General features: G+C 44.0%; 3 protein-coding genes and 1 long non-coding RNA gene across 9 annotated transcripts; 1 reads left to right on the top strand and 3 right to left on the bottom strand.

Annotated features, from left to right (window-relative positions):
* Positions 1–73,326: 73,326 nt before the first annotated feature.
* CRADD (CASP2 and RIPK1 domain containing adaptor with death domain) lies at positions 73,327–179,728 on the bottom strand. 3 transcript variants are annotated; one of them, XM_019480952.2, is made up of 4 exons: positions 179,649–179,728; positions 176,787–177,085; positions 131,759–131,825; positions 74,994–75,142 (listed from the first exon to the last, which is right to left on the bottom strand). In XM_019480952.2, exons 2-4 carry the CDS (start codon positions 177,082–177,084, stop codon positions 75,079–75,081), a joined length of 429 nt encoding a protein of 142 aa, XP_019336497.1. In that variant the 5' UTR covers position 177,085; positions 179,649–179,728; the 3' UTR covers positions 74,994–75,078. The 3 variants fall into 3 exon arrangements, with proteins under 3 accessions (XP_006269350.1, XP_019336497.1, XP_014466381.1); XM_014610895.3 differs by lacking the exon at positions 131,759–131,825 and adding an exon at positions 81,728–81,840; XM_006269288.3 differs by lacking the exon at positions 131,759–131,825 and having other exon boundaries at positions 73,327–75,142.
* A 3,988-nt stretch (positions 179,729–183,716) lies between these two features.
* On the bottom strand, positions 183,717–201,333 carry SOCS2 (suppressor of cytokine signaling 2). 2 transcript variants are annotated; one of them, XR_009461651.1, is made up of 4 exons: positions 200,655–201,333; positions 199,275–199,723; positions 188,064–188,133; positions 183,717–186,774 (listed from the first exon to the last, which is right to left on the bottom strand). XR_009461651.1 is itself a non-coding variant. In XM_059726186.1 (4 exons), exons 2-4 carry the CDS (start codon positions 200,674–200,676, stop codon positions 188,119–188,121), a joined length of 486 nt encoding a protein of 161 aa, XP_059582169.1. In that variant the 5' UTR covers positions 200,677–200,818; positions 201,155–201,333; the 3' UTR covers positions 183,717–188,118. The 2 variants fall into 2 exon arrangements, 1 of the variants encoding a protein (XP_059582169.1); XM_059726186.1 differs by having other exon boundaries at positions 183,717–188,133; positions 200,655–200,818; positions 201,155–201,333.
* Positions 201,289–207,325, top strand: LOC109281531 (uncharacterized). 2 transcript variants are annotated; one of them, XR_009461652.1, is made up of 3 exons: positions 201,289–201,350; positions 205,405–205,500; positions 206,705–207,325. It is a non-coding gene; the product is annotated as an uncharacterized LOC109281531 (long non-coding RNA). The 2 variants fall into 2 exon arrangements; XR_002088203.2 differs by lacking the exon at positions 201,289–201,350 and having other exon boundaries at positions 202,094–205,500.
* Positions 207,326–222,674: 15,349 nt separating this feature from the next.
* Positions 222,675–244,079, bottom strand: MRPL42 (mitochondrial ribosomal protein L42). 2 transcript variants are annotated; one of them, XM_006269287.3, is made up of 7 exons: positions 243,982–244,079; positions 232,041–232,265; positions 231,212–231,393; positions 229,222–229,279; positions 228,022–228,106; positions 225,101–225,264; positions 222,675–222,857 (listed from the first exon to the last, which is right to left on the bottom strand). In XM_006269287.3, exons 1-7 carry the CDS (start codon positions 244,068–244,070, stop codon positions 222,812–222,814), a joined length of 849 nt encoding a protein of 282 aa, XP_006269349.2. In that variant the 5' UTR covers positions 244,071–244,079; the 3' UTR covers positions 222,675–222,811. The 2 variants fall into 2 exon arrangements, with proteins under 2 accessions (XP_006269349.2, XP_019336459.1); XM_019480914.1 differs by lacking the exons at positions 232,041–232,265; positions 243,982–244,079 and adding an exon at positions 231,979–232,027.
* Positions 244,080–251,726: the final 7,647 nt, after the last annotated feature.

Raw genomic sequence — 251,726 nt, 5'->3', positions numbered from 1 at the left:
TAAATGGTTTTACTTATTGCATCTGGGTTTTTCTTATTGTAAAATTCCAGACGGAAAGATGCTTTTATGAGCAACAGAATGCGGACCCTGGACTTCACAAAAGCAGACTTTGACTCCCTCAGGGAACTCATGGGCAGGGTCCCCTGGGATGCCAGTCTGAGGGGGAAAGGATCCCAGGAGAGTTTGTCGTATTTTAAAGAAACATTACTGAAGGCGCAGGAACAAACCATCCCAATGTGCAGGAAGAATAGCAAATGTGGCGGTGACCAGTTTGGCTTAGCAGAGAACTCTTTGGTTCTGAAGCACAAAAGGAGGCTTACAAAAAGTGGACGCTTGGACAAACAATTAGGGAGGAATATAAGACTATTGGTTGGGCATGGAGGGATGAAGTCAGGAAGGTCAAAGCACAATTGAAGTTGCAGCTAGCCAGGGACATGAAAGGTAACAAGAAGGGTTGCTACAAGTATGTTAGCAACAAGAGGAAGGTCAGGGAAAGTGTGGGTCCCTTACTGAATGGGGGAAGGCAACCTAGTGACAGATGATGAGGAAAAGGCTGAAATAATCAATGTCTTTTTCACCTTGGTCTTCACAGGTAAGGTCAGCTCCTAGACTACTGCACTGGGCAGCACAGTCTGGGGAGAAGGTGAGCAACTATCAGCCGTGAAAAAAACAGGTTAGGGACTATTTAGAAAAGCTGGACATGTACAAGTCTACGGGGCCAGATGCAATGCATCTAAGGGTGTTGAGGGAGTTGGCCAATGTGATTGCAGAGCCACTGGCCATTATCTTTGAAAACTTGTGGCAATCAGGGGAGTTCCCAGATGATTGGAAAAGGACAAATATAGTGCCCATCTTTAAGAAAGAGAAGAAGGAGGATCCAAGTGTGACAAAGGCACCTTCCGGGCCTGGTACTAGTATAGTCCTTCCCTTGTCTCTGGACAAACCACCCACCTTGCTCTCCTGCCATGCCTTGTTGATAAATGGTTATGATGTCAAATAGGAGGGAGGCTGCCCTTCGTGCACCCAAATTACTGTAGGCGTTAAGTACACGTTCCTACCACCCCTACATGTGTCCCATACCTCACTGATGTCTCAGTGTGTTCCACCTCTGGTTCAAAGCTTGGTCAAACTGGATACATAGTTGTGTCTCTCCCACACTGCCTTCTCAGGCTATACACACCACCCCCCACCTCACCGGGGCCTCTTGTACTCCACCAGCTCTCACCCAGTCTCTCACATACTGTCTATCCAGACATTCACTCTGTCCTACCCAAGGAGATCCTCAGGCTTTTCTCTTCACCCCTTGGTCAGCACTGGTGCAGTCTTTTGGGCCTCTCCCATGACACTCACCCAAACAGGACTGAGCAACTGCTCAACTACAGGCCTACTTCGCCTTGGCTCCTCACCAGACCACTATATACCTCTCTTGGGCCACAATTCTTCCCCTTACATGAGGGTCATGGGTTTTCCACCCCTTAGGACTCAGCAGCTCCACCCCGAGCTTAAATGGCCCATAACTCCACCCTGCAATTCTCAGGTCTTACACCCCCTTGGACTCAGGTGCCACTCATTCCGCATGCCTGCCCCCCCCCACAACTCTCCCCGTAACCCACTTGAAGGTGGGGGCTGGGGTTTAGGCACCCCGACCCACTTTACACCAGGGAGGTTCTCAGTCCTGGTATTTATGTGGCCCTGCCACACCACAGGCAGGACCACCAGACCTCCCTATCCTGGCAGGGTGCAGTTTTAGATCATGCCCAGGACCAATGAGACCTCCTCTTTTCCCATAGGCTTACCCTACCTCCGAGTTGTTCCTGGAGCCAAAGTTTAGTACGGTTATGTTTCCTCCATGCTAGCTGATCTCACACTGCTCTGCTTTTATAACGGAGCTCTCCAAAATGGCCACTCTCATCAGACACCTGGCAGCTCCCTGCTGCAGCCCTTAAAGTGACAGACACCCAAAAGGGTGTTCTGTCACACCAGGGAACTACAGACCAGTCAGTCTCACCTCAGTCCCTGGAAAAATCATGGAGAAGGTCCTTAAAGGATTAATTTCTAAGCACTTGGAGAAAAAGGTGATTAGGAATGGTCAGCATGGATTCACCAAGGGCAAGTCATGCCAAACCAACTGGATTGCCTTCTATGAGAAAATAACTGGCTCTGTGGATGCAGGGAAAGCAGTGGACATAATATACTTTGACTTTAACAAGGATTTTGATACTGTCTCCCACAGCATTGTTGCAAGCAAGCTGAGGAAGTATGGGTTGGATGAATGGACTGTAAAGTGGATAGAAAGCTGGCTGGATTGTTGGACTCTAGGGGTAGTAATCAATGGCTCAATGTCTAGGTGGTAACCGGTATCAAGTGGAGTGCCCCAGGGATTGGTCCAGGGGCTGGTTTTGTTCAATATTTTCAATAAAAATCTGGAAAGTGGGATGGATTGCATCCTCAGCAAATTTACAGATGACACCAAGCTGGGAGGAGTAGTAGTAATGCTGGAGGGTAGGGCTAGGATTCAGAGAGACCTCGACAAATTAGAGGATTGAAGGAAAAGAAATCTCATGAGGTTCAATAAGGACAAGTGCAAAGTCTTGCACTTAGGATACAACAATCCCATGCACCAGTACAGCCTGGTGACTCACTGGCTAAGTCACAGCTTTACAGAAAAGGACTTGAGAGTTACAGGAGACAATAAGATGGATATAAGTCAGCAGTGTGTCCTTGTTGCCAAGAAAGCTAACAGCATGCTGGGCTGCATTAGTTGGAGCATTGTCAACAGCTGAGGGAAGTAATTATTCCACTCTATTCTGCACTGGTTTGGCCACATCTAGAGTACTGTGCACAGTTTTGCCCCCACCCCCCCCGTAGAAAAGTTGGAGAGAGTCCAGCAGAATGAAAATGGTTCAAGGGCTGGGGCACATACTTACAAAGAAAGGCTGAGGGAACTGGGTTTACTTAGTCTGCAGAAGAGAAGACTGAGATGAGATTTGATAGTAGCCTTTAACTATGTGAAGGCTGGTTCCAAAGAGGATGAAGCTAGACTGTTCTTAGTGGTGACAGATGACAGAACAAGGAGCAATGGTCTCACATTGCAGCAATGGTGGTTTAAGTTGGATATTAGGAAAAACTCTCATTAGGAGGGTGGTGAAGCACTGGAACAGGTTACCTAGGGAGGTGGTGGAATCTCCATCCTTGGAAGTTTTTAAGGCCTGGCTTGACAAAGCCCTGGCTGGAATGATCTAGCTGGGGCTGGTCCTGCTTTGGAGGCTCCATCCTGCTCCCCGCTGGGGCCCTGCAGCTGCACACTGTGGCCCCTGGCCCCAAGCACCCCCTGGCTGGACAGCAGCCCCAGCCCTGCCCAGGTCCCTCCCTACAGGGGCCTCAATCTCCCTCTTCCCCCCCGCCCCTCCATTTATCTGCTGGAGCTGTACTCAAGCTTACTTAGGGCCTTGTGCATGTACTGTACATGCACATGGTGCCCCCTGTCTTGCTGCCTTCCTTCCGCTTTCTTCCAGCTCCCTGGAACTCTGCCAGCCTGCAGAGAGCTCATTGCCAGCCGACTTCATATAAGATTTCTCACACAAAGTGAATTTCTGGTATAAATAAGGTTGTCGCATATAAGCAAATTTGCACAAAATGAATTTGCATAAAGAGAGACCCAAGTGTAGTTATATGCACACATTTGCCTGCCCTGCTTCCTTGTAGAAGCTCTCCATCCACCATTAGGACAGTGCTTTTGTACCTGTGAAGGGCCTAAAACCAGTGGTCTTCTGGGGAAAGTAATTTAGGATTTGAGTGGCTATTTTATTCTCAGTGGAAACTGATTACATTAAAGAATGTGACTTTAATAATTATTTTTTAATGTTCAGATGGAGCAAAGAGTTAGCAGGTCAGTTTGCACCAAATACAAGACAACGGTTTGCATATTTAGACAAAGTGGAAACACTGAACTTAATGGTGAGGAATTGGGTGCAATTTCCTTTTATGAAATGAGCTGATTTGGAAAGCCAATGAGTTTCTCACTCAGTAAGGCTCAGGCACCACTGGAGGAAGCTTGGGAGTAATCTGAAGTGTAACCCTAACTGGCTGACCTCCAGACTCTATGCTTTTCCACTCATTTGTAAAGCTGTAGATAAGAGACCTGTTTAAACTGGATTGTGGTAGGTTAATTGCTATACTTCATTAAGCTTTCCCTTTTAAAGCCTCTGAACAAAGAAACCTTTCCTGGTGTTTCAGTGAGATGTCCTGACCTTCTACAGTTTAGTTGTGCTCTCTCTAAGAGACTTCTCTGATCCTGTTCTTCTCCCACAGAATACAATTTATTGACACCGAGGGAACAGGAATGATTCCCTTTTTATATGGCAGCAACCTTGCTCCCCAGTTTTACAGCCTCTGCCTTCTTGTTTGAAGTAGAAAAAGATTGGTTGCTGTGAAAGCAAAATAAGCAGGAATCCTTTCTGCTGTAGGAAGTACAAAGCAGTCTCAGCTAATAGGGGGTGGGGTGTATGTAAGTACTGAGTAGTCCCACCCATCCAATTTTTTTTTCTCTTAGGGTACCAGCTGAAGCACTGGGGTGTAGGGAAACCTGCTTTTGGAAGAGAAGCAGCAATGGTAGACCAAGACCAGACACAGGCAGGGAGGAAGCTGAAAGGAAGAGACAGCCAAGTACCTTCTGCAGGATCTGTACTTGCAGCACTCAATCCACTGGCCAGAGAAGTAACTCTTATCTCCTCACCCATAGAGCAAGCTCCCCAAAGCAACAACTCCAGTTTCAGTCTATTGTCCTGTCCCCTTCTACACTAGTCTTCTTAAGAGTTGTCTCTCAAAACCAGAAAAACCTTTGCTGTTGGAAAGAAAAGAACCCAATCCACTCCCCTACCTTTTAAACTTCGACAGGTTATTTTTTAACATAACACAGGGTGGCAGAAAGGCACTCAATATTGCTTATCTTTCCAGTTCATCCTTAATGCAGCTGCATGTCTGTCCTTATTGGAAAATAGCAATCCGACTGCCAAAAGTACAATACATTATCAACATTTTTTTCTGTCAGTGAAAAAGTCAAGGCACTCTCATCCAGCAGGTGAACAAGTATGCTAGAATCCAACACTCAGAACATCCTTTTCTCCATAGAGTTTCCAAAGGAGCAATGGTAAACATCAGCATTTCCATTGGCAATATAAGGAAAAATGGTAAGGGATGGCCAGAGTCCTCCCTGGAGTGGCAGGACATCAGGGTGGGAACTCCATGGCTAAGTACAGACAGTCAAAAGGCTCAAGGCTGAATCAATTCAGTCTTTGCAGTTTAGTCTAAACTTCAGAGATTAAACTGAGAAACAACTGAACAGAAATTTACTTTTGATTTAGGAAATGCTGCCACATACCTGCAGTGGCTCAGGCCAGAAGCTGGGGAGTGCTAGAGCATGACTCTCTGGTATGTAGCCAGCACGGGCTGCACATGTGCTTCCTCTTCCTGCTGCCCCTGAAGTCTCTGGAATTTGCAGTCCAGAATCACAGCAGCAGGACTCTGCAGAGTTGATCATCACTTCCACTTCCTGCTTCCAGGTGCCTCTAGGATTTGTAGTCCACAGTCTCAGCCAGCAGTAAGTTTAGCAGGGCAGGGCAGCTCTGTACTCGGGGAGAGGAGGGTTTAACCCCCCTCCCTGGCCCCAGTCTCCAGTGGGGATTTGCCAGTGGGGAGCAGTCCCACACTTCCCACCCACCCCCAACCTTTCTCTGCTGGAGCAGACAGCACAGTTGGTAGGGTTGGAAGGGACCTGAGCAGATCATCAAGTCCGACCCTCTGCCATGGCAGGAAAGAGTACTGGGGTCAAACAACCGCGACAAGGTGTTCATCCAGCCTCCTTTTAAAGACCCCCAGGGTAGGAGCCAGCACCACTTCGCTTGGAAGTTGGTTCCAGATCCTAGCCACCCTGACAGTGAAGTAGTGCCTCCTGATATCTAGTCTAAATCTACCCTCTGCCAGCTTGTGACCGTTATTTCTTGTCACTTCTGAGACTGCTTGGGGGAACAGGGACTCCCCAATGCCCGCTGGTCCCCTCTGACCAGTTTGTAAATGGCCACTAGATCTCCCCTCAGCCTTCTCTTGTGGAGGCTGAACAGGTTCAGGTCCCTTAATCTCTCCTCGTAGGGCCTGCCCTGCTGCCCCCTGATCATGTGAGTGGCCCTCCTCTGGACCCACTCCATGTTGTCCACACCCCTTCTGAAGTAAGGCGCCCAGAACTGGATGCAGTACTCCAACTGCGGCCTGACCAGTGTTGCATAGAGGGGGAGGATCACCTTCTTAGACCTGCTTGAGATGCATCTGTGGATGCATGACAAGATACGGTTGGCCTTCCTGACTGCGTCCCCACACTGTCGGCCCATGATCATTTTGGCATCAATAATGACTCCAAGATCCTTTTCTGCCTCTGCACTGACGAGAAGGGAGTTCCCCAACCTGTAGGTATGCTGCTGGTTCTTCCTCCCCAGGTGCAGTACCTTGCACTTGTCAGTGTTGAAACCCATCCTGTTCTCATCCGCCCACCCCTGTAACCTGTCTAGGTCCGATTGCAGCCTATTCCTCCCTTCTAGCATGCTCACTTCTCCCCACAACTTACGGTCATCTGCGAATTTGAACAGGGTGCTTTTAACCCCTCATCCAAGTCACTGATCAAGATGTTGAACAGTACGGGCCCAAAGACCGAGCCCTGGGGGACCCCACTGCCTAAATCCCTCCAGGTCGAAAATGACCCATCCACCACCACTCTCTGGGTGCGGCCCTCCAGCCAGTTAGCGACCCATTTGACTGTGTAGGTGTTGACGCCACAGTCTCCTAGTTTTTTAATGAGAATGGGGTGGGAGACAGTGTCGAAGGCCTTCCTAAAGTCCAGAAAGACGACGTCCACTGCTACCTCTCCGTCTAAGGGTTTTGTGACCTGGTCATAGAAGGCCACCAGGTTGGTCTGACAGGACCTGCCTCTAATGAACCTGAGTTGGTTGCCCCTAAGCATAACCTCCCCTGCTGGCCCCTCATGGACATGCGCCAGGATAACTCTCTCAAAACGCTTACCCAGGATTGAGGTAAGACTAACTGGCCTATAGTTTCCTGGGTCCTCCTTCCTCCCTTTTTTGAAAATGAGAACCACATTGGCCCTTTTCCAGTCCTCTGGCACCACACCAGAGTGCCACGAGTGCTTGTAAAGCCATGATCTTCAATTACAGGATAGCTAAACTTAAGGATGAACCCTAACCCCCGCCCCCCCCCACCATACACACACGCTTTAATAATTAGGGAAAACACTAGAAAGAACCTGGGGAAGACAGAACATAATGTAAAGGTTAAAAATTCACTATCTCGTAACACTTTTACTCTCACCCCGGGCTAGGACTTTACAGACTGCAGCTGGTTCTAGTGGCAGGCAGGAATCCTACTTGTTCCTGGAGATGTTGGCTTCTCTGCTTCCCTCAGCAGGTTGCCTCTGCCCCGGTGCTCCGGGCTTCCTGGCTGCACATCCCTGGGACTTCACACCAGCAAGCTTCCACGGGTTCCAGCAGGCTACAGGCTGGCAGGCACTCATGCAGGCAGGCCCCAACACATGCACACTTCAACTCCACACCTTCCATCTCCTCCTCCCCTCCACCCCAGCTTCTGGAAAATGCCAGAGTTCCCAGGAAAGGGATCCATCCAGAGGGCAGAGTGCAATTAGTCAGGCCATAACCAGCCCCTCTGCAATCCGGCCATCAACCTAGGACAAAGCCCATCCAAAGAAACATTTTCTACATATAACATCCAAACAAACAATACACCCAACCACATAAGTGTCTCAGCAAGCTATGTTGTTTTAGAGGTGTAGCAAGAATTGCTGCCCACTGAAATCTTGGGGTGTGGGGGAGGGCAGTATTGTGTTATGCAAACATAATGCCTCCATCCGCCTAGCTTTAGGGGCATATATTCTATGCTAGATCTGAGCTGTGTCACAGGGAGGTGATTGTAGCTCCCCAACTCCTGGCTGTCTAGCCCCAGTGCATGTTAGAGCTGCCCCTGTCCAACTCTCACTTGGGCTAGTGAAGGAGGATCAGGTGCATTGGAGCTGTGACCTACTGTGGCTGTCCCTTTTCTCACCCGGAATAACCATGCCTCAACCTTGGAGACACACTCCCTTACAAGGAGGGAGAAGCCATTGCTGGGCATCTCTGGATATTTTAAAGCTATCTTGTGCCACTCACACAATGCAAAGCAGTCTAACTGGACTGGGGCACAAATAACTACCCTTTGGGAGTTTAATAATATATAAAGCTCATTCAAGTGTTCATTTCTGATTGGGAGTTTAATGGATAATGGCAGAGTAACAGACCCATTCACAAGGAAAGTTTTCCATATATTCTGCCTCCCGTATGCCAAAGAGGCTTTTAGGTTTTTTGTATGTAGTTAAGTGCTTCAGAATTAATGGTTTACTGTTTGTATCTTCCTCTTTGAAACTACTCTTCCCTCCTGCAGCACGTCTTTGACTCCAGCCAAATACGCAATCTTATCTACAGTATTGATTTTGGTAATATCCCAGAGTACAATGGCCAAACTAAATAGAGGGATGAAGTGGCGATGCGGAACACTCATTCAAGGATGAGTCACCCTAGAGTGTCAGGGTACATTAGCAAGGCACCAAGAGTTCTGTCTTTTTCATCCAAGCTAGAAAACTATATCCTGCCTCAAACTACCAGGACTCAAGTTCCTAGTGAATACACCACCGCCCTTTGGCCACAGCAGTTAGCCATTACGTGGAAATTGCCAGTCTGTTTCCATGAGGAATTGATTATACAAGTCAGATCCTTCTTTTGTGCAGCCCTGTTTATTTATAAAGCATGCTCTATTTCACACCAAGTCCCATTTTACAAACACAGTGGGCATGAACAGCAGGTAGATCCTTGTTCACAGCTTCCAAGCTAGCTTCTCCAATGAGTGCTGGGCACCCAGGAGTTCTGTCTGTGTTGGGATCTCACAGTTTTCTCTCTCGCTGTCTGCCAGCTTTCTCTTAGCTTTCTAGCTACTTTGTCTATCAGGAAGAAACAGATGCACTCTGCATTTGAAATCAGCCATGAGAGGAAACTCTTCAGTTCCACAAAGCTTGGGTTTTGCTTAGGCCACACCACACTACTGATTCCTTGTAGGATGGCTTCTGTTGTTTTGACTAACCTGCCAAAACATGCTGCAATCATGCTATGGTGCATGCTGGTGCCATGTTGGCATTGGCAATTAGTGTGGAGGGTTCCTAGTTCCATATAATGTGTCATGTGCTTTGTTTGTGGATCTTGGAAAATGCGGGATTTGCAGGCTTGGCTCCTAGTTTTTGAGGACCCTTTTTTTCAAAGCAAGGATTCAGATGAAAGCCTGTTGGATCTAACTGAGAGTAGAAATGCTTCCCCTCTCAGGTGTCCTGTGTGGTACACATTTTGCTTCATATGAAATGCCAGTTTCAGAAGGAATAGTGCTAACTGCCACAGTACTTAATCTGGAAGAACTGAATCACACTGTATCTTATCTTAATAAAAACTGATATTTGCATAAGAAAACCTTCAAATCCTTGTGCTGTGGATCCCTTAGGTACTTGACACAAATATGTGCTGCTGTGAGTAAGTCTTTAAAAACAATTGCATGGAAGTAGTTGTAAATGGCACATTTTTAAGCCTGCTACTCTAAAGGCTTGGTTTACCCCACCCTAGGGGTAAAATGATGAAAAATTTTATTTGAAACTACCTTGCTATGTTTTACCATTGTCTTGTTGTTTATTAATTGGTGACTTAACAGGAACCATAAAGATGGTTTACCATCTTATGACTCTGATCTTGTTTGGTCCCTGGCAAACATTCCTTTAATAGTGCAATGGGATCTGATCCCAGATCCCAACAATTGCACCTCTTGCTGTACCCCATATGCATGGCAGGAGGCATGATTGTTGGGATCAAGGGTCAGATTCCAATCATACCATTACTACTTGTCAGCCTAGGTGAGCCCAAAATCCCAGGCTCCTGTTACACTGTCAAGTTGGAAGAAGAGTGCCTGCAGGTTCAGCTGGGCTGACAATCAGCTGATTGTTGGCTTTGGCCCCCAGGACTGCACTGGGGGCTCAAACCAACTCCTGTCCAGTCTGGCACTTGGTCAACAAGCAGCTCATTGTCAAAACCTGGTGCCCAGTATCTCTGACTGGGCTGCTGGGTACAGGGGACCAGAGGTTCCTGGCAAATGGTGGGGGGAGGGACCAAAGAACTTCCCCTTGCTAGGAAACCCTGCCAGAAGCCTCTGGTCCTTGGCAGCCTAGTCAGAGCTGCCAGGCACAGAATTTAAATTCCCCAGCAGACACGCTGCCTCAGCCCACCCTTGAAGATCTCCAGGAGCTGGAAGCCAGAGTCTGGTGAGCCTCTCCCTGCGCTGTCTGGGTCTGAGCACCTGGAGAGTTTTAAAAAAAACATGTGGCTGCAGCTCAGTTGCAGGCCCCATCTTTAAAGGCCTGGGTTGCACCGAGCTTGAGATTAGGGAGATGCTCCCTGATATCAGCCTCAGGTACCCTCCCCACATCTGCCTCTGGGATCAGAGGCCATTTGTACACACCACAAAATTGGCCTTTAAAGTGGCTTAATGCCCTTTTGCACTGCTTTAATGGTGCAGCTGTTCGCACAAGTCGGTGGTGTAATGCAATTTAATGTTGGGATGTTTGCATGTGTCAACGGTGTAATGCATGTAAAATGACTTTGAGATGCAGCACAATAAAACATCTCCAAGGTAGTTTAGTTTGCTGTGAAGGGAAGCACCAGGCCCTGTGCATTTCAGGGACTGTGCAGGCAGCCCATGGAGGCAGCCAAGCAGCAGCCTGTGCAGGTAGGCTCCACTGAATGAAAAAAAAGGAAGCAGTGAGCCTGATCTTCTTTTTATTTCTCCCCAGAGCCTGCCTGCCTGCCTGAGCTGCATGAGGGCCTGGTGCTTTCCTCCACAGCTGCGGTGCACCTCTTGGGCCAGGTGACTGCAGACGGGTGCTGCCCAGGGAGTGCTGCCGCTGTCACCAAGGGAAACACCAGCCCCCACCCCAGCACTACAGCTGAGGGACCGCTCAGCCCACTGGCAGCTTGCCCTCCCCTCCCTGCCGCCGGAGAGGCAGGTAAGGGTCAGGTCTGACCCTTGTGTACACACCATGGGACTTTATTTTGCCCTAAATTAAAGCAGTTTCTTTAAAAGACCCACCACTTCAATTTAGGGAGAATTAAACTGAAGTAAATCCTCATAGCATGTACAAATGCCCAGAAGTACCAGGTTCAGGACCCAGTGCTGCCCCAAACCTGATCCTACCAATTGGATAGGAGACATCTGTGTTCCAGACCCTGGACTGCCCTATGCTGGATCCCTACACTCGGCTGTGTGTTGGCACCTGTCCTGAGTTAGCCCTGACAATGTTCAATTTAAGGCATGATACAAACAAGCCACAGAGATGTTACACATGTGTAAGAACTTTGTAGCTCATTTGCAATATTATCACTTCATAAATTGGCTTTAACAGAGGTCATGGTTACAAATTATGGCACAATTAACACCTTAATCATACACTAAATATAACGTGTGACAGGAACATGACCTTGTAATTTCCTGTTAAGTTACCAATTAAAAATCAACAAGACAATGGTAAAACATAGCAAGGTAGTTTCAAATAAACACATGCCCCCCCTTATCCACTACACATCGCCTATGGCTGGAAGGGATAAATCATCTAGTCTAACTCCCTGCCTGAGGCAGGATCATTTCTATCCAAACTATCCTATATAAATCCATAATCTAATCTCTTAGCAAAACTCTATAAACCCTGACACAACACAAGGCATAACACCCTAACCTGGCACAGGTAATGCAGGGGGACAGCACCCAGTAATCCATGTAGACATGCTACTTGAAGTTGGAGCCATATGGCTACAACAGGAATACATATAACGCTACCTTACAGGGAGAAAAAGTATGTTTCTTTTTAAGGGACGAGGGTCTGAATGTGCCACTCTGTTTGCACCTTCAGTATATAATCATGAGGTTGTAAGGGACTTCAAAGGCCATTTAGTCTAATGTCCTTGCAATAATAATAATAAAACTATGTCAGCCAAATCTCTTAATCTATGCAGGTCACTTAAAAGCAAGTCTAAAGTACTTGGTATATTCCTTTTAGTTTTGACAGGGTTCAAAGTCTTAAAATATGAACTCTGATTTATACTTCATAGAGATTATCCCCAAGAGGAGGATCCTAATGTTACATCAAGACAATCTCTTAAGGAGACAGAGCTTTTTAGTTTTGGTTTCTAATTTTAGGTGCATATGTTCAGGCTCCCCTTGTCTCTCAGGTTTGCATCCTTGGATTTCCTGCTACACCTGACCTGGATTTTTAGGTGGCAGCAGCAGCTAGAAATGCCTTTGACCAACTTTGGTTAGAAGGCTGTGACCCTTTCTTTCAGTTCAGATTTGGCCGCATCATTGTCACCCATGCCTTTGTCATCTCAAGGCTAGACTACTGCCAGGCTTCCTACATGGGACTGCGCTTGAAGATCCTCTGGAAGCTGCAGCTGGTGCAGAATACAACACAGCCCATTTTGTGATGGGGGTGGGTCACCAGGAATACACAACTCCAGTCTGTGCTGGCTTCCAATAGTTTTCTGTGTGCAATTCAAGTTGCTGGTTTTGATCCATAGGCACCGACTTCTATTTTTGCTGGGAAGGGGCCCTAGATGATCCCCGCCCCAGGGGCACAGCCAGAGTAAAGCTGAACAGAGCCCAAGGAGGGCAGGGGAGGATACAGGCTGCTGGCTGTGGGCCCAGGGCTCCCTGCCTTGCTGCCCTCCCCCTGGGAGCCCTGTGCCACCAAAGTAAGGTACCCTCTGCCCGCCCAGCAGCAGCAGCAGGGGTATAACTCTGCACCCTTCCTGTGCTGCAGCGGGCAGCCCACTCAGTCCCTACCCCATGCACAAATCTGGGGGACATATGACCCCCCCATGTCCCCCTCCCCAGAAGTGTGGACAGCAGCAGGGAGCTGCCACCCCTGGGAGCCCCGTGCCACCAAAGTAAGGTGCTCTCTGCCCGCCCAGCAGCAGCAGGGGTATAACTCTGCACCCTTCCTGTGCTGCAGTGGGCAGCCCACTCAGTCCCTACCCCATGCACAAATCTGGGGGACATATGACCCCCCCCATGTCCCCCTCCCCAGGAGTGTGGACAACAGCAGGGAGCTGCCGCCCCTCTCTCCCCTCCCCCCTCCCCCACCTCTGGATGAGCTGCCCATGGCTCTGTCCTGCTCCCTGCTCTGGGCCCATGCACTGCCCTGCTTGGGCAGTGACCCCAGGCTGATTCCCACCCACACCATGGGGGCCTCAATCAGTCCTGAGCTTGCAAGTGGCTGGGAGAGATGCTCTCCGTTGCTGCCTGGAGCTGTATTCCTGGACATGTGCGTGTGTACATGTGCTCACGTGCACATAGTGCCTCCTTCATCCCACTCCTTGTAGTTCCTTGCAGGCTGGAATTTTCACTTGCAGTATGCAAGTGGAAACCCACCATTTCCTGCATTTTCCCACAATGAACAGAAAACCCAGATCCCTGCATGATACTGGGATTCTGAGACAAATGCTGTCCTGGAGTGATGCAGCCCAGGACCAGTACATGATGTTCCCATTTTGGAATTGTACTCCCCAATTAGGGACAGGTGGTCACCCTACCTTCTTCCTGAGGGGAGCAAGGGCCCTTGGGCCCTCAGGCTCCCATGTACTCAGCACCTATGTTTTGATCTATGAATGCTTAAACATTCTGGGCCCTACATACCTAAGGGATTGCCTTCTCTCTTATACTCCATCACAATCCTTAAGGTCAGCTGAGAGTGACCTCTTGCAAGTACTGCCAATGTGCTAAATCTGCTTGGCAAAAAACACATAGGAAGTCACTCTCACCTTGGAATTTCCTCTTTCTTGAGACCCACTGGATCCCAACCCTAGGCTTCTTGGAAGTATTGTAAAACTTTCCTATTTGGACAAGCATTCAGCAAATAAAGCTAGGATGGGACATTCATGGCTTTCTGTTTTATTTTTTTCTCCTGTTCTATAAGCATTTTTCCTATTTTGTAATTTATTCCATTCTCCTATTGTAAGCCACCCTGAGCCTCTGTTGGGAAGGGCAGCATATGAATCAAATAGTAAAATAAGTAAACAATGTTTATCTGGAACATTTTCTGAAGCCCAGGAATATCCACCCACACCTTTGTGGTTTTCTGATCAAGCAGCAATTTGATGACAGCATGTCAGATTCAATCTCTGCATTTTTGTGGATTCAGGGCTTATGGGGCATGGGAATGTCAGTATAGAATGAGCAAGTAGGTTTAAAATGCAGTAGCTATTTCTGACTAACTTCTCTGTGTGGACAGTTTTGTTCCAAATTAAGAACACATCCTTGCCCAGTTTGGAAACAGTTTGGCATATGCTGTTACAAGGCGCACACAGCTACTGTGCCTTCAATTCACACCCTAGCCTATTCTGCACTAACTCCCCATATGCACAAACCATCAGGCAAGTGACTGAGGGCAGCACCACAATGGGCAATTCCCTTACCAGGGAAGTGAAGCTCTCAGCTGTCAGGAAGCTAACACCCTTCATTCTGGCTGGCAAGTACCTTAGGAGCTGGAAGAGCACTGCTCCAGCCTACCAGTTCTCAGCCAGTGCTTTAGGGATCAAAGCCAGACGCTGTATGTTAAAGTAGCCCAGAAGTTCTCTTATTTACTCCAGCACAACACCCAAGGGCCTGCACAAAAGGAAAGTAGGAGACTGTATATGACTGGAAGAGCTTACAAACTTAAGCCCTGCTGTTACAAGTATATTCAACTGTTTAACTTTAAACAGGCCAACAACTCATTTAGAAATGTGTTTTCAGAATCAGCACCTATTGTAAAATAAGGCACTGCAAGACAGGCTGAGGGTAGCCTGTGTTAGAAACGCACAGCACCAAGGGCCAATCATTTGTACATTTAGATAATTTTAAGGCAAAGCTTTCCATTCCTTCTTCAATCCTTACATCTACTCCCTGCTGTCCTTGGTCCTGCTTTTCTTCCAGCGTCAAGGTAACACTATTGTTCTTTGGCCATTTACTGTACAATACAGACATACGTGCTCTGTTAGACTCTGTACTAGCCCTCTTCATGCTTGCTTTCACATCTTCATTTTATGCCCTATGTTTCAACTGCTCTTCACTGCAACATCATTCTTTTCATTCCTTCTCATACTTTTAAGTTTCTCACATCATGTCATTAAGCGACTTCTGGAAGCTGCACTGAGCACCTACTTTCCTTCTCTCTGTAAGCACTCATGTTTGCCCACCATCTCTACTAAGATATCCCTCTCATAACTATTTGAATTGTCAATAAGTAAGCTGAAATGTTAATCATGTACAGTATGTGTATGCTGGTTTCCTGGCTTCTTTACAAAAGGAGCTGTGTCAAGGTAGGCAGCATGTCTGAAGGCACTGGGCCAAGACAGGACAGTTGACTTCTATTCTCTGTGTGTAAACTTGGGCAAGCTACTGAACTGACTTGAATACAAGATGACACTGAATGTAAGACAACCCCCCAATAATTAGATTCTACATGCAGAAAATTTATAAATGTATTATAATGTTCCAAGTATGGAATCTAATTATTGGAGGAGCACCTTGAACTCACCACCCCCCACTATTGCAGAGGTGATGAGGGGGGCAGTAATGGTACAGGCAATGGGAGGGCAGGCAGTGTGGAGGTGGTGGGGGCAGGCAGTGAAAGGCAGGCAGCTTGTCCCCTGCTGCCTGTCTGTTCATTGTCTCTCCCACCCTGCAGCCTCAGGTTGCCCCTGTTCCCCACTCCTCCCCTCTCTATGCTGCTTCTGCCACCTATAGCCTCAGATCCCCATCCCCCCTCCCCATCTCTTCCCTGTGTTAAATGCTGGGGGGGAATCCTCTTCTAATCAAGTAAATATGGTATTTAGCCCCATTCTGCTTTAGTTTCTCCAATCTGCAAGTTGAGATCTACAGAAGAAAGGGTCTATCTATAGAAATGTCTACATATTATTATAATCTTTCAAGTAAGTTAGGGCCTACTTGCTTTCCCTTGGTTTTTGAGGCAGAACTCAGTTAAGTCAATGAAGACTTGCATTAAGGGACAAACAGTGGTCTAATATTGCATGCAGGCTTCAAGTTACACTATTTATGATATTTATAAAAGAATGCTTTCAGGTTAAAAAAACAAAAGAACTGAATTATTGTTGCTGTTATCAGGCAAATGATCATGGTGTTGTTTTTCTACCTTTGCTGTCTACCCCTATGAATTATTCTCACATTCTTTCTTGCCAACAAAAATCTTCTCAGTAATGTAGAAGCACATTTTTGGCTGCCCTTTATCCTGTCACTTCATGGGAAAGCTGTGGCTGCCAGCTCACTACTTAAATTAACTTTTTAACTATTTCACTTGAATTTTAGCTGTTGGAGCCCAGCATCCATTCAAGGCAATGGCATGACTAACTTGAATGTAAGCCTTAGGCCAGACTGCATTTGATGTTGGTACTTGTAACTGTGTCTGGCTTAATCTCCCCTCTTAGACATTCCTCAGACTACTGTCATGAGATGCTGATTTGGACCTCAAGCCTCTGGAGAGTAAAGGGACTCCAGACACTGCCAAAACTTGAGGTCTCTAGACATGCTGTTAGGGGCAGACCCTTTATCAAGTAACTACTCTGAGGAGCTGGACCCCACAGTCTAGTTGCCTATTCCTCCCTCCCGCACTTAGTACTGTTCCCCTCATAGTTTAAATACATTCCTTCCCCAAATCCCACCGGAGGTATGAGCCCCCCAGTTTAAAGTTTACTCCCGCAGGGCACACAATGTTTGTGAGCCAGCAGACACCCACCTATCAGTTCTGCAGAGAATTCTAGCACCGTTGTTCTTTATTTAAGCAAACAAGACCATACAGGTTATTTGGGAAGCAACAAGTGTCTTGAAAGCAGTGCCTCTCTCTAGCTTACCCTGCCCTTTTGAGTCCTCGGGAGTGTAAACCTATTAAAAAAAGGTGTAGTTCCCTTGCTTCAATGTGCTCCATTATGCAAAAGCCCCATTCAATTTCCTCATTCTTTAGGGTAACATCAGGCTTTTCTGGGGTGATTTAGGATCTTTTTGCTGCAGCATATGGTTAGCTTCTCCATCACAGAGCCTTTCAGCCCAGCTTCCTTCTTAGATTTTGATTTGTCCCATAGCAACCCCAACCCCACCCCGCCTGCCATACCCTGCTCCCAAATGTATGGTTATTCCCATCCTCCCTGTACTACATTTTCTAGGTCTGAGTTTTCCCTCTCCATCGCTCTTTCTAAATGCTATCACTGCCAGCCTGCTGTCTTCATTCTGTGTTTGGACATTTCCTACTCTCCAAATCCTAGCCCTAGCCAGTGTCCCCAGGCTTTTCAACTTGCATAGATCAGTGGTACCCAACTTTCTTGCACCATGGGCCGGATGAACTCTACCCAGTCCCTCCATAGGTTGGATCTGGCCAGTGGGCCTGATCTGGTGCATGGGGCAGGCACAGCAGGGCCTGATCCAACCACATGGAGCAGGGTGGGGGAGAAAGTAGAGGGATGGGAGGCAGCCTGGCTCTAATCCAGCCACATAAGGGGAGGGGACATGGCGTGGTCCTGACCTGGCAGCACAGGTCTTGGGAATTTGGTGGCAGTGGAGGGGTGGCAATATTAATTGCCACTGCCACCCATGCCAAATTTCCCTACCCATGGGGAGCCCTACAGGCCAGATGCCATGGCTTTGTAGGCCAGATTTGGCCTGTGGATAAGAGATTGAGCACCTCTGGCATAGATCATTGTTTACCTCAAAGAACCCACTACTTCTCTTATCTGGCAGAGCTATGGCACAAGCCCCCAGTCTAGGGTGGATGCCATAGGGGCATTCAAAGAAACAGCAATATTCTCAGTTATGGGTTGATATTATAAGCTACACAGAGAGATTCCTCAGTTCATCACAGCATACAACTAGGGAAAAGGTACAAGGAGTCCTATCTCCTACCTGCACAAGGCTCTCAGCAGTGTTGCTGTCTGTACAAAGGGAGCACAAAGACTGTTTCTGGAAAATTGCAAAAGCAGCACCTGCCTCTCCAAAGATAGAAAAAGGAGGCATGTCTATAGATTGAAGTGCTGGCCCATTCCTCATCCCAAGAGTAGCCAGGATTGTTCAGCAGTGAAATAGTTATCAAAGCTACTGGACCCTTCCCTCCTCCACTGTAAACTCCAATGAAATCCAGTGATTCCACTAATGTAAAATCGCTGTGCAAGTGAAATCAGTGCAAGGCTCTCTTTTTAGTCTATATAAGAGCAGACTCAGGAAGGCAGCGCTGAATTAGTTCATAATAAGGTTTCTTAACCTACAGAGTTAAAAGCATTTTTTTTTAATGCCAGGTTAAGTTTTGTAAATGCTGATGATATCATCATAGAAATGCTAGTGTGGCAGATCAACATACAGCTGCTCAATCTGTCTCTTCCACAAAGTAGTTACAAGTCTGCCAGTGCCTCTTAAAGACTATTTAAATAGGGCATTCTGGATGGCCAGCTGATTCAAAACTTTTAAAACCAACAATAATTAATCATGACACCACAGAATCTGTTAAGGGAATGAAGCAAGGGTGTTATTAGTATACTTAGATGTTCCTTTGTGTAAAATGCATTTTCCATCATCTTCTCTTAAGCATATGCTTAAGTGGAGATTTTTTTTTTAAATGGTCATGGAGCTAAACTTCAATCAGCCCATTTTTTTTAATTTTTGAAGATCAGCTATCTTACTGGGAAGATTGCCAAAAGTCAGCATATTAAATAGAACTTATTAAAAGTTCTGAGGTTTAACTTGTATTCTGTAAATTTGTTTGAGCTGGAATAAAGCCAAGAAAAACAGTTGCTGGAGAGAATGGAAGTCATGTTTCAAAAGTGCTGTGAGAAGTTTTGAAATTATTCAAAAGCTGGGTGAATTTGCACGAACGTGTGACAGGTGATTGAAAGTACCCTCTGATGAGAGCATTATCAACAGTCAAACCAGATTTAGCTAAACAAGCCATTCCAGGAGGCATAATTTCCCACATTTCTAAAGTGCCTATCATTCTAACTTGTCTGTCATTTGTGCACACCCTATATAGTTAAGAAATACATTTGATTTCCCCCTACACAGAAGAATTATCCTCCCACAGTTAAGAAACATTTGGCTAAATCCCGGCTGGTAAACAAGGGGCCTAAACAGGATATAGGAAGCAGGTGAAGCACCTAAGTCAGAAGAAACTCCCAGTGTCAAAATTCATTTGGTGCCTCCATGTTGGACTGAAAAGATCCCTCAATTCCTAAAGTGAGATTTACACACATGAGCAGAACCCCTGAAAGCCTGCTAGCACACAATTTCTGCCAAACTGTACTGAGATCCATAATGAAGGTGGGCACCACCTAAACTCCCCTGAGGGGCCTACAAAGAACATACTTAGAACATGGGATTTTTAATTCCATATAAAGCACAGCATGTACTGTCACTCACTTAACAGTGGTGGTGAGAAGTAGCTTATTTATGGAGGAAGTTACCATGTATTAAAAGCATCTATAAAAGGTTTAGCATGCTGTAAATTCTTACTTAGGTCACTATTTTCTCTCTGTAGACAAGCCTTTAGAGTGATTAAACAGGAGTAATCCTCCTGAAGTCAATGGAGTTTCACGTGCTTAAAGAGATGCGAGATAAAGATCAGTCATAATATAAGGACACGGCATAAAGCCTATTGAATAAATCCATTGGGTTTATTGTAGCTATTCACACACTTCAGTTGCCCTTACCATCTATTCATAACTGTAATCATGCAAGTACAAAGACTTTTTTGGTCTCTGTTGTCCTCCCTGGAGCAACCTACACACTATCAGAATCTATGGGTACCTTGAATCTTGCAGAATCTCCAGATTATGCTAGCCATAGCACACAATGTGTTCTCTGAACATGTAGTAGATGTTGCTCCAGCTTGTTCCTCCTGGAGCTCTAGGAAAGCAATGTCAGGCAGAATTCCTGCTGCAACACAGCCCTACCTAAAACCTCATTTCAAAAGCAGCAGCTGAACCTCTGAAGCAACATTCTACATGCTCATGCATGCAATCTGAGATCTTATGACATGAACTTTTAGCTGCAGATATATCTAGAAAACTCTGCAATTTAAACCTGTATATCTGTTTTCTTAACTTATTCTGGTCAGCTTATGTATTTAAAGCTTAGACAAATTCTATTTTAAGTTAATTTGGCCTGTCAGTCAAATAAAAAATACAGGGTTACTAGATCATCATTCTAGTCTCTCTGTCTGCAAATACACATCTTGAACAAAGACAGAGGTCATATGACTATTTTTCAATATTTCTTGATTAAAATGGTGGGGTAAGTTACTTGTTAGAACTAGATGGGTGTAGATGAGTCTGAAGAGCCTAAGTGGCATCACTTGAATCACTCCAGCATTCAGTGCGTCCATGCATTTTTAACAGGAAAGAAAATAAATGAGGACAGGACCAATGAAGATGAAACTATGCATATATGTACACATGCATTCTAGGGGCTAGATTTTATTCCACCTTTTGTCTGTATGAACGGACTGTGGTGCCAAGTGCAATGTTATTACAATGCCTTAAAAAAAAACCCAGCCAACCAGTTAATACAAAAAAGTAGGTGGGTGCTCCTCCTTTTTTATTCTCTTTTGTGACTTGGTTTTAAGGGTCAGATGATGGTGTATTGCAAAAAGTAGATATATTAATGGATTTTCAAGAACTTGAACAGGGTGGAATAGAATTACACTTAGGTGCCTAAATCCATTTAGCCATTCAATGGGTGGAATTAGAATCTGGTCCTAAGAGTTTGAAAACATCTCTGGCATGTAAATTAGTGTTCCTCACTGTGACAAGGCTAATTCTGCAGGGCAGTAGCAGCCAGCGAGCTCGCCTTACTCTGGCTCTTCCATACCACCATGGTCTCTTGCCTTCCACACCTTGATGGAATAAATACCCCTACAGGCGGGGTGTCCTGAGACTTGGAGTGGTATTTTTCTTTACAGTACTGCCTTGGTCTGCACTTATCTTACTAGAACAGCAAGTTCTACCAAGCCTGACCAGCTCTAGTTATGGCCCAACTAGTCTGAAATGGCCTTAGGGCTTTAATAGAAGTGTCCTTACTCCCCATTAGCTACCCCTATGTTTCAAAGGCTTCCATCAGCCGAGATCATTCCTTTGAGCCACCTGGCTCCACCCTTCACATCTGTCATAACCATAACCCTCTCAGTCTTGGCCTACTTACTCTGGCTGCTACCTCCAGCTAGTCCTGGGCCCCCTTATTCTGGGCTCAGCTTCTCAGCAGCAGCTGCGTAGCTGAAGATTTAAGCCCCACCGTCTAGGTTCTAGCCCCCTGGTCCTTGGGCTTCAGAGAGGTCAGACTCTTTCACCCTCACTCTGGGCCATCTCAGTCCTTGCAGCACTCACAGCCCCAGACCTAAAAGAGGTTTTAGCTCACAGGATGCTCCAAGGCACCTGCCATGCAACCTCCAAACCTCCCTTAGCCCTCTGGTTTTTACTAGCCTGACTTTTATGAAAATGCCACCCTTCCAGGTACTCACAAAATGAAGAACAACATAAACTTAAATCTTCAACCTTCTGGGTCAACTCAGTGGAAAAAGGAAAAATAACTCTGCCCTGGTACATCAGGGCTCCCCTTACTGTGCCTCCAGGTACCACAGTAGCCTGCCAGGGAGCTCTTCATCCTGCCCATCTCTAGCCAGAGGGCAAACCTTTTATTCCAGCAAGCCCCTCTCCTTCTGGCCAGCCAGATTTGTCACTAGCTGGAACACAGGGATTTCTCATTAGTCCCTTCAGCCCTGCCAGCTGCCTGCCCTTTGGATAAAATCTCTGCTTAGTTCAGTCCACCTGCGGCAGGGCTGCTGGCCATTTTAGGCATCTTGCCTTTTCTCCCTTGTTCTTAGTGGCATTTATCTCTCCTATCCAACTGTATTTTCCTCTCTTGAGGCCTCATCCCTCTGAGCCCCAAAAACCTTGCTCAGAAGGGCTCTTCCAGGTTCTTTTTGCCCCATAGTTTTCTCCCAGTAACAGGGCAAGGATTCCCTGTTACACAACTGGTGCACAACTTTATTGTTTCTGTTAGAATACGCATAATTTATAAAACATTTGAGATGGGGGTGAGGAGACAGAAACTACAGTTAAACTAGATAATGAAACTTTTGATACAGCAGATGATGAAACTTTTCTTTCCTGACATATGAGCAGGGTGGGCTGCTCATAAAACTGGCTAAGCTCCAGCCCAATGTCAGGTGCTTATTTCCAAAGGGATATAAAATACGAGGGATATGAAGAGGGAGATAAAATATGAAGGTGAACACCTGGCAGGAATCAAATTGTAAAAAAGAAAAAGACAAAAAGCAATACCCTGAATAGAACTTGTAAATGTTCTCTGTGTTGTTCTCTGGATGTCACTGATTGTCTCTTCATCTTCCTCAGCTCTCTGTTAAGCCTTGCACAAACCAGTATAAAAATATTGTGGTGACCATAGGATACAGCATACATTAAAAAACCCCCCAGCAACTAGGCCAGGTACAAACATTACACTTTTACCGGGAGAAGTGATCGGAAACTGGTCTATACCTGTAACAGAACAGAAGCTCGGCATTCATAGACTGGTTTAAAAATGGCAGAACCCAGTCTAAGATATGCTCCCCACACCAAATGGCAAATGTGTGCTCTGTTCACTACTAATCTAACTAACAGAAAACCACACAACTTAGATGGATTCTGCTTTTGACTTTCTGAACATCTGTAACTAGCTGTAATGTCTACTGAGAGTTCTGCAGACTCACGCAGTCATGATGCCTAGGGGGTGCACCCCCTGACAGGCAGCGCTCCCTGCTTAGGCAATGGGCAGGGGGGCAGGTGGGAGTGCCGGTGCCCCCCCTGTGAGTCCTGGCCAGGGAGTGGGGGCGCCAGGTGAAACACCACTGGCATTTCCAGGAGCACCACCCCTGCTTCCCAGTCAGTGTGATTGGCTGCAGGAGTACCCCCCCCCTCCCCAGTCAGCAAGATTGGCCTTCTGACTAGCCACTGGGGGGGCATGGACCCCGCCTGAGTCAGGTGGCACCAGTTGCCCATGGACTCACAAGACCAAATTCACCCAGGATCAAACTTGCTTATATCTGAGCAAAAATTTTCCATATGGTGCCTGTGAGTCTTGTAGCTGAAGGAGGAGCTTTAGAAGATTATCCCCAACTGAAGATATAGCAAGAACACCTGAGGTTGAGGTGTGCAAAATGGCAGATCCAGCTGGTGGCCGGACTTCATTTCCCAGCAGCCCATTTGTATCACTGTGGCCAGTTTCCATGGAGATCCCAGTAGTGGCAGGGCAATGACAGCACGGGACCAGGGTTTCCATGGAGATCAGTCTCAGCAGTGCTGGCAGGGCGTGTGGCTGGGTGGGGAGCTGCTTTGGGGCTGGGGCTAGGGTTTTGAGGTGGTGACAGCAAGGTCCAGAGCCAGGGCAGAGCTGTGATCTGCTGCCTGCACTCCCCTGCCTGGGGCATGTGGGCAGCGGATCATGGGGAAATGGAGTCCACTTCAGGCCTGATCCAGCCCGCAGACCAGACTTGGGCCACCCCTGCCTTAGGTATTGCTAGGGAGAGAATCACACATGCTTTAAAATCTCTATTTTGAAGTCCTTGTTATGGGTCTAATTATGCATTATTATCTATCAGTGTACTTCCAAGACACTGGGCTCCAACAGATGTGTGGGGAGCCTGATCCAACGCACTGGAAATCCAGCATGTCAGATCAGACTTGATTAATCGAGTGTGCCGGAGCACGGAAACTGACATGCTCCAGCAGACTTCCATGTCACTTGTATCAGCGTCCCCGTGAGTCCCAGCACTGAAAAAATGGTGGCAGGGCACTGTGAAATAAAACACATTCATGAGCTTTAGTTCAAGGCACCTTGCCACCATTTTTTTCAGCATGGGGATGCTGATACATGTGATGTGCAGGAGCTTTTAATTAGTGCAGCTCACTAACTAAAGCACGTGGCACCGTGCCCCAGAGCACGTGTAAAAATGCCAACTGTTCTAGGTATGCTACTGCTGATTCTTAATGGCTTAATGGAATATTATATCTTGTGTCATGTGTTTCCACTGTTGATATGGATTCTCAAACCAGATTACAAAGAATTCCTGATCTGATTAAGGATCTCATTTTGAATCCAATCTCCAATCATTACTACACTGGCTAATGGAAAAAAAAATCATTGTCAAAGCTCCTTTATTTATTAATTTACTAGATGAGCAGCAACCATATTTGGCCTTTAAAATGAGAAACAATACCCTGGTGTCTGCAGTGTAGCATATTATTAAAAGTTTGGTAAACAAACCAGTATTTTCAATTTCATTAATTCTCATGACCAGTTCTGCAGCTGAAACAGTGCCAGACACAACCTTGGGCCACCTGAATCTGGGAAACCTGGAACACAGGGTCAAAGGATCTATTGTTAGCAATCTAACGGTATCAACCAGTAGTGTAAGTAGGGGTACACCAACTATGAGGGGATGCTAGGGATCACTCTTGCTGGTAGTCTTTGCATGGCAGGGGAAGCTCTATGGTGGCCCTACTAAGCCATACTAAACCTCTCAGGGCAGTGCCATACCACTCGGTGCATCTGGCAGGTGGGAGGTGAGCGAGCAAGTAGAACTGTGCTCCTTGACCTTCCCCCAAGGAACGTTTGCTGTGGTGCAGAAACCCCTGAGATGCTTCTGCCCAGCCACAGGAGCCGTGCAGTGTAGCACCACACCAAGCAGTGTATCTGGGAGGCCAGGAACAAGTGGGGTAGGCAGAATGGTATTCCCCCCACCACTCTACCTTGGGTGCTCAGTGAAAGCCTACACCACCAGTATCAATGTACATTGCAAGTCTGTTTGCCTCAATGCTGGTCACCTTGCTATACAATTAACTCCCACATTTTAATTAACTATACAATTAACTATCCACATTCTAATAAAAGGATAAAGTAAACAAACTCAGGATAATAGTCTTGATGGCATATAGAGTAGCATTTCTTAACCCATGGTTTGTGACCCAAAAGTGGGTTGCAAGAATATATGAAAGGGTTGCAGACAAACTTTAAAAATGGATCAACAAAATTTAAAAATGGATTCTCCCTTAAAGGAGAAAAACATGGGAAACTGTGGCTTTTCCCTTGCAGGCTGGAAGTCTGCCAGCCTGCAAGGGGCTGATTGCCACCCCCTACCCCTGCAACCCTCCTTGACCGACATACCAAAGGATGGAGTCTGGGGGCGGGAGGCAGTAGGTCTAAAGTGAGGGGCACTGGGTCAGGACTGGCCACCAATGTTTACAAATGAATGCTGGTACAAAAAAGGTTGAGAACCACTGTTACAGAGGGCCCAGGCCTAAGGCACTTTCAGATGATCCAGAGAAAGAATGATTTATTGTTGTGATGCTTCTCAGCTAAGTAGGAACAGAAATTAAGTGACACCACCACCTGGCAGAGAAGGAAACATGGTGAACTTGGACAAATTATGTATTGTTATAAAAAAAGTTAAGTATTTAAGTGTGGTGGTTAAAAAGAAACATAGCTGCACAGTCTATGCCACAGAAAGCAACACCGAGAACAGCCTTTAGTTGTTTTTAACTGGTGGTAAATAATCTGAAGGTATCACAGTAATAGAAAAGTTGAATAAACTAAATCACTGTTATGTCTAGGTGTTTCACCGGTGAGGACTTGCTTTTAGCTAATTCCAATCATTATCCATTGTTTAAATCAAAATCTCCTTGGAGTTCTAGTGGCTAAAACTGAAATGGGAAAAAAATGGCTGTTATTCATCAGTTAACCATCTCTTCCCATGTTCATAGTCCCATCAACATGCTACATCCTGTCTCTGAATGCAGTCCACAGGAAAAAACACAATGATAGTAACATCACCAGAAAAATTCCAGGGTTGCACCATCTCTGATTAATTAGTGATCTAAAGTATGTTAGAATAATTGATTTTAAGATATGGCAGTTAGGATGAGAACATCTATGCTGGAAAATAAAATAAAATTCCTGAAACTCTCATTAGTCTCCAGAAATAGCATTTTTAAAAACCACATTTCATTTACAAAGTCCAGATTTTAGCATCTGACAGAGCCACAGGATGACTGGACCTACCTCAAAATGATCAACATGGAATTTTTCCACTGGGCTCAGTGGCTACCCAAACATCTGGTTTGTGGTTCATTCAACCTTATACATCAATCTGATGTTAATCTTATACACAAAAGCTGAAACAACATTAATGATTTGACTTTCTAGGAAGTCAGAAGTTCCTTTTTTGCAGCTGCAATTTTTTCCAGCCTCCATTAATAAAAAAAGATGTAAATCAGTGGAATGGAATTGTGTCTAATATAGTTTTTGTTCAAAATAAGAGCAAGATTAGTTTTGGAAAATACTCAGACTTATTCTTAAACAAACTGCCTAGAAATTTTCTGGGAAATTTACCTTTAGTGTTTTTATAGGTGTTTCAAAACAAAAACCCTTCCTTAAGACCAGCAGCACTGAAACGTAATTAGCAATTTCCAAAATATGCTTTTTCCTCCCTTTCCTGGGTGCTATCATTGTCACCTTCTCTTCCTGGTTCACTATTGCAATTTCTTTTTTGGCATTTCATAATTCCCCACCATGACAAGACTCTTGTACAAGACAGGATTGCCTGGTGCTGCCCTTCTCAGAAGCACCTGAGTCCAAGCCTCCAAATACAAGAATTCACATTTTGTTGGACAGACTTTGAAGGGTAAAATCAGGAAAACCGCATGAAGACAGAGCACGCGGGATTGATTGATTGAGGGTGGGCTGCAACTGCTAGTACAAACTATAGCAATCTGATATATGGCTGTGAAGAATTAAAGAGGTTTAGGGTAGTGATAAGCCCTGTCTGCCTGGTTTCTTAGTTTTGGACAGGATAACAGAATTATAACAAAGAAATTAAAATGATGGTACACCAAGATTTAAGAAATTAAGATACCACCTTCAGTTTAGGTACTAGATACCACTCAACTAGGTGACCAGGCTTAGCACACATCTGCTCACTAATGTGATTTGGTAACCAGTGTGTATGATAGTTAATCCAGTTGTAAACTATGTATCCCTGTATATATAAAAGATGCAAAATGTATGAAAACCTTTGGATCTATGTACCCTCAAACCTATCCCCTCTATTGGCCAGCTTGATCATCCAATTGATGGTAAATAAAGGTAATCTATTTGCATTTGCTGTCTGTCTACTCAAACTGTGTTGCAGTAGGAGCTGACACCCCCTTGGAAGCAGCAACAGAGAACAGAAGCTGCATCCTGGGCAATGGCATGCCATGTTCAAAGCAAGATCTATAACATCAACCTTATGCAGAGATCCCATCTTGTCATTGCTTTGTGCATTTTCTATCCCACCAGGGCAATGGGCTTTACTATCTACAAGTCAGTCAACATCTGCACACTTAAGACTGACATCTCAGCATTCTGAAGGCTCCTTGGAAATGACCATCTTTATATAATTAATCTAATTACAACAGCATATCTAACCAACTTGTTTTGGGGTTTTTTTGTTTTAAATGGTAGCCTCCTAGTCACTTTCTAACATCCTAGTTCAAAGCTATGCTGGGTGGTGTGCTTTTATTACGCTTCTTTTTTTATTGCCTGTGAGCATGTGTTTTATTAGCTCCTGAAACTGCAAGCGTTGCTCCCATTAGGATAAGCAGGTTTCCCTATAAAGTGCTCTGAGGACGGTTGCCCCATGTGGTTCTGTATTCCTCCTCCTATTCAAAGCCTGAGTACTGCTGCCCAGAAGATGGTGCCCATCAGACAAGTGGCTGATGTCTCTGTGAAGGAGGCACTTAATTTTGGGCCACATGTGATTTCATATTCATTTCTATGACAGACCATTAGTTACACATGCAAGGCAAACTTCTTGGATTCAATACACAGAGTGTTATAGAATCCGCTTTCTAGAGAGGAACGAAGTTTCTAGAGGAGCAGGTATGGTACAACACCTTTACTGTATTGAGAATGTGTAATATAACAGCATATTGTTCAGTGTCATAGGCTATTTGGCAAAAATCTTACTGTCCACAGTGAAACCTAGTGTGGATTTACTGGTCAAGTTTGCTTTATTTGGACACCTCAGCTTTACCCTGTTACTGGACCGGTTATGTAACTAGTATTGGTTCTGTTATACAGCTATTTGCATATCTGTCAGTTAATCATTGTTTTCTGTCTAGCAACATTAACTTTAGCAAGACTTCAGCAATATAGAAGATCTACCAGCAACTAGAATAAGCAGTTAGTGTAAGTGCACTCCCAATGTGCTACTGATTTTCCACTAGCTACCTTTCCAAGTACTCTTCAAGCTCATGCTACGGTGTGTCTATGGAGTACAGACTGCTCAGGGACCTACAGCCCTGTGACAAAGGTCTTATCTGTCAAGCACAATGCTCCTAATTAACAACAAAGTTCTCATTCTGCCCCTTCTCACCCCTCTCTTCCACCCATCCAGTCATGTTGTCCATGAGAGAAACAGATGAGAAAAAAAACAGATGAGAGAAAAAAGGCTGAGATTTTCCTGTGGTACAGGTTGATTCTAATACTCAGAAAGGGACATTTTAAAAAATTAAATCAATTTTTGCAGTAAGTGTCCTCAGAATTCAGGCTTACTGGATGTTTTCCAAATAAGAACAAAAATTAGTTTGTAAAATGAGCTTTCTTCTTGGATTATAAATGGTATATACAATGCTTGAATACTAGAAAGGAATATGTGGCTCAGGTTTCTAATCATAGTGGAGAAAAAAGAGCAGAAAAGCACTTTATTTGTACAAAGTTAGTTCTTGGACCACATTCAGTGGAAAACAACTGTATTGATGTTAATATAATATTGAAAACAAAAAATTATGTTGGTATCAAGGGAACAAGGCTTGCTTTGAAGTTGCAAACATCTGAACACTCTCAAATTCATTTTACAAAAACGAGTTCAAATCAAAATCTGGATGTGATCACTCTGAGTGACATCCTAGCCACATTGAAATTAATGAGTTTTGCAACTGACTTTCACAAGACAAGGGATTTTAGATGCAAGATGTCTAACTTGTGGCATAATATAATGTTAAATATAATGAAGAATGACGGGCCTAGAGAAATTGGCAGTGCACATTGGGGGCTGGAAGGGAGCACAGAATTTCAGACGGGCATGGGAAAAGGCAGCAAGGGCTTTCAAGCCCAGAAGCCTGGAGTGTTATGGGGGAACACCAAGGAGACTCAACTGAAGGAACAAAGCTGACAGTTGACATAAAGCAGAAGAGCCCATGCAGAGCCAGAGGAATGAAGCAGTACCCAGAGAGAATGGGGTCTTAGAAAACATTGAGAGGGCTGCAGGAACAAGGAATTGTGGTGTCTTATTTAGTGGCACTTTTGGAATTATCTCCTGTTTATGAAATCAAGAACATCTTTACCCCGGGATGTTCTAGAATAAGTATTCTGAGAAGTAATTCAAGTATTAAGAACTGGACTCTGTAAGCTATTTGCCCAACCTATATTTAGACAGGTAAAATCCCCCATTAATGTAAGTTTTGCTGACATCTCTTTGATCTCTCTTTGCATTGTGTGCTCACTTGCCTTTTCTTGATGTGGACACCAATGCATACGTCCCTTTGTGGGGAATTCCCAGATCACTGCAGCAGAGATGAAGGGTGTTATCTTTCTTGTGGAAGAACATGATGAGTGGGAAGTTTCCCTTATTCCTTCCTGCCTACTCCTTCCCACTGCCCTGATACAAGACTCTTCACAGGATACTCTGTGGTTCTTGGAACAGGATAAAGAATGTATGCTGAGAGCATCCCAAATTGATATCCTTTCTGCAGAGGTAGGGGACAGCTGTGAGTAGTGGGTGCCCCAGATCAAGATGGCACAATCTGGCCTTCATACTCGAGTGGCATGAAGTCTTTGGCACTGAGCTTTTTGCTTTGCTGATAGAAAATTATTTTTTAAAACAACTTACTCCTTCCAATGGTTCAGAGACTGCCAGGCTCAACATATCAACTACTGCAATTGCAAAGCAATGACATACCTCATTGAGACAGGAATGCAGGCAGCTATTTATAAGCATGCTTTGAAGATGAGAAAAGATCTATCCACAGAGGCCTGGTCAGTTATGAACATATGGTTCAGTAGGTTGTAATAATAATAATGAAAGATCATTTGCTTCTTTCTTTTTAGCTGTCACCAAAGTGGATGGATAACAATCTATGTATTGTCAGTGACATGCCCATGTGTCTTTGGCAAGAAGTTACTGGATATTTTTGAGACAGGGCAGGAAGATGCACTGTGGGCACAGGCACAAGAAACCCCATGGTATTAGGTTATATTTTACACAGCTGTTTAAACTGTTGTGAGGTTTACTCTGGGTGTCTATTTAACATGGTGTGAAGGGCTATGCTTCTGCTTAGCTGTCATTCGTCTGGAAGAGACTTTAAGAGGGCACAGCCAAGGTTTAAAGATCCCATGATAGTTTTCACAAGATGAAGGGTGGTAATCTTGGTGTCCTGCTTAAGTTTCAACGAGGAATTATATTTAGCCTAACTATATTCCCCCTCCACAGACCCTGTCCCATCCCTTGAAGCTTCAGGCATTATTAATATATTATATAGCATTTTAAAGTTATACTCTGTGGCATTATAAATGGAAGGCAGGTTCTGAATGCCCCGGGAAGCAATTAATGTTAACAAACAATAATGACAGGTAACAAAACAGATCTATATTGCAAGTATATAGACAGTAAATGCACTCTACACCATAAGCAGTGTTAAAATGGCAGTATGAGAGTCCTAAAAAAGAAAACTGCTTTTAAATAATGCGCCCTTTATAGTGGTTCTCCCTTTGAGTTTGTGATGAGTTTGACTAAATGTAGGGCTAGATAAACTACCTCAATGTAAATCCAGAGTAATTCTACTATAGTCAATGCAGTTGTTTCATTTGTGCTACTGTAAATGAAAGCATTTTCACCTCACAACATTGTTCATAGATTCATAGATTCATAGATGTTAGGGTCGGAAGGGACCTCAATAGATCATCAAGTCTGACCCCCTGCATAAGCAGGAAAGAGTGCTGGGTCTAGATGACCCCAGCTAGATACTCGTCTAACCTCCTCTTGAAGACCCCCAGGGTAGGGGAGAGCACCACCTCCCTTGGGAGCCCGATCCAGACCCTGGCCACTCTAACTGTGAAGAAGTTCTTCCTAATGTCCAGTCTAAATCTGCTCTCTGCTAGCTTGTGGCCAGCTTGTTGTGCATAGACTACTTGTCAGAGCTCGTCCCGACCAAATTCTACCCCCTGAAACATCCTAAAATGACAACAAACAAATGCAGATGCCATTAAAAACCAATGGGATTTTGTGCAATAATTCATTCATTACAGAACAGGTGATGAGATTGGAAGACAATGTAGTGAAAAGAGTTCTTAAAAAATTCAGGACTAAAAATGAATAGTAGAAAGAAAAGGCTTCAGAGAACTTATGCCAGGAATGGAAAATGCCTACAAGACTTTCTATAGTAAACAATAATAGTAATTCAGCTACTGAATTGAAAGATTATATCCATTCCAGAGAGAGCTTACATCAGTGAAATGGGGGATTCTACAAGAATAAATATAATCTTTCAGCCTGAGGAACCTTAAGAGTGCTGTTACTTGCTACCTTAATAATTATTTAGGGTCACCGAGACAGGCACTTTATAGATCTCTGAGCAGAGACCGTCTCTCTGGCACAAAGACCACAATGAGTAAGTAACAGCAGCAACCCCCACAAAATGTGAGGTGACAGGAAAGGAAAAGAAGGGCAACTGCACTCGAGTGATCTGGATTTTGTTTGATTATCATTTTGTTTGCTTTGATGTCTCATGGGTAAGCATGAAATGTCAGCCAAGAATGCCAGCAGTGAGCTCACTGAGCGATGATGAGAAAAAAACATAATTTGTGAGAACACCAGACACACAGGGTACAGGAGGCTGTTCCAGTTGTACTTACTTGATAGTAGATTATAGCTCTTTCTTGTTTATATCATAATAATTGCTGAAGAGGTTACTAGTCACTATGACACTGAATATATACATAGTAAGAGACAGTGCATGCCCAAAGAGTTTATAGTCTAAACTATGGGTTCTCAGACTGTGCACTCCTGGGGGTACACAAGACATCTCTGGGAGGCAAATAAGAGAAATTGTGTACTGGTGTAGTTAATTTTCATTATCATAAGAATTAGCATGTACCGGGTTAACATATAAAACATATGCTGGTAGGGGTACACAGTCAGCTGGTAAATCTGGAAGCAGGTACGCAATAAGAAAATGTTTGGGAACCTCTGATCTAAACCAACTGGAGGGGAGTGGGCGTTGAGGGGAAGTACAGGCAATGAGAAATAGACACTATTTATCCAAGGTCACGTAGGAGGCCAGGAGCTTGGCTGACATCAGGGTTTTAGTCCCAGTCCAGTGCACTATAGATATGTTCATACTACCTCTCCAAAAAGTTCAGTCCTCTAGAGTCCTTTTCTCCCTATATCTATATATAAATGCAAACACTCACAGCTAAATCTGAGGAAAGAACTTTACTTCCCCTTGTGCACCTAAATGGCAGCTTTTTAGTTATGCAAGTGGTGCTTTTGGAACTTACACAAAGTTTGTGATTCTATTTCTCCTATTTTGTGGATGCTTAAGCATACAAGCATACACCAAGCATGCACAGTAGGCTTTGCACTAGCTAGGCAGGTACACAGCTATGTACATGCACCAATTTGGGACACATAAGTGCATCTAAATCCCAAGAATGTAACCCTCCCCCCCCCCCCCCGAAACTCATGAATAAAGGTGTTAGACAGAGAAGGGCCCTCCCATCTCTTAGCACAGAGACCTAACTGATTAGGGCATTCACCAAAGAGTCAGGAAACTTGGGTTCTAGGCACTTCCACTTACCTCTAGTGGGGTTTGAACCTGCATCTTACTGATTCCTTAGTACAATTCTGTGGTCACAACACCACAGGTTAAGCACTTCCCAGAGCCTTCCCCAGTGCTCCCAGGGAGCCAAGAGAGGGAGACATGTAGCCTCAGGTCTCTGCTTTGCTGAGTACAGGCAGTCCTTGACTTACAACATTTCAAGTTACCCCATTTTGCATGTACAGTGTTTATAAATTGACAACCTGTTTCAACTTTATGACGTCAGTTTCAACTTTCCAATGCTTGATCTGATGCGACACTACGCCAGTGAACAAGTTCGCTGCATCCCTCATCTCGCTGGAGAACATCTGTCCAAACTTCCTTGGACACTTTCTTTAAGAAAGCAACCAAGACTCCAGAAAAACCTGCAGCCAAGGCTCCTGAGAAGACTCCAGCCAAGAGCCCTTCAAAAAGTCCAACCAAGAGCCTTTCAAAAAGTCCAGCAAAGTCACCTCAAAGAAGTCCTTCCAAATCAATATGATTGCTATTTACAATATAATACACCAATGTAGCTATATTACTCATCTATAATTGATCGAATACAAAATTCTGGGGTATTTTTAGTGAAAACAGGGTATCAGGCCTTGGTACAGGAACCAATCCCCCATTTATAACATTGTTTCTTATGAGAAAATTGGTTCTGATTTACAATGTTTCAACTTAAGACACAGTTTTCAGGAACCAATTGTGTTCTAAGTCCAAAGACTGCCTGTATATAACTTCTTCCACTAGGTGCAATAGAACCACCAACAGCATCAGAGTTGCTGCTAGTCAGGATACTTTTCTATGCTGTCAGAGGCCTGCATTTAGCTTTTCTAATTTGCAAAGAAGTTTCTCACCTCCCAAGTGAGTGTCCCAACAGCTGGTCTAAAGAGACAGGTTTTGTGAGAAAGATACCTACCTCCAGGAGCATGTCAATAGCTGGAAACTGAGATGGGATAGGCCAAAGGGAGGGGCGCAAGTATGGCACCCACCTACCTATGAGAGACAGGGCCAAAGCATTTGACACATTTTCCTTGCTAGGCAGGGCAGTTCCCCTGCAGTGTAGAGTGCCTTAGGGTCTCATCCATAAATACCCAACTTTACCCATGCAGCATATGTGGAATGTGGCTGCCTAACTCAAGGCAGTGAATTGTACTGGGCAACAGAGCACCCACAGAACTGCATATTGCAACGCTTGTGCTTTGACAGCATGACTGCTCTCTGGTCTCCAAACCACCTTTCTGTTAGGGTAAAAAACAGCTTTTGCACTCTTAGGCTAGGGACAGACATTACACATAAACCAGTTTAAGTGATCAGAAACTGGTTTAAACCTGTAACAGAATAGATGTTCCGTGCACATAAACCAGCCTGAAAATGGCTGAAACCAGTTTGAGATAAACCTGGTTGAATGTAGTATTAGACTTAACTGATTTGGCTCAAACCAGTTTATGCAATGTCTGTCCCAGATCCCTTGCTGGTTTAAAATAAACCAGACACCCCCAGCTTCCCGGCATGCTCTCTGGGCTGGGCAGGGCCCTCTGCTTCACAGCAGAGCTGGCCCCTCCCCTCTGCTCCCGGGCTGGAGCTCTGGCATAGATTGCAGGTACAGCAGGGTTTGCCTGGCATCCCCCTGCTCAACACCCCCCCCCTTGCTGCTTGCTGGACAAACAGGGACCCCCCCCCCTCCTATCTCTCACAGCACAGGCCCTAGCCCCACAGACCCTAGGCATGTGGTATGCTAGCTAATGCTGAGAGGTGTCTGTGTGTGAGTGTCTCCAATTTCACTGGGACAGGCAGGCAGAACAGTAATCGCATAGGGCTTTTTGGAGCTAATCAACAGGTCAGTTGTTAAGCTGTTTAAGATGAGTTTGAACTAATGGAGAGAGGCTACTATTTTGCTGATGAGATGATAAATGCTGTTATCAGCTGGCTTGCTCCCGTTAGTTTGCTGCAGACAGTATAAAGAAGCAGGGAGAAGGAGATTGAAAAGCTCCGTATCATTAACACATGCGTGCACTGCACACACCCCTGTGCCTCAAAGTGCTAGCAGAGGGCTGGGGTCTGGCAACACTACTGCCCCTTGAGTAGCCAGCAGGGAAAAGGCTAGGATGGTGCAGGTAGGGTGGGGGTTTACACCCCTCCCTAATCAGAGAGTCCTGATGGGGCCTGGCCATACCCTCACTCAGCTCAGTGTTGCATCTCCAGTAAATCCAAAGGAGTCAGAGAGAATGTCTGTCCCACTTTACTCAACACTGGTGTGGCTGCAGCTGGAGTACTGCATCCAGTTCTGGGCACCTGCTAAAAGCTCAAGAGGGTCCAGAGCAGGGCCACCTGCATGATCAGAAGCTTGCATGGCAAGCCATATGAGGAGAGGCTGAGGGATTTCAGACATTTCAACCTAAAGAAAAGAAGGCTGAGAGGGGACCTGATTACGGCTTACTGCTATATCAGAGGCGTATATCAGGGGCTCAGTGAACAACTGTTCACCAGGGCACGCTGGGGGAAAACTAGAAACAACAGCTACAAACTCCTGGAAGATAGTTTCAGGCTGAACATTAGGAGAAACTTCTTTACATCTAGGGTGTCCAGACTATGGAACAAGGTCCCCCAGAGGTGGTGCAATTATCTACCTTAGAAGTCTTCAAGAGAAGACTGGACGGTCACCTGGCTGGAGCTGTCTGACCCCAGATGTCTTTCTTGCTTATGCAGGGGGCTGGACCCGATGATCCTTTGGGGTCCCTTCCAGCTCTATGATTCTATGATTGTTATGAAGGAAAGGGAGGGCTGCTCTAGCCTGAGCTACTGCAGGTATGTGCCTGAATTTCCTCCGTCCAGAGAGAATGTCTGTCCAGTTACAAACTGGTTCATCCTAGCTAGGTTAGACTAACCTGCAAAGATTGAATCAGTTCAGGCTCAGGCTTTTTGAATGTCTGTTCATAGCCTTAAGAAGTTAAAATGACTTACTGAGCATCAGTTGTGCTATGCTAGCTGCATGTCTGTGTTCTTGTCTTGCAGCAAAAGAAAGCTAAATCAGAGCAGCCACCTCTCTCTTAGTCAGAATGACTTAATTCTCTTGCAATTTCTGTTTCATTCACGGGTAAGCAGGCCTAGGTTAGCTTCTAGCTATTGCTGAATTGGGGTAGACACATAAAAGTGGTTACTGTAAAACAACTGACATGCCATAAATCATCTCTTATTTTTTGACCTATTACTTCAGTTCTAACAAACAATGAGTGATTATTGAGCTTTTTCTATAAACTAAAGTTTATAAGCCAAGTTTTATGGCAGATGCAACTTGAAGTAGCCAGTTTATAAAATGGCATTGTATAATGGGGAAATCTAGAGCTTCCTTAAGGTTAAATTGCCCATTGTGTGCACCAACTGCCCTATTGCAAAAGAATTTTGTTAACATTATTGCTCTAACAGGAGACTGGGCGAGGACTTACTGGATAGTTGCAATCACGAGCCACAGAAATAAGAGAGGACATACAATGGAGCTGACTTAAATGCACTTGAGGCTCTGGCCTACAAGGATTGTTTTATGTTTCCTTCCTGTCTAAAATGGGTCATTTCACTTTCCAGTAATACCTCCTCATCTAGATTTCACGCACGGAATCATACTTCCCTTAAGTTAAAACAGCTGAATGATGCCACTATACAAGCAGAAATGATACAAAGATGGAGAAGATCATAGAATTTGAAGGTTTAATGCTTCTCAGCATTTATTTATGTTAGTATACCACCTGCTAAGATTGGACTGTGTAGCGATTAAGCATTAGCAAGATGCAGTCCCCAACCTGGGGAGTTTGAACTCAAGACAAGACAAGACAAGAAAGCATTGGAGTTATGCTATTGATAAGAAACTGAGTGAATAGAGATTATAGCTTGCTTGAGGTCACACCAAGAATTCGTAGGAGCCTGAAATCGAGCTTAGCTCTTGGCACCAAAATTGTTTTTTCTGTACAGGAGTCACAAGCAGTATTTTGGGACTTGATCATTCCCAGGACAGTTAAAAATGTTATTTGCCTTTCTTATTTACTTATTAGGAATGTCCTCAGGCAGGTAACAGGAACAGACACTAATCGGACTTATTGGTTTAGATCAGTGTGGTCATTATTCTGGCCCACAGGCCAGATAAGTGGCATAGATTTGTCTGTGGGCTGAATCCTGTGCAGGGCTGGCATAAAGGTAGGCTTGGCAGGATTCAAATGTGATTGATAAACATTGATAAACAGCAGATTCACCTATCACTCACATAATCAGATGTAAAGCAGATGTAAAAAAAAAATTGGGATGGGGGTAAGGAAATCTGGGGCAGGGAGTGGGCAGGCATGAGCACCCAAACACACAGCAGCTTCTGCAGGCTGGGTTGGGGAAGGGGGCTTAGCTGTGTTGTCTGCACACTGCTTCTCTGGCAGCAGTAAGGGCAGCCACTGTGGGTGTTGGAAGCTGTGCTGGGAAGGGGGCTTGGAGTGGCTCACTCTGCCCAGGGCCCAACTGGGGATCAGGTGCCAAGCTCCTGGTGAGCCAGGGCTGACTCCTGTGTGATGGGGGCTCACTGGGAGTTTGGTCCCTGCCCTGATCATATAGAGGCCAGGCTGGGCTCAGAAGGAGTTTGGGCTCTGCCCCAGTCATGCAGGGGCTGGGCTGGGCTGGGCAGGAGCTCTGGGAATATGGGGAAAGGCAGTGGCCACCAAGCCCAGGGTGGGAAGTAGCTCCCCACTCCTTGCGGCCCCTTAGAGGACAAACCCTACCTGGCAGGCACCAACAGAGGGGTGGCCCAGACCTTTGACAGCCACAGCCTCCTGCCCCTCTGGGCAGTGTGGGTACAGAGGCTGAGCCCTGGGAGCACCCCCACACACCCCTGCCCTGATTATGCTGCCTCTTCCCATGTTCCCAGAGCTCCTGCCCAGCCTGGCCCCTGCGTGTTCAGGGCAGGGTATGCAGGGGTGCCCTCAGGGACCAGCCACTGCTCCCATGCTGCCCAGAGGGGCAGGAGTCCATGACTGTCAAGGGGCCAGGTCACCCCTCCACTGGTGCCCACCAGGCGGGGTTCACCCCCTAAGGGGCAGCAGAGAGTGGGGGGTAGCTTCTTGCCCTAGGCTGCATGGCCACGGCCTCTCCCCATGTTCCCAGAGCTCCAGAGTGCCACTGGCCTCCTCTTCTGATCCCTGCCCACTTGGCTCTTTCCTGATGAATGAACAGAATGATTTAAAGCAGGTGTACTTTATTGATTTATGGATATTTACTTTTATATATTTCAACATGTGATGTTTTAAGGCTTTTAACTGTATACTTTCATTACTAAATTGCCTACCCCCCATGTCCCTAATTTCGTGCAATCCTGAAAATCTAAATGGACAAAAATTGATGAAAATCAGAACAAAGCTTTAAAATAAACATAGATTTTAACTGTCAAAATTATAGAAAAATAAAAATTGAATTCTGCCAAGCCTACATACAGAGCTGCATGTGATCCAGCACACTAGCTTGACCCTGCACTCAGGGCCACATGATCCATCTCATAAGGCTCCTCCTGGATCCAGAATTTGGCAGCAAGGGATCAGCAATTTACATGCCCATCGCACCTCCACTGCCAAATTTCCAGACCTTTGGGTAGCCCTGTAAGCTGGATGACATGGCCCTGTGGGCCAGATCTATCTAGCCCATGAGCCAGGGTTTGAACGCTCCTGTCTGAGCTAGTGAGTATATTCTTACGAATTTGCACAATCAAAGAGAAATCATTGTTAATTCCCAAGGATTAGAGCAGTAAAAGTTATTTTCTGAAACAGTCTTTCATGTGGTTTCTTCAGCATGTAAAGAATTCCTTCTTGCTTTACTGGAAAAATGCTATAACTAACAGTATTGTACGATTCTGAATGGGTTCACAGTTGATTTCACATAAACCTTGCACTCTAACAGAGTTTGGGCTCATGAGGTACTTGAAAGAGGCATGGGTGTTTAACTTCTCCAGCAGCAGCAAGTCAAGATGGTGGATTTAACAGTGCAATTGAACACACTGATTTTAATTTTCTTCTTATCAGTGCCATTTAACTGTCTACATTGTCATTTTCCACACAAATGACATTCATCTATATTAAACAGGAACAATCAAGAGTAATTAAAACAATCTTCTTTACTACTGCATATTGTCCAGCCTCCCTTTTCTCTTATACCTTCCAAAATTATAAAAATATCAACTTCCCCATTACAGAAACCGATGCTTCATTCCCTAGAACACTAATAGTATATCTGTGCAGGAACCCTACACAGAAACCCTCCACAGGATGCCCAAAATGTCCCTGTGTCCTTTATACAGCTCCATCTCCACACATGTATAGGCCTATTCTTCAGGGCCTGTTCATAGACAGGTAACAGTTCCCCAGGAGACAGATGAACCAGCTTTAGTGTGGCTGGTGTTTCTGGAACCCACGTGAGGATAGGGAATGAACTATTGCTTTAGATCACATGACCTTTGGATGTAGAGCAAGATGAGCTCTAGAAATAACTCCCATCACTCTGCCACAGTCTGGCTCAGCTGAAAAGGGTGCCACAAAGGAAGATTAATTAAATGGAAAAAAACCTGGTCAACTCACTAGCAAAAGGAGCAAAGACCAAATGTTTGCCAGATTGCATTTCTGTCCCAGGTCAGGTTCCAAACTCTGACTGTCCAGTGGGCTCCACCTTTCTGCAATTTCCTCTTCTCATGAAGACAGTGGCTATCCATAGTCTATGAGCAGAACTGAGAAAGACCTAACAGGAGTCCTGCATGGAACTGGCATTCTCCTTGGCAGCCAAGACCCTAAATAGGAGCAATCCGTTTGTTTTCCAGGCTAATCAGTTCGGGTTTTTTGGTTTTGACTTGAGGGGGTGTGTGTGTGTGTGTGTGTGTGTGTGTGTGGGTGTGTGTGTGTGTGAGCGCGCTTCTTTCCCTGTTTCCTTTTTAACAGTCATGTGGGATCACAAATCCTTAGTACGGGAAAAGATATCACAGCACCATAGATAGGAATCTACTTAATTCGCAATTTTGTGGATTTTGCAGAAACCATGAAATCCACAATTGTCTGTGAAATCAACTTAAAAAAAAACCTGAAAAATAAAATGCTGACCCCCCCAGAGGGAGCCAGTGGTCCTTGCTGTCTTGCAGCCTGCTTGGGAGGGGAAGGAGCTAGCTGGCAGGATGGTGTGAAGGACAGCCAGGAGCCAAGATGGCAGCTGCCTCCTCATCTCTCCTCCCCAGCCCGGGGCCTCTCCACCAATCAGCAGTGAGGGGTGGGGCCTCTGGGAAAGGCCCACAAAATTGGCTCTTTGTGCCATGACCAAGCCATGAAAATTCCTTTTCTGGCCACAAAATAAGTAGGTCCTTAATCATAGGGTTGGAAGGGTCATCTGCTCCAATGACCTGCAGACAGAGTTTGTATCAAAACTACTATGTCAACTTACTTAGGCGGGGAAATGGGGAGAGCAATATGTGTAAGAGGACTGCAAGAAAGGGTTGCAACTGATGTGCAAGAAGGTTTATATAGTGCTTCACCAGGGCCACATCTACACGTGTGACGGACTGCGCAGTTGTTACTGAGCAGTCATTTATCACTTGCATAATCAGTCAACTCCGCAGTAAACGCACGTGTAGACGCACTCTTTGTCACAGTGAATTTAGTCCTTCAAACTTTGCAACCTGTTTAGAGGGACCAGAGCTAAAATATTCTTAGCAACAGTAATCTCAGTGTAAGAGGACTGTTTATGTTACAAATGAGTTCTCATCTCTTATTCTTGAAACACAGAGAGGATCTATGAAGATTAAATCACAGTGTTACTTTTCTTGTGCACCTCTGTAATGCTGTGAAAGTCAGTGGTGCACAACTGCAGAATCAAACCTGGGGCTCTTTACAATGTAGCTTAAGGTCTTATCACACAAGCCTCCTATGGTATCATGTTTTTACTCTGAGTCCAGGCTTTCCTGGACAAGAAAGGTTATCCACTGTAACATAAAAAGTTGTCCAAGTCTGAATTGTTTTTCTCTTGGAGAGCATTTATACTACTATCTTTTCAGTACATGAGTGTTTTAAAAAATATACCTTTGTTTTATTGCTAGCATGGCTTCACATGGTTCTCCCTCAGTTGCTTTAAGTAAAATATGGTCATATAATTGTACTGGATGACAATGCCATTTTAAAACTGCCCTTTCAACTCATAAAAAAACTGGAACGGCAAAATGAATAATCACTAAAGTAAACTGCCATCAGGTTACCATTACTTCTACAATTTAAGCTTTTCATGTGGTGAATCATGCTTAACTCAAGCAAGACAAGGAAGCTTGAAAGTTAGTGGCTATTATTTAAGAAGTAGACTAAACTGTGGTATTATAAATAATGTAATTTTCTGATGCAGTTCCTTAAGGGAAGAACAATGACTTGCCTGTGTAGTTTTGGGAACAGTCCTGTTAAGTGGTTTAGCTCCCCAGACACAAGACACACAAAAGGAAGAGGCATTATAGAAGACTGTGTTCAATTAAACAGAAACAGTTAGGACTCCATGAGTGAACAAAGATTTTTTTCAGGCCATGTGGGCCCAGAGTGATCCCTGAACACCACAATCTGAATGTAGGCAGAGAATAGTATCTTGACTCCACTGACTACGGTCTGAGAGTAGCAGATGGCTTGCTGTCAACAGCAGCTAGGCAGAGAAGTCTGAGGAATGTCAGAAATTGTGCAAAATGAAAATGAAAAAACAACCTTCTAAATCAGCCAGCAGGAGCTGTAAGCAGATGCTAGACTAAAGAAAATAAAAAGCTTGGTTTCATTTGCAAAGAATTTGCAATCTGGCAGTTGTGGTTTTCTGTGGGAAAGATTATGATAAAGGTTAGAATTCCAATCAAGGGTGTAGCCTGAATAAAAGACTTAGCCACCTCCTCTAAGTGACAAGAAAATGTCAAACTGGCTAGCTCAGCAGATACTAACAAGAAACACAGCTTTACCCTTAGGTTCAAAAAACAACACATGGCACTTCTGTAGCATCCTTCATCCAGTGAGCTCACAGAATTTGCAAACAGTCAGTGATTGAACTTTGCAACAATCATGTGTAGAAAGCAATGGGCAGACCAGGATCACATTCCCCTACTGAAAAGCATCTATCTTCAGAGAAACACAGCAGTTAAGAGTAGGGTAACCATAATCGTTTTAGGGAAATCTGGGAGAGGGGGCACCAGGGGGTGCCAACATGCACCCCCACCCCCATGGCTCCCAGGAGCAGGGCCAGGCAGGATAGTGTGGCACTCAGCCCCCAACCCTGTGGCTCCCAGAAGCGGGGTGGGGTGGGAGAGCGCGGAGGCCCAAAGCCAGGCTCCATCCCTCATATGCAGAGGCTGGACCTAGCAGGCAATGGCCCCTGTGCAGTGCCCTCTGGGATACACCAACTTGTGCTGCACGGCCACACTGTGCCTCCCCACATCACCAGCAGCTGGCCAGGGCACAGTTCCAGAGCTGCACCCCCCAAACACGGGTCCCTGGCCACTGAGTGAGAAGGGAGAAGGGACTTCCACTCCCCTGAGGGCAACAGTCCAAGCCACCCCCACCCCGCTTCAGGAAGCCCCATCTTCACTTGGGCTCCAAGTGGCAGCAGAGGCTGCTCCCTGGTCCCAGCTCCGCTGGGCTGCGAGCCAGGAGTCATTTGCCCAGTAGAGTCAGTCAGGAGCTGGGCACGTGAGGGTGGGCTCCTGCCAATCTAGGACTTTTGCTTCAATTTTTTCAATGGGCAGGACTCTGAGACAGCCTATGAAATCCAGGACTGTCCTGGCCAATCCAGGGTGTATGGACACCCTATTTAAGAGCGAACAGTAATGCTGCACAACAGCTGACAGGAAACCAAGAGCACTACTGCATTACATGATTTCTGAACTGGGATTTGGTCAGGATATCAGGAGTGACATGCCACAGAAACTAGAAACGTTAACAAATGGTCAGGGCTTGATCTTAATATGTCATTCATAAGATGCCACTGCCAACCGTACCGTACCCATCTAATACAAAGATGAGGCATCTGTTTAGTAATATAGTAAACTCGGGTTAATTTACTTATTGCATAACTTGCCACTTATATATGCTCTTGTTTTTCAGATTCCCTGCCAGGTCCTACCCCCCTGAATTACCACTTCTTAATAGACAACTTGCCATTATTTGTATTTTTGTGCCAGGAGTGAATTAACCAAAGTTAACACCTAGGGCTTCTATAATAATTTACATGTTTTCAAAATGGAGCACAAATATCAGCTAGATTAGATGTTTGAGTTCTTTCTCCTGAATCACCCACATTTCCTGCAACATTTAGAGATACAACCTCCTTGAAACATCTAGTACTGGTCCAGAACAATATTATGCAGCCTGTGAGAAATGGGCCATAGTGGCATAGCTGCTGGTCGGTGATGATCAATTCTAACCCCAGTTAGCAGTGACCACAAGTCTTCACTAGATGGCTGTGATGGCTCACTTCCTGAGCTAAGGGCCTACGGGAAGTGAGCTTCTAATTCTAGTACAGTTCTTTATGGTCAAGTGACCTTATCACAAAAAACATCACTATGTCTGGTATAACTAGCATCCACCCTTGGAAGCCTGCTCTAATTTAAAATCAATGACAGCTTTGTCATCAACACAGTAGAAACCAGAGTAAAAAGAGGATTCACAGCTGTACTTTCCCATTTCGGAAGAGGCTTCAGGCACATTATTGGTATGTGAAGAGGAACACTATACAGGCTGTCTGTGATCTGTTGATAAAGACAGGACTTTTACCAGGTCTTTAATCTCTGTCCAGACTTTCAAAGAATCAAAAATATTCATTCTCAGGAAGAATGGTCAGCGCCTTGGCCCCACACAATATTCAGTGATTGCTGAGTGCTTGCAGTTCTTGCAATAGATTTTTTTTTTTTTGTGGTAAAATACAACTTCAAGACCCCTGCCTAGACTCAGGCTTAAACAACATAGACCCCAATGCCACATCTTCCCGTCCAAGCCAAAACTTAATAAAAAAAATTTAAATCCCCAATATTACTATAACCTATACTTACAAATACTTAATAATTAACCTTACTTACAATGTTCAATTTGTCTTTGAGGTGCTGTCACATGGATTTGTGGATCTTCCCTGGAGCATGAGCTCTGCTGCTTATCAGGAGGCAGCTGATGCATTGTTCTGTCCAGAAGCTGTAACCTTGCATCCTCCCAAGGCCTTTGCCTGACACTAAAGTCTCCTTCTCCATTTGAGCAAACTCATACTGTGATTTTACTGTGACATACAAGCTATTGGTTTTCAGTTTTAAGCATACTGCATAAGAAAACTGCCCCAAAGTTCTTCAATGTATTTGTGGACAGTTCAGTTCTACTATAACTGTCAGAATCCCTCAGGAATGGAGCCTTCTTAAGTACCTCCTCAAAATCTATATTAAGATAATTATTTTGATGTCCTTGGGACATCTTTGCACACAAGTGCTCTGAGGTTGCTGGTTTGGGCCCCATTTCCCCATATAATTCATCTTTCCAAAGAATCCTTGTACCTCTTCTGTGTTGGCTGGGGCAGGCAAGTTCATGAAGGTCTCAGCCTTACTGCGATCTATCCATGCACCATGCTATGGTCACTTCTCCCACAGGTATATTCTTTCCATTGCATGGAGTTCACATTTTTGCTTGCATAGCTTTAGCCTGCAGCTCCCATGCTTTCCAAGCTTGCATGGGACTTCTGGTCATGCTATTCTATTCTTTTTCTTGCGAACCCTCCATATTATCAAAATCGGCACTGAAACACTGTGAGTGTCCATCACAACCTCATAACAGCCTATAGCAACAGTCTCTGAAAGGGACTGATAAATCCATACAGATAAATCCTCTCTTTTTCTAAGGTCACTTGCTGGACCTGAGGGCACACTGAACACAGAAGTTCTCCGTAGCAGCCATTTCCTTCAAAATTCCTCCTGTATGAAGTGGAAAAGGTTCCCTTTTTACACATTTATGTAATTATTGGGGCCTCTACAAATAAGCGATTCTTTGTTCTTTGACAAGGGCCGGCAATTTTACCCTGTCTACTGAATTTTCTACTCACTCTACAATTCCCAGAGCAAGGAGCCTTCTTCTAGGCCAGGGGTAGGCAATGTTTTTTGGCTGGAGTGTCAAAAAAACCACAATGTCTACCTTGGAAGGTGCTGGAGTGCCGGCATATCAGGAAAACAAAACGAGGGCGGGGGTACATAGCAGGACACACTGCATATTAGTGTTATAAGGTCTCTCTCTATATATAATTAAACTCTTGTTGTATATAAAGTAAATGAGGTTTTTAAAATGCTTAAGAAGCTTCAATTAAAATTAAATGGAAATGCAGATCCTACCAGTTTAGCTGGGGCTGAAGCCACTGGTGGCACCAGGCTGGGGCCTGCGCAGGGCTGAGGCCAGCGCCGGTGCCCGGCTGCAGCTGGGGTTGTTGGCAGTGCTGGAGTGGGGCTGAGGCTATCGGTGGCACTGGGCTGGGGCTGGGGCCCATGCAGGGCTGAGGCCAGCAGTGGTGCCCGGCTGGGGTTGGGGCCTGTGCACATCTGGGGCCATCAGCAGCACCAGGATAGGGCTGGGGCCAGCGGTGGTGCCGGGTTGGTGGTCTCTACCTTTATGAGAGCTTCTCCATCCCTTGGAAGATGTCCTTACACTCACTTTCAATTGATATGAAAGTTTGCCTGCCAAGAAGTGCACTCCAATAGGGCTTTTAACTGTTCCAGCCTTCATTCAGGGAATGATCTTAGTTCCTTTGTACTTCCACTGCCATGTGGTGTTCAGTGATCACTTAGTGCTCAAAGTTTTTCCATGGAGTCTGCTTTATTCTGTGTCTGGTTCCAACATGTTCTCTTTAATTCAGAGTGCCCCATCCAGTCTCAACATGGGAAACTCAGCCCTTGGAGGCACAATCCCCACTACCACAGAGAAGTTAGTCATCGCTACTGCTGGCACACAAAGAATGGAGGAACATGACCAGTAAATCCCATAGGGAAAGAGACTTCAAACATCCTCATGATCAGGACAGAACCTTGCATTTGCCCTCTAGTTTTGTTTCAATGATTTAACTCTTGTTTATCTGCCTTAAAGTTAAGGGCCTGATTCCAACTTCCATTGAGGTCCAGCAACATAGTGTGATTTGAGGGGGTGGGAAAGGAGAAGGCTATTCAGCATCCAACATGTGATTAACAGAACCAGCCTCTTCAGGTATGTGCAGAGAAGTGGCTATATTATAAAAGCCATAACAGTGGCACTTTTGTCACTAGGCCAAAGGGCATAACTAGGGTGAAGCAAACAAGGCAACCACCCTGGGAGCCAACTGGGGGAAGGCCAAACATAAGCACCTGTTTCTAGGAGCTGTGTGATGGCAAAAGTTGCCATCCATCCCTGTGTTCCAGGAACCCAGCTGCATCCCTATGCTGCTGATAGGTTATAGTAATATTGGGGATAGTATTGAGTATAGTAATAAGTAATAAGTATTGGTTATAGTAATATTGGGGATTATGATAACCTGTCTAGATTAGGGTTGAAGGACACTGGTGAGGCAGTATAGCTATTCCTATTTTGTAGAGGAAGGACTTCAGCTTCTAAGGCTCCAGATCTAGCCTTTAGAAGAATCACAAATAAACTTTAAAAAAAATGTAAATGTTTGTGCCTCTATCACCATGGATTGAGACAGCAACACCATACAGATAAATCAAAATCATAGTGACATAGTTCCTTTGGTAGTTCATGCTATAATGAAGCAAAACCTTTGTCAAATATGACAAAAGACTACCACGGGCAATCCACTTGTGCAAAGCTATGCTACAAGCAGCCATACCACCCAAGCAGAAGAGCCTTTTCCAGCACTCCCACTTCATAGACTGGTTTCACAGAATTTTCCCTTCAAGCATGGAACTGGTGTATACATTTAGTGTGAACTTAGTATCAGACTCTGGACCCCTCTGGATTCACTAGAGCAATTATGAATGATGTGATCTGATGGTATGAAATGAATCATCCTCGAAAAAGAGCTGGTGTACTGGCCTGCTTGCTGTATTAGTCAGACACACACAATTTAGCTCAGAGAAACACTGCCAAAAAAATCTCACCACACCCAGAAGTTTCTGAAAGAAATATGAAAATATTCCTTTAGGAAATGAAAAAAAAGCCAACTTTAGTTAATTATATAAAATGACATGGCTGCCAGCTAACTGGATTTTACAGAGAAAAAGAAAACAGGACAACCCTTTTTTCCTCACAAAGCCAAAACCATTCAAAGGATTGTAAATCAGCAGGGCATTTTAAAAAATGTAGACAACTTGCAAGGTGCTGGATCTCTGTATGTCCACAAGAATATTGTGAGTTTGTGGTTAAATTTATCCCCGTGCACAGGACCATACAAGCCCTAATTTCCCCGCTACAAGCAAAGTGGTGGACTTCAGGTGGGATTTTTGCATATGGGTGAATTTACCTGGATGGCTATAAGAAGTGCTTGCTAGGCAGGCTCGGAGACTGAAATCCTCTGCTTATTTACAGAACAAGTACAGCACTGACAGAGACAACGCTGGCTGCCAGTGTACCTCAGCCCTTCTCAAGAGAGTCCAGCTTCAGGGAATGAGACAGTGGCTCAGTCAGGTACATCCCGTCCTCGGCTTCTTATCTGAGACGCTTGGTAAATGTGCCGATTAATGCCACATGTGGTGACAGATTGGGCCTTATTACACGTTAATTTTGGGCAGCTCCTGGAGCTCTTAATCCCTGGACTGTCTGCGCATTAACACCTTTAAATGGCTTAAAGTACTTGTTATGAGACTCAAAGTTGCACCACTCCAGGGCAGGATTATCTCTTGATCCACATAACCAAGCTCCTGTTCCAGTATGGTGTGGCCACTCCCCACACACATGCTGCTCAAATTGAAGGTGCGACTACAAGCTAGCACTAAGCCAATCAACATGTATGAAGCTCACAGTGTAATGTATAACAAGGCCCATACTTTTCAGGTGGGGTCTGGACTAAGACTAGTGAATCCAGTTTATATAAGCTATCAAATGGCTATCAGGTGGCAACAAAATTTAGCTGCTACAGACCTGGACTGTATCGATGACCCAAAAGTGGAGGATTTTATATCTCATTAATAATCTGCTACACCATCCCAAATACCACAATTTTGGTTCATTTACTCCCACTGGTGTAAATCCAGAATAATTCCTTTGAGGTCAGTGAAGTTACTCTAATTTAATACCAGTGTAACTGAGCAGAATCTGGCTTATGTGGCTTGTCAGATCACTTATTGGGCGGGATTTATTCCTAATTTTTTTGTCACACATTCAAAAAATAGGAGATAAAGTATAAAAGAGGTGGGTTGGGACTGGTGGGAAGCTGAGACAGACTTGAATTTCTCTCTGTTGGAAGGCAGCCACCACATGATTGCCATGCTATGGTGTGCAAAAAATAAAAGAGTTAGTTGACTTGTGAATTTAGGTTGGCATTTGATTCTGGTTGCAGTTCGCTGACTCCAATCAGAGCAAAAGGAGTGGACTTGGAAAGGTCAAATAAACACTGTACATCATGTATTAATAGTGATGTCTCCTAACATGTACACAATGTCACGTCTTACTTAAAGTTATTCTGCTGTAACCAACTAGAACCAGTCAGATTTTTTCCCCTGGGAAAGTGCCACCATACATTGACTCTGCTGGAATGTGACTGTCTACCAAATACATGAATGCTGCTTTCCCTACTGCTGTGTGTGTCCTATGCTATGCAACTCTGATGCAGCCACTGTTGCCCTGAATGAAACCCACCACAAAAGAAAGTTTGTCAAGATTTTGTATAAGCATCTGTGGCATCCTTGTCTCTTCTGCTGTCCTGCTCTGGCATGTTGTAGGCTTTTGGGTTTAGTTTGGCTCCTGTACTGAAGTCCTTACATTTGTCCTTGGGTGCTCAGGAGTGCTTTACAGCTGAGATGCCTGGAAAAGACTGGTGTGGACATTCCTGTGGACCCTTAAGGACATGGTTGCTCATAACTGCAGGGGATGGGACTCAGTGACCCATAAGGTCCCTTCCAGTCCTACATTTCTATTAATTCCAATAAGAAAATGGTTATGGAGGCAAAATACCAACAGTCAAAATTAGTTATTGCCGTCTGTTCTTGAGAGCCAATGCTAATAATAACCTGAAAGATAGCCCAGGTATAACAATGCATTGGATCTCACTCTTATTTACTGATAGCAAACTAGAGCCACATATATAATTATATTGAAAATCATGGATGAGAGTAACAGTGGACTGAGTCAATCTGCAAGAAATTATGCCTTTCCCTTTCTATTTATATTTAGTGCTCCCTGCAACAGGCAATATCAAAAATATGCACTCCAGAACACACAGTCTCCCTTCCTGAAGCAACGACTGAAAAGGCTTCATCTCTTTCAGCATCTAAATATAGCCCTTGATCCAGTCCGGGATTTCTGCAGATCCCTACTGGAAAGAAGCCATTTTTCTTGAGTGTATTTCCAAGAAACAGTTGACAGGCTTGGCACAGCTATTCCTGGAAATGTTCAATAGGTCATCTTCTGGAAGACAGTGCTGACTGATGGAATTGAACAGATCTTGTTCTTAGCTCCATGCTTTGCTCACTACCTTTGCTATTATTATTTATTATTTGTATTACCATAGCACCATTATGGACCCAAACACTGCTATATGATCACCGCAGCTCACTCCTTAAGTGCTGCTGTGCAGCAGTCTTACACAGAATATTATCTGCAGTAAACTGGCTCATGCAATTCAGCATTCTTTGAGTCTCATTTCCTTTCTGGCAGCACAGCCATGACTGTTCTGCTGTTGCCAGTGCAATTGCTCCTAAATGAAGATAGACAGCCTCAGACTGTAAACTACAACACGAACCATTGACATCTACTGATGCAATGGAAAGCCAGAGAAAATACCAGAGGGAATTCTGACACTCCAATACAGTGCATTCTAGAAAACATTTGCCACTTGCCTACATTATTTTCGGGAAGAAAGAGTTTGGATTTTTGCAGTATTCCATTGCTCTATATAGTATTAAGGAAATAACTGATTCTAATAACACGTCTTAAAGTTGCTCATGATTAACAATGAGTAAAAACAAAGCTCCCTGTAAGGTTGCTGCTTCCATAGTTTTAATATTTTACCATCTGTTGTTTGTAATAAACCTGACAGTTGTTTCTCCTTTAGTACTATTGCCAGATCCTGGCATTTTGTACTGAATAAAAAAAGTGGGCAGAGACAACTTCTACACACAGGTGAAAATTAGGGCAGGATCTTTATCTAACATTCCGATACAGCACCAGAATGGGGCTATCGGTCAGGCAGGCCCCCAGGCAGAAACTGGAGAAGATGTGGTCTGCTAGTTAGGGGATTCACCCAGCCTCCCCAGCTAGACAGTGCAGCACAGGGGTGGGCAATTATTTTGGGTGGAGAGCCACTTACTGAGTTTTGGCAAGCCATCAAGGGCTGCATGACAGGCAGCCAGGGGCAGATAAATATTAATTTTCAAAAATTTTTAGGGGCCCCGTGGGCTGGATAGAATGGCCTGGTGTACCACATCCAGCCTGCAAGCCACATTTTGCCCACCCCTGGTATAGCAGAAGCTATTCATCAGTCTTGACATGATTAACATGTCAGTTACTGCAATATCTAGGCACTAGCCAGTGTTATATGGTGCTCCTTTTTAGAGGAGCAACCAAGTGCACCTCTTCCTTGGTCTTCTACATCTGCTATATAGAATTCTGCTCTGGCCATGGGTATTCTGACACTAGAGATCACCCTGGAGAATATTTCTGCTCCCTCTAAACAGGTGAGAGGTACTGCTGGGTGCTTCTAATATATAGCAAATAGTGGATTTGTTTTCTCCCCATATTCAAAGAGCATTAAAATGGCTTCTCAGGTTTAACTTTGACCTATATAACACTTATCATATTAAAGGATCTTTGTTTCTGTATCAGCATGACTCTGTTAATGTTGGGTCAGCAGCAGAACAACATAATGCTCTTTCTTTCCACTCCCACAAAATTCTCCTTTGCTTTTTTCCAGCAGTATAGAGAAATTCTAGAAAGTAAGGGACAATCACAAAACTTTAGCTAGATTAGACTCCAGGAGTCCCCTTCCCTAACCACTTACATTCTGTTTTTAAGGTAACTTCTTTATCCTAAGATACATGTTTTTCCCTCTCAACCTCTCTTTGTATACTGCATTTTAGGAATACAGCTCTTTACTGAGTCTAATCTTGAATTTGACCTACAAGTGATATAAATGCTGTTTGCAAGGAACTTGATTCCCTCAATATCTATAAAAGCATCAAGGCAAAATACTCATCTAAATCTATTTAGGTGTTAGGCACAACTATGAAAAGTAAAACCATATTTATAGCTAGCTACAAAATTTAAGATTCTCCCCATATAGCACTTCAAAATAAAGAATTCAAAACACTTTACAAAATAGGTTAGAAAATTCATCCACATTTTAGAGATAAGGGAAATGGAGCATGGAAAGGCTCATGGCCAAATCCTATTCCACCTACTAGGCACAAAAATGGACTAAGGCACCCAAGTGCAATCCTACTCCATCCTGCTTAGGTCCCTGAAAAACTATCAGTATGAAAGCTGGGGGAGCCCTTTACTTTCTTGCTGCTTTTTTGTGACTCAATCTTAAGGGTCTAATGGCAGCTTGGCAGAAGTAGATGCATTTATGCATTTTCAGGGACTTGAACGGGGTACAATAGGATCACCCTTAAGAACCTATATCCGCTTAGATGCCAGTAAGTGGAATATGATCTGGCCCTAAGTCACTACTCCAAAGTCATAATAAGCAGAGATACAAAAACAAAAAGCCCCAGACCCCTGACTCTTAGGCCATGTCCAGACGAGTACGGATGTGTGGTATGTACTGCTGCATTCTTCCCCCCCACCTGTGCAATAAGCAAACCAACTGTGCGTATTGAAGAATGGAAGATTAACCTGGTCTTTTAAAAACCACCTGTACAACCCTCCATTTGAACAGGTGACTGCCAAAATTTAAATTTGGGGAAAACATGATTATAGGAATGCAAGTAGCATTTAGATTTTTTTGGCACAACTGCAAGAGTGCTCTTAGAGACACTTAATAAGACTGCTGTCTTATTAAGAAATCCAAGCTTGTAGTTTTGGGTAGGCTACATCTACAATACATTATTACAAAACACATAGTAATTGTGGGACTTGCTTTCCTTTCCTATACAGCCTGTAAATACAGCATCTTCTACTATTCAACTGACTGCCAGTTTTCTTACTTAATCCTAGCTTTTAAAAATCTTTTTAGAAATGCCCTATTCTGCCTACTCTCATATTGTCTGTGCAGCTTGTGGTTGAGAATCTGCGAGTGACTCACACAAAAAGCTTAAAAAACAACAAGCAGTGACGCACAGCTGTGTGGAGAAATTTTAAAAACATGCCCCGACTTTTTAGGAATATGCACAATTAATATTAAACAGATGCCTGAAGTTTCCTCTGCAGCTGCTTCTTTATTACGTGTTGTGAATTTTAATGGCTCCCAAAATGTGAGAAATATTCACAAGGAAATGCAAAGCTATTCTCAATTCAAGCTTTTTAAAATGCTGTGACAGAGGTGGAAAAACCCATTGCAGAAAGCAAAGTAGGGAACATTTTCATAAGAGATATCACAAAATAAAAAGCAGGAATTTCACACTCCATGACACTGTATAGGTAGAAACAAAGTTTATTGCTTGGTGGCATTATGACCTTTATAAGAGGTTCTCAGGTTTATTGGTATGCTCTGTGAAAAATGTCTTTAAAGAGGAGGATCTACTCTACTGTATGTTTTATTCACAGTTATGTCTATGACTGAGCTGCAGCACTGTATTTTGTTCCAGAATCTCTAAAGCTTTGCTGTGTGGGAATTGTTTATGTAAGATGAGGGTTTTTTTCCAGGGAAGTCTGTCTACTAAGCTTCATTTCCTTTTTATTGGACATGCAAGCCATTTATTATTCTATGAAAGCAGTTGTTACGGCCCCTCACATAAGACAGTTTGTCCCTAATACCTCCCTATCTGTTTGGATAGCAATTTGGAGGTCTGGAAAAAATTTTTATAAACAGTGTAGGATGGATTTTTGAGGTCCCCTACTGCAGCTGTAGGTCCTCATTTTCTCAGAACATCACATTCTCTCAAGTGTACATCCTCACCCACCATATCAAGAATCCAGGGAGAGAGAAACACAGGTGCACTTTGTCCTTCTACTGGGATCAATGCAATTCCACTCAGGCTTCTACTTCCTAGAATATCTATTCTGGGTTCAGTATTAAATGCTTGAAGGGACTAAGTCCCTTTTTATGAGGTGGCAAATTCTTCAGATGCTACCCCATAAAACAACTTTTGGATCACTTTCCAATCCAGTTGTTCATTGGCCATGGTGCTGAAATCTCCTATGAGGGTGATCATATGCACTCACTGGAATCCTTCTTAAACAGTTGTTGTCATTATCTACATGTTCCTTTGGTGCAGAAAACTTATTCATCCTTAAACAAATGTATTCTTTTGCCATTATTCCATCTAAGCTTCTATACCTTCTTCTCTAAGGATCCACTGTTGATTTAGCAACTATGAAGGTGTGTCCTTTCTTCCTCCTATTAAGGTTGGTATTTAAAAATCCTATCAGGTTGACACTTAGACCAATTCTGTCAGGTTGATATTTAAAAATCTTCTACTTCACTTAGCACAATACCCTGAGAAGAGTAATTCCTGGGGTTTTTTTTCAGGCAGGTTTTTATCCTCTTGCCTTATTTTTAAGGTGAGCAACTCTGTTATGCTTGGCAACCATTTACCACTCCATCTCTCTAGAGCAGCCAGATTTTCAACAGAACAGTTGCTCTACAGTTTTAGAGTCACCACTAAGAGCAAGCATTGCCTTCAGTATATTTTCTCTCTTCTGGTCTCTGGCCAAGGTAACTACGGTTAGCGTGTCAGCTTCTCCCTTCATTCCTTGCTTTGTCATTTCTGATCATTTGCACCTTTGACTTATTTCTCTGGAGGAAGCCATGCTCCTAATAGCTTGTTACAGTGGTGGCCCATAAAATATCAGTCTTTGCTGGCAGATACTTGGGTATAAGGGAGTGCAAAATATTGACTTCTCAGTGATGACCACTGCTGTCTGACAAAAAGGTTAATTTATTGTCTCCCACACAATTCAACCCCAATAGACCACTAATGAAACATCACTTGGCTCAATTGGAGTCTATAGGGGATCAGTGTAATTCAGATAATGGACAGACATTTTGTCTAAAGCACTCCAAGTGTCTCTGAAGAACTACAAACAGTGAGGAGACAGATGTTCATGCCTGATGAACTGCTTCAAAATCGTCTAAAACCACAGTCATGATATGCGTCTGTGGCCATTATGAGGTGCTCCATAGGGGGAGGAGGGGGATTTGGAGCATGGTCCACACCCTCAGATTCCCATGGGGCACATATGGACTCAGATAGTTGCTAGGTTCAGCTTTTCTCCCATTTCTCATCTTCACAATGATCAAGATACCAGTTTTTTCCCACAAAATTCAACATACCTTAATTATATAAAACATCATTGACCTAAACGGCCCTTGAGAGGTTTTAAAAACAAGTCACTGTTTTTATTGACTTTTCATTGAGTTGTTCAAAGCACTAGGTGGTAAAATTGCCTATTATTTTAGACCCCAAAACTTGCAAAGAACATTTTTTCCAACTATTTAGTTGGTCAAATAAAAGATATCACAAATGTCCAAATAACCTTGTCTGCCCATTATTTTAGAAGCCCTCACACATTCACTTTACTGGTTGTTGTGGGGAAGGGTAGCGAACGTGCATAATTAAGGTCAATGTTTTTAGAATCTGACCATTCCATAACCTTCCTATGGCTCTCTGGAGTTGAAGCTGATGAGACTTAATTGCCTCTTCAGGTGCTTCTGTAAATTGGGGCCTAAAAGCTGAGGGAAAGAAAGGCCAAGATAATGGGCCTAATCCAGCAATAATTAGATCAGTGCAAGCCTTACCCTTAACTTTAGAACAGTGGTACTCAACCTTTTTAGATTCAAGGCACCCCTGAAACTCATGACACTCCTTAGACAATGCCAGATCTTAGCTTTCACTCCTTTTTTTTCCTATGGAAAAACAATATAGCAACTCCTCTGTTGCAAAGAACACAGATGGACCACTCCAGATAAAGATGTTTCTAACACTGAGTATTCCTATTTGAAATCTCAGGGTTTAGTTTGCGAATTGTGTGTAGGTGTTCCCATACCTAACAGAGCCAATACTGTGCAGTCCCCTGGTTAAGAATCACTGCTTTAGAGGCTGCAACACTAGATCCTATAGTACCTCTGACTGATGGTTTTTATATATTAGAGGTTTTTATATATTAGATCTCCATCAATGCTATTGTTGGCCAGGCAACAGTGGCTGCCAGGACTGCTTTTTGCCAACTGTGTTTGGCACAGAAGTTTTCCTTTAGGGGTTAAGTTGGCTTCATCCAGTCACATCTTGCACTACTGTACTGTCCCGGAGAGACTGGGTACTAGTCCATTAGGCATCTAAATCAATACAGGTGCCAACCTAAGTGTGCTGTTCAACCCTATTCAAGTCCCTAAAAATCTATTAACGTATCTACTTCAGTAACACCTGTCATGTGACCCTTAGGCCTGAGTCGCAAAAAAGCAGCGAGGAGGGGAAGAACCTACCCACCTTTCGCATCTCAGGAACTACAGCTGGGTAGAACAGAGTTATACTTGCGTGCTTAAGCCCATTTATGCACCTAACAGATAGAACACACTTTTGCCTCTTTTGTATAGTTGCATGTTGAAAACCGTTTGGAAACTGCATGTGTCTGCCCTTCAAACTGTGCTCTTTATAGGAAATTTGCTGTAGCAATGTCCCACTGTCTGCACAGGGGTAGCAGCTGAATTTGGAATGAAGGTGAATGTGTTATTTTTGACCCCTCGGAAAAATATTCTAAATGGTTTGTCCTGCACAGCCCAGGGACCATTTCGTTCTACACGTGATTTTATGGCAGCTAAGTGCAGCCGAGATGGTAGAACTGGTAAGGAATCTTTAATTCAGGGACTCATTCAATTCCTCTCTTGTTTCCTTCATCTTTGCCCCCTACTCTATGGCCTCTAACATTCACCTTCTCCTAAGATATGTAACCTTTTCCATTTATTCTCCTTGCTTCCCCCATTCTCACAGGTTAAAAAAAATACTATCCTGTTTCTAACAATACAAATCTGAGACACCATAAAGCCACAAGCATATGCAGTTTAAACTGAGGCAAAAATCCTAAACACCACTCTGGTCTATTTTTAAAATGAAAATAAAAATCAAACCAAATTAAACATGCATTGGTATCCCAGATTCAAAATTTCACTGCTCCTTTGGTTTTATTCAGATCTTCAGCATTAGTCTTCTGCATTTTTGTGGCATAACTGTTTGTTTTACAGAGACACTTCTAGTTTTCTTTTTCTAGGAAATTTGCATGGCATTAAACAGCTTGCAAAAGGCAAGTAAAATGTGTAAAATGACGAGATTCTTCTGTACACAAGCTAAAAGGCACATATTGGCATACTTTATTCTGGCTGCAATGTCTGCTTATCCCTGCAGCAAATCCCAAACATCTATTTAATTAATGCCCTAGGATTTGTCACATTTTACTCAAATCCTTGCTATAGGAAGTCTATCTATAAACAATCATATAATCATTTAATAAATCACAGTGTGATGTTGACTCCCAAATTTTGCTAAATGAGTAACAGCAACAGACAGAAAGGACACTTAGTTATTCAAGATCATTTCACAGCCGGAGCTGCCACTGAACCCAATGGGAGTTCTGCGTAAGAACCCAAGGCAGAATATAGCTCTAAGAAATTTCAACAAAATTCCAGCAGTAAGCTTGATTTACAGTGCCAGCTCCTCTGTGGCTTGTCTGTTAACACTGATGTTTTCTTAGAAACCTTTATCAAAGAGAAGAACTGCACGGAATGTACACTGCTTCTTGGAATCCAGTGGGAGGAGAGTCTTAATGAGCCTTAAGACTAATGACTGAGCACCTGTTGTGCAGCTGATTTTTTTTAACAACCTTGAAGCAAAACTTTTATTGGACTCCCGACAAATTACACTCATTCCCTTGCTTGAGTTACTTCAGTAAGGTCTAGTAGAAACATATCTATAAAAACTAATTGCCCCATAAAACAGTAGATCACCAAGGTATGTCTTCTTAATGTAATTAACAGTGAAGTGTCTTTTATGTCTCTCCTTTGAGATCAGTAACAAAATATGCACTATATTCAATTTTTCAGCCTCATTTGGTACCCATTGGGCTTTTAAGAGGAGCTGTATCATCATCTACTCCCAACACTGCTTAGCACAAGGCTATACAGGTAAGGCCAGTTAACATCCTTCCCTCAAATAGCTTGTCTTTGGGCAGTAGGAGCATTCTCAGTCACTTCCTTAGCAAATGTATACACAGTTGGAAACTCAAGCCAAGATATTATTATACAAAAGCAACAGTGCTATCCAGATTACCCAGTAGAGGGTACTCTGTTGCTATACATTCAGTGCTTTTCCCCTATCTCCCATCCCTGACAGAGTTCACAACCTCAGTGATATAATCTCCTTCAGCCCTGAACCCACTGACCTATAGAGCTGTCAACCTCATGAATATCAAGTCACTAAAATCAACACATCATTTACATTTAAATTATGATATGTATTTCTTTACAAATACTACAGTTGATACTAAAGCACTGGTGATCTTGGTACAACTAATAACAACATTAAAATGAACGCTTTGGAAGATTTCAGTTATCAAAATTGAGGGTGGGCTCATCTATGAGAAAGGAAACATCCTACTTGCTGGGCTCTTCTACAAGAAAGGAATTATATGAAGACAGACTGTGGTTGCTAATAAAAGGGCATTATCATTTATTGATAAGAGCATTATCATTTATTGCTGGACATTTTTTTGATAGGACAAAAGGACAGTAACATTTTTCATGAGACTGAATAAGATTTGCGTCACTTGCAGTCAAGTTGTCTTAAAATAGAGAGCTAAAAATGGAAGCCCTACACTTTTATATGCAGAGAGCTAGAAAGGGTGCAGAGTAAAAGTACATTGATGTTCCTTGGGTTCTTTTTTCTGTGCAGATCAGTAGCACACCGGCACACTGCATAATAATAGACTGAATAATATAAAATCTTCTTAGACTGAGAATAGTTTGGTATGTTTTGCGTTGGAGAACTGAAGTTTAGCTTTATCCAAGAGAAACAAGAGGAGGGTAAGGGAAAGAGAAACTGGAATGGAGATCACTGGAACTTCATAGAAAGGCCCCAAGATCAGAGAGACTGTAGTGGTAATAATGCCATTTCCTTCTAACTTATCACCCATAACCAATACTTCTGATGATGGGACTTAATGTGACTGTGTAGGAAATAGGAGGGCAGGGATTCTCTCTACAGATGCATATAGCCACATTAGGGAGACCTAGGACTTGCATCCAGATGCTAGGGAAATGCATAAGTAGACTACCAGGTCTTTCTACAAGGAGCAAGTAGGAAGGGAATGAATGGGAAGTAGCTGGAGATCTGTGTCCCACGCACCAGGCAGCCAAGTTGGTTGGCTGTGCTAGGGGGAGGAAAGCAATGCTTCACCCTGAAAAAGGTTGTCAATTGATTCTTGCTGCAGTGCAAGTAGGCAGCCCCAGGAGGATTTAAACCTGTGGAGGGTGTATCTAGAACACAATATACCTCCTGGTGTTTTTCATGGACAAAGGGTCTTACTTGGAACAGGACACCCTAGCCTTTAAACATATAGATTGTAATACAGTAAAGTTAATTTAGATAAAAGATTGTGTGAATTTAAAGTGAAATAGCTATTCCAGAACTCCTCCCCACAAAGGCAAGCTCGCAGTCACTGCAGGAAAAACTTCCGTATAAGGGCAATAGTAGTAATCCTTTTATTTCTATCTATAGAGACTCCTCCACAAAGGTGCTGTGATTTCTGTACAGCTGAGTTAGAACTAACATCAAGTAACATAGGATAAAATATATATAAATAAAATTAAATGCTATAAAGCCAAAACAAAGCAGTATCATTAAAAACAAGAGCAACAGTATTTAGAACAGAAGACACTGTTCATTGTGGTGATGCAGGGAAATTCTCTTCCTTTGCCTTATGGTACCTTGTTTACATGTTCATGCCCTTAGATTTCAGCAACAAGTGCTGCCTTATGTAATTTCTGTGAAGTCTCAGTCACCAGTCAACCTTTGGCGCTACAATGACATCCTCAAAAGTTGAGCACTAGCCAAATACAATTACTTCCCAGCTGCAGTTTCAAAGAAGATGCAGGCAAGACAATCCTTTCTTTTGCTAACTGAAATTTGTAGGCATACGGTGCCTTGAATTATGTTGCATTAATTAGAAAGTATAAACTTTCCAGTGGAGAGGTCACTCTTGAAAAAGATATACTTACTGAAGAGCAATAAAGAAACCTCATTAAGGTCAGCAGTTTAAATACAGAAATGACTATGGTAAGATAATAACACATACTGTGTTTACTTTACAGTGGCACTCACCACAAATGAAAAAACAATCACTACAATTTTCAAGAAGAGGCAAATTTATTTCCTTTAAACAAACTATTCAAAGCTAATTATAGAAGAGGGTGAGGATTGGTTGGGTGGGTATATTGATTTAGATTTTCATTTAAATGACAATAAAAACCCTATTAAAAGCTACAGGTGCTCTAAAGGTTCATAGATTTTTTTTATAAGGAACTTTATGATCATCTAGCTGAAGACCAATAAGCAATGCAAGGACAATCAGGTACAGGAGCCAAATTAACTCAGCCAGAAAATAACACAAAATTAAAAGAAGGGCCCCTGAATCACCTATGAATAAAAAAAGATGTAGTTAGAAATTCACCATTCCACATACATATTTTCAGGATATCCATCAATATAGAAACTATAAGTAATATTCTTGTAGGACTAGATTGTACACTATGATGAGCAGTATCAATGGACGCAATGGGCCTACTCTTGTGAGTGAGTGCTCATCAGCATAACAGAACTGTACAACCTATCCCCAAGCACATTCACTAATAGGACAGTTCAACAGAAAGAATATGTTGCACTGCAAAGTCTGCATGACAAATATTTTACAAAAGATAACTGGACAGCCAAAATATTTACTTTAAACTGCTGTTTAGTTCTTGAATATAATCCAACCTATTACTGATACTCAGCAATAAATAATTAATGAAATAATCCAGATGTGACTTTTTGTATGGGTGAATTGGCTGCTGGTGTGAAAGATGCTGGACTCACTGGGAGCCAACATCTGTGGTAGGTGTGCTATAAATCGGCCCTGCACACTCCGAGTGCCACTCTGATCCTTTTCTTCTGCCCTCTTTGCTGCTCTGCTTTCTGCTTCCTCTCTTGTCTGTTGTTGTGCTGCCTGTCCCCTCCCTAACCTGCCATGTGCCACACATCGAAGCTGCCCATGCCACTTATGGCACACCTATTTCAAGTCAGTCACCCCTGGCCTGACTGGCAGCCTTGCAGCCAACATCCTCTGTTTATCCACCAGCAAGGGCGAGAGCAATATAGATTATGCTTATTGTGCCACTGTGTCTTGCTCCAAAATGGAGGCACTGCTTATATGGTGAAAGTGTATTTCAGGCTGCTGGCCCACTTCATCCTTTGTCCTCTCTTGTGAATAATCCAGAAAAGATAGTGATTGCCCTGCTGGGTATGGTGCTGTTCAGTCATCCACTGAGGACAGGACCAGAAGTACTAGAAGCTCATTTCACATAACCACTAGGTAGCATCACACTGTGTCGATTCTGAGTCAACACTGAGCTGGGTTGGGTTTGGACATTTGCCTTCAAGATAAAAAATCCATTATGAACCCATTACAAAGTAGTTGTGCTATCTAGTCCCTCCTGTTAAGCGGGTATTTAGAGTCAGAGGACGAGATAATATTGATGGTCTTAAAAACAGACTAATATCCAGCAGGATATTAATTGTTTTAGCTGAAAGGTTCTACTTTTCTGCTCCAGTAAAAGCACCATGCTTTAGTAGGTTGCAATGACAGAGTATCACAGGACTAACTGAAAGTCTGTTGGAGTCAATAAGAGCTATTATTTGTATTCACTTCATCAGAGGTTAGATCAGGCAGCATGTGAAACAGGCTCTCTGCCACATGGAGGTGTTTTGATGTCTTCACCCATTCACCATATATTAAACATTAAGTGGCATCGATGCCTACACAGTCAAATGAGTCACTAATTGGCTGGAGGGCCGCACCCAGAGAGTGGTGGTGGATGGGATATTTTCGACCTGGAGGGATGTGGGCAGTGGGGTTCCCCAGGGCTCAGTCCTCGGGTCCGCACTGTTCAACATCTTTATCAGCGACTTGGAAAAGGGGGTGAAAAGCACGTTGTTCAAATTCGCAGATGACACTAAGATGTGGGGAGAAGTGGGCACACTAGAAGGGAGGGACAGGCTACAACTAGATTTGGACAGGTTACAGTGGGCGGATGAGAACAGGATGGGCTTCAATACTGAGAACTGCAAGGTGCTGCACCCGGGGAGGAAGAACCAGCAGCATACCTACAGGCTGGGGCCCTCCCTTCTCATCAGTGCAGAGGCAGAAAAGGATCTTAGAGTAACTATCGATTCCAAGATGAACATGGGCTGCCAATGTGTGGACATGGTCAGGAAGGCTAACTGCACCTTGTCATGAATCCGTAGATGCATCACGAGCAGGTTCAAGGAGGTGATCCTCCCCCTCTATGTGACATTGGTCAGGCCACAGTTGGAGTATTGCATCCAGTTCTGGGCGCTACACTTCAGGAGGGATGTGGACAGCATCAAGAGGGTCCAGAGGAGGGCCACTCACATGGTCAGGGGCAGCAGGGCAGGCCCTATGAGAAGAGGCTACAGGACCTGAACCTGTTCAGCCTCCACAAGAGAAGGCTGAGAGGGGATCTGGTGGCCATCTATAAACTTGCTAAGGGGGACCAGCAGGCAATGGGAGAGTCCCTGTTTCCTCCAGCGCTACTGGGAGTAATAAGGAATAATGGCCATAAGTTGACAGAGAGTAGATTCAGGCTAGATATCAGGAGGCACTACTTCACAGTCAGGGTGGCTAGGATCTGGAACCAACTTCCAAGGGGAGCGGTGCTCGCTCATACCCTGGGGGTCTTCAAAAGGAGGCTGGATGAACACCTAGACGGGGTCATTTGATTCCAGTGTTCTTTCCTGCCCATGGCAGGGGGTCGGACTTGATGATCTGCTCAGGTCCCTTCTGACCCTACCAACTGTGAAACTATGAGACTATGAAGTGTTCAATCATACACCATATATTCCCTGTTCATTACCCATTCAGGAGCAGTACTGTGATCTTTCACATTTCCACAAAAGCTCCGAAGAGGGTTTTCTGAATAATTTAGTTTGCAACTCCCAACACCAGGCTTAAAAGGATATCCTGGCTGTAATATGGAAAACTCTCTTTTTTCAAGAAGCCATTTTACAACATTATGCAAATGTTCTTGTTTCCTAGGAACTGTGCTAAAGACACTGTGAAACAGGGTAAAAAGCCCAAGCAGCTAGATATATTTTCTATGACTTGATGTGAGTTGACAGAAAGGCACCTTGGAAGGTCAGCAATTTTCCATTTAATGAAAGATGAACAAAATATTTGAACAGTCATTATGAAACCAGTCTTCTAGGGAGTGTAGTTTGAGTCCTATTTCATAATACCTACTAAAATTAGTCCACAGTTATTAAAAGTATGGAATTTATAATAGTTTAATACTCAAAGATTGTTTTTATTTCCATTATGAAACAGTACTGGCAACTCGTCTGTATCAGAATCATATCAGTATGCTTTTTATATTCTTTGCAAAGTGAGATGATTTTGCTTATTTTTCTAGCCTTTTGAAAGCTGTTGTATCTCATAGATCAATAACTGTCATTACAAATGACTCGATGGAAGCTTCCTCCAATTTATCTAGGACACTGGAGCATTTCCATTTTAATACACATTCCCAAACACTGTTCAGAGAAGAATCTGAAGTCTTGAAGGACTGGTTGTTCCCTTTTTTTCATAATATTCAAGATCTCTCTCTCAAGGTGGGAATTAATTTTGTTTCTGCCTATTTATCACTATGCTGCAAGTCATGTCTCTACTTTGCAAAGCAGAAAAGGATGTTTATGAAACGTGATTAGTGTTTTAAGAAGGATAAATTATACATCAAATATCTGTAAATGGTGGCACAGAAACAATCACCAGCAAGGCCTAGAATTAAACAATGTTCATTTCTCTGTGTAGCAGAAGGCTTGGTGCTCCTGCTACTGTAAGAGAAGGCAGGCTGCCTGAGAAGCATCCTGCAGGTATATCACCGGGCAATGCGGAAGCAATTTGACCTACAGGGGATAGGCTTGAGGTATATATAAGCCCAGGGCCAGGTAGATCATCTCATCAAGGTAACTGACAGGGAAGGAGCTCCTGAGCAAGCTGCTGGGAGACTGACTCTGGCTTCCACTAAGTAGTTCTGGGCTAGGTAGTCTTAGGGTGTTTTTACATTTGCTCGGGGAGGGGATGGGCAATTAAAGCACCTGGAGCATCTTGTGCATCAGTGTCCGCATGCTTCAAAATGGTGGTGGGGGCACTTTATCTACAGCTCGTTGAATGAGCTAATTAGCATGCTAATTAGTGCTGTAATTACAGTGCATTGAAGCAGCCTCTCGGCACATGTAGGAGCACCCTTAGGGACTAAGGGGAGGTAAGAAGGTCCCAGCTAGTCCAGGAAGAAAGCAGCCACAGAGCCCAGGGAGAAAACGGAGGGCCCAGGAGACCCAAGGTCAAGGAGGAACCACAGCCAGAGACTGCCGGGACCAAGGAGCCCAGAGATCTCAACTGGCTAAGAGAGGGGCCAAAGGCTGAGGAGGGCCACAGCCAGAAACTGACAGGTTCAGGGATCCGTAGCCCAGAGAACAGAGGGTTCAGTTAGGAGGACAAAGGGAGATTGCCCAAAGACAGCCAGGTTCGCAAGGGCTGAGGTGGTTCCAGGGGCATTACAGCCACACCTGGAGTTGAACCCTGTTACACTGTGGAGAAGACATCAGGGGACAACCGTACTTGCACAGCACCAAGCACAATGAAGCCTTGGATCCACGACTATGGGTCCTACATGCTACCATATTACAAATCCCACTAGGTTCCACTAGGGGAAATGGCTTACTGGACTAGGTGCTGGCTACAGGGGATGACTTGGTGTGTGATCTACTGACACAAGGTAACCTAGGGGACAGTGGCCATCACTTGATTGAATTCACCATCTGGCATAGGATGGCAAAGATAACCAGTAGAGCAGAAGTGCTAGACTTCAGAAGGGCTAAATTCAGTGTGCTCAGGAGATTAGTTAGTGAGGCACTGAAGAACAAGAGCATTGGTGAGATGGGAGTCCAGGAAGGGTGGTTGTTCCTAAAGGGAGCAATCCTACAGGTGCAGAAGGAGACAATACCATTGCGCAGGAAAGGGGGCAAAGGGACCAAGAAACTCTCCTGGCTGAAAAGGGAAATCCAGGAAAGCCTAGGGGCAAAAAAAGAGGCATGTCGGCTGTAGCATGTAGCGCTCAAAAGCCCCCATGGCTCACCAAAAGCATCCAGGAATGCCTCAAAGCCAAAAAGGAGGCATACACCCAATGGAAGGGAGGGGCCCTCACCAAGGAGGAGTATACCTCCATTGCTCGAGACTACAGGGGGCTGTTAGGAGGGCTAAGGTGGAGATGGAACTGGGACTAGCGACCCAGATCAAGGATAACAAGAAGTCCTTTTTTAAAGTCATAGGGGGTAAAAAGAAGGTACCAAGTAACGTGGGGCCTCTGCAGGACATGCTTGGTAATCTGGTGATAGCACCAGGCGACAAAGCGAATCTCTTTAACAGTTTCTTTGCTTCCATTTTACTGAGCAGGGACAGGGATATCCCCCCTACTGGGAATCCGGACGGACCCAGGGGAGGTGCAATCAGGCCCAGGGTCAGTGAGAATCTAGTCAGGGAACTACTGGAGGGACCAGATGTGTTCAAATCAGCAGGTCCCGATGATCTCCACCCCAGAGTGCTGAGGGAACTGGCAGAGGCTATTGCAGGACCCCTGGCACAACTTTATGAGCACTCATGGTGCTTTGGCATGCTGCCAGAAGACTGGAAAAGGGCCAATGTGGTCCCCATTTTCAAAAAAGGGAGGAAAGAGGACCAAGGAAACTATAGGCCCATTAGTCTTATATTGGTCCTGGGGAAGCTCTTTGAGAGCAGGTCCAAGGAGGTGATCCTCCCCCTCTCTGCAACACTGGTCAGGCTGCAGTTGGAGTACTGCATCCAGTTCTGGGTGCCACACTTTAGGAGGGAGGTGGACAGCATCGAGAGGGTCCAGAGGAGGGCTACTCATATGATCAGGGGGCAGCAGGATAGGCCCTATGAGGAGAGGCTGTGGGACCTGAAACTGTTCAGCCTGCACAACAGAAGGCTGAGAGGGGATCTGGTGGCCACCTACAAACTTGCCAAGGGGGACCAGCAGGCAATGGGAGAGTCCTTGTTCCCCCAAACACTACCGGGAGTTACAAGGAATAATGGCCATAAGCTGACTGAGAGTAGGTTCAGGCTAGACATCAGGAGGCACTACTTCACTGTCAGGGTGGCTAGGAGCTGGAACCAACTTCCTAGGGAAGTGGTGCTCGCCCCTGCCCTGGGGGTCTTCAAAAGGTGGCTAGACAATCACCTAGCCAGGGTCGTTTGACCCTAGCATTCTTTCCTGCCATGGCAGGGGTTCAGTGATCTGCTCAGGTCCCTTCCGACCCTACCAACTATGAAACTATGGAAGCAGGGGATAGCTACCAAGGCAGAATACACCTACTTGACCCACACTTGCAGGGAGGCAGTCAGAAAGGCCAAAGCAGAAATGGAACTTAGGCTGTCAACAAAAATTAAAGACAAAAAGTCCTTCTTCAGGTATACAGGGAGTAAAAAGAAGATGCAGGAGAACATAGGGCAATTAGTGACAGAGAGGGGGGACAAGGCTGAGCTCTTCAATGAGTTTTTGCCCCTGTATTCCAGAACACAAATCAGGATAAATCTCCCAGCTGGACCACAGACAGGCACAAAAGGGAAACCAGCCCACCAACTGTTAGCGCTGACTTAGTGAAGAGACACTTGGAGGGGCTGGATGTGTTTAAGTCAACAGGCCAGGATGATCTTCATCCAAGGGTGCTGAAGGAATTGACCAGCGTCATAGCAGAACCGCTGGCATGGCTGTTTGAGCACTCTTGGTGCTCAAGTCAGGTCCCAGAAGACTGGCAAAGGGCCAATGTGGTCCCTATTTTCAAGAAGGCAAGGAAGAAGGATCCAGGTAACTATAAACTGGTTAGTCTCACCTCTATCCTTGGGAAAACCTTTGAAAAAATTATTAAGGATCACATTTGTGGGAGTCCAGTGGGAAAAAAACAATGCTGAAGGGCAACCAGCATGGATTCATAGCAGGTAGATCCTGGCTGACTAACCTTGTTTCCTTCTCTGACCAAGTCACAAAATGTTTAGATGCAGGAATCGAGGTAGATGTAATCTATTTGGATTTTAAGCAAGCCTTCAATACGGTATCTCATCCTGTTCTCACAGATAAACTGAGTGGCTGTGACATAGATGACTATACGGTCAGGTGGGTGGCAAATTGGCTTGGGATCACACCCAGAGAGTGGTGGTGGATGGGTTGGTATCAACCTGGAAAGATGTGGGCTGTGCAGTCCCACAGGGCTCGGTCCTTGGACCTGTGCTGTTCAACGTCTTCATCAGTGACTTGGATGAGGGTGTGGAAAGCACTCTGTACAAATTCGCAGATGATACCAAATTTTGAGGTAAAGTTAACACACTAGAGGGTACAGAACAAACCCAGGTGGATCGGGACAGATTGGTAAAGTGGGCAGAACGGAGTAGGATACAGTTCAAGAAGGACAAGTGCAAGGTGCTGCACCTAGGGAGAAGGAATTACCAGCACGCTTACAGGCTAGGGGAGGACCTTCTCAGCAGCACAGCAGTGGAAAAGGATCTTGGAGTCATTGCTGACACCAAGATGAACATGAGTCGTCAACGTGACAAAGCGATCAGTAAAGCTAAATGCACTTGATCATGTATTAGCAGGTGCATGACCAACAGGTCCAGGGAGGTGATACTTCCCCTCTGTGTGGCATTGGTCAGGCCACAGTTGGAGTACTGTGTCCAGTTTTGGGCACCACACTTCAGGAGGGATGTGGACAACCTCGAGAGTGTTCAAAGGAGGGCCACTCGCATGATCAGGGGGCAGCAGGGCAGGCCCTATGAGGAGAGGCTATGGGACCTGAACCTGTTCAGCCTTCACAAGAGAAGGCTGAGAGGGGATCTATGACCCAAACTTCTATGAATCTATGAAAATCAATACATAACAATTGAAAGAGTGATGGCTGATGGGTATTTTACTTGAATCTATAATCTGTCAGTAATGAGGCCAGACTGTTTTCTATTTAAGCTCTGTTCTCGAGTCCAAAGTTTCCCAGAAGTAGCTGGATGGTTCCATTACATGTAGTTAGCAACAAAATAATTAGTAACAGAGACTGCAAGAGTCACTCTAGATCTCCCCACCCTATTTTACAGCACCAGTTAGCAGTTTACTTTCAGTCAGCTCCTGTAAGGGTTGACAACAATAAAGCGCACCAACTTAGTAAACAAACCATAGGAAACAATGTTATAAATGGGGGTTTGGTTTCTGAATCAAGGCCCAATAACCTATTTGCGCCAAAAATAACCCAGAATTTTTTAATCCATTAATTGTAGATGAGTAATATTGCTACATTAATGTATTTATATTGTAAATAGCAATCATATTGATTTGGAAGGACTTCTTTGAGGTGACTTTGCTGGACTTTTTGAAGGGTTCTTGGGTGGACTTTTTGAAGGGTTTTTGGCGAGAGAGGCAGCAAGCTGCTGGGAAGAGATGGCCTCCACCTCTCTCCCCTAGGGAGGAGGCTCTTCTCAGCCAGACTGGCTGACCTGCTCCACCAGGCTTTAAACTAAGCCCACTGGGGGACGGGGGCACTACCGCCACTGCTGGCCCGCTGAGCAATCCTTGCAAAGCCAGCAGGTCAAGGCACTTAAGGGAGCCCACCCCTGCCCCAGCCCTGGCAAAATCTGTGGGCAAGGAAGGAGCCCCCCAGGGGGCACTTGCCTGCCTGTACACAAATGCCAGGAGCTTGGGGAATAAGCAGGAGGAACTCATCCTCCTGCTCAATGCAAATAATTATGATGTCATAGGGATAACGGAGACCTGGTGGGACTCCACCCATGACTGGACCACGGGTATAGATGGCTATACCCTGTACAGGAGGGATCGTGTAGAGAAAAGGGGCGGGGGTGTAGCTCTCTATGTTAAGGAAAGCTACACGTCCCTGCAAGCCGATATTGGTGACCACGGTGGATGGCTGGAGACCCTCTGGGTTAAAATCCGTGGGGAACACAGCACAGGGGACACAATGGTGGGAGTCTACTACAGACCTCCCACCCAAAGTCCTGAGCTTGACCAGGAGTTTGCCCAGGAACTGGCTGAGGCCGCATGCTCCAGGACCATGGTTGTCATGGGTGACTTCAATTACCCAGACATCTCATGGGAGGAATGCTCAGCAAAATCTGAGCGGTCGCAGAGCTTCCTCTCGTGCGTGGATGACCTCTACCTGACTCAAGAAGTCTATGGGCCAATGAGAGGCAAAGCACTGCTCGACCTGGTGCTGGCTACTGGGGAGGACCTAGTCGGTGACCTAGTGATCGATGGGAAGCTGGGTGACAGCAACCACGAGCTGATCACCTTCACCATCAGCCGAAAAGCTGGCAAGTCAGTCAGCAACACGGAAGTCCTTGATTTCAGGAAAGCCGACTTTGACAAGCTCAGGAGGCTTGTCAGTGAGGCCCTAAGGGACCATGACCACGGAGAGAGGGGAGTTCAAGAAGAGTGGTTGCTCCTCAAGGGAGCGATCCTCAATGCACAAACTAAGTCTATTCCATCTCGGAGGAAAGGCAGCAAGAGGGCACAGCAGCCCCCCTGGCTCTCCAGGGACCTAGCAGACCTCCTGAGGCTAAAAAGAAAGGCCTACAAAGGATGGAGGATGGGAGTCACCTCCAAGGAGGATTATTCTGCACTGGTTCGGTCCTGTAGAGAGCAGACCAGGAAAGCCAAGGCTGCAACTGAACTCCAACTAGCTTTGAGCATCAAGGACAATAAAAAGTCCTTTTTCAGATATGTAGGGAGCCGGAGGAAAAGCAGGGGCAACGTTGGACCCCTGCTGAACCAGATGGGGCAACTGACAGCTGACGCCCAGGAAAAAGCCAACCTATTAAATAGGTACTTTGCATCGGTCTTTCATCAGTCCCATGGGACGCCCATGCCCGCTACAGGACAGGGAAGTCTGGGTGAGGGTGATCCCCTGCCCTCCACTGATGCTGACTTTGTGAAGGAACATCTTGAGAAGCTGGATACCTTCAAGTCAGCTGGCCCTGACAATCTTCACCCCAGGGTACTCAAGGAGCTGGCGAGCATCATAGCCCAGCCTCTAGCACGGATCTTTGAAAACTCTTGGCGCTCTGGTGTAGTGCCCGAAGACTGGAAGAAGGCCAATGCGGTGCCTATCTTCAAGAAAGGGAGGAAAGTGGATCTGGCTAACTATAGGCCCATTAGCCTGACTTCTATCCCGGGGAAGATCTTAGAAAAGTTTATCAAAGAGGCCATCCTTAACGGACTGGCCGACGCCAACATCTTAAGGGATAGCCAGCACAGGTTTGTTGTGGGTAGGTCTTGCTTGACCAATCTCATTTCCTTCTACGACCAGGTGACCTATCACCTGGACAAGGGAGAAGAGATTGATGTCATATATCTTGACTTCAAAAAAGCCTTTGACCTGGTTTCCCATGATCACCTCTTGGAGAAACTGGCCAATTGTCGCCTTGGGTCCTCCATGATCCACTGGCTGGAAAACTGGCTCCGGGGTCGGACCCAGAGGGTAGTAATTGATGGAAGTCACTCATCGTGGTGTCCTGTGACCAGTGGGGTCCCCCAAGGCTCTGTCCTTGGACCCATACTGTTCAACATCTTCATTAATGATGTGGACACTGGAGTCAGAAGCGGACTGGCCAAGTTTGCCAATGACACCAAACTTTGGGGCAAAGCATCCACACCAGAAGACAGGCGGGTGATCCAGGCTGACCTGGACAGGCTCAGCAAGTGGGCGGACGAGAATCTGATGGTGTTCAACGCTGATAAATGCAAGGTTCTCCACCTTGGGAAGAAAAACCCGCAGCGTCCTTATAGGCTCAGCAGTGCTATGTTGGCTAACACTATGCAAGAAAGAGACTTGGGGGTCATCATTGACCACAAGATGAACATGAGCCTGCAGTGCGATGCTGCAGCTAGTAAAGCGACCAAAACGCTGGCTTGCATCCATAGATGCTTGTCAAGCAAATCCCAGGACGTCATTCTCCCCTTGTACTTGGCCTTAGTGAGGCCTCAGCTGGAGTACTGCATCCAGTTTTGGGCTCCACAATTCAAAAAGGATGTGGAGAAGCTTGAGAGAGTCCAGAGAAGAGCCACGTGCATGATCAGAGGTCAGGGAAGCAGACCCTACGATGACAGGCTGAGAGCCCTGGGGCTCTTTAGCCTGGAAAAGCGCAGGCTCAGGGGTGATCTGATGGCCACCTATAAGTTTATTAGGGGTGACCACCAGTATCTGGGGTAACGTTTGTTCACCAGAGCGCCCCAAGGGATGACGACTAGGTCGAATGGTCATAAACTACTACAAGACCATTTCAGGCTGGACATAAGGAAGAATTTCTTTACTGTCCGAACCCCCAAGGTCTGGAACAGCCTGCCGCCGGAAGTGGTTCAAGCACCTACATTGAACACCTTCAAGAGCAAACTGGATGCTCATCTTGCTGGGATCCTATGCACCCAGCTGACTTCCTGCCCTTTGGGCAGGGGGCTGGACTCGACGATCTTCCAAGGTCCCTTCCAGCCCTAATGTCTATGAAAGTCTATGAAATCTATGAAGGGTTCTTGGCTGGAGTCTTCTCAGGAGTCTTGGCTGCAGGTTTTTCTGGAGTCTTTTCTGCTTTCTTAAAGAAAGTGTCCAAGAAGTTTGGACAGATGCTCTCCAGGGAGATGGGAGATGCAGCAAACTTGTTCGCTGGCGTGGTGTCACGTTGGATCAAGCGTTGTAAAGTCAAAACTGACGTCAGAAAGTCGAAACAGGGTTTCAATTTATAAACGTTGTAACTGCGAAATGTTGTATTGTAACTTGAAACATTGTAAGTCGAGGACTTCCTGTACTTACTGCTTTGTCATTATATAAAGGATTGTCAAAAAGAAGCGATTAAAGGTTAGGCTCCAAAACAAGAGTACTAGTTTGTAAATGTACTACATATGAAGCATCAGCTAGGGACTTCAGTGGGAGTTGCTTGTTCTCAGTGCTATTAAAAATTAGGCTGTTGTTTTAGGAGCTTAAATGCATACCTAGCACCTTGACTTTAAGCTATTGTTTTAAAAAATCACAGATGCACACATACCCCGTCTACAAAGCAAAAAGATGATCATATAAAATAATGATAATGTTTTTCTGGCAGCCTGAAAACAATAACAATTAACCTAGTTCATTGTCATTATGGCTTTGGCACCTGGTTCAGTGCATACATTAAAGTGATGAACCTCTGCAACAAGAAGCATTATCCCAGACTTAATAGCCTTCAGACATCAGGGAGAAACGCACATAATAATTTTGTGTAATTCTTGTTATTCTGATTTATCTGTTTCATGAAACATAACTCTTGTCATTTATTTAATCAACTTCCAAAGTATTAAACAGAAAGCTTTAGCTCCTTGTCCGTAAAACAAGTAAGGAGATAGTTATTAAAGACTGAACAGGAATTATACTGACTCCAACCAGTAACCCAACACCATCTCTAGCAGTGGCCAACACCTACTGTTTCATAAAAGATGCAGCCGTACCTCAGGCAGTTATGAGATAACTTGACCCCGTTTCTTCCAGTGCCCATTGGTTACAAACTGATTAATGCCCTAGAGTATGAGGATATGTTTTTTTAAAAAATCATTACTAATATAATGATGTTGATGTTTTCCTTATATTTAATTCCACAGTGACTCAAGAGTTCAAATTCAATAACGACACTAAAAGGAGGGTGGGAGTGGGGCACTATATTATTTTGCTACTTGCTGTGATTCTGTATTCCCTGAGAACCAAAGTCAGGCTGGGATAAGTGGGCACAACTTATTACTACAGGTCCCAAAATATAGCGGGACTTCACCTTGGTCCTTAGAATGCTGGGGTGGAATTAGCTGATGCCCTTGTATGCATCTGCATAAGAAGTTTTTTTTTAAATCATGCTTTTGTTAATAACTTCTTTTGTTCTCCATCTATAAGTTTCCTTCACTCTGTACACCTTCCATATTCAAGCTGGTACAAGCAGGTGTGGTTTGCCCCTTAAAATAGGCATGTGACTTACTCCACTGTTTATATAACTGTTGAGACTGGCCCAGTTGCGACGCATAAAAGGTGCACAGGGGTGAACGTGCAGCCCCTGAGAGTCAGTGCACCCCCTGTCAGACCACACTCCTCGCTCAGGTGACAGGCAGGGGAGACAGACGAAGCGCCGATGCCCCCTCTGCGAGAGCTGGCCAGGGAGTGCGAGCGCCAGGTGTAGACTGCCTGTAGCTGTGGCCACTTTCGGGAGCAGCGTGGCTGCTCACCAGTCGGCAAGTTTTGCCACAAGGGATCCTCCCCCTGGTTAGTGTGATAAACCGTGTGAGGACCCCCCTCCGGTAGCTGACTGGTCGCTGGGGGGAGAGAGCACGTGACTAAGACAGCACCAGTCACCCATGCCTTAAGCCGCTGTCCTTCCTTCCTCCAGGCCACACTTGACTCAAGTAGCACATGAATTTTAAACTCACAGAACCCCATATGCATAAATGGCACCAAGACTGATTGCAAACAGAAAGAATATACTGGCATAAAGAAGCCTGAAACAGCAAAATAAAGAAAGACAATGTCCAATATGATTTACATTTTTTTACTTAGAACTTCATGATAGAATTACACTCTCAGTAGCCATAAGACAATACAATTAATTAAGATTTGAGTGAGGTATAGCAAAATCATGAATTACTGAATGTCAGCACTGTATTATGGAAGACTAAAAATAACATAACAGCAAATTGTTTCTGGGCTGGAAAGTTCTGATCCTATAAGGAAACACTGTTAAGCTCCTAGAGTTCAGAAAAAAAATGCCCAGCTGGGTAACCAAGGTGCTCTGAAGAATGCTAATTTTCCTTAAAGTTCTGAGAATTAGGGGTATAGAAGAGAAAAACCTCTTGCTCTAAATCTGATCAAACCACGAGGGTGCTTAAATATATGAAACAGAATCTGGAGGCTGAGCGTCATCAGCATTGGCTCTTTGAGGGAAACCGACTAGTGACTTGTCATTTGGAAGCCCAACTTTATTCCTCAGGGGTGTGGTTGTGGCATCTTTGGGTGTGGTTCTTCCCTTGAAGCTAATTTGCACAGGAGTGAAAATGTATTCTCTGCTTTGCAACATTAGTTTATGATTTCACTGCTCATTCTCATTGCCCCTAGAAACAACCGATACCTAATGAGGCAGAGGCATAATGATTCCTGAAGGCAGAAAGAAATGCCTGTAGCTAGGAATGGAAGAGGAAACCCATTGTAGGACAAAACCTGACTGATCCTGATGACATTTTTACAGCTGATTGATAAGGAGATGAAAAGAGACTATAAGCAACCCCTTGTTACTCCTTACAGAGTTCACCCTGCCTGACCTACACGTACAGTGATAACAGCTTATCCCTGAAATAATTCTACATCCTAAAGAGTTTTTTTAAAACAGCAACAGCAAGAGGCATTGAATATGTAGGACTTAGTCATTAATATTAGCTTTATACCTCAGGATGTGATCCACTGCTTGGAAGGACTCCACGAAACTTGAAGTTGCAGCATCTACTTGATGACATCCTACTTGAAAGAAGCACAAGAGTGAATAAAAGGAATGATAATTTCTTAATGTTTGTTAAAATTTGATCTGAGATGCACGTAATAGTAATAAAAGTCAAAAGATTTCCCAGAAGGCTGGAACCTACAAGGACTAGTAGAGTCACAGAATGATCAAATTGCTCAGCTGATATTTCCAGACATCAGAACTCTGACAAATGATTCAGTAAATCCAGTTTATTTAGTAATGGGTATGCATAAATGTGGATTTTAGCTGCTTTAAAAGGGGAAGGGGAATTACTGCTCAGGAGCATGCATCAGCTGTTATGCTGTTACTGTTATGATGTTACTGCATGATCCTGTAGTACAAGTTAACTTAATCACTCAGCTTTCCTCGTGAATGAAGAAGGGTTAAAGTTGGAGCATTTTTGCTCGCTTATGTCATTACAGAATGGTGCAGATGTAACAGTTGCTTGTATTGGTATTCTTTGATATTGCTGCAATGCTTTGTCTGTCTATATTCTTAGTGAAGGGCTCAAAAGACACTAATCAATCATAAGATATCACTCAAGCATATACTGGATTAAAGAGGGATCCACTTCTCCAACTGTCAGGCTGGTTTGCAGAGTCTGGATTGTTGCTTTGTTTCCAAAACGTTGCCTCCAAAGGACAAATGCAGCCACAATCTGTGACTGAATATTGTGAGGGTGATTGACTTTACATCGGTATATGTCGTTTTGTGACAAACCCAAAGACAGTACAATGTGTTCCCACTCAGGTCCCAGTTTCCTTGCGAGTTTGTTAATTTGCTGATCTGTTGGTGAGCTCTTCAAAATATGTGGTGGAATTCCCAGTATCCTGCCACCTGGAAAAAAGAAAAAAAAATGTACACGTCTCTAGATAGCAGTTTGGGCAAAAAGTTGCAAAACTAACGCAACCTAAAACAACAAAAGAATAAGGAGAAAAAATGGTTAAAGAGTGAATTAATTTAGGAAACAAAATACATCTAGAACCCAAAGGATTAATTACATAAAAACTAGGGATCAATGAACCTATGTTATTTTGGATAACAGTAACTTAGACACTGGGATTCTACTCAGAGGCTTAGATTTTCAGATGGAGAGGTCAAGTTGCAAAAATTAGATTCCTATCAAGCATCTATGTTAGATACCCAAAATGATGAGTCACCTTTGAAAATTTGGGCCAGAGATTGTTGTATAGGTATTATTAAGGCATGAGAGGACCATGATAACCATCCAGTCTACCAAGAAGTTCACTAATGATCCCTGCATCAAAGCCATAGCTTCTGGAGAAAGCATCTTTTAGAAAAAATCCCCAATATTTAAATGCAAAAACTTCTAGTGATGGTGAATCTGCTATATCCTTAGGGAACCTGTTCCAGTAGTTAATCACTCACTGTTAAAAATATGTACCTTGCTTCTAATGTAAATTTGTGCAGTTACAGCCCCCAGTTTTGGACCTTACCTTATGCATTTGCCTGCTAAATTAGAGATCCCACTAATATCAGAATTGTGTGCCCCTTGGAAATACTTATGGAGTGTGATTGTCACCCTTGCAATTGTGTGACAGGCTGAAGTGGTGATTCTTGGCCACTATGGGTAAGTGGTTGCCTATGGACTGAGAGGATTAGACTTGATGGCCCAGGAGGCCCCTTCCAGTTCTTATGCTCCCATATTTAACTATCTCTTTGTTAAGGTAAGTAAGCTGAGCATCTTTTGTTGCTCATATTAAACCATTTTCTAAACTTCAAATCCCAGTTCAATCATCAACATCCTTTTTGAAAGGCAGATGTGACAAGCATCATCATATTCCAGTGGTGATCTCACTAATGTTTAGGGACCTACTTAATTTGTGGTTTTGTGGATTTAGCGGAAACTGCGAAATCCAGGAGTGTCCACAAAATCTATGAAATCAACAAAAAACCCCACCCTTAATAAAAATAAAATACTGGCTCCCTAGTGGGAGCCAGAGATCCTTGCTGCCGGGAGGGGCAGATTTTGGCTGCCAGGGCAGCAGACAAAGGCTGCCCCCTCATCCCTCCCCCCCCGGGCCTCTCCACCAATCAGTGCTGAGGGGTGGGGCTTCTGCGAAACGCCCACAAAATCAGCTCTGCACATGGTGAGTGGGCCCTGAAAAACCCTTTGTCTCACCACAATTTTGGTAGGTCCCTTTTAATGTGATACACAGTGGTAGTTACACCCTTTTGTTCTATCCTGTCTTCCCGTTTATATACCACATGAGTTTCCTTAGCCACCAACATGCACTTTGAGATCCTATTCAGTTGGCTGTTCAGGACTGACTCCTGGGTCCTTTCATGACTTGCTGCTTTCCAAAATATAATCCCCTTATCCTATAAGGTCTGCTTTTCTAGCAGTTAGATGTACTGAAACAGGGCTCAAGTGAGCCCAGCTTCACATAAGATCAAGACTGCTCTGTAGGATACACCTGTCCTTATTGTTATTTTACACTCAATTTTGTGCCATCTGCAAACTTAACCAAAAATAATTTTACAATGTCTTCCCTATCAGTGACAAAGATATCCAATAGCACTGGGGCAAAAAAGATCCAAGTTGTAGTCCACAAAAAATGCCCCCCCTCTGGATAATTCCGCATTTGCAATTATTGTTTTAGATTGATCAGTTTGCCAATTTTTATATAAAATTTCACCATACTACCCCTTTTCCTAACTCAGCCAGGCAAAATCTCATTCTTCACTCCCTACCGCACTAAACTGGCTTTTCCTAATGCATAGTCTCCTTCCAATATAAATTATTTTTTCTAATCCCTCTTATCACCTATTGTGGTCCCCATGAAATCAGACATCTACATGACTCAGGTATTCATCAGCCTCTCTCAAATCTCTGCCAAGATACGGGAAGAAAACAGCACTGTCATAACCTTCAAAATTTTGTCTACGATCCACACTGCTACCCCAAATCCTGAACTACCACAGAACATACTGTTCACTTCTGTGTATTCCAGTGTACTTCAAAGATTTTAGTACTAGAAGGCCCCTCTATGTGCAGGCAAAGGTGCAATGGGATCTAATATGCAATCCATAGAATCACACCTCCTGCCATGCCACACATGCATGGCAGGAGGCATGACTGTGGGATCATTCATTACATCCCATTGTGCCTTATCACTGGTGCAGGGGGAGCTTGGGATTATGATCCTGGGCTCCTCTTGCACCAGCTCCCATGGCTGTGAGCCCTGAAGTGGATGGGGCTCGCAGTGGTGGCAGCCTTCCTGGTTCTGTCCCTGCTGCGAGCCTCACAGTTGACATCAGCTGTGGGGCTCACTGTGGGGGCAGTGCTGGAAATGCTGCCACTGCTGCGAGCCTCATGAGCTGTGGGGCTCGCAGTGGGGGCAGCATTGTTAGCTGCAGGGCTCACAGTGGAGAGTGCTCTGCTGCCGCCATGAGCCACAAGCGTGGGGCTTGCAGTGGAGCGCCCACTGTCCCCACTGTGAACCCCACAGCTGATGAGGCTCTCAATAGTGGCAGCATTCCCGGTGCTGCCCCCACTAAGAGCCCCGCATCTCATGAGGCTTGTGGAGGGGTGGGGGGCAATGTTCTCCCCACAGCAAGTATCACATCTGACAAGGCTCACAGCAGGGGCAGCATGGGGAATAGTGCCCTGACTACGAGCCTGTGAGGCTGGCAGCAGGTGGTACAGCCTGGTGGCTGGGAGCCTCTCAATTGATGGGCCATCTGGTCATAGGGGAGCATTTGGCCACACATTCAATTAATGGCCCGAGTAGAACACGCTATAAAGTTATTACACATTTTTGGTGGAAAACCTTTGTAGCCGATTGCTTGTTTTATCAGGCCATTAATTGGTTGAACGTGTGGCTGGGTCAAACCTTAAGGAGTGATTACCTGGTTAACGCCTAAAGTAGAATGTGAACAGGGGTCCAGAGTCACAGACTACAGTACCAAAACAACTATCATCCATACAGCTATTAGTGAAAGCATATCGACTGCGCTATTTAAAAGTGTAAAAAAAATGGTATGGGAATTAAATGTGGGGTCCCCATACAATCTTGATTCTAATCTGGTAGTTTCAAATAAAGTGAAAGGTTGGGGATACTTGAGATCTCAATGTACTCTTCAGAAGTACATTCAGTCTTTTGCCTATAAAGTCACAGTCTAAATGAGATATTTTTAAAATATTGTAATTAAAAAGAAAGTATCAGATAACTCTGAATTGTATCACCCTTAGATACCAGCAGTCTGTGGTGATCACACTAGGATAATAAGGGCCAGAGTATTTTTGCAATTCATCTGACACTTTTGTTGCCTCAAATACTGCATAAAAATGAAAGATAAATACCCTCAAGACAGCACTAATTATAACTTGCTGATCTCAGCAAGCACATGCAGCCAGCTCCCCACAGAAGAGCCTCTTTGTGAAATCTAATTCTTAGTTTCAATATCATGCTCTAAGTCTTCATCAAAGCAGTACAGTAACAATGAAAAAGTGGAGTCCCCTTTGTACCTCCAGAAGTATATTTTAATTTTTTTTTTTTGCATAAAATATCCAGATCCTGCAGACGTTTGGGCCATTCAAAGCTGATTATAGATGCACGCTATAAAAAGCTGTTTTGAATAAAGGAATGGTTGCTTTCTGAAAAGCATTTTAGACTCTTTTGATCTTTACATCACTAGATTGTTAATGGAACTCTGGGGGACTGGATGGTTCAGGGACTGATAATGGAATACAGAACTTTCTTTCCTTACATCAGCAGTGCAAACCCAGCCCAAGTCAATAGTGTCAGATCATAACTGCCAGCTGGCCATGTGAATAGTTTACGTGACACAAATATGGGCACAGTCAGGTCACAGTGGACATAAATTCACATCACATTTTCCAAAAAATGACTACTTTCTTTCTGATCCAATGACTTTCCACTGACTTTAATGGACTTTGGGTCACGTTATTTGTTGCCAATCCAGGATTTGAAATTCTCTTGCGTGTTGAGATGGTCCTTCCAAAACAGGACCAGGACAGAATTGGAAGGACTGCTTACAGTGATGCTCCCAGTTCTGCAGGTTAAATGCAAGACTTCTGTCTCTAGGTCTGTTAATCAGAACACTCCGTGAACACAAATATTTAAGTAAACCTAAAATTCAAAAAACAAAAGATAAACACAGCACAAAGTAAATGTGATCCTACTGTACTCTAGCCAATAATAGATTTTGGTAAGAGAAAAATGGATTTTTTTTTTATTATGGGTAGCTATTAAATGTAAAACATTGCTCCCTGAAGTAATATTATCTGCAAGCCTCCTGTGATCTTTGCTGTCATACCAAGATGTTTACATTTTTTGCTCGCTAGCAGTGAGACAATTTTAGGCTGCTGACATTGAAATGTGATCAAGCAGGGAGGCTTGACAATAATACATGTTAGCCTGCCCTTCCAGTCTTTGATATTAGACAGGTTTTACTACAAAAAGTATTTTGCCCTCAGCATGTTATCAGCTCTTTAATAATAAGAATAAAAATAAAAACCTATCCAGGAAACCTTTTCATCTGGCACTGGCATCTTAATCTAATACGGGTGTTCAGAGTTCTGGGATGTTTGCCAGACAGTAAATGTAATACAAGGCATTGTTATTTTAGTCCTATTCTATATTCTGTGCTTACCCATTTTCAAATATGGGAATAAATACTTGCCAAGATATTTGAAAGAAAGGCTTAATAATTTCATGAGGAATATTATTTAGGCATATTTAGAAATACTGTTTTATTTTTTATTTAGAAATATGGAGATAGCTCATTCTAGATAACACAAAAAGCAAAATTACATAAAAGCTTGTTAAGGCTTATTATTATTATTTTCAAAAGAAGGTGTATTTCAATTAAGGATGAAATGTTCCATATGTCCCAACACCTGGCTCATTGGAGCACGCTGGAAAAGTAATTAAGATAGTTCTTTGTAGTAACTTCAGAGTTTACTTATAATTCTAGGATACGATCATTGCTTATAATAGGTTTGCCAAAGATAGGAGAATGATATGGGGAAATGGCTCCATTATTCTGTATTTGTATCCAAACAAACTGTTAAGGACTAAATAACTTGGTCCTGCAAAGCCTGACTCACAGGCCTAACTGAGCATCTGTGTCATTCTTATTGACTTTTATGCAACTACTTGGTTAGTCTATCCAGGGCTCAGACCTTATACCTTCACACTTGCCAGCTTCAATAAAAGACTTAGGCACAACAAAATATCCAAAATTATGATCCTGAGAGCCACTCCTCAGCTGGCGCCTCACCTTGGAGGTACTTAAACTCCATAGGTGCCTTGCTCTTTTATTTTAAAACTTCCCCATGAGCCTAAGGGTTGCCAAAGTTCCACAAGTGGCTCAGTCCAATAGATGTTCTCAGAACATGTGACAGACACCGGCAGGCTTAAGCTCTTCATAAAATAGTTCCAGCCACTGCTATCGTCTACAAGCACTGGCCTCAGGAAAGTGGGTCCCAGTCTCTACACTACCTGTACAATACGTTAGACAACTGTTGGATAAAACACAGAAACAGCCCTTGAAGAAGTTACTGGAATCAGTCCCCTTCCAACCCAGGGGCAGTATTCAAACTACTCAGCTATGGAGTCAGCCTCCATCTTACTCTTAGACCCATTAATCTTGTGTTCTTGGCTGCACAACAGTCCAGCTTTGACCCCTGTGGAATGTTCCAGCCTTACAGACATTGATTAGGGCATTTTTCTCAGAAATGGAGGATACAGGTTTGAACCCAGTCCAGAAGAAAGAACTGAACCCAAGTCTTCCATTTCTTGGGCATGTGCTCAATACATTACATCAGTGCTGTCCAACTGATGGCCCATGAGAGATTAATGTATAGCCCTTAGGCTCCTACCCAGCCACCTCCCCTCTTACTGCTCCAGCTGCTGATGCAGTCAGGGTCTCTAGGCTCCCCCTTCCTCCTTCAGCTTTTGTTTCCTGCTCCCATCCCAGGGACCAGGGGCAGTGCAGCCCACAGCACAAGGGGAGCCCACAGTGTGGCATGGTACAGGGACCTGAGGTGGGGTACACCCACACACACAGCAGCGTGCTATGTGTAGGGTTTGTAGCCCAGGGCCCTGTAGCTCATAACCCACAGGACATATAGTCCCAGCCCATACTGCATTCAGTCCCCAGCTGCTTAGAAGTTGGGCAGCCTTCCACTAGACTATTATATAATAAGGTGGGGAGAAGGTCCTGAGCTTTAGGTCCCAAGTGGTTGGAGGAACCATTGTGCATCTTGAGTAAAGCTCCAGAAAAGATTGGTCTTATTGGACAAGCCTCTGGGCTCAGCACTCAGCATCTCTTTGGAGATCTTAGTTTTAGGCACTATGTTTTGTGTGTCTATGTCCTTTATTGGACCTAGCCCATAAGTCTCAAAAAGCTCAAAGCAAATGTATCACTGACCTCAGTAATGACAATCCTTTGACCCCAAGCACTAAGGATACAGTTCTTTGCGAAGTGCCAGAGTTCCACAAAGAAATCCTGGGACATAAATGTAGCATGTCTCAAGGGCAGATCTAGGATTTTGAAAAAGGGGGTGCAGTCAATGTGGCACGTTATCACACCTAACAAAACACAGCACATTTTTCTCCAGTTAAAGAGAAACTCAACACTCTACTAACATGCTCAGGGCCTAGCACTTTATAATGCAGTTGAAGAGCAAAGCAAGCACAAATATAACTTTATTGGAACTTGCACTAATTTGCTAGATTATGCACTAAATTTAAAAAACTCAACCAACTAGGCAAAAATTGTCAAAATAGTCAAAAGATATTGCTTCGTTAGTCCTTCAGTCACTTGAGTTCAATTTACATCTTATTCAGATTCACAAAATAAATCTTGTCTTCTTGAGCAGCTTGACAGTGCTTCCAATACTTCATTGTCAGTCCTTTTTACACCTGACTTAATATTATCATATCTGAGTTAAGAGGTTTAGCTAGTGTTCAAAACAGTCTGCAGGGCTATGAAACAGAAGAGAGGCATTACTAGGAATGGCAAATAGACAAAAAACTGCAGGCCCCTGTTACTTTGAGAGGGGAGAGAAGCTGGTTGCTACAGCAGTTGAGGGCAGGCTGGCTATCAAGACCAAATGGAAACCCCTTTGTGTGGCTGGGGAGCCGCATGACAGGAAGGGGTGAGAGAGAAGAGTTGCTGGAGACAGATGAGCTAGCACCCAAGCCACCCAAAAAAGTGGGGGTGAGCGAGCTCAAAGCATGGCTTACAGGCACCATTGACCCAGAGTGGGGGAGTCATTTAGTTTGTGAAGCAACTTGCTTGTGTTTATGTTGTGATTACGCCTAATACCAGGGTTTTGGCTAGAACGGGGGCCACAAAGGGGTGCCTGATGGGGCACTCTGTGACACAACTCTGACTGAGGTCAGGGACCCAGAGGGCCAAGAGCTAGTACAGCAAGAGCAACCCAGCCTGGGGTCAAGGACCCAGAGGGCTGAAAGCCACAGCATGAGACAGGTCCAGGGGAATGGAGAACATGAGATAGATCTTGGCTTCTAGGCCCCAGCTCTGAGGCAATGGACCTGAACTGACGGGTGCAATCAGAATAGAAGGGCCAAGGTCAAGAAGGCTGAGGCCTGAGGGCCAAAAGCTGCGTTGGGGCTAGGGGGGGGCCCTCCAAATTAATCTGCTGTAACATCTGCGAGGCATGGGCATTACTACAGGGGACAACGTAGGCCATGAATATAGCCCATAAGGCAACTGCTGCTGTGAGGCATTGATAGGGCCAGGAGGGCAAGACTGGGGCCAGCTGGGTATTGGAAGTATCAGCTGGCTAAAATGAATGGGGGCTCACTCTGGGACCCTGGGGAAGGCTCCCTAAACACCATAAAAGTTCCATCAAGGAGTGGTAGGCAAGGTAAAATGGAAAGGTATCCTGAGGAGCTGGTGCAGGGCAGGAATTGCCTGGCCACCAGGGGGTATCACAGCCCTCCCTGGGACCTGGTTCTACTACAAGCAGGAATCAAAATGGGGGGGAAGTGCAACCGTACCACGGATCCCCTAACCCTGGGTCTACCACAGTCTCAGGTATGGATGGCACAGCAGTTCTGCTCACTTTGCAAAGCCCATGGTCCAGCAGCCCATGACATCTGAAGCATGAGGGTGAAGGGTGGGGGGGATTATAGGAACATAGCACCAAATTACAGTTGTTGCAACCCTCTATGTTCCTATGCACTTTTCTAGCTGAGTGAATCATATTTCTACACAGTAGATTCCAAAAGGGCACCGGCATAATTGTGAGGCTTCGTTACACTCTGTGTCATGTTATGCAAATTATTGAATTAATTAGTATGTATATCATCAGGTTACTTTGCAAATAGACATAAACTTATATTTAGGGTTAATTCCTCTTGTGCTTTTCAATGGCAGAGCTCAGGAAGGAAATGGAACAGAACTAGGCAGCTCTGGTTGGGACAAGTAGGCATGTAACTGGTTCTATTGGTACCTAGGGGTCATAGAGAATCTGAATAGGAGCTGGATGTGCATGCAGATGTCATCAGGGGCTTAGAGCGGGTGTGCGCAGGGGTTGATGGCACAAGGAGATGAGAGAGTTTTAGGGCTGCTGTGCCTCGGAAACTCCCTGAGGAGGTAAGAGTTACCTGGTCTCGTGCCCTGGCTGCAGGGGAGAGGTGGCTCAAAGCATTCTGGGGGCAAGAGAGATTGCTGTGTTCCTATGGTTGGGGAAAGGGGGTCCTTGGAGACAGTGTGGGTAGAATGGAAGGTGATGGGCCTCCTGGGATTGGATGATTGCCAGGGATGTGGTAGCCTGAGGGATCATAGGAGCATCACTTGGCCTCCCCTTTGTACTGGTACCCTCACACCTCCCTTCTTAGGCAGCTCCTATCTAGTCTTGGCTGCAGCCAGCAGAACCAAAGGCAAATGAACAACCTTCTATAGTTCATCCACCTGCCTAAATCTGAGGCACACCCAAGGAAACAAATGGCTGGATTGCTAGCTGTGCAAGTGTCATTTAAGATGCAAGGGTTTAGATGCAAGACATTTGGCAGTCCTGTATGGGGAATGTGATTTATGCAAAGCACCTTGCTCTGCAAATTAAAAGTGACTATGATGGATTACAATAGTTCTACAGCAGGGCTAAACTTTAGAATTGGACCCAGCTCCCGACTGGTATTGCTAGCTATGGCATTGCTGCTTACAGTTACAATGGGACCATTGTCCTGAAGTGTGCATGACTGAAAAGGGCACAAACAGGATCAGCCCAGAACAATATGCGACCATAAAAAAGGGAGTGGCTGGTGATAGCTAGGGTTGAATGCTCTGAGAAACATATGACCTTTTAGAAATTATTTTAAGAGTTTTTTCGTATACATGCTAATCTATAAAAACAATCTTTCAAAGTTGGCAAATGTGACAGGTAAAATTACAGAATACAGCATACAAAGGACCATATTTTTTAAAAGCCAAAACCAATAGTAGCTACAACTGATTATAGGGGCAACAGACAATTTGTAGCTAACTTATTTACAAATTGATCATAAACAAAAATTAGGAAATTACAGATGCTGTTAGCTGCACCTATGATTAACTGCAGTATGATTAACAACAGTATTTCAACAGTAAAATCATGTGCTTTGGTATTAGCTACAGGTTTTTTACTTCTTGAAACAACAAAAATATCTCCACCAGTTATTAAAGCTGTTTTGTTATATAACATAGTTTATCTTACATTTCTTCTTACAGACTAGAACTGAATATTATTGTTCAATATAATATTTAGCTTTCATAAAATGCTCATGCCTCACAGAGATCTTTTTTTTTTCTTTTCCAAAACTGGCTACTCTTTTGGCTTTTACTCAAGAAGTTAGAACTTCAGAATTAAAAATGTGTGCAACAGACGGACCTCAGTTGAAAAGAATGCATTTGGCTGGTGATGTTCTCTCGGTAGGCAGGTGTTAAACCAAAATTAATATTGCGCATCCTACACTCTACTGAGTGTCAGATTTTCATGAAGTGAGACTGCATTCCTTCCTGACTACAAGTGCAACGTATAGAAGCAGCCACGCAAAGCTAAATGCAAGTGCGCTGTCATTATACCTGGTGCTCCACTGCTTTGTACTTTGTTTAATCATCTACACACAGGCAGAGCAAGTGTAAAAATTCTATCACAGTTTTCATTTGGAAGCATTTGCACCCACTCTACTGAATGTCACCTGGAAAATGAATTTCTGTCATGTCCCCTCTTATACATAACAAAAGCCACAACATATAAAAATGATAGGCTCAGATGACCAGCCATCCCATAAAAAAGTTCTTTCCCATTAGGTTTAGGGTTTTTGCACAGCTTCAAATAACTTACAGGCTGAAATAAAACTGAAAATGTTTGAAATATGAAAAGCCAAACAGAAAGAGGCCATTTTACATCATCATAGATTTGAAGAATTTCAAAGAATGCTGTTAATGCTGTGTAGGAACAAAGATTTGGAAATGCGGGTATCAAGGTGTCCGTGTGGTTACTTATTCTCTCTTATTGACATAGCAGCTACCATCAGTGCAAGGGAATAATGGAAAAACAAATCTGAACATGAAAAGAATGTAAATGAATGTTTTTCAAAATGAAAATCTAACTTTATAAAAAACTAAAATCATGAACCTAGAGATCAGGGATATTTTTTAAAGGGACAAATGCAAAAACTGGCATTAGCTTCTTCCCCTTCCTTCCTTCATCAAAAGGATTACTTTACTTCTGCTGTTGAAGAAATTGACTATAAACCCTTCTACACAATGAACTTCCCCTCCTTCTTGGCTTCTGTATTAGACCAGGGTAGAAAATGTATCCCTAAATGAAGCATCAGCCCTCTTTTGAAACACGTGGATTGATCCCACATGTGCAAACCTATGCTGGATCCAGCCCACCAACTGACCCTACCCACAGGATCTGGTCCATGGACTAAACCCTGCCCTTAGGCCTGTGAGGCCAGAGGACTGAGCACCATTGTTTTAAAGTGCCATAAAGCAGATACTGATTTGGAAGATGTGACTCAATGCACACTTAGCAAATCTGCAGATGACACCAAACTGGGTAGAGTTGCAGATACTCTGGAGGGCAGGACTAGGGTTCAGAATGGCCTTGATAAACTGGAGAAGTGATCTGAAATAAATCACATGAAATTCAACAAAGACAAATGCAAAGTCCTGCATTTAGAATGGGACAATCTCATGCACACAATCTCATTGGGGAATGATTTGCTAGGCTGCAGTACTTGGGGGTTATAGTGGACCATAAACTGAATATGAACCAAAAATGTGCTTTTATTTTATTTTAAAAAGCCAACTATGTTATATTAACAAGAATGTCATTTGTAAATCAAGGGACATTATTCTTTTGTTCAACTTAGCACTGGTTAGGCTTCACCTGGAGTACTGTGTTCAGTTCGCAACCCTACACGTCAAGGAAGATGTGGACAAATTAAAGAGTCCAGTTGAAAGAACTGAAATGATTTAGTCTGTAGAAGAGAAGACTGAAGGGTGATTTAATAACAGTCTTCAAATGCCCAAAGGGTGGCTATAAAGAAGATGGAAACTATTCTTTGCAGCCCCAGGAGACAGGACAAAGAGCAACGGTTTTAAGTTTCAAGGGAAATATAGGTGGGATATTAGGAAGAATTTTCTCAGTATGAGGGTGGGCAAGCATTGGAACAGGCAACCCAGAAAGGTTGTGGAATCTCCCTCTTTCTAAGTTTTTAAGAGAAGGTTAGACAAATACTTGGCTCGGATGGATGAACCTGCCTTGAGCAGGAGTTTGGAAGATGCCTTCCTGCCATTCCTTCCAGCCATACTTTTATACCTTTCTATGATCACACCTTGAAGGACTGCGCTACAACGTTATCAAAACTGACTAGTGATTTCAGGTGCCTAATTTAAGATATCTTAGAGGCCTTGTTTTTAAAAAAAGTTTGGAGTGCTCACCTCTGAAAAGCAGGCCTTCTATCACTACCCCAAATCACTAGTCACTTTTAAAAATTCAGACCCAAATTACTAGAAAGGCGCAACAAAAATTGTGATTTATTGGCCTGGATTGTAAACCAGACAAAGAAAACTAAAGTGTTTTTGGTACTGCCTTATGGATCCTGCAGCTCCTTGCACATCCATAAAGTAAATATACTCATTTAAACAAAGATAATACTATCTAAGTGGTCAAAGAAACAGAGCCATTTTGAGGTATGGAAATAGGTACTTAATCAGTACATGTAAGCTAAAAAAGGACCTTTCAAAACATAATAGAAAAGTATTTTAGAATCCCTGATGATAAAAAAAAAATTGTAGCTGTGTAATCCTCAGGAACTGGCATTTTAAAGAAACATAATTTGAGAATGCCTACCAGAAAAAAAAAGATCAGTGCTATATGCAGGAACAGAAGGAGTCAGCAAAAACAATCTTGACAACCCTGGTACCCATCATTCTCTGGCCCTGACAAGAAGTGCTGTTGCTACCTGCATGTACACATTACAGCAAGACTGAAACCCTGGAGAAATCACAGAGCTAAGAAGTGTAGAGAACTCATACTGTTCACTCCCCACAGCTCTAGGTGCCCCCTCCTGAGCAACAGAGTCAAGATGACAACAGCATACCTGTTTTTTTTAAGTTCACACTTTTATTCAGAGGGCATTTTAAAATGCAGCAATGACTATCATGGACTATCATAGACCAAATTATTCATTATTTTTGTCTCTACTGTTTTAAATTTATTGTGCCAAATTTTGGACCCACAAATGTATTTTAGCTTATACCTCATCAGGTTTAAAAATAAAATTGGGAAATTACAACTAAAACCAATATTTTTGCAAAGCAAAATAATTAACTGGGCTTAAAAACAATTTCTTATATCAGAAATAAGTTTGACAAAAAAATTTCAAGCAAATATTTAGGTCAGGGGTTTGCAACCTTTTTTAATAAGTGTACACGGGGCGGCGTGAGCAACCAGATGCGGAGCAGGGACGTGGTGAGCAGCGGACCAGCAGCGGCACGGCATCTGTGTGGCCCTGCTCCTGTGAGACAGCAGTGCGGGGTAGCGGCACTCAGCCCCTGCCCGCCCTTGTGTACCCCCTGGGACCTTTCAAAGTACCCCCAGGGGTATGCATATCCCTGGTTGACAACCCCCGATTTAGGTGATGCTGCCCCCCCCTCACACCCACACACACCCCCTTCACTAACAAGTGTGCATGCATGCTGTATGTGTGTGTGTGTGTGTGTCCGGGTTAGCTGCCCAGCTCTTTTAGCTTCCCTTGAAAACCCTAACTTTAACCTCAACATTGGGAGATTTCTTCTCTGAAGTCTTAAACACATATTCATAGATTCATAGATGCTAGGGTCGGAAGGGACCTCAATAGATCATCGAGTCCGACCCCCTGCATAGGCAGGAAAGAGTGCTGGGTCTAGATGACCCCAGCTAGATGCCTATCTAACCTCCTCTTGAAGACCCCCAGGGTAGGGGATATATGTTAGAGCAGAGGATAATTAGCAACGCTAAATAAAGCTAAGGCCCTCAGTGTGAGGCCTTCCTTGTGCTACTCTCATAAGCCAATTTGCTTTATATCTCCATCCCACCCCATTTCTCACAGTAGTACCCCACCCACTCTCTCCACACATTAGAGATAGGGAAAGAAAAAGCACCAAACCAAGATCCAAGGGCTGGCGCTGGCAAGCATGGGAGAGGTGTGAGCAGCTTTCCCACACTGCGGGCGGCAAGGGGAGGAGGGAGTGATGCTTTAAAGACAAGAAGGCAGTGCTGAGATCTACTGACTTTTAAATGACTTTGGCAAGAGCAAAATTCTGTGGAGGTTTGGCTGACAGGATCACAGATGGGAACCGAACCAATGAATATTCTGTCTTAACCAGTGGTGGGTTGGTTTCAAAGCAAGAGTAGGCTTTGATTAAGTTTGGTTAGTCCAAGACAGCTAGTGTGGATGGTTTAAGAATTTTTGGCTTAACCAGTTTCAAAATAAAAAATGCTTTCTAGTTCACCAAGGCAAGAAAGAGTAGGCTTTCCAATCCTCTCCCCACAATTTTAGTTCATACAGCTAGAATATTAAATACGCTTCTCTCTACCAGTTGGATTATACAAATAACTTTACAAACCTTTTTATGTTCCACATTTAACAAACACTCTTTTCACCTTGGTTGTCTTGGGCACTAATAAACTTCATTTTCCAAACAGTAGATGAAATAATGACAAGGGCCTACACCAATAATCCTCAACTACGGTGCCACAAATAAGGTGACCAGGCCTGTATATCCGTTAAAAAAATATTTTAAGGGGCCCACCACTACCATAAAAAGTACAGGTTTCCCTCAATTTATGCAAGTTCCGTATATGTGAACTTGCTCTTATGCGATGAGCATTTTTAGACCTATAATTCGTTATATGTGAGGTTCCTCCCTGCCCAAGTAGGTAAGTCTGTGGGGGGAGAGGAAAGGGCCATGGGGCCACAGCCCTGGCCCCAGCCCTGGCTGCAGCAGCCGTGGGAGCACCCGGCACCAGCTGCCTGCAGCTGCTGGGCTGCACTGTGCTCTGCCTGTCCCCCCACTCCTGGGCTCCCCCTGTCCCCACTCACCCCAGCTCCTGGGCTGCGCCACGCTGTGGTCCAGGCAGCTGGTGTTGGCTGCTCCTCGGCCCACTGCAGGAGGGGCTGGGATAAGTGCGGACAAGCGGAGCCCTGGGCAGCATGGGGCACGGTGCAGCTTGTCTGCACTCACCCCAGCCCCTGCTGCAGCAGCCCCGGGAGCAGCTGGAGCCAGGTGTGGAGGGAACTGTCAGTGGGTGCGGAGAGGAGGGTGCCTCTTGCTGCTCCACGCCCCCTGGGAGGGCTGCAGGCTGGGGGGCTGTGCCAGGCTCTTCCTGGGGGGCACATGCCCCCAGTTCTGTGTGTGGGATGACAGCAGGCTGCCGCTGCAGGCGTTCCCACTGGTTGGTGTGGCCCACCCTGAGTGCCGGGAAGAGCCCAGTGCCACCGCTGGCCCCAGCTTGCAGGGGCAGCCTGCTCTCATCCTACGCGAAGATCTGGGGGCACGCAGGATGCTTTATCTAAACCTTGTTTAATGAGGCAAATTAAAGCATCCCATGACCATTTTAAAACATGCAGGGACTGAATACATGTGACACTGCAGTGTTCTAATTAGAAGACAGAGAACATTTATAGGCAACCTCTCTGCATCAGCTTGCCTCTGCCCAGCTGTTTATACAATGGAAACTTGCCACCGTTAATAACTTAGTTCCCCATAACTACACATATTTTTGTTGTTGTATATGAAACATAAGAGCCCCCTAAAAAAACAGCCTGGCACATAGCATGCACTGTATAATTTTTCCTATGGCCGTGTACCTTATATTATGGCCCTTTTGTGCCCGTGTCATATTCAAAACATAGAAGTGACTGTGCCTACCAAAATGCATGTGGAAGACAGCAAACACCAAATCTTTGCAGCTTTCTGCAGCTCACCAAAAAATGCTGAACCATGGGCCACAGCAGTGACACAGCGCTAGAATTATGTTTTCACAGGTCAGATTTTATAGAGTTGTCTCAGCTTTAGTAAAAAGACTCTCACAACATAGGTCAGTTCTCCATAGTTTTGCAGCAGGATTCTTTGCTCTGTTGCACAGAAGCTTTACTTTCCAAATTTAACATGGCATTGAGGGCAAAGACTGCCAATAGCCAGATGCAAAAATTAATCATGCGTGTTTGATGTGATAAGTTGTATCTGGAGTGGAAAATTCTTGCTGCATGAACCAACAAAAAAATAACCCCCCCCCCCAAAAAAACAGTGGGTGATAATGCCTAAAGCTGCTGACTTGAGCATCTCAGTATCTAGTGTTGATCATGTCTGTCATCACAAAGGGTTGACTGCATGCTCCAGAGGTCAGGGAATCAAGCCTTCTGTTCTGTCTTAGAAGGTGCTAAGAGGCTGTGTGCTACCAAAAATAAACAATACTACTTTTCCAGTCAGGTTATCTTATTAAATCTTGTTTGGAATCTCTTTTATATTGTGGCCAGCTTGAAAATGAAGCTGAACTTAGTGAAAGAGTATTAGCAACAACAGAGAGAGACACAATTCCAAAGGGGGAAAAAAATTACAGTACACAACAATTCTTGTTGTTTTGGGTAAAATTATATATCATGTTCTACTTGGAATACCAATAAATCAGTTATAAGCTAAGATTCTGCATGCCCTAGTGTTCTTTGCTGAACCACTATATTCATGCTGCTGCCAAGCTATCTAGTCTGTATAAATCTAAGACATAAACTCAGAGTGAGCTTCGTATTGTGATAGCTGAACACTTTGCATATGAGTACAGTGTAAGACGAGTGCTCTACATTATCTTTATTGCAGTCCCCCAAGGCTCCAACAAAGACTAAAATCTGTCTACTGCGAATGATGCATAGTCAAAAATGGTCCCTGTTCTGAAGAACTTAACACTCAAAGTAAAGAAGACAGACATGGAAGTATTGTTATACGGTCTTCGCAGCTGAGGCCCTTAAACAGGCAGACTATGCCTTGTCCGACAGCATGAAGGAAGTCTGTGACCAGGGTAGAAAATGAGTGCAGGTTTCCTGAGTCCCAGTCCAGTGCCTTAACCACAAAATGTTCCTTCCTGTCTTCCATGTATCCACTTGAGTTTTCTTTTCGCTCCCCTAAACTTGAAGCACTCAGGATTTTCATGAACTTCACTGTTGTTTTCATTTTGCCCTTATTTTTCTTCCCTTTGTTTGAGATTTAATAAAGCCAAATTGATAAAATAGTTTGAACTGAGGCACCCAAATATTTCCTCCAGTATGTACAGGGACAAAAAAACTATGAACTAAATAAAGTCCCCCCCATTATGCAAGATATTGCAAAATTGTTAATGCCAATGGATTGTTGGGGGGGGGGGGGGGGGGTTCAAACACTGTTTCTCTCCAGAGAATTCCAGTAACTGACCTAATTCAAGTGCGTTTTGATCAGTTACGACAGCATAGAAAACCCACCTATGAAATTACAGCTTGGCAACATTATCCAAAGTAAACTGGACTCATGGTATAACAGATGGTTATGGAAAATGAAAAACCAGCGATTTCCAGTTATTAAGAAAACACAGTTGTGTGGGCTTTTTTTTTTTTTGGTAAGAGAATAACTCAGATAGCAAGTGTTGTTATATAGACATCTACTGTGGCTTAACCTCCTTAGTTCTGGGTTTCTACTACTGGTAGGACCCCAAATGATTACCCCCTTGAAACAGTAACACTAGCCATGTATAATTTCACTCTGTTTGTTCCCTATAGCTTTATATACTCTCTCTCTCAGGCAGCACAGACTTATCTGATATTATCATCTTAATATTGCCTTTCAATCCCTAATAGACAAAGGTAAAGCATATTAGAGGTGGGTGATCTGATGACATACCTGCCCTTGACCAGGAAGAAAATGTAGTTGAGTGCTGGATTTATGCATGGGTGTTTATTAATATTATTAATTTGTTTTACTTTAGCACCTAAGAGCCCCTCTCCACCTAGTCATGGATCGGGATCCCACCATGCTAGACTGTACCAACACAGAACCAGAAAACAGTCCCAACCCTACAGAACTTAGCTGTTCCCTTAACTGCTCCTTGTACATTCCAGTCTCTGCTTGTCCCCACAACAAAAAGGAAGGAAATCGGGGCTTCGGGAATTAAGGCAGCAATAAATGAGCTCTCTTGCACAATCACCAGGAAAAGAAAAAAAGCCACTGCTGCATGCAAACCCAAGATAATGTTTCCTGCAGTGACAGCCACTCCCAGGGGATCAGCCAAACCAAGAACAGCTGGCAGATTGTACAGGAGGCTGTGCTTGTAACAGAACAGAGGGTGTTATAGCACTCCCAGTCTGGTTGGATGGAGAAGCAGCCAGCCCTTCCCCCGAGCCCTGGATTATATGACTGAGCTTAGACTCCACACTTTGAGTACAGGGGTGATGTGTTCATGTTTGTCTGCAGAGCATCTACTGTGCACACAGATGCTTGAAAAGAGTGGTAACTCAATGTTTTGGCCCCATGGCTAGACTGTTTTCAGTGGTGATAGATAATAGAACAAGGAGCAATGGTCTCAAGTTTTAGCAAGGGAAGTTTAAGTTAGATATGAGGAAAAACTCTCTCACTAGGAGGGTAGTAAAGCACTGGAATAGGTTACCCAAGGATATTGTGGAATCTTTATCCTTGGAGGTTTTTAAGACCTGGCTAGACAAAGCCTTGGCTGGGATGATCTGGTTAATGGTCCTGCTTTGGGCAGGGGGGGTTGAACTAGATGACCTCCTGAGGTCCCTTCCAACGTGTATTTTCTATGATTCTATGGGCCAGATGAGTAGTGTGGGGCTGGTCCACAGGCCAGATTTGACCCTGTGCCCCAGGATCAGGCCTGTATGCCTGGATCAGGCCCATGCATCCTTGTCTGGCTGGGACTGGGCCTCAGGGCCCTGTGTCTCCTCCACCTGGCCTCATATGCAGAATTAAGCTCTGAGGCCCCGTGCTGTCTCCACCAGTCCCATGTGCCGTGATCAGGCTTGAGGGCCCTTCATTACCTCTGCCTGGCCCCATGCATTCAGATCAAGCTCCACATGCCTGATCTAGTGTAAAGGGCCACAGTCCATGGGGCTCCCTGGCTAGGGATGGAAGTTATACATACACTGGTTTAAGTGATCAGAAACTGATTTAAATCTGTAACAGAGCAGCAGTTCAATGTACATAAACCAGTTTCAAAATGGCTGAAAATGGTTTAAGATAAACCTGGCTGAATCTAGTATCAGACTTCACTGATTTGGGTCAAACTGGTTTATGAAACTTCTGTCCCAGACCCCTTCCTGCTTCAAGTTATATCACAGTCCCCAAGCATCCCAGCATGCTTTCCAGCCCTGGGTGGGACTGTGCTGTCTGCTCCAGAGAGCAGGGCCAGCCCCACGCCTCTGCTTCCTAGCTGGAGTAGTGAGGGCTGGCTGATGGGTGTGGGGGAGGGTGGGCAAGCCCGGCTGGGGATGCAGTCCAGTCTGCAGGGGGAGAGGGGGAAACAGGACTGTTTCCTCCAGGCAAACCCTGGCTGGGGTCTGGGGCCAGGGAGGGAGGCTAAACACCCCTTCTGCCACTCAAACTTACTGCTGGCTGCAACTGTAGACTACAAAACCCAGAGGCACCTGGAAGCAGGAAAAGGAAGTGATGAGCAACCCTGCAGAGTCCTACTGTTGTAATTCTGGACTGCAAATCCCAGAGACCTCAGAGGCAGCAGGAAGAGGAAGTGAACACACAGCCAAAGAACCATGCTCTAGCACCCCCCAGCTTCTGGCCTGAGCCACTGCAGACATGTGACTGCATTTCCTGAATCAAAAGTAAATGTTTGTTCTGTTTCAATTTAATCTGTGCATCTTAGACTAACCTGCAAAGACTGAATCAGTTCTGCCTCAGGCTTTCTGACTGTCTATACTTAGTCCCTATGAATCTGCAGCTGGATGACACAGTATCAGAGGCTGGCTTTGGCCTCAGGGCAAGTGCTTGGACACCCCTGTTTTAAAACAATATGTAAACAGGATAGAATCTAGGGGCAGAGAGTACCAGGTTTGTTACAAGCATCTTTTCATCCTCTATTATGTTTTAAAATGCCTGTTATTAAAGCATTTTGGAAGGTGAGCCAGTAGAAGACTGAACTGGCAAAGCCTGTACATAGAAAGTTGGGATAGTAGGTTCCTGGACTCTGGCTGCTGAGCTAATGTATTCCCTGGGCAAGTTAGGAGATCAGAATGAACATATAGAACAAAGACAGGGGAGCCAGCCATTGTGAAAATGGAGAAAACAGTATATAACAAGCTTAAAAAATATGATGCTTCATATTTTGCCAAACACTTTTTCATAAACACACAAGTATTGAAAAATAGACTTTTGCAGAAATGCCCACTTCTAAAAAAACCCAGGATATTAATATGAAACATTCAAGACATCACAGCAGTATTTTTCTTGGCTAGCAAAATAAATCATGTTTAGTACTTATCATTGCCAAGGAGTGTATAATAAAAGTACAGAAAGGATAGCACTCAGATTCATCAACTCAAACCAGATACTTCTAGAAATCCATTAAAGTAGTACCAAGAATACCATTATGAGAAGGCACACAGTGTCTCAAACTGCATATTAACAGCACATTTCATCCAGCAGTCTGACTCAAAGTAAATGATTTAATTTCAAAATTATGAAATAACCCAAGGGACTCAGCAGAGGCTCCAGAAGGTGAGTCTCTGCTCTGTGTATCCAGGTGCAACATGGGCATGAGCTGTAAGGGCTGGGTGTAGAGCAGTAATGGCTGTTAGTGCTTCAATTCAGTGAAGAGAGAATTTTGCTAGGATCATACATGTCAATACTGTTATAAGGCTTGAAACACAACAGTATAAAAGGGGAATTCAAAATACAAAGCAACTGATTAAGGAGACCTGCCTTGCATAATTGGCATGCTAGAAAGTGGCTGTTTCCGATCTTTCAGTCTTATTCCATTCTGATCTCCCCGCTCTGTGCCTCCCCCTGTCTATACAAATTGCAGCTGCTAAAAATCATCATCTTCCTTCTAATTGTAATGATGTCAACTGGCAGCAGATCCAGGCTCCAGGGCCAGCTGTGATGCCTCCTAGTAACCACACAACCCTTGCCCTGCTCCAGCTCTTGGGTACCCTCCCCTTCTCACCTACCAGCCACGCCTTGATGTAATTATTTGGTTGAAAGGGAGGCTGTCTAACAGAGCATATAGTGAGTGACCCATGGTTCCTCTGACAGCAAGCAGGTCCCTCCTGGATCCTACCAGCCTCGCTCCTGCCCTCATGCTATGTGGGACCTCTTGGCCCATCCATGCCCCCCATGGCACCTGTAGCCTTAAGGGGTATTCACAGCCTCTGACCTCCCCTACAGCTGTGTCCATGCCTCACAGGTATTACTGTTCAGCCATTCTCCCTGCTTGGTGCCTCGGCCTTCATCCCTTTACTCTTGCTAGGCCTTCTAGCATAGGCCCACTATGCTGGACCTGCCTTCTGGGCTCTAGGCCTGGTCTTGCTCAATTCATTTGTGGGCCTCCTGGCCCTAATGTCTGCCCTTCTTGGGCACTGGGTCTCCTGGCCCTGTCTCCACCCTGCTTAGGCACTGCTTATGCCAACTTGGTGTTCTAAGCCCCAGCCACTGGCAGGGTTCAAAACACTCATGTGCCCTCAGACCTCTAATAGTCCTGACCCAAACTGTAATGAAAGAATAAGCCTGCTGGCTATAACACAAACTTAATCTGCTCTAGGTCCAAACATCAAGAGCAGCTCACTGTCAAGGCAGCAAGGCTTCTCCTTACCCTGGGTTTTATCTCTTTGCAAGTCATCAGTGTCCTACTGGCAGTCCCTCAGGGTAGCTCGGAAGTCAGCCAGGCATCCTCCTACAGTGCTCCTGACCAGAAGCTGTCCTCTCTGTGGCCTGTAGGGGTCAGACTGCCTGACTTTGCTCAGGTCCTAGGTTTAGTCCTTTGCTGCTTTCCCTCTTGTGGCTGTTCTGTATTCAGCTGCCTGGGCTCTACTGACTGTAGTTTCTCTTCTTGAAGCAACAGAAGCCCCAGGCTTCTTGTTATGCACCCTCACTGCACCATCACCCCATGGCTTCCTCCAGACTGTTGTATCACATTGGGCCTCCCTGCTGATCCAATTCTCTTAGTGCATCAGCCTGGCCTGCTACACAGTGACACTATTTATCTATCGGCATGTACAGACATTCACTGTGTACATTCGCTCTCCCAGGAGAAACTCTCCCCAGAGTGATTTAACCCTGATTGTTCCCAGGTTATTTTTCTTCTGGAGTGGCCATTTTTACTCTAGGAGAAAACACCTGAACATTTGTATGCTTGTGGTTTCTTTTGGGAGAGCAGTGATTCTCTCAAGAGAAACTAAATGTCTGTATGAGGCCTTAATCTACCATGACCATCTGTGGTTTTTTTGCTGCCTTCCCCCAACACCACAATTCCCTGCCTGACTTGCTCCATAAACTCGATATTCTCCCTGAAGCTCCCCTGGATAGGAACAAACTTTTTATGAGTTGGTATAGCATTAAACACATGGTCAAGGAATAATATCATATAAATAAGTAATAATCTATTCTTCTTTCCGGCTCATGACTTATAGGCTACTTTGTAAGTTTTGCTTTCATACATGAATATTTAAACTTAACCTTATATTTTCACCCAAAAGAAAACCTATTGCAGAGAACTAAAGAAAAACCTCTGGAAAACTTTAAGCCTTTTTTTAAAAGAATGTCCTTAAAGCCAGACCTTTATGCCCCTACTTCAGGCACTTAAATAAATGGATGAGCTTTCAAAAGTAGTCCTGCAAACTCCTCTTAACTTCAGTGTTGTTTAAAGCTTACTCACTTATTCTGGTGCCTAAATATAGCCAGCCTCACCTTCTACACCATTTTGATAAAATTCAACCACTTAACTTTTTTCTCTTGAATAAAAAGAATGAGTCAATTTTAATCACTTGCAGAGTAGGTGTTTTACTTCTTACTGGGTCATTTCTACTGTGGCTTCAGCAAATAACGACCTATGTATTGAGTATTTAGTACTGAATACTGAATATTTCACTTTGTTCCTTCCAAGCTCTGTGCAAAACAGAAAGGTACCCCTTAGAATATTCCCATAGCTTGTCTGTCTCATGTGTAAAGTCAGCTGCACAATTTAAAGGAAACAATACATCAGCATACTGAAAAAGAATGAACTTGTATAATCCTTCATGAAACAAGGAGATGTTACTACTGCAAGCTTCCATATACAGAAAATAGTAGATCAATTAATTAAGTTAACCTTAAAGTCTATTTTCAGATATTATAACAAGGGAAGGGATTTATTTTGCTTTTGGTGAAAGGGATTTCCAGCCTTCCAGGGATCCTAACTGCCTTCTTCTTCCATCCCACTCTCAGAAAAAAAAATGGCATCCATGTTGGGCAATTATTAACCTTTTGTTATGTATGTGTACGTTTATAAAACAACGTCGTGAAAAAATTGGAGAATTATTGTCCAGCCAAAAAAGATTTCATGAAAGCAGGGTAGAAGGGAATTATCTGGATTTAAAGTCTTTCCCCAGAAACATCTGTAACCCAAACATTGCACCACAAGTCACATGGAGAGGAGCCAGAAAGTGAAACACGTTAAAATAGACTTTAAAAAAGAAAAATGAAACGGACTAGTCTATTTCCATTGTTCATGGTGCATGAAACATAAAACAGCCTTAGTGATGAAAACCAAATTACAGCTCTGCTCCTGTAACTGTGAGTGGAAACAGAACTGTACCCCCTCCCCCAACCATTAAGTCAGATACAAAGTCTGGGTCTGCATTTGTATAATTCTTTCACTTTCAGTAACCTGTGTTATTAATAAATGAAAGGACTTTCATGTTGGAAGATATGACTTTTGAACTACTGACAGTAGCCTTTTGAAACTGGATGACATTGCACCAAAAGCTGTTTGTTACATACAAGGGTTTTTTTTTTTACCATATCAGTTTAGGCTACAATATTATGTGAGTTAATCAAAATATTTGAAAACATTCAAAATAAAATGGATTAAGTTTAGTATTTTGCATTGTATAAACCAAGCCCTATCATTTATAAATATGATGATAATCTAGAGCAGTAAGTCTAGCTGCCATATCTATTATATCTAACAGCATACTTAATATTCAGCAATATTCAAGTGCATTACATTCAGTAACATTACTGTATACTCATTAGAGATGGTGGAAAACTTTCCTAAGGGTTGGGAGTGTTTATACTTGGGATTCTGATTCAGGCCCCCTCTGCTATTCTTAGATATTAAGGCATGATGAATGCTAAGGAAATGATGGAGTGAAAGAAGCAAGAAAGATAATAATTAGAACTACTGGAACAGAGAGTAGGCATGTACCATCCCTGCAGATTCTACGTGTGAGGTTAACTACAGCTCCCTTAGAGTACTTTTCTAATAGGCAATACAAGTAAGCCAGTAAGGCAGTTTTCTCTTTCTCCTAAGATACCTCTGAGACAGGCACGTGCACCACTAAACAAGTAACTGACAGGTTAGGACGTAAACAGCCCCCAAGATACAGCATCTAACCAAGGTCAGCCCAGGCAAACAGCAATTCCAGCCTCCTTGGCAGTGTCATATTAGAGAGGAATGTGACCCTACCTGAAGATGAAACAGCCAGCTGCATCGAGCAATGGAGCAGGAAAGATTTGGTTTGGAAGAAAACTCTGAAATATTCTAAGTGGGTACTGAATCAGTTTTTAAAAGCTGAGCACAAAATGCTGCCCAGAAGTCAATGAGTGGCACCGTATCTGACATGTCACTGAGTGGGAGAGACAGCAAGAAAGATATATTAACACTTGGATAAGATAAAAAATGGAGAGAAGTTGACCTCTGTATGAGAATGAGTGAGTAACTCTCTAACCTAGTGGTTTGGGCCTTTGCTTGGAATAGAGGAGATAAGAATTCAGTCCCTGTTTTGTGAACGTTTATGGTGTCCATACACTGGAATATCTTCAGCAGAAGGGATTGAGAGTCACATCCCAGAGTTCCTGTAGTCTGGTGGTTAGGGCACTCTCCGGGTGACACCTGTAGGCTCATATCCCCTCAACTAAAAGGTTTTAGAATGCAGTTCTTTCCCATACTGTAGGAGGGCCCCAGCTCTTGAGACCTGAATAAAGGATGGGGACCTTCCTCCATCTTAAATGTTGGAATCTGATGCTGAAGTTGGTCCCAAGGACTTCAACAGGAATTGAGGGCGCACAGCCTATTGCAGAATCAAACCCTATCTGAGCTATGTAGCTCTTATAATTTAGCTAAGGTACAGGCAGGAAAAATTTCCTGGGCCAAATTCTCTTGCCTGACCCCTACTGTTGAATGGTTCTCACAGAACTGGGAAGGGCCTTGGCTACATAATACAGAAGAGTGGTACATAAGATTTCCCGCTGCAGGAATTCTAGCAGTAGCCAGAGAGGCAACAGGTAAATTAAGTGAGGTGCACAGCCAGGAATTTGTTAGGTTTTTTGAACAGCCTTATTAAAGAAAGAAACAAAACAACAGTATTTTTGGCTTTGGTAAAAGAAGCTCAGTCAATTAATTAGTCAGTCATTTCCAGCTCAAATATCTCCATGAGGGTTTGGCAATGCTTTCTATCTAAGGGGATGTAAACTGTTGGTGAAAGATCTCTCAGATGGCACAGAATTCCTCATGGTGATAAACTCTTCTGGGACTAACTCCAGGCTGGGTAATTTCTCTTTGGGAAGCCCTCCCGATCTGTTAATTTGCTCAAGCATTCCAAGATCTCTAAATAGAACAGCTAACTGGCTATCAATTTCATTTCTAAACCTGATGTGCTAGAAGTTAGACAGGCTGTTCCAGTATAGGAAAATTCCTGAATTTAAGGTGCCTGTGATATGTTGATAAGACTTTTCTTCCTAATCAATCTAACACAAGTATACCAACTCCAAAAGTAACATTGATAGAGAATCTTTCATCATGAAAGATTCCAAACAGCTCAATGAGCAAATTATATATATGAGAATCACTTCACTTATTATTGAAATGCAGCCTCATCTGGAGAGAAACTTGGCAGATGCTAAATAGAAATGTGCAGGGCAAAAAGTGATGGAAAAGTCTGTAAGGTACGTACATTCTGCCTACCTTATATTTCCCTTGCATTTGCAGACACTTTATCTGGGATTTAGGTGTCACTTGACTTCATTCTCTAAAAGCTGCAGAAAATCAAATCCTATCCAAGCTACATAGCTCTTATAATTTAGCTCTTATAATCATAGTTTCATTCTCTAAAAGTTGCAGAAAACATTGTAAGATCAGTACCATATTTACCCGAATCCAAGACAACCCTGACCTTCCCCCCATAATTAGATTCTATACATGGAAAATGTATAAATGTTACCATGTTCCATATACAGAATCTAATTATTGGAAGATCACTTTAAATTCATCCACCCTTCACTGCAGTGAAAGCAGCGGTGGTGGGGGAGGCAGTGAAGCAAGTGGTGGGGGGCTGCATGGAAGCAGGTGAGGCAGATGGTGGGGGCAGGTGGCAGTGCTGGAAGGTAGTGGGGGAGTCAAGCAACCTGCCTCCTACCCCTTGCTCCCCACCCCCAACAACTTGTTCCTTGTCACCTATCCTGCCCCAACCACTTGCCCCTCAACAGTGCCTGCTTCCTCTGCCCACCTGCTACTTGCTGTTCTCCTTGCACCCCACAGCACCTTCCCCACAGTACTTGCTCTGAGCCCAGCCTGGGCTAGTAGCAGTTTTTGCAACAGCGGCAGCTGGATCCTGAAGCCAGAGCCTGGGGCCCAGCCAGAGCTTCTGCCACAGCCATCCCTGCTACAGGGCCAGGCTGGGGCCATAGCAACCCCATCCATGCCTTGGGCCAGAGTGGGGCCAGAGCCCAAAAGTAAGTGGCAGCAGTAGCACGTGGGGAAGGCAGTGGCAGGGGAAGGCGGGGGGGTGCGGGGGGCAGATGGGAGGTCAGAGCCTGCAGGGGTTGGGGAAGATGGCAGGAAGGCAGACAGCAGGCAGAAGGCTGCAGGCCAGACTGGGGCCAGAATTGGAACCACAATAGCTGTCCACTCCTCCTGCAGCCTTGTACACTAAACCAAGACCAAGAGCCCTCTCCCCCCATATTAAATGGAGAAAGAAAAACCTCATCTTGGATTTGAGTAAATATGGTAATCAGAACCATTAAGTTAATGGACTTCACAATTTGTCCTTGCAAGTGGACACCAGTTTATTGTTTTTACTTAATGCACATGCATGTAGTATCATAGTTCTAATTGCTATTTTCCTCTCTGCTGCTGGTGGGTTGAGATCCCTTAGGGATCTCCTTCTATGCTGGGTATGCTCATAGAATTAGCCTTCTAATTTTTCTGAAAATCTAGAAGATTTTCATCTGCTATCCCCACTCCATGTTCTCTCTTTGGTTCTTTTATAGGTGGCCATCTCAGCCAAAGGTAAGTGGGATTACCCTAGTATACTTCAGGTAAATTCAAATCAGAGTGCAGGGCTCACATTCAATTTCTGATTGCCTCTTCCTAAAGCAGACCCTAGTCCTACAAGCTGCAGATGAGAGCAAGTGTCTGCCTACAGAGAACTTTCTTGCAGCCTCTTGCTAAGCCTCCCCCAAAGGGGCTAAGTAACTTTAAAGGTACCATTTGAAGTGATTAAAGTTTTTTTTTTAATTATTTAATACACATGACTAAATAAAAGGTGTTGCCCTGAACAAACTGGCAAGCAGATCAAAGGAATAAGAATTTGGACATACATTAAATGTTCACTGTTCAGGAAATAACATCATTCTATTTTCTTACAGATTCAGACAATGCAATTTCTTAATTAAAAAACATTGAGAAATACCTTATAAATAATCATGCTTAAAGGACACTAGGTTTACAAGATAAACGAGAGTCAGAAAATGCTGAACTTACTGTCTCCCAGGTAACAATTACCTCTGCAATGATATAAACTATCTGAAATTATGTACTATTCTTTCTTAGTTCAGTTCAGGTTAGACGGTCAAAGAGGTGAAGCTGTGTAGTGTGTGTGTCAATAAAGAAAGAAAATACGGTTTACTTTGCTGTTCAGTATATCACCTACAAAATGAAGATACATGTTATCCTTCCATTTAAAAGCTCTTAAACTTTCTTTTGAGATCTCAAATAAAACTTAAGTGAAACTTGAGCCTCATTCCATCTTTCTGCCCAGACACGATTTTCATTCTAATGATACAGCAGTATTGCTTTAAAATATGTATAAATGTGATCATATGATTTGAGACGGAATTACAAAGCATAGTTTTAAAGGTACAGAGTTAAATTTGCATAGGCAATCTTAATGTGAGTAATTCCTGATTTTTTAGTGCTTCCTTGGCATCCTTAATGTTTGTTGAAGGTGTTTTTCATAGAAATTTATAAAATCCCACCATTTTCTCTACATAGTCAGTGTTACTCTTCTTCTTCTATTTCTACTTACATTTGTGATCCTCCTAAATTTGTTTGATTCTAAAAAATCCATTTATCACTTAAAAACCCAGATAGTTAATGTATGGCTCTAAAAATTGGCTCATTAAAAATAGCATGGTATAGTTCTGTGCTTTCTCATCTTTCACTGATCTACAGATCAAATTCATTCAGTTTACAATGGACAGAATGCTTATTTCTGAAGTGTGAGCCCTGCAAATAAGCTCAGATAAGAAAATACAGCCATGCTCTTTCTGTTTTATTTGACAACACTGGTAATACAATTTTGCAAACTATGCTATCTATGTATTTTAGTAGAATATGACAGGTGTAACTGAGGGCAGAGATTATTACTGCAGCTGGAACTGACCTAACGATTCAGTTTCATGACCAGGCAGACTCCCTCTAATTTCAATAAGTATATTACGTCCGCAAGACAGTGATAGTAAATATGAAATCCAGTATAAGCCACTTCAGATGCCCATAGTTAAGGCATATCACTTGTGCAAACACCACTAGCCATTTGCCAAATGTCATTTAACTTCACTTTTAAAGGTACTTTAAGCCAATTTAAGCATGCCTGCTAATTCCTACTGGAACAGTCTGCTCTTAGCTGTTCATACCTGATTAAGGCTTGTTGCACTGCTATGCAGAGAGCTGTGCCTCTAACAGCCAGCCTGAGGATGGCTGCTAAGAGCACAACACTGACAGCAGTTCATACGGGCTGGAAGGGTTAGCTCTCTAGCCCACATCAGACAATTATCTGGTTACCAAATAAGTATGCTATACAGTCTAAGCTACATATCACTATAACAGAAACACGTCAACATACAAACATCCGTTTTGTGTACTTTTTTTTAAAAGACAAATCACACTAAGGTTAAAAAGAAAGTATTAACAAAATGTTAAACCACTTGGAAGTCTCATTTTTAAACATTTCCCAGAGACTCCTTAGAGTATTATATGTTGTGGATAATATTAGTACACAATTCCTTGCAATGTTATTAAAATTCCCTCATTTCAAGAGTATTTCTGAAAAGGAAAAAGAAACTTTAGGGGGAAAAAAAGTTAAGTTTCTAAATTAATTAGTGGTATTTCCATTTAAAAGCTAAAGAGTGAAATCTCCTTAGCTTTATTTCCATGTAAAAGCTAAGGCACCAGAAATCTTGAACTACACATATAGTTCCTGCTAAAGCAGGAAGACCTCTCTCGTTTTTAAAGTTATGTACATATGCTCAAGTTCTTAGCTGGGGCCATAAGAGACACTTGTGCACACATGCAGACACACAATCACAACGCACACTTAACAATCTTATGCCTGAACTGCCTAAAGATGCTTATATCTTGTTTTGTTATAAAAATCTAAATATTGTCTGTTAAGAGATGCTTTTAAAATGAGATCAGCATCAGCTAAATGTACCCATGACCTTTTAATTGCTGTTTCTTGAGACTGGTATACTGATTTATGGTAAAATTATATACCTATGTAAACATCTTTATTTTCTTTCTATGCCTCAACTCCCCAAGAGAGGAAACCGTGTGTGTGTGTGCGCGCGTGTGTGTGTGTGTGTGTGTGTGTGTGTGTGTGTGTCCAATCTTTCTACTGACATCACTGGCAGGATGCTTCCATTCATATGAATAGGTCTTAAAGTATCCAAAAGAATACTGATAAACTGGTTTTGAGCTAAAAGTAGGTCAAACATTATTAGACAAAGCCACCATTTCAAACCTCGGTACTAAAATAACCTGCATCTCAAAAACAATTCCATACATTGTCTTTAAACTTCTCGAAACATTCTTCTTTGCTTTTACAATATATATGGCTATTTCTAGGTCAAGTCCAATTTTCCAAAGCAAAATTGAGGGAAAACTAAAGCAAGCATTTACAATTTCCATCAAATTGGAAGAGGTGTCAGTCCTAAATGTGGTATGGTTGTGAAATATCCATACTGTCACTAGAAAGGGTTTCATTGCACATAAAACAAAGTTGATAGAAAGAGCTTGTCTACATCACAGGGATGGTGTCCCCTGACTAGGATGGGCCTAAGCCAGGGGCGGGCAATTATTTCAGGCAGAAGGCTGCTTATCCAGTTTTGGCAGGCTGTCGAGGGCTGCATGAGTAGCCCCGCCCCTTGACAGGCGCGCCGCCCCCTGGTCATCATCTTGGGACCAATGACTCAATGTCTTGGGACCAACGTCCCAGGGCCAGCACTGGTGGGGCCCAAAGCGGGGTGCAGGCTGGCAGGGGTCCATGGAGCTGGGCTGAGCTGTCCCAGCAGGGAGGGGGGAGCTGGCGCAGCTCCACAGAGCCCCTGCTCCCTGCCCACTCACACCCAGTGCCTCCCAGCCCTGCAGTACAGGCGGGGGGCAGTGCACAGCGCCGACTCCCTGCTCACCAGCAGGGAAGAAGCTGGTGCTGGGTGTGGGGAAAAGTGGCCCCTCACCTGCCCCATGGCCAGCGCCCTGTGCTGCAGGCGCTCACAGCCCACACAGGGCTGTCTGGAGCAGGCACAGACAGCCCCAGGCAGGCTGCGAGCAGCTGCAGTGTGGGGCGCTGGGCATGGGGCGGGCGAGGGGCTGCTCTTCCCCGCGCTCAGCACCAGCTTGTAACCTGCCCCACTGCCAGACTGGCAGTGAGGCTGGGTTACAAGCTGGTGTTGAGTGTGGGGAGGGGGGTGGAGAAAGCAGCCCCTCCCTGCCCCATGCCCGATGCCCCGCACTGCAGCCCCTCGCAGCCTGCCTGGGGCTTCCTGTGCCTGCTCTGGACAGCCCTGCGTGGGCTGCGAGCACCTGCAAAACGGGGTGGTGGCCACGGGGCAGGTGATGGGCCGCTTTTCTCCTCACAGGGAAGGAGCCCAGGGAAAAGCTGAGCAGGGGGCAAGTGGCCCCTCCCCGGCCCGGTGCTCCATGCTGCAGGCGCTCACAGCCCACATGGGGCTGTCCGGAGCTCGCACAGGCAGCCCCACATGGGCTGCAAGCAGCTGCAATGCGGGGCACTGGGTGTGAGGCGGGGAGGTGCCGCTTTCCCTCACCACCCGCGCTCCTTCCTTGCCCAGGGTTCCCCCGCCTCCACTTACCTGAGCTTCCTGCACCAGGGCAGCCACGTGCTCCCAGCCCAGAAACCCTGGCTGGGGCTTCCGGCTGGGGGGCGGGGCGGGGCGGGGCTGGGCAGGCCCCACTGTTGTTGGAGCCTGCCGGGCTTCCCCGGGGGCCATTTTTGACAGGAACCAAGAGCAGAGAAATATTAATTTTCAAAATTTTTTTAGGGGCCTTGCAGGCCAGATAGAATGGCCTTGCGGGCCATAGGCAGCCTGTGGGCCGTATTTTGCCCACCCCTGGCCTAAGCACACGTACCCCATATCCTGCCCGCAGACACACTCCAAGTCTGCAATTTTGCTGGTAAGGCTGCTCCAGGCTTGCTCTCAGAGGCTCCTGTTAATCATGATGGACACAGAGTGCTCAAGAGCGGCCTTTGAGAGACATCCAGAAATCTTCTAGGTTTGAGCATGCCTGTGGGCACAGAGAAATGGGGAGTGGACAGAATATATTCAGGTCCATGGGATGTGCCATCACTGTGATATAGATAAGACCTAAGAGGCAACAGAGGTCCCTATCTCTCAGTATATAGGTTATGTTTTGTGGATGAGATAGTGGAAACAATAATGATGGATATTTTGTTTATTCTTAAATTATGAGCCAGCACTGAAAGCAACAAAAGTTATTTTACCCTTCAGAAAAAAATATTTAAGTTGTTGTAGTCAAAGTGGGTCTTGTCATAGGTGCACAAACCCTGTGCCTAAAAGATAAGATCCTTTTTGCCATCAGTGTCTGTCAGGGTGTGCACCTGCCCCACACTTCCCTGTGCTTCTGTGCAAAGGCATAAAAGGTGGAGCAGACACAATCATCCCTCCATTCTCATAAACACAATGTCCATATTTACTGAGGGCTTCTAAAGCAAGGACAGAGTGATCATGGGATCCACATAGGTTACATACTTATCTCTAAGTATAACAGTTATATTAGGGTAACTCACCCTTCTCTCTTTTTAGTATGTGCCATTGTGGATCCTACTGTAGATGCCTGGCAAATAGTATCCCTTCTGAATGGTGAGAGGAGGTATATTGGTTGCATTAGTTAAAAAAGACTATACCACTTCCCTCCTGACCTTAGTCTGTCAGTCCAATGCATAAGGCCTGGTAAATTCAGTAGGTTACTCTGCATAAATAGCTTGCAGATCTCAAACTGGCACATTACTGAAGAAAGTAAAAGATATCACTGGACTTCTGGGGGAATGAGTCTTGGCACCAGGTAGAAGAGATGCATCAACCAATTAGTATTGCTTCAAGATACCTGTGTTACTGATTTGGATATTTTTTATGATGAGATAGCTTCACCTTTAAAATGGCTGATTATGATCAGATCCAGATTGCGAAACAGCTGAAATGGCGTTTTATCTGACAGATACAACCACTGACAGATAAAACCAGAAACGTCTATACTGTACTGCTATTACTCTTCCAATGAAGAGTGGGTTTCAAAAAGAAAACACAGATACTGTCCAACTTATTCAGCTGGAAGTCAAAGAATACCTCAAACATGAACCATCATGAGGTTTCAACACCAACATGTCCCTATAAAATGGTGTGTGGGGAGGGTCACCCATGAGAGCTCTGAGCTTGCTCATTCTCTTGGCCAAAATGACAGGACAGTAACTTTCCTAGCAAGATGAAAAGAAGAACATTTTGAAGATGCTCAAATGAGAAGACTCATGAGTCTTGAAAGGATAATTTTGAGATCAGAGGCAGAAGTGGATTCTCTGAGTGGTGGATAAGTTTATAGCAGGCCCTTGATCAACCTCATTTTTAGTAACAGAAAACTGAGCATAATTGTATAAGCAGATGACAAACTCAGATCACTCAGAGGTGGACTGCAATGAAGAAGAATCAAAGTCCAGAGTGTTTCAGACACAACAGGTAGTCAGGGATTTGAAGTCTGAAACTTATTCAGGGTCCAGACTCTGTTGGGCCATCCAAGTCAACCACCTCTTTCATTTTGAACAAGTTCTTCTTAAGGACATCTTGCTGCCCTGTATCAGGATCTCCTGGACTATCTAGAGGGGTCCCTGTCCGTGGTTCTTAATTAGCCAACATTCAGGCTATCTATTACAGGAGGGGTGTCAAAGATAACAGCCTATGGGCTGAATCCCACACAGACCCGTTCCACCCAACCTGAGTTGCTTCTGGAGGGACTGGGAATTTGGAGGTGGGGTGAGCAGGGGCCAGGGCTGCTGCCAGATTCCCAGGTATGGCGCCCCATTGGGGATACATGTCAGCAGTCTACCTCATGGATCCTTACATGGTGTTTATTTTTTGTATATTATAGTATTATTTATTGTATACAAAAAGGTCTTAGAAGACGCAGTAAAGCCATTCTCAAATGAAGACTTTCAGTTAAACACTTACTTGCCAAACACTTGCGTCAACAGACCAAATACATGATAAAAATTATCACAAGAAAACTAAAAACAATCAGGGAAATCAGCAGACAAAAGTAAAGGAGCCCTTTGCCATGTTCTGCAGAGACTCAAACTTAAGTATTTTCCTAAAAGGAAACAAATGAATAAAGATTGGGCCATCAGAGTTTTTACCTTTATCCCTACTTTTGTCACAGTAACTTCTCAGTCAGTCACAACTGCCATAGTGCCCAATCCTGTGTGGTGCTGAATACTTCAGCTGCATGCCAGATGCTTTTAAATGCATACCATGATTCAACCCTAAAAGAGGTAAAAAAAAAAAAAAAGTCAGATATCCAGGTTCGCCTACTTTGGATACCTTGAATAATTACACTAGCACCTTGAGCCCCCGATAATTTTTTTGACAGGACACCTCAGACTGTCCAACAGCTTTACCAGGATAAATCTGACAGCTCTGCAAAATGCCACTTTACAGTTATTTGCATCAGATAATCCTTCTTCAAGTCTCTCCTTAAAACTTGCCTTTGCCACACAACCTCCAAAAAACTCAATGTTTAGGCTGTTGCTGAGACTACAGACAACCATGCCAAACAATGCTGACCATTTTTCCTATGGACTCCTACCTGTCTCACTCTGGATTCACCTTTTGCCTCTGATCAGACCTTCATAGATTCATAGATGTTAGGGTTGGAAGGGGCCTCAATAGATCATCGAGTCTGACCCCCTGCATAAGCAGGAAAGAGTGCTGGGTCTAGATGACCCCAGCTAGATACTCATCTAACCTCCTCTTGAAGACCCCCAGGGTAGGGGAGAGCACCACCTCCCTTGGGAGCCCGTTCCAGACCTTGGCCACTCGAACTGTGAAGAAGTTCTTCCTAATGTCCAATCTAAATCTGCTCTCTGCTAGCTTGTGGCCATTGTTTCTTGTAACCCCCGGGGGCGCTCTGGTGAATAAATACTCACCAATTCCCTTCTGTGCCCCCGTGATGAACTTAAAGGCAGCCACAAGGTCGCCTCTCAACCTTCTCTTGCGGAGACTGAAAAGGTCCAGTTTCTCTAGTCTCTCCTCGTAGGGCTTGGTCTGCAGGCCCTTGACGATACGAGTTGCCCTTCTCTGGACCCTCTCCAGGTTATCCGCATCCTTCTTGAAGTGTGGCTCCCAGAATTGCACGCGGTACTCCAACTGCGGTCTGACCAGCGCCCTATAGAGGGGAAGTATCACTTCCCTGGACCTATTCGTCATGCATCTGCTGATGCACGATAAAGTGCCATTGGCTTTTCTGATGGCTTTGTCACACTGCCTGCTCATGTTCATCTTGGAGTCCACTAGGACTCCAAGATCCCTTTCCACCTCTGTGCCACCCAGCAGGTCATTCCCTAGGCTGTAGGTGTGCTGGACATTTTTCCTCCCTAGGTGCAGCACTTTGCATTTCTCCTTGTTGAACTGCATTCTGTTGTTTTCTGCCCACTTGTCCAACCTATCCAGGTCTGCCTGCAACTGTTCCCTGCCCTCCGGCGTGTCCACTTCTCCTCACAGTTTTGTGTCATCTGCAAACTTGGACAGAGTACATTTGACTCCCTCGTCCAAGTCACTGATGAAGACATTAAAGAGTATTGGTCCAAGGACCGAGCCCTGCGGGACCCCACTGCCCACACCCTTCCAGGTCGAGACCGACCCATCCACCACGACTCTTTGGGTGCGACCCTCTAGCCAATTCGCCACCCACCGGACTGTGTAGTCATCCACATCACAGCCTCTTAATTTGTTCACCAGTATGGGGTGGGATACCGTATCGAAGGCCTTCCTGAAGTCTAAGAAGGCCTTCCTGAAGTCTAAGATGATAGGGTCTTTGGATTAAGATCCATCTTTTTGTTCTGTGTTTGTACTCTGCTTGGTACAAGGTGGTCTCATCTCTTTATCTAGGCTACTAAGTACTATAGCAACATTAAGTAATAATGATAATTTACAAGCAAATGATGTATCATGCTAGCAGCAAATGTACAGGTCCTTAAAAGCAGTGCATATATTTCCTATAGTCTTTTCCACCCCAGACAAAATGATCAGAGCAGTTTTCCTGAGTTTAGAGTTTGTGGAATATCTTTCCCAGGAACAATCATGTATTGATTTTTGTAGTAAGAAGGAAAGATTGTATTCTTGTGGATAAGCCAGTGAGTTATTAGCATGAACTACTTTATTCACAGCTTGAATTTCTGGAAAATGGGCCAGATGACAGCAGGTGATTGACGTAGAACTTGTTTTAAACTTGGATTGTCAAAGGGGTTCCCACTGGATTTCATTAGGACCTGGGTACCTGGCTTGTCTTCACTCTAGGCCATGTGTCAGGGAGACCGTAAATATGCCCTGCTCACTCACTCCTGCTCTGGTTATATCAACTCCTCTGTGCTGAAAATGAGCCAATGTAGGCACCTTATAGCGATGCAGAACACACAACCAGAGCTACACATGAGCTCTCTCTCTAAAGTGTGCTAAGGGTCATTCTAAGGCAGCCACATTAATTCATTTCCAGGAATATAGTGTGAATGAGTGATGCATGTTGGTGCTCCTGGCATGGTATAGAGGCAGTGAAGACAAACCCTTGGGCTTCACTGAAAGTCACCCTTAAGGTCTAACATCATCAGATCACAGGGATCACAGGAAAGTAGGGCTGAAAGAGACCCACATGAGGTCATCTAGTACAGCCCCCTCCTCAAGGCAGGATTAACCCTGACTAAATCATCCCAGTCAGTGCAATATATTAATGCACTGGACAAGACAGACACTGTCTTGAGAGGTACAAAGGTCCCGCTTCTCAATGGACTTCAATGAAAGGGTGAAGTCCTGAGAGGATGGTGATATAGCTACAATACTCTGAATATCTGAGAGAGTTACGTATGCTATAAAATGTGAAGTCCATGATGTTTTTAACAGCATGAATTGCTCTGCATATTAATTCACAAATTCATTCAATCGGTAAAACCTTCATGCCTGCGGTAATGGGAAAATAATACTTGACATTTCCATGGTACTTTCTATCAAAGGATCCAAAAGTTCTCTACAAGCATTGAAGAACACCTGCAAAGTGGCTAAGTAGTATTATCATCATGTTAGCAATACATATTCCAAGGCAAGGATTTTATGCTACTTGCTCAGATGTGGAAATGTCTCTTTATCAAAGAAATGCTCTAGCTCAGGAGTTTTCAACCTCTAGTCTACAGGCTAAATGTGGCCCACAGAGCCATAGCATCCAATCTGTGGGGTTCTCCATAGGTCAGAAAATTTGGTGACAAGGGAGCAGTGGCACGTAATACTACCACCTCTTTTGCTGCTGCCAAATTCCTAAGCCCCATGTGGCAGGTCAGGGCCAGGCCATGCCCCTTTCTCCCCTGAAAGCAGGTATGTACTGGAGCTAGACCATGCCCTCTTCCCCATGCAGCTGGACTGGGGCCAGGCCCTGCCCCTTCTAGGGTGGCAAATCAGGCCCGCCTTGCTGCCCTCCATGGAGGACTGGGCCCATTGGCTGGATCTGGCCTGCGAAAGGGCAGAGCATTGTCCAAGAGGGGAAAAAGGTTGGGCACCACTGCTTTAGCTTAGCAGGAGGTTATGGGGCTTCTTAAGAAAAAAGATAAGAAAGATACAAGCATGACAAAGAAAAAAAGTTACAGATGAATACAGCCCTTGTGCAAAAGATTACTGACTGAAACCAGTGAAACCTTCATGACATTTAATACTTGTTCTTTTCGGGTATATGTGTAACCCACCAGTCAGCGTGTGATGTGTGCTCCATTCTGTGCCCAATCCATGAAGGACAGGAGTCTGCTAAAGTGCTCTTGCTTGGGTCAGTGTTTGAAAATATACACACCTTCCTCAGGTACCTGATGGTTAGCACCTAGTATAGGATGTGTGCTGTTCTAATAGAATATCTGTTAGTATGTTTTTCAAAGCTTGCTCAATTTGAATACATATACATAAATGTAAAGCTTTGCACGCAACTTACAGTTGCAGCAAATGCTACTTTTACAATGCATTTCCTAAAAAAAACAGCAAAGAACAGTAAAATTCTCTGGCCTGTGTTACATCAGTCAGACTAAACGATCATGGACTTTCAGATGAGAGGGATCTTTATAAACAGCATTTGTTTCTTAATTCCCAGGCTTGTGCCTTAACCACCAGACCTCCTTTTTTCTCATTTTGGGAGTCTTGCTGTTTCTTGCAGTTTTATTCTCCTGTGAAGATGCTATGCCAATGAAGTGTTTTTGACTTCCTATCTACAAGAATTTCCAGAGTAACTTACTCCTGCCCCCTTATTTTCCATTTTCCTGATTTTCATATTGCTACCTATTGGATGGACACATTTAATTGAGTCTGTAAGCATACAGCTTGTCAGTGGAGATATTTCTAAGGTGTAGCAAATATAAAGGGACAGCCTGCTATTAGGGTGAGAGCTCTTCAGTCAAATTAAGAGCACATTTTTGGCATAAGCCATTGCCAAGAAAATAAACCATTGTTCTGATTAATATAGTGTCAATTTGTAATCCAAGATTCTAGACAGATGGCAAAGAAAATGGTGCAATTTTCATTCCACATTTAGAATGAGCATAAGAAATGTCCCAACTTTAATGTACCAGTTGGAATATGGCATTGCCAAAATACTCACAAGTTCACAGAGTATAAGGCCAAAAGGGACCATTAAGTCATTGCGGGTATGGACAGCTGCCGACAGGGAGTGCACAACAGCTTTTAGGGGTGCACTGATGAAGATTTTTTGGGCCGATACCAATGGCCAATTATTAACCATCCATATTGGCCAATACTGATCTGATTGCTGATATGCAGCCTGGCAGCTTAGAGAGCAGCATCTGGCTGGTAAGTCTGTTGGGGGGAAGTGACATGGGGGGGTGTCAGATTGAGGCCCCCACGGTTAAGGAGGCAGTGGGGCTGGGGCTGCCCAGCCGGGGTGGGGCAGGGTGTAGGACGGAGCTATGGGTGGCTTGTCCAGTGGATGTGGCTCCTGCCACTGTGTGCACCACTGGGGGAGGTATGGGGAGCATGTGCCCCCCCACCCCCAATCTGTGCGTGGGGCTGCCCCTGTGGGCTTGGGGCACCAGCCTCTTCCCAGTGGGGGACCTGGGCCAGGGCTGCACTTAAGTTGGGTGGGGTAGGCAGTGGCAGTGGGGAGCGATAACTACAGGAGGAGCTACAGCCACCCCAAAATTCACCGTAGTCCCCCTCCTAATGCCACCACCACCTGCCCTGGCCCCAAGCATAGCCCTGGCCAGGCCCCACCCCCACCAGGAAAAGGCTGGCACAGTGATACAGGAGAGCTCAATCACCCCGGGCATTTTTACACGTGCTCCTGATGCGGCACCAGGTGCTTTTAATTAGCAAGCTGTGCTATTTAAAAGTGCCCAGCCCTGCATTGGAAGCATGTGTATTAGCAGTCCAGCATGCCTCCACACTGAGAAAATGGTGGCAGTGCACTTTGAAGTAAAGCACATTGAACGTGTTTTAGTTCAAAGTGCACCGCTGCTATTTTCTCAGCGTGGAGGCATGCAGAGCCCTGATACACATGATGTGTGAGGCTGCCAGAGCACGTCAATGTACGCACTCGAAATCCAGCACGTCAGAGCAGGCTCCCCACATGTAAATGCCCCCTAGCCTTCACCTTACATGAAAAAGGAGCAGGATGGAACAGAAGCTCCCGCTTCTCTTTTGAAACTGGTAGAACTGTATGTTTGCCCATGCCCATAAGTTTACTCCACAAGGCCTTAAAATTTACCCAGTTATCCCAATATTAAGCCTAATAACTAAATTTGACGAAAGTAGACTTGTGTTTAACTGAAGCATATCTGCTAAATGGCCAATAGTCTTACTTGAAGAAGACAAGATGGAGGAAGTTTGCTACTTCTCTTAATAGTCAATTCCAATGGTTAATAACCCTCACTGTTGCAAATAATGTGCTTTATTTCTAATTTGAATTAATTTTGCCGCAGTTTCTAGCCACTAGTTCTTGTTATACCTTTCTCCATTAAACATGAGCCCTCTAGTATCCTTATTTTTTCCCCATAAAGATTCTTCTATACTGTGATCAAGCTACTCTCTAGCTTGTTAATAAAGAAAGCAGATTGATTTCTTTTAACTTTCTCACCAGAATATGGTTCACATCTGCACCTTCTAACTTGAGATCAAGCAAAAAAACTCTCTCCACCCACTCTTCACTCTCTGAACCTGAATCAAACATTAGAAACATCCTTAGAAAGAGTGAAATGGGTGAGACACTCCTGTTTGGCCTAATTATGCAGCATGATTCACCCACAGCCATGACTTACTCATGACCATAATTAGAGTCCCAGCACATTAAAATTTAAAAATATAGCATCGGTTTAAACAAGCAGAGATCCAAAGTTACCCTCTGTAAGTTCAGATGGACTCCTATCCATGATTAACTGTTAGAGTAGTTCAGTAGAAAGTTAAATTGCAGCTGTTCCAGAAAACCTCCAAACCTGAAATGTCAAACAGCGAAAAATCAAAAAAGAAAGCCCAACTATAAATTTTACTGTAATTCAGGCTGCACCTTCAAAAACAAAAGTAGAGATGCATCAGAAATGGCAGGATTACAAATAAAGTTTGGCAGAATGGATGTTGGATTTTCCCCCTCTTATATAAATGATCTAAGTCAATACTACCTCACAAATTGTTTTTGTTGATATACTAACTCAAAGGCCAATCAAAGGTGATGTATAAGAGTATTTTTTTAACTTGGCTTTCTACCTTTTCTGCATGCTCTGGGGTATAAAAGCATCCCAAATAGCTTTAATTTTTTTTTTAAGTAGCATTCTGATTTTTTAAAAGTAGCGTTTTAAAAGTAGCATTCTGATTTATGCCTCAGGCTGTCCTCTTCATTCTGCCTTACCTACCAAAGTTAATGAAAGAGATATATATTTAAAATGTTTTTAGTGTGAGCGCAAGTGACAAGGGAAGCATTTGGTTTATCTCTTGCAATCAACCCCAGGAGGTTGACTGCTATTAATACATGGGTACAATGCATGACCTTTAGAAGCTTCAGGGTCCTTCCCAGTCTCTTAACAAACACAGTTATACTTTTGCTGATGAAACGATGATTAAAAAATAAAGGCAACAAAACTGTGAGTTTGCCACTTTACACAAAACAATCAGGGGCCTCCAGTCCCCTAATATTAGTTACTTTGTGTCTGAAAAACAAACCTTAGGGAATAATAAATAAGAGGAGTTTAACATTTTACCTTCAATACACAGATTGTTCTTAGGAAGACCTTAAAGGAAAATGCCATTAAAAGAAACAATTTGGAAAAAAAATGATTTGAGAAGATCAGCAATTAAGCCACCTGTTCTAACCTTTTTTCCCTCTTATTCTTTCATGGCTTCAAGGATGTCTTAACTAACATTGTTTTTTGATAAAATCCTGCTGTTGCCACAAGTGTGAAATACCTAAAATTACTCAAGGACCTAGCATTAGAATATAAAAACAAATGAGTACAATGAATTCTTCTCCTTTTTCTCATGTCTCTACAACACATTTAACCATTTTGCTATTCATGCTTGTACTCATTTATTGTACATTGCAAGATCTTTCATTGTGCATGTGCCTTCAAGCAACAGGCACTGCAGTAAGTGTTGCATAGTCTGAGGTTCTGTACCAGTCACAGGTAACTAAACCAATGGTATAGCCCCACTTCTTCACTACTGCCTTGGAGTATCCAACTACAGTGTATAGGAGGTTGAGACAACACCACCTCTGCCACAGTTCATCAGTCCCTTGGTGGTAAGAACTCGGGTGCTAGAATGTCCATTTTTTCGCTGTCAGGTCTTTTTTCAGGCTCTCGTTCTACATCTGTAGTTATGTCTCCTTGGGTACGGCATTGAGAGGTTGGGTGCCAGTGAGGAAGCTCCTGTGTGACTTCAGATGTTTATGCACTACAAGATGGTTGTATAGAAGGTGTCCTGCACCTTTAGTTTATCTGGATCATTCTATCCTGCTGGAGAGGGTCATAGCAGAAGCATTCATGTTGTGACCCCTGTCAGGTAGTACCTGGTATTACCTATGAATTCTGCTAACACTTCAAACCAGGATTTTGAAATACATTGACTAATGCTGACAGAGTCACTGGTTTCTGCTAAATTCTTCTGGGAACTGTATGGCTGCACCAAATAAAATTCTCATCCAATGGATGTGTTGGCAAAGATTGTAGTTGTATAGCTGCCAAGTCACGTGCAGCTCATTCTGACATTCTCTCTCACCGATGAGAACGAGCAAGAAAATGTGGTAGGACAGAACAGTAAAATAGCAGGAAGCGTGAAAAGTGGCTCAGATGACAGGGAAGCTAGCTGGGAGCAAGTTGGGTGGGTTGGTGGTGTGTGGGAGTGTCAAGACCTGGAGGGAAAGGTGGCTGGGTATGGCATGGAGTGGCTGTTTGGGAGAAAATGAGTGGGAAGGTAGCAGTAAAGGAGCAAGGAAGAAAAAGCAGGAACAGGAATCCATTCTCATAAGTCTCCTACTGAACAAGTGTCAGGATTGTGGCTCCATTTTCCTCTGGCCATTCAGGGCTCAATCCCTAATATGGGGAACAGTAAGATGGAGCTTAGTTTTAAAAGGTTTGAGAAGGTGCTTATCTTGAGCACATATTCCTCATTCAGATGAGTGTTTGTCTTCAAATTACCAGTTTCACTTCACTCTCCCTTTGCAGGTTGCTTCATGCTCAAGGACACCTAATTTATGTGCAGAATGATTGGCAAATCCCAGAAAGAAATGAGAAGCGAAAGTAAAAAGGCTCAACACTGAAAAGCGGGCATGCAGATGGTTAACTACCACTCTGTGCCTTTGAGGCTTGAATGGTGGAGATAGGAAACTTGGCAACAGCGAGAGATGGAGCAAGGATGAATAGAAGGGGTTAGGACCAGTGGAAAACTGAGCAAGACAGGGCCAAAATAAACCATAAAAAAAAAGAAACCTCAAGGAAGTGTTGAGGTAACAGGGGCTTGAGGGATCCATAAGAGAAACAGCAAAGGGACGACCACCCACAGCTGTGGGAAGCGGCTGTTGGGAGGGCAAGGAATCTGGGGCAGTAAGGAGAAGGGATTGAGGGATATCTGATGTTTCTCCTTCCCTGCCTCACCGCCACCTCCTCCTCCTCCTGTTGGCCTGGTGTCTGTCTCTTCTTCTAATTCTCTGTAAGGGACCCAGAGGGGGATCAGTGCCACTGACAGGAAAGGATTAGTAGGCATGACACAAGTACCACCTGCTCAGGAGATATGTCAGAGTGAAGCAGGGGAGATAGCAGGTGCCAACATACCATAGGAGATGTTGGAAGCAGTACAGCTGTCTTTAAGATTTTAGCTTGCCCCTCCTTTGAAATGCACTGTATAGAAGTTAACTGCCTCCTCCAATTTTAAAAAGCTGATAATTAATCACAGTGAAAAATGAATGTCAGAAGTCAGACAGATCAACCACCACACCAACAACTCTCCCAAACTGAACAGATGCTGAGATGCATTAAGCGGAGTGCTGCACTTTTGTTGTTTTTTGCTGTATGCATTGCACAGGGGACTAGCACCTGGCTCACAAGAATCAGAAAGCATGAGAAAAACCTTAATTGCTGCTTGTTACTTTTAATCTTAAAGGTAAACCATAAAAAACAGCTTTAACAAAAAATACAGTTGGCAAATGCCACTGCACATAAACATTGTGAACATGCCTTACATAGTGTAAGGCAACTTTTCGTTTCATAAAAGGAAAGAAAGAGGGAAAAATGCACTGCAGTCAAACTGAATGGCAGTGTGATGTGAGAAGAGGACTATAAATCACCTCCCCATATGTAACTGCTAAAGATTTGAGTCAAGCCAGTTTTCACACACAGCGACAAGTGGCAACAGGCCCAGCAAGTGCATGCACATCAACAGGATAGTAATTTTCTCATTACTGAGAACCTTACAAGTCTTTTTGCTGTACTCTATATAAAGCAAGCATCAGGTAATGGAAAGCAGTGAGAGATAATGGAAGTGGAGAAACTCAAGGAAGGGAAGGAAGAGAGAGCTTTGTCCAGGAAAAATGTAAGTGAAGAAAAGGAACAATGAAGGAAAATAATCTTTAATATAGAAAATTACAAAGTTGGTAGGTCAGAGAACTGACCGGGCAGAATCAAGTTTTTACACGAGGCAGAATCAAGTTTTTACAAGAGATAATACTTGTTTTTACAACACTTTCTGCAAAAGCTAGACTAAAAGAATCTTTTATATACTGCACAGTCAAGACTTGCTCTGATAAATAGTCCCAATACAACACACTTCATGCCAATGAAGAAACCAAGTACTGGCAGCAGTAAGGAATTTTATATTTAAAAGACAAAGAAAAACTTGCTAATCTCATCACTATTCAGGTGAGTAATGTTCCTTTCTGTGGGCAACTTGCTTAAGGAAGGGTTTGTAGCCTCTGGCCTACAGCTCTCAGAATCTGAGCAGTTGTTAAATTCATTCTTAGAGTAAAAACATTTATCTTCTCCTACATCCAGTGGCAGCCAATTTTGCTACCAATAGTCTAAATCAGAACTAATCTCTCACAGACGATGTCTAAAATAAAAGCTCCTCGTGATGCAGTTTGATATTTTTTAATTACAAAATAGTACAGGCTAGCCTTGCTAAAAGAGCCATGTCATTAACTACTAGATAGGCACCTGAACTTTCAGTTGACATAATTACAGGAAAGCATCAACTCCGACCATTCTCCATTTCTTTCAGATACTGGCCAGATCCTCAGATGGTGCAAACCAGTGTCGCCCAAACTATCTGGACTGTAGGCTAGATGGGTGGCGTGAGGTCGATCTGTAGACCAGACAGACTGTAGTCGTCTGGCCGCCAACCTTGGAAATTTGATGGTGGGGGAGCAGTGGTAGCATTAGCTGTCATTACTCCTCCACCACCAAATATCCAGACCTGTGGGGAGCTCTGTGGGCTGGATCTGAATTGAAAGATGGAGGTTGAACACCACTGGTGTAAAATGTTGTAGCATCATTTGGCTTTGATGGAACTAGTTATATTCCCTGGGGATTTGACCTATCATTTATTCCATTCACATTCAAGAGTAATTATTCCATTCCAGGAAAAAAAACAACTTGCTCATAAACCTAGGACTATCCAACACTTACTTATTTTTACAGAACTTTCCTATCATGGACTTGTTGTCAAATTCAGATTATTTTGGGGTAGTACCACATCATTTTTGCAGCAACTTCTATCACTGTGAAAACAGAACCAAATGAATTACAGTGGATCTCAGGAAACAAGACGGCAATCAGGTCAAAGCATTCTAATTGTTCTGAAAAAGCAAACAGAGTCTTATTGGGATCATGATATCTTTTGCAGGTGTGTCAGTATGACACTCTTTGGTATGTACTTTGTCATCCTCCCTTCCCAAGTATTTTACTATTACCTGTAATTGTGTAATAGTAATATATAACAACTGATTTTTTTTCAGCTAGTGGGGGGAATGAAAGTGTTTTCTAAGTTTTTCTCATGTGGCTGATGACTGACGAATCAGATTTTTAAATTGCATAGTCTTTTATTCAGAGTGCAGCTGTATTCCAGTATTGTCCATAGTAGCATCACCAGCAGAGGTGGCTCAGTGGAGGTTTTGAATTATCAGTCATCAGGTAGTCACAAGCATCCTCAACCTGCTCTACCTGGCGTTATATTTGCCAATGAGTGAAGAGAGTTGTAGAGATGTAGCCATACCAAGCTCCAGGCAGTTCTGTCATCATCAGTGACCCATAAACCTTGGTAGCATGAATCAAGCTAATAGTATGCATGATGCTGACCAGAAATAAAAACTGGCCTGCTAAAGGCAGGAGCAGTGCAGGCCTGATATTCACAGTTGTAGCTCTCTCTTAGCTGACTTCTACTGAGGCAAAGAGTAGAAGAAAAGCAGAAGATGAGTAAAGATGGAACAGACTAAGCAAAGAGTAGAGAGAGGAGAGAAAGAGGAGAAGGAGGGCAGGAAGTCACGAGTAATTGCTTCTCTAGCATGAAAAGCAAAATCAGTAGGAAAAAAGGGTAAACAAGTATCTTATTACTTCAACCGAATGCATAAAAATTAAAAAGAAAGCAAGTTTAATTCAAGAATAGAAGAGAGACCACTAGTAAGATATTACATAATTTATTTTGTCTTCAAAATAATTGAGCTTTATTAAAATCATTAATTCATCTGTTCCTTCCTTTTTTATGATCTGTGACTGAAATAACTGTTTTTTTGGATGGGTGATGTGGGTTTTTTGGTGACAAGAATGTATCTGCAAGTGCTATTTGTGGTTTTTGCATACTGATTACATGATGTGCAATTACATTTTATTAAACATGCTCTGAAGATAGCATGTTGTGTAACACAGTAAAATGTTTTGTTGCTCTTCTAAATGTGCAAACGCACCCACTGAATTAAAGATTTCAGGTTTTCAATTTCTAAAGTAGGGCAAGTCTCTGTTCCAGGATTCCTGGAAAACAGCAAGAATAACTAAGAAACCAAGAACCACAAAAGCTCAAAAAACAACAGTCATAACACAATTATAATAACCTACTTGATTTCAATCCTCTATACGGAGTGTCAAAAATAAAAGCACACTATTTTGGACATTTACTTGACTGTCTGACTGGACTCATCAATAAATAAAAGTTTCTATACTTCAATTGTTCATAGAATAGTTTCAGTTCTGAGAGTTTTTATGATTTTTCAAAAGCTTGAAACTATATTCCCCCCACATCAGCACTCAGCCCTGGGATATAAAGAATTTAAAATGATCAAGATCAATACTAAAAGGGTCAACTATATGCTTATTAAATAAAGTAATTATTTTATGGCTATAAATACCCAGAATAATTATTATAAATTATTTGCAATGCACAATGAAAAATTAGTTTGATTTTAACTTTTACATTGATTCAGAACATTGTAGGGTCTTCATAACTTTTTCTTTCACTGTGGTAATTAGACTTCTCTAAAAGCTTCAGCTAGAAATAATTAACTCATAAATTGTTCTTGTTTTTGTAAAAGAAAAATGCTCCTGAAAATTCAATTTTATGATAGATTTCTATTGTTAAAATACATTATTTTTCTATTTTAATGTGCATTATGACGTTACCTATTGGTTTTTAATAAATATCTATGTTTAAGGTCAAATGCCATCATCAGCTTGTACTACAACATTTCTCCTTCATGCTAGTCTATCTATTATGTCACTAGGCCCTACAAAGGGCCAACTAATTGGAACTGAGCAACCAAACAGCAGAGCTCAGTGACTAGGTAGCCAGTGAGCAGAGATTATTAAATAGGGGAAGCTGAAGGAGGAGTAGCTGAAGGAAACTTTTTATGAAAAAATCATGCCTGATATTTCTATGTTCAAGGCAATTTGTTCACTGAAACTTAGAAACAAATTTACATGGTAATTGTTCCATCTGGATTTATTTTTTATGCAGATGCCTGAAATGTTGTATTTTTTCAGGGTGCAAGCAGTGTGGATGGGTGGCATGTATATATCCTGGGACTATACATGGATATGTTTACTATTTCAGTGAATGGCAGCAAATGAAGATTTCAGTCTTACTCATTATAATAATGATAAGTATAAAATACTAAAGAATTAAAAATGGTGGAACAAATAGCTGAAAAACAAATATTTTTACATTACAGTAAACCTTAGGTACTCCAAATTTATGCCATCTTTTGGTAACATTCACTGACTTAAATGCCTTATTCACAATGAAAATTCAGGTACAAGTAATTTGATACATATTTTTTACATCAACAAAAATCTAGCATTCAGATATTCATACAATTGTTTTCATAGAAAAACAACTATAACATGCATAAGACCTTTTCTATATCCATTTAGAAATGAATATTTGAGTGCACAGAACAGGACCCAAGAAAGGTAAGAACAGCTTCCTCGAGGTAATAGAATAGGAAAGTTCAACTGTGTCAATGACTTATATTTATTTTAGGAGATTGCTTGAAAAATGCATACAACTATGATTTATAGATAGCTCTGCAAGTAAGTAAATGAATGGAAAACACCAGGGCTTTCCTTACTTTCTTGTTCAGGGAACCTTAAAGGATCTGATAGAGCAGTTTTGGGGCATTTTAATGTTAGACATACAATTGTTACAATTACAGAAGTGGATAGCAATCACTAGAACACTGACTGTCAACCAGGGGTATGTGTACCCCCTAGGGGTACTTTATAAGGACCTAGGGGGTACGCAGACCTAATGTGGCTGATAAATGCCACATGCATGCGCACAGCTGCAGTGCAGCGTGCAGGTGGCCAGTACAACAGCTGGGTCCGGCTGGTAAGTATGTTGTGTGGGAAGGGGCCTGGGAGGAGGGAGAGGACAGATGGAGGCCTCAGCGGTGGGGGAGGGAGTGGGGCTGGGGCAGGGGCAGAGACAGGGGCTCGCCAGCCAGTGTAGAACACCAGACTGAGCTGTGTTGGGGGTGGCTCCCGCTCCTGCGCACACACTGGAAGGGCATGGGGGGCGTGTGCCCCAGATCTGTGTGGGGCAGGGCAGGATGCTGCTTTGGGCTGGGGCTGGAGCAGCACTGGGCTCTTCCCAGTGAGGGCTGGGCCAGGCTGCGCTTGAGGAAGGTGGCAGCAGCCCTGGGAGGGGGATATGGGGGGCCTGCAGCCACTCCAGAATTCACTGTAGCCCCCTGACAGCACTCCTCTCATCTCTGCTGCCGCCAACACTGAGTGCAGCGCAGCCCAGCCCCCACTGGGAAGAGCCCAATGCTGGCCCCTACCAGCAGCAGTAGCCCGCCCTCCCCCACACGGTTCCAGGGGCATATGCCCCCGTGCCCTCCCAGGGGTGCATGCAGCTGCAGGAGTCACCCCTCGCATGGGTCAGTCCTGTGCCCCACCCTGGCTGGGCAGCCCCTGTCCCAGCCCCACTCCCTCCCCCACCGCTGGGCCAGCCCGCCCGCCCCATGCGCAGATACAGGGGCACATGCCCCCATGCCCTCCCAGGGTGAGTGCACTGGCAAGAGCTGCCACCCCCTCCCCATACCCCCAAACAAATTACTTGTGGGTCTGTCCTGTGCTCTGCGCTGGCTGTGCAGTCCCAGTCCCAGCCCCACTCCCTCCCTACCGTGGGGGCCTCAGTTTGCACCCCTCTCCCTTAAAAACAAGAAAAAAATATATAAAGGGGTACCTGAGCTAGAACTTAGAGAGAAAACAGGTACACTTGTTAAAAAAGGTTGAAAACCCTGCACTAGAACATTTGCATGTTACGTTGGACTATTAAGGTCAGTTCTGGCATATACCCTAACTCAGCCTTGAGTTAACAATACTTCATTTTGTCAAGGAGAAGAAAGATGGTCTTTTTTTTAAGAACCAGATTGGAACCCAACAGATCTGTTTTCTGGTTTTGGATCAGACACAAACACTCTTGTATAAGCTTAGGGAAATCATATTTTCCCTGTGGCTTAGTTTCCAATCTGAAAAATGGATATAATAATCACTGATCTTATCTTAGATAAAATCTCTATGTAGGGACTTTCTAATACAACAGGGCCCTGATTTATAAGTTTCTAGAGACACTGCTGTGACACAAGCAGTAAACAATATATGCTGACTTTGGGTTCTGCGGTTCAGCCTAAGTGTATCAGCTTCTAGTCATTGACAGTGTTCCACTGTTAACTGACACCACAGAACAGACCAGAGCTAAGCAACTGCATAACTCAACAATTTTGCTATTGAGGGAATGCCTATGAGTGCAAATTGTGCAAACCATTTTTTTTTCTATTTACGCACACTATTTTTGTGAGGTCATTTTTTTTAACTCCATAGATCAGACCACAGCACCTTGGGCTGCATTCAGATCCTTTCAAAGGTGCTGCAGAGTGCCACTCAATGTTCCCACTGTTGGTGTATGAACACGATTCACAAGATAAACCCAGAGATTTGAAATAGGAATCTATAATGTTAAAAACTTTCTGACCTGTTGTTGTCTTCCTGAGTTCTTTGCTGTAGAAGCATTGCTTTATCATCTTTTTGTAGTAAAAAAAATGAGTGAAAACTACAAGCTGGCATTTTCCAAGGGGTGCCATGAGTCTAATAACAAGTACCTTGAGTCTAAAAAGGCTGAGAACCACTGCTGTAGATGAATAATAAACACAATTATTCTAAATTAAAGCTGTTTCAGTTGCAGTTGGTCAAAGAAACCAAATGACGGTTTTTTTTTTCTAATAGCCAGGCTGAAAGAATGTAACTTGTAGTCATCTTGTAGTCATGAGGTGGACTTAAAGAAGATGCACAGGGGCTTGCTTTGAATTTCTAAGAGGAAACATGTAAGCCCACGTGACCCACTGATTCGTGTGGTTTGTTCCCTTCTGTGTCTAATCAATCATGGATGTGAGCCTGTAACAACCCCACCAACAGAACACAGTCCTTTAGCTAGAGATATATAGCCTTCAGCTCTGAAGGTCCCCAATATCATTACCCAGAGAGGTGAATTTGTATGATTTAAGCCAGATGTCTTGCCTGAGGCATCATTCCTAGAAAAAAAACAGGCTTTGTGGACTAGGTACAGATAAGAGGACATTTAAATTGTACAGTGATCTCATTCACACATAATAATTGCATGTGCAGCCAATTTGCAGTAGGTGTGGGATTAGATCCTTGTCTGGCTTATTTAATCACCTCTATGCCAAGGCTCTGACAGTGAATTTGGAAACCCTTTTGCCTTTCTAAGATGACTAGTAATTTGGTCCGTATCAAGTATGGCACTTTTTCTGTGCAAATGCTCACAAAAGCGACTGAAAAATTTGCTGGCCATCTGTCGGATTGAAACATAATGTCTAGAAAGACCACAAGTAGTGAACCTAGAAACAGGGAAAGCATGACTGAAGCAAAGCCAATTTGACACTTAAGCAAATGCTTATGAAAAATGTGATATTTACCAAGCTGTGCTATGAAGTCATTTTCCCCATTCCCAGCTTGGCTCTCAACTTCATTTAGCAGTGTCATAACAGGAGTCCCAGTTCTGACCGCAGATCAAATGAGTGGCCCAGGACCAGTCCACAGACTGGATGAATGATGCTGGGCTAGCCCCACAGGCCAGATTGGGCCCGTGGACCCAAACCCCCTTTCCTCTTTCCCCCCCCACCCCACCAACACACACCAGATCCAGTACCTGTGGTGCTCACTTTGGTGGGTCCAGGACTGTGCCACATGGGGCACCCCACTGTGACTGGATTGGGACATGAGCAGCACATGGAGTTCGCTCCAGCTGGTCCAGGGCAAACACCACATGCAGCATGGGTCCTGGACCAGCCAGAGCAGGCACTAGAACCAGCATGTGCGGGGCCCACAGAGCCCTCCCTACTGCATGATGGTTCCAGTGCCCACTCTGGCTGGTTGAGGACTGTGCTGCACATGGTGCCCACTCTAGGATCCACACTGCACATGGTGTCCAGCCTGGACAGCTGGAGTGGGTGTCCTGTGTAGCTCACATTCTGGACTGGCTCAAAGAGGCACCATATGTGGCATAGTCCCAGACCTGGCAGTTCCAACATCCAGAGGTCAAATTTAGCCATACTGCTATCCCCTGAGATGAGAGTAAGTATTTGCAGCTAATTTTAACCCAAAGCTTTCATTGACTTTGGTCTTCACACAAATGCAGCCTTCGCACAGACACCCCAGAAGTTCACAGTCTCAATACTGCCTCATAATATAACATAAAAGAGTAGAACCTTAAAATGTGACCTACAAAACCTTCTGCAGCTCTTAAGAAACTTGTGTCAAAATAAGGCTTATTCTATTTGCATAAAACAGTGGTTCTTAACCTTTTAAGACTCAAGGCATCCCAGAGGCAACTCAAAGCCCCTCTCCATACCTTTTGTGAATTGAGTAGCACCCCACTTCAAAAATGAATGAATTTATTGCAGTGCTTACCTCCTTGCAGACAGGCCAGGCACTGGGGGCAGGGCAGTGGCCAGGAAGGAAGAAGCCTAAGTCTGCACTTAACTCCTCACACATGGCATTACCCTTCCAAAGAGCTCATGGCACCCTGGGGGAGAATCACTGGCATAAAACAACAGTTTGTTTAATCTTTGCTTTGTAATTTGATTGCTTTTTATTACTTCTTTGCTAGCTACAAGTCAGTTTATTGTCTCCCAGAGCCAATACTGTGATGACATAAACCATGTTCTTCATAAATTAAACTCTTTAAATTTCAACTTAATTTTCAAACAGCAGCTCTGAATTAAGTGGATCTAATTAGTGTGCTTTGGGCCAAACGAAAACCTCCCATATCCAGTTCTCATTGCTCTCCTGTCCCTTCTGCAGCAGATTGTTCAAAGCAAAGATCAGTCTTACAAGACACCTACGTACTCACGTGACCTAGCCTCCACCCCACTTCATTCTCTTCCCTTTCCCTTTTTCTCTTTTTCCTTCTTTCTCCTTTTCTCTTTTTGCTTTCCCTTTTTCTTTCCCACTTCTTTTCTCTCTTCTTCCCTTCCCTCCCCCACTGGATGCAGTCAACTTCGCCCACGAAGGACGAAATGGTAACTTTGGGCCAAATTCTGGTTGTCTGTGATGCAGAAAGCAGAATTGTACTGTCTTAAATTCTGGCTTCCAAACAATCCACAAAAAGATGCAACGCTGCATTCTCGCAGCATCCACAATGGACTAGGCATTGAAGTAAACAACAGAACGCATCTGCTGCCCTACATCAGGAACTATGCAGATGTGTGTGGTTACATATACACGGTTCACATTAATCATACCCAGAGTGAAGCAACCAGTACAGCAGGGCTATACATGGGGTCAGTCATTCAGAATGCAGGCACTTACATTACTATATTAACACTGTTTTCTATCTGTTGGTAGGGTGCACCAGACCTCGACCCTTTGCACGTGGGCTCGAACACTGACCCTTGGCTACCAAAGGGTCCAACAACCTTGATGGGCTTCAAAAAGGTGCTGCACTCTAAACTAGATCCAAGGGTGACTTTCCCTGGTGTATAGGGGACTGGAGGAAATACCACTTCATTAATGGCAACTGAAGACCTGCTTGCTTTGGGAATGGAGAAAAGATGTATAAGTTCCTTCTGTTCCCTGTAGCCATGCTGTGTATCCCAGTACTTCTGCCTTTCCCCACACCAAGCAAAACGGGACTGGTGAAAGGGTGGCTTCAACTACCCTCATCCTTGACCCAGATCTGACTCCCCATCAGGGCTTGGATTCTCTATCCCCCACCCCCTCCACCCACAGTAACTTAGATCCCTCCCAAATCTGTTCCCTCTTCACATTTTCCTGACCCTCCCACCCCTATTGACTAGGCCACTGTGGGAATGTTAAAATGGTAACTTAAATAATTATTATTTTAGGATTTGTTTTAATTTGATTTTCCTTCAACTATAGGGAAAAAAAGATAGGTTAGGTGCCACTATAGCAGCCACTTCACAAAAACTGAAGGTCCTCAGACAGAGTTCACTCGGGTGTTTAAAAACTGCACTAGGATTTTTAGAGTGGACATGAGCTTAATTAATCATTCTTAGGTCTGAGTTACCTGTTATTTGTACCAATAAAATGTTTACAATTTAGCCTAAGTCATAAGTAGACATCTAAAGCCTAGTAGCACAGCAGTTAAGGCATCTCACTCCAATACCAGAGGCATGCCTCAAGGCACCCTCCAGTCTCATGCAGATGGATGCCCTTAGCCAACCCACCAGCTATTGTATTGGACACCTGGTCATAGAACCACAGGCTTGGAAGGATCCTCAAAGGTTATCTGGTCTAATCTCATGCATGAATAATACTCCTGAAGTCATTCAGGTCATTCAGGATGAGAAACCAGAGGCTGCTGGATGTAACCTCTAGACACACATCACTCCTGTGTGCCACTGGTTACAGATACAAGTGTGTCTTGACCACTCTATCCCAATTAACCAGTTCTTTTGGAGGTACACACACTCACATGAATACAGTCACATCTTGCAATGCATCTACAAAGTATTTACCCAGACAAGCAGTCATGTTGACTATCTGAACTACTCATGCAAATAAGAATTTGAGGGATCAGATCCAACCACATACACAGATGCTTACTGTATAGCTTTTTCTCTAAAGAACAGACTTTGCAAGAATCTAAGCAGCATATGCCAGAGAAACCAATAAATTGCAGAGTACATAACAACAAATGGAAGTAGCTTACTGTAGGAGGCTTTATTAAACATCTATCACTAACTCTGAAGAAATACTTGAACTAGAAATGGAAAACTGCTGCCGCTCTCATTTTTGTATGGAATCACCCTGTAAACCAGATACCATCATCTGATTATAGACCAAGTTCTGCAAACAAATAGGCCTAGGCAATTCTCAAAACTGGAAAGAGCCCCAGAGACTGTATCACAGAGTCTGCCTATGCACAAGGCTGAAGGCCTTTTTATTTAAAGCTCTGTGCACTGCCTTTAAAATGGGCATATTAGACCAAATCCATAGCTGGTGCAATTTGCTGTAGCTCCATCAGCTCAAATAAGCAGGGATTTTCAAACTTTTTTAACAAGTGTATGCCTTATGTCTCAAAGTTTCAGCTCATGTGCCCCTTTATATTTTTTTCTTGTTTTTAATGTTACCATTAACAGGAGGAAGGGAGGAATGTGAGGGGGAAGGGGCAGACTGAGGCCCCAGTGGTGAGGGAGGGAGGGAGTGGGGCTGGGGCAGGGGCTGCATAGCCAGGGCGTGGCACAAAACAGAGCTGTGAGTGGCTGGTCTGGAGGGTGCGTGCCCCCAGATCTATGCACAGAGCAAGATGGGCTGCCTCTGCAGGTTGGGGCAGCTCCAGGCTCTTCCTGGCAGGAGCTGGGCTGAGCTGCGCTTGGGGTGGGCAGTGGTAGCACTGGGAGGGGATTCTGGGGGAGAGGGCTGGAGCCACCCCAAAAGTCGCCGTAGACCCCCCACAACTCCCCCTACCAGTACTGCTGCCGCCTGCCCTGAACTCAGCCCCAGCCCAGCCCCCCACCAGGAAGAGCCCGGCACTGCCCCGGCCCCAACCCAGAGCAGCAGCCTGCCCTCGCCCTGTGTACATATCTGGGGTCACATGCCCCCCCCATGCCCTCCCAGGGTGAATGCAGAGGTGGGAGCCATCCCCCCTGGACGAACCATGGCTCCATCCCATGTCCCACCCTGACTGTGCAGCACCTGCCTCTGCCCCAGCCCTAGCCTCAGCCCCATCTCCATCCCCACCCCCACGCCCTTCCCTCACTGCTGGGGCCTCAATCTACACCCCCCCCCCCCGCATGCCCCTTCCCTCATAATCGACTTACCAGCCAGATCTACCTGCTCTCCATGCTGTCAGGCTGTGTTCCTGGCTGCCTGTGTGCTGTGCTGCAGCTGCGCGCATGCACAGGGCATTTATCACCCACATCAGCCAAAAAAAAGCCGATTGCCGAAACAGTCAATTTTCCTTATATTGGTGCTGATCTGATATGGGACCAATGTATCGGTGCACCTCTGTAAAACAGTAGTTTTTTCTCATTCATTTTGCATACCCCCTATGACCTTTTTAAGTACCGCTAGGAGTACATGTACCCCTGGTTCACAACCAGGGGGCTAACCAGTTTCCACACAGCTAAGGATATGGCCCCTATTGCCAGAAAAGTTCTTGATCATTATCAGCTTAATGGTTTGGGAGAAGTACCCCTCTATTAGCAGCATTATGAAAGCATAGATAATGCTAATGGAATAAACAGGCAGATTAAAATTTAATCCCCAGAATTCAATGACATTCTCATGATGTTACAGAAAAAAGTTAAGGGTTTTTTAACCTATTATACTTTTTAAAAAATTACACAATATATGCTGTTGCAGAGGCTTAACACATTAGGGAGCTCTGACAACACTGATTGTTAACAGCATGTGAACCTAGAAGCAGGTGTCTCTTTGTACAACAGCCCCCGTACCAAACAGCTCACATACACAGTGGGAAGCAAGATAAAGAAAATTCTGAAAAGGAAAGCAAGTCTATTTTGCAAATTCAAGACATAATAGCACACTTATTTTTCAGACCAGTTACATTTCCAAAACTTGCATGGGCTGTACTTCTAGAAATACAGCTTTATCAAGAGTGTTTTTCACAACCTAAATCTGTAGATCACGTTATAGTTTCATGGAACATGGAATGAGCTATTCCTAACTGCTGCAGATCTGAACAGCATTGCACTCACAAACAGCCTTCTGAATCAAGACATGTTCCTGTCTTCTTTATTATCCCAGCCTTCCTCAACGTTAGGGAGGTGCTAAATCCAAAATAACGTGGGCACCGAATGCAAAATCAAGCAATCCTGCTGGCAATACAGAGCCAAAGAACCTCCTACTACAATAACACTAACAAATTTTGCTATGGGTCTTAACCTTGGTCTGAGACAGGGACAAGAATTTCTGGGAGGAACCCAATTTGGAATTTTCCCCACACATCTGAGTCCTCTTCATCGTCCCCATATCCCTTGATAGTCTTCACCAGCAAAATTCTAATGGTCCTAGGAGCTTTCCTGGGTTCATCTGCCCTAGAGCTGTAGCTGTGCTATATACTACAAGTACTGGTTACATTATTTTTCTCATCTAAGCTCCAAGAAATTAGGGCTGGATTTGGAGCTAGGCCTATAGCTGGGACAGAACTTTTTATTCACCAAATCCTTCCACTTTGCCTCTGTCCTACTCATATTATGCTCCTTTCCTGAAGCATGGGAATCCTGGAACTGAAAAGGAGCCTTCTTGTGATATGGTACAGGATGGAACCATTGCTATAATGGCACGGATCCTTCCCTTCTATATACATAGCAATGGAAAGATGCACGCCCAGAGGGAATCAGTCATTGCAGATCTACTGGAGGATGCTCTATAACACAATGATAAAAGTCTTCCTCACCATCTCTCCAAGGATAGCCAGCTAAATTGTTCAGTCAAAGATGCCTCATGGTGCCTCTTTTTCTGACCTATAGAAATGAAAGAAAAGGAATACCAGGCCTGAAATGTACACTAGCTATCTCTGTAGCTGTAGCAGAGATGCAGCTTATAGCAGTGAGAGTGCTTTTGCTGGCATAGCTCATGCCAGTTCCCCAAACAAAGTAAGATATGCCAGAAGAAAGATTTTTCCTTTGTAAATTCAATTACATCCACACAACTGGTTTTGTTGACATTGTTATGTCAACATGGGTGTGATTCTTATCCCAGCAAAACAGATCAGGCCCTAGGTAATGCTTCAACAGAGGTGTCCCTATACTTACTTTGTAAAGTTTGTGTGTAGCACTGATAACAGACAAAGAGGCATACTGAAATAATATCAAATCTATCTCACACAGTTACCTACACAGGCTCTTTTGAAAGAACCTTTCGTATAACATGCAGCAGAGAAATGGCAACTGCAAGAGAGGTTAGAGAGAGCTCACAGTGGCGTGTTTGGGTTTGTTTTCTCAAAGAAGTGTAGTTTTTGCAGCCAGGCCCTTTGGCTTATCTGTTGTAAACCATGACGGCTTCCCAGTGCCATACCACTCTGCCTTTCCTGGAGAAGGGATTCTAAGAAAAAGAAAGAGTCCCAGTTCCCTAGAAACATTAAATGAACACAAGGGAACTGTAAACGAAACAGCAGAGGTTTGAAAGCCTTACCCTTTACTGCTTCCTGCTTTCTTGGAAAAATCTCAGCATTAAAACAGATTGGATTACACTGCAGGACTGGTTGCTGCTGGAGTATTTTATTTTTGTTAATAAAACACAATATTTGGCATCTTGGTAATCCAATTTGCTCTCACCTTCATTATGTCACACTGTTACTAAGGCTCATGTGAAGGACCGAAGGTCTATTTTTGCGTGAAAAGTACCATGACACAATCATCATCTGCTCCTCACTTTGCAAAACAATTCTGGTTGGAAAACGTGTAGTCTGCCTAATGTCGATCTACAAAATTAATCATGTTGTCAGGTGACTCGTGTTTTTGTTTTTGAGCATAATAAATTACATTCAAAATTTACTGATGCTTTCCAAATAATTTAAAACAGAAAGAGATGGGCTGTGCATAAAAAACCTTGATCATAAGCTCATTAGCCAACTTCAGCCTTTGAATAGGAAGCTATAAATAATCAAATTTAACTTTGTAAATTTTAGTTTCACAGACAGTCTGTGCATATATAGTAAAGTTTAGTAAAGTCAAATGCCAACTGCCTATTATCATCCAATAAAGACTTTACCACATAAAGGCTGAACACATCTGGGATCTAGACCTAATTCTGCAGTCCTGATATAGGCAAAACTCCCTTTGATATAACAAGAAGTTCGCAGTGGTGACATAGCTTCAAAATCAAATCTCCTGGGTAGAATAAAATCTGAAACGTCTTTTACATTCATATTTAAATGTTTTAAGTAGTTGAAATAAAGGGTCTCGGTGTCCTCCGATGACATCGAGGATTGTTATGGAGGAAAAAAAAACAAAAAACAAGAGATTCTTGGTAGCAATATATTTAGCACCTTTCTTGGAATTTAATTTTTACCAGGAACTTTCTGGGTGTTCCTGCTTGCCTTACTCCTGAACATTAAAACACGTTATGCTACTGAACTCATGAAAACGTCATAAAAATCCTCACAGACTTCCAAGGTTCAATATTAACATACATTCACACATTTCTGCACTCGTTCTGAAGATACGGGGAATATTATTTTATACCTTGAGAAGCATGCTACTGCTTGTGTTACTGCAGATAACTGCTTTTTTAGATATTGTGAAAATGCTTCTCATTCTGGAACTAAGAACAGGGCTTACAATGTTAAACCCAGAAAAATGATTTGACTTCAGTAATTTAGGATGCCTGTAAGATCCTTTATGTAATGCAGCCTTTTCCAGCTTTGACAGGTTATGTGATAGAATGAGATTACTATACAGTGAAAATGAGTGAATAAAGTCAAGATGGCCTTGTCTTTTCTGCTGTCTTTTGGTAACATTCATCTTGGTCACACCAAGACACTACAACACAAAACAAACGTTTTAATAGAGGCATTTCCCAACAGCAAAATGAAGCGCTAATCTATACGCTCTCTTAAAAAGATGCATCATATTTGTAATCATTAATTACAAATAATTTTGACAACACCTGGCTTCTACATATCTTCAACTGAGGGTCTTTAAAAGAGTCAAGTTTTTAAAATAATTGGTTACAAGCTTTTTAAAAAAATATAGAGATAACAGCAATACGAACTCCTCTATGGATGCATCCTTGCAAATAGTTAAAAAGACCACCTTTTGTTTAAAGAGGACATACATTACCAGGAAGCAGGACTGTATAGCCATTTTTAAAGGTAGTCATAATACAGATAAAAGTGGCATGAACGTAGTAATAGACTTAAAATTATTTTTTTTTGTTCTCTTTCTTATGGCTAATTTACTTTCTAGCACCAGGGGCAAGAACACATTAATACCAGAACAAATGCTTTATTATTACCTCATTAAACAAGTATCTCCAGTCTGAAATAGTCCATACTTAGTAATAAAATACTTGAAAACTCTTTTCAGAAAGTCAAATATGAGCAATGTCTCATATCTGTTTAGGATCTGTAGGTAATTCAAAATGTGTTACATAACAAAAAGTATTCTACTGTTTTTCATCTAGATTAATCCACAATTAAACATTCAAATAAAATAGCTGCACTGGACAAACTGCCTCTGAAGACTTTCAAAGCATTACTGTAAAAACCCAACCTCAATACAAGAAAAAAAAATCCTGACAGAGGTCTTTTTGTCCACTAGCCTCACACATTTGCTGCTTAAATCATAATAATGCAAACTGATATTTATTGTAGGAATGGGTAATATTCTGACTTAGTTTAATAATCTACTCTAATAGTATATACTCAATACAATCTACCAGTGCAATTCTATAGCACAATGCTGTTAAAACAATTTAACCATTGTGTCTTCAAGATACTATATTCTAGCAATATGTGGGGACAATGCTGGGAGAAATCTGATCTGAGTTTTAAAGGAAAACAGGTCTTTGATTTGATTCTCTCACGTATAACAATACAACCCCTATTAACTCCAGTGCAACAGCTAACTTCAGTAAGACTGCACCACGGAAACTGAAAGCAAATGCAGCTTAATATGTAGAAAATACTACACATTAAAAATACTAAGTTATAACCCTCTTTCTCAATCATATCCATCTATAATATTCTGATTTCTTTAACAATTTGGAATAGAAATTATATATTTGTGAGATACCCACTGACAGCCAAGTTGCTAGTGGCTAAAACAACAATATTTCCATAAATGATTTTCTGTTAGGCAATTGTAACATCTGTGCTTTTAAAGAAATGACTAAATATTGCATGTTTACCAATGGCAAATTAATATAATAGCAAGTTTGTGTGAAAAATAGATTTGAAAAAAAAAATATTTTGGTAAAAAAAAATCTTCAGAACGTGCATATTTTAATGACTACGTAATTATTTCAGGAATGTAATATGCCATCTAGTTTAAATAAAATAGAAGTACATTGCTTTCCAGGAGACTGTACTAACAGATAAGCTTTAGGAACTCACTGGAATATAACAAGCAATACATTTGTAATGAATATTGTATGTGCCTGGTAGCACATGATTTGGTGCATTATATGGATCTGATATGACCAATGTTCTGTTTGCTTATGGGGAACCTGGAAAAGCCAACTTCATTTGGACTAAAATAAGGTACTCAGAAAAGAAGTCTTTTAAACCACCTAACAAATTTCCTACTGTAAATCACACTAATGATACTGAGAGGGCAAACAAGTCTATGTATATCAAGAATAAAATCATAACCAGGGCTGTAATTAGTAGCCTTAAGGATGAAAATGAACGACGTGCTTGATTTTATAATATAGGGCAGATCCTCAGCTAATATAAGCAGTCCCAGGTCCTCTGATTTCATTTACGTTAGTGGAACTAAAACACTTCACCACCAGGGGAAGGTCTGCTGCACCTTTTTGTTTTTCAACCAATGCAATATAATCCTTGGATTTAGATTGCAAATAAAATAAATACTACCATCTGATTGCATGTTTTCTTTCATTTTAAAATAGGCAGAACTCTTCTACTTGAAGTCAATAATAATAGCACACTGTAGAAGCAGGGCTGAAGTCAATATGATATTGTAGACTCAGCTATGGCAAACAGACTGGAATGGTTTTAATTATATTTTCCTAGAAAGGCTTATAGAACGTTATTGATACTTGACCTTGACAGTTCTGTATTATATTACGACGTGCATAATGTCGATAAGGTAGGGTATACGTCTCCAAGAAGTGTATACAGAATGTAACCCTTAACTGTTTGTGGGCTCCTAATCAATTATATGGAAACAGATATTTTTTATATGGGAAAACAGAAGCTACCAAAACCTTCCATGAAGCATTCAATCTAATTCTGTAAAATATTAGACAGCCGGCTGACGCTACCATGCTCTAGGGTGATGGGAACCACATAAATGCACAGAATGAAACAAACTCATTTAGCAAGATCCTCGTTCTACCTCCAGAACTAGATTCATGCAACCAGACTTTTTGGTATTTTGTGCTATGTATAACTTCTAAATGCTGTATGTTCCAGCTGCATGAATCCCTTAGCAGGGATGGCCTGTCTCTGCAAGACACCTAGCAGTGCAAATGAAGTACTCCTATTTCTTAGAACCATAAACCTGCTGCAAATTCATCTGGCCTGGGAAAGGGACAATAAAATAATATTTATGATTTTTAGAATGGCAATAAAGTCTAGACCTCCATAATACCCAGTACAACTAGGTTACTACAATTTCTGGGAGCCCAGGAATTTCCTTGTATTTTTAGCACAGCTAATTAGCTTCTGGAAATGTATGAATAAGTATTATTGCTTGCTTTTCACATAAAGGGAAGCAGACACAGTAGTGATTTGCCCAAGGCCACTCAATAAATCAGGGGTAAGTCAAGATTAAATTCAGGTGATCCTGTCTTCCTGCTCCAGGAACTATTCACTTGACCTCAATTCATAAACACACAAGAGTACAGTCAATTAGTAAAATGGAGAAGATGGATAATTTCAGTTAGTTGTGGGAAACCTAGCAGCTGTGGAGAAATACACACTTAGGCTGAAACAAGAACCCTATCCCTAAATGCAGTAGACCTTTTGGAGTGCTGGGCCACCACTGGTAGGGGAGCAGGGAAGTGGCTGTGTCAGAGGAAGGGGAAGGAAAGGGAGGGAGAGAGAACAAGAGCTTACCTTGGGTAAACAGCATCTGCCATAAGGAAAGGGAAGGTGGGCTGTGGAGGGGGATTGGAGGCACAACACAGGTCAGAGAAGGGGAGGCACCTTGCCAAGATGCCTATCACTGCTCCCTGTGCCATGGGCCATATCCAGTCACTGCAGGGGCCAGATCCAGCCCATGGGCCAATGGTTGAGCACCACTGCCTAAATAGTGAGACTCCAATTGAGAAGTGTGAAATTTCAAGTGTACACTAGAGTCCAAACAAAACGTAAGGTTTTGACTAAACATGACCAGTAATAACAGCCAAACCATTTGGAGCAATATTTATACATATTTATATTAATTCTATAGGCCTAGAACCCCCAAATGGGTTCTGGAGCAACTGGCCTGGCATTAGGGATAGAGTATAGCAGCATAAGTAGTGGCTCAGATCTGTGGTGGCATCATAAATAAGCAGTATACAGAAAACCCCAGCTGAATGTTATAAACAAAATATGTTAGATGCACACAGGAGAAGCTGACAGAAACAGGCAGAAAGAGCTGCTTCAAAGGGCCTTGCATATTCAAAAAGAGGGGGGCATTTAGTAAGCCTGAAAAAGTAGCAAATGTACTGCACCAGTCTGCTTTCCTTGACACTGGCAATTCTCAGTCAGGGTGCTGTAAGATCCTTTTAAAGGTGTTGCACAATATTAGCCCCTTTAGACATGCAAACACAATTTATAAGATTAACCCTAAGGCTGCTTGCAGACGTTAAAAAACAAACCCAAAACAGCGCTTTAAACTCTGCATGCCCCCATGCAAGCCCAGAAGAGGCATCATGTTAGATGGTCTCAGCTCACTCACCCAACGTCTGTATAGCTCAGGCACTTTAGTGGAGCTTTTTTGGCACTTTCAGCTGATAGCTGATTGAACCAGCTTTATATAAAGGCGCCAAAAGCCCTACTCAAGCGCCTGATCTGTACAGACACTGCAGAGCTGAGTCGAACTAACACACTGTTTCTTCTGGTAAAGCACTTTTTTTCCCCACGTCTACCAGCAGCCTTAGATTTTAAATAGGAATCCATAGTGTTAAAGCAATTCTGACCTGCTGAGGTTTTTCTGAGCTCTTCGCAACAGAAGAATTGCTCTAGTATTTTTCTGTAGTGAAAAAATGAGTGAAAGCTAAGACCTAGCGTTTTCTGAGGAGTGCCTTGGGTGTAAAAAGGTTCAGACCCCCTGCTTTACAAGGGTCCATTTGCCTGTGGAACTCACTGTCACAAGATACCAGCTAGGACAGAGAAGATTATAAAAGACAGGGTACAGCATTATTAGTTTAACAATAGGGCAGCTCCCTTGTGCTTTTATTCTTGATATAAGTCATTAAATGTTTCTTTCTTAACTGACCATTCTGGTTCCCAGAGAGGCTGGAACAGGCACCACAGGCAGTGCAGTTTGGGCAAGAGCATGCAGCATGGATCCCTGACTGGCCTAAGCAGGCACCACACTATTACTTGATGCCCATCCTGGCTGGACTGCACCACACGTGGTAGCTTCCCTGGCAGCTCCAGCATGGTGTACACATGGCAGCTGCTCCAGCTAGTCTGGGACCCGTGCTGCAAATGGGAACTGTGAGAAGTATGTGCAGTGCAGGTCCTGTATTGCCTGCCACAAGTGCAATTCCCAGGCATAGTCTGGCCAGGGCAACACAACATGTAGCATGGGGCTCACCCTAGCCAGTCTGGAAACTATATTATATACCCATGTAGCACAGTTCCCAAGTGGCCAAGGCAGGCTCCATGTGTAGCAGGGTTCCAACATATGCCATACCCTGTGTGGGTCTGCTCAGACCCAGGAGCAGCACCAGGCGCAGGATGGCAGGGCCCCATGGGCTGGATTCAGTCGATAGACTGTATCTTCGTCACCCCCAGCATAGGGGATGTGAGACACAGAGCAGCACTGTGCCACTGATCTCCCATACTCAACAGGATCTTTGCAAGCAAGATTAGACCTCTTTGTGGGCTGGATCCAGCCCATGGGTCATAGGTTGTCAACCTCTAGAATATGTCACAAATGTGTCTTTCAATTTGGTCTTGAGGCAGAAGTTAGCCCAGCATAGTAACTGTACTGGTAAGAGGTAGGTGACAGCGGTCAGTGCACAACTAGGTGTGATATCATGGGGGAGGAGCGACTGGCTAGCCAACTGACACACTCAGGGAAGGGAATATTTGCTAGACTTTGGGAAAACAGTTAAGATCAGTCCTATAAGCAAAATGAAAAGTGCACAAAACCACAGAATTGATTTAGAAGCTGTCTGAGAATGCTATACTAAGAGACAGCTCGTGTACCTAAAAGGCAAGCAGCGGAAGGGAACAGTAAAGCCTTCCTAAGTAAGATGAAAAGTACCTGAATTTATCAGAGCTACAAATACATCTTTTATGAAATCAAAATCTAGCTCAGCCAATATAAACAAACTAGAATTCTGCTGATGCCAGGAAACATATGAATGGGAGAAACAATATAGAGACCTATACTATGGGAGGCAGCATGGACTGGTCTGAACCATGAGCCAGATCCCAGTTCTTTTCCCAGTTATGCCTTTTGACTCAGCGTTGCCAACTCTTTGATTTTATCACATCTCCCATTACGCGGTGTTCTTCCTAAAGGTCCAGCTCCCAAAGTCATGTTTTTTTATAATATTCTCAGCTTTCACTTTAATAAATATAACTAGTCCCATATATATATATATATCTTCTACTGTTGAAAAGAAAAAATGGAAATGTAAAGAATCAAAAAAAAGAGGGACTTTCCCCATATGGCCTATCCATAGCAAGAACACTTGATGTTAAAGGACTTGAACCCCTCCCTCTCACCCAGTGCTTGGGGTTGGCAATACCACTCTACTGTTGACTAAATTGGGACAATAATTTCAACACTTCATGCCTCTGATTTCCCTCCCACCTAAGGGTGCAACAGATATGACAAACAAGTATCAGTGGGTTTCAGATGCTCTCTTTTTCCACGTGGCTCCTTAGTTCCTAACTCAAGAGTGCCAATCGTGGTTGGAAAGTCCAGGCCAATGATTCTCCTCCTGGGTGGCAGGGCACTGTGGAGTGCTAACGGATCTTTTGAAGGATGGTGCAAGGTGCAAGGAGAAAAGCAGGTGTAAGGAGATAAATGCAGGGTCAGGCCTCTGCTTAGCCACTTCCCTGCCCCAACTTCTTGGCCCCTCTGCAAGGATGTAAGCACTGTAATAATTAATTAATTCTTAAAATGGGGTGCTGCTCAATCACAAAAAGTTATGGAGGTTGCTTTGAGTCAAATAAGGGGTGCCTCAAGTCCAAAAAGTTTGAGAACTACTGATCTAGGCATTACTACCCCTGTAAATGAGCATGCAAAAGATGCAGGTGTCTGTCTTTAGTCACTTTATGTTCATTATTTTAGGAACAAGAAGGTTACGTGCATAACCATAGCTAGTTCAGGGTGTCCTTGTGAGCAGATGGCAATTACAGAAGAGGCAGAAGCATGAGCTAATGTAACTTTTTATATGATTTTTTAAAAACATGAAACAGAACATTCCTTTTCCAAACACAGTTTTATGGGAAACCAGCTAATCCTAGAGATTAAAGACTCCAAAGTGTAAAATTATGCAGCAATTTAGGAAACTCAAGAGCTGTAAATCACAGGGTTTATATGGTAGCTGTATATGGAAACACAGTATGAAATAGCAGAGATATTAAGAGGGAGAGTGTGCTGTACCCTTTGAAACAGTAACTATTCCTGAAAAGTCATTTATGTGGTGCCTGTTTTTAAAAATACTCAAATTAAGGCAGATTATAACAATTACACACCATGTGTGATCAGCTGTGAGACTTATCTTTGTTTCAAAGAAGCAAAGTTAGATAAGGGTTAAAACATTAGGATAAGTATAACTTGATATGGTCAAATCAAAACCACCTCACTAAAGGAAGATTGTGCATCTACTGGAACCAAGAGCTCAAAAAATGTGTATACTGTGTACCAGCAACCTACTGATTTCTAAAAAGCAACCTGAAGTGTTGATCACAATCTCTAATGCCTACTATAGATCTGGAACTAAGTCACTAGAGATCATGTCTCTTATTCAGAAGTTACAAACAAGATTGCTCTCAAGCTCCATTAGTGCTTCACAGCCAGAAATAAAGTATTTTCAAAACGGGCATATGCTCCAGAATGTGCTCTGCCCTAAAGATAATCCTACAGAGGTTTTGGGCTAAATGATCTCTTCAGCCAGGACACTTTGAAATGTGGTTGTGTTTCCTTTCATAAATGTTAAATTTAGGCCATCATAAAAAAATAAGGCAAAGGATAAGACTTCTCTGTATGATCAAGGCTTTGAAGAATTCCTGGTTCAGTTTAATAGTACAGGTTTGAGAACTTTGGTTATGAAGCCAAAGGTTTCATTATTGGCCTCTAGGATGAAGGGTAGTTTTTTGATATTTTGCATTAATCTGTTTTATAAAACTGTTCACACCGCCAAACATCTGGGTACTATTACTAGTGCCAATGCAAACCTTTCATAAACCACCTTTTATTAGGTCTCTGCCAAGCCCAGGAGCGGTATCAAGAAAAATGCCCCACCCACTCATTCCCTCTCCACCCAAGCCAGAGGCAGACAAGTAGGTGGGGTAGACAGTTCCAAATCCTGAGCACATGCCTTAATGCTGCTCTTGAGCTTTGCTAAAACAAAGAGACCAGGGAAGCTTTGCACCTCCACAAACATTTTAGTAAAAAAAGTTTTGCTTGGAGTTCTGATATCTTCGAATAGGCATGACCTTTTTAATTCTGTTTCATTACTTCATAGTGAAATTTAGCCAAGTCATAGGTGTGAATAAACCTTTACAAAACCCTTGCAGGCTCATACCAGATGTGAAGCTGAACAGGTTAATTTTAATTTTTGCCTTGACTGTAATCACATTAAGAAAACAACCCCAGAATTTATGAGGTGATGTAGAGGGAGATAAACTAAAACTTTGGGATGCAAACTATGCACCAATACTTCACACCTGCTGCAAAAGTTGGTGGATTTCCATGTAAATTTCTAAATTTAATCTCATACTTTCTACACAAATTCTCAACTACTATGACAGGGGTCCAAATTCTGCTCTCATTTACATCACCGCAACCCCACTGACTTTAGTGACTGAGGAAGCTTAATCAGTTGTAGGAGTGTGGTCAGATCTCATAAGGAAACCAATAGTGCACAAAATTTACTTTAGTTTGTCTTATGTCCAACAGCAGGCAGCGAGCATCACTGTTTTTAATGGCTAACACTGGCAGTTTTCTTCCCTCATCATGATAGATGAAACAAATTATGTAATGGAATAGCAGCTGAAGTGTGCAATCACAAAATAAAAGGATTTCTTATAGTGCTTTATAACTGGTGATACCAAAGTAGTAGTTCCAAGGCTACTACAACCGAGTATGTCTGCTGGAAAAGAGGAAGGTCAGAAACTCCCTCCTTCCAGTTACCACCAGAACGTTTTCTTTACAGGACCTTAAGTAATTCATTTGCTTATTACACTTATTAGCCATTTGTGTTTACAGTAGTTAATTCATTCTGCCTGTTCCTCTTCCTAATAGGCACCAAATCACAGAGCCTTGTAGTTAAAACATCTGTCCTTTATATTCCTTGAAGAATGTGGTTTACCAAATGAAATAATCTCTTCATCTCTTGTCCAAGAAATCTTCTTGAAAACCCTGAATCTTTGCAGTTGTCTTCTGCATTTTTGGTTTCTGGAATATTTTTAAGGCATTTATTCAGCTCCCAAAAATATTTTTTCCACTAATTTTAATATGCATTGGATCTGGGCTCTGGTGATATGTTCAGACCAATTTCTACTATATCTTCACTAAGCACAAGGACAAAAATAATGACTTCCAATTAGCTGCAGTGATTTTTCCAAGTACACCACACCCTCTCAAAGACTGGTAATAGTTTTGATGACATGTCTCTTGGATGTCATGTTGTTGTAGCATACCTGCTCCCTTGGCAACACTGCACGTATATTTTGCTGGATACACCTGGCAATTTAAGCACCAATATAGCAGCCCAGCACTATGCTAGAGCATTATAATTCATTTTATTATTCATTAGGTTCCCACTTGTAATTTCAGCTTCTGCCCATCACATTTTCTTCCCACTACCACATCCTTCCTAAACTGCAGCCGTCTATTTTGGACAAAACATGGAACACATATTATTATTCCTTTACTTGTGCTAGAATTTAAGTGTGTATTAAGTGCTTTGTGGGATTAAGACCAGAATGCTCACTCAGTGTCTTGCAAGATCAAGAACATACAGGCTATTATTCACTTTATAAACAGGGACAGCCTCTCTTTCCAAGAAAATCATATAATTTCTAGGTAGCTAACAAAAATTAAGACGTTCTTGGCTTTTAAATTATTTGATATATACTCCATCATCTCTTCCAGAACACATGACAATGATCCTAACAAAGCAAAATTAAAAGTTACATAGCACATAATCCTTGAAATGAAAAAAGAAGTTTCCTTTCAAATTCTAGTCTCGCAGTGACTCAACAGTTGCTTCCAGTTGTACTTTTTAAAATATCTTTATTTAGATAAGGAATTAAAGTGAAATAGAGACAAACAGCAGGTCTGAATTATTTCTTGTTCAAAAGGTCCACAGAACAAGAGTCATATAAAATAGGGCTGTCCAACTGGCAGCCTGCAGGCCAGAACCGGGGGGTTAACCTGTCGTGCAGCCCTAGGGTGCTGCTCCCTCGATGGCTGTTCTGCTTCTGCCTCCAGAGTCTTCAGGCTCCCCCACCCCAACATCCTCCTCCTTCCACTGTCTCCCTTGACCCTTAGACGTGCTGGCAGTAAGGGTGGCTGCTCCCTGCAAGCTGTGGGGCTGAGGAAGTTGGGGGTGGCCCAGGGTAGTCCACGTAGTATGACGAGGCATGTTGCAGTACAATGCAGGGAGGGGAGGCATATGGCCTGGCATGAGGCCCCTGGCCACTTAGAAGATGAGCCGCCGTAATATAGAAAACTGCAAGGCTCCCTGAGATTCCCTTGTAGCCATAATGCCCATTAGTAAAACAATAACAAAGGGCTTTGTACTGGACACAACCTAAAATATACAGCTTTCTTGCTTTTAGAAGGACTACCTAGATTTCATTAGGATCACAGAATAATAGTTTGCTAACTGTAAAATACACTTTATTGTGTAATGAATTTCAACTATTCCAAAATCCTCCTTCAAAATGAATTGAACAAAAGAAAGGAGAAACCCCCTTGAAAACATGTTTGCCATACATCTGTTTTCTAACCAGCTCACCTTAACACAAATTCACAGTGCTTCCTATGCTCAAAGGACTATTTAGATACTGAATGAATGGTGAATTCTCCACAACCTCCACATTAGCAACATTTGTGCCATCCTTTTTAAAGAGGAAATGACTGGCATCCAGAGAAGATAAGTGACTTTGCCCACCCGGCATCCCAAAGCAAGCCTAAATATAATTATAATTCAGGAATTTCAGACTTCCAGTCCCACGCTCATATTTGTTAAATTTGTTTTCACTGGACAAGATCATGAGTTCAGATCCACTGCTCAGAAGTCCACTTTTACTTGTGGCAGCTTCAGCAGACCTGCCTGTACTTCTAACATTTTAGACCACATCTTCAAAAGATCTTTTCATAGAACAAACTCTTTCTAAAAAATATGGATTACATATCACTTCATTTATGATTAAGAGCCAGATAATAATCTGAGCACAATCACCCATGAATCGGTCCCTGAAAAATATCTATGCAGACTATGTTATGTAGCACACATTCAAATGGTCTTCTGTACCTGGAACACACAGATTCCTTCCCCTTCCTCCTCCCCTCAAAAAAGAAAGAAGGTTTCTACCTGGTGCCTCACTGTGCTAAGCACTATACAGACAGATAAATGAGAGGGTCCCTGACCCAAGAAATTCATAAGCTAAATGTAAGACAAAACACTACAGATGGAGATAGAAAGACAGAAGAGAACACAATAGGAGACTTCATCCCAGTCTAAGCACACCAGTGGCTTAACCACTGCCATAGACCCCATAGCAAAGTGCGGTTTTAAAGAGGGATGTGAAGAAGTATAACAAGGTACCTTTGTGAATGTGTGCAAGGAGCTCTTTAGGGAGAGCTCCTGAGCTGAGCAGAGCTGGGAGCTGACCCCTCAACAGTGAATGAGTAAAGATACCTTGGGAGGGGAAAGTCCATGAAAAGCCTTGAAAGTGACAACAAATGGTTCATGTCTGATGTGATAAGAGGGTGGATATAAACTGGGAAACTCTGCCTTGATTAAGGCCAGAGAAGAATATTGCTGCAATTGAAATGTAAGATAGTAAGGACCTGGACAAGAGTTTTAGCTGTTGTGGATGGACAGGAAAGGCTTGGAGACAACATACAGAAAATTTAGACATACCTTCAATGTGTGGAAATCAAGAGAAGATAGAATTAAAGATGATGCCTGGTTATGGAGGTGTGTATATCGAGCAGAACTGTGGTGGTGCTCACAGTGACAGAAATGTTTTCAAGGAGGGATGGGATGGAAAGTGACAGATTAAGAGGATAAACAGAGGAAGACAGAACCATGGAAGCCAAAGGAGGGCAAGATTTCAAGGAAACAACAGGGCTGACAATGCCCAAGTCAGGTGACTAGGGAAAAATGATGAGGATAGAGCACTGATTCAGAGACCCAGTTAGAAATAGGATTGGGTTTTAGGATGGAATTGGCCTCACCACCTTATTTGGTCAGTTTTCTCTTGGAAGAAATTGGTGAGATCTCAGGTAATAAAAGGAGGAGTAGGAGAGAGGAAGGGTTTAGGAGCGAGTCTCGAGTGATGAAAAGATGCTGGTGCACCAACATATTGGTTGCTAGAGGTGCACCGATACATTGGTCCATATTGTTATTAGATAGGAAGATGGCAAAATTGAAGAATGAGAGCATGAATTTCTAGCCTGTTAGGGGTCTCCAGCAGAGAGTCTCCCCAGGGTAAGACATGCTGGGGGTGAACCAGGACTGGGAGTTGGCAGGATAGTTCTTGTGATGGGAGAGAGGGGCAAAAGAGTTCAGGGTAGTAAGGAAATGTGTGGAAAGAATCAAAAGCATAGCAATTGAAGGAAGGGAGAGGTAAGGGCAAGGAGAAGGTACCTGAGAGCAGAAAAAAAGAACACTGATGGAATGGAGGTCTCAGGAAGGCCAAGTGACAGACAAGTGAGGGAAAACATACAGCTGAGCAATTCTGGAAGAGAGAATTTTGGAGAACTTTAATTCAACCCCTGCATTAATGAATGAAAATCAGGCTGCTTAACCTAACCAATTGTTACAAACAAGTATTTTACATGCAAGTTGAGATTCTTCACAAGAAGCAAATGGTGAATGGATAATAATTAGTATACATTTAGATCCTTGCTTTAGTTTTTTTTTCCTATGAGTAAACCTATGTGGACTATCCAGTTAACTTATAATAAGCATATGCCTAAGTGGCTGAAGAACTGGAGTCTTAAGAGGCCACTTCTGAAAATCTGAGTGTTGCCCCAAAAACAGCATTGTGGAGACCTAAGGATGTTCTTGGATTCAGATAGAAATGTCATATGTTTAAAGTCCTATATCAATGGTATCTCACCCCACTTAAAATTAAATGCAATATAGGAACAGGCAAATATTAGAGCAGAGGTGGGCAAAATATGGCCCATGGGCCAAATCTGGTCTGTCAACAGATTCAGTCTGGCCTGAGGGTGGATGGCCACCCACACACTGGATCTGGCCTGTGGGCAGCTGGCAGCTCCAGCTGCCACATGGTGCTGGGCAAGCAGTCGTGACTGTTTTGGCCCAGCAGCATCAGGCATTAGCTGTGGACTCAGGTGTGACTTCACCCGCAGTGCACAGGTGGCAGCAGCAGCTGTGGACACAGCAGGCAGGTTCAGAAGCCCAAAAGCAGAACCTGCCTGCAACATCCACAGCTGACCCACCGCTCTCCTGACATGTTGAAAGCTCCTGCCTGGAGCCCTGACCTGGAACCTGCCAGTGGCATCAGCTGTGGACACAAGCAAGAGCTGCTGCGCAGGTAGCAGCTTCTCTCTCTGTCTCTTCTCATCTCTGTCTCTCTCCCCTTCCCTTCCCTGCTTCCTCCAGTACCTGGCTGAAGCTGACACAGCCACATGTCCAGCACAGCAGCAACTCCTGCCTGGCTCCACAGCTGAGTGTTAGGGCTCCTGGCAAACTACAGTTTTGGCCAGGTTCTGGATGGAGGGAAGGAGGGAGAGAGAAACAGAGACACAGAGGGAGAGAGACAGACAGACAGAGACAGAAGGAGAGAGACAGAAGGAGTGAGAGGAAGAGAGAGACAGAGATAGAGAGGAAGAAAGAGAGAGGGATAGTTTAAATCTCCAGTAAAATGCTTATGAGTATCCCCTCTGGAGGCTGGCATTTATCTGGTGGTTGTCAGTTTAAACTGTACAAATGAGGTTTCTATATACTTTACTGGAAGAGATATTTTGCAAGTCAAGATAGTCACTGAACCACTTATTCCATCATCTTCTAAGGTGTAACAGGACTGTCTCCAGCCCCTGTTCCAGGTGTTAGAAGGAGACAGACAAGGGTTGGGGAATGGATGGAGCTCAGCAGTGATATACTGCCTCTGGAGTTATCGGAAAAAAGGTCTGGGTGCAAGGAAGGAGTTGAATCTCAGCCACATGGGGTCACCCATGTGAGGAATGAGCCTTCATTGGCCCCTGGAGGCGGGTGGAACAGAAGAAGGGAGCTGGAATGCAGACCTCCCCTGGGTAAGCGAGTCAGGTGAGGGGCATGCCCAAAGGCAAGTGGGGAACCTAGCACTGTGGCTAGGTGGGGATCCCCACTTTGCCACAGTGGTGCATTGGCTGGGAACAGTAGCCTGACCGGCCAGGTGAACCGCACCATCTCCAGGAATGATTTTAAGGGGGGAGGTGCATGGCAGAGCACCTTTGGGGTGCTCGCCACATGGCAAGGCCTGCAGTAGGCTGGGGCAGAGCCCAGCAGGGAAAGCAGCCAAGCCAAGTGAAGTGGGTATGGGTGCCTTAACCCTAACCCTCACCTTCAGGTGGGTTTGTGTAACATTGGACGTATTAGACCAGGCAGGGCTGCAGCCACCTGAGCCCTGTGGGGTGCAAGACCCCGAGGAGAAAGAGAGAGTTTGGGGCCAGGCACAGCTACAGCCACCTGAGCCCACCAGGGAGGGAAGCCCCATGGCCCTGAGTAAGGGGGGCAGAGAGGAGGACCCTGAGTGAGGGGGGCAGGGAGGAGTAGGCCCGAGTGAAGGGCGCAGTGTGGAGCCCCAGGTGAAGGGGGCAGAGATGAGGAGCCCTGAGTGAAGGGCGGCAGAACATAGCACATTGACATGCTGCTCCAGGGGGGGAGTAAGAGTCCCCTGTGAGACCCTGGAACACCAGTCGTGGTGCTGGATAAGAACGCCCTGGTGAGGGGTAGCCCCAGAAAGGGAGCAGAGATGAGGACCCCAGTGGAGGGGAAAAGAACCAGAGGGCAGAGTGCCCAGTATGTTTACATGGATCAGGTTGCCCCCGGAAGGGGCCAGAGTAAGCTTAGACCCAGTTGGGTAATTGGCTGGCCACTACCCTGGTGAGGGTTGCGGGAGAGGCCCAAAAGATGGTACGTCTGCCACCCACGGGATGTACTAGCTAAGCTTATGGCCTAAGGCTCCCGCTCCAAGAGGGAGCAAGGCAGAATGAGTCGTTGATGTATGAAAGAGACCCTGAGAGAGGGTGGAGTGTGAGAGGCCCTAGAGAAAGGAGGGCAGTGTGAATGTGTGCGACTGAGGCTTGACAGCACGGCCTAAGCTTGGCCCAGCTGTAGGCCGGGAGCACTATAACATCTGGATGCCATCTGCGAGGCATGGGCTGCAATGTAGGGGAGTACAGAGCTGCAGTTAGCGCCCCCTGGCATCGGGGCATAAAATGGCAGCCTCCCACCCTAATTAATATCTTAATTAATAACAAGGCATGGCAGGAGAGTCAGGTGAGGGGCATGCCCAAAGGCAAGTGGGGAACCTAGCACTGTGGCTAGACGGGGATCCCCACTTTGCCACAGGAACACACAGCCAACAGAGAGCTGTGCATGCCACATGGAGATGCAGAGCAGAAACTTTCAAGCAACCAAGCTGGGATGCCTTGGTTGAACCCAGTAAGCCTGGAAAGGATCAAGACAAGACTGAGGGAGATAGGAATTGACCAACTGTTAGACTCTGAAACTGTAAGCTATAAGTGGGACTTCTAAAGAGAGGAAAAAGGGGAAACCACAGGCCAGAAAGGCTGAGATAGGAAAAGAAAAGAGAAGTTTAGCCAGCCCAGTGTTTCAATGCACGGATGAACTGACAGAACTTCTAGTAGTTTGATAAATTGATTGCCAGCAACCCAGACTGCCAATGAATTGACTTTGATTATATTACTAATTTGATTACTTATTGGTTATGTGAGGGATCGATGAACTGCCTGTTGATTAGATTGGGGGGGGGGGAACAAGGGTTAACTGATTTACTAGAATGAGGAGACATTGATTAATTTATTGACTATTACTTTCAGAGAATTAAATGTACTGGGTGGGCTAGCATTGTGAACTTGATTGGTTAACGGTAGGACGTCCTGAAGAAAGAACGAATGAATGAATTGATTGATTTATATCAAGAAGGCTTGACCAATTAATTATGGCCCGTCCTGGCAAGGGAAGTAGCTTGGTGGTACTTTATTATGGATCTGACAGGACTAATTATTAAGTCTTCTGGAGATTCAGTAGGCAAAATCGATTTAGGGACCCAACTCCTATTTATTTGATGAGCCCCAGCGGCCCCTTCAAGCAGGACAGAGATGCAGACAAGAGACAAAGCATTGCCTAACGTGTGAACTGTGTGGATCACAAACAGTAGGTACTGAGTGACTTATTTCCTGAGCAGGTCTGGGCTCAGGAGTTAAGACCACAGAAGCAGATGCCAGAGCCTGAGTAGAAAGGGGCAGGGTGTAGGAGAGGGGGTACCCTGCAGAAAGGACAGCCTTCAGCAAAGTGGATCTTTCCCCTTTTAGTAATCTTAAGTCTCCCTGTAACTGTGAACAACAGGTTGTGGTGGGCAAAAGCAAAAGTCCACACCCCCTTACATAAGGTCTCTCTCGCTCTCGCTCTCTCGGCTAGTGAAAGATAGTGAGCTGTATTAGACTGAAAGTAGGCAGAAGGCAGGACAGGGTGGCACCCTTATAGACTAATTAATTCAGAGAGACATGAGCTTTGGTAGGTCTACAGACAACTGCCTGTCTGAACAGATTAATTTATACAAAGGTATCACCCTGCCCTGCCTTTTGCCAAAGTAGGCTAGTGTCATCCAAGGAAGGAACTGTCAAGATGGCACAATACAGATAAATTGTTGTGCGACTACTTTCTCCTAAAATTGAATGTTTAGTAGCCAGTCAGTACAATAGTATATATTGTAGGCTGTGCCCCAAAGTGCAGTCCATTTATTTTAATTTTATTGTTCACATGATGTGGTTTGAGGCTCAAAGCAAAATATATTCTGAGCGTAACTTTTTTTTTTTAATCTCAGCATGCTAAACGATGAACTGGAGACTCAGGAAAAACAATTTAAATCTGATTAGTGTTGAAGTGATGTTGAAGGAAATGTGTGAGAGGCAAGGATTTCTGTGGGTGATATCTTTTATGAGGTCAGCTGCATGGTTGGGATAAAAAGGCAAATTTTTAATACAGTATATTCTTCTTCAGCTGTGAACTTAAATCCGACTATTCAAATACTTGATCACAACTGAGTTGCACATTAATAACAAAAAATCAAGATGTTAAGAAATCCATAGAGATTTTTTTAACTTAATGGCTGTCCTAGCTAGAAAGCTATGTAATAAACCATTTTAATAGGAAAATGCAAGAGTCAGATATTGCATAGTGCAAAATACAATATGAAGATTCAATGAAGAAGAGAGGAAACAAAGTTCCAGCTATTAACTACTGAACATTTAAAGTATAAGAAGCTTTTCTGAGAAGATTGCTCAAGCATGTGCTACTTAAAGCACCCACTTTTTTTTTTTAGTATTTAAAGACAAAACTTCTACAGACAAGTAATTTAGTTCCCTTCTGTACTAAATATACTGGTCACATGGCTTATTCGTCAGCTAAGTATCAGGAACGATAGCAAATTCAACTTTCTTTCCAAATGACAAAGACTTACTGCATAGCAGGCACATGACAGGATAGTGCTCGAAAACATTAATCTTCACCAAAAGCTTTTATTCCAGCTGCTGAATTTGAACATATTTCCTGGGAAAATATTTTTATGTAATAAATTACATATGGAACATGAAGCAATTGAAAATAATTTTAATGCATATTTCTAGTTTTAATAGAAGTTATACAGAGGCATTAATTCTCCCAGGGATGAAAACCAGCTCTCATTGCTTTGTTAGATCCTTTAGGCAAAGATATTGTGTAATATTAGCAGTGGTAATCTACCAGGAAACTATATCCTATTTGCTATTCCCAAACCACCAATGACCCTTATGTATAAATGCCAATATTTGCCATTTGAAGACAGGATAACCTAATAAATCTCTTCCAGATCTGATTATTTAATCCTAAAAAGTGTTTGGTTTTCAGTGATGCATTACATCCCCCTAATGATGATCATTTAGGCAATTCATCTTAACCTTCCAGATGTTTCATCTCTCAAGCAGGTATAACATGGAGAAATTCAAAGGAAAAATAAACTGTAGTGTAATGGTGGTAAGTCGGCATTCTGAGTTTTCATTAGATATTTAGCTCCACTAATTGAAGTGTGAATCTGGACCAGGTGAGAACCTGGCAGACTTAGGCCAGGCAACTCTGTAAAAGACAGTCCCTTGCAACCATAGAAACAGCCAACAGAGATGCCAAAAGACGGCTTGCCTGAGAGTTTACCTGAGGAGGGAGCCAGGACTGAGTATAATTTTTTTTTCGTCTTCTTTCCTACCACCCTGGAGTTTTCCCACAAGCAAGGTGACCGAAGTGGAGAGTGGATCAGCAATTATTACTTGCATGGGATGTGCCACATTCAGGTTCCTCCATGAGACCCAACGAAACTTCATTTGTACAAAGTGCAAGCTTGTGTCCATCTTAAGAGGACAAGGATTGAGGGTTGGAAGTACATGCATCCATACTATGCAGTATCAGAGAGAATGAAGACTTACCAGATAGAAAACATGAGAAGCTGGTGCAGGAGGTGCATCACAGCAAAGAAATGTGCCAGCATTTTAATGCTAAAAAAAGAATCTCCAATATCCACGAGGTACAGTTTGAGATAAGTAACTGCTTCCTGGTGCTCTGCATTAGAACTGCCAAAAAAAAAGGCATCGGGGAGACAATGGTTGGCAAGAACTAGACAGACTCACAGACCAGAAAGCAAGAACTGCACAGCTGTCAGGGTCAGGGGTTCCATGACCACTATACTAAGGATGAGGAAGCAGGTGGTAGTGGTCACTGACTCCTAAGTGGGACAGAAGCACCCTCTTCTTGTCTGGAGTTGGAGTCCTTTGAGTTCTACTTGCCTGGAGCTCAATTCAAGACATCACCAAGAGATTGCTGGATCTCCTGTCCCTCAGACTACTATCCCTTCCTGCTTGCTCAACAATCCTGCCAGAAATAATCCTGAGCAGATCAGAGGAGACTCCAGGCAGAATGTAAAGGGGTTTGTGACAAGTGCTCCCTTGGGAGATGAGTCTCAAGAGCTAAGGAGTCAGCTGCACTTTAAGGCCCTTTTTAAGGATGTAGAAACAAGCTATTCTGATGCAACAGAAGAATGGGAAGTGCAACAGTAGGCAAGCCTGGCTAGAGAACAATCCTTTCAATGACTTGAAATGCAGAAAAAAATTCTATAAAAAAGTGGAAACTTGCTCATAGTACTAAGGAAGAGTATCAAAATATCACACAGGCATGCAGGGAAAAAAAAGAGAAGGCTAAGCCTAAGGCATGATTTGAGATGCAACTGGCAATGGCCATATAAAAGACAATAAAAAAAGATTCTACAGGTATGTCAAAAGTATGCAGAAGGCAATTTAGCTATAGATGATGCAGAGAGAGCTGAAATATTTAATGCCTTTTTTTACTTCAGTCTTTACAAACAGGGGCAGCTTCCAGATGATGAGTGCAGTTTGCAGCAAAGATAGGGAAGGAGACAAACAGCTTACAGTAATGGCAGAACAGGTTGGGGATTACTTAAGAGAAACTAGATGCTTTCAAGCTGGCAGAGACGAATGGGATGCACCGCAGGCTAGTGAAGGAACTGGCTAAGGTAATTTCAGAATTATTAGCTATGCTTCTGGAGGAGTCCAGGAGAGCTGGTTGTATTTTACAGAAACCTTACTGAGGGTGCAGGAACAAACCATCCCAATGCACAGGAAGACAAGCGAGTATGGGAGAAGACCAGCTTAACTTAGCAGGGAATTCTTCAGTGAGCTACAACACAAAAAGAAAGTTTATAAGAAGTGGAAGCTTGGACGAACTAGGGAAAAGTAAAAGAGTATTGCTCAAGCATGCAGGGATGAAATCAGAAAGGCTAAAGGACAACTGGAATTGCAGCTAGCAAGGGACATGAAACTTAGCCAGGGTCTCTACAAGTATGTCAGCAACAAGCAGAAGATCAGGGAAAGTGTGTGTCCCTTATTGAATGATGGAGGCAACCTAATGCCAGATGATGTGGAAAAGGCTGAAGTACTCAATGGGTGTGTCTACATGTGCTATTAGCATGCAACAATAAAATCTGGTGCATATTGTGCTGGGGTTTATTGCTCCCAGGTGCACTATTTGAATGTGCACTCAGGACTGCAGCAAGCTCACTGTGTTCAGAGCAGCCCCAGCTGGCAGGAGGCTGGAGGGTCAGGCTGCTAGTCCAGGCTGCTCCAACTCAGCTCAAGGTGCTGGCTGGGGCACACAGGCACTCTAGTGTTGGACTAGCCAGCAGGCAGCCCCTGCACTGACGTACTCTTCTGCCCCAGCCAGCCACATCAGAGTCTGCACGTGCACTGTTGCAGATTGTAAATACAAGTGCTATCCTGCTGTGGAGTTTTTCAAGTAGTACCTTGCTGTGAAGCATATTAGTTTCCTGCAGCCTAATAGGGCTGCGCTTGTAGACACACAATGTTTACTGCATAACTAATAAGTCAACACCACAATAAACAAACCCATGTAGACATGCCCAATGTCTTAGTTACCTCAACCTTCACAGGCAAGGTCAGTCCTCAGACTACTGCACCTGGCAGCACAGTTTGGGGAGGAGGTGAGCAGCCAGGGTGAAAGAATAGGTTAGGGACTATTTAAAAAACCTGGACAGGTACAAATCCATAGGGCCAGACGTGATGCACCCAAGGGTGCTGAGCGAGTTGGCTGATGCGATTTACTTTGAAAATCTGTGGCAATTGGGAGAGGTCCTGAATGACTGGAAAAGGGGCAAATATAGTGCCCATCTTTAAGAAAGGGAAGGAGGAAGATCTGGGGAACTACAGAGCTGTCAGCCTTACCTCAGCCCCTGGAAAAGCCAGGAAGCAGGTCTTCAAGGAGTCCATTTCTAGGCACTTGGAAGAGTATGTGATTTAAAAAACAGTCGGCATGGATTCACCGAGGTCAAGTCATGCCTGACCAACCTGACTGCTTTCTATGATGAAATGACTGGGTCTGGATATGGGAAGAACAGTGGATGTGATATGCTATTGACTTTAGAAAGGCTTTGATATGGTCTCCCACCAAAATTGTCTCAAGCAAGCTAAGGGTGGATGAACATAGTGCCCTATACAGTATATAGGTTGAATGAATGGACTGTAAGGTGGACAGAAAACTGGCTGGATCATCGGGCTCAGAAAGGAGTAATCAATGGCTTGATGTCTAGTTAGCAGCTGATATAAAGTGGAGTATCGCAGGGGCTGGTCCTGGGAACAGTTTTGTTTAATACCTTTATCAGTCACCTAGAAGATAGGATGGAATGCACCCCAGCAAGTTTGCAGATGAGACCAAATTGTGAAGAGTAGTACATATACTAGAGAATAGGGCTAGGATTCAGAGAGACCTTGAAAAATTGGAGGATGGGACCAAAAGAAATCTCGTAAGGTTCAATAAGGACAAGTGCAAAGTCCTGCACTTAGGACGGAACAATCCCAAGCACCAGTATAAACTGGGGGCTGACTGGCTGGGCAGCAGCTCTGCCGAAAAGGACCTTGGGGAGGTTACAGTGGACAATAAGCTGAATTGAGCCAACAGTGTCCTTGTTGCCAAGAAGGCTAACGGCATGCTGGGCTGCATTAGTAGGATTGTTGCCAGCAGATCAAGGGAAGTGATTCTTCCCCTCTATTTGGCACTAGTGAGGCCACATGTGGAGGAGTACTGTGTCCAATTTTGGGTCCCCCACTACAGAAAGGATGTATACAAATTGGAGAGAGTCCAGAGGAGGGCAATGAAAATGGTTAGGGAGCTGGGGCACATGACTTTTGAGGACAGCCTGAGGGAACTGGGCTTATTTGGTCTGCTGAACAGAAGACGGGGGGATTTAATAGCAGCCTTCAGTTACCTGAAGGGTGGCTCCAAAGAGGATGGAGCTAGACTGTTCTCAGCAATAGCAGATGACAGAACAAGGAGTAACCGTCTCAAGTTGCACCAAAGGAAGTTTAGGTTAAATATTAAAAAAAACTCTCTCACAGAGAGGGTAAAAAGAACTGGAACAGGCTACCCACAGAGGTTGTGGAATCTCAATCTTCGGGGGGGTTTAAGACCAGGCAGGACAAAGCTTTGGCTAGGATAATCTAGTTGGGGATGGTCCTGCTTTGAGCAGGGGGTTGGACTAGATGACCTTCCGAGGTCCCTTTCAACCCTAAATTTCTATGATTCTAACACATGGAGATCGGTTGAGGTCCCAGATGACTGGAAAAGAGCAAATATAGTACCAGTCTTTAAGAAAGGGAAGAAGGAGGATCCGGGGAATTATAGAACAGTCAGACTGCCCTAAATATCTGAAAAAAGCATGGAGCAGGTCCTCAATGAGTGTACTGTACAGCAACAAGAAGAGAACAAGGTGATCAGGAACATCAGCATGGATTCACAAAGAGCAAGTCACATCTAACCAACCTGATTTCCTTCTATGATAAGGTGACAGGCTCTGTGGATGTGGGGAAAGCAGTGGATGTGATAATACCTTGACTTTACGAAGGCTTTGGACATTCTCATTAACAGGCTAAGGAAATATACACTAGAGGAAAGTACTGTAACTTGATCTAACCATTTCATCATGCTCAAATGAGTAGTCATCAATGATTCAATGGCTAGCTGGGAAGGGGTATCAAATGGGATTTCCCAGGGGTCCATCCTGGTTTCAGTGCTGTTCAACACCTTCGTTAATAAATTGGATGATGGGACTGAATACATGCTTAGCAAATTTACTGATGATACTAAATTGAGTGGAGTTGCAGACACTCTAGAGCAGGGGTGGGCAATTATTTGGGCCTGCAGGCCACATAGGGAGCTTTGGGGAGCTGTCGCAGACCAGGTCAGCACCCCCCCCTCCCCCCCCCCCCATGCAACAGCTCACCAAGCTTCCCTACGTGGAATGGGGCCATGGATAGGTGGGCAGTAGATGTGGGCACAGGTGGGCAGCAGCTTCTGCAGGGCTGCCACTGCTGCTGCCTCTGGCCCACTCCCTTCTACCCCAAGGAGGAGCTGGACGCTGAAGCTGTTGCCCAGCTTCAGCAGTGGCAGCCTGGGTATAGAGGCGGCAGCAGTGGCTGCTGCCAGGCACCTTGTAAAAATGAGACCTGGCAGCAGCCACCTCCCCCTTGCTAGTGTCAGGGCCTTCTTACTGCAGTTGCCCAGAGTCCGCACCAGGGCTCTCCTCCCCACCACTACAGCTGCCACCACCAACACTGCCTCTGGGCCACTCTGGGCCCTCACACCTGGCAAGGAGGAGCTGCAGGGCAGCCCTGGCTTGGGCTCTGGGCAACGGCAGCAAGAAGGGCCTGTTAGCAGTGAGGGGGAGATGGTCATGCCCACCACCAGGTCCTGTTTTATTCTCGCACCCAGCAGCAGTTTCTGCCTAGTTGCCACCACTGCTCACCATGGCTAAGGTGAGTGGGTCCAGAGTGGGCACTCCAGGCACCCCAACTCCCAACATGGGGTGGGCCTGGATTGTACCAGCTGCCTCCATGGGGCTGGGACCAGCAGCAGCCAGACAGAGCTGCTGCTGCTGGGGGTCATGGGAAATAGAGTCTGGTCACGGAACTGCCCCAGCCCCATTGCACTCCTGGGGGCCATGGGGCGTGCCACAGGTCAGACAGCACCTGGGCCAGGCAGGACCCAGGAACCTGCCGCAGCCTGGACAATGTCCCTCCACAGGCCAGATCAGGCCTGTGGGCCATATTTTGCCCACCCCTGCTCTAGAGGGCAGGGCTAGGATCCAGAATGACCTCGATAGACTGGAAAAATGGTCTGTGATCTCTTAGATGACATTCAAGAAAGATAAGTGCAAGGTCCTGGATTTGGAATAGAATAATTGCACACACAAATACAGACTGGGCAATGATAGGCTAGATTACAGTTCTGAAGAGAAGGACTTGGGGGTTACAGCTGACTGTAAACTGAATATGAGCTAACAGTGTGCTCTTGCTGCAAAAAAAAGACAACAGAACCCTGGGTCATATCAACAGGAGTGCCACCTGAAGAATCACTTGCCTTGATTTGCTCTATTCAGCACTGGTGAGGCCTCACCTGGAGTACTGTGTTCAGTTCTGGACCCCACATTTCAAGTAGGCTGAGGACAGATTGGGACAAACAACAAAAATGATTAGGGACCTGGGAAGCATGGTTTATGAGGAAAGGTTGAAAGAGCTAGGAGAAAAGACTGAGGAGGAATTTGATAGCAATTTTCAAATACCTGAAGTGCAATTACAGAGGATGGAAACTGGCTTTCCAGTGTGGATGTAGGAGACAGGACTAGGAGCAATAAACTCAACCTGTGGCAAAGAAAATTTAGGATGGAGATTAGGAGGAATTTTATGACTATGAGGTTTGTCAAGCATTGGAACAGGCTACCTAGAGAAGTTGTGGAATCTCCATTCTTGGGTAATGTCAACAGCAGGTTGAACAAACACTTGGCTGGGATGGCTTAGTTAGGGATGATCCTCGACCTTGAGCAGGAGTCTAGACTAGATGACCTTGCGAGGTCCCTTTCAGCCCTACTTTCCTATGATCCTAGGGCACAGATGACAGTGGTCATATCGGAGTCTGAATGAAAGGATCAGAGCCATGTCGCCAGCTAGAGGTAGTGAAAGGTGCTCCTAGCCATGGCCTCCACCTGAAGAACCAGGCACAACAAAGGATCCAGATGCCCATATTTGAAAGGAAAAAGAAGGGTTTGGGAAATTATGGACCAGTCAGCCTGACTTCAATACCCAAGAAGTTACTGGAACAAATTATAAAGAGGTCTATTTGCAAATCTCTGGAGGAGGAAAGGCTGATCACAAACAGCCAGCATGGATGTTCAGAACAAATGATGCTAAGTCAACTTGATTTCCTTTAACAAAGTTACTAATTGGGTAGATGAAGGGAATGCAGTGGACATATAATACTTGGATTTGAAAAAAGGCTTTTGATAAAAGTCCTATACAACATTTCCATGAGTAAATTGAAGCTGAATTGGCTAGATAAAGGTGGATACAATAACCTCAATAATTGCAAGCAAAGAGTGACTACCACTCCACTGGTTAGGTTACATTGAGAGTATTGGGCGAGTATTCTGGGCTCTGCATTTTAAGAAGGAAGCTGGAGGGGTTCCACAGGCAGACAATAAAAACGGTAAAGAAGTTGAAAGGCAAGCTGTACAAGGAAAATTTGAGAGAATGAGGTATGTTTAGCTTGTGGAAAAAGAAATGGGGGTAGTGGTGGGGGAGAATGTGATAGCAGTTTTCAAATAACTGAAAGGCTTCCATAAAGAAGAACAACTCTTCTCACAGAGAGAGGGATAAAAAACAATGGTTTTACACTGCAGCAGGTAGATTTAGATTAGATCCCAGGAAAACCTTTCTTACGTTAGAAGAGTGAGGCTGGCCCCAGAATTTATATAATCTCCTTCACTGGAGGTTTTCAAGAGGAGGCTGGATTAGCGAAGGAATGGCATTTCTACATTTAGGCAGGGGGTTGGACCAGAAGACCTTTGAGATCCCTTACAACCCTATGAGTCTATGCAAGTCTCTCAGCAACTACTTAGACTCATATTACTTGATGTTCATATTTCCACTAGTAACAGTGCCAAATTTAAGGTAAAAAATGACAATAAAATGGACAAACCATGAAAAATTCCATGCTATTGTCTATAATTGCTTCAATACAAGCATAGATGCAATCACTGCTATAGGAATTCCTTATACATTATGACACCAGTCATAAAAGCTCCTGTGGACAAGTAACTGTATATACCTGGCAGTTTGACTTAATGGAATGGTATTGCATGCACTTTTGCCCTGAGGATTTATATACCCCAACTTAAAGGAGAAAAATCAGCTGCTATCCATTAAGGAGCCTTTAGTACTACTAGAGATGTTAGAAAAAGCAGCTTTGACTGCTGGATTTCATTCCTGCCATAAACTGGTTGGAAGTCTCTTTATGATCTCCCAGTAAATGTTACTTTACATGTAGCTGCAGACATAAAAGAAGAGAGAGAGGAGCTAGGCTGTTCTTTACATTTCTTAAATGACAAACAATGGGAGAGATTTTCAAAAGCACCTAGCATACGATTCACTCTGCCCAGACTGAAGTCAATGAAAGAAGATTTAGGCCAACTCTGAGCATTTCTGATAGTCCCACCTGAAGAGGTTAAACTCCAACTTCAAAGAAGTTGCAGAAGTGGTGCATAGATGGCACCTTATTCCGTTCAGCCCATTAGCTTTAACACTGATTTTCCCAAAAAACAAACAACAATAAATCAAACCAACCATTCCACAAAGCAGCTTTTCTTTTGCTCCTGTTGTAAAATAAAAGTACTTTTCAAAGCAAGCATATAAGAAGTACATGGCAGCATGTCAAGACTTGAGTGGACGCAAATTTATTTACAGACAAAGAGGAGGAGGAAAGAAAAAGAAAAACTGACAGTCCATCAGAAAAGTAGCTCACTGGTTCACAGAAGCAAAACAATATGTTTTATGTTTACACAGGCCCTGCTAAGTTGATGATAATGGGTTTAAAAGCTTTATATAGAAAACCTTAAGCCTGCTAACAGGATAAAGTGCAATTGAATCCTTGTGTGACTGCAATGCATTACTTGGGTATCACATTCTTTTTAATTCACTCTTTCAGAGAAATGAATGAACCAAATGAATCAGAAAACAAATAAAAAAAACACCCAGAAAAAGCATAGCTGAGATGGCATGCTGAACACGAGAGCAGATTGCATAGTAGGCCTAGAGTCTTGCCTTATAAATGTGTAAAAATAGTTACTGCTGTCTTATGGGAGCTTGATGACCTGTGTCAAATAATTTATGGCCTTGGTTCAGTTTCCAGCAGCAAGATAGCTGCATTACCATTGGCAGGCTCAGCAGAAAGAGCAAAAGCTGAATGGGTACAGCAAATACACTAATACTACCCTTTAATTCTCAGAAATGGCTTTCTATATCAAGACCAAGGCATGTTGTTGGTATGTTGGTGTAGGGAAGGCTGCAGTGCATCTATTCTGTGAATGACCACAACCCTTCAGTCTTTGGGCTGTGAAATCCAATAAAATCCAGTGGATTTTAGCCACTCATTTCGATGGAAGCGCAAGTTCAATTTGGGATGCTATAAGCTTTTCAGACGCAATAACAGCTTGGATTCAGTATATATTAAAGTAGTTAGTAGTCCTTTTCACTGACTAGAGTTGGCTTTGGAACAGCCCCAACTTATTACAAACATTTAAAAAAGGTTAATAAAAGAATAACATTCACAAAACGTCCATATTGTTAGCTGAACTTAAGAGAGCTACTGGTCCTTTTCTCAGCAGTGGCAATATAAAAATTAAAAAAGGATTTTTGGATTAAACCCCCAAGACAATTTGGAAAGAACTGGAAACAAAATCTGGCCATGACTAAGGAAAATATTTCTTGAGAAAAAGTCCATGAAAGAAATTCCAGAAGGTCTTGAACAGGAAGTTCTCTGGGTCACTCTGACCTATGTGAGTGGAAAGTCCTGATACTTAAAGTTACCAAAAGAAAGCTTTCCTTGGCAATATCACTGACATTGATGTATATGTAACCAGCATGTCTGGGGAGAGAGGAAGCTGGTACCAAGATGACTTGTGTTTATGGGCAAAGCTACTGTATTCATTAAACAAAAACTGTCCTATAGTTCTGAACTCATCTCAACATCAGCTAGAGCCTAGGTTGAAAGTCTCAAGGCCAGATCCAACTCTCTCTCTCTCCTTTAGTGGGAGGCACTTCAGGATCAGAAATGAAGGGTATATGGAGCTGCCATGGAAAAACTTGCATCACTCTTGCCCAAGTTGTACCTGTCCTGGGAGCAAATAAGGACTTCAGTTTCTAAGACTCAAATGGCACCTTTTTCACCATTAAATTCACTTTCTTACAAACTTTCCAACCTCCCACCCGTAGCCCAATGGTTTTATTTGTTTTTTCAGGGGCATACTCAGTATTCTTATTATCTTTTTGGTAACCTAAAGAAAATATTTTAAGGCCATTCTTTCAGCTCTCATTGGTACTGTCTTTGCTTCAGGCTTCTCCAAATAAGAAACAAGTGTAAACACAGCTGCTTACTAAAACTGCATAAAAGCTACAAAGCAAACATTCCTTTAACTACAAACAAGGTCATAAATTTGCACTCACACAATCTAAATTGAAACATACCCATGGAACATCCCATAGCACTAAGAAAGCTGGTCACAGGAATCCTGGTTTGCTCTGTTTAAAAATCACAAATTCTGTAATTAAAACCCCCAAAATCTGTGATTAAAATGAAACACCACTATATATATAGGTATCAATTGAACACAATGTTTGATTGATGTATTTACAATTTTAAAGCAATTTGGAAGTCTATGAGCGTCTCAATCACTATAATAAAATAAATTCTAAGTACCTTTAAATTTTGGTATTTGATTTGGGGTTTTTTATCATGGAAAATCAGAGATCCCCCTGCCCTCTTAGCTCACCAGGATGCAGGTCCAAGCCCCGCACTCCCCAGCCACAGCCCCCCGGCCCTGCTGGTGCCCCTCACACCCCACCCATAGGCCCCCATCCTCAGCCCTGCTGGAGGGAGACACCAGCTATCAGGGCTACAGGGCCAGGGACCCAGGCCTGCAGCCCCTGCCCCACACAGCAGCAATCAAGCCCTGGCTGCCTCCTGCAGGAGGTAGCAGTTGCTGCAGCAGAGGACTGGAGCGCAGAGCCCGGCTCCCCCTTCCTCACAGGCAGCATGGCCGGAGTGGAGCCTGGGGGGAGGCAGATGCAGGCTGCCTGCTGAGGGCTAGGGGTTCCCCACCCTGGTGCCCACCCCCAGGGCCTCTGCAGCCCAGCAGGCAGGACCCAGTGCTGCAGGGCAGAGCAGGGCCAGGCGTGGAAGCTTGCTTTTGCCACTGGGAGCACCACCTTGCTCTGGCAAGGTGCCCTCTGCCCACCTGGCAGCAATGAGGGACACAACTCCGCACTGCTGCCCCTGCTGCTGCCAGGTGGTCAGGGGGTGGTTCACCAGGGCAGTGCAGGGCTTGCAGCGGCAATGAGCTTCCCCACCTGGCCCTGCCACGCCAGTTCCCACCTGCCAAGTTGTGGAGGCCCTGGGAGGAAAGCAACAGGGCAGGGAGCCCTGAGCCTGCAGCAAATGGCTCGTACCCACCTTGTGCACAAATCTGGGGGGCACATCCCCAGAATACGCACAGCAGCAGGGAGCCAGCCCCCCCTTAACCCCCAGATGAATTGCCCACCATTCCATCCTGCTCCCTACCAGGGCCCTTGCAGCCGCGCATTCTGGCCCAGGCCCCAGGCCCCACACACCACCCGGCTGGGCAGCAACACCAGTCCCAGCTTTGCCTAACTGACTCCCTCCCTATGGTGGCCTTAATCTCCCCTCCCGCCCCCTGCTAGACTTACTGGCGGGAGCTGCTCTCCAGGCTGCCTGGCAGCCATGTGCATGTGTGAGCGTGCACATGCACACGACAACCTCCAACCCAGAGCCTCTTGCAGGCTGGAACTTTGTCATCTGCAGAGAGCTCTTTGCAAAAGTGGAAAATCTGTCGGTTTCTCTGTTAAAATGAAAAATCTGCATTTTTCTCGGTTAAAAGGGAAAATACTCATTTTTTTTCCACTTTTCCATAGGGAATGGAAAACCGGATCCCTGCTGATCACCTGTCCATGTCATGATACAAGTTGTTTTATTCAGTGTGTGCCAGATTTCATATATCTCATTAAGGCCAGGAACAAAACCAAACCTGTGAAGGTTGCACCTGATTTTCAAGGGAGACGGGGATGTGGAGAAGAAACTGGAAAATGCTCTCACAAGGATATATCTGATCCTTGCAAGAGACAGTGGAAGTTTTCTATAGCCTTGAAGACTTGCTGTGTCACACACCAAGTCAGCATTCCTTGATCTGATGAAGTTTAACCCTGTGTGGTCAAAACTCCCAAGTTGACTCCCATCCCCAAAACAGGTGGGAGGAGGAGGAGACAGAGACAGAGAAGGACCCTCATCTTCCCCTTCAGTGAAGAAGAGGTGGAGAAGAAAGTAACAGAAAAGAGAAAATATATGTTCTACTGTCCCCAGTATGGATAAATGTACATTTGTAGTGGCTTTGAAAAGGGAAGGAGAGCTCCAGAGCAGAAACTATTATGCGTGCAGGATCTTGTAATGATACAAGCAAGCTGAATCCCCTCACTTTGACCCTGAAGAAAGCAGGGTTAAAGTTTGAGCAGATTTACTACCCTTATAACAACAGAGGCTTGCATACAGGTAACAGGTGCAGTTGCTACATATGTACATTGTCTATGCTCGGGGGCAGGGGGGGCGGGGGGGAAAGAATTAATCTGCACTTACCCGAGTGGACCCCTACAACGGGAAAGAGAAAGACCATCCCTCCTTCCTCAACACACAAGCAGCAAAGCAAAGCATCACAGGAAGAGGGAGAAAAACATTTAAAAGCAGCAGACAACAAAGGATCAGATTTATTCCAAAGCTCAAATGTGAGTGGCCTTGAATTACAAGCCTCAAACTGCCCAACCCAAACACAGCTCTAACATGGACAACAGACTGGGGGAGCACTTTATCAGCAACCAAATCTGTGTGCGCCTTAGCTGAAACTCTAGAAAATAAAATTGTAATGCAAGGATATATCCTGTATCAACACACAGGAAGGAATGCCAAGCAAACCAAAATTCCTTTTCAAAACAAAACCTGCATCCTAACATACAAGACCCAAACATAGGGCACTGATCATACACTTCAGCAGACCATGTATTAAAAGATACCTCTTGTCTGTCTGTGTCAAAAATTAAACAAAAGCCTCTTCAGCCTGATCCAGTATGGTTCCATCCCCAGAATTCACTACCATAAGCCAAAAAAAGCAGGCTAGCAAATGCTACTCCACATTTTCAGCAGCCAGTCCTGTATCTCAGACTTCTCTCTTGTTTTGGTACACTGTAATTTCCAGTGAAGAAAAAGGCCCACAGTAAAAAAAGGATGTGGATTAAAGACTTTTTACAAATAAACACTTTTGCACAAGCAAACACTTAGAATACACCAGGACAAAAATTGAATTAGCAGTAGAAATTCCTGAACAGACACCAAAATAGAAAAACGTTCTGCCTAATAAACAATCCCCTCCCTAACATGCATTTTTCAATCTGTATAAACACATCGGGTAATGATTTGCTGTTCCTAGAAAGAATGGCATTTTGTTGCCAACAGCTGCAATCTTTCACAGGAGTAATAAATATTATATTGAAGATGTACACGTCTGACAAAGGCATAACATTGTCCATGAAGAGGAGGGGTGATTTTTCTGAAGGAAAAAAAAAGGCCATTACATTTTTGTTAATGCTTAGGTGCTTTACCTTCAAATGATGATGTTCACAGCCTGATTGTGTGTTTAAATGGTTTATAGGCATTGTGCTTGTCAAAGTTAAAAGTCTGAGCAAGTATAATGGCTCAAACTGCCATGCTTAAAGTAGATAATTTTTAAAGCTAATGGCACACAATGGAAAAATGGCTAGTATCATGCCCAAGCACTTTTGATTCCCCAACCCAAATGGGTAGGTACCTCTTTAATTTTAGGCTTTTTGGCTTGACTCCAGGGCAGGGCTTGACACTTTACCTCTTCTGTCATCAGACCACAGATCTTGTGCTAGTTCACCTTGTTTCACGCTAGGTGCCTTAGAAACAAGAAACTCACACTGGAAATGTAAAATTGGAGCCCTTCGGCTTTTTTCCCCTCCATTTTATGATGCTGTTTCCCCATTTAAACAATGATTTTCTGTTGCTATATGACTGACTCATGCAAAAGAGAGGAAACAAGGGAACAGTGACACTGACTCCATGCAAAGTGCTGCTACATACACAAAATAAAAAATTTGAGAGAGGAGGGGAGACAAAGAAGAATGTGGATTTTTCTGTCATTTCTTTCAGTTCTAGAAACCTTGTGGTCCCATGCTGCAAATGCACACCTGCAAATAGACCCAAGCGTGTCACCAACTTCAACAAGGAGTTTCTCCCTGTTTCATGTGGTTTAGGATTTGGGCCTTTGATATTTTTTTAATGACAGGGAAAAACATTTCCAGACAGACTTGTGATTTTTAAATTAACTTAGCTTCAGCTAATAAAACTCTGAGGCAGAGGTGGGCAAAATACAACCTGCTTCTCCACCCCCCGCAAGCACTCAGCTTTTCCCTGGGCTCCTTCCTTGCACAGAGAAAAGTGGCCCCTTGCCCGCTCCATGGCCGGTGCCCCACACTGCAGGTGCTTGCAGCTCACGCAGAGCTGTCTGGAGCAGGCACAGGCAGTGCCAGGCAGGCTGCGAGTGGCTGCAGTGCAGGGTGCCCGCCACATGGCAAGCGAGGGGCAGCTTTCTCCCTCCTCCCCTGCACTCAGCATCACCTTGTAACCCAGCCCCACTGTCAGCCTGGCAGTGAAGCTGGTTACAAGCTGGTGCTGAGCGCAGGGGAAAGTGGCCCCTCGCCCGCCCCAAGGCCAGTGCCCTGCACTGCAGCCGCTCACAGCCTGCCTGTGCCTGCTCTGGATAGCCCTGCGTGGGCTGTGAGCACCTGCAACACAGGGCACCAGCCATGGGGCAGGTGAGGGGCCACTTTTCCCCATGCTAAGCACCAGCTTCTTCCCTGCTGGCAAGCAGGGGGTTGGAGCTGTGCACTGCCCCCCGCCTGTACCGCGGGGCTGGGGGGCACTAGGTGTGAGTGGGCAGGGAGCCAGTGGGAACACAGGGTCCACCCCAGTGTCCTGGGGCCAATGCCGGTGAGGCCCAGAGCAGGGTGGCAGGAGCGCAGGGTCCCAGCTGGCAGGGACTCTAGGGAGCCGGGCCAGCTCCCCCCTCTCCCTGCTGGTGCAGCCCAGCCCAGCTCCACGGACCCCTGCCAGCCTGCGCCCCGCTTTGGGCCCCACTGGTGCTGGCCCTGGGACATTGGTCCCAAGATGGTGACCTGTTATGGGGCAGGGCTACCCATGCGGCCCTGGACATCCTGCCAAAACTGGGTAAGTGGCCCTTCACTCAAAATAATTGCCCACCCCTGCTCTGAGGCAATAACTCTATTTTTATATATTTACAAATAGCTAAACAGAGATCTATAGGGCCAGGCTCTCTGCTGACTTATAGGTACTCTTCCATTAATACCACAATTAGTTGTACCATTTAGAAATTGGTATATAATTTGGCTCACAGTGATCTGACCAAAGGAGTCAAGGCACAGTTCTGGTTAGAACCCAAAGTTTTGGATTCTACTCTATGGCTAAACAGTCCACTAAATGGCAATGACAGGGTTTTTTGAAAACCTCACTAAAGACTTCCTGTCTTTAGGTCCTCCTTTAAAATTCCTGAAAAAAAAACATTTTTCTTGGGGGGAGGGGAGAGGGACAGAGGGAAAAGTCTGTTGTATTTATCAATCTTATACATCAGGGGTGTCAAAGACCCAGCCACAGCACTGTACCATTTGGCTTGAGGTGCTGCCCTTGGGTCTCACACTGGACCTTCATGCCATATGCAGCATGCCCTGGACCAGCCTACATACAAAATGTAGTCACACTGGTTCCAGACCCTACCCTGGGTTGCTGCACATGTTGCCTGGCAAGTGCTGCACACTGCATGCAGTATACAGGGCCGATCAAGAGCATTTGCTGGATTGCTTCTCGGCCTTTTGGATCATATCAAGAGCAAGGGCATCCAAATCCCAAGACGTTTGGGCTTTGGCCTGGCAGATTTGGGAGTATCTGAAGTCCCACAGTAAGAGTCTGGAATGGAGGATACTCACTGGTTGTAGTGCTGTACTTGGCATTTAAACGATATGGTTTTTGGAACAATTAAGTTCTGCCCAGTCAATATGATTCGACCTGGAACACAAATCTCTCTCTCTCTCTCTCTCTCTCTCTCTAAAAAAATAAAAAGCTAGTATGCAAGGCCCATCTTCAGGCCCAAACTGGCCAGTGGACCAGCTCTGAATCACTCATTAGCCTCTCGGGCCCTGATGAGTTTGATAAGTCACAACTCATAATGAGTTATAAAATTCAACCTGCCTTAAAGGAAAAACATATTACATGCCAGTAGCCTTTAATCCTGTAATTGGATTACTGCAGATTGGAACTCAATCCAACCAAATCTTACTTAGGTAGTTGCATCTTGTCATCAGGACTATTTCATCAGTGAGCTTTTCTCTTACCAATAGAGACTTAAAAAGTAGGTCTATTACAAAAATGAAGTTCATCTAATACATTATTACAGTGTAGAAAAAATTTAAATGAACAAAGCAAGTAAGTTTTTTTGTTATACACAGATTTTCTACAATTTTCAACAAAAACAATTTGTTATTCAGAGATAAGCAAGAAGCAAGAATTCTCAAGGGTAATATTTTTTATTGAACCAACTGCATTTGGACATAACATATTCACACAAAAGTAAATCTAAAAGTGATTTATTATGGCCTTGATCCAACAGTGCATTTAATGTGCACAGTGCGTGTCAATAATTTCACTAGAGTCAGTTGGATTTCTTAAGTGCTTTGAGTTGAGTGCATGAGTACTCTGCTGAACTGAGACCTGAATAAAACTGGCATCCTCTTTCACTTCTCTATATATCAAATACAGTCAAAGCTACAAAGAATGAAAATAATATCGAAAAAAACGCCATGCATGCCCTTTCATCAGGGCATTCAAGATCTTAGTATTATTAAGCAATGCGAATACTTTACCTGGACAATTATATAGGACAGGGGTTGTCAACCAGGGGTACTTGGGAAGGCTCCAGGGGGTACGCAGCAGTGGCACAGAAAAGCAGGGACACTTCCGGTTTTGCTGCCAGCACTTCTGGTTTCACCACTGCATGTGGGGGACACCCCTCCTCATCGATTGGCTGCCGAAGGATGCCCCACACAACTTGATCAGCTGCCAGGGGATCCCCCAACTTTTTGACTGGCCGGGGCACTCCCTACACCAACCAAAAAAGGTTGAAAACCCCTGATATAGGAAACTAACTTCAGGCAGCCTCAGCTGGCTAGCGCTACTACATTTCTTCCAGTACATTTATTTTATCTCACTAAATATGGCAATGCTTCCTTAGTATCTGGGGTGTGGGTTGTAGCCGTGTTGATCTAAGGACATAGGCAGACAAGGTTCTTTGGGTAAATCCAATATCTTTTATTAGACCAACTCAAATAGTTGGAAAGATTCTTCTTAACAAGCTTTCGGATACAAATGCCCTTCATCAGGCTGGGGAAGCATCTGCAGATGGTCTGTGCTCTTCCTGGATGGTATATATCTGTGCATTCACAGACATGAAAAAATTTTCTGGAAGGAGGGAAGTGCAGCTATGTTAATTTTACAGAACAGTGAATAAATGGTTAATACAGGGATTAAATTACTTCATGGGATTCTGCAGAAAGCTTGTGGTTGATTCTAGGAGTAGAAGTCCCATCTCCCAAGTGCCAGTCTAGTGCCTTAACCCCAAAACTCTCTTCTCCAGGATTAAAAGTCCTTCAGGAAAAAATATTTAATCATTTTATTATCTGTGTCTTTATTATTACTTTTTTTCTTTACTAAGACTGAAAGACTGTATATTTCAGACCAGAAAAGGAGGAACTAAATTATAGGCAAATCAAAACTTATTTCATAAAAGGAATTAGAAGAAACATTTTATAACCTGTAATAAACTCTGGGTTTCTAAAGTTTTTAAATCACTTTCTGATCAATTCAATAGGGAGCCAGAGGACTCCTTTAAGAAAAGCTGCAGTAATCTAGGCTATCTTGGGGTAGGCAAGTAGCCAAGACACAGGCTAACTGCTAAGAAAGCAGGCAGCAATCATCAGGCAGTCATAGAGCCACACAGATGAAGGCTGCTCTGGAGAGTAACATCCCAAGGGAACAACTGCTGATCTGTAAGCTGCTAACAGGGCAGGTCCATAGGCAACTCCAAAAGCCCAGAGCTGCAGGCAGCTGTGCTAAGCCCCAAGAGGCAAAACAGGGTGGCCCACAGCAAGGAGCTACCCTGGCAAACTAGCCAGCCAGCAAGCCTAATCAAAGGCATCAGGGGGGGAAGGGGGGCAGGGATGGGGGGCCCTGAGGAGCATCATGACCACAGAGGCAGGGTTGAGGCAGCATAAGGCCAGGCCTGAAGCTAGGGAGGAGGCTGGCCCTGCAGGCTGCGGGGGAAGGAGCTCTTCACTGAGATGGTGGCAGGAGTGATGGACTGAGAACCCACTGCTGCAAGGACTTTGCTCAAGGAAGAGATGCTGTTCTAAGATGGCTGTGGCCGGAGGAACTGATTGAGCTCCTACTACAAGGAGAGATTGCGCATAAGAGACTGAGGACTTGTAAGGAGCTAAGCCCAGGACACAACAGGTTTTCATGATACAGCCAGCAGGCTTGGTGTTTGGGTTGAGGCTAGTACGCCTTTCTTTATTTTGTTATAGTTTAGACTGGTGGTTTTGAGGCCTTATTAGTGCCCAAAGGGCAAGCAACTACTTTGAGCCTTGCCAGGATTCAAAGACAGGTGAGTATTGCCCTAGACAGGTGAGAACCAGGGTCAGAGATGTATAAACCAAGGACAGCAAGAACCAGAGTCAGGGACCCACAGCCCAGGAGGGGTGAGATCAACCCAGAAGAGCAGAGACCAGGAGCCAGGGGCCCAGTGGCCCAGAAGGGTTATTTCTAGGGCCCAGGGGCCCAGAAACAGAGATATAAGGGGCAAGGGCCCAAGATACTGACACATGACAGAGCTGGAAGTCCAAGACAGTATGCCTTGGCTCAGGGACCAGCGAAAGCAGAGGGGTGGAGGCCGAGGCCCCAACAAGGCAGTAAAGACCTGAGGTGGCTAAATGACATTGAGGACAAAAGTCCAACTGGAGTAAGGATGCTTAACAACTGCAAGGCATGGCCACAGCTGTAGGGAAGGTCGGAGGCCATGAACAGCCCATAAGGCAGTGGGTACCTTGAGGAGCATATGGACCAGAAGGGCCCATCTACCAACTAGGGGTGCACCAACCAGGATTTTTTTTGCCTGACACCGATGACCAATTATCAACCAGATTTATCAGCCAATACCAATCTGACAGCCCATAACCAGCCCAGCAGCATGGAAAGCAGTGTCCGGCTGGTAAGTCTGTGGGGGCAAAATGGTGTGGGAGACGGAAGGAGCATGGAGTGGGGGGCGGATTGAGGTCCCCACGGTGACGGGGACAGTGGGGTAGGGGCTGAGGCAGGAGCAGGTTGCTGCACAGCCAGGTCAGTGAATGCGCACCCACTGGCAGTGGGGTACAGCCACGTCGGTCAGTTAACCCAGGGCACATGGGGGGAGAGGCGGGGAGTGGAGGTGGCTCCCCATCACTTTGTGCACCCCTGGGGGAGGCATGTGCCCCCCAGATTTGTGAACAGGGCAAGGGCAGGCTACGGACCAGGGGCAGCGGCACTGGGAGGAGTGACTATGGGGAATTCTGGGGTGGTTTTAGCCGACCCCGTAGCCTTCCCTCCCAGTCCTGCCTCCACCCACCCTGAGTGCAGCCCCAGCACAGCCCCCACCCGCCGGGAAGAGGCTGGCGTAGTCCCTGGCCCCAAGCCAACAATGGGAAGGCTTCCTTGCACCCCTCCTCTGGGGGTGCGCATAGTAATGGGGAGCCAGTCCTGCTCCCCGCCTCCCCCACACACCCAGAGTGGGGCAGGACATGAGATGGAGCCGTGGGTGGCTTGTCTGGGGGCGGAACAGGGAGGGGGGCAGCTCCCACTGCTGCACATACCCCTGGGGGAAGCATGGGGTCACATGCCCCTTGGATCTGTGCACAGGGCAAGGGTGGGCTGCCTGCTGCAGGCTCAGGGCCAGGGGCTGCGCTGGCCTCTTCCCAGTGGGGGGCTAGGCCAGGGCTGTGCTCAGGGCTGACGGGGGCAGCACTGGGAAGGGGGCTACAGGGTGAGCTACACTGACCCCAAAACATAACCCCTACCCCGTAGCTCCCCCACCCAGTGCTGCTGATGCCTGTCCCAAGCACAGCCCTGCCCCAGCCCCCTCCCCCCCGCCTGAAAGACACTGGCACTGCCCCTGGACCTAAGCCCACAAACCATCCTTGCCCTGTGCACAAATGTGGGGGGCACATACCTCTCCCGAGGGTGCGTGCAGCAGATGGAGCCATCCCCACTCCCTGTGCCCCCCAGACAAGGTACCCATAGCTCCATCCCATATTCTGCCCCAGCCCCATTCCCTCCCTCACCATGGGGGCCTTAACCTGGCACCCCCATGCCTCTTCCCCCCCACAGACTTACTGGCCAGATGCTGGTCTCCAAGCTGCCAGGCTTCATATCAGCTCTTGGATAGGTATCAGCTGATATGGCTGGCTAACAATCGGCCATCGGTGTCAGTCAAAACATTTTTTATTGCTGCACCCCCTAGCTCTAACAATTACATCAAGGCGTGGTAGGAAAGAATGGAAGGAAGGGTAGCTAGAACCCGAGTAAGGCAGTAGTCATTTGCCACCAGAGGGTATCACAGCTGCTCCTAGAGCCCAGTCCTGCTATAGTCAACAGTAAGTGCTAACAAAAGTACACTTTGCATCAGTATACAATATTACTGCCCCCTTTTAGTCACACAAAGAGAAAGGATTTCTTTAGGGAACATCCTTCTCAGGTCCCTTTTGAATTCAAAAGCTTGTCTAATTCTTTTCCAACTACACAGTTGGTCTGTGGACCAACACGGCTACAACATCACTAGAACAATACCACAAAGAGTACTTTTCCAAGAAATTAACTTAAAGCATGTGCTTACGTGCTAAGTAAATAGTCTCACTCTCTTCCATGGAACTCCTTACAAACTTTAACTCATGTATATTCTCATGTGCTTTGATGGAGAGGAGTGCAAAGTCGCATATTGAAGTCCATTCATGGAGTTCCACTGTCCGTAATTCTCTCTTATAAACTTGGAAAATACTCTCCTTCTTAAGTATTCTATCTTGTGCAGCTGGCCAATGTAGTTTCTTTCTTCCCTTCTATACTTTTAAATGGACAAGAATTTAACATTTGTTGTTTAAAACAAAACATGTGGCTTCTCATGTCAAGCCATGTGTGTTTATGAGAAAGCAGCCCTGGTGATACTGCTAGACACAGATACATATTTTTAGAGTAATTTGTTGCTTATTAAGGTATTGAGCGTGTTCTCTTTCTAGTTCCTCCACTACAAGTCCAAATACTAAAACAGGGCACGACTAATTGCTTGTTATCTTGTTTTTTGCCTTTGGGTTGCCACAACAAAAATAATGGTAATCTTTAACCTAACCTAGAGCTCTTTACTAAATTACATGCCAGTTTGGAAAGAGGAGGATCAAGTGTATGCAACCCACTCAAAACCAAAGAACCTGCTGGGAACATACAGCACATTAGTCACAAATTATTGCCTGTAATAAGAAACAGCCCACTATAGAATAAAAATAATAATAAATTTTGAAACTCTCCTTCTAGCACCAAGCTGCACAATGCTGACCCTGTGTAATGGTTCTGTGAGTACAACTGGAAGGATTATTCATCTGACAAACTGATAAATAATGAATGTACACACACCAACCTAAGGCAAATAAAAAAAATAGATCAGAATGGTGTCACCACAGTGACAAGGTGTTTCTCAACACTTTTTAATAGTAGAGTTGTTCGTTGTTATTAGACCTTATATAAGCTACCTACAATATATGATTTTTGGAGTAAAAAAATAATGAAAGCTATTTTCCCATTGCTGTAGCCAGAGAGGAAACATAAAACATTTTTTACACAGCTCAAACAAAAGAGTGGCTTTCATAGTATTCTAGGGGAAAAAGGACATGCAATCAGAACACAGCAAATTTAAGCTTGAATCCTACACCCAATCTTGATTCTACCAGTTCGTATGTATAATAAAAGAGCCTGCCTTCAGAGAAGAGAAGAAAATCTGACCTCATCCATAGAGATGTGAATCATACATCAGGTCACCGAACCAAAAAAGACTAATACTAATATCAATGAGCAGTGAATCATTCCAAATCTTATCACATACCATTTCTCAAACAATACCATATACTATTGCTCCTTTTCCTTCCCCCTTAAAAACCTAGGTACACATTCGTAGAACCTTTTTTTTTTTTTAATTTATTAGTAACAGTGTTGTTCTGACTGTACACCTTTTTCCGAAATTTTCCAAGTTTCAAGAGAATGAAACCAATCGCACCCCTATTCAACCTGACCATAACCATAGAGGAAAACTAGCAGTGCAAGTTTTCCAAACCCTCCCAGCTAGCCCTTTCTGTGTGCATGGGGTATGAGTGCCATCATTTTATACAAAGTACATGTGACAATATAACAATAATAAAAGAAAGCTAGGGATCATTGCATTTAATTGAAAGACCCCAAAGTACCTTGGTTACCTTTAAATCAGGCCTGCACCAAAGATGCACCACAAATGAAGAAATGGTTGTACATAATATTTGCTGTGCCTCATTGACTACCCCTATGTAAGATGTGCATTGAACGAGAACCACTAATCCATGTACCTTCACTGTGTGAAGAAATCTCTGCCTCTCAATTAGGCCAGTCCAGGGGAACCCCTCCCTGACTCAGGGACTGGGGAATGCTCTCTTCCTCCAATGGCATTTTCAAAGCAACAAACACATACCTCCAGGCTCCAGCTTGGATGATGCCCTGTAAGTAAAAGCCTGGAAACTAGCCAGAAGTCTAGGAATAAATATAGGCAGATGCATTGTAAAAGGATTATTATGTCCAAGACTGTAAATGACTCTGTTTGATTATGTTTGCTCAACGTATTCTGGCCTCATTGTTCTACACCCCCCATCAATAAAGGTATCAGGTTACAGAGTGCCTGTATGAATTCCTGGGGAGAGGCAGGCCTTTTTGCTCCCTTTACTTGGCTAGTAAAACTGGGCTTGGCTTTTTATTTTCTTCCAGTATCTGATGCTATCTTTGGATGCTTTGGGCTAAAAGGAGCACCCCGAAATATCACTGTGGGCAAAGCACTCCCTAGGCTTGCAGGCTCTGTGTGCCCCAGGCTGCACAAAGCTGTACCAGAGACCAGTGCCTGGGTGGTGGCAGCATTACCCCAGGGAGGCAGGTGTTCTCCAGGAAAGGGGACAGGCGGCTGTAGGCTCCCCAGAGAGACTCCTGAAGCATGGTTTTAGGCCTGGCACAGTGAGGTGGGTGGCTCTGCCACCACACACTAAATATTATTCACAGTGCAACCAGATCACGCATATATATTCGCACACCTGACCCAATCTTCCACAGCTATGTGCCTTTGCAAGTTTAGAAAAACTCACCTCATGTAAGACCACACCTGCAAAGGGCAATTTTTCAATCACTCACAATACTATGATCTACTACAGGCCAGCTTTTATGGGAAGACTCAAAGGCAGTGTTCTCTAGTGAGGACTTCAGATGCCCCCCTCCCCATTCTAACTCCAGCAGCCATTTTGGCATTGCAGCTATTCTAAATGTACTGCAAGAACATTTTTTATGATGGCAAAAATGTTATTGCAGTGCTTCTCAACCTTTTTAAACTCAAGGTACCCCTCAGAAAATGCCAGCTCTTAACTTTCACACTGTTTTTGATTATGGAAAAATAGAACAAGTCTTCTCTTGCAAACACGTTTTTGACACTGAGTTCCTACTTGAAATTTCTGGGTTTATCTTGTGAATCACATATAGGGCCATACACAATGCTAATATTGTACTAAAAAAGATACTGCACCACCCTAGTTTAGGATTACAGGTGCATTATTATTGTTATAGGCAGACAAGGTTCCTTGGATGAATTTGATATCTTTTATTAGGCCAACCCAAATGGTTGGAGAATAGTTATTAAGCAAGTTTTCAGGTTCAAAAACCCTTCGTCAGGCTAAGGAAGCTTCAGCAGTTGATGTGTGCTCTTCCTGGATGGAATGAAAAGTAAACAAGCCAGGGGCTGGGCTGGGCTGGGCTGGGCTGGGGAGTCAGTTGCCAGGCAGATTATAATGTATCAAAAATCCAATGCCTATGTTTAGTCCCTGATCTCTAGTATCCAGCAGGTTGATGAAATGGAGCTCACAGGCTGGTCTCTGGGAAGTGTTGTGTAAGTTTCCCTTGAGGATCAGGACAGAGATTGGAGAGAGAGTGGCCCTCCTGTGAGAAATGTGCCCCCACGGGTTATTATTATTACAAATGTATTTCTTCTTAAACATAGTTGAAATATTTTATCCAAATACGAAGACTCTCTTTCAAGCAAAGACCATGCCTAAACAATTTCAGTGTGGAAAGTAACCTATTTTGGAAACCCAGACATACCAGAAAACAAGCTATTAGAATAAAAAAGTTTAGGCAACTATACCTGTTAGCTCCCACTCCCAGTGTAATTACACAGTAGTCCATAATTTGGATGGCATGACCACAGATATCTACAGTCCAACGTATTTCCTTATCAGCAGGGATCTGGGTTTTCTGTTTGCCACAGAAAATTTTGGATTTTTAACAGAAAAAAACAGGATCCTTGCTTATCAAATAACAATATAAGATAGAGGGCTTGATTTAAAAGTAGATGCATTAAAGGATTTTCAGGACTTAAACAGGGTGTAATAGGCCCAGGATTATCCTCCAACATCCAGGACAGTCCCAGGAAAAACGGGACAGATGATCACCTTACCTCTGCTCCTTCTAGACAGTACAAAGTACTGCCTACTACCTCCCAAGAACTGCAGCTTCTGGCCTGCTCTGGACAACATAAACCACTTTTCTAGATGGCATATCCTCACTGTCACCTAAGCTGTGAATTACCTGCAGTAAAAGTACATTCCAAAGTGCTGCTACTTGATAACCAAATGGGGGTGGGAGGGGTGGGAACAACGGACGGACGGACCGACGGGACAACACGGACAGACGGACAGGACGGGATGGGACGGGACCTTCAAAATTCCAGCAATACACTCTGGTCTTACCTGCAGGCTCCTCAGGCATAATTTCTTTGCGCTTTGTCTTTAATTTGTCTCTAACCCAAGGAAATTCCTGTAATGAATCCAGAAATACATCAAAGGCCTTGGGTCCTCTGGTAGGAAGGATATCAAGAAGCATCGTTGTTTGTCTCTGACTGGTGGTCTGGGACCTTATTTCTTGAACATGGTTTTCTGTTAGAATCCCTTCCTGATAGAGGTACTGAATGACAAGTCCTTCCATCAGCACCTCTGTGGAGAGCTCCAGCCGCAGGGAGCGCAGAAGCTGCTTGTCTCTGGCATCCATCCTGTCACAAGGTTGTGAGAAAAGAAACAGGAGATGTAAGATTGAAGAATTTCAGACTTTAACATCAGGAAATCATACATTATGTTTGGAAGCAAACCAAACTATAATAAGAGTGATCATGGTGGGATACATATCACCATTCAGCCGTGTTCAGCCGTGTACATTTCATGGGCAACATATACTAAGATAATAGGTGTTTTCATCAGCAGATATGACTGGAAGAGCCCTTCTGAATTTGCATCTACAACCACAGACAACCACAACTTACAAATATACCAAGTTTCAGCTTAGAGTTAGGGTTTTTGCCCACGCTACTCCCACTGGAAGCATAGGTGGCAGAAGAAAATATTATTTGGGGAGGCTGCCTGCCCACCTGACCTCTGCCTCTCCCTCCCGCAGGACCACTGGGGGGCCGGTGCACTGTGGTACTGTATGTGGTGGCAAAAGAGCATGCAGTGGGGGTGCTAGACATGGCACTATGGCAGCAGGGCGTGGTGCTGCTGCTGTTGCCGGCTGCCACAAAACTATTGGGGGGTGGGGGGCCCTAAGCCCTGTTAGCCCCGGCCTTCCGCCGCCTATGACTGGAAGGCTGTTCCAGAACATCACTGCTCTCATACTTAGAAGCTTTCTTCTAAGTTCAAACCTAAATATATTAAGGCTAGATTATACCTGCTTGTTCTTGTCCTAGTATTGTCCTTTAACATAAGTAGTTCTTTTCCCATGTTGGTGTTTACTCATCGAATCTGTTCATCCCGAGTAATCTGATCCTATCCTACCTTCATTCCAGAGTCTAACCACCAAAGAGGAAAAGGAGAGAGTATTATCTCTGCTCTATAGAACAGGAACCAAGGCCCAGAAAGAAAAGGCAACTCACCGCAAGTCACATCAAGGGTGTATCCCTTCCTGATAAAGATGCTGAACGCAAACCCCTACTCCAGCACCTCTGCACGAGTTACTGAAGGAGCTGGCAACTGAACCTGAGTCTCCAATCTGGTGCACTAGCAAGTCCTTCCCCAGACATGTTAGTGGCATTTGCAAAGGAAAATTCTGGTCTCACATTTAAATGCTCTCTCAAGCTCCACTGAGCTAGAAAGTAACATCACAGGCCAAGTAATTTCCGCAAGTATGAGTGCATGGCAAGCATGATTAAAAAGTTAATTACTGATAACTAGACAAGGGGCCTGACAGTTTGATGATGCAGCATCTTGACTGCAAGGGCTCTACCTCAGCACTAAGATAAAGGGAAATCAGATTTTTCCAGTCCCTTATAGGATACCTTTTTAATGTGAACTTAGACCAAGCCTCTCAAAAGTGAACAATGACAGTCCCAGAAAACCACAAAAGACACCCCTAAGGAGCCTGACTTTTAGATAGCAGAAACTTTAAAATCAGGTCCCCCTCTAACGCATCACAAGTTGGACCCCCTAAACTATCAGCCTCCTTAATTCTACCTATAAAGCCACAGATTTGGAACCTGACATTTGTCCTACTTAATTACATACATGTTTGACCCAGAGAATTGGATGGGGTTAAATCTTAGGTGCTAAGGCTACACTCCAGGAAGTTTCTCAGCACAGAGGTATTCCTTGGAGTGACTCACAGGCCTGGAGCTTCTATGGTTTCTAGGCATCACTTGAGATATTAGAGTTTCTCTAAAGGTTTTCAGGCTAGGAAGAGCTCTCAGGGACTAGATTATGGTTTGGAGACGTGGAGCTAAACAGCAGACTTGGGATCCTGATAAGGCTCTGATGCAAACTCAACCTGGAAGCAGGGTTTACAGGGCCACAGCTAAAAGCAAGGAAGCTGCTCCCCCCTTCACCCCACTTACCTTTCCTTTGCTGGCATGAAGAGCACTCCCCCAGCTACCCCAACTACTGCCATGAGAGTTCACCCTCTTTTTTTTCAGTCTACTTTTATTGATAAACCTCAGCTTACCCCCATCCCGGAAAACACCTCTCTCCTCAAGTAAGAAGGCCAAAATCAAAAGTTCCTCCAAGTTCTCTGAAATATGTTATTTTTTCAGTTTCAGGGGCAGAATCCAAGACTCGTTTTCCCAAGCGCGGCTGCACATGCCCATGACCTGCATGTACATCCAGCTGCACAAGCCCGGGGCTGCATCCCTCCACCGAAACGTGCCTCAGTGCTTCAGTAAAACCTGGCTCTTGGCAAAAACACACTGGCACCTCCTGGGCGGGGGACCCTGGAAGTCCTTCCCTGAAAGGTGCCAGGGCGAGTCCGGCACGAGGCCGGGCAAACATGATGGGCAGGCAGCACCAGAGAGCACTGCCCTATACTGGCGGAGGGCAGAGGCTGGTCTGCCCCCAGCTTCTTGACAAGAGTGGGCCTCTCAGCCACAGAGCCCCCAGGGGCAGGGGCAGTTGGGCACTGCCAAGCCCCCTCGCCCAGGAGGCGGGGATGGCCGCTGGCAGGTGTCACTGAGCCCCACCGCACACGCCGGGAGGGAGGGAGAGGGAGGCAGCCGCCCGCCTCCTGCCTCCCCCGGGGTGAAGGCCCCTGTCGGGGAGCGAGGCCCGCAGCCCCTGCCCGCGCTGCCAAGTACTTACACTCGGGCGCTACCCACTCCGCACGGGCCCAGCCCTGGTCCGCACCGGAGCCGCCATCTTTGTTGAAGGCAACCGGGAAACACCCCGGCCCTGCCAGGGGGTGGGAGGGCCAGCATGGCGGCCATGTTTGCTAAGGGCACCGGCCTCCGAATGGAAGCAGCGGCGGCCATCTTGGTAGCGGGCAGCGGCCCTCTTGGTCGCGGGCAGAACCGCTGAGTGCCGTGAACCCTGCCCGCGGAGCAGGTGCGCGGCAAGGGACCCGAACGCTGCTTGCGCAGGGGCGCGGCGTAGCGCTACGTCATTGGAGTAGGGGAACAGGCCCGGCTGCCCGGGCTGGTGGAGGCGAAGCGGCAGTCGCGGCTTGCACGGATGCCAGCCGGGCTTTGCCTGCCCTGGCTGCGGCTCCCATACCACCGCCCGGGATATAAAGCAATTACATGAAACATTTAAATTAAAATAAATTAAATTAAACGTCTTCATTATTAAACAGACAGAAGCATGTAGCAGCCTTACCCCTGTGGGATGGGGCCACCAGTGGCCCGGGCAGCCTGTGCACGTGTGGCAGGTGGCAGGCCCAGGGGGCACAGGCAGCAGGGTGGCAGAGGAAGGGGTGAGGAAGGCACTCGGGGAGACTGGTTTGTGGCAGGCTCGCCAAAGAGGTTGGCAAGGTGTCACTGGGCTTAAGGCATCATTACTGGTAGCAGAGGACCTGGAGCTGCAACACAGATGCACGTGCTTTACTTTAGTGACAGCCCCACGAAGGATGGTGGTGGGACTATGTGGTGCTTATAGTGCAATGCACCTGTGAAAATCTCTGGAGAAGACTGTCCATCCTGCCCTTGCAGGTAGCTTCCAGATTGACAGGCAGAACTCAGGGCCTTGTTGCACCTTAGTTTTGGGCGGCTCCTTGGGGCTCTTAACCCCCAGGTTGTCTGCACATTAACAGCTCTAAATGGCTTAAAGCAGCATTTCTCAACTGGTAGGTCACAACCCAAAAGTGGGTCGCAAGAATATTTGGAAGGGTCATGAGGAAGTCCCAGAAAAACCCTGTGAAACTGCGGGTTTCCTCTTGCAGCCTGCAAGCGCTGCTTGAGACTTTGAGACAGTGGGAGCACGTGCATCTGCGCAAGGAGACACATGTGGCCAACATACAGAGAGGCCTGGTTGCGGGAGCAGTCCCAGCTGCTGGACGCAGGCAAGTGTATGGGGAGCAGGGGATGGAGGTCCAGGGGACTGTTTGGAGTGCTGGGGCAGGTGTGTATGGGTGGGTGTGTGGGTGGAGGCTGAGGATGGTAGCTGGATGCGGGGCTGCAGCAGAACAGGGGGAGCAGCAAAGAGAAGGCCTCTGGCCCTTCAGCAGGGGAAGGAGGCGGGGGCAGTTCTTTGCAGTGAGGACCTACATGTCTGGGCGGGCGGCACGGGGCCAGTGCCCATACACACGGGCCCACACTTGCTGCTTGCGCTCCAGCCCAAGCAGGATGGGAGCAGCTGGGGGCCCCCCCCAGCAGGGTTGGGGAGGGGCATGGGACTGTGGATCAGGAATGAGGTGTACCAGCATGGGAGGGGGAGGGGGCTGCGGTTTGGGGGTGAGGGGTGCCGAAAGGGGTCTTTGGTAGGGGTGCACTGATAGAGATTTTTTTGGACTAATACCAATGGCTGACGTTTAAGGAGCCATATTGGCTGATACCAATCTGATTCTGATATGCATCTGGGCAACTTGGAGACCAGCATTATGCTGGTAAGTGTGGTGTGGGGGAAGGGAAGGGGTGTGGTGGGGGCCCCTGTGGTGTGGGAAGGAGTTGAGCAGGCACTGCTCAGCCAGGGCGGGGCAGGACAGGGGGGCGGGATGGCAGGGGAGCATCTCCCACTGCTGTGTGCACCCCAAGAGGGCATGGGGGGCATGTGCCCCCAATCTGCATGTGGGGCGAGGGCAAGCTGCCGCTGTGGGCTGGGGCTGTACCGGATTCTTCCCAGCGGGGGTTGGGTCAGGCTGTGCTTGGAGCAGGTGGCGGCAGCGCTGGGAGGGAGGCTGGGGGCAGGCTGCAGCCACCCCAAAATTCATTGCAGCCCCCTCCCCGTAGCTCCCCCCTCCCTGCACTGCCTCTGCCCGCCCTGAGTGCAGCCCCAGCCCAACACCCCCACTGGGAACAGCCCAGCACAGCCCCAGCTTGCAACAGTTTGCCCTCGCCCAGTGTGCAGATTCAGGGGCACACACCCATCATGCACTCCCTGGGTGTGCGCAGGGGAAGAGTCACCACCCCCCCACCACACACCCCCGAGTGAGCTGCTCACTTGCTCCGTGCTGCGCCATACCCTGCCCCACCACAGCTGAAAAGTGTCTGCCCCTGCCCCACTCCCTTCCTCCCTCCCTCACCCACCATGGGGGCCTTGATCTGCACCCCCACGTCCCTTCCCTTCCCCCCCCACAACCATTGGCGATGCATAGGGGGTGCACGCGGATGCACATGCACCCCCTGAGTGTGACAGTGCAGCTGCTATGAGAAGGCGCCGCCAACACTGTTGGCAGCACCTGCAGGTGGTTGCCACTTGCTGCCACCCCCCCACTGCTGACACCACAGGCAGTGTCTGCAGGCGGTCAGCGACCATTGCTGGCTGCTGCCAATGCTGCCAGCAACGTCTGTGGGTGGTCGCCGACCCCTGGTCGGTGTTTGCCACCCCCCTCACCTCCCGCCACCGACAGCGCTGGTGGCATCTGTGGGAGCTCCCTGCTTACCACCACCGCACTCCCACTGCCACCAGCACTGCTGTGCCCCTGCAGCCGCCAGGGGCACCCACCATTCGTGCCCACAACAGACTTACCAGCCCGATGCTGGTCTCCAAGCCGCTGGGCTGTGCTCCTGGCCACATGCATGCTGTGGCTGTGCGCATGCACAGGGCATTGACTGTCCATATTATCAGCCACATCAGGCAAAAAAAGCTGATTTCCAATATTGTCAATTTTCTCTATATCGGTGCTGATCCAATATGGGACCAATGTATTGGTGCACCTCTAGCCTTTGGGTCAGGCACCAGCAGGGCTGGGAGGTGTGGGTCAGGATAAGCCATCGATTTGGCAAATGGGTCCAGGAACAAAAAAGGTTGAGAACCACTGGCTTAAAGAATGCATTATGTGGCTCAAAGTTGCACCGCTCCAGGGCAGGATTATCTCTTGATCCGCATAACCCAGCTCCTGTTCTATTAAGGTGTGGCTGCTCCCCACAGATGTGCTGCCTAAATTGAAGGTATGACTGCAAGTTAGCACTAAGTTGATCAACATTTGTGCAGCTCACAGTGTAACGTGTAGCAAGGGCCTCCTTGTTCAAAAGTTACCTTAGTAATATTGCTGTCCTCACAAACTGCTATCTTCACAATGGACACGCACACCTCTAGGTGGCAAAGGTTTGCATGATGGATGTTTTTACACATCTGTTTTTCTAGGCGTGGGAAGGTTTAGCAATCTTATCTGAATAAAAATGCCAAGGATGCCATTATTATTCTTTTAAATAGTTTTAATGAATGATCATAATGTCAATATAACTTGTTTCCCAAGTACTGTAATGGGTGGAGTGGAAATTGTTTGGCACTTGAACGTGTTTCTATATGCTGGAGAATTATTTGTATTTATTTTAAACCTGTGTCTATTTTTTTAAATGTTGTGTGTGTTAACCCCATCTGTTCTTATTTCTGGCTTTTCTTATAACACAACACCTTAATCTTTTGTAATTTATGGTGTCAGGTTCCTCCTGATGTTATGGCTCTGATTCTGCAGGCGTCAATAGGAGTTAGGCAGCTACATACCTGCTCCATAATCCATGCCTTCAGTCTGTTGCCTTCTCACAGCAGCAGTCTGGTCCTGAGATACAGCACACTATGGCAGCACAGAAAGGAGCTACTATAGATTTTCACCAGCAATTAAATCTCCATCTCCTTCCAGCTGCTGCCACCACCACTGGCCCTAGCCCTGCGGTACCAGTGGGAACCCATGTGCTCAGGCCCAACCCCAGCCACATTTTTTTGCAAACCTCCCCACCCAGAGTCAAAGTTAATTCAAACCCTGCTGATATGGAGTTGGTTGGTAGAACTTTTATACTCCTGCCCATGGCAAACAGTGACATCAACATCTATACAAATAACCAATAGACTCCAATGAGGACAAAATTCCATCTATTTGCATATCTCCTTTTCTTTGACTCTGCTACTGCTGAAATCAATGAACTTTTACCCAGGCCCAGCAGTCTGCCTGTGAAGACCCAGGTACAGGATCAAGGCCATGGGGCCCAAATTTAGAGTCGTTCTTCAGTTACACAAAACCAAAATGGTTGAAGACAGAGTAAGCAATTTCCCACTATTTCAACTGTCCTTCCTTCCTTCAATAACACTGTAAAATTGATTTAGCTAGTATCTACCATTTCTAGATCTTCCTTCTGCCTTTCCTACTGATAAAAAAATTACTTGATTTCTCTAACATTAAATATAAATACCAGATATAACTACAAAATCTTCCTAAGAGAAATGCCTCTTTCCTTCTATCTCAAAATTCTGCTAACAGACTAGTTGATACTAATGATATTAAGTTAAATTAATTAGAATAACCAATCTTTAAAGACATTCACAAAAGAGAACATTTCTCACTCTTGAGAAACATTTTTTCATCAAGTATCTATCACTTTACCTGTTAGTACAACATTTCATTAAAGAATGTTCTCCCAAGTAAAAACTGTTATACAACTTTTTGGACTCTATCAAAAAATATTCTAAATGCCCTATTTTAAGCTCTCCATTTGTCCTGTCTTCTTCTATTAACTTGTTAGAACCACTCACAACAAAAAATTCTGTTCAGTTTCCATACCATGGGAACACTTTCCAAGTCTGAGCTAAATATGCTAGGGAGCTAATATATGTGAAAAGAATTTTTACTTAAATTGACCTTGAAACTTGAACATACCTTCACTTGTAAAATCCTCCTTTGGAAGCAAATAACAATGCAGTGTGTAGCCTGAATTGTCTATGTAATATATGGAAAATATCTGTTAAGTAGAAATCGCCCCTAGGATTCCTTCCATAGAGGATACAAAACTTTAATAAATCTAGTCTCTTAATAGCACACAGGGCAAACTTTCAAAATGCCCTGCAAATTGATTGTTTCTTAATTAAAGGCTGCATGTTATTTCTCATCCTATGTCTTCTTGATTTCCTATTTCCTATTTGTTTGTGCTGAAGCTCTGATGGTGTAAAACCAAAATGCGAATATATATAATGTTTATATAAGTGCTAATAACTAACAGAACTCCTAGTACAATTAGTATTTATTTCACTATTTCCCTTATGTAAACAGCTTATTCTTTCTGTGTGCTTTTCTATGTACTAGGCTCAGTAGTAGGGCTGTGCAAAGTTTTGGTTCCTGATTCGATTCGGTGGAGATTCAGCCCAATTCAGTGGCCGAATCTCCAAATCCAAATCAAATCAGAGGACCCTTTAATCTCTCTGAATAGAATCAGAACCCTCCAAATTGATTCAGAGAGATTCAGAAAGATTCAGCGATTCAAACACAGCTTTAAATGTTTTTTCTACATACCTCTAGGTAGCAGGCAGCTCATGAACGCAGTGATGCTGGGGCACGTGCAATGTCCCACAGAAGCACAGGAGGGTCCCCAGCATGCTTGGCAGCAGACCTGGAAGTGGACCAGAAGCACTTCTGGGTCCGCCGGGGAGCATGCAGTGGGGGCCCCCCACACCCCAGCGACTGGTGCCTCCTGGGCCCGGGGGGGCACCTGGGATCCCCCTGTGGTCGATCACTGAGCTGGAGGGAACCCCCAGCACGCTCCCCAGCAGGCCCAGAAGTGGACCAGAAGTATTTCTAGTCCACTTCTGGGTTCGCCACCAAGCACATAGAGGGCCCTCCCACACTCTTATGGACGCTCCATGCACCCCAGCATCGTAGCGATCACAAGCCACGCCTGCTACCTCAAGGCATGTAGAAAAAACTTTTAAAGTTGTGTCAGTGTCCGAATCGCTGATTCTGTGAATCAGCATCAAATCTTGAGATTCGGATTTGGCCGAATCAAATCAGGGACAGTGATCCGAACCAACGAATCAAATCACTGTCCCTGATTCTGGGCCAATCCAAACTGAATAGGGCCTGCTTCGCACACCCCTACTCAGTAGGTTATTTGTACTGTCCATGAATGTATCATTTGTATACTATTGCTCTAATGCTGTTCAGGCCTGAAACTGTAAGAGCTCCCTTACAGGAAATAAAGCCTTCCTCCACTCACGGAGGTTGATGGGTATTGACGGTGCTCAGAAATACACAGGGTCATCCCTTTACCTACACATAGGTTCTTTTTCTATTGCTAATGAGTTTTTATAAACAAATAGCCAAACAAAACCTTAACTCAAGTGGATATTACTCTTCTGTTATTTTTTTTCAAAACCACTGAAGTTTTAATAACAGAAATATTTGAACACATTACTCATTAGAATAGTGATTTCTGTAAGTGTATGTTACCTCATCCAGATGCTGGTGTCTTCCTGTACTACATATACAGCTATACCAAATTCAGTATTACATATATTTAGCTTCTTTGCACTCAGCTGAACAATTTCATCAAACTTAAAATGAAGCTACTTTTACATAAAAGAGAAACATTGGTAAAACAAAATCCACTCCTATAACAAATATTTTGGTATCTTGACACTGTATTTGCTATACCACACATACCATATGCAAAACAATACTCTCTAATAATTATTAATAGCTTATCAAATATGAACATATTTCTTTCAGCATCAGTTGTTTATTTCCAGATATCTGGAAATATAATAAATGACAGGAACTATGATAGATTCAGTAGTGTGACTTAATGTTATTTCCTATCACATATTATTATGACACTACTTTCTTTTGAGTGAGTGTTGGTGTCAGATACCACATGCGCTGCAGGAACGTAATCTGTTTCCTTTTTCTAACCTAATTTACTTTTTAAGGTCAAGTGTAGCACGTACTGTATTTGGGGACCATGAATGGGAGAAAAGAGCTGCTGTGTTGTCGGAATGTATTGACTTGACGGAGACGTAGGCAGTCACAGAAGCCTACTGCCATCTGGTCTGAGTGCTTGTGACTCTCCTTCAGAAAACAAAAATGGTAAGTGTTACTGATGCTTTTGGAAATTTTGCCACTTAAGAAATCTGATTTGTACATAGAGTCTAAATGTCTCATACACAATTAAGTATACTTGAAGTTGTTTATAGAAACTTTCCTCAGATATTTGCTAGGGACTTCACCCAGGGAATATCTGTCACATGGCTAAGAATATACAAAGCAAAGTAATATTTTTTAAAGCTAGTACAATGCATATGCTGTACATATGGCTACATTCAATATTTTGCAGTATGAAGACATGTCTTCAAAAAAATCTCCTATTTTCCTTCCATTTTTGAGTGCCTAATAGCTTATAGCTGTCTGTACTTAGTAATTAAAAGTGCCTCGACACAGCAGAATTCTTAGCACAATGCGAGTACTCGGTGCAAGGGATGCCTCGCTACGGCGGGAAAAGCCTTGGTGCAGTGATCAGCTCCCTCCAAAACTAGCAGTTGCACCGTTTGGATGCATGCTACCGATTGGCTCATCGTAAATTATTCATACCCGGCGGCTAGCAATTGGCTCACTAGCCGTATAAAAGCTTGGGTAGTTTCCGCCCAAGTCGGAGAACTCCACGTGCACGTTGGGAACGAGTTCCTCGTGTACCTTGGAGCAAAATTGGAGGCCTGATCAACCACCAACCACTCCCCGTCGACGACCATCCCGACGTACCCCGTACCCTGCATGCTCGGAAACATCGGTGTGCCGCCCGGTTTCTTCTTTGTTTTTGTAACCTGTACGGAGAGTGCCTACACTGTGTGCATCGACGTAAGTCCCTGTACGTCAGTTTGTAAGTAAAGTTCTTTTCAATTCAACCAGTACGCGTTTGTGCCTAATTCCACTCCATCGCGGCCCCATTCCGGCTATACTCGGCACCCACAATAGCAAAGTTAATGTAAGAACATAAACTACTATCCAAAAGACAAGGTTTGAAGTATACTGAATTTGAGAAGTGTTTAAAGAAATGATACACATTTTATTATTTAGACAACTTCTTCAAGAATGCTATATATTAGGCAAGTCTTAAAGAATGTCTTAGCTTAATCCTCACATGCATAAATAACATGTACATATTTCAGGATTATTTCCAGAGAAATTACTTGATATGTAAGGCATTTAAGTTACTGATAAATATCTTCTTACTTCAATACTTCCACTGAACACAGGTGAATAATTTTACCTTGCATGTACATACAAGAATATAGATATCAAGTTTAAAAATCATTAATGCATGATTCAATATATTGTGTTGGAATATAAGATTTATACATTACCTAAATGAAAGATGCAAGAAAACCACAAAATGGACAAGTTCTTCTTTCCTGTGCATCAATAACTGTAATCCTGGCATATAAGCAGAATATAGTAATTGTTACCAAAGTACACTGGGCACATCTACATGTGCATATGAAATGTGACACAATAAACTACGGCATTTATCACACCAGAGTTTATTACTCTCAGGTGTGCTGTTTGAACGTGCACCTGGAACCAGAGCATGTTGAGCCAGGTTGGAACAGCCCCAACTAGCAGAGGGTCCAGGGGATCAGCCTGCCGGGCTAGGGCTGCTCTGACCCAGCTCAACATGCTGCAGAGGGGCTTACTGAGGCACGAGGGTGATCCAGTGTGGGACTAGGTGACAGACAGCCTGTGCACTGAAGTACCCTTGTGCTCCAGCCAACCAGGTCAGAATTTATGCATGTGCTGCTGCTGAGTAAAAAAACTCCACAGCAGGATACTACTTGTATTTACAAGTAGTATCCTGCTGCTGAGTTTATTAGTTTACTCCAGCCTAATAGCCTTGCACATGTAGACACCGAGACGTTTACTGCAGGGCTAACTAGTCTACTCCACAGTAAACATCTCATGTAGATGCGCCCACAGAGGTGTTTTTCAAGCTTTCAGACCCTGTGGACAGTTTGTAGGGCTAGAAGTATGGAAATACAATACTTGCAAACAGAGTGAAGCTGACATGGAATCACAAAGAGACATTAAACAGGGAACTCAGTGATCCGTTTATACTGTTACTTTTCAGAGCTGAATCACATGATCTATGAAAGCCTCCCTTCACAATTTCCTACTTCTCTGGCTGCTGCTTGTTTCTCTCAGACAGATATAGACCGCAGAAATCATGTTGTCATCTAGAATAAGGGTGACCAAACACTGATACCTTCTATGCCTCATCATCATATGCCTGATAGCTATATTTAATCTGCCTGTGATGATGCCAATTTTTATTACTTCTTTTATACTACCTCAGGAACTTCACTGAAGACCCAGAATGCATGATGTAAAATCCTGCCTCCACTAAAGTCAATGGCAATTCTCATTGGTTTCAAAAGAGCCATGAAGTCTCTGTCTCTAAATGTTTACAATCTAAAAGCAGATAGATGCAAGAAATGAGAGTTACAAACAGAAGTAGAGGGGGTGAGGGAGGATGAGAATAACTAATCATGTGGTTATTTTAGGAGCACAGGTTGGAGTTTTGTTTTAACACTAAACATGAACTAGAAATAGTAAAGGCTTTCTGGTTAAGTTCATCAGCTGTGCTAAAAACACTGTTTAACTTGCAGTTACAGGGAAAAGATGCCCCTCAGGCAAAGCCTGAGGACTCTGCATAACTTATTTGGCTAAGCATTTAGATTAAGGGTAGCCAGCCAAAACCTGTATGAACCAAACTCACCATCATCCTACTCTGACAATAACATTCATTTTTTTAATCTAAGTTATTAAATATCAGAATACTGTATTTTAAAGTGACTTTTTAAAGCATATTAAAAACTTAGAACCCCTCCCGCAAAACATAGGCAGATGTTACATTAGTATTTACATATTTTCCTTGTTTTCTACATGCTGAATGATTCATTTCTTTTGATAATAGGAGCCAAAATGTGTTTTTAAAGCTGGTGCAACCAGATTTAATCTATTAGGACTATGCTTTATTTTCAGTTGGCTGTAGAACAGCATTCCACTTTAAGGGAAAAAAGTGAAATTTGAGCCTCTACATTTTGTTTATTGGAAACGCATCTAATTTGTTAAATCTATCACAAAACCTCTAAGACTAAGATGGGAAAAGAAAGATACAGCAGAAAGTCATCAGTCAAGTTTATAGTAATAGAATGAATTCACGGGAAACATCTCAGAACTTTGTGTGTCTAGAAAACTCAGTTGAAAGTAGTTAAAGACATATATTTAATTTGAATGATAAAGACTTTAGTTTTGAAAACTAAGGAAGTCCAGCTAAGCCAGAGAATGATAGATGTAAAATATCAATGATGCTTTTTAGAATGTTTTCAGAAATTCCCTCCCCTTATAGTATTTTGTCAATGAGAGTTCAGAATCGTAGTGCTGAAATACATGGGTATTTATGTATGTAAAGTTTGAAATGCTCATTTGATTATTTTCAGTAACAAAAGTAACTGTTTCATTGGTGGTACTGGACAGAATTTTGTTCTCAATTCTGTTTACATTGGTATATAAAATCTCTGGCCAAAAATATAAAGCAGCACCAATTTAGCTATATATATATATATATATATATATATATATATATATATATATAGAACAAATGTGAATAAAGCATAATCTTTTCAGGAAGAAATCACTAGAAAACACAGCAATTAATATTTGCAATGGATATTTTCAAAGTATAATAGATATTTCTCACACAAGCCATTTTTATTTCAATTTAAAAAATATATTTATTACAAGTATTTATAACTTTTATGATGTTAATAGTCTTTATTTATGCAGTTCATCTACATGCTGATTTTTAAAGGTTCATTTGGTGCTTGGATAAGAATTGGAACCCTCTTAATGTTTAATGTGTCAGGCTAATTAAATACATTTTAAATGGAACTCACATTTTAGTAATATGGGAATTAGACACATGAAATCAGATTCTAAATTATACACCAACATCACACATCTAACTTCAAACAATATGGCTAATAAAATTAGGAGACAGGGCTGAAGTTTTATCTCAAAACTAACTTTTTTTCCTACAAATTGTAGTATATGAAACATGGAATTAGTTGTGTATAATGCTACGTATGGAGGAAACAAGGAGGCTATTTTATTTAAAGGAAGAAACGGATACCTTATTCTGGTAATCTTTTGATTCTTTTTCCAATCTTGAAATGATCAAATACAGCATATTTGAAATGGTCTATATAGCACATTTTAAAACAAAATTTCAGGGTAAACCTTAAGTTATTACTGATAGCTCAGAGAAAGTTTTGCCAAGTATCCTTTAAAGAATTTTGTCACTTTCCAGATTTCCCAAGCTCCATTTAAAATAAAAAACCCCTTCTTTTATTAAAAGTTCATCTGTGCTAACAGTTTATTGCCCATTTGCAGTGAAACTCCTTATGGTGTGTGGTTGCTAAACGACAAGAAAATCGATGTGTTGTAAAAGACAGACAATTACAACTTCGACAAAAGAAACAGGTTAAAACAATGACATCTAGTTCTAGAAAGCAATGAGATTTTGCAATCAGTTTTCCATATAGGTAACATGCATTTATAATACGTCAATTAATTTCTGCTCACAGAAGGTATGTTGCTATTTTTTGTGTAATCTAGCCACAAATGGTTTTAGGTTTCTTACTTTTTTCCTCCATATCAAAGTACAACCATTTAAAAGATGATACCACCAGTGTAGCTTAAATATATGTCAGATGTTCATCAAAATATTGATTATTTTAAACATTTTTATGTTAATAACATAATAAAATTTAAGTTTGCTACACATAAGAACATATAGATTGTCTCTAGCATAAGATAAATTCTGTATAACAGTGCTTTTCCTGTAAAAAGATGAATCAACAAGGAGTTCAATAAGCACAACAAAAATAACCACATAATTATTGATCTGTGACTTATTCCTTATCAAAATTGATATTTTAATTTTGTTCATCCTTACCGGACAGAATAAAGTTGTTTTGCTATAGTATTAATTGTACCTACTGTCTTGCAATTAGATCTGTACAAATAGAAGGTTTATGTGTTATATTTTGTGGGATATATAAGCAGAATTGTGTTGGAAGAGATTTAGGTACATCAGGAAATGTTCAACTATGACTGATACACAACAGGTAACGGTACCGAAAAGCAAACGTCCAAAATGTGATAAACAGAAACCCAGTACAAAGAGAGGCTCTCATTAACTTCAATGGAGCTCTGCGTGGGTGAAGATTCTGCCACAAGAATTTGAGTGCAGGACTGGGACCTAAATATGTAACATGAATTTTAAAATATATGATAAAATAAAAAGCAATCCTATAACCTTCCAACATCAATCAATACATTATACCACAGTTTCTTGGGTCAAGTTTATACATCCCAATCCAAAGCATACCAAGGTAAATAAAAGTATTTTTCTATTAGCTACAGTGGGCTTTAGACCAACCTTTTGGGCTGGGATCAAGTGTAAGGTATTTACTTATCTAGTAACCTACTGCATGCAGAATTTAAATATCTACTATACAGCCTTTAAAGCCAATTTGACTTGAAACAAAATAATTCACTGACACAAACAATTTGAAATGAATGAAAGAAAAATTAAGGCAAGCAAATTTAATTTCTTATTTCAACTGTCAGTCAAGATCGAATATGTCCTATAAAATATCCATCTGAATCTTTCCTCACAGAATCTCTGCTTTTGTCTCATCCCAAAATAAGTTGCCTTTGTTCCCCATTTTTTTCTTATTCTCACAGAGCACTGTTGGATGTTGTCTTGGAATTTTTTTGAAGATTGACAAGAGGCTTCCCATTGTTTTTCCCAATTCCGGAAAAAAGCAGAGCCTGTCCTTTTCAGACAGTTTCTTTTATTTTCTGACTGCAACAAGGACCTGCAGTTTATCACTGAAGTCAAAGACCATAAATTTGATAGTTTTCTTCTGTTCTTCTGTTGAATTGTTCCAAGTAAATTGATTTTAATATCTTATATATTTGTTGATAAATTAATACAATTAAGTCTTCACACTCTGGCACCACTTGGCTCCCAACAGACACATGTTTTTGACACATGCCAATTTTCCCCTAAGAGTCAACATTTTACACAAAGACGTTCTTGTTAAAATTAATAAAAATCGTACACACAATTTATTGATTCCTCCCCCACACAATCTCTAAATACCTAACATAAGGCGCATCTACACAAAATGTTTACTGCAGAAGTGCCTAATCAGCTCTGCAGTAAACGTATTGGGAACTACACATGTGGTCCTATTAGAGAGCAGGAAACTAATAAATTCTGTAGCAAGTTAGTACTTGTAAATACAAGTACTGTCCAGCTGAGGACTTTCTTTGTGCACAGCAGCACCTGTGTAGACACTGACCCAGCTGGCTGGGGCATGAGGGTATTTCAAGTGTGGGGGCTGCCTGCTGGCTAGCCCCACATTGGAGCCTCAGTGAGCCCCTCCACAGCACGTTGAGCCAAATCAGAGCAGCCCCAGACTGACAGACTGATCCCCTACTCCCCTCCCTCCCCAACCCTGGATCCCCTGTTAGTTCGGGGCTACTCTTACCTGGCTGAACATGCTGTGGTGCTTGGGAACAATAAACTCTGGTGTAATATGCACCAGAGTTTATTGTTTTGCTTTAACATGCATGTGTAGATGTGCCCATAGAAGTGAAGCTAAAGTCTGCTATGATGCATCCATACTCTCCAGAAAAGCGTAGAGAAGATTCGTTCTATCTGAAAATATTCTTTGGAGTACTGTATTTACCTGAATCCAAGACAACTTAGAATTTAAAATGACTCCCCCACCAATAATTAGAGCCTATACATGGAAAATTATTCATTTGTTACCATTTTCCATATGCAGAACCTATTACCGGAGAGTCACGTTAAATTCATGCTCCCCACACCTGTGGCGGGGAAAGCAGCAGCATGCGAGCGGGTGGCGGGTAGCCAAGTGGTGTGACCCTTGCCCCTTGCTCATCTGAGCTTGTGCCCCTCGACCCCTGTCCCACTGCCGCCATTTGTCCCTTTGGCCACTTACATCCTGCTGCTGCTTGCCCTATGTGGCAGCTCTGGCTCAAGACACAGGGTACATGGTGGCTCTGGCCCCAGCCCTAGCTAGGCAGTAGTAGCAACTCTGCCCCAGGCCCCAGCCCACCCAATTCCTGACTCATGCTGCCACACAGTCATCAAATCTGTGCCACTAGCCCCAGACCTTGACCCAGTGCAGCTGCTACTGACTCTAGGCAGCAGCAGTTCTGGGCCTGGCCTTGGCATGGGGCAGGTTGTGGCCCTGGCTCAAGCTCTGCTCTGGGCCTGGGTTGGGGCTGGAGCTGGAGCTGGAGCAGCTGCCTGACCAAGCCAATACTCACATCCAAGATGAGGTTCTTCTGCAGGCTCCCCACCCCCTAGTATTGAATGAGTAAAAAAACCTCATCTTGGATTCTAGTAAACAGGCGACTATTCGACTGTAGGGTGTGATGTTCCTCTGTTCCTATGAAAATACAGGCAGTCTTTTCTGGACAACCATAAGCTGCAGGAAATCACCCCCTTAGCAAGCAGAATATTTTCTAAACATGATGTTGTAGTTGCTCTAGCTGGACCAACAGTATAACCAATCCCTTTTCTAACAAAATTATTTGCGACTTCGAAGGGTTAAGGCATTTGCTCAGTATTAATGATCCCAGCTGTAGTTGGTAACAAATGTTGGTTCCAGGTTCTTTCAGTGTATGTTCAGCGTATTACCGCTTGAATTTGAACTATATCATGGCATACAGACTAAAATCATGTTGTGAGGTGGTATCTTCTCTTTAGCTAGGTATACTCTCAAGTTTGTTTGCATAGTGTTTTCCATTGTATTATAGACATGGAAAAGTTAACACTCTGAAAAGTGCTTTTGCAGGGTTCAGACTGAGGTAGAAGGACCTTCTCACACCTATTTCCATTGTGTATACTGGCCAGCTCTGCTCATTTGGTGGTCTGTAGATGAACTTCTGGTTTTGAAACAGCAAATGTATGTGTGTGATAGAATTTCATTCCATTTCCACAAAGCTGTTCAAGTGACTCTCCTTCCACAAAAAGGGTGAGACCCAAATACATTTAAAGAAATTAATGAAATTCATTCATTAATTCTGGCTACATCAATGTGATATCTGGGAATTTATTCTAGCGCCTGAAGTAATAACATTTTTTAAATGTTCAAAGACTATTTAGATGAAATACCCAATTCTGAATGCTTTCTTTTCATGTCATCTGTATTTTCTACATTTTTATCCGAACTATTAAAAGTGAAATCCTACTCATTCCACAGGAATTGTCATAAAAATATTCTGCAGCATGTATTTAGAAAAGTATTAAAAATAAATAGAAAGAAACTCCATTTAACTCATTTATCATGTACAAGCTTTAATAGCAAGGACAATGACTTGCTGAAAGTTTGCCTGAGATATGACAAAGTTTGATAAGATAAGAGTTCATGCCACCAATAGGATGTTGCATTTCCCATTTTATTTAGGGACTAGGACTTAAAATCTTGTATTTCAGGCTGTGAGCTACTTATGCTAATAAAAAAACCCTACCTTCTAGTGAACCATTTTCCCTCCTAAGTCCACACCTTCTCTACAGTAATTAGAAACTGTTTACGTAGAAGGTGGTTATATAAAATATAATTAGAGTAATATTAAAGAGATCAGATTAAAATTAAATTACTTTAATGTGATGGGTGCAGCTGCTTGGTTGCATTCCCACCCTACCCACCCACTTTGTAGTATAGCCATTTATTCACTTCACTATAGAACAAGCAACATTTCAATACTTGATACCTAAACAACCAAGATGGAACCTTAAGTGACACGTCAGTTAGAATTTGTGTTCATGTCTGTAGTGTTGCCAGCTCAGAACTTTCATTGGTTTTCCACATCAAAAGCATAACCTTTTAAAATCATGAGGCTCTTAACTTTCATTTCATGAGAAAGTTTACAGCAGTGATAATTGCAGAGAACAATTAAAAATGTTTTTATACTGAAAGATTCACAACAACAACAACAACAAAACAAGAGCCAATGCTTAAAAAAAATCCTGATAACCAGTCTTGTGACTTTTGTGGACTTGACCAATACCTGTCAACTATTTCAGGTTGACAATAATAATCCAGTCTGGATGAGACTAGATTCAAAACAATAGTTTACAATCACTTTTTGAATCTAAAGAGTCAGAAATTAAACATTACATATTCAACAAATTGCTGGAAAATTCACACAGCCCATACAGCCTGTTACTAAGTATGCAATGTGATTTTGCCCTAGCACATGGAGGTAAAGAGAATAAATTGTACTGATGCAAAATCCATGGGCTGTACCAATGAGAGGCTGGGCTTATACTAATTTCATACTAGCCTTGGTCCCCCTCAAATTCATTCAAAATAGTGTTTCTTGCTTCCAACACATCACAAACTACCACTCCAATCTACTTATCTATCATGTTTAGCAGTCTACTTGCCTGAAGCATGGACCATATTATGACTTAATTCCACTCTTAACTGGACTTGGATTATTACATCAACTACTACCTCTGCTCACTGGTATTCCCAGCCTTCAACCAGTAGCTGCCCTTATACACTGGAAAGCATCCCACAAAACTCCCTCTGGCTACCTGCCTCATCTGTCTTCAGATTCCAACTCTGAATGCATCCCTGCTGTGAGGCCTGTAGGGACACCTGCCAGCGGTGAACTGACTTGTGTTCATCATAATTAAGACATGACCATCTTATTGCTTTTGTCTTTCTAGCTCCCCAATCGTCTCTCTGCCCCATTCCCAGTTTGTCTTATGACTTTGGTCCACTGGTTGTAGAATCTTGGTGTAGGGACTCAGTCCATTGCTTTTGTGCCTGGGATCTGTGACATTTCCTGACACTTCAAATATCAGCTTTGCTAAAAATGGTCAGCACTAAAATGGCTAATATAGAGACACTATTATGTTCTCTTGGCTGTAGCAATGGGCATTCCAATAGATTGCCTGGTTCTGAGGTTTATTTATTTTTTAACCAAAAAATGCCAGCTGATCAAAACTAAAACTTTCATATGTGCCAGTGTTGGTGAAGTTTTCATTGGGAAAGACATCTCAAATCCAGAAGGCAATTTCCCAACAGCAGAGACAACAACCCCTGAACAATGACATGGTTAGGACAGTCATCCTATGGGGCAGGGGTAGGCAACCCCTGGCATGGGTGCCAGTGTGGCACGTGAAGGCATTGTGCGTAGCATGTGCACCTTAGGGTGGATGGCAGGGAAGGGGCCTTGGTTGTATTGCCACAAGGATCGGGCCCTTCGTGGCTCCCCCACTATCTACCCCTGGCACACCAACATCTTACAAGTCGAGTTTGCTAGGGTTTTGGCACTCTGCCCAAAAATGTTGCTGACCCCCGCTATGGGGAGATAGAACACTTGGGTTCAGGCAGAGCAGTGTTTCTCTGTATCCCAGGTGAATGCACTAGACTGTTGACTATTCTAGAATGGGTCTTTCTGCATTTGATTATTTTATGCAAACAAGAGAGCCACAAATGCCCTCATAAGAGGGGTTTTGTTTCAGTGCAAAACCAGAAAAAATTTGAAATTCTAAAAAAACTGCAGGAAGAGAAAACTGTTTCCCCATAAGCTCTGCCTCAAGAAATGCAAGGGGAAGGATAAAGAACTGAAAATAAGCAAGGAGGAAGAGGCCAGGAAGAAGGTGGTCACCTTTGACCTTGTTCAAAAGAAAAGCAATGCAGAACCAGCCTCTAGCATTCCAAAAGATCTCCTTCCTTCCCAATTGACATAGCGTGTTGTTCCTATACTGCAGTTCTGATTTGCAACAAATGAATACACAATACTGAGATTCTGGATGCCATAAAGTTGTCAGAGAACTTATTATAAAGAGTTCTGAGTCTAGAAGTAGCACACAAGGTCAGACTACAAAAGCTACATTTGTTTTGCTGCAATCTAAGCCTAGCTGACTGAAACCCAGGCAAATCTTGTCAGTTGTCCTTGCTGAAGCTGTATTCTACTTTGACACAGGTAAAGGGTTAAGTGTCACTTGAGAATCAAGTTGTACTCTATTTACCCCATGTAACCAGGTATTACTTCTACCTTAGTTCTTCCTTTTATTGCACAAGCTTCTAATTTAGATTTAGACTGAGGCAAGACCATTCTTTTGTGGTGAATATCACCTAACACCATAGCGTGTCAATCGCATTTGTTGCCGTGGAACACTACTGCAATATAACTAGCACCTTTCAGTATCCTTGCTACCACTCACATTTTGAGAATTCAGCACATAGCCTATACCTCTGGAATCATAACATAATCCACTCATACCTTCAAGTAGCTCTGCAACAGGTGGAGTAGTAACATTAATCTGTACTGATTCTTACGCTGTCATTTGCACATTGGTTGGAAAAGCCTAGAAATTTGTGGTATCACATTACTTTCTGAACTGTGGCACATTTCTGTATACAAAAAACAGATATTCATGTAACTTGGTTCACTTTATTGAATAGAGTCTGATAGATACAGTGAGTAAATGCTTTGCTTAAAAAAAAAAAAAAAAGAAATAAAAAGACTTCCCCACATTTCTGGGAAACAAGTTAAAGTAAATATTCTACATGGTAGAAGACAGCCATAACTGCTGATACCCATACTTAGACACTGGAACACAGCAACTCCAAAGCTGCTGGGTAGAAAGTATTAAAGCTCCATCCAAAAACAGAGGGGCCAAATTCAATAGCATGGATATAAACAAATGGAAGCTGTTAAAAATTAACAAAGATCCTGGTGTATCAAATCAGTATACCGGTGACATCCTGTGCTCCGAAGAAAGATAATGAAGCATTCCCCCTTAAATCCATTTTTTAGAGAATTTTGAAAAAAAAAAAATTGATCATCACAGGACTCCTATGCTTGCAAAAAAGTCAGCACAGGCTTGTCAGTTCAGTAAAAAGTGGAGAGATGTTCCACTTTTTGACTGGATTTGATTAGTTGCATAAGTTTGGCAAGAGTCACGAGCCTAATCCACTTAAGACTGCATGGATATATCAGTATCGGCACCAAACTAGTTTTGATCAGGCAACAGCCAATTGACTTGTTTGGAGAGACATATCCCATCTAATGGCACAGTCTCTTCCATTTCCTGTGGGTCAACACTTCAGCTATTATTTGATGGCACCTAAATGCTCTAGGCCCTTGACTTGCAATATAAGGCCATACATACTGGACAGGGTCCTAACTCTTCACAAGCCAATAATGTCCCTTCTTAAGGAGCCTGGAGCCAAGTCCCTTCCATCCCTTCAAAAACAGAAGCTAGGATTATTCTGCAAAGAGCCTTATTCTGTGGCATCTCAAATCCAATTTTTCCCCTCAAAATTTTCACTGCTTTAATAGTGAATTCCATGCTGAGTCGTATAGCTAGATACTTAGTTCTTTGGCTGGTTTTAAAGAGTTGCATTTAAAACTGATTCACACGGCATATTTAGAAAAGATATTTATACCTGGTATTGATACTCTTTCAAGTACTCTTTTAGTCGTGTTGGTAAAGGCAGTTCCCAGATCTTACTTGTATATTTGTTTATAGTTATCCTACAGCGATGTTGCAGGGATGGAGCTGAAGTATAGAGGGGTTTGTTCAAATAAAGATGCACTGTTCCATTTGACGTTGTTTCAGACCCACTTCTATCCTTGCACATGAGGACATAGTACTCAATCAGATGGACCACACTGTTGAACTGTTTAAGTCTTGATCTGACACAGGTGATAGAGTCCAGCCTGAATTTGCCGTCCTGATATTCTATACGCAGATTTGTTGGTCCTGCGGAAGTTTTCACTGAGATAGTCAATAGGTACTCTGAATGTGAGCTGTCTCTAACCAAGAAAGTCCCTTCAGGGGCATCTTGTAATCTCTCTTTAGCTTCAGCAACACTCATATTGCCCCAGTACCACCCTGTTAGAGGATGGGAGGAAAAAGGTTATTTACTTCTATTATACAAAAAATACTGTATACACTTTTATTTTTTTGTGCTAAAATAAACAAATCACTAAAAAGATCGAGTGCATGCCACAACACAGTCATTTTTTAACTTTTTCTTTAATATTGAATTGAGTTTCCTGTATGTTGCATGTCATCTTGACATGACTGGTCACTTTCTATTTCCACCTTTAAGAAGCATTTTTGAAGAGCTAGCACTTAAAACTTTTAAATGTCAAGATCTGCCAGCAACAGAAGAAGTACCTAAGGAACTATCAGAGAGCATTTTGTGTAGCGTCCAGTCTAACTCTGCACCCACCAGATAATTTCTCGAAGCCAAGAATGAGATTTCTTTTAACCATCCTGGTCTGCCCCAAAGTCAAATGCTTTGAGAGGGATTGCAACCCAGCACCGCACCTTGGGGAGACCCACCTCAGAGGGCCCTACCGAAGGCAAAAATCCTGAGTTGCTGAAGTCCTTCTCAGTGCCCCCCCCCCCCCCCACCGCTCATGTGCTAAAATAAACCCACCGTGCTGTTTCTACAGCTAGGTCGCCTCTTTCCCACCCCCCCTCTTGCTTGAGACACACGAGAGAGTCCGCCTTGAAGTTCTGTTTCTAAAAAACAAAGTCCTCCGAGCGGGGGCTGAAAAGACTGGCAGGGATGCTGCACCCAGCCTCGCCGCATGGGAGCCCTTCAAAGCCGGGCTGAGCAGCTCCTTTCCCCCGACAGTCCGCGCTGGGACCCGCAGGCTAATCACTGCCCGAGACTTTTCCTGCAGCTGCAGCCGCGGTTTCGCTTTACGAGGGAGCAGGGCTCCTGGCTGGGGAGGACGCGGGCTATTTTAGGGCGGCCGGGCTCCTCGGGGAGCCGCCTGGCGGGGCGCGGGGGCACCGGGGACGGGCTTACCTGCCCGCCGCAGCTCCTCCATGGCGGCGGCCAGCCGCTCGGCCCCGGGCCGCCCCGACAACTCCGGGCTGGTGGCGCGGGGGCCGGGGGAGCCGCGGGCGGGGTCCAGGCCGGGGCTTGGAGGAGCCCTCAGCGCCGCTAGCAGTGCATGGCCCGGCCGCCGCCTGCAAGCGGAGAGACGGGGAGAGAGTTAGCCGCGGGGGCGGCGGCGCGGTCACACGTGGCTCCGCATGCAGGGCGAGGCCGAGGCCGAGGTGGGGGCAGCCCTTCCCGCCCCGTGCCGGCGCGACCCTCCCTGCCCCGCGCCGCTCCTCGGGGCCGTGCGGTGCAGCCGGCCCGCGAGCCTCCGCCGCAAGCCCCGGCCGCTTCGCGGGGAAGTTGGGCTGGAAGCGACCATCCCTGGCGCAAAAAAACCCCAACAAACCACGAGAAAAAACAACAAACCGCAAAACAAAAGAAACGAAACAGCGTTGGGAAAAAAAACAACCCTTGAGAGAAACCTGCTTCAGGAGCAGCCTGGCACCAGCGCGTCCCGGGGGGGCAGGGCGCGGGCGGCGGCGGAGCCGGGGCAGGGCAGGCTTCACCCGGGCCGCGGGGTAAGAGCCATGCGGGCGCGGCGGCGGCGGGGCCCGGGCCGCACGCAGCTTCGCAGGGGCTGCGGCGGCGTCGCCCCCGCCTGGCGAGCCTCACATCCAGGTTGGAGCTCGCGCGGGCGGGACGGGCGGGCGCGGGGGAGGGAGCCGGCGGGGCGGGCAGGAGGGGGTGGCCGCGCTCCGCGGAGGGCGCCGCAGCTGCTGTCGAGGAATAGGCGGCGTGCGGAACAAAGCATCCGCTGCTATGGAGGCGCCTGTCAGCCCGCCGGGGCTCACCTTCGCCCGCCGCCGTCTTCCCCCGTCAGGGGCGGGGCGGGGCGCCGGGGGCTGCCTGCCCGGCTCGCGGGCGCGGACGAGCGAGAGGAGAGCCTCCTTCTCCTCCCCCCACCACCCCCACCCCGGCCCGTGCTCCCGCGGCAGCCGCTCCCGCCCCGGCGGCGGTTGCTGCTGCTGCTTTCCAGGAACTTTCCAGGAACCGCGTCATGTGACAGGGCCACCCGCCCCGCCTGCCCGGCAGCTGCCGCCGCGGCGCGGGGTCCGCTGCCCTCTCCTGCCCGTGGGCGACGGGACCGCCGAGCCCCGCTCTCTGCCGCCCACCCCTCAGCGGAGGGCAGCGCGAGCTGTGAGGGGCGCCCGGCTCCCGTGGGAGGCGACCCCGAGCTGGGCCCTCCGTGACACCGCGTCTCCGGGGGCTCGGCACAAGGGAGCGGTCGCTCTCCCGCCCCTCACAGCAAAGCAGGGCATTCAGACGAAGAGCCACGTCCCTTTGAGCCCCCTTGAGAGCCCCTTCCTGGGCGAGATTTGTGGAGCGTTGTGGGGAAACGCCTGGTCAAACTTAATATTTAAAGGGGGGGGGGAGGGGGGAGGAATCGCTGGGAACCCAGCGAGGACAAGCCAGGGATACAAATAATAATAATTAAAAAAAAGAAGAAAAACCTTTCTTGGAGGAAAGGGGCAATGGGAGTGAGGGGCAGAGCTTTGTCACCCGTGGATGCTGGAGGGAGAGGGACAGCGAAAAAGCCCCAGCCAGACCCAGGTCCTTCTCCCTTAGAGCTTCCGCTGGCTGCCCCCGCGCCACACGGGAGACTGGGCAATAGACCTACGGGCTGACCTAGGGAACGGCAATTTTTATGCTCTTTAAATTCAAAATGTTAATCCTGACATTCAAAACCCCTTTCTAGGGGGAGGCACATCGTACAGATGGGAGCCTCTGGCATAGTTTGCAGCTGCCAGTACATAAGCAAGTCAAGGCTTGAAGTCTAGCACCGATAAGGTGATGTGAACTTTACTACTAAAAAGTTCACTAGGTAAAAGGAGTTGGGTAGAAAACGTACATGATTTAACTGCAAATGCTGATGGGACGTTTTTATAGGGGCCACTGTCTTTTTTGAGGTAGTTTTTCCAAAACCAGAGTCTGAGGAACTGATCCAAACAGAGGTGGTGAAAGAGATTATTTGTAATCTCTAAAAATAATTTTGAGGAAATGAAGGGATCAGAGTTAGTTTTGTCCAGTTTTGCTAGCTGCTAATGAGCAGTGTTAATGGTTAGCTAATCATGTCACCAATTCCTGGGGTTTAGGAATACGCTTCACAAAATGATCCAGGAACTTTTGGCATTGCGGTTTTCTGTAAGGTCTCCCTGAGTTTGGGCAAATAAATTTTGTTTCTGAACCAATATTTCAAATGCAAAATGTTGTCTAAAAACCAAGCAGGGCTGTTTCTGATTCCTACATCCGCAGGAAGGTTGTGAAAGCCTGCTTTCATCTGTTCAGTTAAAATGTTTTTAAATGCAGCCTGCATTTGAATGCAGCCTTAGTTCCCGTGGAATCCACTTGTTTTCAGGTGGGAGAAGAACATGTCCCACGTGGTCCCCAATGTATTTAACAATTCTGCTCTCAAGGTGAGAGCTTGAGTTGAATTTATTTTGCCCCTTCAAAGCTCTGTTGGCTCTGGAGTGGTAACAGCAGGAAAATAAAATCAATCAATACAAAAAAAAATGTATTTTTGCTGCTAATAATAGTAGTGAGTATATGCAGGGAGCCGGTCTGCTACTCCAAGAGATACTATTTTAATACAGATGCTTTTTAAATTAGGACTACATTTTAAGGCCTTCTGATTCATCTTAGAAAAGCTTGTAATGCCTTCTATCTAGAGACAAAGCTGCCTTTATTACAGATCTTCTATGCATCTCTTCTCCCATTTTATTTATGTCATGTATGTAGACAGGCTTCCTCTGCTCCTGATGTTTTTTCCCCACTTGAACCACTACTAGCTGCTGTGAAGATGATTATGATGTCACTAAAAGGAGACAGTACTAGAGTACAGGTAGAAATAAGGACAGAGGAAATGTTCAGAAAGAAATAACTTGTTTACATTTAAATGCCACTATACAATAGATACAAAGTAAAAGGCACTTTATCCACAGAATGTTTCAAATAGTGTTTTGTACCCAAGTTTTCCACGAGAAATTAATGTCTTTTAAAACAAATTAATGTCTTTTAAAACACTTAAGGGACTGACCAATTTATGACATTCAAATGACATTCAAAATTACAGTTGCAAACCCATTTCTAAATCATATTTTAGTACCTCATTACTGTGACTCATTACATATTAAAGTTTATCCACTCTTTTGAGATCTCCGTAAGTACTGCAGCTTCAGTGGGAGAAATTAATATTTCACTGTTCCTTTCTATAATCTGATGTTTTACCTTGTCTTTATGAGTCTTTCAGTCAGTCATGGGGAAGAGAAAAGGTTTTGGTTTTTTTAAATATAGGAAAATGTGATTAAATTATTGCAAATTGCCTGTAGGATTTAGGGGCACATGCACTGCAGTAAATTAAGTTGCTTTAAACTCCCTTGCTAAAGGGTTGTCATTGCAAGTCAGTGTTCCTTCAGCTTCTTTGGCAGTTATATTTTTGGGGCAAACACTGTCTGCCGTGGATGTTGTGCTATGTAAGAAAATTGGAAAGAGTGGAGGAGGAGGAAAAATGGAAAAGAAAGATGGAAGAAAAGCAGCAGTGTAGTGAACTCACTCTTATGACTTGCTATTTATTTGAGCAGGCAAGACAAGGATTTTAATCTGCCCCATTTCTGAACAATCACAGATGTGAAGAGAAAGGGAGGAACAGGGATTTTAACCTAGTTCACTTTTTAGCTCAAGGTATTTTTTTTATTTGACCTCAGTTTAATGGAAATAATTCTAGAGCAAAATGTAGTGCACATGTTTAGTTTCAGTTCTTTGAGCATACGGACTCTACTTAATATTCTGAATTTTTTCTTAGTTGGCTTTTGGGACAGTTTGTCCAACCAGAAATTTATAAACCTGGATTTTAGGAATCTCTGGTCACCTTTACCAGGCACTTCCTAAAGTGCATAAATCTAGTTGACCTGTCTGATTCTCTGTCCTCTAGTTGAAATTATTTACATAGTTTATAGCAATATTAGATTAATACTGAGAATACTTGCATGTTCAACTCTCTACTGAAAAACAGGATTAGAATGCACTGGTATTTCCGACTTGCTTTCAGTGAATATATTCACAAAGACGAGGGTGGAGGAACTGGATGATTTATTTTTGTATTTTCTCCTTTAAGCAAAGAAAAAAAAAAAGAGAGAATGCTTTCTCATAACAGAGGAGGGAGGTAACAGCACTTGGCAAAAACATAACATGTTTTGCTGGAAATTATTTTACTTTGTTCCTGAAAAGTATGCTATTTATGGCAGGTTAGCACAGTGTTTTACTTGTGTAATATGGAATTAGTGGAGGAGGGGGTGAAGAGACCTCAGTCCAGATTATTGGTGACAGTAAATTTGTTTTCTTGTGCTAAATAGGCATAAAATGGGTTTATCCAGCTACCTAGTGGAATACATAGACAGTGTAGTTGGTCCTTTCTTAACCTTCTCTGCCCCTACTACTTTAAGCCTCAGCTCAAGACATAGCCAGGTCATTTCTGTACCCTGATATAGTCTCAAAGTGCTGGAACACCCCATGGCCACAACTTTTCCAACTATTTAGTTGGTCTAATAAAAAAATATCACATTTTACCCAAAGAACCTTGTCTGCCCATGGTCAGAAAACATTTTTCCTGGTTAAAGAGGCTCAGTATTACATCTCAGCTATCCCCAGTTACTAATCATTTGCTGTGTTTTTGCAGTTCCTTAACTAAACTCATTAAAATCACACATTATGAGTACCACTCATCATTCCACATCCTCCTTGCTGCAGCAAAACAACCAGCCCATCTTCTGAGGTGAGAAATGTGTTTATCAAGTTTCAGTTCCATGCAAATTATAACAGTTTTTAGATGCATGCTGAGAACAAGGGTTGTGCTGGACACCCTTAAAGACTGAATGCATGACTCTGCAGGAAGCAGAAAGTCAGTTTATTTCACAGATTGTTTTTGTTCTTTCTGATGCTTCTATGGATTGAGTTAAATCATTCCTAAAAAGTAAATAAATACAGCAGAGAAAAAAGCAAATAGTTGTGTAAATAGGATTGGCCTGCTCGTCTCAGCTGCTGAAACAGCAGAATGATTCAATTAAATAAATAATTTTTACCAAACAATATTCATGTTATTCTGTTGCCAACACATTTCCTGCTATTTTGGCTGCTCTTTATTCTTAATGTTCAATAAGAATGCAACTGTGTTAACTAAGAATCCTTAGTGGTTCTGTATACTTCATCACCTTTCTCCTATGACTCTTTGGTCTTTATAAGACACTTGTTATGGAGGGAAGCATACACACACACATATAAATTGGGATATACTAGAATTAAAAGGATAAAATACAAGAAAGAAGCTTATTTTCCTGCAAAGATTGTGATGATAGATGAGGACTATTTTCTCTTGCTGTCTGGGTTTCTCTTGCTGGCTAGCTGGAGGGTCATCAGCAAGTCTAGCACTGTAACTATTATCTTTATCTTGCTCTGTCACTTTTATTAGTTTTTCAGCCTTTGCAGTGGAAGTAGTTAGTGTGTGAATGTGTAAGGCAGAGCACTCAACATTTTCTGTGATCTTCATGATGTGATTTCTGTTATTCCACTTTTATAATATATCACCAGGTTAGGGTCGTTTTAGGTCTCTGAAACATAGTTGGAGAACTTTTTAATATAGAAACAGATCAAAATGGCTATTTTCATATAGGCTTTGTGGGTATGTATTAGCATTTTAAAGTAAAATAAACTTACAATTAGAAGTACTAGCATATGGAAGGTGGAATCTGATGGCACAGAGAACCAAATATAAATAATAGAATTTACACAGCATAAAGATACTATACAAAATGCCAAATTCTGTTCCTTGGCTTTTCTATGTTGTAGAATCATATGCAAACACACACACTCAAGATAGGTAAATGTTTCAGAAAGCACCTGTGAACATTTGTTCACATTTCTAAATGAATTTGCTCTGGCTCTTTGTTCACCTCTGGCATTCTCTTTCTGTGATATTTTAGCAAATGACTTCACTGGAAAAAACATTCATAGAAACAGCACTTTGTAAGCAAACATTGGAAAATATACACTGAATTTTAAGGATCAGATCACAATGCATAAGAAGGTACCTGGTTTCTGGACGTTAAAGAGGGCACACATTTCTCTGTAGAAAAATATTCCCTTGATGTTCAGTTATTTTTGAGAAATATGTATGTATACACTCTTATTTCTCTCTCCACAGATTCTACAGATAGCACAGCTGGAGTCAGATGATATTTCGGCACTGCTGTTCTTGAAGTTGCCAGAGAAAAAAACCCAAGACTTTACACTTGAAGGAGCTCAAAAGCTTTTTGTCTCAGTTGGTAGCCCTATTTTTTTAAATAAAAGGAGGAGTAAATGTCTGTGAAACAAGCTTTTCTAGCATATAATGTGCATGCAGCCTTCCTATGCCCTGATGAACTGTAGGTAATTACCATTTGGTTGGTGGCAAAGAGTCAGCTCTGAAGCTAATGTGGAGAATTAAAGCAGAATGTACAGAAGGCAGCACCAAAGAAAGACTGAATGTACAAAGTAGAGAGATAGCATGGTGGGCTATCTGACTCATTGGTCTCTGGTCAGAATAAAAGTATTAGATAGCTAAACTGCTGTTCTAATTCTTATCTTAAGATTGTTTCAGTCACACTGAACTATTTGGACTTCAAGATGGATTCCTGACAGTTCATTCTTTAGAGCAGTACCATGGAAAGACGGTCAGATGAGGATCATAGCAAGAATGCTGTGAATCATCAAATGGTTTAGGAGACAAAGGATTACTTCCCTCATTTCATTATAAACAGAGGCTAGACATGGAATATCATGCTCACAAGCCTGAACAGTTTGTACTTTTGTTTAATTATGTGTATTAAGACACAGCTGATCCCTGAATAGTTCATCTGTGCTATTTTCTGCCCGGTGCCTCTCCTGGGTCTCAAGGAGGTCTGTTTCTTTGCAGCTGATGTACAGTTTGGGAGAAAATGAATGAGGTTCACAACTCCAAGGTCCCTTAGCTGACAGTTCTGTGAAGGAACTGAAAGCCTGAATGAAGAAAAAGGGGCCTTTGAGGTTAAAAAAGTTCCCACAGGGTACCCAGAGTGTTGCCTATGATGGGTGAAGACTTCATCTGCATGATTCCACAGTCAAGCAGTCTTATTTCGTATGACTGCAGGGCAGGTATAGAACTCCTCACTCAGCATGACCATGCCCAGGATTGTCTAGCTCAGGCATGACTGGCATGTGTGGCTGTGGTGGCCCTTTCTGCCATGAATAAGGGATACCATTTGGTCCAATGTAACCAAATTCAGTGGCACTTGTCTCTAGTGGGTTATGGAATAGAGAAAATCCCACACAATTTACTGATTTGTTTTGATGCACTGGCTGGGGGAGTAGTTAACTGATTGCACAATTTCACAATGATTACACACTTAATTTATACAACACAATTTTATTTTAAAACTCTTTGCTACGTATATAACACTGCTTAGCTTTAAGAAACACCACAAACATTAAAAACACAATAATTACATATATCAGAAACAATGCTCCGAATGCACTTCCTTCCCAAACAATACTATAAGAATTAGTGTTACAAAAACAACTACAATTACAACTAAAAGTTAAATTTGAATCAATACTATTATTTTTCATATTATACTTACAATCCTAGAATTCCAAGAAGCCAAATACCAAAATATGGTTTCATTCCTCAGTAGTACGATTTAATGGGTTGGCCTCAGTAGTATGGTTCAATGAAATGGGCTCAGCAATACAATTCAATAGGCTGGCCTCAGCAGTGATAGGACTAAGTCCCCTTCCTTCAGTCCCTTTCAGGTGCTCTGCGGCTTCAGCATGAACTAAGAGATTCGTGTTCACGGAGAGGGTGGTTCAGGTGATCAGTCTGGACCCGGGCTATACTTGAGATTTTTCCTTTGTTGTTCTACAAGTATAGTCACCTCCAAATTGGGACAGTAAGTTACCGTTTTTATTGAGCGAGCTGCCGTCAGTGGGCTCCTCCTACTCAGTATATCACTGCTCCCAAATTTGGGCTCGGATCTTACTCAACAGATTCTTTTACCTTTGTTGAGCATTTTAAATTACCTTTGGGAAACTTCCATATCACTGCAAATGCCCTTTTCTTACCAACCTGGTCAAAAGGCCTCAGGGTTTGATCTCTTGGAATTCAGGATATTTGCTCTCTTTGTAAAAGATTTCTAAAAGATGAAATTTAAATTAAGACTTTAAGCAAAGTCAGGACCTTTTGCATGTAGTCCCCAAAACAATGAACTAGATAAGGAGATAAATCTTATCTTCTTCCTGAAACTGGCTAATGGGCAACCTTTACAAACATTCAAACTATTTCATTCAATATGACAGCACTGTCATGTGATATGTGCTTGATCGCTCTAATTTTTTAAGCAATATGTAAGAGAAACCATATATACAATATGTTTGAGAACCATAGACTATGTATGAGAAACCATATATACATACGTTCAGGCAAGATTTCTGTTTGCTCTGGGCTATTGTCATGCATTTTAGTCTTCCAGCACTATTTTTAGCATTTTCTCTTCTGAGCTCACTTGTCTGATAAATTATTCCTTTGAGAATAAATTTGATCTGGAAAGATGCCTAAGGCAAAGCAGACTTTCCAAATTGTTTTTCTGGCCACATCAATTTAGGCCTAAAGAAACTGCAGCACCATCTGCTGTGGAGTAGTCTGAATTCTGGGAAACTGCTGAAAGATGCATTAAACCATGGAACAATCATTTTACATAAGATGTTGGATACGGTGCAGGACTCTGACTGAAAGGGGGCCAAGAATGGAGTCTCTGGTCCAGATTTGTGACAGCTTTGATGTTTACTGGGGGGCACAAACCAAACTCAACTCAGGCAGAAAAAGCCAGAGGAGGATCATCCCAGGTGTGCCAGCACCCAGAGACAATCTCTCTAGCTGGTCCAGATAACTTTGTATTTGTTCTTTAGGTGTTTATTATAAAAATGAATATACATTGCTCTGGAGGAAGTCAAACAGAAGGAAGTATCTTCAGTTAGTTCACTCCCCAAATCTCTCTCCTATTCCCTAGTTTCAAATGTAACCAAGAGAAAGATATCCACATCAGATTAGGAACTCCATTTTTGTTAGTTTTTTTAACAAGTTTAAATTTGTGCATGAACAGTCTATTACGCAACATCCTCAACAGATGCCCTTCCCTGGGAACAGAAGCCCTTCAGAGGACTGAAGAACGGTACTGTGATACCAGAAAAGTTGTCTATGTCTATACCAACCATACTGTTGGTCCAATGAAAGATATCACCCACAAGAATTCTTGCCTTTTGCACATCTCCTGGACCAGATGTTGAGTCAACAATATCACCTCAACACTATCTTCTCAGGAAAGAAATTTGATACTTTGGAGAAGTACTGTCACTGAGAGCTATCTAGGGTTTAGATAGGCTTAGGTGAACTTAGATGGGCCAACAGCTAAGTCATTCAGTCACCCATTACAGAAATGCTGAGAGCAGGATGATGCTTTGTGTAATTATTGACAGATGTCCACAGGACCTGCACCAGAGAAAGGGCAGAAGAAACTGCTTGGCCTAAGATGCTGACAAACTTTGGATTCACTGGAGGGGTGATCTCAGGTGAAAGGAAGGAATGCCTGAAGACTTTGGTGCCATATTTTCTCATATACCATACCTACTGTATCTTGTTTTTGGGAAGGCAGAATGAAGAAAAAATATTTTGTTCCCAGGATTATAGCTGCATTGAACAGGGACAGAGCCTAATTTCACCTAATTTACCCTCCCTTTCCTGCCTAACTAAAGCTAAACCCCTAGCTGCTGCTAAAGTTTGGCCTCCATGGATAGATGTAGGATATTGAAAAGAGCTAAATAGTCTCCAAGGCTGTGAAATAGAAGGAGAGAGACCAGGAACAGGTAGCAGACAGCAAAATTGGCCAAACAAAGATTGGCGTATTGTGTGGAACATCAGAACCATTAAAAAGGCGAGACTATGGTTAACACCTGTTGAATGAAGAATGATACACCATTAAGTCAGTTGATTCCCTCAGCTGCCTGAATAGTAGGGCTACTGCTGCTACATACTACAGCAGAAATCAAAGCAGGGAGCTTCTATTTCAGGCAGGAAATCAGTTTTACTGCTTAAGACGGGCACCCCAATTTTGGGGGGGGGGTGATTTTGGGGGAAAAGGTACATCTACTATGCAAGAAAATAGAGTGTTTTCAAAGACCCACAAATCTCAAGAATTTTAAAAGCACAGTATATGTAGTTAAAGCAGTCCTTTGCTAAGGGATTTTCTTGTTTTTGTGCCTCTTCACCTCTACTTATGCTGTTCATAGCCCTTGTTGCAGAGACAGATAAAGAGTAACACAATTTTTCAGTAATCAGCTTTATCTTTGATTAGGAACTCGCAAACCAGCTAAAGCTGAGGAGTGAAATGTTGCCTTTGTAGAAGCTAATGGTAGTTTTTACTTCAGTAAAGCCAGAATTTCCACCCTATTAATCTGATCCTGAAACTCCTAACATTCTGTTATTGGCCACACAAGTGAATCACAGAACAAAGAGCTTGTTCTTTTGGCTTAATTTGGTACTCCTTTCTTTTTAGCCTTTCTTTTTGTGAATGTCTGCCATGGGCATCCAAGTATCTGTGTTGTACAATGATACAGAGACAAATCAGACAAGAGTTTCAGCTGGTATGGATCAGTGTGGCTGTATTAAAATCCAGGAAGCTACACTAATTTACACCAGCTGAGGATCTGACTCACTATACATTTGTACATGAGAATCCATAACTACTTCAGTTCTTTGTACGCTTGAGCAGATTACATCAGTGGCAAAGTTCCTTGGGTCAGGGAATGAAAAAAATCTAAGTAAGGAAGCTCCAGGGGATAGTTTATATGAAAAATACTGCACAATAGATTAGCTCTGGGATCTTCATAGATCTCTACAAAACTCTTCTCTACAGGATCAGGCCCTTAGGGTGAGAATCTTTTAGACTTATATGCGAAACTGGTAAAAGAAACCTATTGAACAAGTAATATGTATGGCCAGCAAAGCCTATGTATTATTCTTGGGGTTGCTCCTTAAAAAACAAAACCCTTCAAAAAAATCAGGACACTTAAAAAAGTATACAGAAGATTTTACATATGAAAAAGCATTTTATACATGAAAATGGCTCCAGTGCCTCATTTTTTTTAAAATGACCATTTTCTTTTCTGAAAATTACCAAAATGGTTTCTCTACTTATATTATTTAACTACCTCACCTTATCAGTAACTTTTCAGTAGCATTGATCAGGGCAACAGAGTAAGTCTATTCAGAAATACCTAAGAAGGGAGTAGAGGGAGTTCTGATCTAATTCTCTTTTTTTTTTTTTTTTTTTTTTTTTTTTTTACTGTCCCAGGAAGTTTTTAAAACCTTTATGTTTATTTTTCTGTCAGATGTGTCTACTAGGAGCATTATAGTAGCTTTCTTTGGATCTTCAGAAGACTGAGACATAAAAAACATTAAAGACTACCTTTATTTTGCTCACACTGGTGTTCATTATTTAAAGGGATGTTCATTTCTGTAGCAGCGAGTACTACCAGATACAGTTGTTGGAGTGGGAGGTAAGTGAGGTGTAAGGAATAATCCTAAAGCCACTTTCTGCTCCAAAGCTTTTTCTTGGCTGAAGCACCCCATTTATGGAGGATTAGAATGAATCTGGAAAGGCCTATACAGGAGGGAGGGAGGCAACCGCTCATTTACATATACCATATTTACTTGAATACAAGATGAGGTTTTTCCCCTCAATCAGCACGAGGGAAAAAAGCCTCTCATCTTATATTTGCATACAAAGCAGAGGGGAGAGAAGACTGCTAAGCTTCAGTCGGGGCCAGTCAGACCCACAGCAGCTTCCTGCCCCCACCATCCGCTAACCGATGAAACATTCAAGCAGTAAGCTGTCATATTGAATGAAATAGTTTGAATGTTTGTAATAGTTGCCCATTAGCCAGTTTAGGAAGAAGACAAGATTTATCTCCTTATCTAGGCCATTGTTTTGGTCTATGTGTGGAAGGTCCTGACTTTGCTCAAAGTCTTAACTCTTGAATTTTATCTTTAGAGGCCTTTAATAAAGAGAACCTAAAAATAACCCTTAAGCAAATATCCCAAATTCCGAGAAATCAAACCCTAGGGCCTTTGAAAAAATTGGAAAGAAAAGGTCACTTGCAGTGGTATGGAAGTTCCCCAAAGTAATTAAAATGATCAGCAAAAGAAACTGATTACCAAGCAAAAGAATCTGTAAAGTAAGATCCGAGCCCATATTTGGGGGTAGTGACAGGTTTGGGTAGGAGGGGCCCAGGATGGCAACTCACTCAATAAAAACTGTAACCTACTGTCCCAATATTGGAGGTAAACTTCACTTGCAGAACAATGAAGGAAGAATCGCAAATATAGGCCGGATCAGACTGATCACCTGAACCACCCTCTCCGTGAACACGAATCTCTTAGTTCACGCTGAAGCTGCAGAGCGCCTGAAAGGGACTGAAGGAAGGAGACTTAGTTCTATCGCTGCTGAGGCCAGCCCATTGAATCGTATTGCTGAGGCGAGCCCATTGAACCGTACTACTGAGGCCAACCCATTAAATTGTACTACTGAGGAATGAAACCATATTTAGGCGTTTGGCTTCTCGGAATTCTAGGATTGTAAGTATAATATGAAAATAATAGTATTGATTCAAATTTAACTTTTAGTTGTAATTGTAGTTGTTTTTGTAATACTAATTCTTATAGCATCGTTTGGGAAGGAAGTGCATTCGGAGCATTGTTTCTGATATATGTAATTATTGTGTTCTTAATGTTTGTGGTATTTCTTAAAGCTAAGCAGTGTTATATGCGTGGCAAAGAATTTTAAAATAAAATTGTGTTGTATGAATTAAGTGTGTAATCATTGTGAAATTGTGCAATCAATTAACTACTCCCCCAGCCAGTGCATCAAAACAAATCAGTCAATTGTGTGGGATCTTCTCTATTCCATAACCCACTAGAGACATAAGCCTGTGCAGAGTTCTGTGCTGCTGTAGATACATGTCCTGCACTGCAGAGTTTAAAGCTAGCATGATTACATCTGGTCAACAGGATCTGTTGATGCACATTTGGACCAAATGTGCAACAACAGCTTCTGTTGACCAGATATAATCATGCTAGCTTTAAACTTCCCAGGCAAACTGCTTGAGCATTTAGTCAGGGTACTAGGTGGGATTTGTTTCCTGTACTGAACCCGGTGCTGTTACAGCTATACTGTCATTAAACTGGCTAGCTTGGATAAAAAAATTAGTTTGGGTATGTCTACAGAAGCTGTGGGCTCACCTTTTACAGCAGTGTAAATTCACCCTGCCCTTGGGTAAGAAAAGAGCATCTTTAATAGTATACTGATAAACTTTGATACAGTGAAGTCATGGGCCAAAATCCTGACCTTGCTGAAATAAAAGGCAAAATTCTTGTTAACTGCAGCAGGCTCCAAATTTCGCCTTCGGATTCTGCTTCTATGAAGCCTCGTTGTAGAGCTGCTTGTGAACATGGAACCATTGCAGTATGTTCCTGAGAGTTTTATACATGCACTTTCATAACAGCTGAAGGATGGGGAACCTTCTTAAAATGTGAACATTTATCACAAGAATCAGGTATTCCCTGTATTTGTCATTAGTTATTTGATCTTCATAGTAACAAGCTAACAGAACTGTCAGGTTCTCCTGGCTACTTGTGTTCTGTGACTTTGCCTTTTGTGATAGGAAAAGCTAACAAAGTGTAGCATATCGAGTATAAAATCCCATTTAGACTATACCTTGCATCAGTCAACTAAATAGGGGACAGCAGACTCACTTCTTCCTTCTGAAACAACTCAGAGCTCCAGATCAATCACACTTTTCATAGCAACAGCTTCCATGTATGTTTTCCATCAAGCACAGTAGTCTAAATACTACAATTGCATGTAACAGAATTAAGAATTTTTCTAAATTATAATAGTAAAATTCATTGAATGTAATGCTTGGATTAAATATTATTTTTTTCATTATTTTGTACATTTTAAATTGGAAGCCCATTACCCTGTGTTCTCTATAGACTAAAGACAGCAAAAATCCATCTTGTATTAAAGGTGAATCACCTTAAGGAAGTTAAAACAAAAATCCAATTGTTCACTATCTGTTATCTTTAAGAATTAAAGGGTTTCATAGTTTCATAGTTGGTAGGGTCGGAAGGGACCTGAGGAGATCATCTAGTCCGATCCCCTGCTGTGGCAGGAAAGAGTACTGGGGTCAAATGACCCCAGCCAGATGTTTGTCCAGCCTTTTTTCAAAGACCCCCAGGGTAGGAGCCAGCACCACTTCTTTTGGAAGTTGGTTCCAGGTCCTAGCTGCCCTGACACTGAAGTAGTGCCTCCTAATGTCTAGCCTGAAACTACCCTCCGCTAGCTTGTGTCCGTTGTTTCTTTTAACTCCCGGGAGTGCTCGGGGGAACAGGGACTCTCCCAATGCCTGCTGGTCCCCCTTGACTAGTTTGTAGACTGCCACTAGATCCCCTCTCAGCCTTCTCTTTTGGAGGCTGAACAGGTTCAGGTCCCTCAGCCTCTCCTTGTAGGGTCTGCCCTGCTGCCCCCTGATCATGTGGGTGGCCCTCCTTTGGACCCTCTCCATATTGGCCACATCCCTCCTGAAGTGCGGAGCCCAGAACTGGACGCAGTACTCCAGCTGCAGCCTGACCAGTGTTGCATAGAGGGGGAGGATCACCTCCTTGGACCTGCTTGAGATGCATCTGCAGATGCACAAATAATAAATAGTAATGGGTGAAAAGGAAAGAAGGGGAAAATGGTAAAAATCTGTAGTGTTGGAAAATGAAGAAAACAGCACATTCTAAAATTAAGTTAGCTGGAAAGTCCTACCTATCCTTAAGGATATGTGGGGGAAAACACTTAACACAGTTTAGAATCAGCAGATATAGACGTGACAGGGTCAGTATATGAGGGTCGTATGCTAATGAGACTCAGGAACAGTAAAAAGAACCATGACATCACAAGTCTAAATAGGAAGCTATTTTCCTTTTTATCCATGCTTAATTGTTAAGAAAAGAATATTCTCTGTATTTTTCATACTATTTTCATATTTTCATAGACATGGAAATTCCCATATTGTATTTTGAGAATGGTCTTTCCTTAAAAATGAAGGCCTATTCAGGGCCAACCTTATTTTCCTCTAGTGCAGTGGTTCTCAAACTTGTTAGATTCCAGACATCCCTGGATAAACTCATGGTATGCCCCCCCAGAAATGACAGTTTTCATTCTTTTTTTGACTACAAAAAAAGATTTTTTCTGCTGCAAAGAACTCAGACCACCGCTATGGAATTTCTATTTGAAATCTGTGGGTGCCTATACACAAGCAGAGAGGCTGCTCTAATGCGTAATGACTGATTACAGATTAATCAAGTCTGCTGGAGTGTGGTAATTACCATGCTCCAGTAGCCTGGGGCACTTTATCTAAAGCTCGTTCAAGGAGCACGGCACCAAAAAAAGACACCCTCCATGACAAGATTGGAAAGTATCCCAGATCTATTTGACCAACTTCTCCTTATGTTTCTATTGAGCTCTTATTGGTCTCAACATAAGAGGTGAAATTTAATGCTCTGTGATGATTAGACAAGACTAAATGATCTAATGATCCCCTCTGGCTTTAACCTCTTTGAAACTGCCTTGGTGCAACCAAACTCACATCTTCATTTTAAAACATGCTGCAAAGCCTTTCATTCAAGCTTTTTCTGAAAGGGAGGAAGGAGGAAATGTATTGGTCTGCATTTTTGGAGAAGTTCTTTAGTATTGGACATTATGTCCTTTTTGTCTTTTACCATATTACTGTATGAATAATTCGCTGAAACTGGCTGTGCATGTTGAAAAAAAAAATCCTTTCTTAAGGTTGGGTCACAGAATTAAAAATAGCCTCAAGCATGTTATTCATATCATAAAAATATATTTTGGAAAATACATTCCCTTCACACTACAGGTAGTGTAATTTTATTTTCCAGGTGATCCTAAACTGGCAGCACAAAAAAATCAGGTGAATATCAGCTTCCCTCCCCTAGGGTGCTGGGCTTGGGGGCAGAAGCTCCTTGCAGCCAAGTTATTTTTCACTACTTCTTTCATACTGTAATTTTCAAACTTCTATGTTATTAATCATATTGCACACATTTTAAAAGTATTAGTTCTTTGCTCATAAATTACAAAACTCTAATCAGTTTAAACTAGCAGACAGTTTGTACAGCAGTCCCCAGCATCCAGTCAGTCCATAGAGAACCCTCACGCCATGTAAAGCCTCAGTCCTCAGAACCAAAGGCCGTTACAGTGGTCCTTTCAGGTATTTCTAAGCCACAAGGCCGATTCAGTAAAGACTAAGGCTCTGCCTAATATTTTTATACAATTGATCAAGTAAACATCTACCCTGGTTCCTTCAACAGTGTTTGATTGCATCACTCTAAAATATATATCTGGTTTGAAACAATTTTCATTGAGCTCTTGTATAAGACTGCCCTCTGGCGGTTCTACTAGCATCTTCAAGATTTTGGGAAGAAATGGCCACATTTACAAGCAAAGGCCTCCTCTATGGAATTGGTGCAATGTCTCTTGTGTTTGTAGGATTTGGACAGTTACTAAAGGTGAAACCACTTCTATTGCATGGAGAGATAAAGAAAATTCATTTGACTTAAATGGTGTTAATCTGGGGACAAATCTCTTTTTGGTCAAACTAAAGAACAACTTTCTGCACTGTGGGCTAGCTAACAGGCTGGAGAGGCATATAAATGAGGAATAAGAAACGATAAAATATAGCTGGTGTAGGGTTTGAAAGAAAACTCTAAAAATGCCAGATATAAAAGTATTCAGAATAAACCTATTGTCTGTTCAAAGTTGTACAAAACTGCTGTAGCAAGCTTGCAACTCAACAAGCCCTTCCTGCTTTCAGATTATACTACAAACAAAACACTAGTGCAATACAGTTTTGGCAATTTGGGTTGCTTCTCAACTGAAGATAGGCTGATTTAGGATTCAAGTGGAAATCAGGCAGAATTTAATTCTAAGTGGAAAAAAGCAACATGCCTGAGAAAAGCATCTCTCTAGGCTGTAAACAACTGTTTAAAGCAGGGGTAGGCAACTCCCAGCACGTGTGCCAGTATGGCACGCAAAGGCATTTTGCTTGGCTTGTGTGCCTTGCAGCAGATGGTGGGGGAGCCACGAGGGGCCTGATCCTTGTGGCAGTGCAGCCCTGGCCCTTCCCTGCTGTCCACCTTGAGGTATGTGCATACCTGCTGTTGGCAACTAGTTGGACTGGGCTCTTTGAACCCTGGTGCAGCTGTTTGCAGCCTCCCCACCTCCTGCTGCAGGTGGCAGGGGCCTGCCCAGAGCCTGGGCTGGCTGTGGCAGGTAGCTAGGAGGCTGCAAGCAGCTGCACTGGGGTCTGTGGAGCCCCAGCCTGGCTTGTTGCTGGCAGCGGTGCGCACGCATTGGGACAGACAGTGGGGAAGAGGCTGGGATTGCATTGCCACAAAGATTGGGCCCTTTGTGGCTTCCCCTCTGCCTGCCCCAGCACACCAATGTCTAACATGTTGAGGTTGCAGGTGGTTTTGGCACACTGCCCAAAAGGACTGCTGACCCCTAGAAGAGAACCAGAAAGAAGTATAGGATCAGTTATACAAAGAAACTAATCAAGCTGAATTTCAGAGAATCCAATGGGGATGTTGATACAAGAATAGAGCCTGAAAAAAATCAAAGAGTGAAGGAATGAGGTGGCATAGCAGAAACAGGCAAAAGTATCATAAGATTAGGGAAACTGTGCTGCCACACAGCAGAAACATTATTGTTGCCTATTTTAACCCCTGAATACCAGCGAATTAAAAAAAGAAATACTTTTGTGATAGCAATACTTACATCATATAAAGAAAATTAACCAAAGACATCTACTGGAAAACAACAAGAAGTCCTAAAAATTTCAACCTGATTGAAAATGTTAGACCACCAAGGGTGCCTATACACGTGCTCCAGGATGGGGGTGGGGGAGGGCATTTTAATTAGAACGCCTCTCGAGAGCTGCTCCAATTAAAATGCCCACAGCGTCCCATGTCTTCAGTGTCCCAAGTTTCAAAATGACAGTGAGGGCACTTTAACTAAAGCTTGTTCGATGAGCTTTACTTAAAGTGCCCTCTCTGCCATTTTGAAATGCAGGGTGCTGAACACACAAGACACGGCAGCACACTGGAGCGTTCCCATTAGAACACTGCAGCAGACTCCACTCGAATCGAGGTGGCTCTGAGGTGTTCCAATCAGAATGCATTGGGGCACCTGTAAAAGTGTCTCAAATGACTCACTGAATTTGAGACGCAAGGGGAGAAGGTAGCAAAATAACAGTGTTCTAGGATAGGATTTCAGTAAAACAAGTTTGAAAAAATGGAGGATAATGCTGGGTAGTATTAAAAAAAATTGATGGGAAGAGCTAGAGGAAATATTGAAAACAGATAAAATAATCACTCTTTAAAAAAAAAAAAAGATTAATCAGTTTTAAATTTAGGGGTAAGTCAAGCATGACTAGATGTAACTTCAGTAATGGAGATATTTCCTCTGGCACCACTAAACCAACAATGGGGGATAGATAGATCACTCTAGAGATCCAGTTTGATGGTCTCCTCTTAAAGAATCCACTTCTTCCACTGTCAGGATACTGGGCTAGATGGACCAGGATGGCACTTATAATTAATCAAAACTGGAAACAATCCAGCTCTTAAGATGTACATTATTATTAAAATGCACATCACTATGGCATCTGGTACTTGGGACACTAAGTATAAGTTTGGGGAAAGACACTCAAGGAAACTAGATATAATGGGAAATGGGAAGGTGAAAGACAATTTCAAACGTGTCAGGTTTCAGGGGATTTTGACTAGGGGAATCATGTTGTTGGGAAACAGTATCACACAATCGATGAAAATTTGAATAGTTTCTTACTTGGAAATTCTTGGAATTTACTTAAAAGGAAAAGAAAAAAAAAACCCTGATCCCATCTCCAAAGCAGAATGTTTGAGAAACATTTTTGATCATTAAGGAAAGTGCAAGTTCTACACATGTATGCTTAACAAATTTGGAATAAATTTTAAATTTAAAAGCAGACAAATATAAGATAGTGAGATTTGTAATATGCAAAATTTTGAGGAAAAAGAGGGGTGAATTATTATATAGAGTTGAAGAAACACAAAAGCTTAATCTCAGCTGAAACACTGTTGGAGAATGAGAGGAAGAAAAGAAAAGAATGCAAGCTTGTAGACATTGATTTGGGTTAAGGGAGCACTGCTGATGGAAGTTAAATATCTGACTATTGTATATTGTAGGGGTTTGGATACATTTTTAAGTGTTCAATTTGTTATTTTATGAAATTACAAAATTGGGTTCAATAATAAAAGTTAAAAACGATGATAGCTGACAGTAGTTGAGGAACAAATTAAAAATCAATTCTTAGAAGCGTCTCAGGAAGAAAGTCACTAATAGGGCTTTAGTTTCTTTGTTGAGAGGGTATACACAAGATTTTGAGAAAATAATTGGTTGCTAAGTATTGCTATGTTAATTGCATCTTATTTGTCTTACTATGACAACCCCATTTTAACAGTACCTCCTTTGCAATCTTTGTTATTTGGAAGCATGAACTTTTGCAGCACAGGATACTGAAATCATTTGCCAAAGATCCAAATCTCAAACTAATAACAACATCCCTGTGAAATATGAATGACTATGAATGCTGAACTTAGACACATCACTCGCTTCTAAGAGGCATACGATGGGAATACTATTATGGCAGGTAAAAAAACCCAAATGCCCCTTTCTCCTCAGCTTAGGAAAGTCATTCAGTGTTTGAAGCAGAAAACCATTTTCACAAGTATACCAGAGCCTTTTTCACAGTAGCCTACTTTTATTTGCTGTTTTTCAGTGGACTGTAATTTGCTGCCCAAATGCGCGTCTGGTATAACATTAATTTTCAACCTGGCTAATTTGATTATACAGCAGCAAGGGAAAGCGGGACCACTTTATGCTCTGCTAGCAAGAAAATCATTTTTGCCAGCATAAGCCAAAGAGCAGCCAGACTGATGCCTGTTTTATGTTCAACGTGCTTATAGTTTCTACTATTCTAACTACTTTTTTTTTTTCCCAGTAGGACATAGCACTGCACATGCAAACAAAAAAGAGAGAAAAGAAACCTCTTTCATTTATTTTCAAGTGGTTAAGTGAAACATTTTTTTGCTAATATTCTCATTCCAGGAATTGCAGTTTCATATATCATCTATGATATTTCTTTTTAATGCAGACTTGCATTAATACATCAGTTGTTATTTATAACACACCTAAGTATGAGTCTTTTGGGAAAAAGTATCACTCTTAACTTCAGGAAGAAGGTACAAACTCTCCAGATCCCCCTCCCCCCCGCAAAAACAAACAAACAAACAAACAAACAAACCAAAACCAAAAAACCAACCAAACAGTACTTTGCAATTTTTACAAATGAACATTGCCTGGAATGAATTAAAGAGTAAACATCTGAACTCACAGTGTCTAGTAAAATCGAGTTTCCATACCTTGGCAACGTGACAGAGTAGCATTGTGGCCATGTTGACAGGACTTGAGTTGTGCGCCTGACACTACCATTGATCAACTGTGTGACCTTGGCCAAGTGACTTCACTTTTCTCTGTCTGCTTCCTTCCCAGCCCTGTTATGTTTTGTTTATAAACTCTTAAAGCAGCTACTCTCATGTTTGTTTGTAGAGCACTGAAGGCAAAAGGGCTCTGATCTCATTTGGAACATTTAAGTGCTACTTTAATCTATGAACTGTTTATTTTAGAAACCAATGGCCTGATACTCCATCAGGATCTAGTAAACGTGACTCCACTCAAGTTAACAGAACCTGAAAAGGTTCAAGGATCTATACTAGCACTTCCTAATACAGGATTGATGCCTAAAACAATTGCAGGAGTAGGAACCCCTGCAAATATCTCCTTATATTGCTGAGATAGGTGGCAGCTGTTGTAGGGCACTTAATATAAAAACCACTCAGGAGTATTTCTGAACACCTTAACTAGGTATAAAAGAACATAAACAGCAACCTTTTCAGACTTTGATCCTCTGTGAAGTGCTTCTTAAGGGCCAGGGACTCTGTATGACACCTCAGAAAGTCCCTGGTGCTTTAAGTGACTATTCTGACATAGCAGGCAGCCTTCACTAAGCTACAACCAATACGTCCCATGTTTCTTAAATATGTTCTTATGGAATGCTGGCTGTTTACACACCATAATATTTCTAACATTTGGAAACTTCTCACAATTGTGGAAGTGTGTGATTATGCCTTTGAACCAAGGTTTAACTATAGCTATCCAGTAAGGCGTGTATAATGTAGTGACTGGAAGGACTGGCGTTGCTTTGAATCCTCAGCAGCAGTAACAGCCTAATATTCTTTCTTCTCACCTATTCAAGGACATGTGTTTCCATTATTTGACTAGTCTTCTAGGAAGTCTGCAGCATAAGTTCTGTGACTAGGAGTTTCCATCTTGAACTTCTGTTCCTATTCACAAATATCCTACCAGTGCTAGGCCTTGAATTCTGACTGATTTTAACAACTTTCCTGTCAGTTGTTGAGCAAACCCTGCATTTTCCATGACTTAAAACACACTGCCACATATCATGTCACAACAAAAAGACCACAGTAAGGAACACTAAAGCAGCAGCACTCCAACCACTACATTACATGCAGTGTTGGGTATATATGCATTAGTCCTTTGAAGTGCAGACACATGCTCAGTGTCTTAAATATTTTCTCATTTTAAGTTATGGGTTTTTCTTTTCCCTCCTGGCCAGTTACAGCACAATAATTTCAGAAACAAGTTTAATTTAGAAAAGAATATTTTAATGATATAATACTTTAATTTAGAAACAATCAGCAGAACTCTTGCATTTTTGTAGCTCGTTTCCAATGATTAATGACAAGATATTGAGGCATAACAAAAAAAATACCCTCTTAATCATCTTTCTTTAGGAAAATTGTAGTTCTTGCGCCGTCTATGATACCTGAAAGAAAAAAAAAAGGCAGCAGTGAAAAAATTATTTGGTTAAAACAAAAAAACACTGTTCTTGGATTTTCATGTCAGGATGTGTTTGTAGCCAGTACTTTGCAGATTATATACATCAGCAAGCGCACCCCCCCATTATATTTACCCCAATGTTCAGGACATCTTACCCAGGTAAAAAACACAGCCCTCTCTACTGCTAAAGCAGTAGCAAAACATAGGAATACAATCAATAGATGATAATCAAAGTTAACTTGAAAGTTTACATCCCGCTGAATTTTGTACTTCCTTTAGTTACAAGTGACAAACTGTGATCACTCAAACCAAAACCAATTAGTGGATAAAACCTGTTTGTCCCCACATTAGAAGCATTGTGATATGCAGTGTAAATGTTATGGTCATTTTCCCCTTCCTTAAAAAGGTCCTTATAAATATCAAGCCTTTCCATTTTTAATGAATACTACAGGGTCTACTATTTAAAGAATGGTCTAACACATCACATATTTAAAAAACAAACAAGCTATTTTTAAAAATTGAAGCTGACAGTATCTTTCCAACTCACATACAAACCAGAAGTACAAGTAAGTCCCACTTTTCAAGTTATCAAATCATAAGACAAGGGAGAGAAGTTTTGCTGCTTATTGAGACCGAACAAATTTTCAGCTGGAACAGGTTTCTACAATAGACTTCTCATTTAATCCCATATGTGCTTTGCCACAAATGACTGACTTTTAATAAAAATCTGCTCCACATCACCACTGAAATGTAGGCAATCTCAAGTGTCATGAAGCCAGATAAAAGAAGACATGTAATTGAGGCTACTGTAGGCTTCATCTCCAATGGTGTAGGTGAACACAGGGTGCATCTACACATGCACTTTACTACAGAGTAGGCTAAATAACTCCACAGTAAAGTGTCACCACCTACATGTGCACCAGTATTAGGTGCAGTAAATTAACTAACTCTGCTGTAAGATAGTATGGTAACAGGGGCTGGCTGGGGCATGAGGGTGCCAAAGTGTGGGGGCCGCCTGCTGCCCAGCCAAGGCTCCACAGGTTCTGCACCCTCATGCCCCAGACAGCCCCTCCGCTGCCCGATGCTGCCACCTGGAGCCCATGGCTGACCCCTGGGGCTCCCTGCCAGCCCGGGGCTGCAGGGAGCCCCAGACGCATGTAGATGCTGCGCCCAGGTGCAGTGTACGCCAGCTCAAAGTACTCTGGAGTTTATTGGGTTGCATTAATTGCACGTGTAGATGCATCCACAGATAACTCCACATTTTAATTCAGTCAGCAGTGTTTCCGCCATAAGCCTTAGGTATAAGACATGGCTGCTCAACCTCAGCCCGCAGACCAAATATGACCCATGCAGTCACAGCATCTGATCCATGGGGCTCCCCACAGGTTGGGTAATATGAGGGGGAGCAGTGGTCATCAGTACTGCCAAATGTCCAAGCCCCATGTAGTGGGTGGAAGCTGGGCCATGCCCCCCTCCCCCCACCGGCTGGGGGCCAGGCCAGGCCAAGCCCTTCCCTCTCCATGGCTGGATTTGGACCAGGTTGCCCCTTGCCCTTCTGCACGGTAAAATGGGATCATGCCATGCCTGTCCCAAGTGCCAGATTGGGGACACCAGCTGGATCTGGCCCATGGACAGACTGGGCACTGCCCACCTGGCCCACAGGGAAAGAGGTCGAGCACCACTGTTGTAAGAGATTACAGAGATTCCCTGCAATTGGCTAAGTGAAGGGCCTGTATGTGGCTTTTCACAGAAGTAGGAGGCTCTAAAAAAATCCCAGCTGTTTCCAAAATCTATGAAGCAGTCTATAAACTTTTATCATCCAAAGTTACAGGGTTCAAAAGGACCAGATAATGCAGAAAAATTTCTCAAGAGTATTAATCAAAATATGGTGCTGTCCTTAGGTTGAAAGAGATTTTACGTAAGAGATTCTCTTGAACCGATTTCATTTGTACGATGTAACTGCTGGAACTATTTCATTAGATGTGGAAAGAAACAAAATCACTCTTAACATTTCTACACAAATACCCACTTTGGCAGAAGGCCAATAAAGATTTTTAAGTTAAAAGTTTTTCCATAAACAATGTTTGCACGCACCTAAGTGGTGCTACATAATTTATTTTAATGGTCTAGATGCTAAAAGTTCTATGCCTCATCTAATAAATTATGCTGTTGTTATCAGTACCAGTCTCATTTCTGTATGACCCCAGCAAGATGAGTGAAATTACTTACTGTCCCACAGGATACCAACGATGTTTTGTTGTGTAAAACATTTTGCTGAGTTCCTCTATTGTAGGACCTTTATCATTCTTCATTTCCTTCACTTCCAATCTAGATTTCAATACCTGATCAAGTGTTTCTTCTTTATTATTCACTGGGTCTGGTCGTGGTACAGGCTAGGAAAACAAAGTCAACATGCTACTTTTGAATTCATAAATTTGCATTCTTTCCTTAGTTTGAAAATCAAGAGGTTAAATCACTACTGTACTTAACACTACTATTTGCTTCTGCTGAAAAAAACCACAACCGTTTTTTTCTTTCAAGCCAACTTTTAATCCTGGGATTTCATCAAGATTACTTATTTAAAAGATGAACCTAATTCCCCTCCCACTGCACTAGGTTCCAGAAGCAGTCCAGTCCACACTTTTGCCTCCTTTAAATCCCTTTCCCTGCTAGATCTTTTAATCCTATAGGTCATCAATATCATCCAAGATGTATAGATCATCATTACAATTGCTCTGTCTACATGTTGTATTCCCCCGACCACCACCCCAAGAAGGCAAGCTCCTTGGAGAAGCAACTTTCTCTCCTTATCTGTTTGTATATCAGCTAATATAAAGAAACACTGAGCTAAAGTGGAGACTTCAGGTAGAGGCAGCACTATAAACAATAATGTTTTTTTTCCCCTGGACTACAATTTGCTTCCTAAGATCCACTGCTGCTACTTTTATTTAAAGGTTACTAATAGGTGTTTTGGGCAAGAATTTCTTAGGGTGATATCTTTTTTATTGAACCAATTGCATAGCGGGGTTAAAGTGAGACAAGATTTTGAGTGCAAGACAGTCTTCATTTTACATCCAAAAACTTGTCTTAACTCTACCCAGCTACATAGTTGGTCTGTAACAGGGAGCCTGATGTGCTTATTATAAAATAGGATCAAGTTCACTGTAACTGGCCACTGGGTGAGTAAACAAGCAGATGAGATAAGAAATGCTAGGCAGAAAGCAGGTGGGAGGGAGAAAGAAAGGAGCCACTGCTAGTCCATAAATGGAAAAACTAACACCTGGGGACCAGGCAGTTATTGTCCATAGGTGATAATGGGAAGACAGGGAAGAGAGGGATAAGGGTTTGCTTGGAAGGGAGGAAGGTGGAAGAGGAACAGGAAGTAGAGTGACTGCAGGAAGCCTTGAGGAGGAATGGAGTCCACTCGCAAAGATGGGGACAGAGAGACAGCAGGTGAGAAGCCCCATGGTGGGTTGCTCTGGCAGGCTTCATTTGTCCTACAAGACTGGCTAGTTTTACTGCCAGCTATAGGACTGCCTGACTTGGGGCTGTATGAATTAGAGACAGCATACCCTTGTTTCCTTTTTGCCCCAAGGCAGGGTGCATTGTGTTAAGATGGGAGCCAGACTTTCAGTTTGTTTTCTCACTGGAGGATCAGGAAGGGACTAATAAAGGGAGGTTTGGAGGTCCCTGTAGTGTCACAGAAGCATGGCGAGGTTTGAGCCTGTTAGAACGGGCCTAAGCTGCAGAAATAGCTAGAGGAGGCAGGAACCAGGGCTAGAGACTTAGTGCCTGAGAGTACTGGAGACAGGGCTGGGGCCCAGCATCTGAGAGGGATAGGACTTGAAAATATAAGGGAGGGGAGAAACAAGAGATTGGACTTGGGGCTGAAAGCCCATTGAAACAACTGATTATTGACACCTATGAGGCATGGGCATGGCTTTAGGGGCAGTCTGAGTCCAGGAATGCAGCTTTTAAGGCAGGGGTGGGCAAAATGCAGCCCGTGGGCCGGATGTGGCCTGCCAGTCCATTCTATCCAGTCCACAAGGCCCCTAAAAATTTAGAAAATTAATACTTATCTGCCCCTGGCTGCCTGTTATGTGGCCCTCGATGGCTTGCCAAAACTCAGTAAGCAGCCATCCGCCAGAAATAATTGCCTGCCCCTGCTTTAAGGCATTGAGTGTTAAGAAGAAAAGAGTGATAGGGGAGAGTCCCCTGGGGTCTGGGGCAGACTCCCTGAGGGAGATGGGCTCAGGGACCAGTGAGGCAGGAGTGGATGAGCAGAGGGAAGTGCTAATATGACGCCCAACCTCATACTGTTACATGGTCTAATAAAAAACATTATGCTAAGAAATCCCCATCTCCTGCATAATTTCTGGACCAACATGGTTAAAACTTACACTATCATAAAAGTGTTTTAACATTTCTTAGAATCAAGTTTTTAAAAAGGTATCCATGCCCTAGAAAGCTTTGCAATCCATCATTTTGCTAGTATTGACAACTGGAAGGTGAAACAAACTCCAACCAAACATTAATCTAATCTATTTTACTAATGTCAGCGTCAAATTAATGCAAGGAAGACACAAAGGACACAACCATTGGAAAGAAGGATGCGTTTCAAACACATTTTGAATGCAGTTTAGCTCCTGCAGAGTCCTGGACAGAATCTGAAAGATGCCAGAAGGATGGGACAGCCCAACAGTATTTTTGCCTGTTCTCCCTTGAATACAAATTCACCACAGTTACAGGTACCTGGAACAGGCAGAATATGATTTGTACTGCTTGCATTCATGGGAGTGAATTTCACATAGAAACTGTAATGCAATGAAAAGTAGAGACCTTGCTAAAGCCTTACAAAGAATCCATAGCAGGTTGGAAGAATGTACTGGTCTGTTCTAGCCAAGCTTATAAACTGCATCCATTGCCACAGCATCCAAGCACTTAGTTATCATATCAGTTAGATCAGGGAGGGAAAGATCTCCTCTTAGTGGTAATAATGTCATAATTTACATCACAAGGGTAGTGTAATAAAGTGTTATGATATGCTATATAAAAAAGTAAATAATGAACAGCCCCAAAGAATGCAAGATTCAAGTAAGAATCCTTTGCTTTCACAAGAACAGGAAACAACTGTCGAAATTTGAACTCACTTCTGTATGCTCATATGGAATCTCAACTGAAGGATGGTGGCAGACAATTGTCCTCCTGTCTGACGTCAAGGCAAGGTCCACTTTGCTATAAAAAGATAAAGCAAAGTTATTGTGATCAGCCTATCCCCCAATTCTTCTATGATCCACTCCTGAGGAGAAAGCACTCTGAAGAATCTGTCACAGACCCACTGACCAGTTAACTGTTGAAAGGTTCCCATTACCGAAGGTACCTAACTAAGTGTACAATTTTTTTTTTTTAAATTTTAGATCATAAACTTTTCCAAGCAGGGTAAGTGAGTTAGTGGCCTAAAAGCCAGTAGAATTCATGCTCTGGAGTTGCCTAGGCACCCATGATAATTGTACTCAGTAGAAGGATGAAGTGTAGAATAGTTTCTATCTTCCTTTTCTCTATATCATTACTGTATTTTTCCCCACCAAAAAGCATTTGAAAGAAAACTTGAAAAAAATCTATAAAACACTTAAGCAACTACAGATACAGAGTTATAAAGCTGTCAGTCCCGTACCAGTGAAGTCCAAGGGGCAGATGGTTAGTGAGAAATCCACAATCTTTAATTCTAATACAGTGGAAAGGAAAGGGAAGTAGGACTGTCAGACTATCTTTCATATTGTGTAAAAACTGGCATGCATGATGTCACACTAAGTTAAAGCTGGTGGAAGGGAGGTGCTAGTTTTATCTTCCCTCTCTAGATCCTGGTAATTTCAATCAGAGGGGATGATCTTGATTCTATTCTTTCCTATCCCACTGAGTCTGTATACTCAGTATAAGAATTTTAGTGCCTACTTCTTGTTTCTCAGAGCTTCTGCAAACTGTAGCATGAAAGTGCCACAATGTTGTCTTAAAATGGAGAAGCAGCAGAGAAGCTGACCACACTTAAATTTCACTCTTCTCGTTTTTTTGACAGAACTACCAAACATGAGTAAAGGCATTGAGGCCTTCTTTGGATTCAGTAAGATGACAATGCATTCATTTTATTTGGTTCACTTTGTTCTAATATTATGGCTAACCATGAAGCTCTTCTGAAACTGACTAGATCAATACCATGCTCTTCAGCCTGTTATAAAAGAAATTAGCACAAGTGAAGAATAGGCAGAGCAAATTATTCTGAAATATATCCATAAGTAAAGGTAACAAGAGACAAAAGAACCCTGCAGCAGATAAAAATAGCTTTGAGTATGTACCAGTTATAGTCTTCTGGGACCAATGAATATTTATGGCGAGCACAGTGCACAGCTCCATCTGTAAAAACAAATAATATAACTCACATGAAAACTGGTGAAGCTGCAGCTAGTCAGACCTGCAAATTTACATCTGTTCTTTGAAGAAGTAAGCAAGCTCTTGACCAGAGATGACTGGATCCAATTTTACATTTAACTCCTTGATTTTAGACACCTGAATCACCTCAGTGATTTCAATCTTCTTGTGATACTATCCCACTAAGTACTTTAGAAATGCGTATCAGGGAAATGGTATCCAAGAGTTAGTACAGCATAAGGATATGTACTGAAAAGGCTGTATGAAAACAACACAGGCCAACCATATTAATATCTTGTATCCCTAAATAAGTTCCTTTTATGATCAAAAAAGAACATTATTGTATGCAGACATATTCTTATATTAACAGTTTGTTATCCATCATAAACAACACTCAATTCCAAGTATTCCTTTAAAAAAATAATTTTATATTTGGTATGGTATAAAATTGTAATCTTTTTTGCTGCTGTTGCAAAACCTTTCTTTACTCCTCCTGCTGTATGCTGCTCAATGGTAATTAATGGGTTAATGCAGTGTTATTTTCTGTGAGGTCTGGCAAGACTGCAGGATAAGAACTCATAATGTCTATAGCTCTTGTGTCATGGACTCTTCAACATCCATAGTTCCTTTTCACAATTTGTGTCTTCAGTATGCTGCTATTTTGAGGATTATTCACCAAAAAGCCTGCGTAACTGTAACCTGAATTGAAATTTATTTTTAAATAAAGGCCTTTTCAAGACATTATTCTAATATCATAAAAACTGTACTTAGATATACATAAAATCATGAGAAATTAGCCAAAGAATAAAGGTCCCACATTTCTTACTAGTCTCTCAAGAGGATTATGAAAGACTAGCTATAGCTCTTCTAATCTAACAATTTCATTTCTTACTAAAAGAGTAAATGTGCAAACGCAAGCATCTTACTTCCCCCATAGGATTAGAGCAGTCAGCACAAACACCAAAAGCTCAGCCCAGTTTTTACTGTCAAAACTTGCCTTTTGCTAGCATAGCCTGGAGGGAACCCAAAATGAAGAGCACCAGAGCACAGAGGAACTTTACGGCTCCTCTGCTTCACATGCTGACTTATATTCCCAAGAAATAATCAGGCAGAAAGCACATAACAAATACAGCTGATAGGCAGACACTAGACACCTCAAGGAAAACAAAGTTTAAACACAAAAAAAAAAAATCTCTCACCAAAGAATATTTTCTCCATGAGTAATATTTATATTTTAACAAGTTGCAATTTTGGGTGCAGACAGAAGTGTAGCTTCCAGCTGCACTTCAGACTGAGTTTTACAAAGCGTTCCAAGTTACAAGGTTATTCTGGACCAAACAGAAGTTCACTGTTGGTTCCAGGGCAGAGGGGAATCTAGCTGGGGCTGGTAGCCTATGGCCAGGTTCCCATATCAGTGGCTGTTTTCAGAATGGGGGGGACGACGACGGGACGGGACACGACACGACGGGATGGACGGACAAGGTTGGGGGGCTGCAATACACCTGCCCCACCCTCTGGAGGGGGCTGAAAAACCGGCAGACTGAACTCCCTCTGTTCCCTTCCCCCCACCCCCAGTCTGAGAACAGACAGGCTGGGAGCTCCAGACACAAGTTACAAAAGACACTACATCATTTTGTAACATCTTTATCAGCTACCTCATGCAATGAGGGGTCAGAATTTCACCCAACTGGCCATTTTCAAAGCTGTGCAGCTTATACTGGTGTTTGGTCACCGCTATGAACTGCTTTTCGTGGCCAGATCAGGCTAGAAATGGTCCTTCTGTCTGCACACATAATGATCATCTCCAGGTTTGTGTTGCTTTGAATTGTGCTCCAAACTAAATGCTAACAGCAAAATCTTATAAACATTCCTATTCTTTTAAATACAAGGTTTTTATGTACCAACAGCATTACTTACTCTGTACTGCAGCTTGTCTAGTAAATGCTGCTGAACGCAGCCACATGTTGCCAAACAGTGTAGCCCTCTTCCATGCTACTGCCATGCTGCAAGCCAACAGAAAATGGCTACTGGAGAAGTACTTGAGAGAGATGGTATCCTTTCTACTGCAGGTCACTCTTCTGAAAGAGCAGGTTTCATCACTGTTCAGGAGACAGACAGGTCAGCAACTTGGAAGCCAGAGATTTTTAAGTTACAAAACAAGAGCGTTTTACACTGTGAGGTTTGATGAGGACTCTCGAATGCTGGTCACGAACAGACGCGCTAGCCTGCATTTATTGACCAGATAAAAACAATATTCCTTTTCTGTGGGAAAGAACTACTCTTTACAGGAAGGTGGAGAGGACAAAGCATGGTTTCCATGGCAGCTGCAGCTGGGAAACACTTTCCTCCTGCAGGCCCAGCCAGTCCACCCAGGGTTTCTTCATCTGATGTTAACAATTTGGACCGGTTCCTTCACCCGCGACCACGGGGACGTGGCAGTGAAGCCTTAAATATCAAGCCTAAGCCATTTTTTTCCCAGCAAGCTGCAAGCCGGCCAAGGGCACCCCTTTGTCCTGCCAGGCGGACCCGGGCCAGCTCGTGGTCCTCGCCCTCCTGTCCCTGTACGGGGCTGGCGCGGCCGAAAGGCCCCCACTCGTCCCCTCCCCCATCGCACATCCTCGAAGTCACGGGGCAGGAGCGACAGCGGCTCCCGAACATGTGCACACACAGGCATCTAGACGTACACAGAAGGCAACAGGCGCGCCCCCGGCCCCCCGCATGTTTGACCGCCCGGCCCGGTACCTACCTGCGCCAACCTCGCGCCGCAGCCCCGGGCCCGGAAGCAGCGACACCCACTTCCGGCAACGCCGGGGCTGCCCCAGGGCACGCTGGGAAATGTAGTCCTGGACAGAGGAGCCGCGCCGCAGGACCCGGGTGCAGATCCCGGCCGGAAGGTGGCGCCCACAGACACCTCAGCAGGGCCTGGCACTGGGGCGGGGCCCCGGCGGGGAAGTAGCGCGGGGGGCACTTCCTATCAACGGGAGGAAGGGCCTATTCAGACGTATTATACAGAGAGACTAGCCAAAGGGGCGGAGGGGACTACACTGCACTACACATACACACACAGGTGCACAGGTGTATACCTACACGTGTATATGTGCATATTTGAATAATGTGCGCGCACACACACATATATACACACCTGTACCCACATATATACATATACACATTTATACACAAACACACAAGTATATACTTTGGTTAGGCGTGTGTGTGCGTGCGTGCATGTGTGGCACAAGCTTTCCAGGGCAGAGCTCACAGCTCCTCAGGGGCTGGATCCAGCCTGGGGCACAGGGCAGCAGCTGTGGGCACTGCAGTTTCATAGTAGCTAGGGTCAGGAGGGACCTGAACAGATCATCTAGCCTGACCCTCTGCCACAGGCAGGAACGAATGCTAGGTTCACAAGACCCCAGACAGGTGATTGTCCAACCTCCTCTTGAATTTGCTCACATAGGGGCAAGGACCACTTCTCTGGAAAGTTGGTTCCAGATTCTGGCCACCCTAACTGTAAAATATTGCCTTCTGATCTCTAACCTAAACCTATTCTCCATCAGCTTATGACCATTGTTCCTCATCACCCCAGGTAGTGCTGGGGAGAAAAGGGCTCTGCCTATTTGCTGTTGATTTCCCCTGATGAGCTTGTAGGCAGCCACCAGGTCCCCCCTCAGCCTCCTCTTGCTGAGGCTGAACAGGTTCAGGTCCTTCAGTCTCTCCTCATAGGGCCTGTCCTGCTGCCCTCTCACCAAGCAAGTAGCCCTCCTCTGAACCCTCTCCAGGCTGGCCACATCCCTTTTGAAGCGCGGCACCCAGTACTGGACACAATACTCCAACTGCGGCCTGACCAAAGTCGCATAGAGGGGAAGTATCACCTCTCTGGACTGGCTTGAGATGCACCTTTGGATGCATGACGAGGTATGGCTGGCTTTGCTGGCTGCGGTCTGGCATTGGTGGCTCATGTTCATCTTGGAGTCAATAATGACTCCAAGATCCCTTTCTGCCTCTGTGCTTTCAAGAAGGGAACTCCCAGCCTGTATGTATGCTGTGGATTCCTTCTCCCAAGGTGCAGCACCCTCCATTTGTCTACGCTGAACCCCATCCTATTCTCATCTGCCCACTTTTGTAGTCTGTCTAAATCTAGTCGCAGCCTCTCTCTCCCTTCAAGTGTGTCCACCTCGCCCCACATCTTAGTGTCATCAGCAAACTTGGACAGCGTGCTTTCCACCCCCTCCTCCAAGTCACTGATGAAGATGTTAAACAGTGTGGGCCTGAGGACCGAGCCCTGGGGTACCCCACTGCTCACATCTCTCCAGGTTGAGCACAACCCGTCCACCACTTCTCTCTGGGTGTGCCCCATCAGCCAATTTTTTACCCATCCAACTGTGCAGGCATCAATGCCGCAGTCACTTAATTTATTGATGAGGATGGGGTGAGAGACAGTGTCAAAGGCCTTCTTAAAGTCTAGAAAGACTATGTTCACAGTGACACCATCATCTAAGGATTTAGTTACTTGGTTGTAAAAGGCAATTAGGTTGGTCTGGCAGGACCTGCCTTTGGTGAACCCATGCTGATTGCCCCTGAGCATGATCTCCCCTGCAGGCCCCCCACAGATGTGCTCTTTGATGATTCTCTCCAAGAGCTTCCCGAGCACCGAGGTGAGGCGTACAGGCCTATAATTACTTGGGTCCTCCTTACTCCCCTTCTTAAAAATAGGGACCACATTAGCCAGTTTCCAATCCCCCAGCACCTGGCCAGATGACCACGAATGCTCATACAGCCGGGCCAAGGGCTCTGTGATGACCCCTGCCAGCTCCCTCAACACCCTTGGGTGGAGGGCATCTGGACCTGCAGATTTAAAAATGTCTAGCCCTTCCAGAAGATCCCTAACTACATCTGCACTGACTGAAGGCTTGATAGAGCTATCCCCAAGATTGTCCCTACCTCTGGTAGGTGGGATATCCCAGTCCCTGTTCAAGAAAACAGAGGCAAAGAAACTGTTAAAAATATCAGCTTTCTTGTCTGGCGTGGCCACCAGATTACTGTTTGTGTCTTGCAGGGGCCCTACATTGCCTGATACCCTCTTCTTGCTCCCAATGTACTTGAAAAAGGACTTTTTGTTGTCCTTAATCCTGGACGCTAGCCTGAGTTCCATCTCTGCCTTGGCCTTCCTAATAGCCCTCCTACACTCATGGGCCTAGGAGGAGTACTAATCCTTGGTGATAGCTCCTCCCTTCCACTGGTTGTACGCCTCCCTTTTAGTCCTCAGGCATTGCTGAATGCCCTTGCTGAGCCAAGGGGGTTTCTGAGCACTCTTACCCCCCCTTGCTTCTCTCAGGGACTGTTATCCTTTGGGCCTGGAGGATCGCCCCTTTAAGGTACGACCATCTCTCGTGGACTCCCATCTCCTCTACCTTCTGGGCGCTTAGTGCCTCCCCCACTAGTCTCCTAAGCTCATTGAAGTTGGCCCTTCTGAAGTCAAGGGCTTTAGCCTTGGTGTGAGCCCTAGACACCTTGCGTTGGATAGTGAAATCCAGCAGGTGATGTTCACTATTGCCCAGGTGGTCAAGGACCTGCAGTCCCCTCACCAGGTCATCCCCCGTGGCCAGGACCAGGTCCAGCAAGGCGTTACCCCCAGTGGGGCTGTGCACTTCTTGGATAAGGTGAAGGTTCTGTAATACAGCCAGGAACCTATGCGAGTGGTCAGACCTGGCTGTCTGCTCCTCCTAGCAAATGCCTGGGTAGTTTCGGTCACCCATGACAATAACATCCCTTGACCTAACCACCTGCATAAGCTGACTGGAGAAGTCCTGGTCTAGCTCTTCCCTCTGGTTGGGTGGTCTGTAGTAGACACCCACCGTAAGGTCCCTTTCGCCACGCCCCCCTTGTAGTTTGACCCATAGTGTCTCTGCCCGACCCTCCTCTAACCCAAAGCTAATCCTTGATGATGTGAGGTGCTCTTTGACATAGAGCACAATCCCCCCCCACCTTTCCTCTCTGTCCTGTCTCTTCTACATAGAGTATACCCCTGAATGCCCACCACCCAGTCATAGGAAGGGTCCCACCAGGTTTCTGTGAGCCCTACTAAGTCTGGGTTCTTACTTTCAATCAGAAGCCATAGATCCTCCTGCTTACACCCGTTTGGTGGCAACCAAACGGCCAGGACCCAGGCACAGCCCTCACTTGCCCCCTGCTGACACCAACCTGGGCCCAGAGCCCCAGATTCTGCAGCAGGTCCTGCCTACTGCTGCCTGCACCCCAAAACTCCACAGCACACTAGTCCAGCCGGCTGGATAGAGCAGCTCTGCAGGCAACATCAGTCTATATGCCATATGTTTGACCCTCCTGCTCTATTGGACAGCAAGTAAAGTAATTTTGTCAAGAAGGCTTGCAATCATGCTTATCAGCTTCTGAAACAAGAGACAGCTCTGTTAAAAGTGCTCACCGGGAATGGCAACTCCTGCACTGAGTTTTATATTGAATTTGCATTTCAGATACTTTAAGCCTACAGGAAACCAGCTAGGGGCTCCACCAAACATATTTTTGTGAAAAAAAAATGTCACTCTCTGGTTACTGCTCAAATGCAGGATTGATCATTCATGGTACAGTTCACATCATCTGTTGTTATAGTTACAATGATAATAAAACTACAAAAAAAAAAAGGGAGCAGGATCAATAAGCACGCTGCTTGTGAAAGGGATAACATAATGTGAGTGCCAGCAATTGCAAGGAACTAAAATCAATATAACCAGCAGGTCCCCTCCAGTTCTGTATTTCTAGCATGCCAATGAAATAGCCCTCATTTTTGAGATCCCAGCAGTCAGCTAGCTCTTAACTCTTAAAAACAGAATTGCTTTCCCTTTTTGGCTAGGGACAGAAGTTACACAAACTGGATTATCAAAAACTGGTTTAAACATGTAACAGAATAGAAGCTCAGTGCGCGTGAAACAGTTTTTAAATGGCTGAAACTGGTTTACGATAAACCTGGTTGAATGTGGTATCAGATTTAACTGATCTAGGTCAAACCGGTTTATGAAACTTCTGTCCCAGACAATTTCCTGGTTCAAGTTAAATCAGAGTCCCCCCAGCATTTTGCAGCCCTGGGCTGTGCTGTCTGCTCCAGAGAGCAGGGCTGGTCCTGCCCCTCTGCTCCCTAGCTGGAGCAGTGAGGGCTGGCCTCACTGCCTCCCACCCCCAGGCAAACCCTTACTGGGGTCTGGAACTAGGGAGGGGGGTTAAACATCCCTTCCCCCAAGTATGAAGCTGCTCTGCCCTGCTTACTTAGTGCTGGATACAACTGTGAACTACAAATCCCAGAGGTACCAGGAAGCAGGAAGAGGAAGCGATGAGCAACCCTGCAGAGTCCTGCTGCTTTGAGTCTGGACTGCAAATCCCAGAGACCTTGGGGGCTGCAGGAAGAGGAAGCAAACACACAGCCCATGCTGGCTACCAGACAGCCATGCTCTAGGGCCCCCCAGCTTCTGGCCTGAGCCACTGCAGGCATGTGGCTTATTGACTGTCTGTACTTAGCCTTCGAGATTCTTGGCTGTTCTGCATCTGTAAGCACCCAACATCTTCAAACTGTTTTACCTTTTTGCCTTTGATCCTTGTAGCAGCAGTCTCAGTGCAATCACCCATAGGCACCTCACATCCTCACTAGTATCTAAGCTCATTTTGCATCTTTATCCATTGCTGCAGAATAAGAGACTACATTGCTAAGATAACAGGCTGCAGGTAGGCTTTTAACTAGAACTTATCAGCTGTGAATTATGTCCCCTCAGTTTTCACAACAAAATACTTCCTCCCTGAAGGAGGATCTTCTCCTGTCAGTGGATAGATGGCACACATCCAGCGCATCCTCCTGGCCTCTCTGTGGTATTTGAACTAGAAGACTCAGATATTAAAGTCATGCATGAGGCAGGTTACTGGGGGTTACTACAGTGACTTGATACAGGAGGGATGCTCTCTACATCATTCATAGCACTGGATTGTACTGTTACCAGAAAAATGGCTTAGTGCTTGAATGTGTTCAGACCCAGGATGAAGCTGAATTCAAGTAAGACGCAATTCAGTTGGTGGACATCATATGGCTCTTTGAAGATTATGAGCTAGAGAACAACATTGGCACAAATACAAAGGTTATAAACTAGCTATGAATAAACATAGACTACATATTAGAAGGTTTGTGGTTATCAGAGGAGTGAGTTTCTGGAATAGCCTTCCAGTATTGGGGGCAAGAAATCTGACTGTTTCTAAGGTGTACCTTATTAAAAATTTACAAACAACATGGTTGCAGGGTTTGTACTGATGACTTGGGAGTCACTTCCAATGCCGTATGTTCCTAAGAATTTATATAAGTGGTGTGGTCTTCTTTGGTCAAAGTGCGTGTGCATAACTGGTCAATTCAACCTAGTTTAGGAGTGTCCTGGATTCTCTGCCAATGCTAAGGTCTCACAAAGCAAGACCTGCTCATAATGTTTCTAGCATTTCCAGCTTCCTTGGAGCTTCTGACCCAACCTGGTGAACAATGATCCGGCTTAGGTTCTACAAGTCTTTGTCACCTTGTGTCTGGATTACAGCCATGCTATATGGCCTATCCATGAATCTCATGACCCTTAGGGAAGTCCAGCCAGTACAGAATGTTGCAGTATGTCTGTTCACAGACACAGGCTGTTCACAGCATATTAAAATGTCCTTCCCTGACTACACTAGCTTCCCCCACATAATACAGAGCCAAGTTCATGGTCTCCATCTTATTTTCAAGCTGCTTTATGGCCTACCCTAGTATCTCTAAAAGACTGTGTGCAACCCTGCCATGAAGGATGTGGTTGACAACTCTGATCCTCTTGCACAAAAAGGGTGAAGCTAGTCCATGTATAAAACATCTTTTTTGACAGCACCGGGTGCATCTACATGAGTCATTTACCGAAGAGCTGCCTAATTAGCTCCACAGTAAAGTCTCAGCATCTACACGTGTAGCCCTATTAGGCCGCAGTAAACTAATTAACTCTGCTGTAGGTTAATACTTGTAAACACAAGTACTATTCTATAGTGACATTTAGTGCACAGCAATGCATGTGTAGATGTTGACGGGGCTGGCTAGGTCACAAGGGTGTTTCAGTGTTGGGGGCTGTCTGCAGGCTAGTCCCATGCTGTAACATGCTCATGCCCAAGCCAGCCCCTCCCCAGCACACTGAGCCGGGTTAGAGAAAGCCCGGACTGGCAGGCTGAGCCCCTGGGCCCCCTGCCAGCTGGGGCTGCTCCGACCCAACGTGCTGCAGTCCTGGGTGCACATTTAAATGAGGCCCTGGGAACAATAAACTCTGGTACGATATGCACTGGAGTTTATTGCAGTGTATTAAATACATGTGTAGATGCTCTCACTGTGATGTGATTTTCTCCTGAAGCTAAGGACCAGCACAGACCTCACCAGTTTCTGCTCAAAGTATAAGGTGTACAACTTTGACCTGCCTTTTCTATATGGTGCAGCACATACATTTAAACTTAAAATAAAGAAAATCCACCAAAACTAAATGCTCCACTGCACCTTATCTCCCCTGGAGATAGCTTGAGGGAGTGAACAAACCAACATGACAGCTTGGGCATGTTTGTTCATATATCAGTGAAAGGCATTAAGTTGCAATGATTGCAGCAGCACAAGAGCTTATACAGAACAAATACAGGTTGCATCAATTTATTTGCTTTACCAACTGATTCTTTTATCTTGAAATATTGCCATATGAATTTTCTGGAGGCTATATGTGCGCGCACATAACTAACTTTGATGTCTGAAAAATATCAGAGGCTGAACACGGGTGGGTAGCTGTGGAACTACACTCTCTCCGACACTAGGATTGTACAACTCAGGGGCACTCCTTCATAGCTCACAAAACAGTTCATCAAATATATCCCAAAGAGAGGGAATTTGCAGTCTTGCTGTTTCCAGTATTCCTGCCACTGCCTATTTTTCCCTCTGTATCTTTTGTTATCAATTGCTGTATTTTTTTATGGAGTAAATTCCACATGGGCCTCTGAAAATCTTCAATCAAAGTAGAAAGCTATCTTTGAGGACCAAGATCTGTTAGCTGGATTGAGCTGCATTTCTATAGATTTATCTTTTGACACATTTCTGGGGTGGAATATATTCTATGCAGTTGTTTTCACAGTAGAAATGTCATCTGCCTGTTGTACAAATTCATTCTACTTGCAGAAAATGCCAATGCCTCTGGAATTCTGATTTACAAGGTTCCCATTCTACTGGATTTTCAGATTCCCTAATCTGACATCCATGTTACCCAATTAGTTCTAAGTGGGTTTTGTTGTTATGATTCCTTTCCTGGAAATGTGTCCTTTTAGGAATTTCAAGTGAAGACGGAAATCTTGTAGCATAATTCTAGGACTCTAGAAGGTCACAACTGGCAACATCTACAACATTTTTCAATATAAATTATGTTCCCTCTGTAAATGTTCAGACTTTTTTTTAATTCTTCCTGTAAACAGATATTTAAGATGCAGTATTTGAGATCCATCCCACCTCTGACAGATAATGTTCCCCAAATCTGTTATTAGAAGCAGGTTCTGCCAGATTGCAGCTTCCTGGGTGAGAGACAGGAATTGCTTCAGGACATTAATAAACCTGACCATGCACTACCCAAATATGTCCGGAGATGAGGTTATTAATGACTGCAAACAGCTTCACATGCCTCAGCAGATCATGAATAGCAAAGAAGAAAATCTCTCATTCTCTGTTGGCCACGTATAAGCTAAACTGTGCTACTCACTAAGCATGACATGATGGGGCTGATGTAAAGGTATGTAATGGTAATATGGTGAATCTCAGCCTCTCAAATCCCATGTCTTTGAAAACATGAGTCTTTTTCTAGATAGGATCCCTTTCTCAACCAAAAATACATCTATACTTTCTTAGGCGCTCAGATGAGAATGTGACCAGGACACATTTTGAATAAATGATTTAACAGTAAAACAACATTCAAACAGGAAATGGAAAGTCAGACCTTTCTGTTTTGTCTCCCTCTCTTGCTATGTGACCTTGGGAAACCACTGCCCTGAGGCTCAGTTTGCCCATATGTGAGATGGGTCAAAAAGTTCCCTTTCTTATAAGGGGGCTGTGAAACTGCACTTACTTTTTATAAAGACTCCATCAAAACATTAATGGAAAAGATGCCACATAATTACAAAATATGACTATTTTTAATGCTACCTTATCTATGATTGGATAAGTCCCTCTTACGATAGTACCCAGGGCCAGCCCTAGGGGTGGGGAGGGGTGCGAATTAGGGAAACCACCCTGGGCCCGACACTTTGGGGGGCCCCGTGGAACTGGGAGAAGTGGCTGTGGCAACTCTGTGCCATTGCCGCCAGCTTTGCATCCAGCCGCTCGCTATCCCCCCCACTGCCAATGCCACTGCTGCAGATGGCAGCGGCAACTTCTTCAGGTCCGAGGTGAGTGGGATTGGAGTGGGGGCAGAGGTGGGGCCCCACATGGGCTGATTTGCCTCAGGCCCCTCACCCTGCTTGGGTTGGCTCTCATAGTACCTTAACACTGGTGACAAATTCATAAGCTCTTACTCCCAAAATAACAGATCTCATCCCATTCTACATATTTTCAATTCAGTGCCATTCTTTTAGAAGCATTGCTCCTTAACCCTCCCAAAGCACAGGCAGACCTCGGACTTATGACACAATTGGTTCCTGAAAACCGTGTCTTAAGTCAAAACATTGTAACTCGGACCCAATTTTCTCATAAGAAACAATGTTATAAATGGGGGATTGGTTCCAGAACCAAGGCCCGATACCCTATTTTCACCAAAAATACCCCAGAATTTTGTACTCGATCAATTATAGATGAGTAATATAGCTACATTAACGTATTTTTTTAGTAAATAGCAATCATATTGATTTGGAAGGACTTCTTAGAGGTGACTTTGCTGGACTTTTGGAAAGGCTCTTGGTTGGACTTTTTGAATGGTTCTTGGCTGGAGTCTTCTTAGGAATCTTGGCTGCAGGTTTTTCTGGAGTCTTGTTTGGTTTCTTAAAGAAAGTGTCCAAGCAAGCTTGAACAGATGTTCTCCAGGGAGATGAATGACACAGCATACTTGTTTGCTGGTGTGGTGTTGCAGCGGATCAAGCATTGTAAGTTGAAATTGACACCATAAAGTGGAAACAGGGTGTCAATTTATAAACGTTTTAAGTGCAAAATGTTGTAACTCGAAACATAAGTCGAGGACTGCCTGTATACTTTAAGTTGAGAGACTCGTACTTTCAATTAACTTTCAAACTTTTGTGGAATGAATTACACCATTATAACAGCGTGTCATCTTCACTCACCAATATTTTTCTTTTCCACTATAGCTTCTGCTATTGTCCTAACATAAATGAGCTCAGGGGCAAAACCAGGGAGGTGTAGTGCTGTAGGTACACCCCGCTTTGATTCCTGCTCCACCCAAACTTTAAAACCAGTCGCCTGGGAAGGACAACAACATTTTTACTCAGGCAGTGTTAAGAGAGTCAATTGGCTTCATGGCTCATTATCATCTCTGTGATTCCTGCTAATCTCTCTTCACTCTATAGGTGTTAATGACCCTCCCTCTTTTTTAATGGTTATGTTCCACTATTCAAACTATCCTTTCTCCTGCAATTTTCCTGTCTGTTAGCCATTCCTGGTAACATCTCTTCATTTCATGGCCACGTAGACTGTTTTTAGCTCTAGCTAAAAGCCTTAAATCAGATGTGGTTATATTAATTCAGGTGTAGAAATGACTGATAGTGATATATTGGATGCACTATCAGGATGCTCAGAGGCCATATTTTATTTTATGAATCTGAATAAAAGATGTACATTTAACTAGAATGATTATGAGACTGCTGACACAATATATTTTGACTATTTTTTGCTTAATTTGTTGCGTTTTTATAAGCTTTACATATAATCTAGTAAATGAATGCACATTCTAATAGTTGTATTTGTTTTTGCCTTCATCTTAAACTGAGTGCTAAGCCCCTAACATATTAGTAAAGCATCTAGTTTCTCTTTAATTATAGAAAAATATATATTTTGTTAGATGTGATGATGTGCCACAGTCTGCATCCCACTTTTCAAAATCCTAGATCCATCCATGAATGTGCTCATGTGGTATTATCTGAGCATATGAGCAGTGGGCACGCAAGTACCATCTGTAAATGGGGCTAATGGTGCTTGCATCCTTAGTAAAATGGTCTGAGATTACTAATGAAATGCCACTGTACTAGAGTAAGTATTCATAGCTGAATTTAAACCCAGATCAACACCAAACTTTTGGGTCCTTGGCTTCTAGAGTGGAATTCACAAACTCAAATTAGACACCAATATGCTGAGTAAGGGTGCAAGCAATGGAGGTTGGCAGGAGAGGAAATGACTCCCAAGATAGCCAATATGAAAAACTAGAGAAAGGGACATGTCTGAAATTACAGCTCCCTCCTGGATTTAGGTACTTCTCTATAGCCCTGAGTTGGGCATCTATGCAAGACTTTTTTTCCATATCCCTTTTTTCCTTAGGTATTTAAAGTCATGCCTTTGAGAATGGATGACTGACTCACTCTTTTCCTTTAAAATGGTGGTGGTGCTGCCTATCTTTCATATAACAGCCTATTAGTTAGACCCTTTGCCTAGGAAGTATGGGACCCGAGTCCTATTCCCTCCTTACTTAAAGAGTATCAAACTTCCATCTCTCAGTGAAGTACCTTAACCACCAGGCAAGGCTAGGATGGGGGCACTTTCCACACTTTCTGTTGAAGCTGGTCTCCTAAGAATGTAGGACTCATAGGAGAAAGATGAAGCAGGCGATAGGCTCCAAGGCATCAAGTTTGTGAATCTCATACAGGCACAGGCAGGAGATAAGTGCTGAGATGGCAGCAGTTCTGGTGTGGCTAGGAGCAGCACTTTGTGCTTAGGCAACTTATTTTACTGGTGTAAACATAAATGGATTTTGTGGGGTGGGTTTTGTGGACTGGTCTCTTGGACTTTGGCACCTAAATTCCACCAGAGTCCCATTATGGGTGCACACTTTTTTAGATTTGAATCTTAGAGCATGCATGTGTATATATCTGCATGCACTTCTCTATGCTTCTGCTGGCCCTTTTATTAAATGTTTTAATTTTTAAATGTTACCTGGAAGTTAAACAAAGTTTTGAAATGTTTTATGGTAAAATAAAGTATCCAGTTTTCAAAATAAAATTCTAATCGCAATAACATTTTTAATAAGAATGGAAAGGATATGATAATGCACTAAGACCAACCAATAGAGACCTGCTTAATTGTGGTTTCACAGATTTTGTGGAAACTGTAAAAGCTAGGATTGTCCACAAAATCTGTGAAATCAACCAAAAAACCCCTTAAAAATAAAGTGCTGGCTTCTCAGTGGGAACCAGTGGTCCTCACTATTGGGAGGGGAAGGTGCTGGCTGGTGGGGCAGCATGAAGGGCAGCAGACAAGATGGAAGCTGCCCCTTTGTTCCTGTAAGCAACAGAGGATTATTGGAGCAAATTGCTTACTTACCTAGTTCCACCAGAAGAGTGCTAGCCCTTAGCTCTCCAGACATCTTTGGGGTCCTCAAGGTCCTTTCCCCTGAGCCTGGACCATCCTTAGACCTGGCAGCATGATCTTTGCTGCCACACATCCCTCCCATTTAAATCACCTTGGGGCATAACCTTTTTCCCTGCCACTGGTGTTGCTCATGTCCTCATTTCTCTGGTGTAGTCCCTCTAGCCTCCCAGCCATCGTCATTGTAGTGTTGCATCTTGACAGGAAATCCACAGCTTAATTATCCATACCCGGCCTGTATATAATAAGAGAACATAAATGTCTGCAGTGCCAGGGTCCATCAAGTAATGCGAGCATTATCAGTTTGGGTTTTACATAACCATTGTTTGATAACTGACCATGCACCCCTACAAAACTACCAACCCATTAAGTAGTATCTACAATATTCTACTGCCCACTTTACCCCCCGGCACTCCCACTTAATGGTAGCATACTTTCTCTCTGCGGGATTTAATTTTCTACCAGCATAAGTGGTAGGACATTCCACTCCTTCCTGTTTTTGAGTGAACACCACTCCCAAGGCTGAGTCGGATGTATCTGTCTGCAGAGTAAAAGGCGTGAAGAAGTAAAGGGGCAACCTGAGCTGGCAAGGGAAGGACCGGTCAGGGAAAAGTATTGAAGCAGCCTCACTGCTGCAGACAAATGCTATGTGAAAAAGACACTCTTTTCTAGCCAATGCTTCCTCAGGATAAGAATGCGAGGAAAGAGAGGGAAAGGGGCCAGGAGATTTCCTTGGCTGACCAGAGAAATCCAGGGCAGCCTGCAGACTAAAAGGGGAGCATATAAAAAGTGGAAATGGGGAGAGATTACCAAAGAGGAGTATACCTCCTCTGCTCGCACTTGTAGGGAGGCAGTTAGATGGGCCAAAGCTACCATGGAGCTGAGGATAGCATCCCAAGTAAAGGATAACAAAAAATTGTTTTTTAGTTATATAGGGAGTAAAAGGAAGGCCCAGGGTGGAATAGGACCCCTACTAAATGGGCAGAAGCAATTGGTGATGGACAGGGGGGACAAGGCTGAACTCCTCAACGAGTTCTTTGCCTCAGTGTTCCTAAGTGAGGGGCAGGACAAGGCTCTCACTGGGATTGTAGAGAGGCAGCAGCAAGGCACCAAACTGCCATGCATAGACCCTGAGATGGTGCAGAGTCACTTGGAGGAACCGGATACCTTTAAGTCGGCAGGCCCGGATGAGCTCCATCCGAGGGTACTGAAGGCACTGGCTGACGTCATTGCAGAGCCACTGGCGGTAATATTTGAACACTCGTGGCGCACGGGCCAAGTTCCGGAGGACTGGAAAAGGGCCAATGTGGTCCCCATTTTCAAGAAGGGGAGGAAGGAGGACCCAGGCAACTATAGGCCAGTCAGTCTCACCTCCATCCTAGGCAAAGTCTTCGAAAAAATAATCAAGGCTCACATTTGCGAGAGCCCGGCAGGACAAATTATGCTGAGGGGAAACCAGCACAGGTTCGTAGCAGGTATGCCTGACTCATCTAGTTTCTTTTTATGACCAGGTTACAAAACGCCTGGACGAAGGAGTAGGGGTTGATGTCGTATACTTAGACTTCAGGAAGGCCTTCGATACGGTATCCCACACCATACTGGTAAACAAGTTAAGAGGCTGTGACTTGGATGACTACACAGTCCGGTGGGTGGCGAATTGGCTAGAGGGTCACATCCAGAGAGTCATAGTGGATGGGTTGGTATTGACCTGGAAGGGTGTGGGCAGTGGGGTCCCACAGGGCTCGGTCCTTGGACCAATACTCTTCAATGTCTTCATCAGCAACTTGGACGAGGGAGTGAAGTGTACTCTGTCCAAGTTTGCGGATGACACAAAACTGTGGGGAGAAGTGGACACGCCGGAGGGCAGGGAACAACTACAAGCAGACCTGGACAGGTTGGACATCTGGGCAGAACACAACAGAATGCAATTCAACAAGGAGAAATGCAAAGCGCTGCACCTAGGGAGGAAAAATGTCCAGCATACCTACTGCCTAGGGAATGACCTGCTTGGTGGAACGGAAGCGGAAAGGGAACTTGGAGTCCTAGTGGACTCCAAGATGAACATGAGTCAGCAGTGTGACGAAGCCATCAGAAAAGCTAATGGCACTTTATCGTGCATCAGCAGATGCATGACGAACAGATCCAAGGAGGTGATACTTCCCCTCTATCAGGCGCTGGTCAGATCGCAGTTGGAATACTGCGTGCAGTTTTGGATGCCACACTTCAAGAGGGATGTGGATAACCTGGAGAGGGTCCAGAGAAGGGCCACTCGTATGGTTAAGGGCTTGCAGGCCAAGCCCTGTGAGGAAAAACTGGGGCACCTGGACCTCTTCAGCCTCCGCAAGAGAAGGTTGAGAGGCGACCTTGTGGCTGCCTATAAGTTCATCACGGGGGCACAGAAGGGAATTGGTAAGGTTTTATTCACCAAGGCGCCCCTAGGGGTTACAAGAAATAATGGCCACAAGCTAGCAGAGAGCAGATTTAGACTAGACATTAGGAAGAACTTCTTCACAGTTAGAGTGGCCAAGGTCTGGAATGGGCTCCCAAGGGAGGTGGTGCTCTCCCCTACCCTGGGAGTCTTCAAGAGGAGGCTAGATAAGCATCTAGCTCGGGTCATCTGAACCCAGCACTCTTTCCTGCCTATGCAGGGGGTCGGACTCGATGATCTATTGAGGTCCCTTCCGACCCTAGCATCTATGAGTGAGCACAGGCATAAAAGGATCCCTGGAAAAGACCGGGGAAAGGGGGAGAGAACTTGGAAGCTCCAGACCGGAAGTCGCTGTGATGGCCAAGCAGAGAAGAGTGGGAAGCAATCCCTATTCTCTCCTAGGCTGTCGGGGAAGCATTGACACCCTGAAGAGCAGCAGAGAGAGGCAGACAAGGGGGAGCACTAGCAGAGAGCAATGCTGGTGAGACAGATGGCAACAAGCAGGGAGCACAGCAGAAATAGTGAGCTGTCGACAGCGGTGAAGCTATACATTTCTTTTCTTGTTATTTCTTTTTTGTTTTTTTTTAGGATTTAATACAATGCCTGACATGGGTGGTAATAATCAAGGGAGCCAGAACTGCCCTTATAGCTCGCTCCCTCTGTTGTCAGTAGCAGGCGATATAGCCTACGGACTTTAGGTTTAGAGCCAGAGCGAGCACCTTGTAGAAAATTGTACAGGTCCCTTGTTTATTTCATTTTGATTACAAACCCCACTAGCAGGCAATTCATTACAAATTAGTTAAATATTGACTATGAAATCGTGAACATTCTAGAGCTGGACAGGTTGCAGGGGTGGGTGAATGAGAATAGGATGGGATTCAATACTGACAAGTGCAAGGTGTTGCACCTGGGGAGAAAGAACCAGCAGCATACCTACAGGGTGGGGAACTCCCTTCTTGTCAGCACAGAGGCAGAAAAGGATCTTGGTGTCATTATTGACTCCAAGATGAACATGGGCCAACAATGTAGGGACGTGGTCAGGAAGGCTAACCGCACCTTGTCATGCATCCACAGATGCATCACGAGCAAGTCCAAGGAGGTGATCCTCCCCCTCTATGCAACATTGGTTAGGCCGCAGTTGGAGTACTGCATCCAGTTCTGGGCACCGCATTTCAGGAGGGATGTGGACAGCATTGAGAGGAGGGCCACTCAATGGTCAGGGGGCAGCAGGGCAGGCCCTACAAGGAGAGGCTAAGGGACCTGAACCTGTTCAGCCTCCACAAGAGAAGGCTGAGAGGGGATCTGGTGGCCATCTATAAACTTACCAGGGGGGAACAGCAGGGAATGGGAGAGTGCCTGTTCCCCTGAGCACTACCAGGAGTAACTAGGAATAACGGCCACAAGTTGACTGAGAGTAGGTTCAGGCTAGACATCAAGAAGCACTACTTCACAGTCAGGGCGGCTAGGAGCTGGAACCAACTTCCAAGAGAAGTGGTGCTCGCTCCTACCCTGGGGGTCTTCAAAAAGGAGGCTAGAAAATCACCTTGCTGTGGTCATTTGACCCCAGCGTTCTTTCCTGCCATGGCAGGGGGTCGGACTTGATGATCTGCTCAGGTCCCTTCTGACCCTATCAACTATGAAACTATAATGGTGTGGCTTGGGCGAGGTTGAAGGGGAAGGCAGTGCCCTCAATATACTAAGGGAAGCTCCTCAGGACTCTCTCAGCACAGAGACCTTTCCTCCCAATTCTGATTTCAACATCAAGTTGTGGCGGGTAAGATCAAGAGAGCGAGATCAACTGCAGGAAGGGATTCTGGGGATATTCATCTAGCAACTGAATTCTCCCTTAGGAGATTTGAACACCTTATAAATTACAGTGACCTACTGAGACAGGCTAGAGTCAACTAAGATGGGACAAAAGGTTTTGTAAAATCAGGAGTTAACACCATCGTGTCTCTGCAAAGGCAAAGGCATCATTCATTTGAGGCATCCACTCTATTGGACCTCACAACCTTCTGCATATGGTGTTTGTCAGCGGTGTGGATAAATTCCACAAAATGTGGGAAGAACTGTCAATAGTAATTAGCTAACCCGAGGAATGACCTTGTTTGCTGTTTTGTCTGAGGAGGTTTGAATTGTTGGACTGCAGCCACCTTATCTGCCAGCAGTGTAATCACCCCCCATCCTACCAAGAATCCCAAATATTTCACCTCATCCTTCCCCAACACACATTTTTTGGGATTAGCAGTCATACCTATCTTTCTTAGTTCCTGCAGTATAGCCTCTATGGCCCTGAGACAAATCCATGTCTGAGAATATCTCACTACCTCTGGCCAACTGATGTCTCTTGGGGCTCCGCCTCCCTGTGCACCCCAGCCTGGCACCGACCTAATGGTACAGTCCACGCACATTCTGCCCTGCTCTTGGATCACAGCCGAGTTTTCACAACAGGTCTGGAAATTTGACCTTGACTCTGTCTACAAGGACTTATTGCTAGCTTTTTATAGGAGCACAGATTAAGTCCTTGAGCTTGTACCACACAGTTTCCTACAGGAGTGGGGCCCCTCATCAGGGTATGTCTGTTTAAATCAAAGAAAAGTCCCTAGGTTGGTAACAGGGTACTTGGCCTTGGGATTCCCCAGATCACGAGCCCTGAAACACAACCACTGTTAGGAGCAGAGAAAACACCTACAGGTATTCTCACTCCTGGCAGCCTGCAGCTCTCTGAATACTGGCTCATCACTTTCTCACCACTGAAGCCTTGGTAAGTAAGGAGACTCCTCCGAGCCTTCAGAAGGGGAGAAATTACTACTCTCCTCCTTTTGCCTCTGCCAGGGCATATACTCATTCAATAGCCTCTTCCTTTTCTGTGTCTCTCCTCTCCTCCTGCAGCTGTTGCCAGGCATGCTTTTCTGATGTCATTCATCAAGCACCTGGCGAATCAGAGCCGGCAGGAGCTGATAAAGTGTGTAGTCTGTGATTCCAGCGAGTCCTGTGCTTCTGACTCACATTCCCGATAAAGTAAGTACTCCAACGCAGAACTAGCTCTTTGGCATCCTCAAGGCCCTTTCCCCAGAGCCCCAGACCATCCTTAGACCTGGCAGCAGAATCCTCGCTGCCACAGTCCCTCCTTGCCCTGTCGAGGCTTCTCTGCTAAATCAGTGTTGAGGGGCAGGGTAGCATGAAGGGCAGTCAACAAACAAGATGGCAGCTGTCCCTTGTCCCTCCTCCCCCAGAGCCTCTCCTCCAATCAGTGCCAAGGGGTGCCAAATATCCACAAAATTGGCTCTGCATGCTGCAAGCACACCACAAAAAACGTTTTGTCTTGCTGCAATTTAAGTAGGTCCCTACTAATCAAATAGGGCTTCAGCAACTCTCAACTCTTGCACACAGCCAGTCAGTAAGTAACTTGACAAAAGCCAGGGCTGTCAGTGAAGGATAGGCAGTAGCATAGCAGGATTGCTCTCAGAGTACTAACTGCATAATTGCAATTTATTATTTATGTTGGTTTGCTACCATAGGATTGCAGCTGTGCAGAGTAACACAGCAATAGATGACATAGCACTTTTAGCTCTGTTTGCAGAACTAGTATAATAGCAGTGCTGGTGTGAATGCCTGCACATCGTTACAAGAACTTCCATTTGTGGCTATGTGGTGTACGGCATACGTACTAGGGAACACACTTAGGCTGGCAATGCTAAAACACTTCAAAAACAGATAATTTTAGGAGAATTCAGGAGACAATTTTCTAGTAAGAAATTTCACATTGAATTCAGCAAGAAACATCAGACTACATAACTGCTAAAGAGAACAGGTACTGATGCCATAATAAAAGGCAGGGAAAAGAAGGACTATACTCACACAATTGGAAGAGGAGCTGCCACCCTTTCACTGGGTACTCCTCCATCTTATGGGAATTCTGGTTCCCATTCAGGAGAGTGCCTCTAGCTCCACACTAGCAGGTATTCTGGTGCAGGAAGCTCTCTGTTGAAATGGTTCCATTTCACGTGGAATAGTTAAATAGTCACCGAGTGTGGAGCCCGTGCCTCGCTCCGCCTGGCCTATCGGGGTGTGGCCCCTCCCCTCAACTCGCCTGCCACGACTTGGATGTAATCGGTTACGTTCAGAGGGGTCTCCAGTGGAGATCTTTATCCTGGGTGGGACCTCCCGATAGATGGTGTTACTCACGGTTACAGGATGCGGTGATCCACGGGGCTCCGCCTCCCCTACACCCCGTCCACACGCCAACCGCTGGGCGATGTTGTCCAGATGTTGCCAGGCCCAGTATGATGGCCCCTGACCGGTTCCGGTCGTCCTCCCTCCTGCTAAGAGGGGTTTCTCCTTCCTCCTTCCTTAAAGGTAATACTCCTCCGAACCAGGGGGAGCTGGTGGGTGCTTCCCCTGGTGCCAGCCCCCTCCCGGGGCCTCCGCTGTCTCCCCTCTCCTCCCGTCCGCAGGGTGCTCCCCTGCCTCCTGTGCGTTTGCCGCTTCAGGACGCTGAGAGAGTGCCTCGGCGTGCACTCTCTGGCTGCCTCTCACTTGGCTGCCGGCGGCAGGCTTCCCGCTCCTGCCTATGCTGCCTGTTTGAGACCCGCAGACGGGGTCCTCGCTGCCCCGTGCGAAAGCCTGCGGCACGGGCAGCACACCCGTACTCTCTCTCCCTGGCTCCCGCGCGCTCCCTGTTCTGCCGGCGTTCTTAAATCCTCCCGCCGCGGCCGCTCCGGCCGCTGGGATTGGCTCAGCTGTTCGCCGCGCGGGGAACAGCTGTTGCCAGAGCCGGCGTAATGGCGGCTCGCGCGGATGCGGCTCTTCCTCCCGCTGCCCCTCTGACGGTGCGTATGCCCTTCTGGGGGCTTGTTCTCGGGGTCTGGGGTCTGTGGGTTCCCTTTGCTCCCCCTCACTCGCCTGTGGGGGCGCTTCGCCGCCACACCGAGAAAGAGAGCGACTCTTCCCATTCTGTGGTTATGGCTTTCTTGTAGATGTGGGTCCAGATTACTTTAAGGAGAAGGCAAGAATTGAAAAACTATGATCTGCTAAATTCTCGGTGAGAGACCCAACTAACTATCAGGCTATTAGGTATAAGGTTCTGGCTGAATGTCACTCCACCGCCACCTCCCCTTCCAGCAGTTTTATCAATCTAACCTTCCATATCACTGGCCTTTATCACAAGTCTTTCAAACTGTGATTTTCAGTATCTGGTTGAATGAAACATTTAATTCAACTCTAAACAAACTTTTTTTTTTTTTTTTTTTAATTTTGCACAGCTCTACTTTAGACTTGTACAACACCTCTTGTTCAGAATCCCAAAGCATTTTGCACACAGGATCTACTGGAAATGATCCCTCAAGGAACAGGCAGTAATCAGTTTTCTGAAAAAGGCATAGTAGACTTGTATTTGTTGGGGCAAATTT

The sequence above is a fragment of the Alligator mississippiensis genome, chromosome 4 (genome assembly GCF_030867095.1).
Source record: "Alligator mississippiensis isolate rAllMis1 chromosome 4, rAllMis1, whole genome shotgun sequence".
Taxonomy (NCBI): Eukaryota; Metazoa; Chordata; order Crocodylia; family Alligatoridae; genus Alligator; species Alligator mississippiensis.
The sequence above is the reverse complement of the archived record's forward strand: the minus strand, read 5'-3'. Positions and strand labels throughout refer to the sequence as shown.

Bases quoted from the DNA above. Each gene is read 5' to 3' on its own strand.
- CRADD (XM_006269288.3), bottom strand. From the start codon at position 177,084: ATGGATGCCAGAGACAAGCAGCTTCTGCGCTCCCTGCGGCTGGAGCTC. The intron at 75,143-176,786 runs GTAAGACCAGAG...TCTTTTTTCCAG, and splicing joins TATGCCTGAGGAGCCTGCAG to GTGGCAGGATACTGGGAATT.
- SOCS2 (XM_059726186.1), bottom strand. From the start codon at position 200,676: ATGGAGGAGCTGCGGCGGGCAG. The intron at 199,724-200,654 runs GTAAGCCCGTCC...ATCCTCTAACAG, and splicing joins GGAGGAGCTGCGGCGGGCAG to GGTGGTACTGGGGCAATATG.
- MRPL42 (XM_006269287.3), bottom strand. From the start codon at position 244,070: ATGACGATGGCTGGGAGGCTAGAGGGACTACACCAGAGAAATGAGGAC. The intron at 229,280-231,211 runs GTAAGTAATGCT...TTGTTTTTACAG, and splicing joins TAGACAAGCTGCAGTACAGA to ATGGAGCTGTGCACTGTGCT. The intron at 222,858-225,100 runs GTAAGTAATTTC...TTTTTCTTTCAG, and splicing joins CGTTGGTATCCTGTGGGACA to GTATCATAGACGGCGCAAGA.